The sequence below is a fragment of the Lithobates pipiens genome, unplaced genomic scaffold (genome assembly GCF_037356315.1).
Source record: "Lithobates pipiens isolate NorthernLeopardFrog02 unplaced genomic scaffold, aLitPip1_a1.2 Scaffold_16, whole genome shotgun sequence".
In the NCBI taxonomy this organism is placed as follows: domain Eukaryota; kingdom Metazoa; phylum Chordata; class Amphibia; order Anura; family Ranidae; genus Lithobates; species Lithobates pipiens.
Window position 1 is genome coordinate 329980696 of NW_027507748.1, and position 288358 is coordinate 330269053.

The following is a 288358-nucleotide window of genomic DNA, read 5'->3' on the forward strand; positions in this document are numbered from 1 at the left end:
ACACATCCCCAACTCAGGAACTTACAAAGTTCAACTTTGCTAAAGTGAAGGCCATATGAGACATTAGTATTCCAAACTGTATTGATGTTGCCTTCCTCAGATGGGGTGATCTCACCCCTCTAAAAGCAAAAATTTGAAGCCACGTACATGTAGAGGCATAACTAGTAAATGTCCCTTATGATCCCCTGCCAAAAATGTGTGTAGGAACAAACAGGTTATTTCTAGAAGCCCCAAAACATACAGTGTGTCAACATGTGCTATCTCCCATCACGGGATATCAATGTACGCATTCTGTGGGTGCAACCTCTTCCTCCAAACTAAAGTAGGTGAGAGGAAGGGGTTGCCCCCCCCAAAACACATCTATTGATACTAGCACATGTTGCCACACTGGGGCTTATTTCAGAAAGGCCAAACCACTTTGCACTACAAGTGCACTTGTGCATTGTACTTGTAGTGCAAAGTGGATTGGCCTTTTTGCAATAACCCCCAGTGTATCAACATGTGCTAGCTAAAATCAAGAGGAAGGCAGCGATGGAGAAACTGTTGGAATTGGTGAAGCCTCTGTATCCCACGGCAGACATCAATTATTTGAAGGCTAAAATTGGTAGCCTGCGTAGTACATATAATAGAGAGTGCAAGAAGGTCATGGAATACCAGAGATCCAGAGCAGCAGCAGATGACATATATGTCCCCAGGCTGTGGTACTGTCAGACCAAACTGAACCACGCCAATCACGCTCAACACTTCCTTCCACATCGGCTGAGGCCACAGCTCCTGTGGTCCACCCTGGTCCTTTGACACCGGAAGATGTGAAGGAGCCCAGCTTGACCCAAGTATAGCATTGTTGAACATACTTGTTGACAAAAATTGAATTATGTTAACTAGACGTTATTAATCCCATATTTCTGCCTTAACAAAGTGGTTTACATATCAATAGACATTAGTGACCAAAAACGACTGGGACAAGAATGAAAAATGCTGGGGTCAGAATGATAGTCTTTTCTATTTGTTAACATTCAATTTGCAACAGTCATGAGCTCAAAATTGTGATTGATGACCAAAAACCTAAAAATATGTTCCGTTTTCATACACGAGAAAGTCTCAGACAAGAGGAGGCCATGCCCAGCAGCCAGACTGAGTCCCAGGTTCCTCCCCTACGCCCTCCAACTAAAAGGGCAAGGTAGTCCAGAAACCTGGATGATGCTATGGCTGCCTTCCTCGGGCAGACTTATGGCTGCATGACTGCAAACAAGTTAAAGGATATGGAGGAGGACAAATGCAGCATGTGCGAGGAGATGTTCCTTCAGCTCCTCAACAAGGGGAGGAAGGGCCAAATCACCTCGAAAACGCACATATGCAAAATAGAGCATAATCCTCCACCACCTCCACCGACACCACAGCCACCCTACCCACCACAGCAGCATTAACGGACTGTGGCTAATGCAGCCCCAACAAGGCCGCCGGGGCTGGGGATTATCAACACTACAATTTATAATTTTCTTTTTGTTTAATTTGAGTTGTTTTTTTTGTGCAGAGAATGTTTTTTTAATTTAATTTATTTGTGTGGAAGGAAGCGTTGAGAGCGATGGCCTGGGTTTGGTGTGGTCTGGCATAAAATGCAGGCTGTTGGGAGACCACATATATTTCATCTGCTGCTCCCAATCTCTCGGAGTCCAGGACCGTATTGTGCTCCCTATTAAATGGACTCCTCAGAATACCAATTTTGAAATTCATATAATTAATGTCTGCCCTGGGGTACAAACGCTTCACCAATTCCAACTGTTTCTCCATCGCTGCCTTCCTCTTGATTTTTTTATGACCTTGTGCTCCATATTCAAAAATTTTAGTTTTTTTGTTTGACAAATACATGGCTATGTGTTTTTACTTAACCACTTGCCGACCAGCGCACGCCGATGTACGTCGACAGAATGGCTCGGGCAGGCAAATGGGCATACATGTACGTCCCTTTAAATTTGCCGCCCTGCCATCGGGAGCATGCCTCCGGCGGCGCGCTCCCGTGCTGGTCGGGACCCCCGTGAGTTCGGTCGCGGGACCCGCGGATTCGATCGCCGCGGGCATCCCCGCGATCGTCTCACGGAGCGGCCAAATGAAGAAATGCCTTTGTAAACAGCATTTCTCCATTCTGCCTAGCAACTAGTGACGCTGATCTCTGCTTCATGTGATTGGAGCAGAGATCAGTGTTCACTAAATGAAAGCCCAACCCCCCACAGTTAGTAACACACCCCTAGGAACACTTAACCCCTACACTGCCACCCACTGGTTAACCCCTTCACTGCCAGTGTCATTTACACAGGAATCACTGCATTTATATAGCAGTGATTACTGTATAAATGACAATGGTCCCAAAAATGTGTCAAAAATGTCCGATGGGTCCCCCACAATGTCGAAGTCACAATAAAAATCGCTGATCGCCGCCATTACTAGTAAAAAAAAATAATAAAAAATTATTAATAAAAATGCTATAAAACTATCCCTATTTTGTAAACGCTATAACTTTTGCGCAAACCAATCAATAATCGCTTATTGCGATTTTTTTTATCAAAAATATGTAGAAGAATACATATCGGCCTAAACTGAGGGAAAAAAATGTTTTTTTATATATTTTTGGGAGATATTTATTATAAGAAAAAGTAAAAAATAATGCGTTTTTTTCAAAATTGTCGCTCTATTTTTGTTTATAGCGCAAGAAATAAAAACCGCAGGGGTGATCAAATACCACCAAAAGAAAGCTCTATTGTGGGAAAAAAAAGGACGTCAATTTTGTTTGGGAGCCACGTCGCACGACCGCGCAATTGTCAGTTAAAGCGACACAGTGCCGAATCGCAAAAAGTGGTCTGGTCTTTGACCAGCAAATTGGTCCGGTCTGAAAGTGGTTAAAAAAGGACAGTTTGTGAGTAGGCAGGTACATTTAAAAAATACAATGTCATATTAACAAGGGACACCAACATAGTTGTATCTTTGAGCTTCAAACATATGAGATAATAATGGTGTTGTGGTAACTTGACCCAATATATATATTATTCTGGAGATCACTAGAAAAAAAATTGTTATTCTGGAGATCACTAGAAAAAAATTTTAATACGTTTGGCAGAAATCTGTGAAAATCACCAGCAAAGCAGCTTCATTATTCAACCATTATAAAGAAGAAGAGAATGCGCTGCATTTCTAAATTTCATAATTTGCAGCATCACGAATGTGATATCTCCATTACGAACGCTAGTTTTGCAAGACCGACTGCTTCCGGATCGTCCTTGCTTCCGAGCATGCATGTTTGTACTTTGGAATTTTTGTCCGACTGACTTGTGTACACATGCTCGGAAAATCCGAAAACAGATATTTGTCCATGGAAAATTTGAAAATCTGCTAGCCAACATTTGTTGGCGGAAAGTCCGACAACAGTTGTCTGATGGGGCATACACACGGTCGAAATTTACCAGCAACAGCCTGTCATTGAACATTTCCCATCGTAAAATCCGATCGTGTGTATGGGGGTTTAGTAGGTGTCCCTCATTCTCGTTTCAAAATGTTGGGAGGTATGGTAAGGATAAACCATAGCTCCCAACTGTCCCTGATTTGGAGGCATTGTCCCTGATTAGGAGCAATGTCCCTCTCTCCCTCAATCATCCTCATTTGTCTCTCATTTTGGTCTGATCTATATAGTTGTATATAAAATGCAACTTTTATGTTTCAAAAAGTGTTTCCCAGTGCTAAACCTTTCATCCAATTTCTAAATTGCTGCATTTGTACATTTTAAAAGCCAATATAAAGGAATAGTAGTGGTAAAAAAAAGTCCCTTGTGGACTTAACCACTTTCAGACCGGACCAATTTGCTGGTCAAAGACCAGACCACTTTTTGCGATTCGGCATTGCGTCGCTTTAACTGACAATTGCGCGGTCGTGCGACGTGGCTCCCAAACAAAATTGACGTCCTTTTTTTCCCACAAATAGAGCTTTCTTTTGGTGGTATTTGATCACCCCTGCGGTTTTTATTTTTTGCGCTATAAACAAAAATAGAGCGACAATTTTGAAAAAAACGCATTATTTTTTACTTTTTGTTATAATAAATATCCCCCAAAAATATATAAAAAAACATTTTTTTCCCTCAGTTTAGGCCGATACGTATTCTTCTACATATTTTTGGTAAAAAAAATCGCAATAAGCGATTATTGATTGGTTTGCGCAAAAGTTATAGCGTTTACAAAATAGGGATAGTTTTATAGTATTTTTATTAATAATTTTTTATTATTTTTTTTTTACTAGTAATGGCGGCGATCAGCGATTTTTATTGTGGCTGCGACATTGTGGGGGACCCATCGGACATTTTTGACACATTTTTGGGACCATTGTCATTTATACAGTAATCACTGCTATATAAATGCAGTGATTCCTGTGTAAATGACACTGGCAGTGAAGGGGTTAACCAGTGGGTGGCAGTGTAGGGGTTAAGTGTTCCTAGGGGTGTGTTACTAACTGTGGGGGGGTTGGGCTTTCATTTAGTGAACACTGATCTCTGCTCCAATCACATGGAGCAGAGATCAGCGTCACTAGTTGCTAGGCAGAATGGAGAAATGCTGTTTACTCGGCATTTCCTCCATTCGGCCGCTCCGTGAGACGATCGCGGGGATGCCCGCGGCGATCGAGTCCGCGGGTCCCGCGACCGGACTCACGGGGGTCCCGACCAGCGCGGGAGCGCGCCGCCGTCGGCGCGCTCCCGATGGCAGGGCGGCATTGAATATTGGACGTACCTGTACGCCAATATGCCTGCCCGTGCCATTCTGTCGACGTACATCGTCGTGCGCTGGTCGGGAAGTGGTTAATTAACCTTTTTTTGGTTAATTCTCCTTTAAGGGGGTGTGGCGGGGGGCGTGTCCTATGCCTACATACATTTGTTAGTAGGTGTCCCTAATTCCCATCTCAAAATGTTGGGGGGTATGATACACCAAGAAGGGGGCAAGAGCACATCTTACTACACCCACTGGAGTTTTGCATTTCACAGTTATTTTTAACAGTAAACAGAGCTTATATGGTGAAATAAATATTTGGAAATCCATTGGACTGTTTACATGTTGAATTATAAAATCAGAGGTGTTCTGTCAGATTACCAAACCTGTGAGTTCATCGGGTTTGCCACTGCTTTTAAAATTCAACATCTAACCAGCCATTTCTAAATACTGCATTTGACCTCATACGTTGCCTTTACTGTTAAAAATAACTGAGGAATGCAAAACCCTGCTGGGTGTAACAAGATGTCAGCTTGTCAGTGTACCCTTACTGTGGACGAATGCGGGGTGTAGCAAGATGTAGGCGAGGTAACGTCACTTCCGTTACAAATTCTGACAGGTGGCCTAATCTGATTTAACAGCGGTCTAGCGCTTAGTCAGCAGTGGGCGTGGCAAAGTGACGAAAAGGTTGTGGGAGGGGCTGCGCGTCACGGCTCAGTGCTCCGGAGGAAGGTGAACAGACATGTGGCCGGGAATGAGGATGATTCGGCGCCAGCTCAGCTCGGCGGTCCGTGGGCTGGTGTACGAGAAGCACGGGGAACCGGCGCAGGTGTTGCGGTGAGACATTGACGCCCATGTGAGATGTCCTAGAGGAGCGCGGCATTATGGGAAGGAGCGTGGTTAGGAGCATCGTATGGGAGAAGGGGGCGTGGCTTGATGTCTGGTGTCCTTGGCGATGACGCTGTAGATGTATAGCCGAATGAGTGCAGAGCTAAGCCGGTGGGGCTATGGGGTGACAGCTATGGCAATAAATAAGGGGGTAGCAGCCAGCAATCCAGGGACAACTCCCAACCTATCAAGTCTGGAGTTCTTCTGTGTTCACTTTTTTAAGCTGCTATGTCTTTGCAGCACCCTGCACAGGTGTTTCTGTTGCTTGGGGACATCTGTTTTGCAATGGTAACATTTTAACCACTTCAGCTCCTGAAGATAGACACCCCCCCCCCCCCCATCAGGCCATTTCTTGCGGTACGGCACTGACAATTACACGGTTGTACCCAAATAAAATGGACAACAGACGTCCCACAATTTTCTTTGCGCGATTTTACAGCAGTGCATCAGATGGCATTTGTAGCAAAATTGTGCCATGATTGGGGTATCATTGAAAGTAACGGGATCACAAGCATGTCCCGAGTTTTGCGGCAATTACGCCCAGGGTTCGGAACGTATAGGTGTGAATGGAGCCCAAGTGTGCATCGGTGCAACATATCGGTGTCCAATCAGTGCAGCCTCATCAGCACCCATCAGTGAAGGAGAAACATTACTTATTTACAAAGTTTTATAACCAAAACGAAGAAACCTTTTATTTATTTATTTATTTATTTTTGTTTAGCAAAAAAAAAAAAAACCCAGTGGTGGTTAAATGGAAAGCTCTATCTGATAAAAAAAAATGTAATTTGGGTACAGTGTTGCATGACCATGTCATTTAAAGTGCGACAGCACTAAAACCTGAAAATTGGCCTGGGCAGGAAGGGGGTATAAGTGCCCAGTATTGGTGGTTAAATAAAAAGGCTGTAATATCACTTTAAACTCAATAAACCCCACATCATAATAAACTATCAATAAATGGTGTATTACATGCTGTTCATACTCGCTCAGCCACCATGGGATTTTGTTTTCTGTATTCTGCAAAATAACTGGTTGTTTCTGTTCTTGTCCCTAGTTCAGCTAGGGATTTTGCAACTGTGGTGGCAACTCTGCACATGCACAGTTTTCAGTAAGTTTTTATGCTGAGCATTTCCTCCCTATCACATCTGAGCAGCCCATGTGACTATAGAGTCACACCTGTAGGTGCATGCACAGTGGTAAATGACCGCCCATCCCCTCTCTCCTTTGTTATGCCTACTAATCAGCTAAACACAATGGGGGGAGGATATGACTTGTAGATTTATAGTGGCTTTTCCTCCCTCTTGTAAGACACAGGCTGGAGGGGTGTGACACAGCCTGTGACTGACAGAAGTCCACCCACACGATGTTATTTCCACAAAATAACGATTTAATTTCAAATATATATTATATATAATATTAATGCTGCTGGGAGCCGATCACATGACTGGACTGAAACATCCTGAGAATAGGTAACAATAGTAAGTATAAGCATCTTCCTTCTACAGGGTAAATGGTAGATAGAATTTAGAAGGGGGTTAGAACAGGTTTAGGCTGAGTTAAGGTACGTTCTTTTATAGCTGGCTGGAGCTCAGCTTTAAAGTGATGTAATGTAGCTATATACACTTATTTTTCTAAATGCATTGTAAGTACCCCATCCTCTTGCTTTTTCTTTACAGCGAAGCAGCACAAGTAGCCAATCATTTGTGCTGCAGGCTAAGCAGCACGCTGATTGGAAGAGAGCAGACGGGAAGATGAGCTCCTCTTTCTGCTGCTTCTAATCTCACTGTATAGCTGTCCATACACGATTCCTTTATTTTTTTTTTTTTTTATTTTTGTTCAGCCTCCAACAGATTTCCCTATCCACATAAACCAAGTGGATGAAGGAATTTGCCTCCCTACCCCTTCCCATTGTGTTCTAAGAGACGGCACCCATAGCTGTCAGAATACAGAGATCATCCACTGCAGCTGCTGATCAAATTTTCTAACCTGTGTTCATCAGAAGTCGGTCAAATGATCGAGTTGTGTCAAGTGAGGACAGCCACACAGTGATCCAAATTTAGCCATTTACTTAATTTCAATCAGTGTATGGACAGCTTAGTGTTATAAATGGCAGCAGAGAACGATCATGTCTTCTTTGCTAGACAGGGGGCAGAGTTGTCTACATAAATTTAAATCCTTTGGCAGGCAAAGCATCTGCCTTAGGCCTCTTTCACACGGGACGGATCCGTGAACATCCGCTTGCTCAGCAGGAATTGCTCCATCAATCCCCCGCTGAGCAGGCAGATGACAGGTCTGTCTCTGCACACTGTGCAGGGATGGACCTGTGAGAGCGTCGCTCTCCCCTATGGGGGATCGGATGAGGACGGACCGCAGAGTCCGTCATCATCCGATCCGCAGAGGGATGAAAAAGTAGGTTTTTCCTCCGTCACACTTTTTCGGATCGGACATGTCACCATTGACATCCGACGCTCCATAGAGGTCTATGGAGTGTCCATTCAGGTCTGCCTAAAAAACTGACAGGCGGACCTGAATGGATCGTTCGTCTGAAAGAGGCCTTATGTGAGTTTTTATCTGTGAATTTAACTGTTGGCTGGAGATCAGCTTTAACATTTTCAGTTGCATTTGGTGTATATAGTAGAAAACGGTTACAATTTCCGTTACTAGTATGTTAGCTGATATACTTATTGTTCTGTACTTCAGTTATTCCCATTTCCTTTGGAACTTGATGAATACTGCCTTGGAACTCGCTGATATGTCAGTCTTGCTCATTGTGATATTGTGCTCCGTATCCTTTATAAACTTTGCAAAAAAAAAACGTATTAAAAATGAAAAAACTGTCACAATTTTCAACTATTAAAAAAAAAAAAAAAGTTTCATTTGATTGTGGTTGTTTTTTTTGTTTTCCCCAATCGTCTTTCAGGACAGCCACCTTTGAGAGACACTGGCTCCTCCCCTCTTAGGAAACACCGCCTTCATTTTCATGATTTAAGCCTCCTCCTCCCTTCGTTCCTCAGTTATGGTGTTTCCTCCGGTGGGGAGACATCGCTAAGGAACCTTAGCTGAATTCGGTTGGTGAGACTGAAGCTATCCGAGCGGAGCCCCGGCCCCACTCGGTTACCCGACCGTCTATCGGTCGGCCCTTGACAGTCGGATCAGCGGGGAGCTGAAGCGTTCGTACTGTCTATACACCCTAAACTTCGCTTGGGGAAAGCAGGAAGTTTTACAGGGTCGTCCGTCCGTTCACCCGCGGGTGTTTTAACGGAACAGGCAGTCCGGTCGGCTGGGGAAGCTGAACTTTTGACTGACCTTTTTCTCTATACGCACTCCAATCTTCGCTTGGGGAAAGCAGGAAGTTTTTGGGGAGGTTCATCCCTGCGTTTCGCCCAGTGGGGCGCTGCAACGAGGACGTCCAAGACCCCCCTGTGTATCCAGTCGGCTGGGAGCCAGAGGCCGGACCGGTTGGCGGGCGACGTCAATTCCGGTGGGGGCGGACCTCTTCGTTGGTTCCGGACGCGGCGCGTAGAGGGGAACCTAGCGTTCGGCTGGTGCAGCCTCTCTTTCTACAGTTGCACAGGTAGCTGTTGGAGGCACGTTCGTACCACTCTTCCTCAACAGGAGAATGTCCAAGGCAGTGGCTTCGGGAGCTCCAGGAGTAACGGCACCAGCCACTCAAAGGTAAAAGCCCTGGCGAGGGGTTCCCTTACCTTACAACCAGTAGCTCCACTGGTGTTTTTTCCCCCTAGGTGGTCGGGGGGGAAGGGCAGTGCGTCTGGGATCCAGATGGAGATTGATCCTAGGGGAGGGCACTCCCGGTGGTCCTCTTAAGTAGTGCTGGTGTTTCTTTTTTTAGGATTTTATGCTGCTCTTTTATCTCTAGGTCTCTGAAGGACATGAGCAAGTCTCCCCTTGGTTCTAGGAGGGAGCGTCCTTCATATAGAGCCTCTTTGGGGGAATCCCTGGTTCAAAGGCACTTGGTAAAGAGTGTATTGAAGCACCGGATAGCTCAGTCAGACCTTTAACCTAAGGTTCCAGTGGCCTCAGAGGGTTCAGGTCCCTGTTTGAGCGCCATCAGGAAACAGGCAGCAGAACACGGTGCATATCTGGCGGCTTCTGTGAAGGTTCCAGTGGCCTCAGCTCCAGAGCACTCTTTCACCAGCACAGCAGAGTGTTCCACCTAACCCGATGGATGTTCCTCCTGCAGGTTAAGGGAGAGTCTAGAGGGTTCCAGAGAGGAAGTTGAGGAAGAAGTTGACAGTGCCGTCTCAGACTCCCAAGGGAATCTGATAAAGGTGAGGGCTTGGGTGGGGAACCCAAAAGAACCCCTCGATATAAACTTCCCCCTGGATGAAGTGGATAAGCTCTTGAGAGCTATTCATACCACTTTAGGAAGAAGGCATTGTCACCCCACGATCAGATGTACTAGGACCTGGGGGAAGCGGGTGTTCCCGGTTCATGATGTCTTGATCGATGCCATCAGGAATGGCGGGGTCCCGAAGGAAAACCTTTTTCTTTTCTGGTGCATTAAAGCAAAGGTTTTTTCTTGGGTGGAAGAGGAAGCTCTTGTCTGGAATAGAATCTCCCAGGTTAGAGACTACCTTTCTTCAGACGTCCAGGCATACTGACCTGTCCTCGGGGACATGGGAATACTTTCAGACCCTATGTTTGAAATGATGGACTCACTTCTGAAGGATGCATGGGCTTTTTCTCTTAAGAAAATATCTAAGCCTGCCATAGCGGCCACAGTGGTGGCTCATAATATGAAGTGTCGGCTTAGCCAGATTAATGCATGAAGCAATGACGGCAGAGGAGACTTTCTATCCTCCTTTCCCATGCTGCTTAAGGTGTTGGCATACGCTGCTTCGATTCAATCCAGGCGAATGTATGCAAGATCTTCGGCTCTGACCAACTCAGCCTGGAGGGCCTCAAGGCTGAAGACATGGCAGGGGGTCAAGGCGTCCAAGGCAAAAGCTCTGTGTAATCCCTTTTTACAGGAAACCTGCTGTTGGATGGATTCACTTCTGAAGGATGCCTGGGATTTATCATAAGAAAATCTTTAAGCCTGCCATAGCAGCCACAGTGGTGGCTCGTAATATGAAGTATTGGCTTATCCAGATTAATGCATGAAGCAATGACGGCAGAGGAGACTTTTCTATCCTCCTTTCCCATGGTGCTTAAGGAGTCAGCATACACTGCGGGTGCTTCGGCTCAATCCATGCGAATGTATGCAAGGTCCTCGGCTCTGACCAACTCAGCCTGGAGGGTCTTAAGGCTGAAGACATGGCAGGGGGACAAGGCGTCCAAAGCAAAGCTCTGGAATCCTTTTTACAGGAGACTGCTGTTACTGCTACTGTTTACTGCTGTTTGGGCCAGGTCTTGAAGCAGTGCTACATCGCACGGCTGATAAGAAAAAGGCCTTTCCCCTTAAGAAGAAATATGGGGAGCAGTAAAAAAGGGGCCTTCCTCCCCCAGTGGGAGATGATCACCTCCAATCAGTTTGTGTTGGGGATCATCGTAAGAGGTTACCGTTTGGAGTTTTCAGAGCTCTCCTCTTTTGAGACTCCTTGTCACTGAGCTGCCAAAATGTGCCCTTCTTTCCTCTTCAGGAGTTAGAGGAACAGGAAGTGGTAATACAGGTCCCAGCAGGATATATAGGAAGGGCTCCTATTCTCACATTTTTGTGGTTCACAAGCCTTTGGGAAAAAAGTTCAGGCTCATCCTGAACCGGAAACGTCTGTGTGTCTTAGTCACCTACAGATGGCTTTCGTTGGTTTTGGTCACTGGGTGAGGGCACCTCTTCCACCAAAACTGTTTCAGGGCATGGATAGTATGGATGCATACCTGCATATTCCCATTGCAGAGAACCACCAGCGTTTCCTTAGGCTGGCAGTGATAACTTCTGTAGGGGTGCTACACCTTCAGTTCAAAGCACTTCAATTTGGGCTATCCCTTTCCTCCTCCTATCTTCACCAAAGTGATGGTAGAAGTTCTGGCATTCCTGCGTCTCAGGGGAGTCTCGGTGATCGTGTGTCTTGAAGATCTTCTCCGGTTTGTACCTTCTCTGACGCAGTCGATTTGGGATCAACAGGTAACAAAAGACCTGTTAGTGAGCCTGGGTTGGCCTCTGAACCTAGAGAAACCCAACTTAAATTCCTTACCAGGGGGTCACCTTCCTGGGGTAGGTGCCGGGCTCAACAGAACAAAAGGTCTTCCCTCCTTGGAGAAGATCCAGAAGATAGACAGAGCACTGTTGTTTCTCCAGGGCAACCGTCAAAAACTCAGTTAGGCAGGTTGAGTTTACTGACAGCCACGCTCCTAGCAGTTAAGTGGACGGGGTCATGTTACCGTCCTCTGTAAACTATTCATCTTGAAGGTTTGGGACCACAGTCAGGGGTCTTGGGACTCTTCGGTTTCGGTTCCAACTCAGGTAAAGAGGTCCCCTTGGGGAAAGGGAGCACGTTTGTTACAAGACCTAGAATGGAGTTTCCCAGTATCCAGGGTGGTTACAACCGATACGAACGGCTTAGGTTGGGGACACACCTAGACTCCTGTTTGGTACAGGGTACCTGGGAGAGGAAGGAATCTAAGAGATGCTCAAATTGGAGGGAGTTGAGAACAGTAGATCTGGTTCTCAGGACCTTTCAGAGTTCTCTGGAGACTTCACGTAAGTCATGGAAACAGTCCCTTGGCAGTGGCTTACGTCGACAGGACGGGGACTCCTGGAGCGGATCCTTATGGGTCCTAGCGAAGGCCATCCTCAGATGGGCCGAATATTAAAATCCTGTCCTTTCAGTGATCTGTTTTGAAGGAGAGCAAATCCTGATATTAGATTTCCTCAGAGCAACCAGGTTCTCAAGCAGGAGGTTCTTCGAATGGATCACCCAGAGTTGGGGGATTCCTTGGATAGACCTCTCTTTTTCTCAAGGGAAAACGCAAAGGAAGCCATCTCCTGTTCCATGAACAGGGGAGATGGGAGGTCGGGAGCAGACACACTAAAGCACAGAGTTAGGGTTTCTCTAAGTGCTATGCTTTCTCCCCTCCCGTTCTGATTCCTGCAGGGTCAGGGAAGTTTTCAGGTGGAGATTACTACCTATTTTCTAATCACACCTCTTGGGCCCAGGAGGCCGTGGTTCTCCATTCTGAAGGGCCTGTCAGTGGAACCCCCCCCCCCCCGGGTTTTCCCGGTCTAGGAGTGTCCCTTTTCCCAGGGTCCAGTCTGCGGTCCCCAGGTGGATTCTTGCAGCTTGGCTACTGAGAAGGAATTGCTGAAGGGCAAAGAGGTCTCAGACTGTTTAATAGCCACTCTTCTGAATTGTAGGTAAATAGAAACTCAGACCATTTTCTTGACGGTATGGAGACGGTTCAACAGCTGGTGCTCAGAGAACTCCTTCAATGTGCACAGCCTCGTAGCCGTTCTAGAGTTCCTGCAGTCAGGGGCAGATAAAGGTTTAGCCCCATAAACATTGAAGAGTCAGGTTTTCGCTTTTAGCGTATTCCTGGAAGAGCATCTAATATCAGACCTTGGTATAGTAAGGTTCTTAGAGCCTTAAGTAGGCAAAGACCAAGCCTTTGGTCGCCCCCTTCCCAGTCGGGGTCGCTCATTAGTTTTACAGGTTCTCACAAAGGAACCTTTTTCAGCATTTGGAACCTGGCTGTTATGGTTGATCACTCTCAAAACTGTTTTTTGTGGCGATCACTGCGGCAAGGAAAGTGAGTAAACTCAAAACCCTTTCTGTTAAGGCACTCCCTTTCCAGACCATTCAGTTTTTAAGACCATTCTGGCCTTTTTACCTAATGGTAGTCTCTAATCCTCAGAGTCCGAGAGATTATGCTGCCTATTTTTCGTTCAGAACCAGTGAGCAAACAGGAACACATCTTATTGGACGTTAGAAGATGTGTCCTTCATTATTTTGGTTACACAAAGCCAGTTCAGGAAGTCTGATTTACTTTTAGTGTTACTTCCAGGGGCTAGGAAGGGTTCCAAAGCCTTTAGACGTACGCTAACTAGATGATTAAGGTCAGCCATTGGGAAGACTTGCGCGGTTGGGGTATTAAAGCCTCCAGTTAGAATTAAAGCACACTCAGCCAGGACAGCGGCAACTCCGCAGACAATGTGGGCTGGTGTGTCTCCTGAACAGATCTGTAGAGCCGCAACGTGGTTCAAGTTTTCTACGTTCGTGAAGCGCTATAGATTGGATCTTCTCTCAGCCAAAGACCAAGCCCTTTGGTCACAAGGTGCTGCAAGCAGTAGGTCCCACCCTAAGACAGGGTACTCGCTTATCCTCTCAAAGGTGGCTGTCCTGAAAGACGATTGGGGAAAAATGGAATTACGTACGGTAATGTCCTTTTCCAGGAGTCTTTCAGGACAGCACCGGTTCCCACCCAAGTTTTTTGCAGATCATCGGGAACTCATTACATGAGGCCGTCAGGTAAGACTTAAAAGTTTGTTTATTTGACGTGTTCTTGTGTCTCCCCAGTTGGCCGGAGGTACTCTGGAAGAACTGAGGAACGAAGGGAGGAGGAGGCTTAAATCATGAAAATGAAGGCGGTGTTTCCTAAGAGGGGAGGAGCCAGTGTCTCTCAAAGGTGGCTGTCCTGAAAGACTCCTGGAAAAGGACATTACCGTACGTAATTCCATTTTTTTTTTTTCCCAGCTTTTTCTGGGTGCCAAATTCTTGGCTTCTTGCTGATGGGGAAAAGTTACCCAATGGGAGTTGGTCATTTTGACAGTCAGGAATGCATGCCGAGCTGCCTATTCGCAGCTTGATGTCAGTAGACTGCTAGCAGGCAGGTAGATGTGTGTTTTTGCAGAAGATTAACAGCACATATCTTCTGTAATAAAGAGCTGCATGCATGCAGTTTCTCTTTTTACACATCAAAGAAAAGCTATAAGCAAAACCTTTTTTATTTTCATATATATATAATTTTTTTTTTTTATTTTATTTTTTTTGTGACTTAAGGTAGGGTTATAACCTGTCAGATTTTTTTCCCCCCACCATCTGTGTCCAATTGTTAAGATTTCGCTTCACTTTCTGTTCCATGGCCAAGCAGGAAGTGAGCGGAAACCCCAGAAAATTAAGGGAATTCCTTGGGGACCCCCAGGCCATCAAAACTAGTTTCCCCATTGGAAGATTTCCATGCTATTACATTTTTGGGGACAACCCAAAATTTGGGATTTTCTTTTACTTTCACTTTCAATGATAATAGTAAACAGGGCCAATAGAGAATGGGGGACAGACAGCACAAAAAAACTGAAATGGGTTTTGTGGAATGGAAATTTGGTGTTTTATATTGTAGGCCTGTGTTGCTTAGGAAAAACTCACTTAAATCTGTCTAAACCAGAGTCTAGCAGACATCCTGGGTGTGATGAAGTTTGAAACACAAAATCATAAATTATAATATAAATAATTATAACAGTATTTATTCAGTAATATCAAATCAAAGGCACTGAAATGTGCTCAATTGCTGAAGTGTCGCTGTCATTACTTTCAGGCTACATTCACACCTGAGTGTTTTCAGCTCATAAAATGACTGAAAAATGCCCAGCAAGCAAAATCCCATTCATTTCAATGGCACCTGTTCACATCTAAGCATCTTGACACCTGAAGCAAAATTTGCCAAGCTCAAAAAAGAACATGAGCTTCTTTGGGGCAGATTACAGGTGGTTTTCTGCCTTTTACATTGGTGACCTGAACATAAACGTGGCAAAATCACTGTAAAAGTGAAACTTTGAAATGCCCAGGTGTGAATGCAGCCTTAGTGTTTGACGAATTTCACCACAAATTACTATCGCTCAATTCTTCAAGTCAATCTAATTTATTATGACTGTTTTCTAGGTGGTCTTAAACCACTTTTGGCATAAAGGGACACTTTTTGGTTGCCATGGACAATCTCCAGTTTTCAGGCAGAAAGAACAGTGTATATATAATATAAAACTGCATGCGGGAGGGGGCGTGGCTTGGCAATGGCCGAGTGAGGACGTGTGCTGTGTGAGCTCCAGTCCTTCCTACCTTACCCAGCGACATAACACAGCTACTTTGGATGATTCGAGCGGTATGTGCCCCACCAAACGACACAGGACCAGATCGTCTACTGGTGGCACCCGCTCGAGAGCACAGCAACGGTCTATCCACCATTGCTTGCAAGACCCGAATAGTACCCCGCCCGGCGCCATTACTGGGTCGCCACGTGCATCCTGCCCTGCTGAGGGATCCTTACCTGACGAGCCGGTCTCCCCTACCTTACTCCCGGCCGTGGATCCTGCCCTGGAACCAGCGAGACCCCCCGATCGCCGCAATGGCTGGCGTTCCGCAACACTTACCCGATGACCTGCGGAGGATATTGCAGGCCTTGCCTACCAGGGCAGACTTCGAGGCCCTCCCCTCCAAAGCGGACATAGAATCCCTCATAACACGGGTGGAGGAGGCCCATGCCCGCGACATTCAGGAGGTAAGAGGGGACATTCAGGCTTTGTCCGTCAGGAGCAGCGACGCTGCAATCCCTCACGCAGCGGGTGGTAGAGCTGGAGCAAGCGCGGAACATACAACAGGCCTCCACCATAGATCTGCAGCTCCACACGGAAGATTTGGAAGACCGCAGCCGCCACAATAACTTGCGGCTGCGGGGGTTACCAGAAGCCACGGGAGCGGAAGACCTGAAGGCGACTGTAGTGGCAATCTTTCACAAGATCCTGGCTGTTATCCCTGCACCGCCGGTGGAGCTGGATCGAGTACATCGCACCCTGGGACCCAAGCCAAGAGACCCGGAGAGACCCAGAGATGTCCTTTGCAGGCTCCACAGGTACTCCCAGAAAGAGCTGATTCTCAGAAAGGCCTTGGAGCATGGAGTAGTGTGCTTTGATGGAGCGGCTGTCAGGGGGCTACCGGACCTCTCCAGAGCTACGCTTCAGAGGAGGGCATTGCTGAGACCTGCCTTGGAGATAGGCAGGCGACGGGGATGCACATACCGCTGGGGCTATCCCCTGGCGGTCACGTTCAGGAGAGACAATGGCTCCTTTACTCTGCGCTCCCCAGAGGATTTACCAGTATTTTTCACCTTTTTGGGGGTTGATCCTGTACCCGTTCCTAATTGGCTGGAAACCATCCCACATCGAGTATACCGCCAAAGCTCTGCATCGCACCGTGGCCATCTTCCCCTGCGCCCGTTCCGGGCAAGGAGGCAATCGTGGACAATGTTGGCAGAGGGATCACGTGAGTCATAACTACCTTCTGCCACGTTTATTCTGGACCTAGAGAGGGACATATAGGTACTGATGTCCCTGGGCGCCACTCCCTCCCCCCCCCCCCCTCCCCGATATTGTAGTTCAGTTCTTTACTTTTTATTATTATTATTTGGGTATTTTCTTTCCACACTACCCCATGGGTTTTATAGAGGGAACGGTTGACGCCCCCCCACGCCATGGCTCTCACGGATCTCGCCTCTACACACTAACTGCCTTGTATGCTCCCCGTCAGTATAATGGAGCTTTTGGGGAACTCCCGCTTAGTACGCGACTGGAGGAGGTGGGGTTTGTAGGAGGCTTGCCTAGCCAAACTCGTTTGCGCTAAATGAAGGACCTGCCGGGTTGCTGGGCGGACCCCCCCCCCCTCCCAGAAGTGATGCCTCTCCATTTGGGGGAGGAGAATTTCCCACTTGCGTGGCTCAGATGAATCTACATGCAACCATGTATGTGACTAGGAAGGAGCTTGGCATGGCATCCGCTCCCAGGAACACATTTTTCACTTGATGTGGGGTTGCTTCCATGCACGTTGCTGTTCTGGGGGTGGGAACTGACACCTACTGAGCTGAGAGAGGTTTCCCCCTCGGGGGTGGCCTTACGTGAACACGGGGACAGAGATTTGGGGGGCGGCTGTACACTACTCCCGCTTGCTAGAGGACCCCATAAGCAAAATCTTGAGTGACTGCTACCGGGGAACTGGGGACGGGGCATGTCTAAGCTGGAGGGGGGGATAGCCTCTGGCATGGGGCTGGCAGTTTTTTTTCCCCGGTGGGGGGTGGGTTGCCCGACCCGTTTATATGTTATGGGAGTATTCTACAGGTACCGTGGCCATATCAGTTCTTTTAGAAATATCCGGCCCAGTGTTTGCAAACTCTGTTGGTATGCACATTGATGATTGTTCTATGTTGAGACTCTGTATTTGTTGTATGTAGTACATTTTTTGTATTGTAGCTGTCATTACAGTCCATTTATTATAACTTGTTATAGTCTGGGTGAGGGGGAGGGCTGGTAGCCGCCCCGCTGGTCCTTCCTTTCCCTAACCCCACGTAGGAATGCGCTCGGGTACCGGTCTTATACTGGTGAGCGCATTAGCACCATTGTGCTGTAAATTTAGAATTGCGCTGTTCTCCCTCTGAGAATAAGCTAATTGCTGTTTCTCCTCTCCCTCCTTTCTCAATCTATCTTTCTACTTCTTTTCTTTCTTCTTCTCCTTCCCCGTTTTTACCTGTAACCCCCCCTAGTCCTTTCCCCGGGGACCATGGAGGCACTGACTATTCTCTCCCTAAATGCGCAGGGTTTAAATGTCCCTGAAAAAAGACGTATGCTTTTGCAGGACTTACGCCGGCTCAAGGTGGATCTGGCTTTGATCCAAGAGACCCATTTTAAGGGAGGAAACTTGCCCCTTTTACGGAACAATCTATACCCAACTGTGTATCACTCCACCAATGGGACTACTAAGTCCAGGGGAGTCTCCATTCATATAGCTAGACATGTTCCCTGGAAATGCTTAGACGCAAAAATGGATCAGGAGGGCAGATTCCTGTTCCTCAAGGGCACGATGGGGGGGGGGTAGAAGTTACGATTGCAAATATATACACACCCAACTCCAACCAAGACCACTTCATTTCCAAGATGCTGACTACCCTACAGACGTTTGTCTCAGGCCAATTGATAATAGGAGGGGATTTCAACATCCCATTGATACCTACGGAAGACGCATCCACAGGGCACTCCTCAATCACCCCTAGTGTCAGGCATCGCATTGCATGTTCCATACACAGAGCACAGCTGATTGACGCATGGAGGCTACTTCACCCGTCAGAGAGAGATTATACATTCTACTCTGCGCCCCATAGCCATTATTCCAGGATAGATTACTTTTTCATACCTCACGACCAATTACATGCCCTTAGGGGCTCCTCCATTGAACCAATCACGTGGTCTGACCATGCCCCCATTCTAATCTCCTATTCCCTGACTGATAGCCACACAGCTAAGGCAAGGACGTGGAAGTTGAATGAGAGCCTGTTACAGGACAAGGAGGTGCTCCAAGATAGGGTCAGGGAACTGGAGCATTATTTTATCAATGACACTCCTGACGGTAGCCCCGGAATAGTGTGGGAGGCACATAAGGCGGTCATACGTGGGGTGCTGATAAAGCATGGGGCAAGCATCAAGAAGAGACGCACTGCACAATTGACGGCCCTACTTAAAGACCTTCATCTGGCTGAGGCCAGACATAAACACACCCAGACTCCGGCTGGCGAAACGGAACTCAGGCTTCTTAGGATTAAAATTACTGACTTAATGCAATTTCGGGCTAAGGCGTCCCTACAGAAGTGTCGACGAATTTCATACGAGTCCGGCAATAAGTGTGGTAGGATCCTAGCCCAAACATTAAAAGACCAGGCGCTCGCGAGTTATGTACCTCACGTTACGACTCAGCACAACCAAAAAGTTACCCTTCCCCGTGAGATTGCAGGGGAATTTAAGAAATTTTATGGGTCTCTGTATAACCTACAAACCCCCACCCTCTCACACATTCACATTGAGAACTATTTGACTGACTCCGACATGCCCAAGTTACCAGAGGAGGTGTGTATGTCCCTAGAAGAACCTATTACCATGGAGGAATTGCAGGCGGCGGTGGGAGCGGCGAAGGTTGGGAAGGCCCCGGGACCGGATGGGTTCACTGCCCAATATTATAAAACGTTGCTACCGTCACTGGGAAACTTTATACTTAAATTCTTCAACTCGTTGGGGACTACTCAGACATTTACCAGGGAATCCCTGCTAGCCCACATCACAGTACTCCCGAAAGATGGGAAAGACCCCTCGCAATGTGGTAGCTACAGGCCGATTTTGCTACTCAACGCGGACCTTAAGATATTCACAAAATTACTGGCATCCAGGATCCAGGGCCTTCTCCCGTCCTTGATCCATCTGGACCAAGTTGGCTTTGTCCCCACCAGGGAGGCACGGGATAATACGGTTAAGGTTCTTAACCTTCTACATGTAGCCAATAAAACCAAGACCCCCCTGTGTTTTTCTGGGTATGGACCCGGAGAAGGCCTTCGACAGGGTGAACTGGAGATTTATGACCTCTGTTTTGCGACATGTAGGTTTTGGAGATAGGCTAATGACTTTGATTAGCTCTATTTACTCCAATCCGTCGGCCCGGGTCCGGGTCAATGGGGTTCTGTCCGAACCCTTTGAGATACGTAATGGAACTCGCCAGGGGTGCCAACTGTCCCCTCTCCTTTTCGCCCTGTCGCTGGAACCTTTCCTGCGCAAGGTGCGAGCCAATCCGAATATTACGGGAATCCCAGTAGGAGACACGCAATATAAAATTGCTGCATATGCAGATGATATGTTATTTTCATTGACCAACCCAACGATTTCCCTCCCCAACTTGCTGCAGGAATTCAGAGACTATGGCAACATCTCAAATATGAAAATCAATTTCCATAAATCAGAGGCGATGGGCATAGGCCTCCCCCCCGCACCTTATTGCAATGCTCCATCTAGATTTAAAATTTTAAATGGACCCATATAGCCCTTAAATATCTAGGAACGTATATCCCACCAACTATGTCCCAAGTCTATGCCCTAAATTTCCCCCCACTGCTATCAACGATGCGTACCCTGCTTGCCAAATGGAACAATGGTTTACATTCTTGGCTGGGCAGATGCAACATCGTTAAGATGTGCATCCTCCCTAAATTTCTCTATCTTATACAAGCTTTGCCGATCCATATTCCTTCTCACTACTTTTTACAGGCCAGGGCCTTATTATCAGACTTTATTTGGGCTCACAAAAGACCTAGACTTAATTACCGCCAGCTGACCCGACCGAAACAGGGAGGATTAGCGATACCATATCTTCGTAGATATTATCAGGCCGCCCATCTGACCAGACTGATAGATTGGAACCGACACCAAAATACCAAACTGTGGACTCAGTTGGAACAAGCCCAAAGCGGGATAGCACTGAACAGAGCACCATGGTGCCACAATAGCTTACCAGGCAGTGTGAAAGGCCACCCTATTATAGGAGTGACCTCGCGCATATGCGCGTCTCTCTTCCTGAGCGCCAAGCTTGTATCGCAGGCTTCCCCGCTTCTGGGGACCCCAGAGTTCTCGCCCGGTCTTACGGACCCAGCGTTTCGTTCACTTAGGCAGTCTGGGATCTTCCAGGCATCTCACTTCCTTACGGGGGGGTAAATGACCCACTTCTAAGGTCCTTATGGACCCCCAAGGTCAGTAGAAATTGGACTTTTTGAAAGCATCACAACTGAACCATTTTTTGCAATCTTTGACTCCCCCTGGTAGCTTCACCCAAAATGTAACCTCTTATGAAGTCTACTGCTCGGAGGAAGGCGCAATGCCCCATGCCCTGTCTACCACTTATCAATTATTGATCACGTCGCCGGACGATTGCAATCTGAGCTGCCTCGAGGCTTGGGAGAGACACGCAGTGCAGATTCTCGACCCGTCAAAAGCAGAATATCCTACATTTTACACACAAATCTTCCATCTGCACAAGAACACAGGAGACTAATTTCAAAATTGTAACCAGATGGTACAATACTCCGGCGAAACTGCGCCGGATCTTTCCGACATCATCAGACAGATGTTGGAGGTGCCGGAGGGAAGAGGGGACGATTCTCCACATCTTCTGGAGCTGCCCTCTGTTGGAGCAGTTCTGGAAGGCAGTCAGGGGAATGATCTCAAAATTTACTGACATTCCTATTCCAAATGATCCTGCCTTTTTTCTGCTCCATGCCACGAATGGTTCCCGAAAGAGATATAAGACTTCCTTGATCCGTCATCTATTAGATGCCGCCAAAGCGTGCATCCCTCTGAAATGGAAACGCACGCAACCACCGACAATTGGTATGTGGCTTAAAAAAGTCGAGGACATCAAAAAAAATGGAAGACTTAATCTTTACAAACAGGGGCCAGAACGAGAGATTCACTAAGATATGGTCGGGTTGGAACGTATTTATATTTTCAAGGGAAGGTAGGGCTCTCTTGGATGAGGATTTATCCCGGTTATGATTCTCTAAAAGAGCGGACATACTACTACTAGCGGGCCGGGTGCTCGGAGATAGGTGCTCGATATGGGGGGTTGCGCTGCCTCCATGGACCCCATCTCAGCCCTACCCTCCCCTTCACTACCCTCTGTATTCCCACCCCCCCTTTTTTCCCATCCTTGCACCCTTCCTTCCCCATCTTCTTCTTTTGTCTTATTCTCCTACTAACTCTTGTCTTATTCTCTGATTTCCCTTTTTTTTTCTTTTAAGGATTTGGGCCGGGAGAGAACGTTGGAGTGTCCTCCACGCCCATACTATCTTTTCTTTCTAAAGATTTTGAAAATCGGGGTGAGATTTATGGGGCAGATTGATGTCTTAGGTATGTTTTTGGTAAAAGACTCTGACCTTTGCGGTACGGAGGAGGGGACACCGCAACTGGAGAAGCTCTTTATTATGGAGCAGAAGAGAGCCTTACATGGACAAAGCAGAGGTATCGGATGTCCCTCTTCCATTGCTCCACAGGTTAATGTGCCTCATGTGCATGGTGTATATCTTTCGTTGCTGCAATGGTTTATCTCTATTGTTATCTGTTCACTGTAACATTTACATGTTTTGCTCCATGTTTCTCTGCCCTTTGAATAAAGAAAAAAATTTGGAAAAAAAAAAACTGCATGCGGGGCACTGGACAAAGCACTAGGGACAAATGGGAGATGAAATAATTTGATACGGTAATGCTGGGGACAAGGTAAGTAAGCTGAACATGGATCCTGCGATGCAATCACAAGTGTGGCTCGGGGTTACCGCTTTCGGTAATGAAAATTCACCCTGAGCCACACTTGGGAATACCGCCAGGCATGTACTGGCCATTGGGACTACAGGGAGTTTCCCGGTGGGCCGATGGCTCAGTGGGCCGGTCAGGTGCAGTCCTGGAGCCACCCCTCTCTGACAGTGAGTGATTGCGATTTCACTCCTGTTAGGAGGAGCAGCTGCCGTCACTTGTGGAGAGAGCATTAGGCTTTCTGCTCCCTCCAGCCTGCAGAGGGAGATGGACAGCTGGCAGGCGTTCCATCCTCTCTTCCCCTTATCACTTGCCGCTTATCACATGACTGGAGAGAGGAACGAGAAGTTGCCTTCAAAACTGTGAGTACACATGGGAGGGGGAGGAGAGGGAGGACACCCTGATGTAAGGGGAAGTGCTGATGGAGACACTCAAAATTAAAGTGGGCTGGCCATGATGAAGTCCAGGGCCAAATCTTTGTCCCAGTCCAGCCCTGAATACCGCCAGGGAGGTTAAAGTGGATGTAAACCCTCAAATCTACACAGGGTTGAAACAAATCTCCCTACATACGTTTTACATGTATATTTGCTGTCTTCACCTTTTATATACTGTTTGGAATGTTCACATCGTGTTAGAACTTTCACTTCCTCATTCAGCAGTAGCAGTGTAGTGTTGGATTGCACTGGGAGACAGCTGATTGGAGGAAAGGCATCCCCTCATAGACAGAGACTTTTTCTTTTTATCATGTGTTAGAGGACTTGTCAGAAGTTATCATGCTGATAACAGAAGAAAGGAGCAGGAGAAAGGCATGGAACTTTGTGCTTTTGAAGAGAGATAAGAAAACGCTGCAGATATGTGCCCAGCTCAAATGCCATAAATTGGGTTTACAGCCACTTTAAGTTTAGTTCTGCTTTAATGATTAAAGTGAACAAAAAAAGACTACCATACACTGTAAGTCCCTTGAAAATGAACCAGAAAGGGGAGAAATCATTGTTCCTTCAGCTAGTTTTGGTGTGTAGCAAGCAGCTAAAAGGCCCTACTGTACACCGGTTTAAAGGGAAAGCAAAAGGCTATATATGAATCTTAAAAACGCTACTTTCTCCCTCCTCCTACCTATGCGGTCTACGGCTGGTAAAAAAAAAAGTGTTTTAATTCTCTCCAGTCACAGGATACATATGTTCCAGCCACCTTGTGTCATGAAGCACTTGCCAATGACGCTGACTTCCATGAGCTGTGATGTTACCCACCAGCTTCCATTGCCTATCGTTGTTGGCACTCCTTCCCTTCAGCAGCTGCTCCATGACACAGGAGAGCCAGGGGTTATGGATCATGTGACCGGAGCAGATTGAGAAAGGTATTTACACGCAATTTTTGCTAGCAGTATACAGCACAGATAAGAGGAAGGGGTAAATGCCGATTTTTTTTTTTTTTTTTGTATTTTTTTTTTTATTTATTTTTTTTTTTTTTGATGTAGCCTTTATTTACACTTTAACCACTTCAGACCCAGGCCAATTCTGACATTTCTCTCCTACATGTAAAATTCCTAATTTTTTTGCTAGAAAATTACATAGAACCCCCAAACATTATATATGTTTTTTTAGCAAAGACCCTAGAGAATACAATGGCGGTCATTGCAACTTTTTATCTCGCACGGTATTTGCGCAGCAATTTTTCAAACGCGTTTTTTTCAGAAAAAAAAACAGTTTCATGCTTTAAAAAAAAAAAACAGTAAAGTTAGCCCAATTTTTTTGCATAATGTGAAAGAGGAGGATACGCCAAGTAAATAGATACCCAACATGTCACGCTTCAAAATTGCACGCGCTCGTGGAATGGCGCCAAACTTTGGTATTTAAAAATCCCCATAGGCGACATTTTAACATTTTTTTACTGGTTACATGTTTTGGGTTACAGAGGAGGTCTAGGGCTAGAATTATTGCTCTCGCTCTAACGTTCGCGGCGATACCTCACATGTGTGGTTTGAACACCGTTTTCATATGTGGGCGGGACTTACGTATGCGTTCGCTTCTGTGTGCGAGCTCACGGGGACAGGGGCGCTTAAAAAATTTTTTTTTTTTTTTTTTAGTTTTACATAAAAAAATTTTTTTTTAAAAATTGATGACTTTTATTCCTATTACAAGGAATGGAAACATCCCTTGTAATAGGAATATGGCACGATCGGACCTATTTACAGTGAAATATGGGGTCAATAAGACCCCATATCTCACCTCTAGGCTGGGAAGAATAAAAAAATGGCTTCCTAGCCGGATCGGCGCCGTTAATTTGAATACTGAGGCCGGGCGTGACGTCATAACATCGCGCCCGGCCTCCGAACGATCATAGAGACTCCGGGGACAATCTAGTCCGCCGGAAATCTCTATGATCACATGCTGGGGCCGGCGGATCCTGTGACCGACTCACCGATGGAAACGGTGAGTTGGTAGAAGCACCAGAGGGCGGCGGGAGGGGGGGGCGTCCCCTCCCGCCGCCCATAAGAACGATCAAGCGGCGGAACAGCCGCTATGATCGTTCTTATGGTGTAGGGAATCGCCGGTTGAAAACGGCAATATCTGAATGATGTCTGTGGACTCATGTGGCGTCATTTAGATATAACCAGCGAAACCCCATGACGTCAATAGACGTAGTGCAGGTCTCAAGTGGTTAAGGCCTCATTCACAATGGACGTTATAAAAATGCCAGTAGTGTCAGCTGTAGAAAGCTGTAGCTTGCTGTCCCCTCAAAATAACTCAACACACAGTCATTAATGTGTAAACCGCTGCCAACAAAAGTGAGTCCCCCTAAGTGAAAATGTCCAGATTGGGCCCAAAGTGTCAATTTGTGTGGCCAACATTATTTTCCAGCACTGCCTTAACCCTCTTTGGCATAGAGTTCACCAGAGCTTCACAGGTTGCCACTGGAGTCCTCTTCCACTCCTCCATGATGACATCACAGATCTTGTGGATGTTAGAGACCTTGCGCTCCTCCACTTCCTGTTTGAGGATGCCCCACAGATGCTCAATAGGGTTTAGGTCTGGAGACATGCTTGGCCACTCCATCACCTTTACCCTCGGCTTCTTTAGTAAGGCAGTGGTTGTCTTGGAAGTGTGTTTGGGGTCTATATCATGTTGGAATACTGCCCTGCGGCTCAGTCTCCAAAGGGAGGGGATCATGCTCTGCTTCAGTATGTCACAGTACATGTTGGCTTTCATGGTTCCCTCAATGAACTGTAGCTCCCCATTGCCAGCAGCAGTCATACAGCCCCAGACCAGGACACCCCCACCACCATGCTTGACTGTAGGAAAGACACGCTTGTTTATCTTGGTCTCATCAGGCAACAGGACATGATTCCAGTAATCCATGTTCTTAGTCTGCTTGTCTTCAGCAAACTGTTTGCGGGCTTCCTTGTGCATCATCTTTAGAAGAGGCTTCCTTCTGGGATGACAGCCATGCAGACCAATTTGATGCAGCGTATGGTCTGGGCATTAACAAGCTGACCCCTTCAACCTCTGCAGCAATGCTGGCAGCACTCATAGGTCTATTTCCCAAAGACAACCTCTGGATATGACGCTGAGCACTTGCACTAAACTTCTTTGGTCGACCATGGCAAGGCCTGTTCTGAGTGGAACCTGTCCTGTTAAACTGCTGTATGATCTTGGCCACTGTGCTGCAGCTCAGTTTCAGGGTGAACTTCAAGTGACCAGTATGAGAGAGTGAGAGCGATAACACCAAATTTAACAAACCTGCTTCCCATTCACACCTGAGACCCAATAACACTAACAAGTCACATGACACCGGGAGGGAAAAATGGCTAATTTTCCCCAAGTTGGATATTTTCACTTAGGGGTGTACTTACTTTTGTTGCCAGTGATTTAGATGTTAATGGCTGTGTGTTGCCTTATTTTGAGGGGACAGTAAATTTACACTGTTATACAAGCTGTACACTCACTACTTTTACATTGTACCCAAGTTTAATTTCTTCAGTGTCATCACATGAACAGATATAATAAAATATTTACAAAAATGTGAGGGGTGTGCTCACTTTTGTAAGATACTGTATAATCCCACAAAAGCTTATGGCTCAAAAACACTCATAAATGATGAATAGCCGCACTTCAAAATTAAAGCTGAAAAACTCCTCTTCAAACCCACTAGTTCTGGGGGGGGTGTTTCAGCCAGAAAAAGCCCGTGCTGAAAAATCGCTGCTAAAAGCTTATGTGTGTATGGACACATAGGATAACTTGCTGGGGAGTTTTACTGGCTGCAGAAAAAAAAAATGTGAAGCCAAAAACAGCAGCTGTAAAAAAACGTCCAGTGTGCATGAGGCCTTAAAGCTGTAGTAAACCTTGCTTGGTCATTTTTACCTACAGGTAAGCCTGTAATAAGGCTTGCCTGTAGGTAAAATGAATATCTCCTAAATGTGCACCATTTACGAGGTATTCATCCTGGATGCAGCCGGTTAAGTCACCGGCGCATGTGCTCTGGGGGTCCAGCATACATTTCCGCACATTTTTAGAGCTTCGTGCCGGAATCGAGGCCTCCCGTGTGCATGCCCGTCGCAGTGATTGTTGTTGCGGCTTTGGCCAGTCACATAGTCTGAGTGCGTGGACCCAGAAGAAAGACTGGCGAAAGATGTCAGCGCTCTCAGTGGTGACGGCACAGCGCTGTAGGGCTTAGTTCCATGGTGTAATGCATACTAACACATTATGCCATTGCTTTGCGGATGTGTGTTTTTTATTTTATTTTATTTATTTTTTTTTTTTTTCAAAACCGTGGTTTACTACCGATTTTAAGCTGAATTCCAGCATGAATTCCAGCTGCCCCTCCATTCCATCTTGTCCAATTAGAGAATGATTCGCTTCATTGAGAAAAATGCAAGGCATTCTCTGAATGGCAGCCGTGCTAAGTGAGTGACCCTCTGAGTAGTGGGGTCATCACTGTAGTAGCTCAGGCCAATATAATGATCTACAGCTTCCACAGAGGCCAATTTATCATATATGCATACTCTCATAGGGTAAGCTGGCCCAATGTAGATATGCAAAATGTATCATACCTGGAGTTCAGCTAAGATTCAAGGAATGTAGACACAGAAATGTGTGTAAAAGCTGTTTTAGATCCGCCTGTAATTACTTTGAGACTAATAATATGCATTTCCTATTGGGACATACGCCCAAGTGCAAAATCAAAGCCACACAAGCACTAAAACAAGACTCTGTCAGAGCCAATTCAAACTGATAAAAATGTTAAAGCAAAATGCAAATGTCTATGTACACTAGTTCTACATGGGTGAGATGGTACTGCTAATAACAGTAGTGGAGAAACCAGGCATGAGGCTTCAGTCTGACCGTGGTTTGATGTTTCTGCAGCCTACCATGACTGTTCTCCTGGGGAAGGCCTTTCTATAAAAGGGAAAGCGGTTACCCCTCTACATTCTTGCAGTACGTCCCTTCTTACTTATTGTATAGATGTATGCAGTTAGGCTGGTTCTGATCCATTGCCCTTGGAAAATACTTTGGGAAGGAGTTTAACAGCTATGCCTTAGTTTTGCATGGATATCTGTGGTCTGAATCAACTTCCAGGTTTTGTGCTTCTTTATTTATTTAAAAAAAAAAAGTATATTTTTTGACTGCTTCTTTATTTTTTTTATTTTTTTTTGGGGGGGGGGGGGGTTCATCAAATGCAAAGCACCCTTTGATCTTGCCAGCAATAACCTTGTCACTTTCTGTGAGCTGAAAAGACCAAAAAGTTTGTTAACCAATGGCTATTATAAGAAAACAACAGTAATCAAGTTAATTCAGTAAAGAAAAATGAGGATGTATGAAGTGCAATAGTCCAAAGGAAACAAAGTATGCGAATAGATGTCATAAATGACAAAAAAGTGTAGAAAGCAGAAAAACATAGTAGTTAATAATTTCTCAATTTGTTTAATATGACTTCAAACAGAATTCTAATCAGCTGCTGTAGTTTGTGTGGGTATTTATTTTTTATATATATATATATATATATATATATATATATATATATATATATATATATATATATATATATATATATATATATATATATATATATATATATATATATATATATATATATATATATATATTGTAGACATGTCACTGGAGAAGTGGTTGAGGGGGTGTACATCTCACCTAGGTTGCTACACAGTGTGAGATGGTAAATCCAGGATGGATCAGTTTCTCAGCAGCGATATGCTGCTGAGTTGTTATTTAAATTTTGCCGGGCCTGGGTTTATATGGAATGGCAGGTAGGTTTGGTAGAGGGACCTGTCATTCCACATCCCCCGATCCAGTTCTGGGTTTGGGATCAGGTGAGCTTTGATCCTAATTAGCCTGGGAAGCTAAAGGCTCTGCAGAGTCTGCAGGTGATTGCTTCTCAGCCAGGGAATGAACAATCTGTGTGTTGAAGGAAGCTGCAAGCACAGCCACTGCTGGAGCTAAAACTCACCCTGCGATATCCAGGCGAAAGACGCTGTGTTTGTAAGTGTCAGATAGGTGAGCAGAACCTGTTAGTAAGCGCCCAGCCGGGCTAGGACTTTTATTTTTGTTGTACTTAGAAAGCACGGTGTTGCTGTATATTTTGTTTGCTGGACTGTTTGTACCACGAATAAACGCCAAGATCTGCTTTATCAAATTCGAAGTCTGCTGTGAACTGTGTCCAAACACACCCTACCCCGGGAAGATCCCTTACAATATATATATATATATATATATATATATATATATATATATATATATATATATATATATATATATATATATATATATATATATATATATATATATATATATATATATATATATATATATATATATAAAATAAATTTTTTTTTTTTTTTTTTTTTTTAATACATCTATGCTCTTTATATTTTTACAAAAATGGGGATTATTCAGTAAGTAAATAACACTAATTTTATTATGTTCAAATTTAGTTTGCAGAAACTAGAAGTTACTTCACCAGCAGACTATGAAGTGGCAGTTAAAATGCTGGCTGCCCCCATAAATCCTTCTGACATAAACATGATTCAAGGTAAGATATCTTGTGTAGCAAGTGTGAAATCTGAGCATACAAATACAACTAAGCTAAAAATGTGCAAAGTCCACCATATGCAAATGTTACCCTTTTTTTTTTATTCTTTTTTTTTTTTTTTTGATCATTCCACCCAAAAAAACGATATTTCCAGTTTTGATAGATGCCGGGGAGTTAAAGTTGAATTCCAGGCAAATCTAGAAAGCAATTAATTCAAGTCTGTATTTATTAATACGTCATGTATTTTTAATTTGCAAGCAGCGTACATGTCTAAAATTGACACGTGTCAGCAGTCCACTATACAGCAGAGCTCAGACTGACAGAAAAGGAGCATATGAATAGGAGGAGAGAACGTAGTGACAAAGACAGATGTAACAGCTAGATGAGCTCATTAACCTGCTGATTTTTCATTCATTGTCTTGTCACAGGCTGGAGAGGGACAAGACCTCTGAAGCCCCATATACACGGGCAGAATGTCAGGAGAAATTTGCCAGTACAAAAAATACTGTCTGATGTTCTGCCCATTTCTATGCTGGAAAACCGGCAGCTGACTCTTGATCAGCCCTCTCGGCCAATGGCAGAGAGTGCCGATTGGAGTTTTCTGGCAAGAACACAATAGCTCAACAGGAAAGATTGCTGGACTAATCTTGCATGGTTAGTACAGCGGTTCCAGTCAGAGTTGACAGTTTTTTTATTTTTATTTTTTTTTTTGTACGAAAAAAAAAAAAACCTGTAGTGTGTACCAGGCTTAAGTGTAACAACTGCAATAGTGAATAATTAAGTCACCTGTCCTGCCAAACAGGGTTGTGATGTGTGGCAGCATGGAGACAATCTTAATACTAGAGAAACAAATACACATCCATGGCCAGTAAAACAGCCCCATATACAAATTTAATCTGTGTCTGAAGTTGAGCTTTGAAACACGTGGAAGTCTGTTGAGATCTCTGCTTTTTCATATTCTCGGCCTGCACATCTGCTTTGGACATTGTAAGGATGCCCCAAGCTTATTCTTAATAGTAATAATATTTATTATCATTATTAACTTCAAAAGGAAGGGTAATTATAGCAGAGAGATTTTGGTGTTGGAGTGTCCAGGGCATATACTGTATAAAGCCAGGGACTGCTACAGTTCAACGAGCTCCATCACTTTTGGGTGAACTTATTCTCTATACACATGATTTAGGCTTGATATGCAGAGTTTTTAAAGTAGTTTAAAGCCTTACATAGACCCAGTGAAATGACTGGCCTCAGGTGATAGAGATGAAGCAAATCCACCTACATAAGTAGTACCGGTTTATCTGCAGTCTTCTTTTCTCTAGAGCCATTCAAAGTCCCAGAATATATAAAGCTTGTCTGAGTTCAGAAAAAAAGGGGATGGGGAGCCGATAGCTCAGGGAGAAGAGAGCTGTTTGGAGGGAGGACACACCCCCATCACACAGGAACAGAGCTGAGGCTGTCAATATGCTCACGATGTCTGCTGTCACCATTTTTCTCTTGGTGTCAGGAAAACTTATCAAAAGAGATTCATGCAGATAGCAAAGGAACAGAGCAGCAAACAGAAATGACGCTTGGTGCTCTGGATTGAGACAGTTACACACTATAAAGCAGTAGTCTCCAAACTGCTGCCCTTTGCTTGCCTTTATCCCTTGGGGCACAATTCCTCCTGCTGACATTACCAATGGGGCACTATTCCTCTCAAGGACACCAATGCTGAGGCATTGGTACCAACACCAGGACATTTTCTACTAAGGTCTGAAGGATAGTAAACTGGCCCTTTGCATAGAAAGTGTGGAGAACCCTGCTACAGAGGGATATGCTTTGTTCATATTTCATGTCTGACATTTACAACCACTTTAAGGGTCTATTTGCAGGTTGTATTTGAAGTTGGTAAAAAGGATGACCACTTTAGGCCTTCGTGGTCGTGAACCTTCTAAGTGATAACATTGTGCAATAACATGTTTTCCCAGGAACTTATGCTTTGCTGCCCCAGTTACCAGCTGTAGGGGGAAATGAAGGAGTAGGTGTGGTGGCAGAGGTTGGACATCATGTGTCTTCATTGAGGCCTGGAGATTGGGTCATTCCAGTGGATGCTGGATTAGGTAAGAAAGCATCCATTATTATTTATTTATTTTTCCTGCATTTTAACAGAATATTATTATTTTTAGCAGAAGAGATTAGGACACTTGCTACACTGAAAGTTTAGAACCTAATTCCATGTTGTAGTGAACTCTGACTAGTTTGTTAGGACCACGCTGGCCCAAACAAACTATTTGTTTCACGAACACCTGCAGCAGCTGTCGGCAATGTATAAATTGTATGTAACTTCAGCTACACATACCATATGGAGCTATACTCTGGCAGCAAGTGTGGACTTCCAGCTCCCAAAACAAAATCACGTTTGGTTGAGTGCTGCTCAAATATTCACAGGAAGCTTTGTATTTTGTGAGACAAAAGATCATGACTTTAGCCACGCATCAGAGAAAGCTTTTGTATTCTTTCAGGAAATAAAAAAACTTCCTGTGAGTGGCTTAGCAGCACTTAGCTGGCTTAATTTAGTTTGGGAGCAGGATGGGAATTCCACCTTCTTCTGCTGGAACACAGCGCTGTATACTGTATGTAGCTGAAGCTACATAAAGCGCTGACAGCTGCTTCATGCCTTAGTGAAGGAAGGGTTCGTTTTGGACCAGCTTGGTCCAAACAAACTAATTAAAGCTCACTAAAACATGGAGTGAGGTTTATAGAGGTTGTAAACCTTGGGGGGGGGGGAGACACAACAAAGGCATGATGAGCTAGTGTGCATTGCATACTAGCCGATTATGAAATGCTTACCTTAGAATGATGCCCTGGATTAGTGTCGGCCCTCTGAGTACAGTGCAGACATCTTCCACCGGAGTTACTTCTGGGTTTGTGGCTCTGGCTAATCACAGTGTCACTCCCACGCATGCGTGCGGGAGCTAACGGTCACAGCACAACTCTTGAAGAAACTGCACCAACGGCGTTTCTTTAGTGTGCAGGTGCCGATGACGTCAGCAGCACATATACTGGGTATCTACAAGTAAGTCTTGTTATAAGCTTACCTGTAGGTAAAAGTGGTGTGACGGGGTTTACAGACACCTTTTAAAGTGTGTGTGTGTGTGTGTGTCTCTATCTATCTCTTTCCTAATGCGGAGATTTCCATTCACTTCCCGTTCCATCGCCAAACAAGGAGTGAGAGGAAACGCTTGCAAATTAAGGGAATTCCTTGAAGGTCACCTCCAGGCCACCAGAACTAGTGTCCCCATTGTAAGATTTCCCCCTTTTCTGGGGACAACCCAAAAATTGGGATTTTCCTTTACTTTTAATGATAATGGTATAGGAGAAATAGAGGGCGAATTTCCTTGACAGGGATACAGACAGCAATAAAAACCTAATAGGTGCTCTAATCTGGTGGTTCTCCACCTCAGTTATCAATTGCCCCCAATGGGCCATGCTTTCCTTTGCATTGCTGATTTAAATCCATATCAATGACTTGGTATTAAGAGCTATTTTATCTAAGGGAATTTCCCAAAACTTGGCCCCTTGGGGGTACTTGAGGACTGAGGTTGAGAACCACTGCTCTAATCCATCTCCACGCTATCCCAAAAAAGGTTTTGTTTTTAGTTACACTTTAATGTCATATCTGTGTTTTTTCAGTTGGAAGTAGACAATGAACAATGAAAACTATGCACTTTGAGCATATCTTAGGGCCTCACAGGGTGGGTGTTTTGTTTTTTCGTTCATTTTTTTTTCTCCCCACCCCTCTGTCTTTGCTTAAGCATTCCTTAGATATAACGTACTGTGTTATTTTGCAAAAAAAAAGGGGGTAACATTTGGGTTTTTTTTTTTTTTTTTTTCTACTGTGATGACTATATTGCACAAATATTGTTCTCCAGGCACATGGCGTTCAGAAGGTGTTTTCAGTGAGACAGCACTAGTACGAGTCCCAAGTGACATATCCATAGAAATAGCAGCGACTCTGAGCGTTAACCCCTGTACTGCATACAGACTGCTGTCTGATTTTGAGACTCTGCGACCAGGTAGGTATTGAGAAACAGTGCTATCACAGATGGGGGGGAAAAAACACTTCACAAAGTGTACCTCATATTTGTACTTCCTTCTTTTTCACAGGTGATTCAGTTATACAGAATGCCAGCAATAGTGGTGTTGGTCAGGCTGTTATACAGATTGCAGCATCTTTGGGCATCACCACCATTAACATAGTAAGAGATAGGTATGTACACCTATATATTATGTAATGTAGGACTGTTCCCATTGAATTGAAATAAAATGTCCGTCTTTTCACACTGCATTACATACAGAAGTTGTATACTGTATATAATTCAGCTATGCATCCCTCCTCTTAGGCATTAATGACTGCAACATTCGAGCTTATGGATATTCAGTTAGTTTTATTAAATAGGACTTGCCTGTCTTGAGCAACTTATAACCAATCAGCATTGCAAGATTATAGTTGAGGAAGAAAACCGAAAGACTCTCTAGTACCAAAGGACAAAAATAAGAACCCCCCCCCCCCATTTCTCCAAGCTGAGTCAGATATAACTTTCACATCCACATCCAGTATATAGTGGACAGAAATGACAGCCACTGCCCCTAGAGTCAATATATTTTGGTCCAAGGACAACAGAACAAGATATGAGGAAGATGTTGTGATGCGGTTAAAGTGTGTTTTAGTCATGATCAACATGTTAAAACGTCATTATTTTAACCTAAATTCATTCTTGCTTCTGGAATCCTAAAATAGTGTCTAACTCATCAAAAAGTGCAAATTTTATTCTGTGATTAGTCCCTTTTTAAAAATGTATGTTTCTGGAACAATGAAATGCCGCAAATTGGTTTAAAAAAAGAAAATTGTACAAGTGTTGCCAGGGAAAGAGAAAGTCGAAGTGGCTGTCAAACTGACAGTTCAGCACTGCAGATTACAGAGGAAAATAGTTGTTCTCCCAATGTATTTGTCAGAGCACTGGCAGTTGTGCACTGCTCTGTGTATCAGTAGTGGCTGTCAGACAACAGATCTCCACTGATTACACTAGAACCTGGCTTTCCATATGTAAACTACAGGACTAGGCTGTCAGTTTGACAGCTTTGGTCCTGCACAGTGCAGAACACTGCTGGACAGTACAGTGAAAATAGTCTTTGGGGGTTATTTACCAAAGGCAAATCCACTTTGCACTACAAGTGAACTGCAATGCAGTTGAAAGTGCACTTGGAAGTGCAGTAGCTGTAAATGTGTGGGGTAGATCTTAAATGAGGGGAAGCTCTGCTGATTTTATCATCCAGTCATGTGCAAGCTAAATTGCTGTTTTTTATTTTCCTTGCATGTCCCCCTCAGATCTACAGTGCCTGCACTTCCAAGTGCACTTGTAGTGCAAAGTGGATTCGCATTTCGTAAATAACCTCCTCTGTTCCATCAGTTCCATTGCCAGCAGAATCCTTGAGTTGGGTGCCTTTGCCCTGCTTGAATCTAGTTGGCATCTGAAAGTTTTCCTGAGGCAGTGCTTTTCTCAGTTTGTTTTATAAAATAGGCCAGATAATGTGTCCTTTGTACTTTTTAGTTTAGGATTAGATTATGTTTTAGGTGTCACTCAATCATCAATCCAAAAAAGTCACAGTAGTGCAAATCTTACTTGGCAATCAATACAAACAGCCTTTTTTCATTGCTGTATCTTTATTAAACAAATGGTTCATCAATCATGGTTACCAATGAGAAACTATTTGAGCCTTCTAGATTAATGATGTTTAGAAAATAATACTGCTGCGGTATAGCCTGATCAAGATACTTCTATATGCAGCATATGACCCCCATCAGCATCAAAATCTGACATTTTTGAAACTGGGAATCTCCATGGGAGTATCCACAAAAAAATGTAAAGGTTGTTTTGATAGAAAAGGGTATTCTTTTGACAAATCTTATTATTAGCTGTATTAAATTTTTAGCTCGGTGTAGTCACAGGAAGAAAGCACTACTAGAACTGTTGGATTCTGCTCACCATATTCTCTGCTATCGTAGAGAATTAAAAAGCCTTCTGAGAGATTTGTCAAATTTTTTTTTTTTTTTTGCAGGCCTGAGCTTAAGAGCCTGGTGCAGAGACTTCATGATTTGGGAGCTGATCATGTAATCACAGAGGAACAACTGCGCAAGCCAGAGATGAAGGATTTATTTAAGGTAAGACCATTATACATGCATAATCCTGTCCATTATACATACATATTGTTGATTCCATGTCTGTGATGCCGTTATTATATCTTTTGCAGACTTGCCCCCGCCCACGATTAGCATTGAACTGTGTTGGTGGGAAAAGCACAACTGAAATGCTGCGTCATTTAGAGTAAGTAGCCCTAACGCTTTTATTACAGGGTTTAGCCTCCTATTTTCACTTTAGGTAGCATTAATCATCTTTACCTTTTTGCTTAACTTAACTTTTTTATTTTTTTATTTTTTTTTCTCTTTGGATGGAGTGGAGAGGGATTAGAGCCCCTGTTGGCTTTTTCATTCTGTCTGTGCCCCCATTAGGGAGATGCAGCCTTTCTATTTGTACACTCTATTTTGCGCACAAATACAACATGACTTTAACAATTCTTACTTGCTTACCGAGAGATAAAACTATAAAAATGGTCATAACAAATATTTTTGTAATGATGTGGGTTTTTTTTTTTTTTATTGTGGCTTTTTGCAAAAAGAAAATTGTAAATAAGAGACTACAAGTTTACAAGGCCAAGTTTACATTAGGGTTGCCCCGATACTAAGCATTTGCACTCGTGCAAATGTACCTATACCTGAAACTGATACCTTCAGGTTCGGCTCTTTCATCTGTCAGCGTGATTTCCCTGATGACAGATGAAATGTATACAAAAGAATGCAGGCAGTCATTAGTTGTTAAGGAGCGGGGCTGCCGTGTCCTTAACAACCAATGACATTTCATCTGTAAGTGGGGAGTTCCCTTCCTCGCAGTGGACCCGCTCCGGCCCTGCCCCCTCTCGCACGGATTTCATTTTTTGTAATCTCCAGCGATGTGCTTTTTCCTTAGGCTCCTCTGCAGGTGGCTGCGGGGTGACAAATCTGCCTGCCTGGTGAGTAGTGTGTCCTGCTCTGAACCAAGCTTTGCTGCTGCAGAACTTCTTGGAGGGGGAGGGCAGGTCTGCTGGGTGTTGTAGTGCAGTGACTGGGTTCCCAAATACCCCCCTTACACTCCCCCCAAAAGAATAACCCCACCTCTCAGCCCAAAACAATAAGCCCCACTCCCCCCCTCCCCACCCTAAACAATAAAGGCCCTCTCCACCAAAAAAAGTTTAAGATATATAAATAAATAAATAAATAATTTAAAAACTGTATTGGTGAGTACTTGAAGAAAAGTATCGGTACTCATACTCTGTCTTAAAAAGCTGGTATCGATGTAACCCTAGTTTACATGTAGTTTTTAAAATATAACCCATTTAATTTCAGTTTGCAGTGACAATTTATGAAAATCACCCCCTAGGGTTTTGATGGATCTTGTCGAAAGCAAAAAAATGAAATGGAAAAAGGCTCACAACAGTGAACAATTTCACCATGCCTGTCTATTGGTGTTAAGTGACCAATACTAACTAAAAGACACGTGATCACAAATCCTGCGCCACAATGGGCGCTTTGTTTTGCCAATATAGAATCATTCACACTGACCCTGTAGTATGTAAATTATGCCAGCAGTGCTGTAACTGTTCTAGTCTTTTGTACCTGTGTCAGATGGGTGATGTTAATCAACTTGGCTAATGAGATGATTTACTAACCTAATCCTAATTTGTTCAACTGCTTATCTAAAAGGAAACTCTTGAGATTAATGCATGATTAAGACATACAGTAATTACTTTTCTGTATACTTAGAGACTATTGTAACCATAAACTACACTTTTCAAGAGGTTAGTCATTAATGATAACTAACCTCTTGAAAAGTGTAGTTTATGGTTACAATGGTCTCTAAGTATACAGAAAAGTAATTACTGTATGTCTTAATTCAGACTTTATATGAGGGGGTTAGAAAGTGTTAGCCAGAGGTCCCAGCATGATAGTCGGGCAACCTGTATTTTCAAAAATACTATAATAGGACCTTTTTGAGGCTGCAGTCATCTTAAATGATAAACAACAGTAAGAAATGACCCTCTAGATCAGTGATTTTCAACAAGGGTTCTGTGTAAACCCTAGGGTTCCTCCAAAGGTTGCTAGGGGTTCCTTCAGCATTGGGCAATTTCTGCCTCTCAGATGAGGTTCCTACTCACACCACTGATCTTTTTAGCTCTCTGTAAGGAGGTAATTCTTCCCAATGACCACAAGTGTAAGTACCATTCTTCCCACTGACCATCACACTAATTTATCATGAGTTGTAGATTTCTAATTTTCAGCAGGGGTTCCCTGAGACCAGATAACTATTTCAAGGGTACCTCTGTGAAGGTCGAGAAAGGCTGCTCTAGATGTAGGGACTCTATGTGCAGCAACATTTTCTGAAAGCCAATATAGAAAGGGCATATATTAACGATTCTGTTTTTATTTGTATCCATTAAAACCTCATACATTAAATTATGCAAAATTCATGGCAACTGATAGTTGACAACAGAATGTACAGACAGAAATGCTGAAACCTAGCCCCAATAAGACATCTGAAGACATCTAACTCATTTTGAGATATAGTATCTTCCTCAGGGGTGCTAACAAACAGGTTCAACACATTTATTTATGTAGGCTATAGATGATGCACATCATAGAATTGTAAACATGGATATAGATAAGTACATATACAATTTTCATACAGTGTTACATAAAGATATTAACCAACCTAGCATAGGCTGTCCAAAGAGAAAGTGCAGTTGTTACGCAGAATAAAAGCAAAATGCGTGAGGCGATGCTGTTGTCCACCAGGCCCCACCGCATGGGACTTATGGGAGTCACAGATAGCTTAGCCATCTACATAGTAAAAAATACATTGCTATAAAAGGAAGAAGAGGAATGATTGCACAAAAAAAATCAGTAGTGTGTATCCAGCTTAAGTAGCTGTATGTAGCTCTACTAAGCTGCTGCTGGGACCCACAGCTGGAGCTGTTCCTCTTGCTCCCAGCAGCCTCTAAATAGGATCTGTGATACCAGTTCTGCTTCTGTATTGCCATTTACAAAGCACAACCTATTCCTTTTTTATTTATTTTATATATATATATATATATATATATATATATATATATATATATATATATATATATATATATATATATATATATATATATATATATATATATATATATATATATGACATGATAGACCCCAGTTTTGATCATGCTTTTTGTTCTTTCCTTTCGTGTTACCAATTATACATATGTTACAAGATATGTGTGTAAATTAAAGTGCCATTAAATTGCACAGGACTTTGTTTCAGATGTAGTAGAAATGAGTAACTGTGTTTTGTTGTTGGCTTTTAGTTATGGTGGTACTATGGTGACCTATGGAGGAATGGCTAAACAGCCTGTTACTGTTCCTGTGGTGAGTAATCTACTATCTGATATTTTAATGTGGAATGTCTGGTGGGTGAGTGGTTCAACAGACAATGCAAACAGTGGGGGGAAAAGGGCAACTCTGTCTAGTACCTCTTTTGATGGGGAAATAGTTGATGATTTGTAAACCAGAACCAGCCATACTCTTACAGATTCTGCAGTAAAGAGTAAAAGTCAAATTCCATCTATATTATTATTATTATTATTTTTTTTTTTGTGCCGAGCAATGAAATTAAAATTAAACGAATTCAAATGTCTAGCCAATACATTTATTTATTTATTTCAGTACATTAGAGTGGGAACAAAATTCCTATTGTGTAGAATCCTTACTGTCTAAAGTGTTTAAAGCCCTTCCCAGGATGGGTCACCACTCCCTCCCCATTTAAAAATAGACATATATACTTGATTTTTTATTATGATTTTATTTTAATTTTTTTCAAAAATTCATTGTTGTGCACATTTAAAAATAGAGATGGCGTTGTTCTTAACCCATCTATTACAGAACCTCTAAGCCCCCGTACACACGGTCGGACATTCTGCCAACCAAATCCGACGGATTGTGTCCGAAACTGTTGCATACACACGGTCGGATCCAGTTGTCAGATTTAGCGGTTGCCAAGAACGCGGTGACATAAGCCGTGTACGGCGGAACCAGAAAAGGGAAGTTCAGCACCACGTCCGGCACCCTTTGGGCTCCTTCTGCTGATCTCGTGTTAGTAGTTTAGGGAGAGACGATTCGCGCTTTTCACATTAGTGATTCAGATCGCTACTGCTCTTCGGTTTCTGCTTGTCTTTGCGTATCTGATAATCAGTGCATGCAGTCATTAAGTATTTGTTGATCATTGTGGACTATATCTAGGTATAGTACGCTTTGAAAAGCATTTTTTATTGTCTGCTTGCTTCTGCTATTCAGGTCGTTCTTTCAGGCCTTGCTGTTTATCGGTGCTTTCTGGTGTCCGTTCTGACCAGCCGACCGTTTTCAAAACATGTTTCCTCTACGTACTCGTCGTACAGTTTGTGCTGTGCAGGGGCTTCGTGTTTGGGTTCTTACTTTGACACAAGCCCGGTCCATGAACAGGGAGGGGAGGCGTTTGTGGACCAAGAATTGGTTGCGCCAGCGTCACCAGTTCTCGCACATGCCTTTGCTCCGTGAGATCCGCGAGAATAATCCTGATCATTTCAGGAATTATCTCCGGATGACGGACCCCGTTTTTCATCGTCTGCTGGCTTTGCTGACCCCTTATATCAGCAGGCAGGATACCTGCATGTGGCAAGCCATCATTCCGGAGCAGAGGCTCATCACCACGTTGCGCTACTTGGTGACAGGGAGAAGTCTTCAGGACCTCAAGTTCTCTACAGGCATCTCCCCCCAGGCTCTGGGGATCATTATTACAGAGACCTGTTCTGCCATCTTTCAGGTCCTGCAGAAGGACTATATGAAGCTAAGTTTTATCCTTAAACATCACATTCTATGTATTTCATGATTGCTAATGTCTTGCATTTCTTTCCTCATTCCCTAATTACCATCATTGCAATATGCTCTGCCCCTTTGTCCTCATGCATATTTGCCTCACTAACTTCCCCACCATGCTCTTCTTGGCCCATAAAACTATAGTCTAGTCACTTAAAGCGGAGGTCCACCCTAAAGTGGAGCTTCCGCTCATTGGAACCCTCCACCCCCCCCCCCTCCGGCGCCACAATTGGCACCTTTCAGGGGGGAGGGGGGTGCAGGTACCTGTACAGTACAGGTATCTGCACCCACTTCCGGCATAGATATCTGCAGAAGGTACGCCCCTTTCCGCAGAATCTACGCCCCTTTCCTAAGGTCCCCCGCTGTCTGCTGGGAAACACACGAATCCCAGAGACAGCGGGGACCATCCTTATTGCGCAGCGCGACTCGCGCATGCGCAGTAGGGAACCGGGAAATGAAGCCGGAAGGCTCCACTTCCTGATTCCCATACCCAAGATGGTGGCAGCAGCACCGGAGAGACTATCGAGAGATCGGCTTCGGGTGCCGACATCGCGGGCGCGCTGGGCGGGTAAGTGTCATTATTTTAAAAGTCAGCAGCTGCAGTATTTGTAGCTGCTGGCTTAAAAAAATAAAAATAAAAAAAACGGCGGACTCCCGCTTTAACAATGTTTTTTGTCAGCTCCATAGTATTGCTTTCCCCTAAACTCCCCCTAAAATGTCTACAAATGTGATGTGTGTGCTTTAATTCATGCAAAGTGACCTTTTTTTTTTTTTTTTTTTTTTTTTTTTTTTTTGGGGTTGTGCCAAACTAATTAGTAACCCCCCTCTCCCCAACTGCTAGCTCAGCTGATAGCAATCCTCTATCTGATGACTTGACCAAACCCAATACACACTATACCTACCTTTTTCATGATCACATTTATGGACGAATTCACCAAAGCATGTAGTGTAAGGGCCTGCCTCAATACTTTCAAATGCTATTTTTATTTTTTTTAACACATTAATTTTCTTGCTATGTAATAGCAGAATGTCAAAATGTGCTTCCATTTTGTTATTATGACACTTCTTACCTGTCCCGTGGGCTGCCAATAGTGTAAGTAAGGAGGGGCTTCACAAAGTATCACACGTTATTTAGGCATTCAGCTCTCAATCAAGTGGAGAGGGTTACCTGTCCAAAACATCCCCCCCCCCCCCTCATTTTTTAGCAAGGGCCCATCATATGGGGGGGGCTGGGGGGGTGATGACTCTCATAAGGGGACCTTATACTGTAGGCTTTAAATACTCAGTTCAGGAAATGTTATACAAATTTTGACCAAAAATGTGGGTGTCTAATCTGCTTGCAATGTTGATTTGTCAAATTAGTAATTTTCCCTAATCGTCTTTCAGGACAGCCACTATGAGAGATAGACTCCTCCTCTTCCTCTGGAAACACTGCGCCAGCCCATAAATTCTTACTTCCCCTGCCGGACCTCGGTTATTTAGTGTTTCCTCCGGCGGGGAGACACTTTGCAGGGACCAGGCCGATCAGTCGGGGAGGCTGTGGCCATTCTTTTAGTCAAGAACCCGGTTGAAAGAAGCAGGGGCTTCGTTGGGAGAAAGCTGGGTTCAAAACCATTTGGATGTTCGGTTTACTTACCTCACCAGGTATTGCCACCCCTTCCTAGTCGAGCGCGGCTTCAGGTCGTGGGGGACTCCTATCGCGTCTACAGGGACATAGCTGGCAAGCCGTTCGAAAGATTTCCCTGTACAAGGGTACAGTCCGCCCTTTTTTTCTTTGAACCGAGCGGGCCGAACGACGGGCGACGTCGTATCCGGCGGAAACGAAGGCTTGACCTCGAATACGATCGACTTCCGGTTCCAGGTCGTGGAGCTGATAGGAGGGCCGGGCACAAGCTGGAGATGAGTTTGGAACGCGCACAGGCAGCGTGAAACTCTGTAGTAAGCAGCCACCTGCAGTCATGTCGGAAGCTGAGGCTCAACCAACAGACACTATCTCCAGCATTCCTAAGGTAAGAGCACCCTGGGGAGGGGTACTCTCTATCTAGGATCCCCCCACCCCAATGTATGGTTCTCTCATGGGGGGGGGGGGCAGACCCCCTGGGTGGCCGGGGGGGAGGGGAGGCTCAGATCCCTTCTTTTTAAAAAAAGGGTCTAGTGCACTCCCAGGGTTGTATCCCGAGCTTTGTATTGACTTTGTCTCTTTTCTGTTTTTTCCTTTTTTTTACTTATTTCAGAAAGCTACGGAAAAAAATAAGTCTACGCATAGCTCTAAAAAGAAGTGTGCCTCCTGTAGGGACATTTTTGGGGAATCTTGGACAAAAGTGTTGTGCAAAGGCTGTATAGATTCCCTCGTAAGGGAATCTGAACAGGAGTCAGGACTAGCAGCTTCAGTCAAAGAGCTCTCGTCCACCTTCTCTTCTTTTAGATCCCTTTTTGAAAAATTTCAGCTTCCCACGGGTCCAGCTCCCCAGGATACAACCCCACCTCTAGCACAGAGTTCTGCTCTGGTCTAACCTGCTACTACAGGGGGGACAGAGGTTGCAGGCCCTTCAGGGACAGGAAGGGAACTTCCAGACAGTTCCTCTTCTGATTCCCAGGAGGGTTCAGAGGGGGAGGACCAGGACGGGGGGTCCAGGAAAGCCTCCAGATATAAATTATCCCTTGATGAGGTAGAAGACCTCTTAAAAGCAATTTATACAACCCTCGGTATCCAGGCGGATTAGAAGCCCCTAACCCTTCATGACCAAATGTATTCGGGTTTAGGGGAACCAAAAAGAAGGGTGTTTCCAGTGCACGAAGTTCTAATGGAAACAGTTAAAAAGGAGTGGCAGGATCCTGAGAGCCCTTTTTATCTAGATCCCTCAAAAGAAGATTCCCATTTTCAGAGGACCCGGCATTGCCTTTGGAATAAAAATCCCAAATTAGATGCCGCTTTCTCCCAGGTCTCCAGACACACAGATTTGGCGTTTGAAGACATGGGGGCCTTGGCAGATGTCATGGACAAAAGGATTGACTCTCTGCTTAAGAAAACACGGTGCTCGGCTATCGGCAATTTAAAGCCTGAAATGGCAGTTACGGTTGTGGCTCGCAATTTAGAGCACTGGCTCTCACAGATCCAACAACATATTGAGGCAGGCACAGATAAGGAAACCATTCTGTCATCCTTCCCTACTATGCTGCGAGGGATCGCTTACATAGCAGATGCCTCTGCTGAGTCCGTCCGTATGTCTGGCAGAACGGCGGCTCTAGCCAATTCGGCCAGAAGGGCCCTCTGGCTAAAAACGTGGCCAGGGGATAATGCCTCCAAGATAAAACTGTGTGGGATACATTTGACGGGGGACCTCCTTGTTGGCCCAGGGCTAGAGACTGTTCTAGACCGGACAGCGGATAGGAAAAAATCCTTTCCTCTTAAATGGAAAACCCCCGTACAAACAAAAAAGTGGTTTCATCCGCAAGGGCGTAGGGAAACCCCTAAACCAGAGGGGAAAAAGAAAACCTGGCCCCAAAAAGGCAGGGGCAGAGGAGGGGTGATTTTTCGCCCTCCTGTCCAGCCCCGTAAAACCCAGTGACATTCCAGCTACAGTGGGAGGAAGACTGGGGGCCTTTCTACCACAGTGGGAGACAATATCCCCCAATCAATTTATTTTAGGGGTAATAAGAAGGGGATACCTCTTGGAATTCTTAAGACCACCCCCTCAAAGGCTCCTTGTCACACATCTACCCAAGTGCATGGTAAAGGCCGAGGCCTTGCTGGAAGCTCTGAGGGAATTGGAGAATCAGGATGTTATTCTCAGGGTCCCAAAAGCAGAAGAGGGAAGGGGGTTTTATTCTCATGTCTTCGTAGTAAAAAAAACCCGCAGGAAAGTTCAGATTGATTCTGAACTTAAAGCCCCTGAACGCTTCAGTGACATACAAAAGATTCCGCATGGAGTCGATCTTTTCAGTAAGGGCTCTTCTACCCCGCAACTGTTTCATGGTATCTCTGGACCTAAGGGACGTGTATTTACACATCCCTATAGCGGAGGCCTCGCAGAAGTTTCTACGCCTTGCCATAGATTTAGGGGGAGAAACAGTACACTTTCAGTTTCAGGCCCTGCCATTCGGGCTATCCTCTTCACCCCGCATTTTTACCAAGGTCCTGGCAGAAGCCATGGCCTGCCTTTGGCTCCAAGGGATATGTATAATAGCCTACCTGGACGACCTGCTTTTATTTGCAGCATCCCCAATACAGTTGGTCAAGGATCTCGATCTAACCAAAAGGGTCCTTACAGACCTGGGGTGGCTTCTGAACTTGGAAAAGTCCAGCCTGATACCCTCACAACAGATCTCCTATCTAGGTTTCCTGTTGGACTCAACACTGTTGAGAGTTTTTCTGCCAAGAGAGAAGGTACAAAAGCTGGACAGAGCGGTGGCCTCTCTTCAGAGCAACCAGCTGGTTTCCATAAGGGTTCTGATGTCAGTATTGGGTCTCCTTACATCTACCCTCCCAGCAGTGCAGTGGGCAGGGCTACATTTTCATCCCCTACAGACCTTCGTCCTAGGGGTGTGGGACCACAGTCAGGAGGCTCTAGACACCCTAGTACATATTCCACACCAAGTAAAGAGATCCCTCTGGTGGTGGAGGAAAGTGACGAACCTGTCGCAGGGGCGTCAGTGGCTCATCCCGGTTTCTCAGGTAGTTACCACAGACGCAAGTGGAAAAGGCTGGGGGGCACATTTGGGTTCCCTTCTAGCCCAGGGCACTTGGGAGGACGGCGAGTTGGCTCGATCGTCCAACTGGAAAGAATTAAGGGCAGTGGGACTAGCCCTCAGATTTTTCAAAAAAGAGCTCCTGGGTCACCACATTCAGGTGCGGTCGGACAACTCCTCCGCAGTGGCCTATTTAAAGAGGAAGTAAACCCTGATGAGTTTACTTCCTCTTTCATTCCCTGCAAAGGCAAAGCATAATGGACTACTATGCATCGCATAGTAGTCCATTATGTGTCACTTACCTGACACAGGAGCCAGCGAAGTCGCCACTGCCCCCTGTAGTCCGCCGCATCCATCTTGTTGGTGGCGTCTCGCAGCTCCGCCGCTGTCATTCGGCGAAGCCGCAATGATGTCACTCCCGCGCATGCGCACAGGAGTCGACACGCGCGGCAGCTCCATTCTTGGAAATGCCGCGCTCAGTGCGCCTGCGAGCCGCTGTCTACGGCGCATGCGCCGTAGACAGCGGTGCCCGTTTTCAGGCAAATATCTCCTAAACCATATAGGTTTAGGAGATATTTCTTGGACCTACAGGTAAGCCTTAATCTAGGCTTACCTGTAGGTCAAAGGGGTTTGTAAGGGTTTACACAAGCAGGGTGGCACGAGAAGCGGAGCTCTGTTGTCTTTAGCGACAGAGATCCTGAGCTGGGCCGAGACCTACACCCTTTCGCTCTCAGCAGTTTTCCTGAGGGGAGAGAAAAACGTGGTAGCAGACTTTCTCAGCCGAAAGAGGCTGAGGGAGGGCAACTGGGTTCTCAACCAGGAGGTTTTCAATCTCATAATTAAGAGATGGGGGGCCTCCAGAGGTGGACCTTTTCGCGTCCAGAAACAACGCAAAAACACCCTGTTTTTTCTCCCTAAGAAGGGGAGAGGGAGCCTTAGGTGTGGACGCTTTGAACCAGAATTGGCACTTCAGAACTTGCTATGCCTTCCCACCTCCAGCGTTGTTGCCAGCAGTTCTGAGAAAGTTTCAAATGGAAAACACATCTCTGATTCTGGTGACACTGCATTGGCCCAAGAGAGCATGGTTCTCAATACTGAAGCAGTTGGCGGTAGAACCTCCCTTACTCTTGCCCCCTTGGGACGATCTTCTCTCTCAGGGGCCAGTCCTCTGCCCATGAGTACGCCAGTGGAAGTTAGCGGCCTGGCTACTGAGGAGGGTTTATTAAAAGATAAAGGGTTTTCAGAGAGGCTAATTTCTACCCTCCTGGACAGTAGGAAAAAAAACTCGCCAGATCTATGAAAAGGTCTGGTTACGTTTCAACAAGTGGTGCGCAGAGAGCTCTTTCCCAGTACGGAGCTCCTCCGCAGTTTTGGAATTTTTACAATGTGGGGCAAATAAAGGCTTATCCATTAGTACCCTTAGGGGTCAAGTGTCAGCCCTCAGTGTTTATTTGGAAGATCATTTGGCTGCCAACCCGTGGGTAGTCAGATTCTTTAGGGCCCTGTCTAGACAGAGACCGGTCCAGGGTCTGTCCTTTCCCAGATGGGATTTATCCTTAGTTTTACAAAGCTTAACTGGACCCCCCTTTGAGCCTTTTAAAAGAGTGTTTTCTGAGAGAACTTACTCTGAAGACAGTGTTTCTGGTAGCAGTAACAACTGCCAGGAGGGTCAGTGAGATGGAGGCCTTATCAGTCAGGGCTCCCTTTTTGCGTTATTTTTCCGGACCGGATAGTTTTAAAGACCGATCCGGCCTTTTTGCTGAAAGTGGCATCCGGCTTTCATAGAAGCCAGGAAATAGTTTTGCTCTCTTTTTGTCCCAATCCCTCCGGCGAGAAGGAACTAAAATTTAATTATTTGGATGTTAGGAGATGTATCCTACACTATTTAGAACTGACCAAGACATTCAGAAGGTCAGACTCCTTATTTGTTTTGTTTTCCGGGGCCAGAAAAGGTTGTAAGGCGTCCCGACGCACTATTGCTAGATGGCTCAGAGTAGCCATCGAGCAGGCTTATTTAGTTGCAGGGAAAGAAATCTCAGTGGGTATTAAAGCACACTTTACTAGAGCTATGGCCGCCTCCCAGGCAGAAAGAGCGGGAGCAATGCCAGAACAGATTTGCAGGGCAGCAACATGGTCCAGCTACTCCACTTTCGTAAAACACTACAGAATGGATCTGGTATCGGCAGGTGAGCAGGCTTTTGGGCGAAAGGTTTTGCAAGCTGTAGTCCCACCCTAACTGGTAAGTGCTCGTTTATCCTCTCATAGTGGCTGTCCTGAAAGACGTTTAGGGAAAATTTGAGTTACTCTTACCTGTAACATCTTTTCCAGTAGTCTTTCAGGACAGCCCTAGTTACCCACCCGAAAATTGGGGGGGAGTCTTACAAAAGACCAGAGAGCAGCAAGATAATGGTATTTGACAATATGTTATTAATGTGTTCTTGTGTCTCCAGAGCTGGTCGGAGGTAATCTCGATATAAACTGAGGTCCGGCAGGGGAAGTAAGAATTTATGGGCTGGCGCAGTGTTTCCAGAGGAAGAGGAGGAGTCTATCTCTCATAGTGGCTGTCCTGAAAGACTACTGGAAAAGACGTTACCGGTAAGCTTAACTCAAATTTTTGTACTTGTTTCACTATACAGTGTCCTTCAACGCCACAGGAATGGCAGACTGTGGCCTCCCACTTTGCCAGTTTTTTTTAAGTTGTGCCTTTTTCACCAACAGTGCAAACCCAAGTTCAGAGCGAGATGAGGGGACAGTCTCTTCTTCAGATAATCTTATTATGTTGTGGGTCTGCTACACACACACCTTCTTTTTGTAACTAATGTATGTAGTGAATTACTGACCAAAATCGTGCTCATTTTCAGCACCATGGCAGGAAAATGGCATGATTGTCCAAATTTACACCTCACTGTGGGTGTTTTTTTACTAAAGGCACATCCACTGTACACTACAAGTGCACTGAAAAAGTACACCTGAAACTGCACTTGGAGTGCAAAGTGGAGTTGCCTTTAGTAAATCACACTCCTTCTCAGCACAAACTAAAATTGGACTACAAATACATTTTATGCGCAATGAAAAAGGAAGCCACACATTGTTGAGTATGAAACTCTTTAATACAAGCACATTCACATGTGCGTTTCGAAAAGGTTTTTACAACAAACCAAGAGATTTTGTGTATCCAAAACAGAGTTTAATCAGAATTTTGTTTCCTTGTTGTTTTTGTGTAAACAGGCATGTATTAAACCGTAAAATGCGGAACACAGGAACTTACAAAGTTCAACTTTTGAAAAGTGAAGACAATATCAGACATGAGTATGTACAAACTGGGATGATATTGCCTTCATCACATGGGGTGTGACCCCTGAAAAATCCAAATTTGGAAGATGCACACAGTGTGTCAACATGTGCTATCTCCCATCATGGGGGATCAATGTACATGCTTTGGGGCTGCAACCCCTTCACCCAGACACTTTACACAAAACACGTACATTGATGGGAGATGGCGCATGTTTACACATTCTGTGCATCTTCCAAATTTGGAATTTCGATAAATACAACATTTTGTTTTTAAAATAGCAAAAATTAAAACCCTATCTAGTTTTTGTTGCCCTTCTTTGTGAGGGCTGTGATCCTTAGGTACTGCTCGTGCTCCCTCAGTTTTAGGTCTGACCAGCGTTTTCTCAGTTGATCCTTGGATCGGCGTACCCCAAAATTCTTATGAAGACTCTTCACAACTTTATTCATGATCTTGGCCTTTCTGATATTTGGGTTTGGGTAAGGTCCATACTTCCCATCATAGTCGGTCCTGTTCAATATGTCCACCATCTCCAACATCTCTCCAAAAGACATATTTGAGGCCTTAAATCTTGTCTTCCTGGATCGGGACGTTTCAGGCTCCGGGCTTTCCTCACCCTCCTCCTCGTTAGTGGAACTATTATTAGTGCGCACCTGTGTTCTCTCCGCCATGTGCTCTCCCTACTGCGCCAGAAGCGAAGGGGCGGGGAATAGTCTGGAAAGAACGTCAGGGGCGGGCTTAGTTTCATGCATGCGCACTGTATATAAAACGCAACACGTGTGTATCGTCCGTACGATCTGGGAAGAGAGTGAGGCGCGGACGTGACGAACGTGGAAACGAAGGTAAAATTTTTAACTTGGTGCTTCACTAGACTAGACTGCTTCTATCTAGGCCGATGTTGGGACAATATTAGGAGGGTTTTTAATGGCATTATTGGTATTTGAGGGGTTGTCTTGTGTTGTGTCTTGCAGACAATATGGATCCTTTCCAAAATGCAAATTTTATGGGGCTATTCCTAGAACTCTACAAGGAGATGCCCTGCCTGTGGCAGTTCCACAACAAGTTTTATGCCGACAGAACAAAGAGGAACGCAGCACTGGAGAAACTGCTTTCTTTGGTGCGGATCATGGTTCCCACGGCAGAAATGGCCTATCTGAATAGGAAAATTGGGGCCATGCGGATTACATATTTCGGGGAGAGAAAGAAGCACCTGGAGTCCTTGAGAGCAGGAGATACAGATGCCGTTTATTACCCCAGGATGGTTCACTTTGACAGGCTGCATTTTCTGGTAGACCAAGGGGTACTCAGGCCACCACTCTCCAGTCTTCCTTCAAGGCATCCTTCACCCCCAGCTGAGGCTTCTGATGTCCAACCTGGGCCTTCCAGGCAGCAACATGTGGTGGGGCCCAGCTTGAGACAGGTATTGCATTGTTGAACATATTTCTTGTTACATTTAATGATGTTAAATAGATGTTCTTATTGATCAGTAAGTTGTGATTTCTCAAAGTGGTTTACATCTCAAGAGACAGTAGGCACCAAAAATGATTGGGACGGGAAAGAAAAATGCTGGTCTCAGAATGATAGTCTGTTCTATTTGGTAACATTCAATTAGCAAAAGCCAGGAGCACAAAATGGTGTGATCAAAAAACTTAAACTATGTCCCCTTTTCATACACAGGAAGACCTCAGTCGGGGGGAGGCTGTGGCAAGTGGCAGCCAGGAGGTCGACCAACGCCCTCCTTCTCCTCCTCCTCCTGCCCCAACTACAGGAGCCAAGCCACAGCCTCGAAGGATGCCTGGAGGGAAGTGCCCAAGGAAGACGAGAGAGTGATGGCCTGGGTTCAGTCTGGTCTGCCAGAAGATGCAGCCTCTTGAAGATCCACATCCTGGGGACAGAAATGGCATCTGAATTTCCTGTTCTCTAGGACTTCGGGACCAGACTTCTCTCCCTGAGATATGTACTCCTCAGGCCACCAATTTTTTCTATTCTAATTTGTTCATGTCTGCGCTGGGGGCCAAAGGCTGCACCAAAGTAAGAAGTTTCTCCAGTGCTGCGTTCCTATTTTTATTTTATAGCCAACAAAATAAAGGTTTTTTTTTTTGTTTGATGAAATACTTGTGTAATGTGTTTTCCTTCCAAAAGGCCAGTTTATTTGTGAACAGGCAGGTACATTTCAAAAATACAAAGTGAAATGAATAACAAGGGGTACCAACACTAAACAACCTCCTGTAGATTAAAAAAGAAAAACCAAAGATAAAAAATAAAATCATGTTGTTGTGGTAAGTTTACACACAAACACCCCAAAAAAAGGAGAAATGAGCAAACTGTCTTTTAAAGGAGATTTTTAGGAATTAAAAATAAAAAAGCATCCAAAAAAGAATAAACCAAATCTAAAATTGTGTAGATGTGACGCAAACTAAAATTGTATTGCTGAAATGGTTAAAGAGTAATGAAATGCGTTCGGGGAGAAGTGTGTGCGACTATGAGCATCAAAAGAAATTCGTTCTTGTAGCATTGTAAAGAACAAGGGAATGCGCTTGATGAAAGAATTAACATTGCAGCGTGACGAATGTGCTATATCGCTTACGAGCAGTAGTTTTACCTGAACGAGCGCTTCCGTGTTGGAATTTGAATGTGAGCATGCGTGGCACCTTGTCCATCGGAGTAGGCTACACATGATTGGAATATGTCCGATCGGACCAGTTGGTCGGAAAATATTTTGGAAAACTTGGTCCGACGGATATTCCAACGGAATCAGTCCGATGCATACCACACACAGTCGGATTATCCGACAACACGGTCCGATAGGACGGATTCTCCGACCATGTGTACAAGGGCTAAGAGTAAGTAAACCAGGAAACATGGCAGTTTCAGTGATGTGGTGTCAGTCTCAATTCATGGGGGATAAGGAAAGCAAGATGTACTGACATTGCAAAGAGGTAAAAGAAACCTTTTTTCTCCCAAACCAGTGGACTTGCTCTTTAATGCCTTGTTGCTCAGCTTGTATACCTTTTTGGCACTTGTGATATGACCCCAATAGCTAGGAGTGGAAGCATTGATTTGGTGGGGTGCTGAAGTGGCAGTAATCTATAGCAGTCTCTCATAATCTATCCCCATTTTCACAACAGACAACATCCCCCAGCAGTGTTAAGCAGTCTCTGACAATTCTCTGTAGCTTTGCATATACAGAATATTATGTTGCTATTCCTTTAAAATTTTAGAAGTGGCAGTTGAGGCTCCCCAGTATCCAGTACTTTGACCATCTCTCCTTTAACTGCTTGAGTACTAGTCTATAATAACCCCTTAATGACAAGGCTATTTTTCAGTTTTTCAAGCTTTTGATGGTTTGACATTTACTCATTCATACATCACTTTATCCAAATTCTTCTTTCTTCTTTCTTTTTTTTTTTCTTTCTTCCATTTTTTTCCTTTCTTCCTTCGTTTTCTTTCTTCTTTCTTCATAAATATATTTCTAAAGGTGCACAGCGCTAATCACAGGTAGTGAGATTTCCCGATCTGCGCTTATTAACTAATTTCTGAACTTATTTTTTTTTTGGTTTCTCCTGTGTGTATGGATTGCATGGGTTGTTACCGACTTGTGGCAAAATTTTTGTGGCAGTAGCACCTTTGGAAATATATTTACCTAGTAAAATGGTGACATGTTCAAAACTTCTTTTACCCGTTGTATGTCCATGGGAGCAAAGCTTTCTGTGCTGAGTGTGCTAACACAGTGATTGAGCTGTCAGACTGCTGTTAGTCTCCACTAATGATTGGGAGGTGGAAGGACTGGGTTCTGATCACGTGACCACTGTGACAGCCAGTCACAGTGGTGATGTGATTGGCCAGTCCTTCCTGTTTAAGGGATGCTAGGAATGGGTGGGAAGGGTTTATTATAAACCTCACACTCATTGGTGACCAGTGGCACTTTAAATCGCCACAACCTTTAAAAAGAAACCATCCCATTGTCCTATGTTACATAGTAGGCAAGGTTGAAAAGAAACACAAGTCCATCAAGTCCAACCTATGTGTGTAATTATATGTCAGTATTACATTGTATATCCCTGTATGTTTTGGTCATTTAGGTGCTTATCTAATAGTTTCAAAAAACGATTGATGCTCCCTGCTGAAACCACCGCCTGTGGAAGGGAATTCCACATCCTTGCCGCTCTTACAGTAAAGAACCCTCTAAGCAGTTTAGGGTTAAACCTCTTTCCGTCTCATTTTAATGAGTGGCTATGTGTCTTATCAAACCTCCCTTTTGTGGAAAAGTTTTATTCCTATTGTAAGGTCACCAGTATGGTATTTGTAAATTGAAATCATATCCCTTCTAATGCATCTCTTCTTCAGGGAGAATAAGTTCAGTGCTCATAATCTTTCATCATTACTAATGTCCTCCCAGTCCCTTTTATTAGTTTTGTTGCCCTTCTTTGTACTTTCTCCATTTCCAGCACATCCTTCCCGAAGACTGCTGCCCAGAACTGGACAGCATGTTCCAGGTGTGGCCGGACCAGAGTCTTGTAGAGCGGGAGAATTATCGCTTTATCTCTGGAGTTGATCCCCTTTTTAATGCATGCCAATGTTCTGTTTGCTTTGTTTGCAGCAGCTTGGCATTGCATGCCATTGCTGAGCCTATCATCAATGATAGACCTGGTTCTTTTACATCCTTGATTTGCTCCAGAGGTTCTCCGCCTAGTGAGTAGATTTTGTTTACAAATTTTTACCACCCAAATGCATTATTTTACATTTTTTCCACATTAAACCCCATTTGCCATGTATTTGCGCACTCCATTAACTTTGTTCAGATCTGCTTGCAAGGTTTTCACATCCTGCGGAGGAGTTATTGCCCTGCTTAGCTTAGTATCATCCGCAAATACAGAGATTGAACTGTTTACCCCATCCTCCAGGTAATTTATGAACAAATTAAATAGGACGGACGGACCCTGGGGGACTCCACTCTCCACCCCTGACCATTCAGAATACTCGCCATTTATCACTACCCTCTGAACTCGCCCTTGTAGCTAGTTGTCAATCCATGTACTCATCCTGTGGTCCATCCCAACGGACCTTTGTACAGTAAACATTTATGGGGAACTGTATCAAATGCTTTTCCAAAATCCAGATACACCCCCCCTCCCGCCCCAAGTATGTTTTCTGAAGCACCATTTATAAGCAGCATTTCAGTAATACACATGCACTCCCTGACATTTAGGTACAATGTGGAAGTATGGAGGTGGTTAATGCCTAATCTGTTAAACACCTTTATATAATTAATGCAACTCAAAAGAGACTACTAAATTGCTGACAACTGTAATTTTACTTTTTCTGTTGATTATCTGTTTCAGAGTGCGCTAATATTTAAAAATATCAGGCTATGTGGCTTTTGGATAACTCAATGGAAAAGAGACCGACAACACAGTAAGTACCTAAATGTCTTGGCACCTTTTTGTTTTTATGATTATTGGACCCATTGCTGCCAGTCATTTTTTATTTTCTTAATCACAGGAGTTCTTTGTCAAGGTTTCTTGGGTTATGCTGCCACCTTCAGCTAAATAGACACTGATCAAAGGCAGAAATTCCCACCAAGCATAACAAGTTTACCTAAGCCTCAGTTGTAGCTAGTGTCTGGGAAAGAAGCCTCTTAGGAAGAATCTTGGAGTCCAGGGTTGTCTCAGCCACAGAAGACTACAGTGGGCTTCCTAGGGATTGGGTTGTGGTGTGCACCAAACTAAAGTTACCACTGTCAGATTCTTCTTCTCCTAAAGTCAACACTACTCAGTGCACTCTCACTTACAAGGAATGATGTATGCCGAATGGCGTCACCCAGAGAAGGTGTTTTCACCCTATGGAGGTGGTATTCTCCTACAAATGGAGCTCTTTGTCTTTTAATCCAGCTTTTTCCATCATAAATATCCACTGGGACTGTTGGGGTCCTAAGATCCCAGACGCAACAAATAAGGTTAGAAGCCCTCCTATAGTGGCAGTAAATCTGACGGCTGTGATGGGAATTTGCCAAGCCCTTAAAGGTTTGGCGAAGAGTATGTTTTGTTCCAGAGAACTATATAGTCCTGTCAGTTTTTAATATAAATGAATATCTCTATCTATCTATCTCTCTATCTCGAACTATCTCTCTCTCTCTATCTCGAACTATCTCTCTCTCTCTATCTCCAACTATCTCTCTATCTCTCTCTATCTCCAACTATCTCTCTATCTCTCTCTATCTCCAACTATCTCTCTCTATCTCTATCTCTATATCTCTATATCTCTCTCTATCTCTATATCTCTCTCTATCTCTATATCACTCTCTATCTCTATATCTCTATATCTCTCTCTATCTATCTCTCTATCTATATCAGTCCCTGCCCTCAAGGAGCTTACAATCTGAGGTCCCTAACGCATTCATACACAGGACAATTTAGACAGGATCCATCCAATTAACCTACCAGCATGTCTTTGGAGTGTGGGAGGAAACCCACGCAGACACAGGGAGAACATAAGGGATCAGTTCATTCTGACCTATGCCTTTTCTAAAACAAAACCCCTTTGTCGTCTGTTTGCACAATTGAGATGGAGGGCAGGCAGGCCTTATTTTTGCCGTACAAAACGGACCTGAAAGGACGTGGTACTTGGACCCCATCAGACTCTCCTGAGGTTTCAGATTTGACATTTAGATCATGTGGATTTTTTGTGAGAAGACATAGGAATATTATCCAAGAGGTCTTCTCTTGCTTTCTTGTCGCCATCACTTCTACAAGGTGTATTTTCTGAGTTGCCATCCTTGTGAAGCACAAAAGGGTTCTTTACACGTTCAAGTTATTTTGAGGCCCAGGGCCTCTTTTCTTTTTTTTTTTTAATAGAGATCTCCCCCTCTGAGCTGTTGTGTTCTGACAGGGGAGCCCCCACCCCCCCATTGGCTGAGAGCCCTGATCGGGAGCCGGGTCAGCTACTGGATTTTCAGCATGCACGTCTGACAGAGCCGGCATCTGTTTCTCAGACTTGCAAGGCTGCTACCTGGTATTTGGTTTAAACCATGTTTAAATGTTACCAGATGGACAGTCAGACCTCAGTTTATGCTAGCTTTGGTCGTATGGTTCTTCAGGCAACTCTGTAGGCTGTTGAGCCCCCCTCTGTTAAACAGTTGGTTCCCATGCGCATGCTAGCCTTCGTTTGCAGTTTTTGTCAGATATCCCTATGTACCTTAACACTTTTTTTGATTTAAAAATTATCAAAAAAAAGCAAGCTTTTTGACTTGCTGTGAAATCTTTTTTTTTTATGGACTCAAGTAAGGGATACAGACCCCTTTCATCAGTTTTTTCTTATTATTCACTCCTACTGCTGCTTGCTACAAAACGGAGGCATGCTGAGAGGGCTATACTGAGCTATCTTTACATATTGTCAGTATCTAGTTTACCAAAGGTAGCAGCATAACCCAATGTTCTAGATTACTTCTGTGTCAAGTAAAAAAAAAAAATGTTTCCGGAAACCAGGGCTAGGGCCACTGTGGTCTTAAAACCTGAAAGGTAAGTTCCGGTGTCCAACAGCAGTCTGCATCTGATGCTGGTTGTTGGGGAGAGTATTTAGCCCCTCCTAGTTTACCACTGTGCCTCAGCATTTTGCCCCCTTTGTGCCAAACAGCCTGGACTTGTTCTTCCTGTCTTGTTCCTTTTTTAGGTACAAGGCAGCAAGGGATTGGGTAGTGGGTACAGAAGCAGGATCAGGGTGTTTGGTGTACAGGGTAAAATGCTGAGGCACTGCGGAAAGTTAGAGGGGCTAAATACCCTCCTTATTAAAGAGGAAGTAAACCCTGATGAGTTTACTTCCTCTTTCATTCCCTGCAAAGGTAAAGCATAATGGACTACTATGCATCGCATAGTAGTCCATTATGTGTCACTTACCTGACACAGGAGCCAGCGAAGTCACCGCTGTCCCCTGTAGTCCGGCGCATCCATCTTCTCGGTGGGTCTCCTGCTCCACCGCTGTCATTCGGCGAAGCCACGATGACGTCACTCCTGCGCATGCGCACGGGAGCCGCCACTCGCGGCATGTCGCCGTTGACCGCGGCGCGCTCAGTGGTGCCTGTCGTTTGGCAAATATCTCCTAGACCATGTAGGTTTAGGAGATATTTCTTGGACCTACAGATAAGCCTTAATCTAGGCTTACCTGTAGGTCAAAGTGTGTTGTAAGGGTTTACAACCACTTTAATAGTATCAAGTGCAGACTAATTCCTGGAACCTACTGGCTGCTATACCCAGATTAATCATGCAAGTGTGTTTGCTTTTGTATGTATGCAGTGTGGGGGCTTTAAAATATTTTTAGGCGTTCTTTATTTTAATAAACTTTCATTTTCTTAAACTTTTTTTTTTATTATTTATTGCTATTGTAAGATGGCTCATAAGCCTCAAATGTGATGGCTTGGTGAGGTGTGATGTTAGGGGACCCCTGATGTCACCTTTTTTAAAGAGGACCTGTTAAAGCTGGTCAAGCAGAGACTGTGCTTAATCAGCTTCTAACCCTGGGCAAAGCAGTTGGAGTTTGTCACCTCCTGAACCTGAAAACACCCAGAGCTGAGCACTCCCAGGTTCATGCTATCCATGGGATATCAGTGATCTGATGTTTGCTGATCTTCTGTAACTCTCCTTCCTGATACCCACCATGGGGGTCCTGGGCAGCCAGGAGGAACAGGTGAGCCCAAAATATATGGTAAAGGTGGAAAGGAGATATTGTCAGGTGTGTAGAGGAAGGGGGGAGGAGATTGGGCGATTGGTTAATGTACATGTAGAAGTTATCACTTGTACAATAGCTCCAGCAGCTAAGAAGTACAGTGCCTTGCGAAAGTATTCGGCCCCCTTGAACTTTTCAACCTTTTGCCACATTTCAGGCTTCAAACCTAGATATAAAATTTAAATTTTTTTGTGAAGAATCACCAACAAGTGGGACACAATTGTGAAGTGGAACGAAATCTATTGGATAATTTAAACTTTTTTAGCAAATAAAAAACTGAAAAGTGGTGCGTGCAAAATTATTCGGCCCCTTTACTTTCCGTGCAGCAAACTCACTCCAGAAGTTTAGCGAAGATCTCTGAATGATCCAATGTTGTCCTAAATAACTGATGGTGATAAATAGAATCCACCTGTGTGTAATCAAGTCTCTGTATAAATGCACCTGCTCTGTGATAGTCTCAGGGTTCTGTTGAAAGTGCAGAGAGCATCATGAAGACCAAGGAACACACCAGGCAGGTCCGTAATACTGTTGTGGAGAAGTTTAAAGCCGGATTTGGATACAAAAAGATTTCCCAAGCTTTAAACATCCCAAAGAGCACTGTGCAAGCGATCATTTTGAAATGGAAGGAGTATCAGACCACTGCAAATCTACCAAGACCTGGCCGTCCCTCTAAACTTTCAACTCAGACAAGGAGAAGACTGATGCAGAGATGCAGCCAAGAGGCCCATGATCACTCTAGATGAACTGCAGAGAACTATAGCTGAGGTAGGAGAGTCTGTCCATAGGACAACAATCAGTCGTACACTGCACAAATCTGGCCTTTATGGAGGAGTGGCAAGAAGAAAGCCATTTCTCAAAGATATCCGTAAAAAGTCTCGTCTAAAGTTTGCCACAAGCCACCTGGGAGACGCACCAAACATGTGGAAGAAGGTGCTCTGGTCAGATGAAACCAAAATCGAACTTTTTGCCCACAATGCAAAACGATATGTTTGGCGTAAAAGCAACACAGCTCATCACCCTCAACACACCATCCCCACTGTCAAACATGGTGGTGGCAGCATCATGGTTTGGGCCTGCTTTTCTTCAGCAGGGACAGGGAAGATGGTTAAAATTGAGGGGAAGATGGATGCAGCCAAATACAGGACCATTCTGGATGAAAACCTGTTGGAGTCTGCAAAAGACCTGAAACTGGGACGGAGATTTATCTTCCAACAAGACAATGATCCCAAACATACAGCAAAATCTACAAAGGAATGGTTCACAAATAAATTTATCCAGGTGTTAGAATGGCCAAGTCAAAGTCCAGACCTGAATCCAATTGAGAATCTGTGGAAAGAGCTGAAAACTGCTGTTCACAAACGCTCTCCATCCAACCTCACTGAGCTTGAGCTGTTTGGAAAGGAAGAATGGGCAAGAATTTCAGTCTCTCGATGTGCAAAACTGATAGAGACATACCCCAAGCGACTTGCAACTGTAATCGCAGCAAAAGGTGGCTCTACAAAGTATTAACGCAAGGGGGCCGAATAATTTTGCACGCCCCACTTTTCATTTTTTTATTAGTTAAAAAAGTTTCAAAAATCCAATAGATTTCGTTCCACTTCACAATTGTGTCCCACTTGTTGGTGATTCTTCACAAAAAATAAAAATGTTATCTTTGTTTGAAGCCTGAAATGTGGCAAAAGGTTGAAAAGTTCAAGGGGGCCAAATACTTTCGCAAGGCACTGTACGTGTACATGTTAGCGCAGTCACTGACGTAATAGTTGCAGCAGCAAAAAAGGTTAATGACTATATGAGTTTTGTCTGAGTTTTGTCCTTGTGCATGACCTTGTTTTTTCTTTTGTACCTTGGTCTTCAGTAGATCGTGAGGAAATCACCAAGATGGTCCGTGACCTCTGTGATTTGATCCGTAGAGGAAGGCTTGTTCCTCCCCCTTGTTTCCACTGGCCATTAGAAGAATTCCTCCAGGCATTACGGGCTGCCCAGACTCCTTTTTTATCTCGGAAACAGATCCTAACTATGTACTGAGGCACTGAATTAATTTACTTAGCCTAAAAGCAAAACTTTTTTTTATTTTTTTTTTTGGAAATAGTGGAGAGGGATTAGAGTGCTTGTTAGTTTTGTTTTGTTTTTTTTTTTGTTTTTTTTTATTATTGCTGTCTGTGCACCCTTTTAAGGTGATTCACCCTTTATATTTTTCCTCTTTACCATTATCAGTGAAAGTAAAATAAAATCCCAAATTTTGGGTTGTCCCAAGAACCGTAATAGAGGGGAAATATTCCAATGGGGACACTAGTTCTGGTGACCTGTGAGTCCCAAAGAAACTCCCTTTAATTTGAGGGGATTTCCTCTTGCTCCCTGTTTGGCTATGGGAAATCTCTGCAATAGGACACAGGTGACAAAAAATAAATCTGATGAGTTATAACCCTCTCTATCCAAAATGAAAAAAATAAGTTTTGCTTAAAGTTTTACTTTAGGCTGTCTGTCTTTAATTCTAATTACCATAGTCGAAAATGTATATTTATAGATGTACTTTATAGATATTTTTATGCTAGCAATTACAGATGTCTCAAGTTCAAATATTTATTCTAAAATGTGAAATGTGATTTACATTATAAATACTGTTTTGTTGTATTTTTAATTGTCTGTATATATTGCTTTGTAGAGCCTTCAAAACGTATTGTCTCATTCAATAAATTGACCTTTTTGTTTCAAATAGATACTTTTTTTTTTTTTTTCTGTAGTCTTGTCTATTGAAATTTCAATTGCATTTTTCCTTTTTATGATCCTATATTTCGTTATCTTATGAGTTTTAACTCAAATTGTGTTTCCTTCACCCCACTCCAGTGATCTATGCTGACATAGATCAGTAACAGCCACAACCCAATCACAAGCATCCTCGCTTGTAGAGAGGGGGCATGTTTAATTAGGTTGGTTAAGTAATTAAGTTCACTGGGCAGCAAGGATAAACTCTAGTGGTTATTGAACTGCACGGTCACCATTTACCTGCTGTAACAGAAAATTGTAAGACAGACTGAAAATAGAGGTTTCTGTTTCTAAACAAAAAAAGACTGACAATTTTGAGAAAAAAAACTATATTTTTTACTTTCTGCTATAAAACATATCCAATAAAAAATGTAAACAAATTTCTTCCTCAGTTTAGGCCAATATGTATTCAGCTACATATTTTTGGTAGTAATGGCAGCTATCAGAGACTTATAGTGGTATTGCAGAGGACAAATCAGACACCTGGGGGGGGAGAGGGTGCTTTGACTGGGGGGAGACAGATCAGTGTTCCTGCTTAGCAGAAACACAAGATCTCTACCTTCCCCATCTGGCAGAACAGAAATCTGCCTTGTTTACATAGGGGTCGGGATTGACCCCTTACTCCGATCTGTGGTGCAGAGAGTCTCATAGACTCACTGATCAGAGTGCGCCACGCGTGCAGGCCGCTTGGTCACGGGAGTATGTCAATAGACTTAATCCCGGCAAAGCAAGTCCGCGCTGTAGCCGTCATTCGCTATAGCGTGGAACTGAAGACGTTAACAGATGTGAATTTCAGTGTGTCTTGTTATGGTACATACCCTTTAAAATAAAGAATTATGAAAAAAAAAGCTATTCTTAGTGGCACTACTGGTTTTAGTCTAAATTGGGGTTGCATATGCTAAAGTTAAATACTGTGTGATAGGGTTATCTCAACAGGGCATAAGTCAATAAAGCAGTATGGACAAAACTAGCCCTTACATTCTAAGTACAAAACAAACTTTCCAAAACTGTAGTAAAATAACCTCTCTTGTTAGCAGATTAAAACACATGCATTAACCAAAGTTGGTACTCTTGATGAAAAGGAAGTTGAGTGGTTTACAAAATGTGGACTTTAGAAATTGCCAGCATTGTAGAGAGGCAGACTTGGGGGGAAAATTTGGGTAAAGAGGAAAGAGAAAGTGTGCCGCAGTGCAGCTTATGCTTAGAATCTGATCCTACCTACCGTACAGACTGCATACAAAAATCACAGCCCTTGCACCCACAAGATACCCCATAATTACTGTGTCACTAGGGGAAATCGGGAACACACAAAATGAAATCTCAAACTTTCATTATATTTATTGTTTGCCCAGTGTTGATAGTCAATGTAAAGTGTTTTGAGAAAACATGTCCTGGTGTTTGTGGTCCGTGGATGAAAAATAGCAAAGACACTGCTGTTGGTGCTAGTGGGGATTGAAAGACAAAATGCCCTGTGATTGGTAGTTTGTGGCAGAAAAAAAGCCCACGTTGGTAGTTCATGGAAGGAAAAATGCCCAAGGTGAGTGGGAAGAAGGGTGTGTTCAGTCATTGATGTCAGGAGGAGGAATACTGCCCATGGATGGTGTCTGTAGAGGAAATGGTGCCCTATTGCTGTCAGTGAGGGGAACACTGTCACATCGTTGCATCCGTGGGAGGAATAGTGCCCCATAGTATTAGTGGGAGAACACTGCCTTTCATTGGTGCAAGAAGGTGACAAAACTCATTAGTATTTAGCAGTTCCTGGATCAGAGATCTCCTGCATTTCTGGGTCCAATCTGTCATTTTCAGGGGCTACAAAATAGAAATTTTACCACTGCCCATTTAGATTCCTACCCTGAAACCTGCACCTCAAACACAGGAACATTTGCTGACTGCCTGAGTTAAATTTCAGACACAGGATGGTAAATCCCAGAAAGATTTAAAGAGTTTTTTTTTTTTTTACTCCAACCTATTAACAGACCCAAAACCGAATGGGGGAATTCACTCCATCTTGGACCTTAAATCTCTGAATGGCATTTGCATGTCCCCAAATTTCATACGATGTCTGCAAGATTTGTCATCCCTTTTCTCAGAGCAAGGGAATTTCTGGCATCAGTGGATAGTCAAGATGACTATCTCTGCATTTCCATCTTTCCCACACACCAACACTTTCTATGCTTTGCTGTGGGAGACCAACGCTTTAATTTTGTTTCCTTGCTATTTGGGCTGTTCTCTAAACCATTAGTCTTCACAAAGATGCTTGCTCTACACCTGGCCCTGCTCAGATCTACGGATACCCAGGACATGGAATCACTGAATGACTTTCTGCCGAGAGATATCTCATCCATGGTTCTGTCTTCCAACATCCAAAAGACTGTCAAGTTCCTTCAAACTTTTGGATGGCTGATCACTTTCAGGAGGTTTGCCCTCCTAGCCTTCAAATCGCCTGGAGTACTTTCTCTGGAAAAAATTGCTTCTGAGGTCCAACTGTTGGACTTGAGATCAACCAGGCACCCCTTGACTTGCTTCTGCATGAGGGTTCTGGGCCTAAAAGTGACCCCCTTTGAGGAGGTTACTTTTTCTCTATTCCACTCAAACCCTTTGCATTTCAACATCCTTTACAATGTGGGACAGGCAGATACCGTCTCTGGATCACCCACTACTACTGTCAAGCTAGGCAAAAATCTCCCTGGCCTTGTGGATTTCCAGTTTAGCCCTAGAAAGTGGGAAATAATCTCTTCCTCCTCCCTGGAGGGTGGTGAAGATGGACAAGCATGGGAGTCTACAATTTCCTGACTGTCCAGGGTACCCGGTCTCCACATGAGTCAAAGACCCCATCAACATTCTGGAACAGAGAGCCAAAAAACTGAGTTTACTACATGGTCACTAGTAAGGGTACAGTTAGAAAATGCCAAGGCTGTAGCCTACATAAACTATCAAGGGGTGTCAGAAGTCAGCCAGCCGTGAATAAAACAAGCCTGATTCTCTCCTGAGCTGAGAGTTCAATTTTCCACTCCCAGTATGTATTTAATGGAGAAAATTTAAACATGGCTCTGGGTCGCCAATGTTTGGTCTACATGGAGTGGTCCCTTCACCCTGAGATATTCTAGATGCTCTGTCAGAAATTAGGACATACAAAGAATGAAAATGTTCATCTCGCTACCACTACTTGCATAAGCAACCCCAAAAAAATGATTGCAGTTGTGCATTGTCATGTGTTCCCACACCAATCATAAGGCTACATATTCCGTAAAGTGCAACACAACCTCCTAACATTTGCAATATACCAATTTAATATCAATGGCAGTATATTTAATTTGTAATACTACACCACCCATACCAATAAATGATGTCTACAAAAGTATTGGCAATCTGCAAACAAAATAACCGATAACCATCAAGTCAAAAAAGTTAATTGTATAGATCCTCAGTGATGAGTCCTGCAAGAAAAGCTTAGAAATACAGTTATGTAACACAGAGAAATCGGTTTACATGCCATAAAGATGTGTTAACTTTGCAATAAGGTGCTAAAATTATATTGGAGTTCATGTCAGTGTGACTCCTGAATAAAAAAAACACCTCCAAGTGCTCTGTTACCAATCACGCCACCTGCTCACCTTTAAAACATGGACATATATACTAAATAGGTTCAATATGCACCTTTTGCCCTTTTCAATGGGGCTTTACAGCTCCATGTAATTCTCCAGATGTATTATAGATATTCCTCTCAAATGAATCCAACTCCAAAACACTTCCTTGGTTACTACCACTCAGAGAATTGAAATCCTTCATTGTGTCATATATATTAAAACTCATTCACACATAAGTAAAACAAATGGAAATCCACCAAAAAAGAAGTGCACAATAATCCTGTGCACTAGAAGTAACAGGCAACCTTAATAGAGCATTGCCCCCTTAAGGGGTCTCTTTTGGCATCACATCAGTATAAGAAACACATACACTTCTGGTTTCTGGCTCTTGCATGGTGACTTCATGTAGCTACTGCCCCAACATGTTTGTTCACGCCCCTTGTGACTTAATCATGGGGAGAATTTTTTTTCCCACCATGAGGCAGAGATGGGGAACATCAAGTCTGAACATCATAGCCTTCATATTCAACAAAAAGCTGAACAGGTTTATGGCTGGGTTCAAGGATTTCCTAGCTTTCACAGTGGATGCCCTAGTGACTCCTTGGTCCTAGTGCAGATGTATGTTCTCCCCCCCTCTGGCCCCTGCCAAACAGGCAAGACCTCTTGTCACAGGGCCCTCAGTGCCTCATTTCTGGCTTTAAAATCTGCGTTGGTAATGCACTTATCCTTTAGGAAAGGGGTTTCCTTATCTATTCTAGGATTTACCATCTCACCTGGAAAACCTACTAGTAGCAACCTTTACCCCCAATTATATTTTTTTCTCACATCCTGGCCTTCCTTCAGTCTGGTCTGGACCAGTATCTGGCTCTTGGTTATCAGGATTCATTTTTGTAATCCATTCTGTATTAGAAATCTTTGTATAAAGGCCTTGACAAGAGTGTGAAGCTAAAGAGTCGCTCATGTTAATCCCTCATTCCTACATTCTGTGTCTCCGTAGACCTGAATCTGGTACTTCCAGTTCTTTAAAAACCTCTATTTGAACCGATTAGGAATATCTTGAGGGATCCCATGATTAAGGTGACCTTTGTGGTGGCCATTGCATTAGTTAGGCATGTCTTCACGTTGGCGGTCCTTTTTTGCAAGGAACCTTTACTTGTTTTACATAGAAATAAGGACCAAAGACTTGCAAAGCCATAGTCCTGATGAACAGGGCCTTGCGGAAATTAGTCATCCCATCCTTGCCATTGTAGCTAGGAGGACTACTTTGCTTAGGTGAGGAATTTCTGTACTAGCCACTCACACTCTAGTTAAGGCTTTTGTTCAGGAAGTAGATCACATTTCTCCCTGTTTGTTCTTCTGTATCTCCCCCCCCCCCCCCCCCATGGGATCTTAATCGAGTTAAACTGGTGTATTCTGAAGACAAGAGACAAGACAGGAGTCTTATGACTTCTATGACAGTCTGGGTAAAGCTTGTAGGAGGAGTTTTTTTATTCTGCTCTGACTGTCCTATCAGGCTGCAGGACCCCTCTGGACAGTGCTGATTGGCCCTGTACTGATCACATGCACCCTCCCAAGAAAAAAAAAATCTCTCTAGCAATACACACCAAACTGAGCATGTGCAGCTTGTCCCCCTAGCCTCTGTTTTATCAGCAGATTTGGGACTTTGGAAGTAGGGAAGGAACAGAGAAGACTGGATCAATTTCACCTTAATGCGTCCTATGCATTAAGGTGAAAAAACTTCTGTCACTGACCAGCCCCCCATTTTACTCACCTGAGTCCTGCATTCCCCCACCGGAGACGAGTTCTTCCCCTCTCCCTGTTGTCTTGTTTCTTGATTGGATAGATTGATAGAGCAGCCATTGGCTCGCGCTGCTGTCAATCAAATCCAATGGATGCCGAATGCTGGACTCAGGAGCACACATGCAAGGTAACCCATCGGGAGAGCGCTTCTCCTAGGAGAGGGATATTCAATTAGCGGACCTCCAGCTGTTGCAGAACTACAATTCCCATGAGGCATAGCAAGACTCTTAGAGCCACAAGACATGACAGCCAGTGGCAGAGGCATGATGGGACTTGTAGTTTAGCAACAGCTGGAGGTCCGCTAATTGCATATCAATGTCCTAGGGGGTTATACGATGCAGGGAGGAGCTTCCAGCACCGCTGAGGGACCTCAGAAGTCGAGGATCAGGGCCACGCTGTGCAAAACGAACTACACAGTGGAGGCAAGTACAGCTTGCTGATGAGGATAGTGACCCAGTCAGATTTGGCAATTCTCTGGAGACCGCACTGGGTCTCAAAGATATGAAGGTATCGGTCAATTTCCTTCACCCCATCCTGGAAGGGTCAGAATAATTCGTAGGAAAGTTTCTTGTGGCTACCCCGTTCTGCAGTTGCAGCACCCCGATCTCCTTCTGAACATCAAGCATTTCAGGCAGGTCGTGTCTGCAATAATCTGGGTGATAACCTCTTAGGGGGGAGTAGTACTGTAGAGCGACAGCCGCCACTGGATCTCTCGCTGAAGCTCAGATATCCCGGACCCCTCTATAGCTGGCTCTCTGCTTCAGTCACTGGCCTGGTCCCTCTCCATCAACTCAGCAATTAGGGGGCCTTTGACTTGTTGCTGGGGTTCTGTCCCCTTGATTCCAGCAGATCCTTAAATGTGCTTCGCTTAAGGCTGGATTAGCAAAAGACATCCGACAAGGTCCCGTTGGTGTTTTTGATGTTCCAGGCACAAGGAAGCAACCCACCGCTGCCAACCAAATGTGATGGACTCCAGACACCCTGTTGGGTATTTCCACCAAAACGCTGCTTCCCGCGTTCTGGAACATGGGACCAAAGGATCCGGCTATAGTAACCCCAAGAACCAGACAACACCAGTCTTTGAGTACACCAGAATAAGAACTGCTTTATTTTAGAAACACATTGAATTTATACAGAAAACCATCAGATAAGGGCTACTCCCATGATCACAGACAATATTCACCTTAGACAGTAGAGCTAATCCTATTATCATAACCATGACCACCTTAGACATGCCGACTCCCCCATAGGAGTACAAAAGCAATTAGTGACCAGCTCTGTCTGGATAACTTATGAACATACTAAAACAGAGTTCTTCAGCGAATGGTTCTCCTGCAGCCCAAAGTCTGTGACAATAACTATACATGTACAATGTCTCACAAAAGTAAGTACACCCTTCACATTTTTGTAAATATTTTATTATATCTTTTGATGTGACAACACTGAAGAAATTCACTTTGCTACAATGTAAAGTAGTGAGTATACATCTTGTATAACAGTGTAAATTTGCTGTCCTCTTAAAATAACTCAACACACAGCCATTAATGTCTAAACCGCTGGCAACAAAAGTGAGTACACCCATAAAGGAAAATGTAGAAATTGGGCCCAAAGTGTCAATATTTTGTGTGGCCACCATTATTTTCCAGCACTGCCTTAACCCTCTTGGGCATGGTGTTCACCAGAGCTTTTACAGGTTGCCACTGGATTCCTATTCCACTTCTCCATGACGACATCACAGACCTGGTGGATGTTGGAGACCTTGCGCTCCTCCACCTTCCATTTGAGGGAGCGTTTCATTTCTTCAGTGTTGTCACATGAAAAGATATAACAACATATTTACAAAAATGTGAGGGGTGTACTCACTTTTGTGAGATACTGTATATTAAAAACTATGGTTAGACAACTGTTGGAGGCTTTCCCCATCACTGCTAATCTTGTCTTCAGGTCTTCAGCATCAAGTAAAACACCGATCGTGATCATCCTCATGGGCCCCTGAAACTCAACTTTGCTGCATCATTCATCTGGAGGAATCTATATTATTAACTACTATATATATATATACCCAGGTATATGTGCACAATTCCACATCTTTGATGATATTACCTGTTTGTACATTGTATATATGTACTTTTAGTCATATTTTCTTATACTGTATGAAGCTCGTACTATTTTCATACATGTGTGCATCTATATAATTATGTTATAATTATATAGTCCTGGGTTGAGGCACTGCCAACCTTATTACCAAACCTGTTCTTCCATTTAGCAGAGGTTCCGTTGTTTACCTACAGGTTTAACGCAATATCCATTTCTTTTTTTTTCTCCCCCCCCCCCCCCAAAAGAAGGCTACACCTGTTAAGGCACAATCTAATGCTAAAACGTCCATAAAGCACTGTTTCTCAGATTACCAAGGCTGCCCACCTGAGCTTCAGTAAAAAAAATTTAGTGTTGGTTCTGTAAAAAAAAACAAGATATACATTTCATAAAACCAATCATTTATTGCTTTTTTTGACTAAAATATATCCATAAAAACACCAATACATTGTTAAGCTGGTAATATCCATTACAAAGAATATCCTACATACGCTTAACCACATATTCCATATGTGCATAACGTTTCAAAGATTAATTGGTTTTTAACAGCATAAATTGATGTTAAGAAGTTACCTGAAGATTGTGCCTTTCCATTGAATGCAACTTTGTTTCCAGGTGCCCGACCAATAACACTAATAACACTATTTAGCCTCTGTTCCAAGGGTCTCCAAACTTTTTAAGCAGTTTACTGCCCTTTAGACTTTCGAGGGGCTGGAATGTGGCCAGTTGGGTTAGAAAATGTCCCAGTGACAGTGGGAGTAAACAATCCTCAGGCTTGGTGGTCAATCAGAGTTTAAAAAAAATTGTATAGCACCTGTGGGTGGAATAGTGTCCCATCATTGTGTCAAGGGAAGGAATAGTGCCCCATCGGTGTCACTGGAAGGAATAGTTCCCCATTATTGGTGTCTGTGGGAGGAATTAAATCCCACTGTTAGATGTCACTGTAAGAAATGGTGCCTCATTGTTGGAGTGAGGAATAGTGCCTTGTATCAGTGGAAGGAATAGTGACTGTTAAGCTGGATAAAGGCAAACAAGGACCACAGTTGGGAGACTACTGCATTCAGATGGTTGATCTCCCAAGTTGGTACCCTGAAGCTACACCTTTTTTCAATATTCATAAACTCATCAGACCAGTACATGTACAGTCTCGTACAAAAAGCAGTACTGTGTACAGTGGCAGTACAGGCAACATCTTGTCTGCTGCCGGATATAAAGAGAGTTGGGCTTGGTGCTCCAGCATTCAGCAGAAACCTTGTGTTTTTGTCAATGGATACAATGCTTCCTCTGATTGGCCAAGGTTAAGGCATGTAGATGACATCACAGCACTGCTTAGTGTATTATTGTAGTCCATACTACAGTCCATTACGGCACACTCAGTGGCCACATTGTTCTAGCATGGAAGTAGCTTGTTTGGGCCAGCTTTGTCCAGAAACTTTCTAAAGTGACATTCTACATTAAGTTTCCTATCCAAGTAGCTGCTGTAACCATTCCCGGATTGTAAAATTGTCAGGTGGACTTTCTCAGTCATGACCGTTTGGATCCAGGGGAATGCATTACATTTTCTGTAATGCATTTTAACTTCTCTAGCATCCCAGATTAACAATAAAAAATTAGATCTTGCACGTGGCCTGAGTTACTGGCTGTTTTTTGATATACTTGTAAACTTTGTGTAAGCAAAAAAGTATCATAGGGTTGTCCTGTGTCTTTGATATGAGTTTCTGTAGGTGAAGTACGCAAGGGTTTGACCAGATGCAATCATGAGAGGCAATCCACAGCCTGTAAAAACAGGAAAAATTTAAGAAACAATGCTACAAAAGTGCAGAATATTTGATATGCAGATTTTAATGGTCCTAAAGGACACTGTTATATCTTTGAAATGTAACATTTCTGCATAAAACCTTTTATTCGTTACAGGTTCATATATTTCATAACAGACTTGTTGTTACTGTCAGTAGTATATGCTTTTTGGTCATTACACACTTGCTTAGAATGTGTATGGCCCAGAAACTGATAAGAGCAGACACAACAAGGTATAACAGCTTACAGTGCCTTGAAAAAGTATTCATACCCCTTGAAATTTTCTACATTTTGTCATGTTACAACCAAAAATGTATTTTATTTAAGTGTGACGTGCTTTTGTATTCAGCCCCCTTTACTCTGATACCCCTAACTGAAATCTAGTGGAACCAATTGCCTTCAGGAGTCACCTAATTAATATTCGCCACCTAATTATAATGTGTCATTTAATCTCAGTATAAATACAGCTGTTCTGTGAAACCCTCAGAGGTTTGTTAGAGAACCTCAGTGAACAAACTGCCTCATGAAGGCCAAGGAAAACACCAAATAGGTCAGAGATACAGTTGTGGAGAAGTTTAAAGCAGAGATAGGTTATAAAAAAAAAATATCCCAAGTTTTGAACATCTCACAGACCACTGTTCAATCCATCATTCGAAAATGGAAAAATTAGGGCACAACTGCAAACCTACCCGTAGGTTGATCAGTAGGTAGCACTTACCCCATTACTGACGACTTCCCCTGTGTGGCAGCGGCGGCCTCCTGTACTCCTGGTCATGGTGGTGGCCTCTTGTTTTCCTGGTCATCATGGCGGCAGCGGCTTTCATTTTCTCCCTCCTCGTGGCCAATTGGAAGTCTTCTCTTTTCGGCCAATCAGAAAAGGTGTCTCACAACCTCTTCTGATTGGCCGAATTGAGGATCAGTGTTTCAACAGCGGATATTCATTTGCTGTTGTAAAACACCTAGGTGGGCTCAGTACGCATACTCTGCGATCCGAGCCCACCCTATTTTGAAACCTATTAGAGCCTCTGGCTCTAATCAGTTGATACGAAAAAAAAACCTTGGCTACTGTAATTCATGCACCCAGTGCTCTAAAAGGGGCTGGACACGGCAGCCATGGATAGATTTATGCTATGCATGAATCTATACATTATGCATATAGGTGGTGGCGAGGAGAGAGGGGGCGGCACCTGGGCGCCCCTAATGGACAGGCCACCATTCGTTCAGCTGAGATCCACAGCTCAGGTGGGGGAATCTGTCCACAGGACAACTATAAGACGTGTGCTCCACAAAACTGGCCTTTATGGAAGAGTGGCAAGAAGAAAGCCATAAGAAGTCCCGTTTGCCGTTTGCAAGAAGCCATGTGGGTGGCACAGCAAACATGGGGAAGAAAGTGCTCTTGTCAGATGAGACCAAAATTTGACTTTTTGGCCTAAATGTAAAACGTTATGTGTGGCAGAAAACTAACACTGCACATCACCCTGAACACACCATCCACCGTGAAACATAGTGGTGGCAGCATCATGTTGTGGGGATGCTTTTCTTCAGCGGGGACATGGAAGCTGGTCAGAGTTGATGGGGAGATGGATGGAGCCAAATATAGGGAAATCTTAGAAGAAAACCTGTTAAGCCCCGTACACACGAGAGGACTTATGTCCGACAGACTTCCGAAGGAGTTCCGTCGGAGTTCTGCTGGAGTTCCGACAGAGTTCTGACGGACTTTTCGGCTGAGCGGACTTGGCCACACACAATCACACTAAACTCCGACGGATTCGAACGTGATGACGTACAAATGGATTCGAATAAGGAAGTTCATAGCCAGTAGCCAATAGCTGCCCTAGCGTCGGTTTTAGTCCGTCGGAATAGCATACACACGAGCAAATTTTTCGAAGGGACCGGGTCCGGCGGAGTTCCTTCAGGAAAATTTGAAGCATGTTCCATATTCTAAAGTCCTTCGGACTTTGGCGAGTCAAAAGTCCGTTGCAGCCCACACACGATCGAATAGTCTGACGGAATCAGTCCGTCGGACTTTGGATGTTGAAAAGTCCGCTCGTGTGTACGGGGCTTTAGAGTCTGCAAAACACTTGAGACTGGGGTGGAGGTTCACCTTCCAGCAGGACTACGACCCTAAACAAACAGCCAGAGCTACAATGGAATTGTTTAGATTAAAGCAAATTCATGTGTTAGAATGGCCCAGTCAAAGTCCAGACCTAAATCCTGCTGTTCACAGAGGCTCTCCATCCAGTCTGACAGAGCTGGAGCTATTTTGCAAAGAAGAATGGGCAAAAAAGTCACTCTCTAGATGTGCAAAGCTGGAAGAGACATACCCAAGAAGACTTGCAGTGAAAGGTGGTTCCACAAAGTATTGATTCAGTAGGGCTGAATCCCAATGCACGCCACACTTTTCACATATTTATTTGTAAAAAAAATTAAAAACCATTTATCATTTTCCTTCCATTTCACAATTATGTGCCACTTTGTGTTGGTCTATCACATAAAATCCCAATAAAATAAATTTACACTTTTGATTGTAACATGACAAAATGTGGAAAATTGAAAGGGGTGTGAATACTTTTTCAAGGCACTGTATATCATCACACATACATACCATAAAGCAGAGAATCACTCCTGCCAGTAACATGGTTTCCACTGCTCCAAGTGGAACAGTAATAGTTTAATCACACATATCCCTTTTTATGCAGCAAAAACTCACACATTTTGTTGCATGAAATTTAATTTCAGGTAGATAACCCACTTTTTCAAATGGGGCTAATATACATTTAAGCACTGCAGTTTAATTGTGGAGGGAAATGGAGAACTAGATGAGCCCATTCACACCTAGGCATGTGTGGTACTATGCACACTGCAATGTACAATAAACATGAATCCAGCCTAAAACAAGGCTTCCATAGTCAGGACTCACAAAGGCTTAAAGCCCAACTCTAGCGGTGCTTATATAGTCTACATAGAGTTTAAAGGGATTAGAACCGCTACAGGTTTTTATCAATATCTGTTCCGATTCTAGTGACTTTGTTACCACATTCTCAGTTTTTATAGTTGTGTTAAAGTAAAAAAAAAAGTAAAAAAAAAAAAAATTGTAAAAACACATTTTGCTCAGGTTTACTACCAAGGATGTGTCTCATGGCTGGAATAGAAAGCCCCCGCAGCTAGGACACCTTTTTCATTAACAATTCTCTAAGATGGGAATTTCATTCACTTCAGAGAGATTTTCTCTCTTTGACTGTGGAATGTCCAGGACAAGATATGCAGGGAAATCTCTCCAGCAGGACACAGGCAGCAAAAATGTAGTTGAGAGGTAAAACTCATTACAATTTCTAAAGCCAAAACGTTTTTTACATTTTGGATATAGTTATGTTTAAACTGGCAGTGGCAGAGATGGATCAGATATTTAAAGTATATATATTCCTTACAGAAGGATCAAAGTGTTGTATCCCTTACTCTTAGCTCCATCCAAGTTTTCATGTAAAAGACTACTCTGAAAAACATAAGCCTTGTTCAAGAGGTTTAAGAGGCCTTTGTTCTGTCTCAGTTTGCTGAGCTGTGGGAGAAGGAGAATAACAATGGAATGGATTTCTTCGCAGCCTTGAATGTGTTCTTGATATTAAACTGAAAGGCTGATGTCAAGTCTTCAAGCAAAGATTAGCCTTCCTCAGACATTCGTAGCTTCAGCGACTACGTGAAAAGGGTGATCTACTGTATTGTTGCATATTCAATAGCCTTTATAATCTGTTTTATGTTTGGTCTCAGGGACAGTCTACTTTGTATCCTGCAACATTAAAAGTACAGCTAACTATTATGTTACTTGGACATAATATTAAACAGAATATGGGGCATGACCTGAAACTAGAAGGAAAAAATGTTCCAGAGTGACATTACAAAGTATTATTTTAGCATTATTTTAGCAAAAGAGTAGGGAATGCTTGCAACATGCTTCCAGCTGGCAATGCAAGTCAATCAACAGTAAGTGAATTTAAAGTGGTTTTAAAGTCAAAAAGGTTTTTTACCTTTATGCATCCTTCAGGGCTGTCTTTAAGGCAGAGCAAAAGGGGCAGCTACCCTGGGCCCCATCATTGTTATGGGGCCCAAAGCAGCTGCTCATACTTGCCAACTATCCTAGTTTTTTCCCATGCTGTGTCCTGATATCTCAGTGTGAAGTCCTGTTACTAGTGCTGCCCAGCTATGCCCTATTGTTGTTTACAGATGACTCACCTTCAGACCCTGTGTTTATATATAAATAACCAGCATTGATATGTAAATAGTAGCTGCATTAATGTGTAAATAGCAGCAGAATGGCTGCATTGATATGTAAATAGAGGCGGCATTCATATGTACATCATGCCCCTCTGAGGTCATATCCACCATCACTTCTGCTGAATGCTGCCCACTGGGGAGGTAAAGGGGCATGCTTGAAAGGCCTGCCTACAACTGTGGTCATTAAGCCTAACATAAGCCTGTTGTGCAAAGGTAAGCAAATTGGAGGTGGAACCTTTTTTCAAAATAACATGGTGCCACAGCACCCTGAATTTTGGTGCATGTGAATATGCACATCTCAGCAGAGGCACTGTTGTGTATCTGCTAAAGGGCAGCATATTTCTGTGGTGTCAGGAAAGCAATTTTACATGCGTTCCCGACACACACAAATGTGAACAGAGTCTAAATGTCACGCTAGGTCCGACGGTCTTCCCGACGGACTTTTGGCAGAGTTCCAAATTAACGGACTTGCCCACACACGAAAGGACTAAGTCTGTTCGAAAGTCCGTTCGTTTTGAACGTGATGACATAAGACGGGACTAAAAAAGGAAGTTCAATAGCCAGTAGACAATAGCTTCCCTTGCGTTGTATGTGGTCCGTCGGACCAGCATACAGACGAACGGTTTTCCAGATAGGAATTGAGTCCCGTCGGACAGATTTGAAACATGTTCTATTTCTAGGTCCGTCGGATTTTGTAAATTAAAAATTATCAGATTAGCCCACACACGATCGAAATGTCTGACGGACATGGGTGGCTACTGATGGACGAGCATGCTGGAAAACCAGCAGCTGTCCGACTCCCGATTAGCGCTCTCAGCTAATGGCAGAGAGCGCTAGCACTGATCGAAGTGTTCTGGCGGGAGGCTGTACCCCTGTCAGAACACAACAGCTCAGTGGGGGAGATCTCTGTACTCACTTCAGATAGTTAGTACAGCAGCTAGTAAAAAAACTTGAAGTGGGGGGGCGTGGCCAGAACCCAATCTGCATGGCAGCTTAGACTCTGATCTCTCTTTCAGCCCTCAGCTTCAGAGTCCAGAAGAGGCACTTAAACTGCAGCAAAATGGGTGGCTCCAAGACGACCCACTCCTCAAGACCTCGGGGTACCTCACAACCCCCCCAGGATCATCCTCAGACCTCAGGGACTACTTCACCCAGCCAGACACCCCGCCGAGTGGAGCGGCCAAGATGGCGCCGGCCGGTGGCACAGGGGAGGCCACAGACTTTCATCCACGCTCCATCCCGGCTCCTGAGCACCATCTGGACCCCCAGAGCCCTCACACACAGCACCCAGCAGAAGGGGAGCCATCCCGGGATCCAAGAGCGGTGGGTCCCCTGTTTGGGCCCACAAACATGCCTGAGGAGTCTCACTTAACACTCCCGGTGGCCATCTTGGGACTCCCACAGAGGCCATCACAGCCAGTGCTGTGCGGCTTTTCCTCAGGTGCTGCGCACTGCCTCAGACCTGGGCATCACAGCAACAGCCAGCGGCTCCCCGATCTCCACAGGGGACACAGTGGACTTCCCATCCCTGCCGGGCCGGGCCCTCCTGCCCTCAGTGTGTGGGCACCTGGGAACTTTTACCTCCAGCGAAACCCCTCTATCAGGCCTCACTCCTACAGGGGCACAAGGACTGTATGGAACATAGGGCCCTTGCTTGCAAGGCCCACAGGCTGCACCAGCCATCTCATATGCCCAAGCAGCCAGTGCATCGGCCCCCACACATCCCCCGTACTCTCCAGGAAGGGCCCCCCAACAGCCATCACAAAGCCCAGAATGGAGTGAGCCCTGGAACGATCCACCCACCTGCCATCTATCTCCGAACCTCCCGTGGGGACACAGCCGACAATCCCAAAACCCACCCGACAGCAACCACCGAGTACAGGGAAGGATTACCCCCTATATCCCCACAGTGGCACGCCTATCTTCAAGCAATGCCGACCAAGGATGATTTCAGGCAACTCATAAAGGACGTGAAGTCCACCTGCAGGTCGGAAGATCCAGACTCTCCAGTCGGGCCTTAAACATCTAGCTGATAGAGTTGAAATGGCGGAGGAGGAAATTCAAGAACCCAAACTTGAGGTACACAGAACTCAACTCCAAGGATCAGAACATCGTTCCCTTCTCAGAGACATGCAGTGCCATGTAGAAGACCTGGACAACAGGGGGCGCAGAAACAATATCCGCGTCCGGGTGGTCCCCAAAATGGAAGGCCCAGAAGACATCCAGACCACTTTACAATCCCTCTTCAATGACTTGATCGGGGAAGCCCCCGTCAACGCCATTGAAATGGACAGAGCACACTGGGCGTTGAAACCCAAAGGCACTACCGCCAAACCCCGCAACATTATTTGCAGGCTCACTTTGTTCCCCCTGAAAGAGGACATCATGAGACAGGCCCGTCTCGCCCACAAAGTAATGCTTGGAGACCACCAAATCCAGCTGTACCCGAACTTGTCCTGGATCACCCTACAAAAGAGTAGGCTACTACAACCGCTACTACGCACCCTGCAAGAAGAGAATATCCCTTATCGCTGGGGATTTCCCTTCAGCCTTACTGCCAAACACCAAGGCAAAACAGCGATCCTGAGATACCCGGAGGACTTAGCACCTTTCTGCAACACCCTGGAACTTAGGGTTCCCCAGCTTCTGGACTGGGACCTGATAGCTACCCTGCCCCCACCCCCCACAGTGTGGCAGAAGGTCCCCCCACCAAAGCGCTCGCGTGGACCGGAAAAGTCCCCAAGGGGTTGGCGCCCACAGCAACAATAAAGACAACCACACATGCACTGAGAAGGACAAGCCTCATATAGGAACATTTTTGTTTTCCCTTTTTTTTTCTCTTCTTTTTCCCATTGCAATCCCCAAAGAAGTAACCCAAGCAGTGGGTCACAAACTATTTAACCTCTGATGCCCTGACTACAGAACTGATCTACATCAAGGGCTAGTCTCCGTAGAGACTTTAGAGAGAGACCTTCCAGTCTTCCCCCTCCACCCCCCCCTGCCTAGTTTAGAAACGTTGTATGTGGTCCGTCGGACCAGCATACAGACGAACGGTTTTCCAGATAGGAATTGAGTCCCGTCGGACAGATTTGAAACATGTTCTATTTCTAGGTCCGTCGGATTTTGTAAATTAAAAATTATCAGATTAGCCCACACACGATCGAAATGTCTGACGGACATGGGTGGCTACTGATGGACGAGCATGCTGGAAAACCAGCAGCTGTCCGACTCCCGATTAGCGCTCTCAGCTAATGGCAGAGAGCGCTAGCACTGATCGAAGTGTTCTGGCGGGAGGCTGTACCCCTGTCAGAACACAACAGCTCAGTGGGGGAGATCTCTGTACTCACTTCAGATAGTTAGTACAGCAGCTAGTAAAAAAACTTGAAGTGGGGGGGCGTGGCCAGAACCCAATCTGCATGGCAGCTTAGACTCTGATCTCTCTTTCAGCCCTCAGCTTCAGAGTCCAGAAGAGGCACTTAAACTGCAGCAAAATGGGTGGCTCCAAGACGACCCACTCCTCAAGACCTCGGGGTACCTCACAACCCCCCCAGGATCATCCTCAGACCTCAGGGACTACTTCACCCAGCCAGACACCCCGCCGAGTGGAGCGGCCAAGATGGCGCCGGCCGGTGGCACAGGGGAGGCCACAGACTTTCATCCACGCTCCATCCCGGCTCCTGAGCACCATCTGGACCCCCAGAGCCCTCACACACAGCACCCAGCAGAAGGGGAGCCATCCCGGGATCCAAGAGCGGTGGGTCCCCTGTTTGGGCCCACAAACATGCCTGAGGAGTCTCACTTAACACTCCCGGTGGCCATCTTGGGACTCCCACAGAGGCCATCACAGCCAGTGCTGTGCGGCTTTTCCTCAGGTGCTGCGCACTGCCTCAGACCTGGGCATCACAGCAACAGCCAGCGGCTCCCCGATCTCCACAGGGGACACAGTGGACTTCCCATCCCTGCCGGGCCGGGCCCTCCTGCCCTCAGTGTGTGGGCACCTGGGAACTTTTACCTCCAGCGAAACCCCTCTATCAGGCCTCACTCCTACAGGGGCACAAGGACTGTATGGAACATAGGGCCCTTGCTTGCAAGGCCCACAGGCTGCACCAGCCATCTCATATGCCCAAGCAGCCAGTGCATCGGCCCCCACACATCCCCCGTACTCTCCAGGAAGGGCCCCCCAACAGCCATCACAAAGCCCAGAATGGAGTGAGCCCTGGAACGATCCACCCACCTGCCATCTATCTCCGAACCTCCCGTGGGGACACAGCCGACAATCCCAAAACCCACCCGACAGCAACCACCGAGTACAGGGAAGGATTACCCCCTATATCCCCACAGTGGCACGCCTATCTTCAAGCAATGCCGACCAAGGATGATTTCAGGCAACTCATAAAGGACGTGAAGTCCACCTGCAGGTCGGAAGATCCAGACTCTCCAGTCGGGCCTTAAACATCTAGCTGATAGAGTTGAAATGGCGGAGGAGGAAATTCAAGAACCCAAACTTGAGGTACACAGAACTCAACTCCAAGGATCAGAACATCGTTCCCTTCTCAGAGACATGCAGTGCCATGTAGAAGACCTGGACAACAGGGGGCGCAGAAACAATATCCGCGTCCGGGTGGTCCCCAAAATGGAAGGCCCAGAAGACATCCAGACCACTTTACAATCCCTCTTCAATGACTTGATCGGGGAAGCCCCCGTCAACGCCATTGAAATGGACAGAGCACACTGGGCGTTGAAACCCAAAGGCACTACCGCCAAACCCCGCAACATTATTTGCAGGCTCACTTTGTTCCCCCTGAAAGAGGACATCATGAGACAGGCCCGTCTCGCCCACAAAGTAATGCTTGGAGACCACCAAATCCAGCTGTACCCGAACTTGTCCTGGATCACCCTACAAAAGAGTAGGCTACTACAACCGCTACTACGCACCCTGCAAGAAGAGAATATCCCTTATCGCTGGGGATTTCCCTTCAGCCTTACTGCCAAACACCAAGGCAAAACAGCGATCCTGAGATACCCGGAGGACTTAGCACCTTTCTGCAACACCCTGGAACTTAGGGTTCCCCAGCTTCTGGACTGGGACCTGATAGCTACCCTGCCCCCACCCCCCACAGTGTGGCAGAAGGTCCCCCCACCAAAGCGCTCGCGTGGACCGGAAAAGTCCCCAAGGGGTTGGCGCCCACAGCAACAATAAAGACAACCACACATGCACTGAGAAGGACAAGCCTCATATAGGAACATTTTTGTTTTCCCTTTTTTTTTCTCTTCTTTTTCCCATTGCAATCCCCAAAGAAGTAACCCAAGCAGTGGGTCACAAACTATTTAACCTCTGATGCCCTGACTACAGAACTGATCTACATCAAGGGCTAGTCTCCGTAGAGACTTTAGAGAGAGACCTTCCAGTCTTCCCCCTCCACCCCCCCCTGCCTAGTTTAGAAACGTTTTGCGTACAAGTGGACTGCACTTTTTTTGCAGATTTACTTTGGTTTCTCTGACTCACCCCGGTTGGGTTGGATTGGAGAGACTCACGGGAAGCCTTTCTGACCCAGGCCGGAAGGCCTGAATGGGTCTGATCTTGATGATGTTATTGTTTCTCTATGGTTCTACATTGCTAACCATTCTTCTCTTCTTTCTAGCTTTTCTTAACCCCCCTCCTTTGTGTGTCATCAGCTGGCTCAACTATGGTTGTCAACAACACATCCGGAGCTCCTCCCGCGTGGTGCCCATCACCACTGGCAGAGGCCATCCTGAACATCTTCACCTGCATCAGATGAGTATCTATACCCCCCACCCAAGTTCCCATGGCTAAGATTTTTTCATTAAATGTTCACGGTCTGAACTCTAACCATAAATGCATCTGGCATTGAGGGAGTTTAGGCAGTCGGGAGCGGAATATCATAATAGAGATATAAACCAGCACTCAAACGCAGGTCCTGGGATAATTGCTCCAGGTGAAGGGATCCGGGTGCGAGCCACAGCATGCAGACGGCCGCACTCCAATGCTAAAACAATGCTTTATTTAAATAATATATAGGACACAGCAAATGACATCACTGCAAAAGATGCTAACAGCTGAAGTGTTTCGCACTAAGGCTAGTGCTTACTCATAGCTGGTTACCAGCTATGAGTAAGCACTGGCCTTAGTGCAAAATGCGTTATTTGCGTTATTTGAATAAAGCATCGTTTTAGCATTGGATTGCGGCCGTCCAGATTCTGTCATTATCCACATTATTAGCGGACATCATAATGGTGCAGGAAACCCACCTAGATAAAGAGGGTTCCTTTGCGTTTGCAGCTAGGTACTACACTCAATTTATCTCTCGTCAGGACCCCATAAGCGAGCGGGGGTGGCCATTCTAATTATGCAAGGGTCCCCTTTTACGTACTCATCCCATCATAGTAACCCTCAGGGCCACTTCCTAATCCTCCGGTGCCTATGGCAGAACAGGGAGATTACACTCTGCACAGTCTATGTCCCAAACGTCTGGCAAACAGGGTTCCTGAATAAAGTACTCACTCACTTATTCAGAAGGGCGCATGGGGTGCTAGTGATGGGAGGGGACTTTAATCGAATCCACTTAACATTCTCGGATCACCAGGGGATAGGCTCCAGGGCACCCACGACTCGTGCACGCAGCGACTCAAAGCTGTTTCGCCAGCTTACCAGACAATATGCCCTCCTTGACGCGTGGAGAGCACTACACCCTGGCGACCGACAATATACTTTCTACTCAGCCCCGCATTGAACGCACTCCCGTATAGACTACATTTTCGTTAATAACACTACCCTGAACCTGACTCAGACCATATGCGAATCCTACCGATCTCGTGGTCAGACCATGCCCCGATGATGATAACCCTATACCTAGGCACCCATACCCGCAGGCCTTACAACTGGCGTCTAAACGCGTTCCTACTCCAACACCTCCCCTCAAAAACAGAACTAGCCGCTACACTAAAAAAAATACCTGGAAGAAAACAATACTGGAGAGGTTTCCACACCTACACTATGGGAAGCCTATAAGGCGGTGATGAGGGGCAGCTGCCTGGCCCTCTCCTCAGCCTTGAAAAGGAATGCACACGCGCTGAAAGCACACACAGAGAAGGAGCTTAGAACCCATGAAAAACAACTACAACACAAACCCACTTTAACCCTCCTAAAAAAAATCACGTCCCTCAGGGCTACATTAGGTGACCTGGCCTTAGGTCAAGTCGAGAAAGCATTAATAAAACTGAAACAGATCTTTTATGACAAAGGTAATAAGGCCCACACACTACTAGCCAGGAAACTGCGGGATAACACCTAGATGTCAACCCCCCACCAGATCAAGAATGGATCAGGTTCCCTGGTCTCACACCCGAAAGACGTAGTCCAATCCTTTGCAGAATTTTATAGGACCCTCTACAATAATCCTGACATCCCCAGCAACCCCCCCCTCGCCAGACCTAGCCAAACGTATACAGCAATACCTAGAATACAGTGGGATATCCCAGCTTCAGTCTACAGACCTAGACTCCCTAAATGCACCAATCACACTGGAAGAACTAGAACAAACCATGAAATCTCTCCCCAACCACAAGGCCCCAGGCCCTGATGGATTCCCCTATGAGTACTACAAAGAATTTCTCCCACAACTGCTCCCCTATATGTGAAAACTATTCAACGCCTTCCTACATGACACTCCGATAGCTAGGGACATGCAGAGTTTCTTCATTACAGTAACCCCCAAGCCTGATTAGGACCCTTCCCTGTGTGCCAATTATAGACCTATCGCCCTTCTTAATTCGGACCTAAAAATTTTCACCAAATTGCTCTCAATCCGTTTGAACACGGTCCTGCCCTCTTTAATCCACAAAGACCAGGTAGGATTCACCCCCCTACGACAGGCAGGAGACAACACATGGAAGATAATAGACCTGGTGGAGGTGGCGAACAGGGAGGGCAAGCAGTCTCTGTTACTCAGCCTGGACTCAGAAAAGGCGCTTGACCGCCTGGGCTGGCCCATCCTGTTCGCCACACTCAGCCATATAGGATTTCGGGGTCCCTTTTACAGAGCCATCCAACATCTGTATTCAAGCCCCTCCTCCCAAGTTAAAACCCCCTTCGCTCTATCTGCTCCAATATCAGTGCAGAACGGCACCAGGCAGGGGTGCCCCCTTTTGCTCCTGCTCTTCGCATTATGTGTTGAACCCTTAGCAGCCACCATCCGACAGAATCCAGACATTAAGGGCATGGTAGTTAGGGACAGTGAATTTAAAATCTTCCTATTTATGGATGATATAATCCTCACATTAACCCACCCCAGGACCTCCCTGCCAGTCCTTCATGTGGAACTGGAACGCTACGGAGCCCTATCAGGGTATAAAATAAACACTTCTAAATCAGAAGCCCTCCCCATAAACACATCAGAAGAAGAGGTAGAACACTTGAGAGCCAACTTCCCCTACAGCTGGAAAACCACTGCCTTAAAATACTTGGGGGTCAAAATCACCCCAAAGTACTCTACCCTCTTTCAGGAAAATTATCCCCCCCCTTTTTCAAAATATCAGCGGTCTCCTACAACAATGGAAAAAACACCACATTTCCCTACTAGGAAGGATAGCATCGGTGAAGATGACAATTCTCCCAAAATTATTATACCTTTTTCAAACCCTACTTGTCCCTGTCCCCTGTGGCCAATTAAAGCATGTACAGGCCAAGCTCTTGCAGTACACTTGGAATTATAGACAACACAGGATCCCACGTTTGGTACTACAGGCAGCTCGGACAGAAGGGGGATTAGCCTTCCCCAACCTCATTAAGTACTACCAAGCGCACAACTGAAGGCGATTACCTCCTGGCTCATGTTCCAATCCTACAATAAATGGACCGAAATAGAGAAACTGTGGCTGGCCCCAATACACCCAAACAGTCTACTATGGAGTGCAAACGCGGAGGTAGACCCCCACGCGGCTGCTTGGCCCAATGACACAGCTCAGAAAGCTGTGGCCCAAACTGAGCGAGGATTCGGGACCACCTGGATGCACACAACATGGTCTGGGACTTGTGGCACCGCCGGGAGGAACAAAGAGATCCGGATACTGGCACAAGCTGACGAAAACCTACCCTACCCCCCCCTACCCCCTTTCTATTCTCTCTTTTTTCCCCCCTTTTAGGAGCACTCACACTCCAACTAACTTTACGAGTTAAAAGGTTTGGTTGATAACAAATTCAGTAATTGTTAAAATAACCTGACACATGCAGTTAAGAACACGGATACCAGATAGAGAGTAACTATGCACTCAGGAAATATTACAACCGTGTAGGTTAAGAAAATAAGCTACCAGGCATTAGCTTTTGCCATCTCTTTAGATCAGACATCTGTTATGTCTCACAGTGGGTGGATGAGTGAATGTGGATTGCCTAAGAAGAAACTTGAGCAAAGCTTACCAGATTTTATCTGATTTCTGATATTAACCAGCGGAACCAAAAGAACTTTGATCTGAGTGTGAAAGTCCAGGAGTTACAGCTGGGTGTCTGGGTGCTTTTGAGTAATTTGAGAGTTCCTGGGAAGCATAAGGTGGCTGACCACTAACAATCCTGACCACACATCATCTGCAAGCAACTGTCTGGTCTGCCAGTGTACCAGATCCACCCTGAGGGGAGAACAGGACCATTGAAGGTATGGCGCTGGAATCACCTACCGTGAGTCAGGCTGTTCAGAGATCTCAGCAGAGTGAAACATTAGGGGTACCATCTTCAAGACAAGGTCAAAGTGACCCAATCATAGTCTTTTCCACCTGTCGAAGAAGAGGAGGATGACAGTGAAGAGGAAGATAGCTGCACAGACTGGTGTGGTCATCTGAGCCAATGGATGGCACCTATCTACTTCTGCTACCAAGACATATTTGGGGAATCTCAGGCCTCAATATGCCCACCAGTAGGGCTGATATTAGACCTTTTGGCCTTATGTTTGAAAGAGACTAGGTCTACAGCCAGAAGGTCTTCAGAGATGCCAGTACTGTCTACCCTGGCTAAATTAGACAGGTACCCTGGGGAGCTCTGTTGCATAATACCATCAATGGCATTGACCCTGATCACATATATTTTTTATGACGATGAAACAAACAATTGCCCAGGTGTGGAAGTCATCCACTCTCAATTTTGTTCAAGTCAAGAGCCATGTTCAGAGCATGTTCGTCAATGAGAAGCTCTCAACTATCCTTACTAATACACATGATACATTTTTAAAAGTTTGGTGGCTATGACTTTACTTTTTTGCCCTCTCAATCCACTGTAGGCCTTCTAGACTTGTAGCAGAGACCCATGGTTGCATGCTAGTTAACCTTGGCGGACTTTGGGGTACTTTTTCCCTTTCCCTGTTTTCTCTTCCCCCCCTTCTTCTGCCCCCTTTTCTGACTCCTCTTCTGCTTCCTCTTCACCTTCTATTTTCTTTTTTTCCCCTTCTTTTCTTCTAGCATTCCTTTCCTTGCAGTATTGCATCAATAATCTCTTTTCAATCTAAGATAATACAACTGCCTTCGCTCTTTGTTACTTGCTTCCCAATTTTAGAGTGACGGGGTCTTTGTGATATTATCTCGCACCTAAGACATTGCTTAAATGTCCTGTGAGTGTGATAGCCTGCTTTTCTTTTTTTTACATTGCTAGATGATCTTTTTGTTACTGGGTCTTTTTATTCTTCACTATCCCACTGTTATAGTCTGGTTGCATTTGTTTTGAATCTATCCCCACCCCCTTTTCAGACCAAACCTTTTTTATGTTCAGTTGCCCACATTTGACCTCACTCTGTCTTACCTAATGGGCTTTGTGGCCTGATGGGCGTAGATTGAAAAGACCTTTCGTCTCCATAAAATCACAGTTCAGGTTACACAGCTCTTGCTCTGTAACTCCTCTTCCTGCTGCTTTTCTGGTATTGGACTATAAGGCAATTGCACAATTATACTATATACCTGTATCTGTACTGTCTAGAATTGGCTTTTTCCATTTTCTTCTGTACTTTTCAGCTGAAACTTTTAATAAAAACTAACTTACAAGAAAATGCATCATAAGATAAGCTCATTTCCAGGTAGGCTCGTTTAGTTGGTTGTTAGAGCATTGCATCTTTTTATATCAAATTAATGGTGTATCATATTTACTGGGCCCCCTTTGCCTCTTTTGGGTCCACAGCACCAACAGAAGGCAGCTGCACAGACCAGGCTGTCACTGAAATGACACACACACACAAAGCAAGTGCTGCAAATGCTGTTGTTCTCCAACTCAATGACTGCCACTGAGGAGAGGAGGAGAGAGAGAGAGGATACAGGGAAGTTTTAAGTCTGTTTTGCAGCCACTGTGAGCTGGAGGAGAGCCCACTCACCTCTCCAGGATATCACAGGCCACTGATTGTTTGCTGGGCAGCCTGGGAGAAAAGAGGACTGCCGGGACTGTCCTTAGGAGACTTCATCCTATTAGGCCAAGGATGAGATGAGACTACAAGTCCCAGGAGGAGACTAGAGATTGAGAGCCTCTGCTTCCACATCTACAAAAGAGGTCAAAGATGTGAGAGATAGTCACTGCTGACATCATTGGTTCTGTGGGAGATCAGCATAGCCGAGTCCTGAGTTAGTCTATGCCACAAGTTCCAGATGCTAGAGATCAGGACGAGATGTAATTACAGATGGTTTGGTGGTGAGAGGCTGCTGGCCACAACTTCCTGTCCACTTCTAAAAGGAACAGTGTCACCTAGCTTTAGGATACAGTTTGGAATCCACTCAAATCTGAACATTCAATCACCGGAACTTTGGGTCCCAACAATTACCAATACACTGGACAGTGGGAGGGGTTTAGAGAGACTGACAGACCTTTGGTTCCCAGTACAGCCCTTTAGTTAGGACTATCCTGATTTTACATTTCAGGTGCAGAGATGCTTGGTCCTCCAGTTATTTATGGTGTTATCCAAAATCTCTATTTGTTATCATTCACTGTTATTGCCATTTTCTTTATTGATTTTCTGGGTATATTGTACAAATAAATATTACCTTTTTAGCTTTTGGTGTCTCAGTGGGTGTGACATTGCCTCATAAGATTTCCTTGCTCCTCCCAAAGGATAATGTTATTGAGGGCCTTCACTCAAAAGTGCAAGTGCCCGCTAACGTATTTTAGGTCTTTTTTTATTTTTATTTTTTTTACAGGGAGCAAGTATCTTTTTTGACAGGTACACGCTCCCACTTCTTCAATTTTGACCCAGGCATGATCTCACTTAGTGTTGGGAGCCAACTGTGATTCCTTAGGAAGTCACAGCCAGTTACTAAAGCCAAGATGGGAATGATAGCCTGTTGCCATCCTACCAGATCGAAATTTACTGACATGACACCCAAAATTTACTGCCATAGCCATGTTTTGACTGGCATTTCTAAAAGTTACAAAATTATAGTTTTAAGTGCAAATTTCAGCATTTAGGCTACAAACAAGTAAAATGTACAATGTGATTTAAAGTGGAACGTTAGTCAGAAAATTAAGTCCTGCTAAATCACTGCAGAATGGCCCCTTTTGCAGGTATAGTTATGAAAAACATAAAAAATAAGTGCCTATACTGTTTAAAATCCAGCAATACACTGTCTCATCCTGCTCTGAACATGCTTAGTTGTTCTCCATTTTTATGCACTGCTGAGTTTGTAGAGACCGATCTGCTGACAGCCTTAGAACCCCTTTCACACTGAGGCATTTTTCAGGCGCTTTAGCACTAAAGATAGAGTCTGTAAAGCCCCTGAAAAATGCCTCATCTGTACTCCCAGTGTGAAAACCTGAGTGCTTTCACACTGGGACGGTGCGCTTGCAGGACGTTAGAAAAAGTCCTGCAAGCAGCATCTTTGTGGCGGTTTGCAAGCAAAGCGATTCAGCAGTGATGCTACACGGGCGCTTCTAATGGGTTAAAAGTGCCTCGCTCCTGCCCGAATAGCAGCGCCAACATAAAACTAGCAGTGCTTTACTGCTACCGCCCCCCACCACCCCAGTGTGAAAGGGCTCTTAAAGCAGAATTAAACCCTCCTATCCTTTACAGCCAAGGAAGCTGCTTCTGTTTGAACTGTAACTGCCATGGTGCTGCGCACATGATCATCAGTTATGACACTAGCCATTTGATGGTTTGATGGTTGAGGACACAATCAAATGTGACAGTTTGCATTTTCAACATTCCAGTAATGTAACAGTTTTTTTAAACCGGTAAATCAATGGGTTTAGTTCCACTTTAGGATTTACTACTGGGGCTTTGGGCTTCAGCAAAATGTCAACCTCCAGTAAGAAGAAACAGGAGCAATGCTGCAGGCAATTTACACCACACACTAATTTTGTTAGCATAAATATTAATCTGGAATGTATGTTCCTCGCTAAAGAACATGATTTTTTATCAAGTTGTTATGGGTAAAGTTCCGCTTTAAGATAGATATTAAAGTGTATGTAAACCCTAACATGTACCCAGTGAAGTGAACAGCCTGAGATGATACAGAGAGATGAAACAAATCCTCCTACATAAGTTTTACATGTATATCTGCTGTCTTTAGCTTTATATACTGCTTAGAAAGTGCAGATCATGTTTGAATTTTAACTTCATAAAGGCCCCCCCCCCGATAAGCACAGACTTTCAGAGCTGTACTGTGAGTAAAGCAGCTTTCTGCTAGTCTAGTTATAGCACCCTCCCTGACACAAAATTCAGCCTGGTTTTATCACGTGTTAGAGAACTTGTCAGAAGTTATCATGCTGATAACAGAAAATCAGAGCAGGAGAAAGCCATGGGACATAATGCTGTGGAGAGAGATAAGAAAACACTGCAGATATATGTACCCAGCTCAAATTTCATGAATCAGGTTTACATACACTTTAAGGAAAAAAACACATTTTGTATTTTATTTTTGATATAGCAAATAAGTAGCTTAGGGGCAGGACTCAGCTCAGGAGGGCAAGAAATTAAGCTGGGTACATATGGGCAGAATGTCGGGAGACATTGGTCGGTTAAAAAAAAAAAAGTCTGACATTTGGCCCGTGTGTGTCGGTCTGTCTGGCAAAAGCTGGCTGTTTTGCCACATGCTGTCGGATGAGCATGCTCGAAAACCTGCAGCCGGCTGACTCCTGATTGGCACTGATAAAAGTGTTCTGGTGGGGGGGGGGGTCCCCCTGTTAGAACACAACAGCTCAGCAGGGGAGATCTCTGTACTAATCTCGGATGATTAGGACAGCTGGTCCGACCGATTGTACCATAAAAACTGTTACTGTGCACCAGGCCTTAAAATGGGCAGGCACACACACATGAAATTGGCACTAACAGGGACAGTGACAGCCGTGTGCAAAAGCACAGATGATTATAACACCTCACCGACATGACTCGTCCCCTCCTGAGTTACAGTAACAGTCTCTCTCTGCGCCAGATGGTCCCTTTAGTCCACCCTCAGCTTGCCACATGAGGTTCCAGCAGCTCCGCTCAGCTTCCTTGTACCATGACATCACGCGACCAACTCAGGCACCGCCTTCACCCGAACACATTGTAGCAGGTACTCGGATCATCTCGGCCAGCTCCATATTATTTTACTGGCAAACTTTTACTGTTACTGGCAGGAGAAAAGTGCCAGTTTTTTACTGGCTGGCAGTAAAAATACTGACGTTGGCAACACCTGCAGCAGTGAGAAGAACTGACTGTTGGAAGTCAGCACTGGACTCCAGAAACTGGTAAGTACCTGCTTGAAAGGCAGCAGCTACAGTATTCGTAAAAAAAATTATAAGGGTGACGTGCCTCTATAACAGGCATGTCCAAAGTCCGGCCCGCGGGCCAGTTGCGGCCCGCGGTCCGGTTTTGAACGGCCCGCCTGCTCTTTCTCAATTTATTGTGCTGCGGGATCAGGGCTGTCAGATCAGCCGATCCCCGGCACTGTGAGAAGCTCCGTGAGCTTCAAAAGTGAAAGTAAAGTGCAGAGGATTGTGTTGTGCTCTCTGCTTCCCCCTACAGTGCAGTACCCGGCTGAATGAGGAAGCTGCAAAAGGTACTGTACTACAAGCTAGATTTGTGTTTTAAAAGGCCTTTATTCATGTGTGTATGTGTGTGCATGTATGTATGTGTATGCATTGTGTGCATGTATGTATGTGTATGCATTGTGTGCATGTATGTCTGTATGTGTGTGTGCACATGTGTCTGTGTGAGTGCACATGTGTCTGTATGTGTGTGTGTGCATGTGTGTGTGTGTGTGCACATGTGTGCACATGTGTCTGTATGTGTGTGTGCACATGTGTCTGTATGTGTGTGTGCACATGTGTCTGTATGTGTGTGTGCACATGTGTGCACATGTGTCTGTATGTGTGTGTGCACATGTGTCTGTATGTGTGTGCGCACATGTGTCTGTATGTGTGTGTGTGCACATGTGTCTGTATGTGTGTGTGTGTGTGTGCACATGTGTCTGTATGTGTGTGTGTGCACATGTGTCTGTATGTGTGTGTGTGTGCACATGTGTCTGTATGTGTGTGTGCACATGTGTCTGTATGTGTGTGTGTGCACATGTGTCTGTATGTGTGTGTGTGCACATGTGTCTGTCTGTGTGTGTGTGTGTGTGTGCACATGTGTCTGTATGTGTGTGTGTGTGCGCACATGTGTCTGTATGTGTGTGTGTGTGCACATGTGTCTGTATGTGTGTGTGTGTGTGTGCACATGTGTCTGTATGTGTGTGTGTACATGTGTCTGTATGTGTGTGCACATGTGTCTGTATCTGTGTGTGTGCACATGTGTCTGTGTGTGTGTGCACATGTGTCTGTATGTGTGTGTGTGTGTGCACATGTGTCTGTATGTGTGTGTGTGCATGTGTGTGTGTGTGCACATGTGTGCACATGTGTCTGTATGTGTGTGTGCACATGTGTCTGTATGTGTGTGTGTGCACTGTGTGTGTGCACATGTGTGCACATGTGTCTGTATGTGTGTGTGCACATGTGTCTGTATGTGTGTGTGCACATGTGTCTGTATGTGTGTATGTGTGCACATGTGTCTGTATGTGTGTGTGTGCACATGTGTCTGTATGTGTGTGTGTGCACATGTGTCTGTATGTGTGTGTGTGTGCACATGTGTCTGTATGTGTGTGTGTGTGCACATGTGTCTGTATGTGTGTGTGTGTGCACATGTGTCTGTATGTGTGTGTGCACATGTGTCTGTATGTGTGTGTGTGTGTGTGTGTGTGCACATGTGTCTGTATGTGTGTGTGTGCACATGTGTCTGTATATGTGTGTGTGTGTGTGTGCACATGTGTCTGTATGTGTGTGTGTGTGCGCACATGTGTCTGTATGTGTGTGTGTGTGCACATGTGTCTGTATGTGTGTGTGTGTGCACATGTGTCTGTATGTGTGTGTGCACATGTGTCTGTATGTGTGTGTGTACATGTGTCTGTATGTGTGTGCACATGTGTCTGTATCTGTGTGTGTGCACATGTGTCTGTGTGTGTGTGCACATGTGTCTGTATGTGTGTGTGTGTGCACATGTGTCTGTATGTGTGTGTGTGCACATGTGTCTGTATGTGTGTGTGTGTGCACATGTGTCTGTATGTGTGTGTGTGTGTGTGTGTGTGCACATGTGTCTGTATGTGTGTGTGTGTGTGTGTGCACATGTGTCTGTATGTGTGTGTGTGCACATGTGTCTGTGTGTGTGTGTGCACATGTGTCTGTATGTGTGTGTGTGTGTGTGTGCACATGTGTCTGTATGTGTGTGTGTGCACATGTGTGTGTGTGTGTGCACATGTGTGCGCACATGTGTCTGTGTGTTTTTTTTTTTTTTTTTTATTGCACTGCACCAAAAGCACCCTACATTTTCCAATGTGTGGGGTACCATTAAGAATTAACGGTGCCCCCTAAAGTGCAGAGCATTCGTCTGTGTGTTGGGAACGAGTACGACAAAGGCAAGAGAATTCTTGTTGGGCTGTGTATTAGTTCTCGGATGGACACACTTAGACCGAATTTTCAATGGTTCAAAGAATGTCAGGCAAAATGGTCGGCCCTCAGGCATGTTCACTTCATCAAATCCGGCCCACTTTGAAAAAAGTTTGGACACCCCTGCTCTATAACATCAAAATCCTCAAACTATATAGAAAGCTACTAGTTCAGCTCAGCTATCTCCATCCAAAACTTGTATCTTATTAATGTACTATATTTTTCCCACAATACACAAGCACAATTTGTATGTTTTTTTTTTAATTATTATTATTATTAATAATAATAATAATAATAATAATAATAATATTGTATATTATCTGTGAAAAAGTTGAGTTTTCAGTCTGAAATGAAAGATCTCATACTTGCCAAGTTTATAAATGGAATAAATGACAATGAGCCTCATTATTGTCTAAATGTAACAGCCAATCAGATTTGTCCCCTTCTTTTTACAGTCCTGGAACATTAGATGGACAAATCAGATTTCTTTCCCTAGCGACATAACCTTCTAGACCAGTGATATGCAATTACCGGACCTCCAGCTGTTGCAAAACTACAAGTCCTATCATGCCTCTGCCTCTGGGTGTCATGCTTGTAGCTTTCAGAGTCTTGCTATGCCTCATGGGAATTGTAGTTCTGCAACAGCTGGAGGTCCGCTAATTGCATATCCCTGTTCTAGACTATTCTTTTTTTAAACAGATAATTAAACACATTCAGAAAAGCTGAACTCCTAACACAAATTTATCTCATGTGTCGGGAAAACTTGTCAGAAGTGACTCATGCTGATAACAGGAACAAAGCACCAGAGAGAAAGTACACTTGGAGCTTTGGAGAGAGACAAGTAAACACTACAGATATATAGTCAGTGCTTTGCTCCCATTCTGTGAGGTTTACAACAACTTTAAGCTCTGCTGTATAGTAGATTGTAAAAGGCCGATACCGGGTTAAATTCAGATAGTTTAAAGCCTAAGTTTTATTGAAAAATAAATCAGCACAATAAAACACTCCATCTCTGAATGGAGGACGGATATATGATTGAAAGGTCCACCTCCTACATTCATAGATTTTTAAATGCAAGCAGTGAAATGCCCATAATCAGAATATGTGAAGAAAATACTAGAATTACCTATTTGCAACCACCATTGCCACATCCCAGGAAATTCTTGTGTAACTATAGATGTGAGAGATAAAAACAGTATTATCAACAGTGTAACATATTTTCACATCAACTTACAGGCAAAGCACAACATTGTACAATTTCCCCCACAGAACTCTGTTATTTTTTGGAGGTAGAACTACTGTTTAGGTTTTGAAATTTCTCATTGAATAAACTTTGATCTACACATAGTAAGCAGCAATAATAAAACAATTGATCAAAAACCTAGATGTTTAGATGTCATTGGTTCCACAAAGATGACACTTGGTTGTGAACTGAACATATCACTTCCCACTCTTCTCAGGCCTTTTATTGTCACTGTGTGAAAAGTCACATGCATTTATGATTTACATTTAACTATTACAGGTACGCCAACAAACATTAGCTGCTAGTAGTCATAAGGTTTGGGTATGCCTCCGGTTGCAGTTGCAGCAAAATGTACATGTTTGTGGTTCACCCAAACAGCAAACTTATGTGTATGTGTTATATTCATTGCTGTATATTTTCACTTTTACATTACAGTGATTTTCAGTTTGGTGCACTATAGAGAGGGGAGTGTACCCCGCTGTATTCACTATGCTATTTAGAGGCAGCAGTGCTACATTACTGTGAATTGCATTGTAGTAGATTACATTTTTCATGTACCAACTTTTGTATTCAAAGTGACTAGACCCTACAGTGCTGATTAGGAATACCTTTTTGTCTGTGTAAGCAACAACGTCTGTTGCTGTTTAGCCGATGCTGGCCCAACATTTTTTTTACGTTTTTTTTTAAAGAAAAAAATAGTTAATGCCAACCCCATTGAGAACAATATTTGCAATTTTTATGATGAGTTCCCTGAACGTGAATCTAACCCATGCATGTTTTGCTCATCATTATATGTTAGAACTTGCATCCAAGTTACAGGATATCAAGAAATTGTCCTTTGTATTTGGAAAGGCAAGTGTGGGACACATTACTCTGGCATTTTACCTAGAAAAAAAATGTTTGTCCTTTAAAAAGTGCAAAATATTAGACACTACCAAAACAGAAATAACTCAAGCTGATCTAATTTAAAAACAATAAGAATCATCTTTTGGAAAAGGGGGTAAATAAATTGAAAGAAATCCAATGATTTCAAATTTTTGGAACATTTAAGAATTCCCCTGTTATTATTTTACGCTGATCAATACATTTCTGAGGACAATACAGTAAAAAAATGATAGTGTTGATTACCTACCAATGCAGCAAATAATGATGTGAAGAAAGCTTACTGTGGCTGAGTAATCCCACACTCTTAAACCAACCAATGGCACAAACAGAAGGCCACTGAAGAAAAATGTTACTTCCGCTGAAATCACCTGCACTGTGGATATAGTAAAGATACAATGAGATGAAAATTTCTGAGACTTCGATAACTTCGATAAAGAATTTGCAAAGTGAGAAAAGGCTTAGTACAATACCAATGATGGGGCACTATTCCTCCTAATAATACCAATAATCGGGCACTACTACTCCCACTAATACCAATGATAGGGCACTATTCCTCCTACTGATATCAAGGATGGGGCCCTGTTCCCCCTACTAATACCAAAGATAGGGCACCATTCCTCCCACTGACACCAACAATGGAAATTATTCTTCCCACTAATACCAATGATGTCACACTGTTCCTCCTACCACCCACAGGCGGCATTGTGTCATGTTTTACCACCTCTGATCACCAAGTCTGAGGCATTTTCTACTTTCAATGGTCACAATCCGGCCCTCCCAATGTCTGAATGACAGTAAACAGGCCCTTTGTCTAGAAAGTTTAGAGACCCCTGGTTTACACATGTTTAGGTGCAGTAAACGTTAATATTCACGAAATGACTGTTCTTCAATAGAGATGAGCTTCAAGTTCAGGTCAGATGGGGGTTCAATCTATTTGCAGTGCTGGCAAGATAACGGGGCAACTTGTCTGCCCTCTGTTGATGGTAATAATAATGCACTGCAAGGGCCTTTGAACTATAGTTAGTTGACTTAGAATAGCTGGTATTAATGAGGTCTTTGTTATGAGCCAGCCACCTTACTACGAATACAAGAATGAATAGACTGATATAATAGATGATGCAGCAGTGGGAAAATAGGCAAGCACCAGGAGAATTTTGCATTGCAATTTTAGTCATATTTTCCATTTCTATTCATCTGCGACCTGTTAATTCATAATGATAGTTTGATAGAAATGTCTACAGAGAAAATTGAGTACTGTCCATGATACTTTTTTTATTTGCACTAACATACAATTTTTCAGGACAAGCTTTCAGGTTATGTCCCCTTCTTCAAGGTCCAGGCAGTACTGATTTACAAATTTTTAAGCAGAATGTAAAAACAAAACAACACAAAAAAAAAACGCCTCTGAGGGAAAGAAGAGAAAAAAAAAACAACAAAAAAAACACATACAGATCAATAAAGATAACAGAAGAGTTAGTGATATAAGACAGAGGGAGAGCTATGGAATGGAGGGGGGGGGGGGGGGTGCTAATCACAGAGGGGGTTGTAAAACTTTAGTATAATGGGTAAGGAAACCTATAGCTAAATTCAGGCCATTATTTTTTGTGTCAAAAAGAATTATCATTCTTAGTTCAAAGGTTTTCCTTTCCTGGATAGTTCTGAAATTCCCTTTAAGAACTAAAACATTGAGGTCTTCTATAGTGTGGTCCGGTTGTGAGAAGTGATGTCCCACAGGTGTGCATAAACTGTCTTCTTTATGTTCCTTGATGGTATGTCTGTATAAATTCATCCTCGTTTGCAACTTCTGTCCTGTTTCACCAACATAAGATCCTTTGCTGCACCTTTTGCATTGGATGAGGTACACAACATTACTGGAGAACTGGAGTTTGTGTCTGAGGTTGGGTGGTTGTCTGAAAGCCAGTAATGGGGGTTGTTGGAATATTCCTTTCAGAGTTTCATCCTCTGTTATAATGGGTTGTAAACCTTTGATTATCTTTTTGATCCCTTCAAGTGCTGGGTTGTATGTGGTGACTAGAGGTACTCAGTTATTTGTTTTTTTCTCTGTGCATTGGAGGAGATTTTCTCTTTGGGCTTTCAAGGCTGTGTTTATGCTGTTGTTGATGGTTTTCTCTTTGTAACCTTTCTTGTGGAAGGAGTCTGCCAGTGTTCTGAGATGTTTATCTCTGTCTTCTGGGTCTGAACAAATTCGGTGGTATCTGATGGCCTGGCTGTGTATGATGGCCCGTTTAGTGTGTTGCGGGTGAAAACTGGAACTGTGAAGATAGCTGCATCGGTCAGTCGGTTTTCTGTATATCAACGTGTGAAGCTTGTGATCCCTGATGTATACTGTAGTGTCTAGGAAGTTGACATGTGTGTTTGAATAATCCATTTTTAGTTTAATAGATGGGTGAAAAGTGTTGATCAATGAGAAGAATTGGTTTAAATTTCCTTCACCTTCAGTCCATATCATAAAGATATCATCAATATAGCGATAATATCTGTATGGCTTTTGTTGTATGCTGTTCAGAAATTTGTCCTCCAGGTCAGCCATAAATAAGTTTGCATATTGGGGTGCCATTTTGCTTCCCATAGCAGTACCCATACACTGGAGATAGATGTCATTATTGAAAGTGAAGTAGTTGTGTGTAAGAATGAATTTGATGAGCTGTGTATTTTTGGTTTGGTGAGGATGATAAGAATCTCAACAGTGTATTTTTGGTTTGGTGAGGATGATAAGAATCTGTGACATGCCGTCAACCCATCCTTGTGAGGGATGTTACTGTACAGAGATTCTACATCCATGGTGACTAGAATTGTATTTGGTGGTAATTGTTGTATATTGTTAAGCTTGTTCAGAAAATCAGTGGTGTCTTGTAGGAAACTCACAGTGTTCATAACTAAAGGTTTTAACATGTTTTCTACAAGGCCTGAGATATGTTCGGTAAGTGTATTCATACCTGTTATAATGGGTCTGCCTGGATTTCCTGGCTTGTGAATCTTGGGCAGCATGTAGAAGTCTCTAATTTCTGGATTATCCGGAATCGCATTGATGAATGAGTTTATGAATGAGGTTGTTCCTTAACCTTTCGCTGGTACGTCTGCAGAGTCCATAAGCATAAGGAGAGTTTCATTCAACCTCATTCATAAACTGTATGGTAAAAGGGAAACAATCCGGAAACAAAAGCAGTTGATGTTTGAAACCTCAGCACCATTGGACCCTACAAGCATCAACCAAATTAAGAATTAAATCGAAACCTTACAAAGACAACTGCAAAAACTTGCCATGAACAGGAAGGGAAAAAAACTCCAAAAGCTACACCAAGAGCAGACCTTTTGGATACAACCTAAACAACAAAAAACAAACACAACTTCTATAACTCCTGCTATCAGGAACTTTAAACCCGATCCAGAATCCCATGGTATCCCTTGTATAAATGCTGACTTGACAGAAAATATGGATATAACAGAGGAACTCGGAATCATAAATTTGTCAAATCATAAACTTTCTACACCAGAAACAACAGTCCTCTCCAAAGGCCTCACATTCTGCCCAACCACCAAATTGGATAATTTACAGGTATGGTCAGATATGGAGAAATTCTTTAGGAGACTAAGGCTCAAAGAATATTTTCACAGTAATGAAAGGAATCCTAAGACAATAGGAAGTGACAAAAAGAAAAAGAACAGCAACTTCACACCTCCACAAGGACGCAACCCCAAACTGGATACCTATATTGACAGCTTCAGGCTGCGAGTTACATCCCTTCTATCCACCCAGCAAAAGAAAATATTATACAACCTTTCACCACTGGAGCGAAGAGCTGTACATGATCTGTGCAATAATCAGGCCATAACCATCAAACCAGCAGATAAAGGGGGAGCAGTCGTTGTGATGGATACAGACAAATATATACAAGAGGGCCAGAGGCAGCTGGCAAATACTACTTACTACAAAAAACTGGATTATGATCCGACCCAGGATTTTTCTAAGCAATTAAAAGATCTCATTGCGACAATACCAAGACACCTACATTCAGAGCTCATCAATGCGATTCCGGATAATCCAGAAATTGGAGACTTCTACATGCTGCCCAAGATTCACAAGCCAGGAAATCCAGGCAGACCCATTATAACAGGTATGAATACACTTACCGAACATATCTCAGGCCTTGTAGAAAACATGTTAAAACCTTTAGTCATGAACACTGCGAGTTTCCTACAAGACACCACTGATTTTCTGAACAAGCTTAACAATATACAACAATTACCACCAAATACACTAGTCACCATGGATGTAGAATCTCTGTACAGTAACATCCCTCACAAGGATGGGTTGACGGCATGTCACAGATTCTTATCATCCACACCAAACCAAAAATACACTGCTGAGGATGTGACACAGCTCATCAAATTCATTCTTACACACAACTACTTCACTTTCAATAATGACATCTATCTCCAGTGTATGGGTACTGCTATGGGAAGCAAAATGGCACCCCAATATGCAAACTTATTTATGGCTGACCTGGAGGACAAATTTCTGAACAGCATACAACAAAAGCCATACAGATATTGTCGCTATATTGATGATATCTTCATGATATGGACTGAAGGTGAAGAAAATCTAAACCAATTCTTCTCATTGATCAACACTTTTCACCCATCTATTAAACTAAAAATGGATTATTCAAACAAACATGTCAACTTCCTAGACACTACAGTATACATCAGGGATCACAAGCTTCACACGTTGATATACAGAAAACCGACTGACCGATGCAGCTATCTTCACAGTTCCAGTTTTCACCCGCAACACACTAAACGGGCCATCATACACAGCCAGGCCATCAGATACCACCGAATTTGTTCAGACCCAGAAGACAGAGATAAACATCTCAGAACACTGGCAGACTCCTTCCACAAGAAAGATTACAAAGAGAAAACAATCAACAACAGCATAAACACAGCCTTGAAAACCCAAAGAGAAAATCTCCTCCAATGCACAGAGAAAAAAACAAATAACCGAGTACCTCTAGTCACCACATACAACCCAGCACTAAAAGGGATCAAAAGGATAATCAAAGATTTACAACCCATTATAACAGAGGATGATACTCTGAAAGGAATATTCCAACAACCTCCATTACTGGCTTTCAGACAACCACCCAACCTCAGACACAAACTAATCAGCAGGAAACTTCACTCTGATTATGAAGTTACAAATAATGGAAGTAAACCCTGCAATAAAAAGCGCTGCAAATTATGCAACCAGATCAATCTATCCAAAAGTGTCACACACACAAACGGGACCTTCAATATCATGGGATCATACAACTATACCTCCAGTAATGTTGTGTACCTCATCCAATGCAAAAGGTGCAGCAAAGGATCTTATGTTGGTGAAACAGGACAGAAGTTGCAAACGAGGATGAATTTACACAGACATACCATCAAGGAACATAAAGAAGACAGTTTATGCACACCTGTGGGACATCACTTCTCACAACCGGACCACACTATAGAAGACCTCAATGTTTTAGTTCTTAAAGGGAATTTCAGAACTATCCAGGAAAGGAAAACCTTTGAACTAAGAATGATAATTCTTTTTGACACAAAAAATAATGACCTGAATTTAGATATAGGTTTCCTTACCCATTATACTAAAGTTTTATAACCCCCTCTGTGACTAGCTCCCCCCCCCCCCCCATTCCATAGCTCTCCCTCTGTCTTATCTCACTAACTCTTCTGTTATCTTTATTGCCATTGATTTGTATGTGTTTTTTTTGTTGTTTTTTTTTTCTCTTCTTTCCCTGTTTTTTTTGTTTTGTTTTGTTTTTACATTCTGCTTAAAAATTTGTAAATCAGTACTACTTGGACCTTGAAGAAGGGGGCATACCCTGAAAGCTTGTCCAGAAAAATTGTATGTTAGTGCAAATAAAAAAAGTATTACGGACAGTACTCAATTTTCTCTGTCACAATTGCACTAATACGGCTACAATCACATTAAGTATATAGAAATGTCTACAAATACAAGTGATGACAGCCATTAAAAATATACTGATATCCCTGATCCCCCCATACACACGATGCTCATTTCGGAAGGGAATTGTCGTTCGACGGCCTGACGTCCGAAATTCTTACAATTAGTATGCTCCTTTTGACATTCTATTTTCATTTTTCGTACAAAAGCTTGATGAGCAACGTATGATTTTGGGGTGGTCAGTACAGAAATCGTCACACAAAAGTCGAAAGTACAAACACGCATGATTGGAATCAAGGAACGACCCAGTTTGGTCTTGTAAACTACCGTTTGTAATCCAGAATTAACATTCGTGACGTGGCAATTGCTGAAATGTCGAAATGCAGCGCACATTCTCATCTTTTTTAATGGGATAATAGTGAAGCTGCTTTGCTGGTGATACTGATGTAGCTACACCAAACATATTTTAAAAGGTATTTGTTTTGTAGTGATATCAATAATATTAATATTATGGTTGTTGTTTGATTTTTTTGGGGAACTTACCACAACACCATTATCCATGAGTTTTTAAAACCAAAGATACAACTATATTGGTGTCCCTTGTTAATCTTGCATTGTGTTGTTTTTAATGTAACTGCCTACTCTCAAACTGTCATTTGAAGTAAAACACATAGCCAAGTATTATTCTGCACAATTTTTATTGTGCAGAAAAAAACCCACCAGAAATTAAATTAGAGATGCTATCTGCCATCCAAATAAAAATAACTTAACACAAAAGTGCATTCCATGCAGAAAAAAACTAAGAAAATATAACAAAACATTACCAAAAAAAATACACAAAATAATAGAAATCAGAAAGGGGGTAGGGGTGATATACACAGCATGCTGCCGTGGTGGGTGGGTTGGCTGTGGAGGTGGGGCCACAAAAGCAGAAATGTGGGTGTTTCTGAAATTTCTCCACTCACCCCCTTGTTGAGGAGCTGCAGGATGAGTTCATCACACCTGCTCCTTTGCTCACTGGCCATCTGCCTTAATTTATTGGCCGTCACACACCCAAATCCTGGCTGAGAAATTAAGCTGTGCCCTCCTCCAGATTTCGGTCTTCCTGGCTCTTTTTGCAGCAGAAGGTAGGGGAGAGATCTGCGACTCCGTCTGACTACTGGCCACTGGCTTCTCCAGACTGACACTTTGGGATTAATTTACAAAAGGCAAATTCATTTTGCACTACAAGTGCAAACTATAAGTGCAAAGTGCACTTAAAATTGTACTGAAAGTGCACTTGGAAGTGCAGTCGCTGTGGATTCAAGGGAGACATGCAAGGAAAATAAAAAACAGCATTTTAGCTTGCACATGATTGGATGATAAAATCAGCAGAGCTTCCCCTCATTTCAGATCTACCCCTCATATTTAAAGCGACTGCACTTCCAAGTGCACTTACGGTGCAATTTCAAATGCACTTTGCACTTGTAGTTTGCACTTCTAGTGCAAATTGGATTTGCCTTTCGTAAATAACCCCCTTTGTGTATGAAAATGGGACATAATCAGAATCTTTTTTTTTGGTTTGGTCATCAATCACACACAATTTTGATCGCCTCACTGTTGCAAATTGAATGTGGAGAATTATTCTGACCCCAGCATTTTCATTCTTGTTCAAATCATTTTTGGTCACTACTTTGTATTGATATGGAAACCACTTTGTTAAAGCAGAAATATTTTTCCAATAACATATAGTTATCATCATTTTATTTTTGGATCCAAATATGTTCAACAATGCTATACCTGTGTCAAGATGAGCTCTTCCACATATTCATCTTGAGCATCAGGAGCTGTGCCCTCAGCAGAGGTAAAAGGCAGGGTAGACATTGATGGCCTGGGTTCAGTCTGGTCTGTCAGAAACTGCAGGCTGTCATAGTACCAGAGCCTCGGTACATAGAAGTCATCTGCTGCTGCTCCTGACCTCTCTGATTCCTGGATCTTAAGTTCCCTTTTAAAGGTGGTACGGAGGTTTGCAATCTTTTGGCAGACATAGCTGGGGTCTGCCTTGGGGTAAACTGGTTTGCACAATTGGGCCAGTTTCTCCAATCCTGCGAACCTTAGTTTTTTATTAGAGTAGTCTTTGCTCTTAACCCACCATAGACAGGGCACCTTCCGGTACATATCAATAAAATGGGGCAGAAAGTCCGGTGATGTGAACTTGTCATTCATGATATGATGTCTGCAAGACAGAACACAAGACTAACCATAATGTCTGGCTAAACCCATAAGCTGGTCCCAATATAGGCCTCAATCTAAGCAGTATAGCCCATTAATCCTCCATGTTGGCCCCAATCTAACCAGTATAGGCCACTAACCACCTATGCCCCAATTTCCGATTGTACCTTAATTTTCTGCCTTCTTTTGAACATTGCTGACTGATCATTCTCCACTCACAGATCATTCCTATGGCTGTTCCACTGAACGTGCGTTCTGGGTTAATATACACTGCGCATGCGTCCAACTCCGCTCTCACGTGCATCATGACGCTGGGGCATGAACACCTCTCCTATCCTGCATGCGACACACATGGTGAAACTTTCATGCAGAACATGGCGGATTCGCAGAGTTGCAGCTAGCCCTGCGGTGGTGGAGCTAATAGGAGGGGAAAAGCCACACCAATGAGCAAGGGTGAGATGGTGGAGATGGTGTGCATTCTGGAGAAGCACAATTAGGATTGCAAGCTGCAGAATTATCAGAGGCCCAACAGTCGAAAAGACTTCATTTTGAATAAGGTAATCGTTGTTTTAAAGAAAGAATTTTCGATGGACCAATCAAAGGACCAAATCTGGAAACAATCTTAAACACCGGGAACAAGACCAGCTGGAGCACATACATTATATCCTTCAAAAAACAGGAATAGTTGTATCTAAACAATATGTATATGTGTAAATTAGCTGTCTGTATACGTTCTTGCTCAAAGTAGCTATAGAGAATTCTATATAAGCTTAGAAAATCTTTGTTTGTATGACTTGGGATTCCAAAGATGAAGGTAAATATAAAGCATATATGGCAATTCTAATTTGGTAATGTTTTTGGAGATTCATTTCTGTTTTGTACTTATTGTCTTTTTTATCTTTCAACAGGGAGACACAAAAAAAGGATGCTCCAGCCAAGCCAACATCCCTCCCTTCGCTCAGGCCCCAACATAGGAAACAACAAGACCATCTTCCCCCAAAAAAGGTAAGTGACAACTTCAAACACACCCATTTAGCCACAGACAGGGGTGTTTCTAGGTGGGCCAAAGGCCATGGGCTTAGGGCAGAACTTGAGGGTTAAAGAACACTTTCTGGTTGCTGCCTGGCTCATCAGTGCCAATTAATGCAGCCTTGCCAGTGTAGACATGGGTAGAGGAGAGGCCCCGGGGCTCCCAGTCACACAGAGTCATGCCTGCTATGATGGTCGCCATATATTCCATATCCCATAGGAGACAAGAGGGGTGGGGGGCAACTGCAGGACTTTTTCAATGTTGGCAGTTGTCAAGTGTTTGCCCTCGGGGGAAAATGCCATCACCTTCACTTTTTTATGCATTTTCCCAGAAAATCCTCCAGAGTCCAGCATGGTGGAGTACACTAGTGAGGACCAAACTTTTACACCAGACCAAGCGCAAGGTTGGTCAATTAATGTAGAAAAATGTATGCTAAAAACAGATGGGACTTGGGGAGGATTCATGAATGTTGTATTGTATCTTTTTAGAGGAAACTGAGTGTAGTGAGATCCCCCAAGATCTATCTGTCTTTGGAGCCATGGGATCTGTCTCCTGGACCCAGCACAGACATTGGAATTGTTGACACCAAATCCCCAGACATGAGTCACAGTGAGGGCTAAAGTGAACCAGAACAGGAAGAAAGTTTTTCGGGAGCCTGTTTGCACAAATAAGTATTCTTCTAATATTGCTTTGAATGTATTGACATGTCGAGTGTTTAGTTGTCTAAACCAAACACCCACTCCACACATTAGCAAAGTATGTAGTGCCTTAAAATTAGCATGGAGAAGGAAGAGGTGGAAGGATCTCTTAGTGTTGCTAGGTACCCGAGTTTGGGAGACCCAGGCACCAGGGCCAAGATTATAGAGTAGTTGCAGTGTGTACGTTAATATTAGTGTAGGTGTCTGAAGGGCAAGCAGGTTGCAACCAACGATAAACTGGGTAGGTAAGTATTTCATTTAGTTTACTATTAACTTGACCATAACTCACTATTTAGGGCCTCAGCCACTTGACCATCGTTCCCTTAATAGTTTTTACTCTTCTTACTAGGTCATGATCTTCCATGTTGTACTATTGGCAGAACGAGTGCTGATATGTTGCAGTGTTGCAAGGAACTGGACCAAATCAAGGAGGCTGCTACTGCTTTACAGTGCAGAATCAGAGATTTTGTTGACATGATAGCAAAATTCTAATTTCCTCTTGACTGGTCTGAAGATTGTTGTTCCACTTGTTGGCTAATGTTTGTCATTACTTATTTCCAGCTTTTTTGGACTTTGAAATGTGAAAGTTTAGGAACAGAACTCAGTGTTTCTCCACTCCACTCCTCTAAGTGCACCACGGAGTCATGTTTTCTAGATTTTACTTAGTCTAAACGACTGTGCAAATTACTAAGGCAGTGAAACTGATAACATCACTTGTGCCAAATTCAAGAAATCCAGAAAACATGACGTGGGTTTGCATCTTTTGATAAGGGGAGTTGAGAAACACTGTCCTAACTAATGTGAATGCCAAAGTTTATCTGTTTTTTTTTTCTAATCTAAAACCCAAAATTTGAAGGTGCACGCAAATTGGGGCTTACCATTATGATTTCCCTCATGATCCCATTCCTAAAATGTGTGTAGTTACAAACAGCAATTTTTCAAATCCCCCAAATCACACAGTGTGGAAACATGTGCTATCTCTCATCATGGGTATCAATGGATGCATTTTGGGGGTGCAACCCCTTCATCAGAGCTATTTTAGTTTTGAGGAAGGGGTTGCACCCTCAAAATGCGTCCATTGATACCTGTGATGGGAGATAGCACATGTTTACACACTGTGTGATTTGGGGGATTCGAAAAATTGCTGTTTGTAACTACACACATTTTAGGAATGGGATCATGGGGTAAATTTAATTGGTAAGTCACTACGAGTACGTGGCTTCAAATTTTGGCTTTTAGGGGGGTGATCTCAGCCAATCTGAGGAAGGCAACATCCACACAGTCTTGGGATACTAATGTCTCGGTTGCCCTTCACTTTACCAAACTAGAACTTTGGAAGTTACTGAGTTTTTGATGTGTATCTAAAGCCCCATACACACTATCAGATTGTCTGCTGATTTTTTCCTTCAGGTTTACCAAAACCATGTAGTACAAGGGCCTGCCTGATTGCATACACATTGAAACCCCTAAGGTTTGACCTCATGTTATATGGTTTTGGTAAATCTGATGGAAAAAATCAGCAGAAAATCTGATAGTGTGTATGGGGCTTTATGGTTTTAAACATGCCTATTTACCCCCAAAAAAGGAGAAATACTACAAAACATACATGTTATACACCAGGGCCATCTTTAATATTGACTGGACCCGGGGCAAACATTTTCTTGGGCCCCGTCTTCCATGCAATTTCGCTCTCCGCATGCTTTGAGACATACAATAAATAGCAGTTATACTCAAAATCAGTTTACTGAATCAGATCAGGCAGCGATTGCGATTGGTTGCCAGAGGTTACTCACTGTTATTTTCTAGAGGTTACAGAACATGACTTCTGCTTGTTGATTGGTTGCTAGAGATTGCTGTATATCAATACTGCTCACTGATTGAATGCTAGAGGTTACTGAACATCTATACCACTCACTAATTGGTTGTTAGAGGTTACTTTACATTATTACTGCTCATTAATTGGTTGCAAGAGGTTAGTGCATAGCATTACTGCTGACTGATTGGTTGTTAAAGGTTATCTCCTCACTGCCTGCCTGTATAATCTCATGCACCAAAATTCAGGGTGCTGTGGCACCATGTTATTTTGAAGAATCTACCTCCAATTTGCTTACTTTTGCAAAACATGATGTTAAGCTTAATGACCACAATTGTAGACAGGACTTTCAAACATGCTCCTTTACCTCCCCAGTGGGCAGCATTCAGCAGAAGTGATGGTGGACGTCACGGTCCACGACAATATACATATTAATGCTGTCACTATTTATATATCAATGCAGGTTATTTACATGTAAACACAGGGTCTGCAGGTGAGTCATCTGTACATGGCAATAGGGCAGAGCTGGGCAGCAGCAGCAGAAGTTTACACTGAGATATCGGGACACAGCATGGGACTAAAACTTCAAGGGATAAGGGAATTTAAACTAGGATTGTTGGCAAGTATTAGGCAGCTGCTTTGGGCCCCACTACAATGATGGGGCTCCGGGCAGCTGCCCCTTTTGTGCTGCCTTAAAAACGGCCCTGTTATACACAAAGATGTTGGTTTGTTTAAGCTCCTTACTTACATTATTGCCAGCCCAGTGGACAGGTAAGACGTGTCATAATCTAAAGCTTCATACACACTGCCCAAATTGCAGCACATTTTTACATTATGATTTAACCAATCAATATAATAGGAGAGGAAACAAAGAAGTTTAAATTCGTAGATAATCAGGCAGGCCCTTGCACTATATTGTTTGGGTAAGCCCAAAAAAGGAGCTGGAAAACCTTACAGCATGCATGACGACAAAGAGGACATTCACAAATTTCTAGAACATTAGCAATGAGCAGAGTAGAGCACACACAGCTATGAAGGTTAACTGAGTGCAGCTAGGAACATAGCCCAATAGGAGCAGTATCCCTGAGGACAGGCTACCATAAATAAATGACTAGTTATGCCACCTTCAGTAGAGCAGTGTAGAGGGGGGAGCTATGTATGAAGTGCAGGGTTAAGGGATGCGCTATGGACAGAGTGCAGAATTTAGGGGTGAGCTGTGTACAATCCTGCACCCTGTATATAGCTCACTCCTCATTCCTGCACTCCGCACACAGCTCACCCCTAAACTCTGCACTCTATACACAGCTCACCCCACAATCCTGAACTCCATACACAGCTCACCCCTCAATCCTGCACTCTGTACACAGCTCATCCCTAAATCCTGTACCCTGTATATAGCTCACCCCTCAATCCTGCACTCCGTACACAGCTCACCCCTAAACTCTGCACTCTATACACAGCTCAGCCCTCAATCTTGCACTCCGTAAACAGTTCACCCCTAAATCCTGCACCCTGTATATAGCTCACCCCTCATTCCTGCACTCCATACACAGCTCACCCCTAAACTCTGCACTCTATACACAGCTCACTCCTCAATTCTGCACTCCATACACAGCTCACCCCTTCAATCCTGCACTCTGTACACAGTTCACCCCTAAATCCTGCACCCTGTATATAGCTCACCCCTAAACCCTGCACTCTATACACAGCTCACCCCTAAATCCTGCACCCTCTATATAGCTCATCCCTTAATTCTGCACTCCGTACACAGTTCACCCCTAAAACCTGCACTCTGTACACAGCTCACCCCTAAATCCTGCACTCTGTACACAGCTCACCCCTAAATTCTGCACTCTGTCCATAGCGCATCCCTTAACCCTGCACTCCATACATAGCTCACCCCTCCACACTGCTCTACTGCAGGTGGCATAACTAGTCATTTATTTCTGGTAGCCTGTCCTCAGGGATACTGCTCCTATTGGGCTCTGTTCCTAGCTGCACTCAGTTAACCTTCATAGCTGTGTGTGCTCTACTCTGCTCATTGCTAAAGTTCTAGAAATTTTCTGTCTATTGGGGAGTCTCCTCATCTGTCCAGTCCATGGTGTGTAGGCAGTGAGGAGATGATGTGCTGTAACCGTCAGCAACCAATCAGTGAGCTGTATTGATGTGCTGTGACCTCTAGCAACCAATAAGTAAGCGGTAATGATGCACAGTAACCTCTAGCAACCAATCAGTGAGCAGTAAACATGTAACCTCTAGCAACCAATGAGTGAGCAGTAAGTATGTAACCTCTAGCAACCAATCAGTGAGCGCTGAGGATGTGCAGTAGGCTCTAGCAACCAATTGGTTAGCAGAAATGATGTGCTGTAATGTCTAAAAACTAAAAACAAATTGATGAGTCGTAATGTTTCCTGTAACCTATAGCATCCAGTCAATGAGCAGTAATGATATGCTCTAACCTCTGGCAACCAATCTCAATTGCTGCCTGACCTGATTTTAAGTCGGTGGGGGGGACCAAAAGGCAATGTTTGCCCAGGGTCCAATCAATATTAAAGACGGCCCTGGCTACTATGTCTGGATAAATGCTTATCAGCTTTTTATTTTGTCATAAAAGCACACAGGTTTCATCCTTTTGAAATTTTTTGTACAACTTGCGAAGTACGCTCTTTTATGTTTTTGTTGTTGTTTGCTGTTCTTTTCTTTTACTCTACAGTTTTACCTTATTTAACCTATTGTAATAACTTGTAAGTAGTTCTGTTGTATGCTCCATTCATTCATGTACCTGCTCTATTATCCACCTATTGTACCTTTGAGCCAATATCTTTTGAAAAGATATTGTACTGATATATTAGCCCCATTAACAGGGAAAAAAAAGAGCAAGAGAAGCCAGGAGGAAGAAAAATATCCATCCCCCTACTTACATGGAGGCTCGGAGTGTCAACATGCAGTACTGAGTTGGTGAGGGCCATCTGGAGTGTTTGTCCCGTGAGCGGTGGTGGTAGGGACCCCCAGGATAGACAGTAAGGAGGGTAGAATGGAGCACTAGCAGTACCAGCTAGTGAGATATATATAAAACAATAATGAAAGTCCAGTTAGTATTTGGAGGCTAAGTTCATTTCCTTCTGGATCCAGACTTGTGTTAAAGGTTCTGGTCAGTGTTGGTAGCGGCAGCCAGCTCAGGATAGCAGAGTAGACTCTATAGCAATGAGAAGAAAGAAGAGAGAGCAGCGCCACTCTAAGTGCAATATGTCAGTGTAAAAACTTTCATTTACTTCAGTGGTGTCCTTAGCGCCAAGGCTGGAGAGTATCACAGCACGCACATCAGGAAGGCATGTCAGCAGGCACGTCAGGTCCTTGTGAACAGGGGGCGTGATTGAGCTCTTGTTTGGAGCATGCGTGCTCCTTCATCATGCCTGATGAAGGAGCATGGATGCCTGTTTGCCACTACAAATGCCTGTGTCAGGCTGGCACTTACCGAACCGATGAGTCCGCTTGGGCAGAGGGTGGTCTCCCATACGTGTCCGACTTACAAACCCTGATAGAGCAGACAGGTGGCTGAGAGTGCGGAGTGGTAAGAGAGCCTGTGATATGGCTCCAGGAGCAGGGACTTGCAGGAAGCTTCCGGCAGCAGGTGTGTAGGTAGGACACAGGCAAACTGGGTACAGAGCAGGAGCAGAGCAGGCAGGTCCGGGTGCAGGCAGGGTACGGCAACAGGCGGGCAGCAGAGGCACAGAAGGAGCAGGCAAAAGAGAGGTCAAACAGGCCGAGGTCAGATGCAGGCAGAGGTCAGCGGTGTCAAAGGAAAGCCGGGTCGTCAGGAGATAAGCAAACAGGAACACAGGATACGAACAACGGGACAGGAACCGAGAAGCTGTTGATCAGGCAGCACCTGGGAGATGTCAGTAGCAGACCTAAATAGGCCGATTGGCGCCAAGCACCGCGCACGTGCGCGCGCCGACGCGCGTGCGCGCGCGCACCCGCACGCGCGCGCGCACCCGAACGCCGGCAGACACACCAGCGGTACCCGAAGTGCCCACCACAGCGCCCAACGGCGCGCGCTGGCGCGCACCAGCGCCAGCAGGGGCACGTGAGGGCACACACCGACGCGCACCAGCGCCCACAGGAGCGCGTAACACCGCACGCACAGGAACACGCACCCCAGCACGCACCGCAGGACATCGGCACGCACCAACACGGGCAGCACCGCGACCATCCAGGTAACGACCCTGACAGTGCCCCCTCCCTAAGGGCAGACTCCGGCTGCCCAGGTGAGCCGATCTGGAAACCTGGCGGTTCTTGAAGGCCCGCAAAAGTTCTTGAGCATGTAGATTGTCCTCGGGTTCCCAGGAGTTGTCTTCAGGTCCATAACCCTTCCACTTGATAAGGTACTGGGTTACATTACCCCTCTTCCTGCAATCAAGGATTGCTTCAACCTCAAACTCCTCTTCATTGTCCACTATAACAGGTTCGGGTGGGTCAGTAGTGCGGTCAGCAAAGGGATTTGGGGTAACGGGCTTCAGTAAGGTCACGTAAAAGACCGGGTGCACTCTAAAAGAGTCAGGCAGGTTAAGTTCATATGCAACTTCGTTTATCCTCCTCTTTACTGAAAAAGGGCCCATGAATTTAGGGCCTAACTTCCGCGAAGGACAGGCCATCTTAAGGTTGGCTGTAGATAACCATACTTGGCTGCCGGGCGCCAGAACGAGTTCTCCCCGTCTCTTCTTGTCAAACGCCCGTTTATAGCATTCCTGGGACCGAGCCATAGTTTCCTTTAGGAGTTGGTTGTTTTTAGAAAAGAAGTCCAATGTCTCGGAAACTGCCGGAACAAGGCATTCTGGGACTGAGCTGGGCAAGAAGGCTGGGTGGAAGCCGTAATTGGCAAAGAACGGTGTCTGGTTGATGGCGGAATGCAAGGAGTTGTTATAAGCAAACTCCGCCATGGGTAGTAGCGAGACCCAGTCATCCTGCGAGAAAGAAGAAAAACAGCGGATGTACTGCTCCAGGGACTGATTGATTCTCTCCGTTTGTCCGTTTGTCTGGGGGTGATAAGCGGAGGAAAAAGCCAATTCAATTTCAAGAGACCTGCAGAGCGCTCTCCAAAACCTTGAGGTGAATTGGGCGCCTCGATCGGAAACAATACTTGCCGGGATCCCATGCAGCCTTACAGCTTCTTTGACAAAGATCTTGGCCGTCTCCATTGCCGAGGGAGTGCCCCTCATCGGGAGGAAGTGGGCCATCTTGGACAGCCTATCTACGACAACAAAGATAGTAGAGAACCCCTCGGAAAGGGGGAGTTCCACGATAAAGTCCATCGAAATCATTTTCCACAGTCTCTCAGGGACAGGCAAAGGTTTCAGTAGGCCCCAAGCCCGTGTCCGGCTGTTTTTATTTCGGGCGCAAGTGCTACACGAGTCCACATAGTCCTTGCAATCCTTAAGAAGTTGAGGCCACCAGAAGGTGCGCTGAATCAGTTCGGCAGTCTTCAGGGTACCAAAGTGTCCGGCCATCTTATGGTCGTGGTAGAGTTCCAACACGTTCACCTTCAAGGCTTCAGGGACCACAATCTTGCCTTTATGCCAGAACAACCCCTCACTACAGCTGACCTCGGGGCTCGGGGGCATTCCAACAGAAGCCTGTCTGATCCGGGAGATAAGGTCCCCTTGGAGGAGCAGGAAGTTCCCAGAAGGGAGAATTGTATCAGGAGGCCGAGTCTCTTCAGGGATAGAAAACATACGTGACAGGGCATCCGGCTTGACATTCTTAGAACCAGGTCTATAGGTGATGTGGAATTGAAACCAGGAAAAAAAAAAGAGCCCATCTGGCTTGCCGTGGTCTAAGTCTTTTGGCAGTTCTCAAATATTCCAGGTTTTTATGGTCGGTGTAAACCAGGATGGGAGGTGCAGCACCTTCCAATAGATAACGCCACTCCTCCAGAGCCGCCTTAATGGCCAGAAGTTCTCGGTCCCCAACATCATAGTTCCTTTCGGATGACGACAGTTTGCGAGAAAAGAACGCCACCGGAAAAAGAAGGGCCTTGGCACCCTGCCGCTGGGATAACACCGCCCCCACAGCGATTTCCGAAGCATCCACTTCAAGAACGAAGGGTAAGGCTGGGTCCGGATGTTTTAGAATAGAGGCAGAAGTGAATAGCATCTTAAGTTTTTCGAAGGCCAGCTGTGCCTCAGGGGTCCAAGAGAATCGGGTACCCTGCCTGGTCAGTTCGGTGATGGGAGCAATAATTGCAGAGAAACCCCTGATAAATTTCCGGTAGAAGTTGGAAAAACCGACGAAACGTTGCACGCCCTTCCTGTCCACAGGTGCAGGCCAGTCCAGGATGGCAGATACTTTTTGGGGATCCATCTTGATGCCCTCCACAGATATAACCAAGCCCAGGAATTGGATGGACTGGCGTTCGAACTCGCACTTTTCGAGTTTCGCGTAAAGCCCGTGTACCCTGAGACGAGCTAGCACACTACGGACATATCTACGATGGTCTTCCAATGATGAGGAAAAGATTAGGATATCATCCAGGTATGCAATTACGTATAGATCCAGGTAGTCGCGAAAGATGTCGTTGACAAAATGTTGAAAGGTTGCGGGTGCATTACACAGCCCGAAGGGCATGACAAGGTACTCGTAGTGCCCAAAACGAGTACGGAACGCTGTCTTCCACTCGTCTCCTTCTCGGATACGGATTAAATTGTAAGCTCCACGAAGATCCAATTTCGAAAAGATGACTGCAGACCCCAGCCTCTGGAACAATTCGGGTACTAGGGGTAAAGGGTAACGGTTTTTGACAGTTATCTTATTCAATTCCCGATAGTCAATGCAGGGGCGTAAGGAATGGTCCTTTTTTTCGACAAAAAAAATGCCAGCACCGGCAGGGGAAGTAGACGGACGGATAAACCCTTTTTTTAGGTTTTCGTCAATATACTCCTTCAGTGTGCCTAACTCCTGCTCCGTTAATGGAAAAATTCTCCCAAAGGGGACTTCAGTACCTGGTAACAGTTCAATAGGGCAGTCATAAGGCCTGTGGGGGGGAAGAGTGTCTGTGCCTTTTTTGCTGAAAACATCCACAAAGTCCTTGTAGGGTTCCGGAACGGTCTGAAGCAATTTCGGATCGACATCCAAACAGAGAAGTTGAGAGGAGTTGCATGTTGGTTGGGCCAGGCAGTGTTGTTGACAGTAATCAGAAAGAAACTTGATTTCCCCTGTGGCCCAGTTAATGCTTGGATTGTGGGCCTGCAACCAGGGTATCCCCAGGATAATGGGAAACAAGGGGGAAGAGATGGCATCCAGACGTAGGTGCTCCTGGTGACAGGTGCCCATAGTAGCCAGCAAAGGAACAGTCTCTTGAGTGACAGGACCGGAACTAAGAGCGGAGCCATCGGCTAGATGTACAGCAAGCCCCTGAGCCTTAGGTATGAGCGAGATGTGATGGTTGGCAGCGAAAGTCAGATCGATAAAGCAGCTGCATGCTCCGGAATCAATGATGGCTGACACTGGGAAACTCCCTCCTGGAAGCTGCAAAGTGAGGAGAAGGGCAAGGTGAGAACTGGGTTTTCGTAGAACAGAGGCACACATGAAGGAAGAGGAAACACACTTACGTGTCTTGTTGGGGCAAGCCCTGACATAGTGCCCAGGTTCACCACAGTAGAGACATAAGTTAAGGGTACGTCTGCGCTGCTTTTCTTCAGGGGTCAACGAGGGCCGAAGTAACCCGAGCTGCATTGGTTCCGGAGCTTCCAGAGCGGGAGCAGAAGAGGTAGAAGAGAACTGACCAGCAGAACTGGGAACCTTGGGGAGCACCCAGGTGGGACAGAAGTGGCTGGAGGACCTCTCCGACCGGCGTTCCCTTAACCGGCGATCAATCTGAATGGAGAGGTTGACTAACTCATCCAGGGTTTGTGGTATTCCTACTCGTGCCAACTCATCCTTAAGGGGGTCAGAAAGTCCCATCCGGAATTGGTGGCGCAAGGCGGCGTCATTCCAATCCGTGTCGGAGCTCCAACGGCGGAATTCCACTGCATAGTCCTCGGCCGCTCTGCGACCTTGTTGGAGAGATTGTAGTGCGGCTTCTGCAGTCGCAGTCAACTGAGGGTCCTCATATAGCTGAGACATGGCCAAGAAGAAGTCGTCAAGGCTATCCAGGGTTCCAGATTTCTGCTCCAGTAAACGATGGGCCCAGGTTTGAGGCTCGCCGGACAACAGGGATATTACAAAGCCCACCTTGGTAGCCTCTAGAGAGAATGTCCGGGGCTGCAGTGCGAAGTACAGTTCGCAAGAGTTGCGAAACGCACGATACTTGGTGCGATCGCCAGAAAACCTCTCGGGTGTAGGTACCCTTGGCTCTGGAGGAAGCATCACTACGGAGGGTGCAGATGAAAGACCGGTGGGGGAGGTTTCTTGAGGGTTAGATGAGGAGGACAAGGCTTGGACTTGCTCCTCCAACCTTGAGTAGCCATCCTGGAGACTCTTCACGGCTTGGGTCAGACCGGCCAAATGTCTGCATAACTCATCCATAGGGGAGGCCCCCTGCCCGGACTCAGTCATGGCTGCCTGATACTGTCAGGCTGGCACTTACCGAACCGATGAGTCCGCTTGGGCAGAGGGTGGTCTCCCGTACGTGTCCGACTTACAACCCCTGATAGAGCAGACAGGTGGCTGAGAGTGCGGAGTGGTAAGAGAGCCTGTGATATGGCTCCAGGAGCAGGGACTTGCAGGAAGCTTCCGGCAGCAGGTGTGTAGGTAGGACACAGGCAAACTGGGTACAGAGCAGGAGCAGAGCAGGCAGGTCCGGGTGCAGGCAGGGTACGGCAACAGGCGGGCAGCAGAGGCACAGAAGGAGCAGGCAAAAGAGAGGTCAAACAGGCCGAGGTCAGATGCAGGCAGAGGTCAGCGGTGTCAAAGGAAATCCGGGTCGTCAGGAGATAAGCAAACAGGAACACAGGATACGAACAACGGGACAGGAACCGAGAAGCTGTTGATCAGGCAGCACCTGGGAGATGTCAGTAGCAGACCTAAATAGGCCGATTGGCGCCAAGCACCGCGCACGTGCGCGCGCCGACGCACGCGGGCGCGCGCGCACCCACGGGCGCGTGCATAGGCGCGCGCACCCGCACGCGCGCGCGCAGCCACGGGCGCGTGCATAGGCGCGCGCACCCGCACGCGCGCGCGCACCCGAACGCCGGCAGACACACCAGCGGTACCCGAAGTGCCCACCACAGCGCGCAACGGCGCGCGCTGACGCGCACCAGCGCCAGCAGGGGCACGTGAGGGCACACACCGACGCGCACCAGCGCCCACAGGAGCACGCAACACCGCACGCACAGGAACACGCACCCCGGCACGCACCGCAGGACATCGGCGCGCACCAACACGGGCAGCACCGCGACCATCCAGGTAACGACCCTGACAGCCTGTTTGCCACTACTCAAATGTCTACCTTTGAAGTAAATTCAAGTTTTTACACTGACATATCGCACTTAGAGTGGCACTGCACTCTCTTCCTTCTTTTTACCCCCAGGATAGAGCAAGCCCACAGCTCGCCATAGAGATGAGGATGCCCATGTTGTCATCGCTGATGGTGCACAATAATGAGTGTCTGCAAAATAATGAATATGTGTTGCTAGTCACCATTCATGATAGGTCTACAAATTATGGTTATCCACCATTCAATTCTCTACAGCCACACATATTCATTATTTTATAGACACTTGGGGGGTTATTCACTAAAGGCAAATCCACTTTGCACTACAAGTGCACTGCAAGTGCACTTGGAAGTGCAGTCGATGTAGATCTGAGGGTGACATGCAAGTAAAATTTAAAAAACAGCACTTTAGCTTGCACATGATTGGATGATAAAATCAGCAGAGCTTCCCCTCAGATCTACAGCGACAGCACTTCCAAGTTCACTTTCAGTGCACTTGTAGTGCAGATTGGATTTACCTTTAGTAAATAGCCCCCATTGAGTCATTATTGTGCACCATCAGTGCCCCTACCACCACAGCTCCTGGGACAGACACTCGAGGTGGCTCTCATCCACTCAGTACTATGTGTTGACACTCCAAGTAAGTAGGGGATGGATATTTTCCCTCCTCCTGGCTTCTCTTGCTCTTTTCTTTTCCCCGTTAATGGGGCTAATATTAGACCATTTCGGTTTTATGTATATATTTTCTTCACAGATATGTTGTATGCTCCTTCTCTTGAGGTGAAACAATCACTGAAATGCGTTGAGCTTTCACGGCTGCATACACACGTTTTTAACATAAAATGTATTATATGCTATGTATTTGTGGCTTTCCAATGGTTCTTTATATGAAGCAATATTCGTTGTGTGAATAAATTCCATGTGATTCCCATTGTCATGCAATTCTGTGTGATTCTGTGAGACTCAAATCGCATCTAAAATAGCACTAGTGTTACCCAGACCTAATACAGACCTTAAGGGTCAGCTTTAAGTAGTGTAGTGTGAATGCTAGAGATTAAACGTGAATAAAATACCTCTTGTCCTGATTTAGTGGAACAGACACCAAGATTTGGCTTGCTGGGTGATTCTTGAGAATCCATTTGGTATTTTGTGATTTAGTAGTGGTTTAAATGCCTCAAATGCCTAGGCATGCATATTCATGACATACACTGGGAAGTACCATGAAATATTTTTTAAATATATACAGTACATCTCTACATCCTCTGCAACTCATGGAATTGGAGTCTGTGCATTAGAAATGTGAAGGGGTTTGTAAACGCACATGGTAATGAGCATAGGAGGATACTTTTGTCCACAGAGCTGAGGTTCGCGGTTCACCTAAGACAGCGAATTGGTTTCCTACAACAAACGTCCACCATTGATTAACCCAATTTGCTGCAAATCAAGGTTTGTGTGGACTTATTTGTTTTTTTAGTGAATTACACCCTGACTGTGGCATAATAATAGCAGTACAGTACTCACCAAGATATTCAGAGCTGTTTAAAGATGGTAGAATTGTATGTCTGAATGGTATTGTCCAGTCAAAATGTTCTATCCTAAAACAAAAACAAAAAAAGAGAGAAAGCATATATTTAGCAGAAGACTTTAAGCATGATTTAACATGTATTTACTGCTATCTAGGGCACAGGGGTTTACCCTCTTCCTGTCCTGCTGACAATGCTTTCCCAAGAGAAGACGTGAGGGAAAATTTCATAGGGGTACTAGCCTTAATCCAACTGCAATAAAAGGCTTTTTTTTATAATAAAATTATTTTGTTTGAAGATAGATAAGATTGAAGATAAGAAGCCATCAATTTTTTTAACCTGAAAAAAGAACCAATAACGTGTGTGCAAATACAAACACAAGCTGGTAAGATATAATATATAATATATATAATCACAGTGCGAGTACATGTCTTTTGCATATAATGCACAATACAAAAACATACTGCAACTCCCTCCTCATTGACTTACCTCTACATGGGCTATCCCCCCTTCAGTCTATTAAGAATGCTGCTGCCAGACGCATCCACCTTACCAACTGTGCAGTGTCTGCCACCCCTCTTTGCAAGTCTCTCCATTGGCTTTCGCTCACCCAGCGAGTAAGATTCCAAATTATAGCATCTTAGAAAGCCATCCACAACACTGCACCTGGCTACATCACTAACCTCGTTTCAAAATATCAACCTAATCCTTACTTTTTGGTCCTCTCTAGAGCTCCTGGTCTCTAGCTCCCTCATCCCTCATAACTAATATACTGTGGGGTTGATTTACTAAAACTGGAGAGTGCAACATCTGGTGCAGCTGTGCATGGCAACCAATCAACTTTTAACTTTAGCTTGTTCAATTAGGCTTTGACAATAAAACCTGGAAGCTGATTGGTCTCTATGCAGAGCTGAACTCGATTTTGCACTCTGCGGTTTTAGGAAATGAACCCGTGTTTTTACTTTGTCCACCAGCTCACCCCCCACAGTAATTATTTTCTGTATTGCTCGACCCTCCCTCTTATGCCGCGTACACACAACTGGACTTTCTGGCAGAAAAGGTCAGACGGAATCATTCCGTCCAATATTCCGATCGTGTGTGGGCTTCATCTGACTTTTTTCTTCAAAAATTCCGACAGACCTAAAAATAGAACATGCTTTAAATCTTTTTGACTGAATCAATTTCTTTCAGGAAAACCGTTCGTCTATATGCTAAAAGACTAAGGCAGCGTACACACGCGGGGACTGTTCGCTCAACTTTGTCCGCTGAACAGTGTTTCGGCGGACAGTCCGCTCGTGTGTGGGCTTCAGCGGACAGTTTCAGCGGACAGTCTGACGAACAAAGTTTTTCGGAAATTCCGAAAAACTGTCCGCTGAAACTTGGTTTGAGCGGACAGTCCGCCCGTGTGTAGGCTTGTTCGTCAAACTAAGTCTCGCGCATGCTCAGAAAGAATTTACACGCCGAAGGTTGCATTGCAGTGTATAGGACGTCGTTTTCTAGTCCCGTCGTACGTGCCGTTCACGTCATCGCGCACGGTTTCAGCGGACTGTTCGTTCGTCGTGTGTGGGCAAGTCCGTCCATGCTAATTTTGAGCGGACTGTCTGCTGAAACTGTTTGACGAACAAAGTTGAGCGAACAGTCCCCGCGTGTGTACGCGGCCTAAGGAGTAATTGGGACTTTAAATGAAGCAATTGGATAGCGGAGGTAAATTTGAATATATAATGTTCAATTGATGACATTAATCTAAAAACATAACAAGTATTTATTAATTTCATATATATACATAGCGCATGCACAAGGCATAGACATGATGAGTAGAATGGTACAAACATAACGAAACAGTGTTAAAAAGAGTGATAAATGTATTGATAATATGGCATACAGATGCCACGGCAACATGCCCGAGGCTGGCACATGTGCCCACATGATATGTATATGTCTATTAGCCGGTATATGAACAATGTCGTAGAATATTAGTAGTAAATAAAAGAGGATTAATCCGTATAGAATATAGCTGTGACATCAAGTATAGCTTGACGCGTTTCGTGGATTCTTTCCACTCGTCAGGAGCAGATGCACCAGAGATTCCTATATATATATGTGAAGATGTAATATACCATATTTTAGAGTAAAATTGTATAAGATATTATACATCTATAGACGTCTCACCAACCAAACTGACCAACCCAAACAGCAGATGCAGCTCATGGTGACTGGCACGGGGTAGATCGCGGATGCGGACCCCACCATGGGAGCTGAGGCGGCATACTATAGGGATGCATCATCGGGCAAAAAAAGAAGAGTGCAGAATCTGCATTTTGTAAAGCACTGCACAAACTTTTGGTGCTGTATAAATCCTGGATTATAATAATAAAAAATATATAATAAGGGAAAGTGTAACACCTAATAGACACAAGTTACTAATGGTATGACATCTGAATAGAAATTAGAAGCTATATCTAGAGGTTGAAGTATGTTTTAGCATCTGAATGTTCTGATACAGATTAGAGCAATATTAAACCCAATATATATATTGCAGCTTACCAATCATTAGATGCGGTGGCAGCTGTGAATATGGTGGCTGCATTCGTTTTAGTTTTTTTAGCCTTTTCCCCTCTATTTTCACCTGGTGATCTGCCAAGTAACTCGCCTGCAATAGAGTGCCCCCACTCTGCATGAAGAAACACAGGGGGATCTTATGGACAGCATTGTCAGTCTGGGAGGAAGAGAGCATTAGATGAACTAGCAGGTTTAAATACACTAACCAATTGAAACCAAGCTCCAGCTAACACTTTGCTTTTGGGTATAACAACACTTTAAGAAAACAAAGCTTTTTTTTATTTCTGCCTGTGTTAAGAGTTCTGCTCACTGTCGGGTAGGGATGAGCCGAACACCCGCCGGTTCGGTTCGCACCAGAACTTTCGAACGGACCCCAAATTCGAACGAACTTTAGAACCCCATTGCAGTCTATGGGACTCGAACGTTTGAAATTAAAAGTGCTAATTTTAACGACTAATATGCAAGATACTGTCCTAAAAAGGGTTTGGGGACCTGGCTCCTGCCCCAGGGGACATGGGTCAATGCCTAAAATGTTTTTAAAAATGGCCGTTTTGGCGGGAGCACTGATTTTAATGACGATTAAAGTGAAAAGAAAAGTGAAATATTCCTTTAAATATGGTGCCTGGGGGGTGTCTGTAGTATGCCTGTGAAGTGCCACGTGTTTCCCGTGTTTAGAACAGTCCCTGCACAAAATGACATTAAACGGAAATAACACCATTTAAAACTGCTTGCGGTTTTAATGTTATATCTGGTTCCTGCAATATGGTTGAAAATCATTGAGAAAAATGGCATGGGTAGCCCTCCCTGCCCATTACCAGCCTATTTGGGTCTTGTACGCATATTAAGGGGAACCCTGTACCCATATTAAAAAAAGGAAATGCGTGTGGCCCCCAGGCCCTATATACTCAGAACAGCAGTATACAGGCGGTGCAAACAAGACAGGGACTGTGTAGGTTTGTTGTGTTAAGTTGAATCTGTTTGTAATTTTCAACTGGTACATTTTTAAAGTGTAGCTCCAGTCAAAAAAACTATTTTTAAGCTTTTTGGAAAACATAGGGAAGGGTTATCACCCCTGTATAATTTGTTTTGTCGTCCATCTTTTTTCATCTCACTTGCTGTTGTCTCCTTCCGTTTGCAAGTAGGAGATGTTTGTATGTTGGATGTTTGAAAGTAGGGGCCTGCCCTATATGCTCTGCAGAAATGACGGAACAAGGTGTTGGTTTTGCCACAACATTGTAAGCCCTCAAAGTGACTCTTGGTGGGCGCTGGAGCGCCCTGCTGTGAACGATTATATCAAGAATTGTAATTACATGCCATTGTTGAACAGTGGTAGAAAAATTTACCTTTGGTGGTTGTGGCGCTGGTGCCACAACACTATAAGTCCTCACCGTTACTCTGGGTGGGCACAGGAAGGGGCCCTCCTGTGAAATATTATATCAAGAATTGTAATTACATGTCCCTGTTAATTAGGGGCAGAAAAATTTGGCCTTAGGCACTGCTGCTGGTGCCACCACACTGCAACCTCTCCCATATACTCTAGTTTTATTGCAGGAATTAGCCCTGCTGCAAAGCATTGCATCAAAAATTGTACTTAAACGCCCCTGTTAAACAGGGGCAGAAAAATTGGGCCTTAGGCACTGGTGCTGGTGCCACCACACTGCAACCTCTGCCATATACTCTAGTTTTATTGCAGGAATTAGCCCTGCTGCAAAGCATTGCATCAAAAATTGTAATTAAACGCCCCTGTTAAACAGGGGCAGAAAAATTGGGCCTTAGGCACTGGTGCTGGTGCCACCACACTGCAACCTCTCCCATATACTCTACTTTTATTGCAGGAATTAGCCCTGCGGCAAAGCATTGCATCAAAAATTGTACTTAAACGCCCCTGTTAAACAGGGGCATAAAAATTGGGCCTTAGGCACTGGTGCTGGTGCCACCACACTGCAACCTCTTCCATATACTCTAGTTTTATTGCAGGAATTAGCCCTGCTGCAAAGCATTGCATCAAAAATTGTAATTAAACGCCTCTGTTAAACAGGGGCAGAAAAATTGGGCCTTAGGCACTGGTGCTGGTGCCACCACACTGCAACCTCTCCCATATACTCTTGTTTGATTGCAGGAATTAGCCCTGCTGCAAAGCATTGCATCAAAAATTGTACTTAAACGCCCCTGTTAAACAGGGGCAGAAAAATTGGGCTGATGGCATCAACCAGAACCAGAAATGTTCTTCCAACATATCAGCGGAGGAGGAAGAGGATAGACAATCAACATAACAGGACAGTCACTCAGCATCAGCATAGGCAGTCTTGAAGGGATGTGATATTTCAAAAAAAATTATTCTGTTACATCAACTTCAGGTGCTTGGTAGCTGTGGGTGATCCAAGACTGATTCATCTTGATGAAGGTCAGTCGATCAACTGATTCGGTGGACAGGCGCACCCTGTGATCGGTAACAAAGCCACCAGCAGCACTGAAGGTGCGTTCCGAAAGAACGCTGGATGCAGGACAGGCCAGTAGCTCAATTGCATACTGTGCAAGCTCTGGCCAGTGATCCATCCTCAAGACCCAGTAAGCCAGAGGATTTTCGGTGGGAAAGGTGTCCAAGTCTGACCTTGCCCCTAGGTATTCCTGCACCATGTAAATCAGACGCTGGCGATGGGTGCTGGAACCGATCATACCTTGGGGCTGCGGACTAAAAAATTGTCTGAAAGCATCAGTCAGACGGCCACCTTCTCCACCGCTCCTTCTGACCGATGCCTCAGCAACACGTTGTCCAGGACCAGGAGTTTGTAACCTCCCAGTCTCTGGGAACGCGTTGCACAGACCTTTCTGCAAGGCCTCCCGGAGATGTCTCATCCTCTGCTCCCTCTGTGATGGCAAGATAAGGTCGGCAACCTTACCCTTGTACCGTGGATCAAGGAGAGTGGCCAGCCAGTAATGGTCCCTCTCCTTGATCCGAAGACTACGAGGATCCTTCCGCAGGCTTTGCAGGATCAGGGAGGCCATGCAGCGTAGGTTAGCTGAGGCATTCGGTCCGGAGTCCTCTGGGTCACTAAGGACAACATGATCCGCAGCTACCTCCTCCCAGCCACGTACAAGTCCACGTGTTTCTTGGGACTGTAAATCATCCCTACAAGACTGCTGTTGCTGCTGCTGATGCTGAGTGCCAGCCTCCACCTCCATGCTGACACAATCATCCTCCTCCTCCTCTTCCTCCTCCTCATCCTCTTCCTGTGTGATGGGTGGCACAGCAGGAACACTGTCTGGATAAAGGGGGCCTTGAGAGGCAAGGAAGTCCTCCTCTTCCTGCCTCTGTTCTGCCTCAAGTGCCCTGTCCATTATTCCACGCAGCGTATGCTCCAAGAGGTGGACAAGAGGTACAGTGTCACTGATGCATGCACTGTCACTGCTCACCATCCTTGTGGCCTCCTCAAACGGTGACAGGACAGTGCATGCATCCCTGATCATGCCCCACTGGCGTGGTGAGAAAAAAACCGAGCTCTCCTGACCCTGTCCTGGTGCCGTAGTCGCACAGGTACTCATTGATGGCCCTCTGCTGCGTGTGCAGCCGCTGCAGCATGGCAAACGTTGAGTTCCATCTGGTGGGCATGTCACATATAAGGCGGTTCTTGGGCAGGTTCAACTCCTTTTGGAGCTCAGCCAGCCGAGCACAGGCATTAAATGATCGGCGGAAATGCACACAGACTTTCCTGGCCTGCTTCAGGACATCCTGTAAGCCGGGGTACCTGCCCAAGAACCGCTGCACCACCAGGTTAAGGACGTGAGCTACACAGGGCACATGGGTCAGTTGTCCCTGTCGGAGGGCGGAGAGGAGGTTGGTGCCATTGTCACAAACCACCATTCCTGGCTTAAGCTGGCGTGGCGTCAACCACCTCCCGGCCTGCCCCTGCAGAGCTGACAAAACATCCGCCCCAGTGTGGCTCCTGTCCCCCAAACAAACCAGCGCAAGCACGGCATGGCATCGTTTTGCCTGGGTACTTGCGTAGCCCCTGGAACGCCTACGAAGCACTGCTGGTTCTGAGGACAGAGCACTGGAAGAGGCCATGGAGGAAGAAGAAGAGGAGGGGGTGGAGGAGAGAGGTGTGTCACAACCAATAGTAGCATTTTGGAGGCGTGGTGGCGGAACAACCTCCAACACTACTGCACCTTGTCCTGCATCCTTCCCAGCTGCCAGAAGAGTGACCCAATGGGCCGTGAAAGACAGGTAACGTCCCTGTCCATGCCTGCTGGACCATGAGTCAGCGGTAATATGCACCTTACCGCTGACCGCCCTGTCCAGCGAGGCAAGGACATTGCCTTCCACATGCCGGTAGAGAGCCGGAATCGCCTTCCGTGAGAAAAGTGGCGTTTGGGGACCTGCCACTGAGGAACCGCACATTGTACAAACTCACGGAAGGGGGCCGAATCTACCAACTGAAAAGGCAGCAGTTGAAGTGCTAGCAATTTAGCCAAGCTAGCATTCAACCGCTGGGCATGTGGATGGCTGGGAGTGAACTTCTTTCGCCAGTCCAGCAGCTGGGGCAGGGACATTTGCCTGCTATAATCGGACGTGGGTGTACCGCTAGCAGAGTTCCCGGAAGCGCTTGGCTGTGACACACCTAATTCTACACCTTCATTCCTCTCAGAGCAGGTTTCAGAGAGGACTGAAGGTCTAGTGGGGTTGGAGATACCAGCTGATGAGGAGCAAGGAGAGGTCCGCTTTGTTCTTTGGTGTGGGTCTTTGAGGTACGCTTGCCAACGAGCTGCATGGCAGGTCAACATATGTCTGGTCAAGCATGTGGTGCCCAAGCGGCTGATGTTTTGGCCACGCGAGATACGCTTGAGACATATGTTGCAAATAGCAGCGGTGCGATCTGATGCACTCGTCTCAAAAAAGGCCCACACCAAAGAACTTTTAGAATAACGCGCAGAGGCAGCGCCCTGCACAGGCGGAGCTCTGCGGTGTGATTCAGTCGGTGTGCTGCCCCTAAGCTGGCCCCCGGAGGGCATCCTGCCTCGTTGGACATGTGCCTCCTCCTCCTCCTCCTCCTCCTCCTCCTCCTCTCTCCTTCCAGGCACCCACGTGGAGTCAGTGCCCTCATCATCCCCTCCCTCTTCATCGCTGTAGCAAACCTGGCAGTATGCTGCAGCTTGTGGAACATGACTGCCAGATTGCTGTCCTTCCTGAGCATCCCCTCTCTCTGCGCTCACGCTACTGCCTTCCTCTAGCCGAGTGTCATCATCAGAGCCCACAAAACACTGGGCATCCTCCTGGAGCATGTACCCAACACTGTGCTCAAAGAGTTCAGGAGACTCCTCAGGAGGACGTGGTGGGTCTAGGGAAGGAGTCACTGATGATGACATTGAGAGGAGGGAAGACGATGCGTTGGCAGCTGCTTTGCTAGTACCCTGAGACTGGGTGAGAGAGGATGAGGAGGATGAAGAGGGCTTGGTCATCCACTCTACCAAGTCGTTGGCATGTTGCGGCTCAACATGTCCATCTGCCGAAAGAAGGACAAGCGTGTCCCATGGCCACGTGCTGATGACAATGCACCGCGTCCACGACCAGCACTATTGTCTCTAGACACAGAGCCTGCTTGCCCTCTTTTATCGGCTCGCGCCTGTCTGCCTCTCCTTGCTGGCCTTCCAGACATGGTAATGGCCTGAAGGGAGTTGGGTAAAAAAGCAGTTGGATAGTGTATATTGTGCTAGAGGCACACAACACCCACTAACTCCTGCAGATGCCTTTATTATAGAACACCAGAGATAAAGGGTTATATACAGATGTATACTGTGCTGTGCTGGAGGCACACTAGCTATATAGGTGAGGTGAATATAGCGGTGTATACTGCGGTCAGGGCACGCAGACAACAACCACTACACAACAGCAAGATCGAAATTCGTCCGAGAACGATTGGTGTGTACTGTGTTGAAGGTACACAGAACACCCACTAACTCCTGCAGATGCCTTTATTATAGAACACCAGAGATAAAGGGGTATATACAGATGTATACTGTGCTGTGCTGGAGGCACACACAACTTCCAATAACTCCTGCAGATGGAAAGTGGGCTCAAATAGAGAACAGCTATGTAGGTGGATATAGCGGTATGTACTGGGTACAGAGCACGCAGACAGCACGCACAAGCTCCTAACACTACTGACTGCAAGCTCTATTATAAAAGATAGATCACTAGCTATATAGGTGAGGTGAATATATCGGTGTATACTGCGGTCAGGGCACACAGACAACAACCACTACACAACAGCAAGATCGAAAATCGTCCGAAAACGATTGGTGTGTACTGTGTTGTAGGTACACAGAACACCCACTGCTTCAAACGCCAACACACTACACAAGGCCGCCGCGCTGGCGGTCTTATATAGTGTGGGGCGTGCACTACACAGCCTGAGCTATGATTGGCCACAGGCATCCTGCCTGTGGCCAATCATGGCTCTCCTCGCTGCTGGCGTTGCGATTGGCCAAGCATGCGGGGTCACAGTGCATGCTTGGCCAATCATGAGCCAGCAATTCACTGCGCCATCGCAGTGCATTGTGGGCCGTGAGCGCCACACGAATTTGGCGCGAACGGACCAAAATGTTCGGACTTCGCCGAACGGACGAACAGCCGATGTTCGAGTCGAACACGAAGCTCATCCCTACTGTCGGGTAAAAGGAGCGAGAAAACAGAAACACTTGTTTTTTTCAAAAGTTAATTCTTCCAGGTTTCAGATGTCAATATAAATACAATATATATAAATACAATATATTTTACTGTAAAAAGATATAATAGCTGTTACCTCAAAAATCCTGCACACACAGTGGAAGCCATGTAAAATACAGCATAGAATATTAAAAGACATATGAGAATATAGAGATAAATGTTCTAGGAAGAAGAGAAAAATAGGTGAGCACATTTAGCATATTGGATAGAGCAACACGTATCCAACAGTATAAGCAGAATATATAATGTATATAAATAATATATAAATGTATATGCAAACAGTATAATGAAACATTTAATTTCATTTTAAAAACAACAAGTTAACAGGGCAATCACAATTAATGTAAAACATTTTTTTGCTGTTCTGTTCCTCAATTACAACCTTTTTGTTATGTGTACGCATGTTTTTTAAATGCCTTTCTGATCTTAGGATTGTTTGCTTCACTTACCAGTATAGGTTCTGTGCATGTCATTTGTGAGCTCATATTCCAAGTCTTCCCAATACTTTGTAAGGCCTAGGCATTATGACTACATACAGTATTACTAATCCCTCTAAGCAAAAAAAAAACAACCTTTTTTTTTATGTTCATACTGTATACTGGGAATAAGATAGTACAACACTTTAAATAATACATGTAAAAAATTGTCATTCGGCTACATAAAAAAAACATTCTACTGTACCATACTGCTCTTCTCAGCTCTAATCCTGATGTCCATGACTTGACCAAGAGGGTTTATGGGATTTTCTGCAATCCTCTCATGTTATTATCTAACTCTATAGAACGTAGAGCGAGTGCATCTGCAGCCAGTCAGAGCTTTAAAGGATAACTCCACTTTCGTGGGGAAAAAAAAAGGCAAATAAGGAAAAAAATAATATACAATTGCGACACAAGTCATATTAATTGAATGTTATTAAAAATAACCTTTCCCTTTCGAACTGCAACCAATGTAATTTTCTGAAAATGTAATATGGCTACCAGGAGGTGTTTTGTACGCAGATTGTATACAGAACCTTCCCTAGAAGCATAATTTCCTGCTTGTGTGATTGGCTCAATGATTTTCCCAGAAGTATGCCCTAAGATATGTCAGATTTCAGGCATCCTCTGCAACAAAAATTTAATTTTTGGTGAGATACTCCCAATAGAAAATCAAGTAAAGGGATGCAGGTACAACAGCTTTCCTCATTAGAGCCCTGTAGGTGCAACAGCTGATTGATAATTATGAAACCACTCCCATTAGCCCGGAAAATGTCCGATCGGACCGTGTTGTCGAATAATCTGACCGTGTGTGGGCTACATCGGACTGTTTACGTCGGAATATCCGACCAACAAAGTTTTAGAGCTGGGTTATAAAATTTTCCAACAACACGATCCGATCGGACCTTGTCCGATCGTTTGTAGAGAATTCCGATCGGACAAAGTGCCACGCATGCTCAGATCAAATTCCTAGACCAAAGCTATTGGCTACTAGCCTGAACGTAGTCCCGCCGTAACTAAATTACGTCATCACGTTACGAACTATCGGATTTTCCGACAACTTTGTCCGACCGTGTGTATGCAACACCAGTTTCGGACAAAATCCGACGGATTTTGTTGTCGGAATGTCCGACCGTGTGTACAAGGGCTTAGATTAACTTTCCACATGCACACAGACAAACACACATGGATTTCTTCAGAATAACAAAAGGTAGGAATTTGCAACAACCTTTGTTAAAATCCCTGTAATACAAATAGATCACCTGGGGGGGGAATGTTTCTTTCTCAACAAAAGTGGAGTTACGCTTTCAATTATTTAGAACAAAATTGTGACTGTGAGTGCATCTTATTTTTTTGTCTTCTCAATTAAGACTGTAATGCCGCGTACACACGAGCGGATTGTATGGCGTACTTAGTCCGTCATACAATCCGACGGACAGTCCGTCGTACTTTCCACTGAACGGACTTGACCACACACGGATACACAAACAGTCCATCGAAAGCTTGCGCGATGACGTGTACAGCACGTACGACAGGACTAGAAATAGGAAGTCCAAGACACAGCAAAGCACCCTTCCGCCGTGTAAATCCTTTCTGGGCATGCGCCATTCTTAGTCTGTCGAACTAGCATACTGACGACCGTATTGTCCGCTGAAACCAAAGTACGACGGACAGAATTTCGAAAAAACCGAAATACTTAGTACTCCGGACTGCACGCTGAAAAAGTCAGCTGAAGCCCACACACGAGTGGATTGTCCGCTGAAATGTGTTTCGACGGACTAAGTACGCCATACAATCCGCTCGTGTGTACGCGGCATAAGATATTTGTGGAATGGTTCTTGTATAACCTAAGGCCCCTTTCACACTGAGGAGCTTCTGAACTGCCAGTAAAATATTTGAACGTTTTTGAAGAGCTTTTCAGGCGCTTTTGAAGAGCTTTCCATTAATTTCAATGGAGAGGGGCGTTTTTTCACCATCCTGCCAGCCCACTGCCCCAGTGTGAAAGCATTCATTGATTTTAATGGAAATAGTATTTTTGTGCACTTTTCAGGCACTTTTTTTAGCGTGAAAGCACCTGAAAAGCGCCTCAGTGTGAAATGGGTCTTACTATTGATTTTTGTCTTTTTGTGTGAAGACTTTTTTTCTAGGTTCTTCTTTAGAGACAACAGGCCTAAACAAGGGACATATTAGAAGGAATGAGGCATGGAGGGGATTTGGTTTTAAAAGAGAGACACTCTTCAAGTGAAAGACAGATGGGAATTGTGAAGTACAATGGTTCTTTAGCCCTCCCATCAAGGTAAATGCTAGTGATTAGTGGGTTTCTGCGTTTTGGATTGTTCACTGTGTACATCTGTGAATTTGCTTGCAACCTGGAAAATATACAGTATCTCACAAAAGTGAGTACACCCCTCACATTTTTGTAAATATTTTATTACATCTTTTCATGTGACAACACTGAATAAATTACACGTTGGGGGTTATTTACTAAAGGCAAATCAACTTTGCACTACAATTGCACTGCAAGTGCAGTCTCTGTAGAATCTGAGGGGGACATGCAAGGAAAATAAAAAACAGCATTTTAGCTTGCACATGATTGGATGATAAAATCAACAGAGCTTCCCCTCATTTCAGATCTACCCCTCAGATCTACAGCAACTGCACTTCCAAGTGCACTTGCAGTGCAGAGTGGATTTACCTTTAGTAAATCAACCCCTTTGCGTCAATGTAAAGTAGTGAGTGTACAACTCGTATCAATTTGCTGTCCCCTCAAAATAAATCAATATACAGCCATTAATGTCTAAACCACTGGCAACAAAAGTGAGTACACACCTAAGTGAAAATGTCCAAATTGGGCCCAATTAGCCATTTTCCCTCCCCAATGTGTGATTTGTTAGTGTTACAAGGTCTCAGGTGTGAATGGGGAGCAGGTGTGTTAAATTTGGTGTTATCGCTCTCACTCTCTCATACTGGTCACTGGAAGTTCAACATGGCACCTCATGGCAAAGAATTCTCTGAGGATCTGAAAAAAATAATTGTTGCTCTACATAAAGGGGGCCTAGGCTATAAGAAGATTGGCAAGACTCTTTTATCTAGCAGTAATGATACATAATCACCTGATAAATGTCTATATACAGTTCTGCAGTTCTGCAATGACCTTTCTCGTGAACAACTAGTGACCATCATGCTCGAATATAATCTAAGAGCTACAATAACACCTGGAAAGGTATCAACAAGTCCTTCATCATGTAAAAAAACTGCCTGTTGTGACATGACCGGAGCTTGGCAAAGGCTGCAAACGACAATTTCCTCAACAAACTCTTTTGAATTCTCAAGGTAAAGCACCAATAAGTTTCTTTTTTTTTTTTTTTTTTTTTCCTTACCACTCAGTGAAATCAATTAATAGCCATGGGACCCACCTCAGCTTTCAGCTCAGCGCCCCTTCCATGCAGTCACATCATTGTGGCAGGTTTTTTTTTTTTTTTTTTTGTTATTGTTGATATTGTTGCCAAGCTTAATACTTTGCTTATTTACCATACCTCACCGTCTAACACTCCCATCTTACCCCCCCCCCCCCCTTACCTCACCCCCCCCCCTCCTCCTGCCTATCTGTGGACCACCTTTTCCTGCTTTTTCAATTTGTACTTTATTTATATCTTATTTGTACCTTGTTTAAACCTTATTTGTACCTTATTTGTATCTTATTTGTACCCATTTGGGGCCTTATCTCCTCAACCCCTCTGAGATGAGCCATTTCTTCCTAAATTCTTGCCAGCACTTCCACTTCTCCCTAATTAGTGTGTTGCTCCTCTCTTCCAAACTACCTCTCAAACACTCCATCTTATAGGTCTCTTCTACCGTATCCACCCATTCCCACATTGACGGCGCCTCCTTCTCTTGCCATTTTTTCGGTATTAATTTTTTTCCTGCGTTCAACAGATGAGGGACCACCGATTCCTTATATTGTCTGAGCCCAATTCTTGTCCCGTGAAATAGCACTACCCAAGGATCAGCACTCACAACCTTATTTGTAATCTCTTTGATATATGCTAGGATTTGGTTCCAGTACTGTTTTATTTTTGGACAGCCCCACCACAGATGTGTCATCGTTCCCAACTCCCTGCATCCCCGCCAACATTCCCTAGCACTATCCACCTGAAATTTGCTTTTCTTTTCTGGCGTATAGTACCATCTCGTCAAACATTTATAACTCATTTCCGCCATTTTAGCGTCAACCGCCGAACCGTGAACTAATTTAAATATTTTTCTTAATATTACATTATCTAATTGTGTCCCCAGTTCCCTCTCCCATTTTTTGATGTACGCAGGTACCCCCAGCTCTACTCCCTCCAACAGCATTCCATACTATCTCGAAACAGTTTTCTTTGACGTCTTTGACATACATAGCTGTTCCAAGGAAGTTAATTCTTTCGCTGTTCGAATCCGTGGAGGCAGCTTTTTTATAAAACTGGAGAGCTGCGCGTACCTCCATCCATCTATTGCCATCATCCCTTTTTTTTGTGCCAACTCGTGATATGGTGCTATTCCCTCCCTTTTCATTACATCTTTTAATTGTGCCTCCTCCTTAATCCAATTCCCTCCAATCTCCTGACACCCAGGTAGAAAGTAATTGTTGTTTTTTAATGCTATAAGTGGTGAATTGTATTTCCCATTGAATTGTCTATATATCTTATCCCATATCCGCAAAGTGTTTCGTGAAATATTATTCCCTTCTAAAAATACATTCCTCTCGTGTGGGGGATTCCAAATTTGCTTCTCCAGTTGTGCTCTGCATATTCCGTGTTCCAGTCTAACCCATCTTTTCTCTGTGTTGTCCCTTTTACTCCATTCACTCACTCTAGACAGCACAACTGCTTCATAGTAAGTCTGTACGTCTGGAATTGCTACGCCACCCCTATTCTTTGGTTGTCGTAATGTAGCGAAAGCCACCCTAGCTTTTTTATTTTTCCACACAAATTTCATTAGGATCGTTTTTAATTTTGACAAATAAACATTGGACAATGGTATTGGGAGCATCTAAAACCTGTATAAGATCTTGGGGAATATTATCATCTTTAATGAGTTTATTCTCCCCAGCCAGGATAGTGGTCTATAACTACACCTTTTGCATTCTGCCTGTATCTCGTCCAATAGTGGGATGTAGTTGCTACGGTACATTTTTTTCTCTGTTTTTGACAGCTTTATACCTAGATATTTAAGTTCACTCCTCCACGGGAATTTCCATTCCCGTTGCATACTTTGCGCCTCTCGCTTGTTGATATTAATATTCATTATCTCCGATTTCGACCTATTTATTTTGAAGTTTGATACCTCCCCGTACTGGTCCAATAGATTTAGTAATTTTGGCATGGATGTCTTGGGGTTATTTAAGTACAATAATATATCGTCCGCAAAAGCGGAATATTTATATTCTACTTTCTCCACTTTTACCCCCTCTATTTCTGATAACGGACACCCCTGCCTTGTACCCCTCTCCATTTCAAAAGATGCTGACTCATACCCATTAACTTTTATGCATGTCTTTGGATGATCGTACAACACCCTCACCCTCTGTATCATCTTCGGTCCTAACCCCATCCCCTCCATCGTCTTAAACATGAACCCCCAGTCTACTCTGTCAAAGGCTTTCTGCGCGTCCAGCGACAAGAGCAGACTGGGGGTTCCACCCTGTCGCATCTTCTGTAGCAGGAGAAGTGTCTTTATTCCGTTGCCCTTTCCCTCCCAGCCTCCTATAAATCCTGTCTGGTCTGGGTGGACCAGTGTTGTCATTAAATCCCTCATTCGCTCTGCTAATACTTTAGCGTATAGTTTTGTATCTGCATTTAACAGCGATATCGGCCTATAGCTGGTACACTGTGCTGGATCTTTACCCTCTTTCTGGATTAATGTAATTGTTGCCGTTAAATCTTCTTTGCTCATTCTATACTCTTCTCCTAGACCGTTCATATAACTGCAAAGTTTGGGAACCAGGGCCTCTCTAAATGTTTTGTAATAAAATGTTGTGAAACCGTCTGGTCCCGGGGATTTTCCTGGGGCTGATTTTAGAAGCGCTCTAACTATTTCTTCTTCCGATACTGGCCTTTCAAGCATCTCCCTCTCAATGGGGCTAATTTTAGGCAGTGTGATTTTCCCTAAGAATTCCCTGATCTTCTTCTCTTTTTCCCCGGTTTTTACTCCCTGATTTCTGTCTGTAAATATCCCCTCGAAATATAATCTGAAAGTTTCCGCTATATCCTTGGTAGTGAACATCATATTACCATTTTTATTCTGAATTTTCCCAATAAAATTTTTCCCTTTTTTCTTTTTTAACATTCTAGCTAGAAACTTACTTGATTTATCTCCCCATATATACCGTTCCTTGGCCAACCCTTTAAACGCCATCTTGGTTTCTTGATCTAGAAGGTCCTTCAACTCAACCCTTGCGGTTAATAACTTTTTATGCACCAAGTCTTTTTGTTTCAGTCCTTTTTTGTGGTCCTGTTCCAAACAATGTATCTCTTTCATTAATTTTTTGATCTTTTCGGCTCTTATTTTTTTTTTTTTAGATCCCATAGATATCAATATTCCCCTTATATATGCGTGTGGCCTTTAATTTCCGCTGTATCGTTATATGTAAAATATTGTTCAATTTCACTCGCAATTTTTGTCCTATCCTCCTCCCCAAGCAACAACTCTTCGTTCATCCGCCATATTGAGGGATTTCTCCCGACCCTTGAGATATTCAAGCATAATTTTACTGGGGCATGGTCCGAGAGGGTCATAACTTCTATACCCGTATCTGTTACATGTTCCAGCAACCCATGGTCTATGAAAATATAATCGATACGTGAATATATCCTATGAACTGCTGAATAGAAAGAGTAGTCGCGGACCTGCGGGTTCTTTACCCTCCATATATCTACCAATTGATTATTATATAGCTTTTGTAATATGTTTTTTTGTGCTGCGCTTCTCACCTTCTTTACCTCCGATGCGCTATCTACTTCCGGATTGAGGCCGAAGTTCATATCTCCCATCATAATTACATACCGTATATACTCGAGTATAGGCCGACCCGAATATAAGCCGAGGCCCCCAATTTACCCCCAAAAAAACTGGCAAACTTATTGACTCGTGTATAAGCCGAGGGTGAGACATGCCTGTCCATCCCTGTGTGTGTGTCCGTCCATCCCTGTGTGTCCGTCCATCCCTGTGTGTCCGTCCATCCCTGTGTGTCCGTCCATCCATCCCTGTGTGTGTGTGTGTCCATCCATCCATCCATCCCTGTGTGTGTGTGTCTCCATCCATCCATCCATCCCTGTGTGTGTCTCCATCCATCCATCCATCCATCCCTGTGTGTGTGTGTCTCCATCCATCCATCCATCCCTGTGTGTGTGTGTATCCATCCATCCCTGTGTGTGTGTGTGTGTGTGTCTCCATCCATCCATCCATCCCTGTGTGTGTGTGTATCCATCCATCCCTGTGTGTGTGTGTGTGTCTCCATCCATCCATCCATCCGTGTGTGTGTGTCTCCATCCGTGTGTGTGTGTGTGTGTGTGTGTGTGTGTGTGTGTGTGTGTGTGTGTCCAGCCTACCTGTGTCCCGAGCCTTTGTCCCGAGCCTCCGTCCCGTGTCGTGCCTTGCCTTCGTCCCGTCCCGTCCCGTCCCGTGCCGTGCCTTGCCTTGCCTCCGTCCCGTGCCCTCTTCGTCGGCGGCCATTGTAAAATTCAAAAGCCGCGCCTCCTCCTTCGCCTGTGATAGGCGGAACACTGAATTTCCCAGCAGCCTGTGTTCCGCCTATCACGGACGTCGTATCATCCTCGTCCGTAGTACGAGGATGAGACGATGCCCGTGATAGGCGGAACACAGGCTGCTGGGAAATTCAGTGTTCCGCCTATCACAGGCGAAGGCGGAGCCGGAGGCGCGGCTTTTGAATCATAGAATGGCCGCTGTCTGTCTGCTCGACACGCTGATCGAGCGGGCAGACAGCGATGACTCGAGTATAAGCCGAGGGGGGCACTTTCAGCCTCAAAAAAGAGGCTGAAAATCTCGGCTTATACTCGAGTATATACGGTATCCTTTTTTGAAATTCATAAGTTTATTTAATATCTTATTTAAGAAGCTGATTGGATTGCTATTAGGGGGATATATATTTACTAAAGTACATTCCAGTTCTTCCAATGTACCCTTTAGAAACAAATATCTTCCCTCTGCATCACACATTTTTTCACTTAACTGAAATCTTGTTCTTTTAGAGAACCCTATCGCTACCCCTCTGCTTCTGGCCGATATTGTATCACTATAATACCAGACCGGGTAGTTATTGGAATATAGTCTCATGTTCGACGCGAGAAAGATATGAGTCTCCTGGAGAGATATGACATCGGCCTCATACCGCTTCAGCTCTGCTAAGATCTTGTGTCTTTTTGTTGGGGTATTCATGCCCTTAACATTATAGGACATGAATTTCATGCCGTCTATTTTGTTGTTTACCATCTATTTGCCCTATCGCTCCTCTGCCCTACGTGGGTACTTTCTATCTTATTTACTTCGGTGGTCCACTTCTTCTTTTCCCCCCTATCCCCTCTTTCCCCTATATTTTCCCTCCCAAACCTTACACCTTCCCCCCCCCCCCCCACTCCCCCCTCCCCCCGTCCCCTGCGACCTATTTTCGGCCCTTGTTAGGTTGATGGTCGTGTATACCCCTACCATCTCCTAATCTATTTGTTGAGAGGGCCTGGGGCTCTTTCTGCCTGCACCTCTCCCGCCTCTTCCCTTTAGACGAGAGGAATACCATTCAACATCCCTTTGTACTTCATATCTTTCCTTATTTCCTTCCCCTTCACCCCCCTTCGTTTCCCCAGATCATCTTCCCCCCCTACTACATTGATCCTATTGTTTCTTCTTGCCAACCCGGGAGTGCAGGAGGGCATACTCCCAATTTCTCGCAGAATTCTTCCAGGTCTTCCGGAAAGCTCAGCTTCGCCGTTTTGCCATCTTTGTTCCCTATTAGACAAGCGGGAAAACCCCATCTATATTTAATATTCTGGACTTGCAGTTCTCCTAGCAAGGGTTTCAAGAGTCTTTTCCTTGCAAGCGTCTCAGGTGCAATATCTGGGAATATCTGTATTTCTCTACCTTCATATAATAGTGGGGTTTTTCCCCTTAGCTTTTTCCATATTGCTTCTTTCTCATCAAAAAATGTAAACCGTACTATTATATCTCTCGGTCTTTCCGTAACCCCAAATCTTGCTTTACCAATTCTGTGAATTCTGTCGATCCTTGGGGGGACTCCTGTCTCGTTTGCCCAACAAGGAGAGAGAATACTGTCCAATATTAATCTTAAATCTTCACCTTTTGTTTCCGGGACCGAGCGAATCTTCAAGTTTTGCCTTCTACTTCGGTTCTCCTGGTCTTCCAATTTATATAGCATGTTTCTTTGTATTTGTTGTATTGTTCTTAGTTGATCTTTAACTTTGCTTAGCTCCATGGCTTGAAGGTCTATGCGGTTTTCTGTTGCTTCTACTCTCTCCAATAATCCTCCCAGGTCCTCTCGAAGTCCCCTAATATCTGTTTTAATTGCGTTCTCTAATTTTAGGAGCATCTCCGCCATTTCTCCCTTTGAAGGGGGATGATCTTCTATCCTTGATTCTTCCATTTTACTGCTCTCCCAGTCGCTGTTTGTTATTGTATCCTCTCTGGCTTGATGAGCTACTCCTCCCTTGTATTTGCCTGATCCCTTCTTGTGTTCTTGTATAGATGGTTGTCTCTTATCAGTTCCCAATTCTTTGGGGCTTGCTCCTTGTGTCATGTACTGTTGGATCGTCGTATATAGGCCCTTATCTTTTAAATTTCGTGAGGCCCCACTTTTCGACGCCTTATTCGCCGATTTACTCATGTTTCAATCTCTATCAAACTTATATGGGACCTGGCACCCAGTGACTCTTTCCCTTTAATTCTAGGACCTGGGCGTAGCTGCTTCCTCCTGCAGTTCACCTTCTATACGACTGTTAGTCCTGTCTATCCCTTCGCTTCCCAATTTTACTTAGGGACTTAGGGACTAACCACCGGACCTCCTACTGTATGTCTTTGCCCTATTAGCAATCCGCCAGGGGTCCCCCAGAGCTGACTTCCTTTCTTAGCGGATTTGATACTGCACCCCACAATTTTTGTATTAGCGGTTTCCCACCGTGCTACCATATCTGTCTAGTAGGGGTACAGATGTCGGGGAGGCACTTTACTTAAGTCGGCTCAAACGTAGGGCAACCTTGGGATAAGCTGACCTCCCTCTGCGTAGAAAACCTGTAGGACACCAGAAAATAGCACCCTGATATGTTATCGTGGAGCTATACCGCTGTGCTGTCTTGTGTACCAGACGACAAAAAAAAAAAAAAGAAGAAAAAGAAAACGGGCCACAGGACTTGGCCACCATGCCCTATTCAAGGTATGCCTCAGAGACATCCATATCTATACGGGGGGAAATACATATATCCACTTAGGTACTTTCCTCTAAACAACGCTGAGATATACAGTCCCATTGAGAAGGTTTGCCATATCCTAGGAAAGATACGAATAGACCTGAGAATAGTTCCCTTGAATCAAATCATGCAACTTTTCCACCGTGCTGTTTTGTATATGCAATACAGCAAGCGATTGAGGTAGTCTACCATACACTGTTCAATTTATCTTTGCGGAGACAGTATGTATCTATCCAGCGAGCCTACCAACATCTCAGGGAGGTGCCTTGCAGAGTTCCGATCTTAAATATAGCTGACATTACATTCAGTCACGAGCATATATGGCGGAACTACAATCCCTATTGAGGTTTATTCGCCCTTGCTGCAGCCTCTCCTGAAAGAAGCTTTAAATCAGATCCTCTTATCTGGTCAGCCCGGTGAGCGGTAAGGGGAGAAAATGAGTGGGGAAAAAAAAATTTATGTCTAATTCCACTGTATCCGTGCTCTCATGTGTGTGGACTGGTCTTCCAGGGAATTTCGCTCACAGACAAGTCCACTACTCTCAGCAGTAGCATACAGCAACAAATAAAAGCAAAACATAGAAGGCTTCATCAACATGCCTGTATGAAACTCCCCTTGCCGGCATATTTGTTCGTCCCCACATTTTGCTACAACATTGTGCTCTCGGATCCCATTTCACGCTGTTCTCTTTCACATATATATATATATATATATATTGCACAACAATAACATTGTTATCCTGATACTGTTACCGTCCTTTTCTTCCTTTGTGTCCGCTATAACTCTCTATCCTGCTGGTTTCCGGGTTCCTGAGATGTGGGGGAGAGGGGGGGGTCAACGTCCCGTTACTGTTAAGCTTGGAGAAGTACTCTGCTGTGGACAAGGCAGCGGGATGTTGCTGCACCGCTTCCGATCTACCGCCCCGGGGGCTCGCATCTGGCTGGGCTGGGATCTCTCACCTCCTCGCTCCAAGCCATGTCCTCCTTCCCGCTCGTCGCGCGGTGCGCTTAGCGCTGGCAGGCCCCTCCCCTCAGGCGGACGCTACGTCCTCACGTCACGCACCCGCCCAGCCATCTGCCATGCGTTGACCAATAAGTTTCTTAACCACAGTTTTTATCTCTGCATCAGGTTGACTACATAAGTCGACAAAACAACAAACAACTGATCTTAAATGTAATTGAAATTTTCACATCTGAATTTTTCTCTGAGAGGAAAAACTGTTCCCTCTGAGACTAAGGTTGGGTTGGCATAACTTGTCTTTCTTTGTTCATCTGCTGATTTTTAGTCTGTATTGCCACAGAACTTTCTGGAATCCAGTTCCAGCTCTTCACACTTATCTCAAAGTGATTCCAAAAACCTCCAAAAAGTCTAGGGCCCCCTCTGGCAGGGGGGCCTAGGGAAATCACCCCTTTTTGCCCCCATATAAATCGAGCAGTATGGATGGCATTATCAGGAGGCACAGAACAGAACATGTGCAGCTTTCTGTTAAAAAATTAGCCAATAAACACCCAGTAATCTGTATTTGATTACACTGCCTTTGACACCCAGGTGAGTACTAATAACTGGTCAGCAAAGTTTTTGGTGGCCACTAACCACAATTATATATTGATTCACTCACAACTGTCATCCAAGATCCCCTTTCACAGGCACAGCACTGGCTGCTTGCCGGGCGTTGGGAGTGTGGGCACACACAGGCATAGGGATGGGAGATGGAGAAGATCCAGCCTCCCTCCTCTCCCATTCATGTAGAGCGAATGATGATGGCTGGGAACTGTAATGCCTCGTACATGCAATCGTCCAGCTAAAGACTGATGAGAACTTTTGGTCGTAAAATGTGACCATGTGTATGCTCCATCGGACTTTTGCTGGCAGAATTCCTGCCAGCAAAAGATTGAGAGCAGGTTCTCTATTTTTCGGCCGGAAAAATTTCCGATCGGAAAATCCAGTCGTCTGTAGCAATTCCGACACGCAAAATTCTTACGCATGCGTGGAAACAATTTGACGCATGCTCGAAAGCATTGAACTTCATTTTCTCGGCTCGTCGTAGTGTTGTACATCACCACGTTCTTGATGGTCGAAAGTTCCAAGAACTTTTGTGTGACCGTGTGTATGCAAACCAAGCTTGAGCAGAATTCCATCGGAAAAACCATCCAAGTTTTTTCCAACGGAAAATTCGCTTGTGTGTACGGGGCATTAGAGTGTGACAGACACACAACTCTGACGCTTACCGAGCGAGGAGCGGGATCGCGGGGTCTTTGCAGGCATCTCTGTCAGTGCTTAGGCCGATAGCTGAACGGAGCTCTCTTCAAGTACGACCAGTCAGCGCCATGCGTAAGCCACGCCCCTGACACTCAACTCTGACAGCTGCACTCAGTTGCTGTTTGCTTACGGACAGTTTCTCCCATCACAGACTTTAACAGATTGAAGAATTCTGGCTATTTTATACAAACTGTTAATAAAAGTCAATACTGTCCTTCCCAATTTAAAAACAAAACAGATGTTTGTCTGGAGTTGTCTTTAATGTTAAGTGGCATGCATTTGATTAGCTCAACAGCAAACTTGTAGATCTTTTATAACTTGCACTATTTAGCAGGAATGCAAGGGATCTGTGAATATGTTAAAAATGTTATCTAAATACATTGATATACACAGCTACCTACAGAGATGGAATGCATAAAGCCCAAATCCTTTAGCAGATTTATTTGTTTGGCATACAAGCATGGATTACAAGACTGCCTAAACAGCACAGGTAGATCCAGTACCTCCTTGGAGACTACACTGCATTTGAGTAATACACCATGGTCTATGTCTCACCCAGTTTGTAATTGGAACATCAAAGGAGTACCAGAAAATTGATGAGGCTATCATTTGGCTCTCTCCTTCAATCAGCAAACATTGGGGTTGATTTACTAAAGGCAAAGACTGTGCACCCACACTCATTTCCCCCAGCGTTTAATGAATAAGGTGAAGCTCTGCTGACTTCTATCATCCAATCATGTGCAAGCAAATATGCATTTTTTTCCTTGCACCTGGTTATTTTTTTATAAAATTAACTTTACTACATTCACTAAGCTCTGGGGAAAATTAGCTCAACTGCATTTGCAACGTGCACTGTCTATTTGCCTTTAGTAAATCAACCTCATAATGTTTGCTGCGTTATACACGACTGTCATGCCGCGTACACGCGATCGGATTTTCCGCCAACAAATGTTGGCTAGCAGGTTCTCACATTTTCCACCAATAAATGATTGTTGTCGGATTATGTGATCGTGTGTACACAAGTCCGTCGGATAAAAGTCCAAAGTACAAACACACAGTGGTATAGTGGTTAGCACTCTCGCCTAGCAGTAAGAAGGGTTGCTGGTTCAAATCCCAACCATGACAATGCCTGCGTGGGTTTCCTCCGGGTACTCCAGTTTCCTCCCACACTCCAAAGACATGTAGGTAGGTTAATTGGCTTCTGTTCAAAATTGACCCTAGTATATAAATGGGGACCTTGGATCGTGGGCTCCCTGAGGGTAGGGACTGATGTGAGTGTGCAATGTACAGGGATAGGGACAATTGTAGACACTCAGGATGGACTGGTGTTTTTATTCAACCTTACTAACTATGTAACATGCGCAGAAGGGGCCGGTCTAGTAAACTAGCATTCGTAATGGAGAATTAACAGTCGCGGCATGGCAAATGATGAAAACTCCAAATGCAGCGCACATTCTCTTCTTCTTTAATGGGATAATAATTTGCTGGTGATACTGCTGGAGTTATTGCAAACGATTTTTCAAATGCTTTTTTTTTGTCAAGTGATATCAAGAATAATAATAATAGCATTAAATAAAAAACGCAAAAAGAAAAGCACAAATCAACACTCACCAAACTTCTACTAACACGAAATTAGCAGAAGGAGCCCAAAGGGTGGCGCTAAAGAGCTGAAAAACTACACATCTAGTACGTCACTACGTTCGTAATTGTTGGCCAACATTTGTGTGACCATGTGTATGCAAGACAAGTTTGAGCCAACACCCATCGAACAAAATTCCACGGTTTTATTGTTGGAAAGACCGGTCATGTGTATGGGGCATAAGTCTTAAGCCCCATACACACTATAAGATTTTCTGAGGTTTGATCTCATATTATATGGTTTTGGTAAATCTGAAGGAAACAATAAGCAGGAAATCTGATACTGTAGTGTGTATGGGGCTTTATTCTGACTGCCCCTCAGTTTCTTAATTTGCATGTAGAATTACAGGAAACTAATGTCAAGGCAGATTCAGGTACTTTCAGCAGCTGTATGTAAAAAAAAAATTTTTATTTAATCCAGTTATGTGTTTATAAAAAAAAAAAAAAATGTTTTTTTTATTGTTGCTGAGTTTATTTATAAATGTTTCTTTCCTTCCTTATTAGTGAAGCTATGGGAGTATGTCAGATCAGTGGACTGTCAAACCAACAACAATATCTATGGAAACCAATTCAGACAAAAGTTGCTGTCAGGGGGGAATGCTATTACTCAGTCTACTGTAACTAGTTCTCCATCTCTTGATATTTTAATATGAGTGAACTGAACGGAAGAAATATTCCACGTTATACTATACAGCATACTGTATGTCTTTCTCTGCAGACAAAAGGGATTGCAGAAGATGATATTAAAACAGTGGCTTTTGTATAAAATGGCAAAATGTATGGTCTTGCTACTAATGTTTACACTGGTAAGTGTATTCCAATGTATTTCCTGATACTGGTAAGTATATATATATATATGTTTGTACTGATACAGTTATGATATAGTGCATTTGTGTGAAGGGTGTGTGTGTGTGTGTGTGTGTGTGTGTGTGTACCTTTATGTGTACTATATGGAGGAAATCATATTCACTATTCCACAATGCTCTGTAGTAATTATGCCTTAGTAGTCTAGGAGTAGTGGTACTCATTTTATGGAAAAAACAGACACACCAGTTTTGCTTTAGTAAAGGCAAATAGTCAGTGCACTTTGGAAGTGCAGTTGCACTCATTTTCCCAAGTGCTTAGCTTCATTTTGTAAGGAATACCTAATCAGGTGTAAGAAAAATAAAATATTTTTTTTTCTTGTTTGTACATGATTGGATGATGGAAATCAGCAGAGCTTCACCTTATTCACTAAGCTCTGGCACAAATGAGTGTAACTACACTTGCAAAGTGCACAGTCCCTGTCCCATGTACATTTTCCCTAGAATGTGCCGCATTTTCAAGATGAGGTGGCACATTTGCATTTATTGAATGTATACCAGATAAAGATTGACATTACATAAAGTTATTATTCATTTATGCTCTCAAGTACACCCTGTTTTCCTCAGATTTTATGTTATGTACGTATTAATATTCACATTGCATTCTATGCCGTTATAAAGGGTTATTTTAAAATGCAGATTTATATGCACATTGTTTTTCGGCAGTTATACAAGGCCTATATAAAAACAAAAATAACCAGTATATACACACATGCAGTATATATATATATATATATATATATATATATATATATATATATATATATATACACTGAGCAAAATTACAAACGCAACACTTTTGTGTTTGCCCACATTTATCATGAGGTGAACTTAAAGGTCTATGACTTTTTATATGTACATAAAAGGCCTATTTCTCTCAAATATTGTTCACAAATCTGTCTAAATCTGTGTAAGTGAGCACTTCTGCTTTGCAGAGATAATCCATCCACCTCACAGGTGTGGCATATCAAGATGCTGATTAGACAGCATGATTATTGCACAGGTGTACCTTAGGCTGGCCACAATAAAAGGAATGTGCAGTTTTACTGTATTTGGAGGGTGGGGGGTTCAGAAAACCAATCAGTATCTGATGTGACCACCATTTGTCTCACTTAGTCCAGCTCATCTCCTTCGCATAGAGTTCATCAGGTTGTTCATTGTGGCCTGTGGAATGTTGGTCTATTACTCTTCAATGGCTGTGCAAAGTTGCTGGATATTGGCAGGAACTGAAACACACTGTCATAAATGCCGATCCAGAGCATCTCAAACATGCTCAATGGGTGACATGCCCGGTGAGTATGCTGGCCATGAAAGAATTGGGATGTTTTCAGCTTTCAGGAGTAGTGTACTGATCCTTGCAACATGAGACCTTGCATTATCATGCTGTAACATGGGGTGATGGTCGTGGATGACTGACACAACAATGGGCTTCAGGATCTCGTCATGGTATCTCTGTGCATTCAAAATGCCATCAATAAAATGCACCTGTGTTCGTTGTCCATAGCATACACCTGCCCAAACCATAACCCCACCGCCACCTTGGGCCACTCGATCCACAATGTTGACATCAGCAAACCGCTTACCCACACGACACCATACATGCTGTCTGCCATCTGCCCTGTACAGTGAAAACCGGGATTCATTCATGAAGAGAACACCTCTCCAAAGTGCCAGATGCCATCAAATGTGAACATTTGCCCACTCAAGTCGGTTATGATGATGAACTGCAGTCAGGTCAAGACCCCAATGAGGACAACGAGCATGCAAATGAGCTTCCCTGAGATGGTTTCTGACAATTTGTACAGAAATTCTTTGGTTATACAAACCCATTGTTGCAGCCCCTGTCCAGGTGCCTGGTCTCAGACTATCTTGGAAGTGAAGATGCTGGATGTGGAGGTCCTGGGCTGGTGTGATTACACGTTGTCTGCGGTTGTGAGGCCGGTTGGATGTACTGCCAAATTCTCTGAAATACCTTTGGAGACGGCTTATGGTAGAGAAATGAACATTCATGGGAATGGAGGCAAAGGTGTTCAAAAGTGTTTTTTTTGGAAGGGATAGGACGAGTTACATCTCAGCGAAGAGACCCAATGACATAGTTGAGCATAACCAAAAAATTCTGCAGGAGGAGCCTCATGGATGTCCTGAAAAGAAGACCAGGAGGGAAGAGTACGGGACGAAAGAAAATGGTGGACCTCCGTAAATCCATGTGTGGACCACCAGCGGAAGGAGCTCGGTTGATCCAGGCCCAGTGGAAACAGGGGATTATAAAAGAGGAAGAAGTGGAAGAAAAGAGCACATCAGATTGCCAGAGTAACGGGTGGAGTCCCAAAGTTTTAAGCTGTGACGCATAAGGGGGCTAAGGGAGGGGGGGACGAAGTTCATTAATAAGCCACAGCAAGGTTCTAAGAGGAATTGGTGGTGCAGTTGGGGAGTTCAGGAGCACCCACAACAGGATGTTTGAGGTTGCTTTTAAAGTTAGTTGGGAGATTTGGGCAGCCTGGTAATACACAACTATGTTAGGAACCCCAAGACCTCCTTGCAGTCTGTGTTGGTAAAGGGTTGGAGCGCAAAACTCAGGTGCTTATAAGCCCAGATGAAGGATAAGATACTGTTCTGCAGTAGGCACAAAAAAAGAAGGTACATGGACTGGGAGGGTATGAAAATAATAGAGGACTTTGGGAAGGAAGGTCATCTTGACCGCGTGAATGCGACCTAATAATAATTGGTGGCAAAGAGGGATGAGTAGTGAGGAGTCAGCTTGATGCCAAGGTAATCCAGGGAGGAGAATTCCAATGAAAGAAGGCTTGTAGCTGGGTCCCCATGGAGGGGGGTAAGGAAATATTTATGGCATTGGTCTTGTAAGGTTTTGACGTGAAGCCCGGAGAAAACTGAAAAATGGGAAAGAAGGGCTTGGAGATTAGGTAGGTCAAAGGATTAGTTAGGATCAAAAGGGCATCGGAGGGTTTCGGGTCTAGGGTGTGCTCTGTAGTTTTAGGGATCAGGGCTATATGAGCCTGCAACACATCTGGGGAACCCTGTCACGGACTATTGAAGTAAGTAAGTAAGCCATCAAGTAGCGAATGAGCAGTGGAAAATTTAGAAATCTAAAAAATGTAGACCAGAGAAACTGTCTGGTCCAGGGACTTTAGGGGTACGTATAGACTTGATGGCCTGCACAACCTCAGCCTGAGAAATTATGGCATTAAGCGCCTCCCGAGCTCAGCCAGAGATGCTTTACTTATATTTCATGTCTGAGATTTATAACCACTTTAAGAGTTACATATAATTTAAAGAGGAACTGCAGTCTGCACACCTCCAGCTCTGCAGCTCTCTTTGGCCCTCTTATGACTCATCCCCCCTCCCTTCCTGGCAAACTCTCACAATAGTGAGAGAGAGAGCTGTGCATGATGTCATAAGCCTAGGCTTTTTTCCAGAGAAGAAATGGGAAGTGGGCTGTATAAGGTATTTACTGGCAGAAAAAAAAACGTTTTACTATCCAAAGTTAAAACAACAAGGGCAGAAGATTTAATAGATTTAAAGTTGAAAAAATTACTGAAGTTCCACTTTAACCTTAGTTTGCATACTCCCCTGCATGTTGGTGAAACACCAACATTCTTGCAATGAAAAATACCTGCACTAAAATACAAAACTTTCTATTACGCTTTCAGCGGATTTCCTGTATTCCCAGGATTTGTGAATGGGACATCCCTGCTGATCTGTGGTAGGGGGTACATGTATACAGGCACTCGACTTTCTCTATAAAAGTCCAAAGCTCGTTAACTTCATCACATCACAGAGGCCCCATTTATAAATCAGCTGTAAAGTCTAACTGTGGTAATACCAAGGATTTTCTATTAAAATGAATGTAGATGTATGTTTGTTTTTTGTAGAATCATACTTACCTAGATGAATGCAGCATCGCTCCGATGCATCTGTCCCCCGGGGCCACTGAGAACCGAGCCATTGAACACCACAGATTGCTTGGTTTTCAGAGCTCTGTGAGCAGAGAGCTACTAAGTGAGTCAGCAGCTCTCTGCTCTGCCCGTAATGGTGTGTAAACACGATCGGAAATTCGGCCAGCAAAAGACAGATAAGAGCTTTTCGTCGGAAAATGCGACCGTGTGTATGCTCCATCGGAATTTTCCAGCAGCAAAAGTTTGAGATCATGTTCTCAATTTTTCAGACGGAAAAAGTTTTGATTGGAAATTCCGATCGTCTGTAGCAATTCCGACGTGCAAAATTCCTACGCATGCTCGGAAACAATTTGACGCATGCTCGGAAGCATTGAACTTCATTTTCGCGGCTCTTTGTAATGTTGTACGTCACCGCGTTCTTGACGGTTGAAAATTCAGAGAACTTTTGTGTGACCGTGTGTATGCAAGCCAAGTTTGAGCAGAATTCCATTGGAAAAATCATCATAGCTTTTTCCGATGAGAATTCCGATCGTGTGTACATGGCATAAGAGGAGAAAACATGTCACACAAACTCTAATTGGGAGGTATTTTAGTGTTACTTTGAAGGCATCACATTTTGTGCAGTACAGAGTATTAGCACTCCTCTACAATAGTGAAGCCAAGCTAATGCCTTCCTTTATGAATTGGCCCATAGTGTATAGATACACATTCATACATTTTGATTCTTGGGCGGTTTTTCCCTTTACTTCAACAGCACTTTGTATTTCAGTGTATACAGTGGTTGCTACAGACATCTCTGGATAACTCCTATAATATCTGGCCATCTTCTTCCTGCAATTTGACACGTGTCACTATGACAGCCCAGGTAATTTTATTTCATTCTGTTTTAATACTCTAAGTTTTAAAAGGAATATATAGTGTTTAGTATATGTTTATTTTTTATTATGTTGAAAACTAATAGGTACAATTTTGAAAAATATATTTGCAATTCTAAATTGTAAATATAGCGAATTGCATTAGAATATTTTGAATTGATCGTTTATAGCCACAAAAAAAGCTGTGATTTAGAAAGTGACTGTCCTGTAGCTTATATATAGCAAAAACTATTATATTTTGTATACATTTTAAATTATTTATTTAAGTTTTTTTTTAGCTGAGCACAAAATACAATAAAGGAGAAACCAAATACAAAAAACACATCTTCAGGGCAAAATCTTGAGTATTGTGAAGTTTTAAGTAAACAGAACAGCAATATAATTATTTGCACATAGAATGAGCACGGATATAGCACATAATAGGAAAGTCTGAGCTGAACAGGGATCTATTACCTTTATAAAACTTGCAGTTTGTAGTTTCTGTAAAAATGGAACACAGCAAAGAAAAGAATATGACAGTATGGGGGCAGGGAGGGAAAACGCGATTCTTAGTTCACAGTGTCAGTGTCAACATCAGGCGACCCTTGACTTTTATGTTGAAACTCCAGGGGTCAGGGAGTATGACCCGATTAAGCGAGGGGCCAAAATTGCTCCTAGGTAGCAAATTCTGCTACTTAATTAGAGGAGAGAGTACACTCTGTCCAATAAAACCAAGTTTTTGCAAAACTATTTATCTCTGCAGAGTGGAGAATGTCCTCCAGAAAAGATTCTGAATCATTGAGATGGGTGTACCCAAAACAAATATCTGGCCCTCTACAAGCTTATTACAAATGTAAGTCAAGATAACCAACTGCTCTGTCAAAAAATGGACCATGTACAGTACTAAATTTCTATTTAATTCTATAAAAAATATTCTATTCTAATCGGGTATCTGGTGACATTAGATAAGACAAGGGCATTACAAGGACAGATTAAAAATGGGGTGTCTCAGCCAATGGGCAGGGATTTTCTTGGGTCCCTTGGCCTGCTGGGAAAGCCTATTTATGAGGGTGGAGTCAAGTGATCCGGGTTCTGTGCCATCTGGATGGCTGTCTGGGTGGACATGTATGGTGCTGCCCCAGGCTGCTAGGTCTATCCCGGGGACAACTGGCTGCTAGGCTGTCTGAGGGCCTATCCATAATCAAGAGTGCAGCGTAGGGTTAGGATTGCAGCTTTCAGTCCAACCAGAAGTGAAGATTCTGCCGGCCGGAGAACCTGTCATGGTCAGAGGTAGAGGGGAAGCTGCCACCACTAAGGAACCATACACCTTATTACCGGGGACCACTGTGAGTAGCTGAAGCAAGTACCAGAGCAGTATTCTCACCAACAGGGGACGAAAATTGGGAAACCTCAGCAGATGTCAAGCCAGTGACCTAGCCAGTGGAGATTACGCTTGCAATATTGTGTGCCAAGCCAGGGACCAAGCAGGCTAGTGGAGTGATGCTTGAGGAGTATCTGTGAGTGCCAAGCTAGGGACCCAGCAGGGGCGTGGGGGTGACGCTTGAGGAAGATACTGAATGAGAAGATTGGTAGAGCTCAGGGGATCCAATGGCACTGGCTCAGCAAGTCTAGACTGGGAGCTCAGTTGAATGAAGATCTACAATAGGAGATTGTAGAAGAAGTGAATAAGTTCATTACAACCTTTGTTAGAAACTGTTTAAGATGTTGCCATAGGAGACAGTGGTGTCTTAGCCCTTGTACACACGATCGGAGATTCCGACGGAATGTGTCCGATCGGAGCGTTTTGTCGGATATTCCGACTGTGTGTGGTATGCATTGGACTGTTTCCGTTGGAATATCCGTCGGACCAAATTTTCCAACTTGCAGGAAATATTTTCCGACAAAATGCTCCGATCGGACATACTCCAATCATGTGTAGAGAATTCCGATCGGACAAAGTGCCACGCATGCTCAGATCAAATTCCTACATCAAAGCTATTGGCTACTAGCCTGAACATAGTCCCATCGTAACGAAACTACGTCATCACGTTCTGAACGATCGGATTTCCCGACAACTTCGTCTGACCGTGTGTATACAACAGTTTCGGACAAAATCCATCGGACAAAATCCGACGGAAAAAAATCAGACGGATTTGGTTGTCGGAATCTCCGATCGTGTGTACAAGGGCTTACTGTATGCCTTTCCCTGCGTGGCTGTCTACCTATAGAAGTCTCAGAGTCTGCTAAATTAACATTACAACTACTAAAGGGTGTCCTGGCCCTAAACCTCTCTCCCACAGTTCTGTTTAAGAGACAATAAGTCTCTTTGCATTCAAGAAGTGTCTGGCGCCCATTAACCTACCTTGGATCGCACCCACCATGCCTCATAGCCCACTCTACATAGAAGGATGTCAGCTGTCCCTAACTCTGGAGGTCATCATTAGGCCTAGAGAGGCCCGGGACTTGGCTACAGTAGTAAAATATGTTGTAAATAAGCTGTAAAATAAAAATGTTGTATGTGTATTTTTAACTACATTTGTTTTATAGATTGAAACATACTGTAGATTCTGATATGTTCTGCTCTTGATGAAGAGGCTTGGGCCACGAAATGCATAGATCTCATCGATAATCCTTATAGCACTGTAGATGGTCCATTTTTAGACAGATCAGTTGGTTATCTTGACTTACAGTCAAGTTATAAGCTTGTAGAGGGCTGGATATTTGTAGTTGGTACACCTATATGAATGATTCAGAATCTTTTCTCCTCCCTTTTTAATGTGTTATGTGCAATGTTTTTTTTTTGTAAGCAAAAATAAAATTATTTATGTTGATATGTGGTTGGCATTATTTGATACCTGGTGCCTTAAAAGACCAAATGCTTTAGTATTTTTTGATTGATGCTATAGCTATTAGCAGGCTGTTCACTGCCTGATGTCAATCACAAGGGGAGTGAACCTATGAGGGACTAGTATCTCCGAATCCCCATCAGGCACTGCCTATCCAGCTATCAAACATCTTGCCCGCTGCTCTGTCTTTGTTACAGCTGCAGTTGCGGGGAGGTAGCACAATTGCACTGAGAATTGAGTGTAGGTATAGACACTTTGGCCTCAGTGTGCCAGCTCACAACAATTATTTTGTTTGCCCCAAATATATGTAATGGTTTATAAAATGTCTATATCCCACAGATTTGTTTTTCGTTTTTTTCTTGCTTAAGATCTCACAAGTTCGAAATCGAAACAATAAAAACAGTACTGTGGAGAATGAAGTTAACATAACAATAGAAGACGCCTGCCCAGTCTTCCAGCTGATGCCAGCTAAGAACACATCTGATGAGGTTTCCTGCAAGAGGGTAGAGTTTTCCCCTGGATCCTGTCATCTAATGAAAACAATATTCAGAGAAAAGGCTTCCGACTGTACCCATCAACAGACTCATATTATTTGTCAGGTAAAGTAAGAAATCATTGCCATTATTTGCCAGAATTCATATACATGGTTTCATTTTACTAGCAATGGCTGCTTGCAAAAATGATCACAGTCACCCCGTTTCTAATTCAAACATAGACCAAAGTTAGACAGGTTTGCTCTTGTAAATGTTTGGGTTTGAATCTACTTTAAAGTGGTTGTAAGCCCTTACAAACCACTTTGACCTACAGGTAAGCCTAGATTAAGGCTTACCTGTAGGTCCAAGAAATATCTCCTAAACCTACACGGTTTAGGAGATAGTTACTAAAAGACAGTCACTGCTGTCTACGTCGCCATCAATGCTCTGGCCCTGTGAGTGGCCGAAGCATTGATACCCGGAAGAAGATGGACGATACGTACTACGGGGGACAGCGGTGACTTCGCTGGCTCCTGTGACAGGTACGTGACACATAATGGGCTACTATGCATTGCATAGTAGCCCATTATGTTTTACCTTGGCAGGGAGACAAAGAGGAAGTAAACCCGTCAGGGTTTACTTCCTCTTTAATATATGATGTAGAAAATAAGGACACCTGTGATTTGTGGATTCATATAATCCCTAACATGTTAATGTAATTTTAAAAGTCACTTTTAGGCTAAATTATCACTGTTGAATTACAGTAATGCTTGTTAGTGATCTGTGGTGCCATTTATTCTGAATTGTAACCTGATGCACCCTCCCAATGCGCCTCTGTTGCAGTGCACAACAACCCACAGTAATGCATTATTGTACGTTATAGTCTGCTGCATTGCTGACAATGGTGCATGCACCCTTCAGTATATTTTGGTGCATCGGGCAGCCCATTCAAATTAATAGGCTACCCCAATGCAAAATACATTAATCTGTGACATAACACATGTTAACACATATTAATGCACATCTGTTAAACAGGTTGCCACTGGAGTCCTCTTCCACTCCATGTCGACATCATGAGCTAGTGGATGTTAGAGACCTTGCGCTTCTCCACTTTGCACTTGAGGATGCCCCACAGATGCTCAATAGGGTTCAGGTCTGCAGACATGCTTGGTCAGTCCATCATCTTTATCCTCAGCTTCTTTAGCAAGGCAGTGGTCGTCTTGGAGGTGTGTTTGGGTCATTATCATGTTGGAATACTTCCCTGCGGTCCAGTCTCTGAAGGGAGGGGATCATGCTCTGCTTCACTATGTCACAGTACATGCTGGCATTCATGGTTCCCTCAATGAACTGTAGCTCCCCAATGCCATCAGCACTCATGCAGCCCCACACCATGACAAACTCCCCACCATGCTTGACTGTAGGCAAGACACACTTGTCTTTGTACTCCTCACCTGGTTGCTGCCACACACACTTGACACTATCGAAACCAAATAAGTTTATCTTGGTCTCATCAGACCACAGGACATGGTTCCAGTAATCCATGTCCTTAGTCTGCTTGTCTTCAGCAAACTGTTTGCGGGCTTCATTGTGCATCATCTTTAGAAAAGGCTTCCTTCTGGGAATGCAGACCAATTTGATGCAGTGTGTAGTGTATGGTCTGAGCACTGATAGGCTGACCCCACCCCCACCCCTTTTCAGGGTCTTGGCAATCTTCTTATAGCCTAGGCCATCTTTATGTAGAGCAACAATTCTTTTTTTCAGGTTCTTTGCCATGAGGTGCCATGTTGAACTTCCAGTGACCAGTATGAGATTTATTGTCTCTTTAACACACCTGTTCCCCATTCACACCTGAGACCTTGTAACATTAACGAGTCACATTACACCGAGGAGGGAAAATGGTTAATTGGGCCCAATTTGGAAATTTTCACTTAGGGGTGTACTCACTTTTGTGGCCAGTGGTTTAGACATTAATGGCTTTGTGTTAAGGGTAGGGGCCATCTTAGCCTCACTCGTCTCCATACCACAGAGAAGGCAGATCCTGATTGCCTCCGCCACCACCGACGGCTCCGATAAGCGTCAGAGGGCGCGGGAGAGCGGCAGAAGGGGGGGTGGCACTTCTCACGCCGCCAATAACAGTGATCTTGCTGCTGCCATTACCGAGATATCCCTCTTCAAAAAATGGACGTACATCGTCATGCGTTAGTTGTAAAGTGGTTAACCACAATTTTTTAGAAAGCCAAGTTAAATTTCACTTGCCACACCCAGGCCTGATTACTGCCAGACCTGTTGAATCAAGAAATCACATAAATAGAAGCTGTCTGACAAAGTGAAGCATGCTAACAGATCACAAAAAGCCACACATCATGCCACAATCGAAAAAAAAAATCAAGAACAAATTAGAAACAAAGTAATGTACATGTATCGGTCTAGGGAGGGTTTCAAAGACATTTCTAAGGCTTTGGAACTCCAGTGAACCACAGGGAGAACCATTATCCACAAATGGAGATAACTTGGAACAGTGGTGAACCTTCCCAGGAGTAAAATTACTCCAAGAGCATGACGACTTCTCATCCAGGAGGTCATAAAAGAACCCAGAACAAAATCTAAAGAACTGCAGGCCTCACTTGCCTCAGGTAAGATCAGTGTTCATAATTCAGCAATAAGAAAGAGACTGGGCAAAAATGGCATCCATGGGAGAGTTCCAAGGCCAAAGTCACTGCTGACCAAAAAGAACACAAAGGCTCATCTCACATTTACCAAAAACATCTTGATTATCCCCAAGACTTAGGCAAATATTCTGTGGACTGATGAGACAAAAATGTTACTTTTGGAAGGTGTGTGTCCCATTATATCTGGCAAAAACAAAAAAGAATTTCATAACAAGAACACCCTAACCAACAGTTAAACATGGTGGTGGTAGCGTGATGGTCTGGGGCTGCTTTGCAGCTTCAGGACCTGGATGACTTACCATAATTGATGGAACCATGAATTCTGAGCTCTACCAGAAAATCCTAAAGGAGAATGTCCAGCCATCAGTTTGTGAGCTCAAGTGCACTTGGGTTATACAGCAGGACAATGATCCGAAGCACCATAGAAAGTCCATCTCCAAATAGTTCAAACAAAGCAAAATTTAGGTTTTGGAGTGGCCTAGTCAAAGCCTGGACTTAAATCCAATTGAGATGCTGTATCATGACCTTAAACAGGTCGTTCATGCTGGAAAACCCTCCAATGTGGCTGTACTAAAACAGTTTTGCAAAGAAGAGTGGGCCAAAATTGCTCCACAGCAATGTGAAAGACTCATTGTCAGTTATCGCAAACGCTTGATTGCACTTGTTGCCGCCAAGGACTGGCACAGCCAGTTATTAGGTTTAGGGGCAATTATTTTTTCACATAAAGCAGGTTTGGGCAGCTTTTCTACCATAATAAACTCACTTTTGTTGCCAGCAGTTTAGACATTAATGGCTGTGTGTTGAGTATATATATATATATATATATATATATATATATATATATATGCAGTTATTTGCAAAGGTTTTAGGCAGGTGTGAAAAAATGCTGAAAAATAGGAATGCTTTCAGGAATAGAAGTGTTGATAGTTTATGTTTATCAATTAATAAAATGGAAAGTAAATGAACAGAACAGAAATTCAAATCAATATTTGATGTGGCCACCCTTTGCCTTAAAAACAGCATAAATTCTTCTAGGTCAGGGATGTCCTAACTTTTTCCAAAGAGGGCCAGATTTGATGAACTGAACATGCGTGAGGGCCGACCATTTTGCCTGACATTCTTTGAACCATTCAAATTCGGTCTAAGTGTGTTTGTCCGAGCACTAATACAGTGCCCAACAAGAATTATTTTGCTTTTGTGGCTGTGTGTGGTGAAGAGATGAACTCAAGTGTATTATTTGGATACACCGTATTTATTGGCGTATAACACGCACCTTCACTTTAAGAGGGAAGCTTCAGGAAAAAAATTTTTAATTTTAAATAAAGAACTGTGAAGCAAAATAAGGGTCAGTGCCCATCTGCAGGTCCACAATTGCCAGGAATGCAGTGCCCATCATTGCCAGGAATGCAGCGGCCACCGTTGCTAGGAATTCAGCGGCCACCATTGCTAGGAATGCAGTGCCCACCATTGCTAGCAATGCAGCGCCCACCATTGCCAGGAATGCAGCCCCACCATTGCCAGGAATTCACTCACCATTGCCAGGAATGCAGCCCCACCATTGCCAGGAATGCACCCACCATTGCCAGGAATGCAGCCCCACCATTGCCAGGAATGCAGCCTCACCATTGCCAGGAATGCACCCACCATTGCCAGGAATGCAGCCACGCCATTGCCATGAATGCAGCCCCACCATTGCCAGGAATGCAGCCCCACCATTGCCAGGAATGCACCCACCATTGCCGAGAATGCACTCACCAATGCCAGGAATGCACCCACCATTGCCAGGAATGCACCCACCATTGCCAGGAATGCAGCCACCATTGCCAGGAATGCACCCACCATTGCCAGGAATTCACCCACCATTGCCAGGAATGCAGCCACCATTGCCAGGAATGCACCCATTATTGCTAGGAATTCACTCACCATTGCCAGGAATGCACCCACCATTGCCAGGAATGCACCCACCATTGTCAGGAACGCAGCCCACAATTGCCAGGAATGCACCCACCATTACCATCAGTGCAGCCATGGAGGGCAGGACGAGCGCCAAAGACATCCTGCAGGAGAATTTCCTGTTTACACAACGGCCTCTTTAAGAGAAAGTCCCGCCTCCTCTGATGGACAGAACAGTCGTCCAATGGCAGAGATGGGACTTCCTATTACAGCTGCCGTGTAAACAGGAAATTCTCCTCCTGTGTGCACGGCACTCGTCCCGCCTCCTGCCTCAGAGACAGCCGGACTATATATCTTTTGTGACCCCGGCGCTGGAAGATTGCAGAGGGCCACAAAAGATGTATATGTTTAAATAACCAGGCGGGTCGATCAAAACCGGACTGAGGGCCACGATTGGCCCACGGGCCGGATTTGGACATGCCTGTTCTAGGTACATTTATGCACAGTTTTTGAAGGAACTTGGCAGGTAGATTTTTCCAAACATCTCGGAAAACTAACTGCAGATCTTCTGTGGCTCTAGGCTGCATCAATTCCTTCTGCCTATTGATGTAATTCCAGGCAAACTCGATGATGTTAAATATCAGGGCTCTGTGGGGGGCCAACCCATCACTCCCAATTACCATCACAATCACCATTTTTCTTTAAACCGAAGATAGTTCATAATGACATTGGCTGTATGTTTGGGGTCGTTGCACTGCTGCAGAATTCATTTGTGGCCAATCACACACCTCCCTGATGGTATGGCATGATGGATAAGTATTTGGCTGTATTTCTCAGCATTGAGGACTGCTTTGAAGCCGAAGGGTGGATTTTTCTTCTGTTTGCTCACGCTGCATTTTGCAAATTGATAAAAATAAACAATTAAAATAGCCATTTTTGAAACCATTCTTACTTTACAGGATTTTTTCACACGCACACACACACACACACACACATATATATATATATATATATATATATATTGTGACGGTATGCGAGGTGAGATACACGATAAGAGGTACATTCGTTCTATTGTAAGGGACTAAACCGGAATCTGGCCCAGTTTTTCCAGCCTCTGTGGCAGGCTGGGTTCCGGGCCGGATGTTCGGGTCCACTGGTGTCTACAGTCAGCTGGACTTTAAATATCCAGGAAGAGAGCACAGCAGGAAGGAACCTGAGTGAGAGGAGCTCTGGATGTTGGATTAAAAGTTTTGCTTTTCCATATGTTTTGTGGGTGACGGGGACCAGCCCCACACTGTATAGAGAGGAGACTGTTTGTGTAGTTAGCGCCGGATGGCAAGGATTTAATTTACTGTTTGTTTGTTTTTATTTTGCAAACCTCCTACAAACAAACCTGGCATCCGCCAGATTTTTAACAAGGTGCCCGTTTGCTGACTGTCCTTCAGAAAAAGGTGATCCCCATGAACTAATTCTCTCACACTTGGTAGAGAATGCAGGCAATTTCTGAAGATGGAGGAAATGATAAAGGCCCTGCTACAGGCCAATGCAGCTCAGCAGGAAACCAACCACCAAGTCGCAGAGGCCGCTGCAGCACAACAGGTGGTCGCTGCAGCACAACATGCCACCCAGTAGGAGATGAACCGCCAAGTCGCAGAGGCCGCTGCCGCACAACAGGCAGTTGCTGCAGCACAACAAGTGGCCCAACAGGAAATGAACCGGCAGTTCGCAGAGGCTCTAATGGAACTGAAAAAGGGGCCCTCACCTCCTGTGCCGGTGGAACCAAAGAGTACGTGCCTCCTACCACCCATAGAAAATTACACCTGCTGATGATGTTGAGGTGTACCTTGCGACTTTTGAGAGAGTTACTGTCCACGAGGGATGGCCAAAAGAGCAGTGGGTGGGTCTGTTGTCCCCATTCTAACAGGAGAATCCCAAAAGGCCTATTTTGATCTTGAACCAGATAAGGCCCAGGACTATGAGACTCTAAATACAGAGATACTTGCATGCTTGGGTGTCACCATGGCAGTTCGGGCCAAGCGTGTGCATCAGTGGGCCTACTCCAGCAACAAGCCACCCCGTTCACAAATGTTTGACCTGGTCCACCTTGCCAGGAAGTGGCTGCAGCCAGAGACCTTGACAAGACCTCAGATTGTGGAGCGTGTGGTAATAGACCGGTACCTGCGTGCTCTCCCTGCTGCCCTGAGGAAGTGGGTCAGACAGGGGGACCCCAAAACTGCAACCCAGTTGGTGGACCTAGTGCAAAGTTACTCTGCCACTGAGGACTTGGTGAACCCATCTACGCCCCACTTCAGTGTCTGTCTCTAGGCGTGCAAGATTGCCCAGCGGTTCTGGTAAGACTGTTCCGGGGTTCAAGAGCTTGGGGAAATTTGATAAGACTGTTGTTACAGATGATGAGACTGTGGGTCCTAGACCTCGAGACTGGCCAAAGAAGCCAGGAGGGTCTTTGGGACCATTAAGAGGACTGGCAGTAGAGCATATACAATGTTTTCGTTGCCATGCATTAGGGCATATTGCTGCAAACTGTCCTATAAATTATGAACCAATGCGATTATGTTTATATGAAAAGACGCATTTCTCTGTTTGCACAGGTCACATGTACTGCATCGTGGTAAAGTCGCATTGAAAAACAGATGTGTGTTATTTCAGTGGATGGAAAGCCACTGATAGCCCTGCTAGACTCTGGTAGTGTGGTGACCCTAGTCAGGAACGATTGTATAAACCGCACAAAACTACACCCCAGTACTATTGGGGTAATTTGCATCCATGGGGACACACGGGACTACCAGACAGTGGTGGTAGTGTAACACATTCAGTGGGGGTGGTACCTTCACTGCTTCATGAAGCTTTAGTGGGGAGAGATTTTCCCCACTTTTGGAACTTATGGGAGAGCAAAGTAAGGCTGGTAGATAGAGCTCCTCCTGCTGGGGAAGCACGGGAACTCTCACCGGACCCTTTTTGCCAAAAAGGAAGGGGGCGCTGTGGGTGGGATCGAGGAAGCTGGAGATCCTCTTCCTTTCCCTGTCATGGCTGGGGAGCCGGAGGACCTGGAAGCTAGCTCCCCGCCCGAGGGTAATGAACAGGAGAACACCTCTGACCCTGACAAGTAGTAGCCAGCATGTGGAAAATTTGTGTACCAAGCAACTGCAAGATGCCACCCTCATGAGAGCCAGGGAAAATGTTAAGATGTTGGATGGGGAACCCGTAGATCCTACCTGGGGGATGTCTTTCCCCTACATGGCCATTAAAAACTATTTATTGTATCAAGTGGTAAAATGTGGGGAGGACGTGATAGAACAGCTACTGGTTCCCAAACCCTTCCCGCAGGGTGGTGCAAGACCTGGCCCATGGTCATGTAATGGGGGACATCTCAGTATCGAAAAAAACAGAGAGAGAATCGCCCAGAGATTTTTCTGGCCCAGGTTGCATGCAGATGTCAAGGGGTTCTGCAAATCGTGCCCCGAATGCCAAATGTTGGCACCGTCGCCCCATTTTCACAGCCCTCTTGTCCCTCTACCGATAATCGAGGTCCCCTTTGAGAGGATTGGTATGGACCTGGTGGGGCCGGTTGTGAAATCTGCCCAGGGTCATCAGCATATTCATGTGATCCTAGACTATGCAACGCACTATCCTGAGGCCATATCCTTGCGCAACACCTCCGCTAAGGCTATCGACAAGGAATTGGTTCAGGTGTTTAGTCTAGTGGGGATCCCAAAAGAGGTCTTAACAGATCAGGGTACCCCATTTATGTCCAGGGTTACCAAGGAACTGTGTAGATTATACAAAATCCCCCATCTCCTTACCTCTGTCTACCACCCCCAAATGGATGGTCTGGTCAAAAAGTTTAATAAAAAAGAAAAGTATGCTGAAAAAGGTGGTCGACAAAGATGGGAGAAACTGGGATTTTTTGCTATCATATCTCATGGTTGCCATACGAGAGGTTCCGCAGGCATCCACAGGCTATTCCCCCTTTGAGCTTTTGTATGGTAGACATCCCAGGGGGATGCTAGATGTCACCAAAGAAACGTGGGAAGGAGAGGCCACCCCATATAGAAGCATCATAGAGCATGTCTCCTTGATGCAGGATCGAATCGCAGCTGTCCTGCTCCTGGTGCGAGAACATATGGAGCAAGCCCAGGAGGCCCAGAGGAGGGTCTATGACCGGGATGCCAAGGTCCGTACTTTCAGCACTGGGACAGAGTGTTCGTATTGGTTCCCACGGTGGAACGTAAGTTCCTAGCCAAGTGGCAGGGTCCCTTTGAGGTTGTCCAAAGGGTGGGGGAGGTAAACTACAAAGTCTACTAGCCAGGGAAAAGGAAGCCGCACCAAATTTACCATGTGAATCTCTTAAAGCCCTGGAAGGACAGAGAGACTTTACTGGCCACGTCCATGCCCCTAACAGACCGGGTACCGGTGACACCTGACGTCCCCATAACAGATACCCTGTCCGTGGCACAACAAAGTGACATTAGGGCGTTTGTGCATAAAATAGAGACTTTTTCTCTCCCTTACCCGGACTGACCAACATGATCCAACATGACATAGCGACAGAACCAGGGGTTCGTGTAAATGTAAAACCATATAGAATCCCAGAAGCCAGGTGAGAGGCAGTCGCAAAGGAAATAAAAAATATGTTACAGTTGGACGTGATAGAAGAGTCTTGCGGTGAGTGGTCGAGCCCCATAGTGCTAGTCCCAAAACCTGATGGCACTATCAGGTTTTGGAACAACTTTAGGAAACTCAACAGTGCGTCCAAGTTCGATGTGTACTCGATGCCCCGGGTCGACAAACTCGTGGACAGGTTAGGACGGGCTCGCTACATAATGACCCTAGAGCTAACGAAAGGCTATTGGCAAATACTGCTAACTGAATCGGCCAAGGAGAAGACTGCCTTTTCCACTCCTGAGGGCTTGTTTCAGTATAAACAGATGCCTTTTGGTCTGCATGGAGCATCTACATAATTCCAGCGAATGATGGACAAAGCCTTGAGACCACATCGCCCATATGAAGCTGCATATTTGGATGATGTGGTCATCCACAGCCCAGATTGGGAATAGCACCTGCTCCATGTACAAGCGGTCATAGATTCCCTTAGGGAAGCAGGTCTCACGGCTAACCCAAAAAAATGTGCCATAGGCCTGGAGGAGGCCAAATACCTTGGGTACATTATTGGCCGGGGAGACGACAAGCTGCAGACCAATAAGGTTGAGGCAATTCAAAAATGGCCCCAACTGATCAATAAAAAACAAGTGAGGGCCTTCCTGGGCATTACGGGGTATTACAGACGGTTCATACCCAACTTTGCCACCATGGCCGTCCCTCTGACCGACCTAACGAAGGGTAGAGGGCCAGACATGGTCAAGTGGAATCCCAGATTATCAGTGCAGCCTACGAGGATGCCCACTTCATACCACCAGGGATGCCATCAGGACCACCAGGGATTGCCACCACACCGGGGATGCCAATCTGTGCCCAAAATTGATGCCAATCAGTTCCTGCAAATGGTGCCAGTCAGTGCCCAGTAATAATGCCTGCCATTGCCTCCTTATCAGTGATGCCTATCAGTGCCATCTATTAGCATCCATCAGTGTCCATCAGTGCCCATCCATGCCCATCAGTGCCACCCATACGTACCCATTAGTGCAGCCTTTCAGTTCCTATCAGTGCCGCCACCTATGAGTGCCCATCAGTGCCACCTATCAATGCCGCCTATCAATGCCCATCAGTGCTGCATACAAGTGACACCTATCAGTGCGCCTATCAGTGCTGCATATTAGTGCCCATCATCAGTGCCATCTCATTGCTGCCACATCATCAGTGCTCATCAGTGCCACCTTATTAGTGCCACTTCATCAGTGCCCATCAGTGAAGGAGAAAATGTACTTATTTATAACATTTTGTAACAGAAACAAAGAAAAACTTTATTTTCTTTCAGTGTTTTTTATTTGTTGCACAAAAAATAAAAACTCCAGCAGTAATCAAATACACCCAAAAGAAAGCTCTATTTGTGGGAACAAAATGATAAAAAATGTGTTTGGGTACAGTGTAGCATGTCCGTGCAATTGTCATTCAAAGTGCGACAGCGCTGAAAGCTGAAAATTGGCCTGGACAGGAAGGGGGGAAAGTGCCTGGTATTGAAGTGGTTAAATCTGTGATACAGCAGTACCTACTCACAGAGTATATTAAATATATGTCACAGAAATAAAGAAATATTTTCACCTGGTGATCCAGCCAGTTGATGTGTTGTTTTTCAAAAGAACAAGCTCTTATACATTAAGCGGGAACATATTTGTTTATTAACGTGGTTATGCTTATGTCAATGTTAAATCTGTGGACACTGAGATGGTTCGGTGTTTGGAGCCATCTATTGACAAAATCTGGTAATGCACAGATATGGTGATCAATAGCACAAAAGACTTTCATAGGAAGTACTGTTTGTTTTGATAAGAGGTTTGACCTTTGTTACCCAGGATTCTGTGTGACCTACCCATGAACACTCTGATATGCAGTGCATGCTGGGTAGGGGGATAAAAGGGACTGCAGTGGCCATATCTGGCCTCTTGGGACCACCCTGCCTGCCTGTGCGGAACTGTGAGGGGGGTTCTTGGACACCTAGGCAGAAAGTCACCGCGGATTGCAAACCAGACTGTTTGTGAGGTGACTTGATGGAGCCTGAGAGCTGGTGATCGGATTGACGAGGTTCGGAGACGCTTGTTGGAGTAGCGGAGGACCGGATCCAGTCAGCGGAGCAACACAGAGCATCTGGCCCAGTCTAAGCCGAAGCAAGCTGCAGTTATCGGACCAAAGTCATCACCCAGAACTCTGATCCAGTTGGTGAGCGGGTTACGGCCCACCGTTTATTATTATTGCATGCAGTTAGACTCACTCATAGGCCTCGCTGGAACCTGTTGTTCCACAGAAGCGTAACTGAGCAACTGACATTGAGTAGGCTTGAGGCCCAGTTCACTCTAGCACCCAAGTGTGATTACAAGTTCTTGAACCTATACCTGGAGCATTCCAAATTAACTTTTCCACTTACCCCTTTGGATTTCAAATATCTGAGGAACTACTTAAGCTAGCGAAGAAAGAAGATAAAGGAGAAAGTGCTTTAAGTGAGGCCTCACGTAAAACTTTAAGTAGCGGGAGCTCCCAGGTCTAGATAATAATCTTAATAATAATAATATTGCTTACTGTATTTGACTGTTGATTTATGCTGTACTGGCCTTCTACGTTGGGACGACAGTGCAGTCTCTGTAAACACCTATTTGTTATACTTCCAGTAAAGGTATTTCTGGTTAAGAGTACAATTGTGTGGCGTACTGTTTTCCCCACCAGGTGGAGCCAGAGGATCCTGAGGGATTGATACAGGTACCTTATACTGTCTTATATTGTATTATTATTGTACCAAGGGGACAGAGTTACATTAAAAGGGGATTTCTCACAAGAGTGCAGGCCCAAATCAAACTAGCAGCTCCTTCGGAGGTCAGTGCTACATACAGATTGCATTAGTTAAAAGGACGAGACAAACCATTTCCCACACATTTTCCCACAGCCAGTGGTCAACCTAGTCTGTGTGCACATGAGCCCTAAAACAGAAGGTGTGTTACTGGAAAGATCACCAGGTAAAAACAGAGGGGAACCCCCCCCCCCCCCAAAAAAAATCTAATGTAGCCACCGCATTTAATGATTGGTAAGCTGCAATATAATACTATTTTGGTTTTGGGTTTAATATCACATTTAAAGCTGACCCCCAGGAACAAAAGCTTTCATTTAAACAGAGTTAATCTATCTAGATATATAGAACTCTATTTTCTTTCTTTTTAATCTGATAAAAGTCAACAAACCAAATGCACGATTAATTGATCCAGATGTATTTGCCAAAAATATTGCTGCCTGCTCACACCTCTTTGTAGCCAGAAAGGACTGGACCACCATTGCTGCCGGCGCCATGGCAGACACATGCTTTTCTATGGCTTTGGCAATGCCATTGTCACAAACAACATTTTTTTGAGGCCTAAACACCTAAGTATACTCATTTACGCCAATTTGACATCTGCTTATTTTCCACTCCCACTCACATACAAAGACTAATTTGCACTTGATGTGTTTTTCAGATAAAATGCATATTATATATAAGTAGTAGAATATACAAATGTTATAGGACAACATTTCTTGAATCATATATATTCATTACATTTTCTTTACTTTTATTTTAAACATATCTGCTTAGGTCTCAAATCCGAAGGAAAGACACGTGTTTTGTCATCATGATATCTGCAAAAGTTTCTCAGACATAGCCATTGGATTATACATGCCTGACCTAGGAAAGTACAGATGGCAGAGACTAAACTCTACCGAAGAACTTGAAATATTCATTAATTTGAAGTTGCTTACAGATTACAACCCCCATTATCCAAACAATGGGTATTGTATAATTCAATGTGTAACCAATGCTGGAAGATATGTATCACAGCTTCTTATCTTACCACCTGCACTGAATGCCAGCAGTAAACAAATGAGGACGGTTCACAGCAAAAGGCTGCTATTAAATGTTAATATTTTGTTACTGGATTCTCTCTCCAGACACCATTTCTATAGATCATTGCCAAAAACTATACAAGAATTTAGAAACCTGAATGAAAAGTATTTCAAATCAGGACATGTGTTTGATTTTGAACTGTTTCAAGGGATTAAGAGCCGAACACTGGAATCCTTACAAGCACTTTTTGAAGGTATCAAACATTTTCATACCTTGTCTGATGCTTTCAGCATGCCTCATAAGACTGTAGATTTAAATGAAACCCTTGGACTTTTCAAATCCTATGGCTATGAGACACTGTACGTGGAGGACTTGTGTTGGCTTTTTAAATGGGGCCTTGTTAAAGAACAGAGAGCCATGAATCTGAGTGTACCCTACCCAGAGAGAGTAAAGCTGTTTAATGAAGCTCTCCGTAGGGCTGGGATTGACCGGGTGGATGTTACATATAGTAGCTGTTTAATTCTTAAGGAGAACAAAGTAAAAAACAACTTTCACGGTCCAAAGTCTGTCTGCTACAATGGTATTCATCAACACACCTATCTTCTTCAGTATGTAAAGTATTTCATAAATCATTTTGCCAGATTAAACAAGCCTATTTTTACTTTTATGATGCTGGACACAGCCCATGAGGACACAGGCATCAGAATAAAACAGATTGATGAAGACCTAGCTAAATATGTCTCTTTTCTTGCACGTCAAGCAAATACTGTATCCTTTATTCTTTCCGATCACGGTAATACATACGGTCGTTTTCTTTCAGCATCACCCGAATCTTATGTGGAAATCTTTCATCCTTCTCTGTTTATGATTGTTCCAGACTTTGCATCCAAAATCATCAGAGATACAAAAATGAAGGCATTACATATAAACCAAAGGAGATTAGTAAGCCTCATAGATGTACATTATACCTTAAAAGGACTCCTTCCTAATATAAAAAAGTTAGATGGAAATATTTCAAAGTACAGTGTAAACAATGATGGACTTTTGAGCCCAGTATCTCCATTTAGAAAATGCAGTGACATACCGAGATTGCACCCAAACCTTTGTATCTGCCAGGGCTCCTACAAAACAGAGAGAAACTCCTCCTATTATTCTTTATTTGCTGAGTTTGCTTTAAACTGCATTAACAAACGCATTGCTGAACAGCAGAAGGACAACAAAGGATCTTGTCTAGCACTTGTTGCAACCAGATTTAGCAATGTAAAAATCAGCACGGACGATGGAATTGGTGGTGCCATGATTATATTGGACATTTATGTGAAATCCTCATATAGGGAGCACTATGAGGAGGATAGGTTTATAGTGACTATGTTTTTTGATTCTACAACCCAGAGAGAGGGAATACTTTTCTTAGGTTACCACCGACTGACACCTTTCAGTATATACCAGTCATGTGCAGACCCTTCTGTTGACCTGGATATATGCATCTGTGAAAGATATCCAACAGTTGGAATTAAGAATAAACAATTACATATTATGCCTGAAACTGTTCTGTGGACTAAAACTTACAAGACTATTGTTCATAAACCTTGTCTCTTCCTGAAAACACGGAACTATACTGCAGGTGTGGCATTGTATATTTCCAATGCTTGTGCAGATAGGAAGTATGTTATTTTATTCAATTTCCTCAGTAAAAACCTGTTTTCTTCTGGCAAGATGCCTGTTAACGAAACAGTTGGCCCAGTAATGGAAAGATTGCTTGTGGTCGGTATTAGAAAAAAAGAGAATTTGCAATGGACATACAAGTATACTATGAAATTTAAGTTAGTTCCTGTTCAGCAGTAAAGGTCCTTGGCTGATTCAGCCAATTACAGCTGGATCAGAAAACCTTGGTATATTTATGGTTAATCCAAATGTCATGGTTATGCAATAGTTTGCCTGCTTACCTGTTTCCATGTGTTCATCTAGAAACCAGCCGACCCTCACCTGTCTGCTTTTGTAATCCATCTTCTGGCATGGCTCCACCCTAGCTCCTATCAGGGAGCTCTATATTAACCTGTGCATTGCAGGCCAACGCTGCTGATCAACCTTTTGTGTGTTAGCTTCCTGTTACCTGCTGTGTGCTCTTCTGTTGTTCTGTTACCAACTTTGGCGTGTCCTTGACTATCACTGTTTGCCTGTGATCCTGACCTTTTGGCGTGTCCCTGACTATTCCTGTCTGCTTGTGGCCCCGACCTTGGCTTTGTCCCTCACTATCCCTATCCTCCTGTTGCCTACTGTGGGTGTGAGCAGGGGGACCCTGGGGGTCGCGACCTGGAGCCAGTTGCAGCCAAGTCCATCCTCACCACTAGAGGCGCTGGTGAACACCTGCTGGCTCTTAGACTCCGCGCCCCAGGGCATCTTACACTCTAACCCCAGTGGGATCTGTCTCCCATCTGCAGCAGTCAGGCGTAGGGTCCACAACCTTGCGGTGCACCCCTGATCCCTATGGTGTGCATCTGTCACCTCGCCTCAAGGTGACCTGACAGTTTGATCAGCCATGGACCCCGCTGATGTGCCGCTTCCTACAGGCAATCAGTTGCAGGGCTTAGTTCGCAGACTTGAGACCCAAGAATCGCATCAGACCCAGGTACTGCGATTCCTTCAAGATCCGGCTTCCCGCTTCGAGCAGCTACAGGCTTCCTTGGGAACCCCGAACCTGCAGCCTTAAGTACAGTCAGCAGCTGCACCTATCGCACCAGTCGCATCCACGCATGCATTGTTACTGCCAGCTCTGTCCCGTTTCTCTGGGGACTCCAAGGCTTGCAGGGGGTTCCTTAGCCAGTGCACAATTCATTTTGAACTTCAGCCCCAAAACGTCCTGTCCGATCAGGCAAAAGTAGCATATATCATATCCCTCCAGTCCGGCGAGGCGCTAGCTTGGGCTGCCCCTCTGTGGGAACTGAATGATCCAGTGGTTTTTAGCCTGTCTGATTTCTTGAAACTTTTTCGGAATATCTTCGAGGAACCGGGTCGTGTCTCCTCAGCGGATAGCGCTCTTTAACGTCTCCGTCAAGAGTCCGCGTCTGTGGGACAGTATGCTCTTCAGTTCCGTATCCTCACAGCTGAATTGAGCTGGAATAATGAGGCCCTAGTTGCAACCTTTTTACATGGCCTCTCTGATTAGAGTGAAGGATGAATTAGCAGGAAGATCCCTTCCTGCTGATCTGGACAGTGTCATCACCTTGTGTAACCAGATCGATATTCGCTTTCAGGAGAGGGCCCTAGAAAAAAGATGCCAGCACTCCCCGTTCTTTAGGCAGCCTGAGCCCTCAGTCCCTTCTCTTTGATCCGAGGAGCACCCCCTGCCTACCGAGGAACCTATGCAGTTGGGCTGGACTAAGTTATCTCCCGAAGAACGTGCTAGGCGCAGAACTCTGGGCCTATGTCTCTATTGTGGGGCCAAAGGTAATTTTCGTGACACTTGTTCTCTTTGTCCGGAAAAACGCTCAGGGCTAATACATCTGGAAGGTGGAGTATTAGACCCTGAAATATCACCTTCACCTTCGTGTCTTCTCCTTTCTGTGTTGCTTCATGTCGGTGCTTCCTCTCGTTCGGTCTCAGCACATCTGGATTCCGGAGCCGCTGCCAATTTCATCCTCCATGAGACTTACCCTTTTGCCCCTTACAACACCATTGGTGGTCTTGGCAATTGATGGCACGGTTCTCCCAGGGGGCCCTATCCACTTTCAGACTCTTCCTGTTAAGATGTCAGTAGGGACACTCCACCAGGAGTGGATATCCTTTCTTGTCTTACCTAAGGCTTCATCTCCTATCATATTAGGTCTTCCTTGGTTACGGCTCCATTCTCCACACGTTGACTGGTCTGCTGGACAGATCCTGGCTTGGGGTTCCTCCTGTTCCTCTTCCTGCCTACTCAAGGGTACCCCAAAAGAGAAACTTCCTGTTACCACCATCCCAGTATCTTCTGCTCTTCCCGCTGTATATAGCGATCTCTGGGATGCGTCCTGCAATAGTCGGACTGATGCACTCTCTAAGTCATGTGGTACTCTGGATGAGGGGTCCACCTATGAACCTGAGTCGATCATTCACTCCAGTTCGCATAACCATTTACCTTTGCCTGTCCCTAATCTCCCTTGGATGCACAGCCAGGCTAACTTGTCTGCAAGTTCCACAGTTGCTATGCCCTGTGATGCGATTGAGAAGGTCGCTACACCTGACAATACTATTCAGTCGGCCTCTGCACCAGTTATGCCCAATGAGCTTCCTGCTTCTTGTTCAGCACCTTCTGTGACCTGGTCTCACCCTACTGCTACTATGTCCATTCAAGCCCGTTTAAGAGGCTCAATCCATCCTTTGGATAGAATACCTCATTCGGCCAGGAGGGGTTTTCAATCTTTTTCTCAGGGTTCTCTGCATTCTGTTTGTGTTTCAGCTATCCAGCTTGACTCTTGTGACATGTCACCTTCTAACCAACCTGACCTCAGGGATCCACTGACCTCTGCCCAGTCTGGTGGTCCTGTTATGGATGCCCAGCTCATTTTTAAGGGTCTGGGAGACCCTGCTCAGGCTCCTGATCTTCTCATGCCCTTACCCATTCCTAAGAAGCCTTTAATCCTCAAGTCCTCTCGTCATCTCCCTACCTCGGTTCCAGTCTCTGAGGATAATCTAAAATATGAGGTTAGTCAAGTTTTGGATTCCCGGCTCCGTAAAGGCATTCTTCAGAACCTCGTACATTGGAAAGGGTTTGGCCCTGAGGAGAAGTCTTGGATCACTGCATCTGAGGTCTTTGCTCCTAGTCAGCAGTCATCAGTCACAGTTAGATGCTATCCCATCCATAGCAAGTTTATTTTTTTCTGCTGCTGGGCTTTTCATTAAAAAAAAAGTGGGACAACAATATTGCCTGTATGGAGTCGATTCTGACCCAGGATTTGGGAATTTACGACAAACAGCATCAAACATGGATGGCTTTGAAGTTTTTTCTCAGGAACTAAAAAATCTTCTTGCGGTACAATATCATGGCTTGTTTGCCTAATTTGTGTTCGGCAGTTCCGCTCGGGGGCCCTCCCCTCTCTCCCCCTTCCCCTTCCATTTCCCCTCCTACCCCCCTCTTACCCCCCCCCCCCCCTTAGCTTGCTAACTCCCTCTCAACAACCCTTTTTTCTTCTTTTTTCAAATAATTTTTTATTGCGCTGTTCCTGCTCTCTTTTTGTGTTTTGTAAGTGTAGCGGGGTCTCTTTAAGGAATATAAAACTACTGTTCCCAGAACCCGCTGGTTCCCAGGATGTTTGGAGTTATGCCTCAGAGACTCATGGGGGAGGATATATAAGGAGGGGGAGAGGCCTAGTTCTTCCTCTTTGGACACCCCCCCCCCCCCCCCTCCTAGCAAGAGGAGATCTGTGCTGGACTGCTGGAGGCACAAGGCCTTGTGCTCTTTTCCAAAGAGCTCTCTGCCAGCCTAGTTGCACCTGAGAGACATTTTCTCTTGCTGCAGTACACCAGAAGGATTGAAGACTCGGAGGTCGGTGGATTCCTGTTCCTAGACGAATCGGACTTGGACTTGTCCGGGTGGTGAGAGCTGTTTAAAGACAGATACTTTATCTTTATTATTAGTTTGGATTACAAAGTTGTTCTTCAAGTGCACCACCGAAAGATTGCTAGCGAATATTGTTTTACTGGACTTCCATCTAGATCAGTCAGGCCTGACTGCATAGGTAGATAGTGCTGGGTGTTAGTTTACCCATGCGGGGAAGTAGCTGAAAAAAGGCAGCGTTAGAGTTGCATAGCAATACTTTCTTATGCTGATTACTCTGTTTATCTTTATTACTGGTTACTGCAGGGACCTGCTTATGTGTTGCAATCCAAATGTTTGATTCATGTTATTCCTTTTATAAAAACAACAAGTAAAGTCAGTTATATACTTTCAAAGATTGTCTATGAGCTTGAGTTATCCACCCACGCACACACACATATTTAGAGTATAAGTGATTTAATGTGTATTGATAGATACTAACTGTGCCAGAGTGGGTAGTGCAGATTGCCGGGGGGTTGGCGGAGCTGTGCTCAGGACCCAAACCAAACTTGCTGCCCTCTTAAGTGAGGGTATCGCTATATAAGATTTTGCTATGGAGCCTATCACAGTCCTTCTTTTTTTTTTCTACATCTTGTACAATGGGTTGTGTACCATTTCCGATTGCCAAGTGTTCCTACAGTAGAAGGTTATCTTTGTACATTGATCTTTCTCATTCATGCTATACATGCATACTATCTACTTATTTGTGTGCCTAGATGATTCCTCATATGTACCTTTCTATGTACATGGCTAAAGCCAGGTACAGTCTAGAGTAAAGAAGGGAAAGGGGAGACATGACTGAAACCTTTAAATACATCAAGGTGGTAAATATGGTTCAGGAGGGCAGTATTTTCAATATGAAGCTAAGATCAAGAACACCGGGATATGACCTCAAACTAGCAGGAGGAAAGTTCAAAACTAATCTTAGAAAGTATTATTTTACCAAAAGGGTAGTTGATGCTTGCATAAGTAGCGAATCAGCCAACAGTAAGTAGATTCAAACATGCTTGGAACACACAGAGGTCTTTACTAAGGGAAAAAAGTTAACACATAAAAAAACAAGCAAAAAACAAATAAAAACATGTATAAATAAAAAAAAGGCCACACTCAATGGACCACTTGCTAATTTTCTGTGGTCACTCTTCTATGTTTCTATGCTATTACACCATTTATTTATTGTAAAAGGACACGACTTGCTTTTCTTTTTGTTGTATATTTGTGTCTACTTTTGTATTCTATAATATTATTATTTTTTTCAAATAAAATCAGATTGAACATAAAAAAGTTGGCCTTTGTTTCAGGGGCAGTATTTTGGGTTTATTTTTTATTTAACATTGATAGGGCCTTTTTTGAAAGTTTGAGCTACTCAAATCGCAGCACGCATTTGTTATTGATCATCAGTTCTTGGAGCTACTTTTTGTTGCAATTATTAAACGAAAAATTACTAAGCGCAAGAACAGTGCACCTAAACCACCTCACATACAATGTCTTGAGAAAGTATCCATACCCCGTGAAATTTTCCACATTTTGTCATGTTACAACCAAAAACATAAATGTATTTTATTGGGATTTTATGTGATAGACCAACACAAAGTAGCACATAATTGTGAAGTGGAAGGAAAATGATAAATGGTTTTCCATTTTTTTTTATTTATTTATTTTTTTTTTTTATAAATACATATGTGAAAAGTGCGGCGTGCATTTGTATTGCAAGTCTTTTTGGGGATGTCTCTACCAGATTTGCACATCTAGAGTGAATTTTTTGCCCATTCTTCTTTGCAAAATAGCTCAAGTTCTGTCAGATTGGATGGAGAGCGTCTGAACCACAATTTTCAAGTCTTGCCACAGATTCTCATTTGGATTCAGGTCTGAACTTTGACTGTACTATTCTAACACATGAATATGCTTTGATTGAAACCATTCCATTGTAGCGCTGGCTGTATGTTTAGGGCCATTGTCCTGCTGGAAGGTGAGCCTCCGCCCCAGTCTCAAGTCTTTTGTAGACTCTAACAGGTTTTCTTCTAAGATTGCCCTTTATTTGGCTCCATCCATCTTCCCATCAACTCTGACCAGCTTCCCTGTCCCTGCTAAAGAAAAACATCCCCACAACATGATGCTGCCACCACCATGTTTCACGATGGTGCGGTGTGTTCATGGTAATGTGCAGTGTTAGTTTTCTGCCACACATAACGTTTTGCTTTTAGGTCAAAAATAATAATTTTGGTTTCATCTGACCAGACCACGTTCTTCCACATGTTTGCTGTGTCCCCCACATGACTTCTTGCAAACCCCAAATGGGACATCTTATGGCTTTCTTTCAACAATGCCTTTCTTCTTGCCACTCTTCCATAAAGGCCAGATTTGTGGAGTGCACGAATAATAGTTGCCCAGTGGACAGATTCTTCCACCTGAGCTGTGAATCACTGCAGCTCCTCCAGAGTTACCATGGGCCTCTTGGCTGCTTCTCCGATTAATGCTCCCCTTGCCCGGTGTGTCAGTTTAGGTTGCCAGCCAGGTCGTGGTGGGTTTTCAGTTGTGCAATACACTTTCCATTTTTGGACGGTGAATTGAACAGTGCTCCGTGAAATGTTCAAATCTGGAGATATTTTTTTTTTCAACTTAACCCTGCTTTAAACTACTCAACAACTTTATCCCTGACCTGTGTGGTGTGCTAATTGGCTTTCATGATGCTGTTTGTTCACTAAGGTTCTCTAGCAGACCTCTGAGGGCTTCACAGAACAGCTGCATTTTTACTGAGAATAAATTACACACAGGCAATTAGTTCCACTAGATAATAGTTAAGAGTAGCAGAGTAAAGGGGGCACGTCACCACTTTTCAGGTATTTATTTGTAAAAAATTTAGAAACCCATTTATCATTTTCCTTCCACATCACATTTGTGTGCCATTTTGTGTTGCTCTATCACAGGGATATGCAATTAACGGACCTCCAGCTGTTGCAGAACTACAAATCCCATGAGGCATAACAAGACTCTGACAGCCACAAGCATGACACCCAAAGGCAGAGGCATGATAGGACTTGTAGTTTTGCAACAGTTGGAGGTCCGCTAATTGCAGATCCCTGGTCTATCATATAAAATCCTCAAAAAATACATTTACATTTTTGGTTGTAACATGACAAAATGTGGAAAATTTTAAGGGGTATGAACACTTTCTCAAGGCACTGTACATAATCCAGATGCATTGGAGGCACTAGATTATGTACAGTATGCTGACGCTACTGCATGATGTTCCATATCTAGTGTGTGGTGGCTCCCCTGGGATTTAGAAGCCATTACACATTATATTACTCACATTCATACTCTGTCAGGTAAATTTAAATTAATGTTTATTTTTTACTTTTTTTTTTTAACTTACTTTTAACATTGATTTATTCTATCATAATTGTAATTTTTTATTGAATTAGAAAGTATGACACCTTTTTTGCTTTGCTGACAGTGTGTGTTTTTTTGCTGAAAGGAAGACATATATGTAAATGTGAGAAAGTAAACTCTTAGCTAAACACAACCATTTGATTCCAATAATTTGTATTATTTCAAACAAGTTACAACAGATATCATTAAATACTGTTGATTGCATATCACAAAACTGATATAATTTTATACAATATATCAACTTATCATGATTCTTTTATGTTCAATAAGATGTAGGGTATAGGTATAATAGCCTGTTCACACAGGGGCAACACAACTTCCAGGGAGACTTTGGGAGGCAACTTGGGCACGACTTGAGTATGAATCACAGTGCGACTTGAGGCAACTTACAAGGCAACTTGAAGTTGCCTTCAGGACAGGGGACTTTGCCAGTGGCCAATCACATAATAATCAGCTCTGTGGGTAGGAGGGTTTTGCCTAGAAAACTATTTTTACTTCCTGGAAAGTTGCTTCAGTTAAGACAGGGGATCCGACTTGGAGGCAACTTCCATTTAAATCATTGGGTACAAGTCACCTAGAAGTCGGATTGAAGTCGTACAGGAACCTTTTCTGAAGTCGGAGCGACTTCAGTAGTGTACATTAAGACGGCTCCATTCACTTCCATTGATCTTTCTCAACCGCACAACTTGGGGAGACTTGGGGCGACTTGAAGTCGGATCCCAGGTCGCCCCTGTGTGAACCGGCTCTAAGGGCCGGTTCACACTGCGGGCGACTGCGATCCGACTTCAGGTTGGTCTAGGTCGCCTCAAGTCGCCTCCAGGTCGCGCTGCAGAAATAACAATGAGAGTCAATGGAGCTGTCTTAATAGACGCTACTGCAGTAGCTCCGACTTTTAAAAAAGGTTCCTGTACTACTTTGAAACGACTTCTAGGCGACTTGTACCCATTCATTTCAATGTAAGTCGCCTCCCCTGTTCATCTGCAGGCTACTTGCAGGCTACTTGACAGGAAGTCACCCAGCCCCCACTGCAGGCAGCCCCTCCTTCCCATACACATTTTAGTTTCGTTTTCCTCCTGATCTTCAACACACAGAACAAGAGCTCTCTCCTCAAAAATGTCTGCGGTGAACAGAAGAGATCCTGTAGACAATGAGTCCCTGATACGATTTGTTAGGGAGAGAAGGTGCCTCTATGCCAAGACCGACAAATCAAATCAGTTGATCCAAAAAAGAGAGAGTGCCTGGCTGGAGATCTGCCGACTCTCTTTTGAAGACTGGGATGTCTTGTCGCAGGCCGACCGCTCTGCAAAAAGTAAGTTTATATGTCTTTTCTCCTTCACTATGCATGATTGTTGTAGTTCAATATAGGTCTTGTAGGTCTTCTTTTGCACAGAGAATCGGTGCATAAATGCCCCCTTTCACAACAGTCCTTGGTTCCTCCCCCTAGATCCCCCTGTCATCAAAAATATAACACCCGAGCAACAAAAGCTCCAATTACATGAACATTAGATGAACTGACTGTTCTAATGGTGTCTGAACTGTATTCCCCACGTTTTTGCTTCAAAAAAGCATTGTTTCAATACCAACTTGATGTGCCACGTGACCTGCCACGGGTGCCACGGGACGTGCCACGGGTGCCACGGGACGTGCCACGGGTGCCACGGGACCTGCCACGGGTGCCACGGGACATGCCACGGGTGCCACGTAACCTGTCATGGGTGCCACGGGACCTGCCACGGGTGCCACGGGACGGGCCACGGGTGCCACGGGACCTTCCACGGGTGCCACGGGACCTGCCACGGGTGCCACGGGACCTGCCACGGGTGCCACAGGTGCTAGGGGACGTGCCACGGGTGCCACGGGACGTGCCACATGTGACATTTTACATGGCACTCATTACAGGTCACCTGGCACTTGGGGTTCCTAATGGTGCCTATTAACTCTAGGGCAAGATTATGGCGCAACCTTGTGAAGTCTGTCACTGATGTGTAGCACTATGATAATTTTATTCCAATAATGATTGAACAATATAACCACAGCAAAAGTAAGTTCAACATAATTTTAACATATTACATTTATTGAACATATAATAACAAATAACAAAAAACATAGCAGACAACTTTAATTAAAAAACAATAATCCATATCAGCACATGTTAACAACCTTCCTCAAAATTCAAAAAAAAGATACTTGATATGAAATCAAAACAGTTGTGTAAAAATATTTATGAAGTTGATTAGGAAATGGCGTCCATCTGCCACGGTACTGCACCAGCCGGTGAATTGAAATAGGATCTAAATTGATCGCGCACTGTGGCACCATCAGTGGATCCCCTTGTAGCACTGATGTGTGCACTTTCCATTTCGTGTATTAGAGAATCCTAAAAACAATATCCGTCCCTGACTCTGACAAAATTGTGCAGCACGCATGCTGCTTTTACAGCAGTTATAGCATTTTCAATGTTTAAGCTTATTGTAGTATGTAGAAAGCGCCATTTATTGGCTAGAATTCCAAAACTACACTCAACCACCCTTCTTGCCCTTGTTAACCGGTAGTTGAAAATCCTTTTAGGAGTGGACAGGTGCCTACTAGAGTAAGGCCTCATCATGTGTTCACCCAATGCAAAGGCCTCATCCGCAACAAACACATAGGGTAGCGCAGGTTCAGCTGTGCCAGGAAGGGGGCAATTTTCAGGAATATCAAGTAGATTCTCCCGTAGTCTTTCACCAAAGGATGAATTTCCAAAAATCCTTGCATCACAGCTACCTCCATAGGATCCAATGTCTACATATGTGAAACAGTAGTTGGAATCTGTAACGGCGAGCAGTACAAAGGAGCAATATTTTTTGTAGTTAAAGTACATACTTCCGCTACCCACAGGCTTTTGTACACGTACATGCTTCCCATCGATAGCTCCAATGCAATTGGGAAAATTGCACCTACTCCAAAATTGATTTGCTATATCACGCCATGTTTCAGGTGTCGGCCTCTTCATCACCATGGTGTTAAGCACGTCCCATACAACTTTGCAGGTGTCTCGGATGATATAGCTGATAGTCGACTTGCCAGCCATGAACTCATAATGTAGACTTACAATTGAATGACCTGTTGCAAGGTATCTGGAAAAACAAAAGAATTGATTATGTTCCTGTTTATGTTTTGCAGTGACCATCTTACAAACGAGGTGGAAGGGGCTTAGGGATTGTTTTAACAGATACCTCAAAAAAGTGGCGAAACAAAGAAGTGGTTCCGGGGGGAAAAGGGTAGTACCCTACATCCATGCGGAAGAGATGGAGTTCCTGAGGCCGTTCATGGATCTTAGAGCGTAAGATAATATTTTTCATATTAGGACAGTGATACTATACAGTTGTATAAGGTTATAATAATTGTATTCTATCTTTCATGCAGAACACAATCCAGTATGCCGCACCCGGACCAGGCAGGTGCATATGCGCAATGTGCTGCAGCGGGCAATGCTCCTGGCGAGGAGGAAGGGGCACCTTCTCCATCTTTGCTCCAGAGTACTGTTCTTAACTCGATGGAGACAAACGTCAATGATGATTCCCAGCCGGCCAATAGCAGTATGGCTGAGGTCGAGGAGCAGGAATGTCCACAGGAACCAGAGCGTCCCGCTCTACCGGGAAGATCGGGCAGACCGATTCGCCACCAGACCAACATGGACCGCTTTGCCACACTGATGGAGCGAATGAACAATAAATTGGCAGACATGGAGAGTGCCTAAAGTGGCTTTGGAATTATGGTGGCAGCAATTTCCTAAAAAAGTTCCGCAGGAGCGCCAGGGTTTTGTAAAAAAAAACATTATTGATCTCCTTGAGGCTAATATAGCCTACCAGCCAGCCGCCACTGCCCCCTCTCCAATGTTTGCCCCACCCCCATCAGTACCCTTCCCAAATTATTATAATCCCCCGCCACCCAGAACCCACCCCTACTATTCCCCTCGTTACAGGCCATATTCGGACGAATATGGCAACACCGCCCAAAATACAAATGCCCCCATGCCCTATCCATTGCCAACCCCTGCAATGGCCACCCGTGATAACGTCCCACCCACACCTTCCCCCATTCCTTCGACTGAAGGTGATAATTTTTTGGCAACTTATCACAATTTATAATTTGTATCATTATTTTCTTTGTTTTTTTTAAAAAAAATTCTGATGTTATTTGTTAAAAAATTGTTTACTGTTTTTTGCTGCTATTTGGAAAAAAATTGTTAATATTAAAAAAAGTTTATGTTTTGCTAATGTGTGGTATGTTTGAGTTTATTACATTTAATTACATGATATGTTTTTTTATGTCAAAAATAATTACCTAGGTGGCTGCAGCATTGGAGCAAAGCTTCATCTGCTGCTCCTTCACACAAAAAATAATAATCAAACATCATCAATGGGTCTCTTCTATCCCCTCCAAGATGTGAGAGCTGCTGACACTCAGCAGCTATCCTGCTCTGCTCCTCCACGCTAATTGTAGCGCTGAGCTGTGAGGATGCAAAGTGTATTGCGCACCAGAAAGACAGTTTACCTTAATGTAATAATTAGTCTTTCAATGGATGAGATACTCTTCCTGTATGTTGTGTTCTGTCGCTCAAGATGGATGTCAACCAGACCAAGCAATTCGTCAAAACTGCAACAAAATTTTTTTTCTAATCATCTATGTTGAAAATAAGAAATATAAACCACTGGTATCTACACACACACATTATCGCATCAACAATATGCCAAATATAAATCACTTATAAATAAGTGTGGAATGTGTGACACCTGTGACAGGTAATGTCGAAGGGGAAAACTACTCTATTTTACTCCTGAAAAATGCTTTTGCAACATGACTTTAAGGCCACATATTTGGGAACACTTACTGCTAGCAAACACACTACTTCTGGTATGTCATGTGCCATCTGTGCCAAGTCACGTGGCACCCGTGGCAGGTTACGTGGCACCCGTGGCATGTCCCGTGGCACCCGTGGCAGGTCCCGTGGCACCCGTGGCACGTCCCGTGCAACCGGGGCAGGTCCCGTGGCACGTCCCGTGGCACCCGTGGCAGGTCCTGTGGCACCCGTGGCAGGTCCCGTGGCACCCGTGGCACCCGTGGCAGGTCCCGTGGCACGTCCCGTGGCACCCATGGCACATCCCGTGGCACCCGTGGCAGGTCCCGTGGCACCCGTGGCACGTCCCGTGGCACCCGTGGCAGGTTACGTGGCACCCATGGCACGTCCCGTGGCACCTGTGGCAGGTCCCGTGGCACCTGCGGCAGGTCCCGTGGCACCTGCGGCACGTCCCGTGGCACCCGTGGCAGGTTACGTGGCACCCGTGGCACGTCCTGTGGCACCCGTGGCACGTCCCGTGGCACCCGTGGCAGGTCCCGTGGCAGGTCCCGTGGCACCCGTGGCAGGTTACGTGGCACCCGTGGCAGGTCCCGTGGCACCCGTGGCACGTCCCGTGGCACCCGTGGCAGGTCCCGTGGCACCCGTGGCAGGTCCCGTGGCACCCGTGGCAGGTCCCGTGGCACCCGTGGCACGTCCCGTGGTACCCGTGGCAGGTCCCATGGCACCCGTGGCAGGTCCCGTGGCACCCGTGGCACGTCCCGTGGCACCCGTGGCAGGTTACGTGGCACCCGTGGCACGTCCCGTGGCAGGTCCCGTGGCACCCGCGGCACGTCCCGTGGCACCCGTGGCAGGTTACGTGGCACCCGTGGCAGGTCCCGTGGCACCCGTGGCACGTCCCGTGGCACCCGTGGCAGGTCCCGTGGCACCCGTGGCAGGTCCCGTGGCACCCGTGGCAGGTCCCGTGGCACCCGTGGCACGTCCCGTGGCACCCGTGGCAGGTTACGTGGCACCCGTGGCAGGTCTCGTGGCACCCGTGGCACGTCCCGTGGCACCCGTGGCACCCGTGGCAGGTCTCGTGGCACGTCTTGTGCCAAGCGCGGCACGTCGCGTGGCATGTGACATGGCACATGTGGCAAGTGATGTGGCAGGTCGACAATCCACAACTTGTGGCAAGTGACGTGGAAAGTGGACAATGACATACAGCATATGTACTTGCCTTGTGATCGTCCCGTGGCACCCGTGGCAGGTCCCGTGGCAGGTCCCGTGGCACCCGTGGCAGGTTACGTGGCACCCGTGGCAGGTCCCGTGGCACCCGTGGCACGTCCCGTGGCACCCGTGGCACGTCCCGTGGCACCCGTGGCAGGTCCCGTGGCACCCGTGGCACGTCCCGTGGCACCCGTGGCAGGTTACGTGGCACCCGTGGCAGGTCCCGTGGCACCCGTGGCACGTCCCGTGGCACCCGTGGCAGGTTACGTGGCACCCGTGGCACGTCCCGTGGCAGGTCCCGTGGCACCCGCGGCACGTCCCGTGGCACCCGTGGCAGGTTACGTGGCACCCGTGGCAGGTCCCGTGGCACCCGTGGCACGTCCTGTGGCACCCGTGGCACGTCCCGTGGCACCCGTGGCAGGTCCCGTGGCACCCGTGGCAGGTCCCGTGGCACCCGTGGCAGGTCCCGTGGCACCCGTGGCACGTCCCGTGGCACCCGTGGCAGGTCCCGTGGCACCCGTGGCAGGTCCCGTGGCACCCGTGGCACGTCCCGTGGCACCCGTGGCAGGTCCCGTGGCACCCGTGGCACGTCCCGTGGCACCCGTGGCAGGTCCCGTGGCACCCGTGGCAGGTTACGTGGCACCTGTGGCAGGTCCCGTGGCGCCCGTGGCACGTCCCGTGGCACCCGTGGCAGGTCCCGTGGCACCCGTGGCACGTCCCGTGGCACCCGTGGCAGGTTACGTGGCACCCGTGGCAGGTCTCGTGGCACCCGTGGCACGTCCCGTGGCACCCGTGGCACCCGTGGCAGGTCTCGTGGCACGTCTTGTGCCAAGCGCGGCACGTCGCGTGGCATGTGACATGGCACATGTGGCAAGTGATGTGGCAGGTCGACAATCCACAACTTGTGGCAAGTGACGTGGAAAGTGGACAATGACATACAGCATATGTACTTGCCTTGTGATCGACATCCGTGTATACTTGAAAAAATTGTCATCAAAACTACGCAAGTTCTCATACATAGCCCAGAACTGCCCTCTGTTATGTCGATTGGCAATGATTGGATGGATCCAGTAGCGACGTCTTCTTCCCATCCTCCTCCTCCGCTTCATTCCTTCTTCTTCCTCTTCCATCAGTATTGCCAAACCAGCTGTTAGGACAGCTGACATAAGGTAACGCACAGAGAGCATTTTGGACACAGAACAACAGGCAAGAACAGGAACAAGGAAGAAGACAGGATCAGGAATGATGTCACAAGGGGTGAAAGCTCACTTGTACAGTTCCCTGTCCTGGAGGCGACTTGTAAGTCGCCCCAAGTCGCGCTGTTAAGTCGGATACAAGTCGTATCCGACTTGCCTTCCCAAGTCGTGTCGCCTCGTGTCGCCCCCTGTGTGAACCGGCCCTAAGGGTGCAAAAATTGAGTTCAATGTTACATCAACCAGAGGTAATATGATAAATGTTAAGCTATACAGCTGTCTGTTCATGGAGTCTAGATATAGTTCCTCATAGCTTGTGCCCTAAAGAACAAGATACAGTAAATTGTATTATGGATGGGATTACAGAGAGTAAATCAGTGGGTTATCAAACTATTACCATAATAAAAGGAAAGTCAGAGAACAAGCTATACAATGTAAGTTGCAAAGTATAAGGTATACATTTTAAAGTTTATCGTTCAACTGCCCCAAAATCTTATATTTGAAAGTTTATAGCATATTGAGTTGTTTGCTGCTTATTTCAAGCTTCCATAATAACATAAAGGGTATAATCAGGCCTCCCATTGAAGGTGGAAATGAACAGACGTATGTTCTTTATTTTCTAGCATTTTCTTACATTAGCACTGTAAATTCACTCTATGTATCACCCCAGAAAGGTTAGAGCATCTGTTTATTTTTACCTGTCTGTAATACGTACAGTTATTTAGCTACAAAAAAATATGCAATACAATGGTTCGGTATTCAGTCGGAAATATGTTGATAATACTTTATATGATTTAGGGTGTAGGTGCAGTGTGTATCCCTGTTAGTGAGGATACTAGTGTAAATATTAAGTTCCAGAAGTTCTTCAGGCCTCTGCAAGAAGTAAATTTCCCACTTGGCTGTATTGTCACCAACAAAGTGGGGAGTGATTTGGGAATTAGCATTCTCCTAATAACTGATGCAGCAATAAGCTATATAATTATTTACTTTTGGAGCATTTACCTGTTCTAAGTCCTTTTCCCATGTAGACATTGAGGCTTCATGCACACTAGCGTTTTTTTATAAGCTCGAAATCACTTGAAACAAAACCATGAAAAATGCTGATAATAGCATTTTTGAACCGGCTTGCAGTAGCATTTTAGTAGCTTTTAGAAGGGCTTAGGAGCGTTAGCGTTTTATTAGCATTTTTACAGTACATGAAGGAAAAAAACTCTAGAAAATAATCTGTTTAAGTCGTGTTTTCAAGCGATTAGGAGCATTTAGCGTTTTTTTCTGCTGGAAAAAGGTTTCCAAAAACTCTACAAAAACATTTTTTTTTTCTGCTCCTAATTCTGAAGCTTGAAAAATAATTCTAGCATAAAATAGTGTGCATGGACACATAGGATAGCACTATTAGCTTCTAGGAGAAGAAAAATGTGACGGACTGGGGTTTATATGGTCACAAAACAGACACCCCAAAGCAAAGTACATATTCATTTTTTTTTATATATTTCTAAACATCTCCCGTCTATTCTATTAATAACCAGTAGATGGCAGAGAAGGTACACAAACAGAGTCTATATAAGGCCACACACCATGTGACTGGAAATTAAACTACTTCCAGCCATAAAGTCAGTGGTCATATCTCATGCTGTTTGTGTGATTCTTTGCAGGTATGTACTCTAAATTGTTCCTAATCTGTATTAACCTGTGATAGAAAGATTCCTAAACATCTTGAGCAGATGCAGAAAAAGTCTCAGCAGATTTTATGCAATTTTTTTGCTGTAATTAGAAGTTTAGAACAGCATGTGTCAGAAACAAGTGAAAAGTGCATAAGAACATGAAAATACTGCATTAGTCAGAACAAATGTCTATGATAAACACTAAACCTTTCTAAATAGGTATATTTAAACCTGATTTATTGGAAATTGCATAGATTTATAGAAGCACATGTTTTCTGTTATTTAATATAAAAAAAAAAAACTATTGTATGTAAAGCTTATGTATTGCATCATACAGGCATGCAATGTGCACCATCTAGTGGTTAAAAAAGAGTACTACCATGAAAATATTTGTATTAAAGCAATGCATTGCTAGTATGATTATTGCACACTTAAAATGTACCAGAGAGATAAAGATAATTATCTATAACACTGAATAACAGGGATATATATGTTATTAAAATATAGTAATGTTCATTGTTATAACTACGTTTTAAAATACTTTAGTTAAAATCGGTATTATATATATTGTTAATGGTTATAAACATGTGACTATAAAAATGTAAAAGATGTATTGTTATGTAAAATTAAACTACTTCCAGCCATAAAGTCAGTGGTCATATCTCATGCTGTTTGTGTGATTCTTTGCAGTCCACGCCAAGCTGATCACCTTCTCATCGCGTCTACAATCATCGGCTCTCTTAATTCACATTTTGAGGCCGGTAACAAAAACAATGCTCATAATAGCTTCCAGGAGCGTAAAAAACGTTAGTATACATGGAATCATTTATGAGCTGCCTTAGCCCAGAGCTTGCTAGCACAAATGTTATTCACAAATTAACACAATTATATCATAGAGTACAAGCAATACATACAATACAATAATCCCAGTTATATAACATGTAAAGTGCAACAAATCTGATATATGAAAACTTACATATAACATGAAAGCAGAGAGTAGCAATTATATAATAGGAAGAAGGCTTCACCTGATCCTGCGCCTTTGCAGGCCTGAAGGTGGTCCAAGTTTGTAAACTACCTCTAGTAGCTAAGTCCTCGTGGGCAGTATGTTGCTCTGATCCATAGTACCTAATGATGTAATAACACTGCCCCCTATGTTGGTTTATGTATTGCCTACTATGCTATTGTACATGCTTCTTTTCTTCAATAAACATTAATTAAAAAAAAAAAAATAGGAAGAAGGCTGCTCCATCCCTGATAAACTAGACAAAAGATATTTCCAATGGCACTTTGTTGCAGCAATAGAAATCACACAATTACAAATTGTAATTGTGTGATTTCTATTGCTGCAACAAAGCCCCATGGGATATACATATAACATAAGCAGTACCAAAAAAACTTCTGGGATGTCCAAAATATATATGCCAATTAAAGATGGGCCGAACACCCCTCTGTTTGGTTTGCAGCAGACCTCCTGAACAGGGGAAAATTCTGCCCCGAACCACAAACTCCATTGAAGTCTATGGGAACTGAACATGAGAAATCAAAAGTGCTCATTTTGAAGTCTTATATGCAAGTAATTGGCCATAAAAGGGGTGTATGGGGGTCCAGGTACTGCCCTGGGGGACATGTATCAATGCAAAAAAAAAAAAGTTTTTTCAGGAACAGTGATTTTAATGATGCTTAAAGTGAAACAATAAAAATGAAAAAAATCCTTTAAATATAGTACCTGGGGTCCCCTCAGTCTGCCTGTACAACATGCTGCAGCAAAAATTGCATTTCTAAAGGGAAAAAAAAATAGTCAAATCACATATTTGACTATTAAAATAAAATAAAGAAAAAACAGCGTGGGGTCCCCCCCAAAATCAATACCAGATATTTATCCGAGCATGTAGCCTGGCAGGTCAGGAAAGGTATTTTTTAAAAACAGCCACTCACCTGACCCACGATTCAGCAGTGTGCTCATCCCAGTTGGTTTCACATGCTGTCTTCTTTCCTCTGTGCCAGCATCTTCACTATGGGCATTCGGCTGTGACAGTTGGAGCTTCAAAGCCGGGTGCCCACTGCGCATGTGTGAGCAGCGCTGCGCATCGTGAATGGTGGATGCAGTCTTCTGGGACCTGTCACTTGTCCCAGAAGACTGCAGGAGGGAGGGAAGAGAACTTCAGCTCCGAGTGCCTAGGCAGTTGGAGCAGAAGTGGGAGTGGGTACCTGTCAAAATCAGGTACCTGCTCCTCAAAAGTGCCAATTGTTCAAGGGGAGCAAGGGACGAGTCCTTACAGTGGAACTTCCCCTTTTGGGTGGAGCTCCCCTTTAAACTAAACAAGTGAAAGTCCCAAAACTGACACCAATATCTTGAATGCACACAAATACAGTATTGAATGTGTTACATAAATCGTCCGTGCATAATATTATTCCATCAATATTTTTCCTTGTTACCACACCAACCTTACACAACAGGTGTACTCTCAACTATTTAGATGGACCTCCTAAATTGCAGGAGGTCATTTATAGCCTGCAACAATCCACAGTTTACAGCACCCTCAAACAATAACTTCTTAAGCAACCCCTCCCACTTAGTTCTGATGTTGCTCATAATAAACAAAAACAGCGACCCCATAGTGCTAACTGAATAATATTTACTAAGGGCTTGCTCAAACCATACATGCATGAAAACTGATGGGAAAACTGCACAGATTTCACTTGCAAAGTCACAAGCTTACATGATTTTCACTTTAGTTGACATCAGTTTTCATGCGCGTGTAGCACCCTGGGGTTTACAGGTGAGGTCAGGTGATCTGTGTTCTGTGCCATCTGGACACCTTCAGGGTGGAAGTATGTCATATGCCCCGGGCTGCTAGGCTGGAGATTGGGCCTATCTTGGGGGCATGTGGCTGCCAGGATGTGTGAGGGCCTATCCAGAAGTAAGAGAGCAGCACAGTTTTGAAGAACTACAAGAGACAGTTGTAGTGGAACTGAAACAACTGTTATGTTTGAGTTAGAAACTGTTAAAGGAATGCATTCCTGCATGTGCAGAAGTGGTGCCTTGCTGGGGCCTTTCCCTGCATAGCTGTCCTCCCATTGAAGTCTCGGAGTCTGCCAATTGAATCTATAACTACTTAAGGTGTCCTAGACCTAACCCTCTTTACCCCAAAAATACAAAAAGCACTGTCAAAAGAAATAAAACCTCTTTTACATCCAGAAGTGTCTGGCGCCCATTGACTTTCACCATCTTTGCACCCACTATGCCTCACAACACACTACATATTGAAGAATGTCAGCTATCTTTGGCCTTGGAGGTCCTCATTAGACGGATGCAGGGTTCAGGATACAGGATAAAGGAACACAGGTCTGGGCACATGGATAAAATACCAAGGCGAGGTGTGCTAGTAATCACCAGGTTTAAGACCCCTTTCACACTAGGTCGTTTAGCAGGCGCTATTGCTCTAAAAATGAAAACACCATGAAAACAAAATGCAAACGTGCTTCACTAAATTTGCTTAAAGTGCTTCACCTGAAGTGATAACAAAATGCGCTCACCAGATACCCTCGGCCACAAAGTGACCTCAAAGCATGATTTATAGGAAGGACTCCTTCATTCAATGATGTCTTTCCTTTCCATAGCCCATGCCAATCAGGCAATCATATATGGAGGAAGCTGGATCCCAACCCACTTAGCAGGTATATGAATGTAGGTATCTTCACCTTATAACATCTCTCCACTGTAAATATCAATTTGCATCAATTGTATCTGTAAAAAAGCTCCCCACCAAAGAGCTACAGAAGGTAGGATATTGAGTAATACTGCTTTATCTTTTATTGCTGAAAAAGAGCCCTTACATAGTCCAGCATGAAATCACAATACAATCCGCTCAGGGGGGAGCAGAAGCCGGTCTGACACCGGTATTAAGCTTGCAATGTGTGTGGTGCATCTCAACTGTATAAGCAAAAGTATAGGGCTCCTATAGTTGTAAGTGTCAGGGCTCACCTCTATGCATTTCGCGCTAGAGAGTGCGTCATCAGGAAGTGGGTCTGACACCATTTTCTCTGAGCCTAAATAGCAGCAAAAATGGCCACAATTGGTCAGGATCATTAACAATGTTTTCCATAGACAAGAAAACAATAAAATGTTTATGGACTCAGCAAAACCAATTAAAACCGGATTCTGCTTACCCTTAGGGCATATACAAACACTTAAAAACTTTTTCCCAGTTGATTTTATAAAATGTTATTTAATTAAGTTTTTAGATTTCAATCTATGCCAACCATGTTATTAGTGGCATCCCTCTTTCCCTTATGTTCATATTTCATGAGATTGTCTGCATAATTATTAGTTGGGAACATCTCTTTAGACTGTATTCAGCCTCTAGTGGTTGTGACATTATTTTATATTTTTATATATTAAAAAGTATTTTGATGCACTTTTTTAAGTGTTTGTATATGCCCTAAGGGTAAGCAGAATCCGTAATGCAGAGCACAGGAGTGAGTAGTGCAGAGTTCAGAGGGCAGTAGTAAGTAACACAAGTCAAGGACAGTGGAATGTAACAAACGGTGCAGAGGTCAGTGGTGTTGAGGGCCTGTTTACACTTGAGCACTGAAAAAACACCAGTCACTGCTAGGACACATATAGCACATAGAAAAAACTGTTTTTTATGTGCCCCATTCTCCTGAAGCTGTGGTGCAGTGAGGTGTGATAAAATGAAGACATGCTGCATAATATCGCATCTCACTGGATGGCACCTCGGTCACCGCACACCAAGTGCGAAGCACTGTGCTGCCATATGGTGGTGTGAAGGAAGCGTTACTTTGTACACGTCAAATAAAGTGAAATAATAAAAGCGAGCGATGTGATGCGATAAAACATGCATCACACCACTCCCTAGCACACCTCACTCTAGCCCAAAACAGACTTCTGCTGCGGCACCATGCGGTTTGGTGTATGTGAAAACACACAGTTTACAATGCATGGGGGTACCATTAAGAGGTAAAGCTAAAGAGAAGCTAATTTCTCTATGTGTCAGGAACATATGCGATTTTGCACGCACTCGCGACGCGCAGAGATGTGAGCCAACAATAACACACAGCAGCACAAGTCCTCCCCTCAAGCAAAAAAAGAATGCAAAATAAATGTTAATGTCTCTGGCAGGTACACACAGGCATCTGCATTGTAGACAGGAGCCTTAAATAACATTGGCAGCTCAGCAGTAAGGACCTGCCGTTAGCCTGCTGCCTCCTGTGTCTCTGACCCCCTGCAGTTACCTGTTTTGCAGCACATGGACCACCTCTTTCCCCAGACCCTGCTGTGGCTGCTTTAACACAGACACAGCTGCGGGTTTTGCTGAGCAGGGACCCGCAATGCTCACGGAGTGGTGCTGATTCTTCTGTTCCTGTCTGGCCCACCCCTTTCCCTGTACTTGCCTTGGCTCTATTGTGCATTGCCTCTGATCTGAGAGGTAGTGGGTGGTAAGGAGTGGCAGAGCGGTTGCGGTCTACCTGTCAGATGGTCGCGATCGACGGCTTGCCGACCCCCTCTCTAAACTGATAACCTGTGGGAGATTTTAAAGCTTCACTTATGGAAAATACTATATAGGGTACTGAAGTTTTCCTGCTGTTTCAAGGGGCGCACACAATTATAACCACTTGCCACCCACCCAAAGTACAGGAAGCAGCTGCAGGCACCGCGATGTACTGGTATGTCACGGTGCACTGGTGCTCCTGCTGTGGAGTGCAGCGGCACGATCCTGTGACCACTGTCAGAGGCTTGGGTATCATCATGTTATTGCTACAACCATTCAAAGAATGCATTAAGGTGAAAAACCTTGACGCTTTACAACCACTAAAAGCAGGGGTAGGCAACCTAGGTCCCTCCAGCTGTTGTGGAACTACATTTCCCATGAGGCATTGCAAGGGTGGCAGTTACAATTATTCCCAGAGGCATGATGGGACTTGTAGTTCTGCAACAGCTGGAAAGCCCAAGGTTGCCTACCCCTGATTAAAGTGGCATATTACAGTTCTATCAGTGATTCATGCAGATAGCAAAGAGAGGAGAGATCATAGAAAAACCAAACTCGGTGCTTCAGGCTAGTACACACTATAGAGGGATGTGCTTTGTTCATGTTTTATGTCTAAGGTTTAAAACCACTTTGAATACATTTTCTTTAACAATTTATATGAAGGAAAAGGAAGGATATAATAAACAAGACAGGAATGCCAATAACAGTATATTGAATGTACCCTTGTGGCTGACAGAGACCAGTGTTGAAAAACACCATACCTCCCAACATTTTGAGATGGGAATGAGGGACACTTACTAGCAAATGTATGTAGGCATAAGACATGCCGCCCTTTATGCCCCCTGTAAAAGGAAAATCAAATAATAACCCCTTAACAATAACCAAAAAAAAAGGTTAATTAATTCCGCAAGGTCTTTTTTTACCACTACAATTCCTTTATATTGGCTTTTAAAATTTACAAATGCATCAATTTAGAAATTATATGAAAGGTTTAGCACTGGGAAACACTTTTTGAAAGATAAAAAGTGCATTTTATATACAACTATACAGATCAGACCAAAATGAGGGACACGTGAGGGGGAAAGAGGGACAGAGGGACATTGCTCCAAATCAGGGACAGTCCCTCCAAATCAGGGGCAGTTGGGAGCTATGGTGATGTCTGTCAGTGCCCATTAGTGATGCCTGTCAGTGCCCATCAGTGATGCCTGTCAGTGCCCATTAGTGATGCCTGTCAGTGCCCATCAGTGATTAGGGTTGCCACCTTTTCTTCAAGTCAAACCCGAACACTTTAGCGGCGCACAGCAATTTATTTTTATAGTATAAACTATACATATATTTTGCAATTAAATAACATTTGTAATCATATGAAGTTAATAACAAAAGCCCCCCTTTACATCAGAGTACACAGAGTTCCCCTTTTACATCTGATGCTCTGGGAACCCTGATTTAAGGGTGGACACTGAGAACTCTGATGTAAGGGGTGCTCTGAGAACCCTGATTTGCCTTAGTGTACTTATTCAGATGCGGGAGAGAGAAGGTCACTGACCGGGATGGATGGTGAGCTCACTCACCCCTTGGCAGTCAGCACCTCACATCCAGATGTATCTGAGACTGCTGGACTTCAAATTTCCATTCCCAACTTTCCTTTTCTGAGGCACAGAGCCAGGGATTGGAGTGTGGGCAGACACACTGACACAGAGGGGTAGGGGTGGGGGGAAGAGATGCAGATAGAGCCCTCTCTCCTCTCCCATCTGTGTGTGTGTTTTGGGGGGAGGGGGGGTTGTTAGTGCTGGCTTTGGGCAGTGTGAAAGAGTGTAACAGCTTAGACAACTGCAGCCAGCAACCCTGCTGGGAAGCCATAGTCCAGTCTGAATCATGTGTCTGGGTTTAAGGCAGTCTGAAACCCAGACACATGATTCCAAACCCGAACTGTCCGGGTGAATCATGGACAGGTGGCAACCCTATCAGTGATGCCTGTCAATGCCCATCAGTGATGCCCGTCAGTGCCCATTAGTGATGCCTGTCAGTGCCCATCAGTGATGCCTGTCAGTTCCCATCAGTGATGCCTGTCAGTGCCCATTAGTGGTGCCTGTCAGTGCCTATCAGTGATACCTGTCAGTGCCCATCAGTGATGCCTCTCAGTGCCACCTATCAGTGCCCATCGGCGCCGCCTATCAGTGCCACATATCGGTGTAGCCTCATTGGTGTCCATCAGTGAAGGATAAAATTACTTATTTCGAAAATTTTATAACAGAAACAAACGAAAACGTTTTATTTTTGCCATTTTATCATTTCTTTAGCAAACAATTACAAACAAAAACGGTGGTGATTAAATAACACTAAAAGAAAGCTCTATCAGTCTCAAAAAAATGATACAAATTTAGTACAGTGTTGCATGACCGTGCGATTCTCATTCAGATCGTGAAAGCTGAAACTTGGCCTGGGAAGGAAGGGGGTGAAAGTGCCCGGTATGTGGCTAATGCAGGGAATGCAGTAAGTTATAAAAAAAATCGCTTTAGAGACACTTTAAGAAGCATATGCTCATATTTATGCACTATTTTATTCAAATAATGGGGGTAATTACTAGTATATTGTCGGTACCAGTTTCCCTATTCCGAAAAGCCAATGGTCTCCACAATCATGGCGTCCCTCAGAAAGAGAGAGTACACGTCCCCCGGAAGTGCTCCGTACGCACTGTGCGTTCCACTAGCACCACTTCCTGTCCGCTTTCTGCTTCCGGTCTGGAGCCCGCGCTTGCTTTTGCAGCTGGAATCCGGAGTGTGTGTTCGGGTGAGACGATAGCACGTTGGCTGTAACGTGGGCAGCAGTGACCCAGATTCCCTGTGCTTTTCTCCTAGAGCGTACCGCAAATCTGCCGACTCCATGTCGCGCCTATCGACCTTACCGCGGGTCTATATCGGGCGCCTGAGCCATCGGGCCCGGGAGAGGGACGTGGAGCGTTTCTTCAAGGGCTTTGGGAAGATCGTAGAGGTGGATCTGAAGAACGGGTGAGTGCCGATCTGTGATGACTATCTCCGGGCCTCCGGCTTTATGGAGAGGTGTGTGGTGGAGCCGGGCCTTTTTTAAAAAGAGCCAAGAATCGGCCAGTAACGGCAGATCCGGAGAGTAGACCATTGTGTACATTACTGTGCCCCCTGCCCACCTTCAGATACCTACACTTTGTAACCAAGGCAATGCCATGTTTCCAGATGTGATTGCTTTCTGTGGCTCCTCCTTAGAACTAAAGGAAAAACTTTTTTTTTTTAAACTTTATCAGTTTTGGAGCCCTAAGGGGTTAAAAGGCTTTTATTGCTGTCTGCATTCACACTTGTGCAGAATCGCAGGCTTTTCTGCAGCACACAAAGCGTCCCGCTGACTATCCGCACACTCAGAAAAAAACATTTATAGTGGTTGTAAACCCTTACAGATCACCTTTGACCTACAGGTAAGCCTAGCTTAAGGCTTACATGTAGGTGCAAGAAATATCTCTTAAACCTACATGATCTAGGAGATATTTACAAAAAGACAGACACCGCTGTGTATGGTGCATGCGCCGTAGAAAGCGGCGTGCAGGCGAACTGAGCATTCCGCTGCTAACGGCAATATGCCATTAGTGGCGGCTCCCTTGCACATGCGTGGGAGTGACGTCATTGCGTCTGCGGCCAATCACAGCGCCAGAGCCACGATACCCGCAAAGAAGATGGACGCTCCATGGAAGAGGGGACAGCGGTGACATTGCAGGCTCCTGTGTCAGGTAAGTGACACATAATGGGCTACTATGCGATTCGTAGTAGCCCATTATGCTTTACCTTTGCAGGGAAACAAAGAGGAAGTAAACCCATCAGGGTTTACTTCCTCTTTAACACTGACAGGGGTGCTGATGATCAGCTTTTATTTATGTAAGACCTAAGTGTCGCTAAACCCACAACAGTAAAATCAGTCTGTATATGCAGTAAACCATGCTTGTTATACTCACTGTGGAACCTAAAGGTATAATCCTCCGCATTGTGGAAAAAGGACCGTTATTTTTTTTTAAAAAGAGCAAGATGCTCACTGCTATCCTCCATAGTTATAATAGGGGAAAAAAGGCACAAGTCCATCTAGTTCAACCAATAAATGGGGGGGGGGGATACTATCACAATTCTATGCCAACCGTAATGAATACACAAAAGGTAAAAAAAGGCAGATTATACCAGCCAGACAAGGAGTACACAAAATGTATATAAAATATAATTTTATTACAAAATTCCTTTAAAAATCTGTGTGTGTGTGTGTATATATATATATATATATATATATAATTACACACACACACCCATAAAACAATGCTAGATGTCTTGCTCATAGGTGGGACCAACTGCCTTCTGTACATGATCATTATTACATTGTTCATGGCTTATATGCCAAATCCAACTGTATATCTAAATCTTCATGAGTCAACGCGTTTCAGTTAGCTTCATTAGGACACATGGAAAATAATGGCAGTTTTCTATGACAAAAAATATATTGTGATTAACCCTTTCATGACTAAGCCTATTTCTGACATTTGGTGTTTACAAGTTAAAATCTGTATTCTTTGCTAGTAAATTACTTAGACCCCCAAACATTGTGTGTGTATGTATGTGTATATATATATAATTAGCAGAGAATCTATAGAATAAAATGGCGATTATTTCAATATTTTATGTCACATGGTATTTGTGCAGCGGCCTTTTAAATGCAAATTTCTGGGGGAAAATACTCTTTCATGAATTTAGAAAAAACTAAACCGTAAAGTTGGTGCAATTTATTTTGTATAATGGGAAAGACGATGTTTGATGTTACGCCGAGTAAATAGATACCAAACATGTCACGCTGTAAAATTTCGCCCACTCGTGGAATGGCGGAAAACTACGGTACCAAAAAAATATATGTGTGTGTGTGTGTGTGAAGTTTAAAAAAATAAATGGTTACCAGGCTAGAGTTACAGAGGAGATCTAGTGCTAGAATTATTGCTCTTGCTCTGACGATCGCGGCGATACCTCACATGTGTGCTTTGAACACTGTTTACATATGTGGGCATGATTTCCGTATGCGTTTTCTTTGCTGCGCGAGCTCTCAGGGACAGGGTAGCTTTAACATTTTTAGATATATAGATTATAAATATATATATGTATCTTGTTTATTTTTATTTTTTTACATTGTGTTAAAAAAAAAAATCTGATCACTTTTATTGCTGTCACAAGGAATGTAAACATCACATTTATGGAGGGATCGGGGGTCTAAAAAAAAAAACAAATCCCTCCTTTGCACTTCAAAGTATTCAGATCAGTGATTTTGAATACTGGTATTACTTTAAAAAACCGGCGCCATTGACAGCCAAGTAAACCAGAAGTGACGTTGTGACGTCACTTCTGTTTTTACAGAGGAGACTGGAACTAAGCCCTTTTCGGCTTCATGCTAGTCTGTCTAGCTGTCGGAAGTGGTGGATCGAGAATCGGGTCTCCCGGCTGGAGGGGGGATGTCTCCTCCCACTCCTCCGGGATAACAACCGATCGGCTTTTAGTCACATCAGTTGTTATGCCTGGAAAGCAGACCGCCCACTAAAAGAAAAAAAAAGGGATGATGCCTGCAGCTGCGGGCATCATCCTGGTATAACCCCTTAAAGCTGAGGTTGCATATATGCATACACTCGGCGGGAAGGGGTTAAACTAGGGTTGCACTACTATTGAGCATTTGTACGAGTAAAAGTGTTTCAGGTGTGATTCCAATGCAAATTGGAGTGTGAGATTAGAAATTGCATAGGGCTGTTTTTCAAATCGTACTGCACACATGAAAACTGATGTGTCTACAAGAATCTGTGCTGTTTTCCCATCCATTTTCATGCATGTATGGTGTGAACAAGTCTAAAACAATGGTCACATGACACTAAAAATAGGTATCGGTGAGTACTTAAGAAAAAGTATTGGTACTCATTCTTTGTCTTTAAAAACTGGTATCAGTGCCTCTCTAGCTTAAACACAAACATAGATGCACAGGCATTACCATTAATCACCTGCAAGATCCTGACTGGGGGGGGCGCACTTCAATGCCAAATCAGTTACAGTGCATAAGAAATTCCCTGGGTGAGCATCAGAGTACAAAGAGGGACTGAAATGGAAGAAGATGTGTTCTGTAAACATACCTAAAACATACAGCTACAATGCCTAGTTATGGTCATCCATAAGATGGCACTGTAGCTGCTTTGGTGTTGAGGTGTGCCCCCAATTGGATTCTTGCAGGCGATATGTGGTATTACCTGAGTATCTATGTTTGTCTAATCGTAATTTTTTTTGTTATAGACAACTGCTATTATCTTCTATGCAGCCTGATGAAGCTAACTTAAGTGAAACGCGTTGACTCATGGAGATAGAGATATACATTTGGATTGGGCATATAAGCCATGAATAATGTAATGATGGTCATGTACACAAGGATTTGCAGTTGCTCTCACCTATGAGTAATACATCTAGCATTGTTTTATGGGTATGTATATATTTGTATGATTTTTTTTTTTTAAGACATTTTATATACATTTTGTGTACTTCTTGTCTGGTCAGTATAGTCCAACTTTGCCCCCCTTTTTTTCCCTATCGTTATCTCCTATGGGTTGGGTCCTTTAAACATCTATGCAATTTCCTGCCATGCTTTTTTCAAACAAATTATGCCCACAAATGAAGGTTTTACTGTACGCGCGTTTTTTTTTTTTTTTTTTTTTTTTCCTGCATAACAGACACCTCCCAACATCAGCACTTCCCAAAAAGTGCAAAACTCGGCAGGAATGCACTGCAATCATGCATCAACCACCAATGCATACATGTGAACCTAGCTGAACACGTATTTTACAACGATTTGAGCTGCTACTTCACTGATAACTTCCTTGATCCCCTACAGTGTGCCCCCCAGCCTGCACCATATCATAGTACCATGCATTTTGGTGCGGCGTCATTTTTGAAAGGTATCAGGCGATTCTTTGGCATGTAGGACAGCTCATTGAAACCAATAATCATACATAAGATTGTTTGTAGTGTATGTATATTGTGCTACTTTTTTATAGTTGTTCTCAAGCCCAATTTGTATTTTTTGGAAATATGTTATAAAAGATTGTAAACTAATGGGTTCCAGTGCACACAGAATGGTGTGAACAGAGCCCAATTGTCCTGGTCACCAGAAATGATAATGAGTGTAAGCCCTGGTTATTTTTGAAGCATTTTGACATGCGATGACATGTCAAATGGGAATTGCCGGCAATGGCACCGTCCTAAATGGTGTAGCGCTGCACAGATTCCAAAAAGTATTTTCTGTACTACTTTTTGCGATTTCTGGGTGCAATTTCCATTGACATCTGTGCAGAAACCCGCACAGGGGGTTTCTGCCTTTAACTTTTAATTTGGCCCTATAGGCAGTCAATCAAATGGTTACAGCGCAATGTGATTTGCCATTTTGAACAAAAATAAGACTGGAAGAGTCCTGCTCAAAGGCCATTAACCAATTCTGGACTAAGCCTATTTTTAACTCTTGTTTACAAGTTAGACCCCAAATCCACACATAAAAGTATTCAAAACGCAGCCACGCGCTGATTGGTAATCTCCCAGTCTCTGCTGAACGAGCTGCATTTCAATCAGTATATGTTGACCTTTATGGGAAGTTTTGCTTATTTGCATCCCCTCCCTCCCTCTCCATGGCCTGCCACATTTGGCGCTTTTTGGGGGATGGTTTTGGCAGATACCCGCTCCCACTTCTGGTCAGATCGCTGATTGGCTTCCATGCACGGCTGCACCAGATTTAATTTGCACTTTCCAGTTTTAGTAAATTAACCTCATCATGTCTACTTCCTTTCAACATCGGAAGATGTCTAGCAGTCCCATCAGCACAGAATTATTGGAAACCAGTGGGGCCCAGATACATCTATCTACTGTCTGGAGAAGTCTGGCCAGAAGTGGACTTCATGGAAGAATTGCTGCCAAAAAGCTATACCTCTGATGTGGAATCAAGGATAAGTGGTTAAACTATGCACAAAAACACAGAACTGGGTTGCAGAAAAATGGCAGCGAGTGCTCTTCACCAGTGGTCATCAACCCTGTCCTCAGGGCCCATTAACAGGCCAGGTTTTATTTATTACATTGGGGAGATGCAGACTAGAATAGTACAGTCACTGAGCAGCAAATTATGTCACCTGTGATGTATTTCAGTTATCTTGCAAACCTGGCTTGTTAGTGGGCCCTGATGACAAGGTTGATGACCACTGCTCTGGACTGATGATTCTAAATGTGAAATATGTGGCTGTAGCAGGAGTTAGTTTGGTCACCAAAGGCTTGAGGCGTGTGATTGTTCCCAAATTTATTTTGCAGTAGGACAACTCCAGACATACAGCTAATTTCATTAAAGTGGTTCCTCAGCCTTTTTACATAAAAAAATAAAGGCCAGCAGCTACAAATACCATCCTGGAAAAAAGAGGTAGTATTTTGGCGCAAGATCGCTAGCTGTGTGTACATATAGGAAGTCCCATTTAAAAAATGGACACGTTCATCTGATATGCGCACGCACACACAGGCCATTGATAATGTGGAGCAGTTAATGAGGTTTGAGCGCCAGCTATCCTTAGTGTAAGCTAGCCCTGGGTATGAAACAAGAAAGGGGAAGACAAGGAAGCGCCAGATCAGTGCAGAGTTTAAGCAATCCATTTAATAGTAGGTTAAAATGCACTTACATAATGCAAGTGAGTATCCAGCTCGGTAGCAGGAGGGTCAGTGGAAGGGAGATGTGTCCCAGTCAGTCCATTGATGTGACACCACCCGCGGGATGCATCATCCGATGTTTGGCTCCATAGACGTCCTGGTTTCACTTCCTGGTGGCCACAGAACATCTATGGAGCCGAACATCGGATGACACATCTGCGGATGGTGCCACATCGATGGACTGACTGGGACACATCTCCCTTCCACTGACTCTCCATTTACTGAGCTGGATACTCACTTGCATTGTGTAAGTGCATTTTTAATCTACTCTTAAATGGAGTGCTAAAACTTTGCACTGAGCTGACGCTTCCTCCTCTTTCACTTTCTTGTTAAAATTAGGAGGTGGGAAGACATAAAGCAGAACTTTCCCTTTGGGGTAAAGCAGAACAAGGAGTCCTGGAAATGAGGGTTTTTGTCGCCACAGATCATCTGGGTTTACAAGAGACAGAAGATTTTGACACACTTCATTAGCATAACTGCTTTTTAGCAATGCAGATAGTACACCTTTGTATGTAAACTTTAACAATACATTCCTCTTTTTTTTTTTTTTTTTTTTTTTTTTATTCTCCCTTTTGCTATGTTAAAGAGGAACTCCAGCCACAGCCACTTTCAGAGAAAAAAATATTAGCCAGCAGCTACAAATACTATTATCTGCTGATTTTTAATTAACAGGTATTCACAAGTCCAGGGATCCAGCACGTCATCACCAAGGCCAGTTCTCTGGTGCTGCCATCTTGAGTGTGGGAAGCAGGCTGTGACTTCCTTCAATTTACATTATTGACAGAGGAGTATAATGAGCGGAACTTCCAATTAAGTGACATTGCTCCTTAATGTAAATTGTTGAAATTTTTTATTTTTTTTCTCTGTTTGATAAGTGCAAAAAAAATATATAATCAACTCATCCAACTAGAAGTCTTGTGAGCAGATAACTTCCTGTGCCTCAAGGACATGTAAGCTACGGGACTCAGTTTTGTTCTTGGGTTTAGATACACTTTAGGAATTGCCTACATGTTTTTCAGGTATGGCTTTGTGGAATTTGAAGACATGCGTGATGCTGACGATGCCGTTTATGAGATGAATGGAAGGGACCTATGTGGTGAACGGGTCATTGTGGAACATGCACGTGCTCCAAGGAGAGAAGCTCGCAGTAAGTTTACCATATGTACTTTTATGCTTTTCTCTGAAGTACATTCTGCTACTCCAGTTTGGTATTGGATAAACAAAAACAAAATATTGACCCAGTTGGACCTGTCATCTGCATACAACAGCACTTTAAACAGTAACAAACAGGATATTGCTAAACTACAGAGCTAAGACAACATTGCTCATCTTCTAGTTCTGAGCAATTCATCACGAGACTGAACAGCCCATTCGGTTGTATCCATGCTCATTATAATTCAAAAAATTTGCTGGCAATTCAAACATGGAGCACTTTGTGTGTTCGCAAAATTGTCACATCCATTGTATGAATCTGAGACGTTTGTGATTGATACTTGTGAACCATGCATAGTTCTCGTAAAGTGAACAGTGTCCCATTTAATGAGCTATGCATACCAATGGATACTTAAAGCGGCCCTTTTGAAGCAAAAAAATTTAAATAAAGTCAAACGCAAATCTCCTGCTTAAGCTTATATTTAACTGGCCCAGGACCAATTTATGTAATCTTCTGTCTGCTGCAGAGCTATTCAACCCAATCCCTGTGTTCTGTAGTAACCTAGGGGTTAGCAGAAGTAAAAACGAGGTACTGCAGAAGACGCAAGCATCCAACAGAATTGGGCTGGATGTCAAAATTCTTTGGGGAAGCAAAGTGCTGCAGCAGATTTCACTGTAGACAATGGGCCGGGTACGTATAAAGTTTTACATCTGCAGGACATCGATGTTTTTTTTTCCTGATAAGGTTAGTTTTAAAATGGTCTAAATGAAGACAAAATTGTGTGGTCACGTTTGTGTAAAAAAAAAAAAGAAAAGCCACAGGGCGCAACTATGTGTGCTAATACAGTACATAGATTTAGGGTGCTGTTTTTTGGAAAATCATTTGCAGCACTGCTTATAGCAGGATTCAAATAAAAGGTTACTTTTTACTTAAAGTGGAAGCCTAACACTATCTTTTCTTAAGTGTTCCCTCCTCCTTATCTTGCATACAAAAAAAAAAAAAAAATATATATATATATATATATATATATAATAGAGAGAGAGAGAGAGATCTGTATACTTGTGGATTTTTTTTTTTTAATCCACTAGTCTGGACCTGTTATCCCACAGATCCTCTGTGTTGGTAGGCTTCAGGGGAGTGGAGGCAGCACAGATGACGTTTGGACCATGGGAGCCTATGGATGGCATCAGGACTCCTAGAATTCACAGCTGTTGGCACACATCCACAGGTTAGGTAGGGTGATGGGACATTTTAAGGATATTTGGAACTTTTCTTCCACTTTAAGCAGTTTTGTTTGGGGGTTTTTTTTTTTTTGGATTTGTTTTTTTATCTTTGTGACAGAATATTCAATACTGGTGCTAAATGGGACTGGACAGATGCTTAGAGCCAAGGCATGCAACAACAAAAATTGAAAAGAAGAATTTTTCTCATGCAGGAGGGCTGCGCCAGCACTGCGTGGCTTAACTGCTCATTTTTGCCTAGGGGTGAGGAGAGCGGTTATATGCTTGCCTAATCTGCTGATCCTCCTAGCGCAAGACCAGTCCCTGCCACTCCTGATTCCCCCCCTCATACCCATGGACCGGCTCCGGAAGTGAGGAAAGCAGTAACTCCACCGCTGTATGTGGGCGAGCACTGTTTTCCAGGGGACTACAGGATCATGTAAGTGTAGCTTTTCTGTGCCCCCCGTGACAAAATGAGCAGTTAATGTTAACCTATCTAATGCAGACACAGCCCCATTACATGGGAGAAAAAGTTCTGCTTTAGGATTTTTGAACCTACTTTTTTTTAAATTATTTGGCTTCAGGTTTTTTTGGTGGAATTATACCTTGCTGCATGTGCACAGTTGGTCAAAAACAATTCTCAGACAACTGTGTTAGAACAGAGCGGGTCACCAAAATAACTGTACAAGGTGAAAATGGCAGCCTATATTGTTTACCCCTTTTTCTGAAAATGCTAATCTGCAAGCATGTTAAGAATCAGTAATTGAGAAAGCATTGAATCTAGGACTAGCTAAGCAACTGGTTTTCTTAGGTGGTTAGTCATAGTGGCTCCCGTTATTGTCTCATTAAAAATAGACTACAATTTTTTTCAATCAGCTAATTGGCTAAATAACTTTCTAATGGCTAAATGTTTAAAATATGCTTTATACCAGTGCTGCACCTATTTCTTCCTCTTTCTTAGATGGAACAACATTCTTGTTTGTGTTCATGCTTCCAGCCAGACTGGTTACTTTTTTAATAGCACAATTATTTGCAAATTAAACAGCTTTATTAATGTAGCTTTATTTTAACTTAGTTGATATTTGCCTGTCCTTAAATGTTTTTTTATCATTACTGTTGTGCTATATTTTATCCCCTGTACTTTTTAAAATGGCTCTGAATACTCCAGAAACCTTTGAGTTAGTTATTTAGTGGCCATTTTATTAAACTGCCATGGGAGATAATGCATAAGCTAGTGTGAGGCTGACCAGATGTCTGTCTCCAGGTAATTTAATTGTGCAGCTTGTCCCTTCCTCCTCCTCTCTCTTCTTCTTGTGAGATCCGAGGAGGAGCCGCTGGGGGGGCACATACGTGGGTGAGCGCGTTGGGTTTACCAGTCAGCGGGGGGCCCAAGGCAGCCGTCCGACGCAGGGCATGCAGAGGGAGCGTGGGTGGCTGAGGGCTCTCCATTGTTTCAAGGTAAGTGATTGGTGGGGAGCATGGGGTTAATTGTAGACACATTTTAAAGTGGGTTATTATTTAGGAATATTTATACAGTAATTATTGTATCTGTTCTGTAAATTGAATGTAGTTAGGGTTGCGGGTGTTATTCACTAATAGATGGGTGGATAGTTGGGTGTATTTTAATTATTGGAATATTATTTTGATAGTGCTTTGGAGTTCTTTATTTGATGTAAACGATAGCCCTAGAATAGCGTACATCTCAGAACTATGTTTCGCTAAATGCTTTTGGACATCCCCTGAATTTTTTTTCTTTCTGGATCCAGGTGGTTATGGATACCGCAAAAGTAGCAATGAGAAGTTTGGGCCTCCAGTTCGAACAATCTACCGGTTGAGGGTAGAAAACCTTTCCACCCGATGTAGTTGGCAGGACCTTAAGGTAGGAAATTTTCAGCAATTGTCTAATACAGAGAGAAGTGAAATGATGTGACCAACTAATTTTTATTGCAGTATGTGTACATCAAAAAGTTTGTTTCATCTTCTTAGCGTTCTTTTATGTGGGGTTGTGTGTTTTTTTTTTTTTTTTCTTTCCACTTTTACATCTGAACTGGACACCTCAACTTCATGCAGTTGATGTATTTGGTTTTGTTTTCTGTAGGATTTTATGCGCCAGGCTGGAGAAGTTACTTATGCGGATGCACATCAGCGTCGTCCTAATGAAGGAATCATTGAGTTCCGTACATATTCGGACATGAAGCGGGCGCTAGATAAACTGGATGGTTCGCAAGTTAATGGAAGGAGAATACGTCTGGTGGAAGATAGGGCTGGATCCAGATACTCTTCTTCACGCAGTCGGTCCAGGTATGTTTAGTGGTCTGCTTTTGACTTAATGTGTATCTAAACTGAAGTACATTATTATCCGGTGTGCTGCATTTTTTTTTCCCCTCCTTTATTTTAATCTAGCGATTCTGCTAGTAGCACACTTCTTGGCTTGGAGTGGCAACCCTTATTGACAGTACTGTTTTATGGAGAAACATTGCCTTCTTGGCTTCTTTCCTGGTTTGAATTGCAAACACCCCTGCCTTCCTCACCACCTAACATAGGGGGGATGTGTTGCAGTATGTAGTTAAGAGAATAATGCTAGAAAAGCCAATGTTGACATTTCAGTGCACAGGAAGTTATAAGGGTACTAGATTCCTGGCAGGTAGAAAATGAATGCAGCCACCACATCTGTGGACTAGTACGCTGCTATATATACTATTTTTGTTTTCGGGCTTAGATATGCTTAAAAAAAAAAGAAAAGAATATTGCTTATTCATGGTCTCCATCCATTAGATATTGGTGATGAGTTACTGTATGACAACATACCAAAGAAAAGGGGCATTCGGGAGGGCAACATTTACAATATCAAGATAAGAGTATGGGCACGTGACTTCAAGCTAACAGGAGGAGTTTTAAAAACTAACCCTACAAAGTATTTTTCCCAAAGAGTAGTTTATGCTGGCAACAGACTTTTTTTAGTATTGCTTGTCAGTCAACATTTACAACTAAAGTTTATTTTATGTGTGTGTGTGTGTTTTAATTGGATCCTGTTTAAATTGGCCGTAGTATGTATGAATTTGTTAGGGACCTTGGGTTGTAAGCTCATCGAGGGCAGAGACTTATGTGAATGTTATTTCAGGTACTTGTATGTACCTGAAATGGCCTAGACATATATATGTCTAGGCTATGCAGCATCTGGAAGACACAACTTCCACAATCCTCTAAAAATGTGTGTCCCATGTCTCTGGCAGCTGAATGATGTAGAAATATTCTACCTACTGCCACCAGGTCTTCTCCCACAGCACTAATTTCTGGCCCTTCTGCAGTTAATGTCAGCTGCTGCATGTGTGAAAGAGTTGTACTGCTCACCCGCCTCCTTCATTCATAGAACTCTTAATATTCTTTCTCAGAATGCAGAGTGTTCTGTGATTGGAGGAGGCTGATTCAAGTTGGGACGCTGTGTAAAATCTACAAAAAAAAATTGCCCTGATTTGCAAATCACATAAACTCATATTTTATTCATAATAGAAAAAAAATAACTAAATTTTTTTTAATGTAGCTTTTACATAGCATCCCAACTTAGCAGTTATGTCACACACTCTATCTTGTCTAATCAGAGGATGCATTCATTCAGAAAATGCAAAACATTTTTGGTGCCTGTGCCCAGCAGCCTGACCACCTGTGTTCACAATGCAGCAGGGCAGTTTTGGTCATCATGGTTTGATTCACGGGCGTGTGCACGTTTGATTTTAAGGCTTGACACATTTGCTAAGTTTATTTTTTTTTATTCAAAGCAACCTAATCATTTATATTTAACAACTTCTTTGATTAATATACAGTGCCTTGAAAAATAATTCATACCCCTTGAAATTTTTCACTTTTTGTCATGTTACAACCAACGTAAATGTATTTTATTGGGATTTTATGTGATATACCAACATAAAGGGGAAGGAAAATGAAAAATGGTTTTCAATTATTATTTTTTTTTACAAATATATGAAAAGTGTGGGGTGCATTTGTATTCAGCCCCCGAGTCAATACTTTGTAGAACCACCTTTCCCTGCAATTACAGCTGCAAGTCTTTTTGGGGATGTCTACCAGCTTTGCACATCTAGAGGGACATTTTTGCCCATTCTTCTTTACAAAATAGCTCCAGCTCTGTCAGATTGGCTAGAGAGCGCCTGTGAACAGCAAGTTTAAAAGTCTTGCCACAGATTCTCAATTGGATTTAGGTCTGGACTTGAATATGCTTTGATCTAAACCAGTTTAGGGTTGTTGTCCTGCTGGGTGAACTTCCACCCCAGTCTTTTGCAGACTCGGAACAGGTTTTCTTCTTATGCCCTGTACACACGGTCGGACAGTCCGACAACAAAATCCATCAGATTTTTGTCGACGTATTTTGTGGCAAACTTGTCTTGCATACACATGGTCGGACAAAGTTGTGGGGAAATCTGATCGTTCTTAATGAGGTGACGTACAACTCGTACGTCGGGACTGTAAATGGGCCAATAGCTGTGGTCTCTTAATTTATTCTGAGCATGCGTAGCACTTTGTCCGTCGGAATTTAAAAAATCTAATTTTGTTGTCGGAAAATTTTAGATCCTGTTCTCAAACTTTGTGTGTTGGAAATTCCGACGGAAAAAGTCTGATGGAGCCCACGTACGATCGGATTTTCCGACAACGCCATCTGATCGCACATTTTCTGTCAGAAATTATGACTGTGTACAGGGCATTAGATTGCCTTGTATTTGGCTCCATCCATCTTCCCATCAACTCTGACCAGCTTCCATGTCCCTGCTGAAGAAAAGCATCCCCATAAGGTGATGCTGCCACCACCATGTTTCACAATGGGAATGGTTTGTTCAGGGTGATATGAAGTTAGTTTTCTGACACGCATAGGGTTTTGCTTTTAGGCCAAAAAGTTAAATTTTGGTCTCATCTGACCAGAGCACCTTACACATGTTTGCCATGTCCCCCGCATGGCTTCTCGCAAACTGTAAACAGGGCTTCTTGTGTCTTTCTTCTTGCCACTTTTTCTATAAAGGCCAGATTTGTGGAGTGCAGGACTAATAGTTGTCCTGTGGACAGATTCTCCCACAGCATGTGGATCTCTACTGCTCCTCCAGAGTTTGCATGGGCCTCTTGGCTGCATCTCAGATTAATGCTCTCCTTGCCCTGCCTGTCAGTTTAGGTCAGGGGTGTCCAAACTTTTTTTCAAAGAGGGCTAGATTTCATGAAGTGAACATGCGTGAGGGCCGACCGTTTTGCCTGACATTTTTTGAACCATTAAAATTAAATGCAAATTAAATATTTTATGCAAAGTTTATTGCAAATGGCATGCTATTAATTTCATAACATTGATGACAATATTTGATGATATAGATCTTCTCTAATCCGCTCAGGGTAACGATGAGCTCAGGTGTGTTATGTTTACAAAAAAAATTCTCTCTCAAACCTCATTCCGATTTGATGTTATGCCATACATTTTCTGATTGATGGATTGAACAGTTCTCCGTGAGATGTCCAAAGCTTGGGATATTTTTTATAACTTAACCCTGCCTTAAACTTCTCCACAACTTTATCTCTGACCTGTCGTCTGGGTTGTTACTTGGCCTTCATGATGCTGTTTGTTCACAAAGGTTCATTAACAAACCTCTGAGGGCTTCACAGAACTGCTGTATTTATACTGAGATTAAAATTACACACAGGTGGACTCTATTGATTAGGTGACTTCTAAAGGCAATTGGTTCCACTATAATACAAATGCACGCCGCACGTTTCAGATATTGTACAAAAAAAATGTGAAAACCATTTATAATTTTCCTTCCACTTCACAATTATGTGCCACTTTGTGTTGATCTATCACATAAAATTGGAAAATTAAATACATTTACGTGTTTGGTTACATGAAAAAATTTGGAAAATTTTAAGGGGTAGGAATACTTACTTTTTCAAGGCACTGCATTGTTTGTGTACTTTATATTTTGTTCCAAAATTTGACTTTGGTAAATAGTTGTGCAGATGTGTGCCAAAAATTGCAACTATCAACATTTTATTTTACAGGTTTGCTGCTTTCAGAAAATGTTTTGGGGGTTTTAACCACTTGCCGCCCGCCCTATAGGCAATTGACGGCTGCAAAGTGGTTTCATAATCCTGACCGGACGTTATATGACGTGATCAGGATTATGAGCTGCTGCGTGCCCCCGGGGGCGCGCATCGCGGCGATCGTTGTTGCAGGGTGTCAGTCTGACACCCGGCAACTACGATCTCGGTAAAGAGTCTCCGACGGAGACTCTTTACCACGTAATCAGCTGTGTCCAATCACAGCTGATCACAGTGTAAATGGGAAGAGCCGGTGATCGGCTTTCCCTCACTCGCGTCTGTCAGACGCGAGTAGAGGAGAGCCGATCGGCTGCTCCTCTGACGGGGGGTCTGTGCTGATCGATTATCAGCACAGCCCCCCGTGGATGCCCGCACTGGACCACCAGGGACGCCACCAGACCACCAGGGAAAAGGTAATCCTCCCTAGACCACCAGGGATGCCAGTCAGCATAATGGATGCCAATCAGTGCCCACAATGGGCATCACTGATTGGCATGCATTATTGTTTGGCACTGATTGGCATCCATTACTATAGTATAACACCTGTGCCGCCTATCCATGCCCACCTGTGCCGCCTATCCATGCCCACCTGTGCCGCCTATCCATGCCCACCTGTGCCGCCTATCCATGCCCACCTGTGCCGCCTATCCATGCCCACCTGTGCCGCCTATCCATGCCCACCTGTGCCGCCCATCTGTGCTGCCCATCCATGCCAATCTGTGCCACCTATCGGTGTCCGTCCGTGTCGCCCATCAGTGCCACCTAACAGTGCCACATATCAGTGTCCATCAATGCCACCTCATCAGTGCCACTTCATTGGTGCCCATCAGTGAAGGAGAAAACGTACTTATTTACAAAGTTTTGAAACTGAAACAAAAAAAAAACATTTTTTTTTTCAAAATTTTCGGTATTTTTTTATTTGTAGCGCAAAAAATAAAAACCGTGGAGGTGATCAAATACCACCAAAAGAAAGCTCTATTTGTGGGAAAAAAATGATAAAAAATTTCATTTGGGTACAGTGTAGCATGACCGCGCAATTGTCATTCAAAGTGCGACAGCGCTGAAAGCTCAAAATTGGTCTGGGCAGGAAGGTGTTTAAGTGCCCTGTATTGAAGTGGTTAAGTAATCTAAAATGTGCGTTTTAACACGTGTTCAAATACAGAAGGAGGGGAAAAGAGCCCTGGAAGCAAGAGTTAAACTAAGCCCCCCCCCCCCCCCCCCCTTTTTTTTTTTTTTTATTTTTTTTTTTTTTTTTTTAGAGCAGTGCAGCTACATTATGTGATGTGCTGCTGGGTCTTGGGGTGGTGAGTATACAGTATACTGAATAACAACATAGGCAGAGTGGTGGGTAATCAACTCTACTGTACTATTGGGAGGTTACTAAATTTACAGGTTGCTACAAGACTTAAAGAAACTAAGAATGGAGCACAGGTGGATGATGTATAGCTTTGCCCCTCCATTTACAGACCCGGTTTCATTCATAGAAGTACAGCTTCTGTGAATGGTTGCCCCCTGTTCATGAGTGCCTGTGACAGGCTGTTAGTTGTATAAACACCCCTGCTGCCCTGCAAGAATATGGGGGGGGGGGTGGCGATGTGCTCAGGACAAAACAAGATTTCTACAGAGTTATTAACTTTTTTTATTTTTATTTTTTTTATTCTTTGCTTTAGGTCTCGTTCACGTAGGAGTAGTCCTTCTAGATCAAGGTCAGTGTGTGTTTTTTTTTTTTTTTTTTTGTTTTTTTGTTTTGTTCGTTCCACAAGTCAATTGTAATGATCTTTTATTGAGAACTAGTAAAATAATGTGTTTTTTCTTCATTTTTTTTTTTTTTATGCCTTTTTCAGGTCTCGTTCGCGTAGCAGGAGCAGACGGCACAGTCGGAGAAGCAGAAGTTACAGCAAAGACAGTAGAGATAGCAGGAGTAAAGAGAAAAATGGTAGTAAGCAGAGGGATCACAGCAGCAGTAAAGAGAGAAGTCCAGACCAGGAGCACAGTGAGAGAGAGAGAAGCCTGAGCAGGGAAAGACATGATAGTGATGGAAGTGTGAGAAAGGATAGGGACAGAAGTGGCAGCAGACATAGGAGAGATGGGAGCAGGAGCAAGGACAGGAAAGAGAAGAATAGCAGACGAAGCAAGGAAAGGAGAGAGAGAGACAGAAGTCATAGCAGAGAGAGGAGTAGTAGCAAAGACAGAGATAGCCGAGAAAGGAGCCATAGCAATGAAAGTAGAAAGAATGGTAGGCGTTCAAGTCGTAGTATTAGCAAAGAGAGATCTCGGAAACGTAGTAGGGAGAGAAGTGTCAGTGAGGAGCGCTCTAAGAAAAGCAGGAGAGAGGACACAGTGGCATTTACTACAGAATCTGACCAGGAACATGAAATTGAGGAAGGTGAGATTGACTACCCTAGATCTGCAACAGTCAATGTTCCTGCTCCATCCTCTCCTCCATCGTCTCCTCCATTATCTCCCCCACCCTCTCCCCTGCCTGCTGAACCTGTTCCCGCATCGGAAATTGAAGAGGAAGAGGCACCCGCAGCAGTCAATTCTCCTTCCGAACAGCAACCTATGTCACCCTCCACCACAGAAGCTTGACTTTTTTTTTCCTGACTTTCGTTTTCTAGAATGAGCTGCACTTGGCTCTGTTCGTGTTGAATATTTTATATTTATTTCATTTTTTTTAATTAATATATATCTTCTGGCCTGTTAGCACCCTACTCAGTATGTTCTTTATTTCGGAATGTGAAAGTGCTACAAACTAAAAGTTGTCTAGTCTTAAAGCAGCAGTGCACATTTGAAGCGGCATCTTGGTTTAAAAAAACAAAAACCATTCATTAGAACATTAAAATACAGCAGTTAAAGCATGGCTGTCTAAAAGACCCCTTTCGCACCCGCCACCGAGTTAAAAGCGCCCGTGATGCGACGCTTCAGCAGCGCTGCCCATTCATTTTAATAGGCAGCGGCAATTTAGGAACGCTGTATACAGAGCTCCCAAACTGCCCCAAAGATGCTGCTTGCAGGACTTTTCCTAACATCTCCCAAGCGCACTGCCCCAGTGTGAAAACACTCGGGCTTTCACGCTGGGGTGACATGTGAGGTGTTTTTCAGGCGCTTTACAGGTGCTATTTTTAGCGCTAAAATGCCTTTAGTGTGAAAGGGGTCTAAGTAAAAGAAACAAATAAAATTACTCTTGTTGAGTAATGCTGAACAAAAGTGTAGTCCCTTTCCACTAGGCCAGCATTTGTAAAAGGCAAAGGGCCTGCCAGTCTACAACCAAAGTGTGCCACACATATATAATCTGGCTTGTACAATCGTCTTTAGATGTACTGACTATCTTGTGAAAGCAAATACCTGATTTGATAGTGTTAAGGTAGGGCATCACACTGCATGGTGGTTTATTCTGAAGAATATTTTGCTATCAGATTCTAATAAGTGTGGCCATCTTTAGTTTAGTTAAGCTCTCCTATGTAGAGATGAGCTGACCCATGTAATATGTTCAAGCCTGACATACCAGCTTCCTGGCAGTAAGTTCATGGGGAAGTAAAAATACTGTTTTATTCAGTATTGCTTATGAACATAAGCAATTTCTAATATTTTTTACAGCTTTCACTGCCTGTATTATTGATTTATAAATAAATGGCATAATGCTGATTAAATAGTTCCTGGGTTGATTTAAGTAAAGCCATGCTTATTGTCTGAAAATGTCAATGCGCTTACATTGTGTGCTTCTTTTCACCTCTGTAATAATTTGTGTCCATTTAGAAGTGTTCGACAATGAATCGGTCAAGAAGTGCTCAGGGGAAACCGGTTGTGTAAAATTGTTAATAATCTTTAGGATTTCCCAACTCTGTACCTTTATCTTACATATGATTTTTTTTTTTTTTTTTTCCTCCTCTTGTAATTTTCATTTTTTTAATGATAGTGACTGCCCCTCCTGGATTTCATCATTCTATTCGAATAAAAAATATTTTTGCTTCAAAAAGCATTGGGACATTTATTTAGAAATACTGTGAGCATGTTAAAAACGTAGAACTTGTTTTCTATATTTAGCATTGATATGATTTTTAGTGCTTTATACTGCAGCTACTTGAAATATACCTAAAGACAAACATGTAAAGTGGTTGTAAAGGCTCAAGGGTTTTTTTCTATTCATGAAGTGCCTGTGTTCACACTAGGCAAATATTTCCAGGTAGGATAGATTTTTTCTGGAAGTGGCTTTTCTTGCTTTTAGGAATGAAAGACTCGGACTACTGTCTTTTAACCACTTCAGCCCTGGAAGATTTGGCAGCTCAATGACCAGAGAACTGTTTACATTTTGGCACTGCGCTGCTTTAACTGGTAAATTTGCGGTCATGCAATGCTGTACCCAAAGAAATTTGTCCTTTTTTTTTTTTTTATTCCACAAATAGAGCTTTTTTTTATGGTATTTGATTGCCTCTACAATTTTGGGAAAAAATTATATTTTCTACTTTTTGTTATAAAAAAAAAAATTATAAACTCAATTTTAGTCATACATTTAGGCCAAAATGTATTCGGCCACATGTCTTGCTAAAAAGAAAAATCAATAAGCGTATATTTATTAGTTTGCACAAAAGTTATACCATCTACAAAGTAGGGTACATTTTCTGGAATTTACGCAGCTTTTAGTTTGACTCATTTCTTGAGGTGCTAAAATGGCAGGGCAGTATACCCCCCAAGACCCTATTTTGGAAAGTAGACACCCCATGGAAATTGCCGAGAGGCATGTTGAGCCCACTGAATATATTTTATTTTTTTGTCACAAGTGATTGAAAAATTATATAAAAAAAAAAAGTCACTAAACGATATATTGCTCACACATGCCATGGTTATATGTCGAATTACACCCCAAAATACATTCTGCTTCTGAGTATGTGGAATCCTCGTGTGAGACTTTTTGGGAGTCTTGCAGCATACATGACCTTGAAAACCAAGCACTTCCTTCAGGATTTCTAAGGGTGTACATTTTTGATTTCACTCCTCACTTCCTATCAGTTTTAAAGGCCATAAAATGCCAAGATAGGCCCGCCCCCCCCCATGACCCCATTTTGGAAAGTGGACACCCCAAGCTATTTGCTAAGAGGCATGTTGAGTCCGTGGAATATTTTATATTTTGCAACAAGTTTCCGGAAAATTATGTTTTTTTGCACAAAGTTGTCACAAAATTATCTATTGCTCAAACATGCCATGGGCATATGTGCAGTTACACCCCAAATTACATTCTGCTTCTCCTGAGTACGGGGATACCACATGTGAGACTTTTTGGGAGCCTAGCCATGTACAGGACCCCGGAAACCAATCACCGCTTCAGGCTTTCTAAGGGTATAAAATGGTGATTTCACTTCCTCCCTATTTATCATGGTATCGGAGGCCATGAAATGACCCCATTTTGGAAAGTAGACACTCCAAGCTATTTGCAAATAGGCATGTTGAGTCCATGGAATATTTAATATTTTGCTACAAGTTGCAGGAGAATTAAAAAAAAAAAAATTTTTTTTTTATACACAACATTGTCACTAAATGATATATTCAAACGTGGCATGATTATATGTGGAATTATACCACAAAATACATTCTGCTGCTTCTCCTGAGTATGGGGATACCAGATGTGGAACTTTTTGGCAGTCTGTGTACAGGACCCGGAAAACCATTCACCAAGACCAGGACTGGGGGCTGTAATATACTTCTGCTGTGGCAGATGGGGAAGTGTGTACAGTGTGTCTCCTCTCCTGCAGGGATTGCAGACACATTACAGGAGATGGTCAGACTGCAGATATAGGAGATGGATAGAGACTGCAGCTATAGTACAGGAGATGGTCAGAGACTAAAGATATAGCACAGGCTATATGTGCACAGAAGATGGTCAGAGACTGCATTTAAAGCTGAACTCAGTGCACAGGTATATGGTATTGCTCCACTCTATTTAACCACTTGCTTACTGGGCACTTAAACCCCCCTCCTGCCCAGACCAATTTTCAGCTTTCAGCACTGGTGCACTTTGACAATTGCGCGGCCATATAACACTGTACCCAAATGAAATTTTTATCATTTTTTTCCCACAAATAGAGCTTTCTTTTGGTGGTATTTAATTACAGCTGGGAGTTTTATTTTTTGCTAAACAAACAAAAAAAGATGCAAAATAAAAAATCATGTTTAATAGTTTTATAAAATTTTGCAAACAGGTCAATTTTCTCCTTCATTGAAATGCGCTCATGAGGCGGCACTGATAGGCACAGATAAGGTGGCACGGATGGGTGGCACTCAGGGGCACTGAGGTACCACTGATAGATGGGACTGATAGGTGGCTCTGATAAGTGTCACTGATGGGCACTGGTAGATGACACTGATGGGCACAGATATGTGGCACTGAGATGCAGCACTGTTGAGGCAGATTGTGGGCACTGATGTATGGCACTGATGGGTGGCACCTTTATTAATAACTGGCAGGGGGCAGGTGGGCACTGATAAGTTGGCTGTGATCGGGACTGATATCCCAATCACGGCCGCCGGTGATCAGCTTTTTCTTTCTCTCCTCGCGCTGTCAGCGCGAGGAGGAAAAATAGCCAATTATCGGCTGTTTTGTCACACGATCAGCTGTCATTGGCGGATCCGTGATCAGGCGAGTCTCATAGACTCGTCGATCACAGAGCGCGCAGCGCGCGCCCCTCAGGGGGCGCGCAGGCCACTTGTGCACGGGACGACGTCAATAGACGTACTCCCCGCAAAGCAGGTCCGCGCTGTAGCCGTCATTCGGCTATAGCGCGGATCTCTAGTGGTTAAACCATCTCTGCAAGATCAAGTCAGTCATTTTCCTTTGAAAGCACAAATAAGTGACAGAAGAGAGCAACACATCCACTTTCTAGAATACAAGTTTTCTTGCAAACCCTGAACTGCTCAAGATTAGTGGAGGACAGTAACCATTTAATGGGTCTGTGAAGCTTTTAGCCTGATTCAGCAGTAAATCCTCCCAAAAAAAACCCCCACCAAACAATTGGTGCAGCACATACAGTGCTCTGGCTACATAGCTGATTCTAAGCTGAAATGGTTAACGGCCATGTGTCCCTGGTCTCATAGAATGCTGCTGCAGAGTCTTCCAGAGATTTTATCAGTGTGATTAGACAATGTGCAGGTCAGGTTAGGCAGATCAAAAAAAGTAACCTGGGAGGGGAGGGGGGAGACTGATCTGTAACCTGTACACTGCCTGATCACATAGATATCTGTAAGACACTGCAGATTGCCAGAAACATGTTATTGTGCTCCTGGCGATCCTGTTTTTTTCCCATTTAGCCAGAGTTGTGTGTCTGCAGAACTTGCATTGTTGTAGTCATACCTCCTTTGTATCTCCCTCCTGGTGTCCCCATTCAGCCCTGCTCCAGCACTTACAGTCAAATGTGAGCGGGGGAGGGCTACACTGCCTGCTGATTGGCTGTGGATGGCTGGGAGGAGGAGCAAGTCCTCCCTTGTTCTCCCCTAAGCAGCGCTATTGGCTGTGGGTTCCCTACTACAAGAAATGATCAGTCCCCTGCCCAGAGAACACACAGTAAGTGTCCATGCTCCCACCCACCTGCATTATTCTCCTGCACACCAACGACCTGCCTGCTGCACAATAGCCACGTGCTCCTCCAGGCCCTCCGCTGCTAAAATTAATTTCCTCAGCCAGCCCTGCCTCCTGTTTACAGCTCCTAGCTGACAGCGGCCCCAGGGCAGCCAGCCTACTGGGAAATTTCCCAGTAGGCCAGTCTGGCCCTGGCTGTAATCTGTTTGCGGGGGATACTCGAGTATCCTATAGCAACTGTGAAGTCTGAAACTGACCAAGGTATTGCGATCCATAGGGTTGGAGTGCTACTCTGCTTGTTGTATGATGCAGTACTTGGGAGCGATTTCCCTGAACTTTGAAGGTTTTTGGGGATTGTCCAGGCAGGGGTTTCCGTATCTAAATCAGAAGTGGATCCTGAATCAGTTGCCTGCACAGGAAATGTGGGTATGAGGGATTCTTCTCGGGAACCCCCAGATTTCCCTTTCTCTGTTTTGGTAGGAGAACTGGAGGAGTCTGAGGAAGTTCCTACAGATAATGGGAATGGACAGCCTTCTGCTATACTAGAGTCTGTGTATCCTAAAACACATAAGGAAAACTTTGGTACTGAGCAGAGAAGAGATCCTACCCTTGCCTTTGCCTAGGAAAATGTTGTGGTGGTTAATGGTATACCTGTCGAACCAGGGGACAGGCTATTTTTTCCTTCTTGCAATAGCAGTGAGGATTTTTTTTTGTATAGTGCATAAAAAAAAAAAAAAAAAATGATGAAATGATTGAGCAGTTGGTGGTCCCTAAGCCATGCAGAAGGGTGGTACTGGAACCTGCCCACAAACATTTGCTGGGAGGCCATTTGAATCTTGAAAAAACACTGGAGTGTTACTCAGATTTTACTGACCTGGGGTACAAAAAAAGTGAATTCTTGTAAATCCTGTCCAGTATGTCAAATGTTGGCATCCCGGCATACTTTCAGAGTTCTTTAGTGTCGCTACCAATTATTGAAGTGCCCTTTGAGCAAAATGCCAAGGACCTTGAGGCTGGATTCACACTTATGCAAATTGGATGCAGGGTTCCTGGCATCCAATTTGCATGACAGGATAGTGTGACCAGCTCTCAATGGAGCCGTTCATACACCTCTGGGTGGCCACAAACCACATTTATAAAGGGTCCTGAGCGTCGGTCTCCGAATCAGGTCTTAATTTAATGGTTGTCCTGTGGACAGATTCTCCCACCTGAGCTGTGGATCTCTTGAAGGCAATTGGTTCCACTAGATTTTAGTTAGGGGTACCAGAGTAAAGGAGGCTGAATACAAATGTACACCACACTTTTCACATATTTGTAAATTTTTTTTATCATTTTCCTCCCACTTCACAATTATGAGCCACTTTGTATTGGTCTATCACATAAAATCTCAAAATACATTTAAGTTTTTGTTTGTAACATGACAAAATGTGGAAAATTTCAAGGTGTATGAATACTTTTTCAAGGCACTGTATGCCCACATGTGTGACTCTATAGTCAAATGGGTTGCTCAGATGTGATAGGGACGAAATGCTTGGCATAGAAACTCACTGAAAGCATGTGCAGAGCTGTCACCACAGCTACAAAATCCCATCCTGAATTGGGGACACAAACACAAGGTGGCGATAAAGATCAACCAGGATTTTTACAGAATACAGAAAATTAGTCTCATAATGAGAGAGTATGAACAGCATGTAATATATCATTTACTGATAGTTTTTTTTAATGATAGGCACTTTAACCGGTTTCCGAGTGGCACACGCTGATATACGTCGGCAGAATGGCATGGGTGGGCAAATGGGCTTACCCGTACGTGCCGCCCTCCCTGTGGGCAGGGGGTGCTATCACCCTCAACCCCCGTGCCCACGGCGGTTGGGTTCGTTAGGGGAGCGATCAGTCCCCAGGGCCAGGCCAATGATTTATGGTCTGGACCTGGTGATCGCTCCCAACGAATAAAGACCTTGCCCTGTCTGTGTAAGTGTAAACACAGACAGAAGGACGTGATGTCCTCTCTCCTCGTGGAGTCTTTGATTCCAGTGAGAGCGAGAGAGGACATCTAACCATGAGTTGCACCAACAGTACACTGACATCAGCAGACATATGTACACTTTCCACCCCCGATCGCCCCCCCCAGTTAACCCCTTCACTCCCTGTCACTATGTGTCCAATTGCAGTTTTCAGATTTTTCACTGATCACTCATTGGTATCATTTGTGACTGAAATAAGTGTTAGGGCAGTTAGTATTGGACCCTGTTAGGTCTAGGTTACCCCCTAAAGCCCCCTAATAAAGGTTTAACCCCTTGATTGTCCCCCAGTTAACCCTTTCACCTCCTATCGCCAGTGTCACTAATCAATCGCTGTATTTGTGTCACTGGTGCCCCTAGTTAGCCAGTTAGATGATTCAATTCAACGTCAGGTTTTTATAGCGTCCGGTACTCCCATATATACTACCTAATAAAGGTTTTAACCCCCTGGTTAATCCTTTCACCCCCTGTCGCCAGTGTCACTAATTGATTACTGTATTTGTGTCACTAGGGATGCTAGTTAGCCAGTTAATTTCACTGTCAGATTTTTATAATCTTGGGTACCCTCATATATTACCTTATAAAGGTTTTAACCCCCTGATTGCCCCCTAGTTAACCCTTTCACCCCTGTCACCAGTGATCACCGTATTTGTGTTACGGGTGACATTGGTTATTGTTTGTTTTTTATAGCATCAAGGCGCACGCCGTATATTACCCAATAAAGGTTTAACCCCCTGATCGCCCAGCAGGTGATATCAGTTAGCTTAGTCGCCCATGCAGCGTCAGATTAGTGGCACTAGTGCTAACACCCACACCATACACCTCCCTTAGTAGTATAGTGTCTGAACGGATCAATATCTGATCTGATCTGATCTATACTAGTGTCCCCAGCAGTTTAGGGTTCCCAAAAATGCAGTGTTAGCGGGATCAGCCTAGATACCTGCAGTACCTGCGTTTAGCCCCTCTGCCCACCCCACGCAAGTGCAGTATCAATCGATCACTGTCACTAAAGCCCCATACACACTATCAGATTATCTGCTGAGTTTTTCCTTCAGATTTACCAAAACCATGTAGTAGAAGGGCCTGCCTGATTGCAAACACATTGAAACTCCTAAGGTTTGTCCTCATATTATATGGTTTTGGTAAATCTGAAGGAAAAACTCAGCAGACAATCTGATAGTGTGTATGGGGCTTTACAAAACACAACACACATAACTGCAGCATTCGCAGAGTCAGGCCTGATCCCTGCGAACGCTAATGATTTTTCTGGTAGCGTTTGAATCATTCGCTGACAGTCAGGAGCTTTTTTTTTTTTTTTTTTTTTTTACCTGTGAGTCTCAGAGTCTCTAGTGTACCAGTAAATTTAGAGACCAAAATGTCAAATCGAAGCTACACTAGTGAAGAGGCCTACACGTTTCTGAGCATGACAGATGGTGAAGAGGAAGTCATTCATCTGTCAGATTCAGGCACAGAATACGATCCTGTAGACCGCAGTGGCACCCTGACAGATATCTCTAACGATGGAGTTGTGGTCTCTGCCAAGGTCAGGCGTACCAGACCCTGTTCTGTTGTCGTTGAGGTGCAAGAACCGCAGGGCTCCTGTATGGAGCAGAGAGCCAGTACTAGTGCTGCTCATCCTGGTGAACTAGGAAGCACCAGCGGCCTAGTACACACTGGTCATAGTCAAACCAGCACTGCAGTAACACGTGGTGATGTGGCAAGTCCCATAAGTGCAGTTCAAGCTGGTGTGGTGGCTAGCACAACTAGTGTCCCGCAGCCACCAAGAAGAAGACAAAGACAGGCCCGTCGAGCCCATAGTGCCCTTCCTGCTGCATTCGCCAATCCTAATTGGCAACCTACCATTCTGCAGCACCCTTACTTCCTCCATTCACTGGCCAACCCGGAATTCAGGTGGAAACAGTTGATTTTACATCACTTGATTTTTATTTGCTGTTTTTCACAGAAGATCTCTATAGATCTATTGTGGACCAAAGCGATTTGTATGCTGGTCAATTCATCGCCGCTAATCCCCATTTGACCCTCGCCAGAGAACCAGAGATTGGAAACCAATTACGGTTTCTGAATTTAAGACCTTTCTAGGCCTATCCCTCCTCATGGGCATAACCAAAAAGAGTGAGTTGCGGTCATATTGGTCCACTCACCCAGTTCACCATATGCCTGTGTTCTCTGCTTCCATGACCAGGGCATGATACGAGCAGATTTTTCAGTTCTGTGTCCACGAATATAACCTTAATATGGGAGGGGTAGACCTCAATGACCAGTTGTTGGCACCGTGCCTAATTACCCGTAAGGCCAGACGCTGGTACAAAAAAAGTGTCTGTATACTTATTTCAGTTGAATGCTTATGTGCTATCAGAGGTCAAGTGCTGGGGAAAAAAGTGTGGGAACTCTCACCCAAGATCCACTCCCCCACCAAAAAAAATAAAAATAAATAAAGGTACGCTCATATGCATATATATTTCACAGAAAATACAGTACATTTATTGTAAAGTGCCAATTTACAAATACAAAATAAGTTAACTTGTCAAACAGAATAATCAACACAATGGGTGATGATCTTTCCCTCGCAGGGAATTTCTAACACAAATACACCCTGTTCCAAATTCAAATACAGCAAATTAGAAAATATCACACAAACTGGAATAACGTTGCCCTTGCCGTGCAAGATTATCGGCAACGGATCAAAAAACTCACGGATCGGATCATTCCTTGGATCTGAGTCACAGATCGGATCTTTTTTCGGATCAGCAAATAATAATTGAATTTGCAAAAACCTGTGAAAAATGTCACCACCATATAGTCCCCACTGCAATATACATCTCCCCTACTGTAATATCCACGTCATCTCCCCCAATAATATTTTGGCTGAGCATGGATGGGTATGGCTGGGTATTAGCAGAATAAGTATTGGCAGGGTATTGCAGAATATTGGCAGGATAAGTATTGGCAGGGTATTGCAGAGTATTGGCAGGGTATTGCAGATTATTGGCAGGGCATTGCAGGGTAAGTATTGCAGAGTCTTGGCAGGGTAAGTATTGCAGAGTAAGTATCGGCAGGGTATGTATTGCAGAGTATTGGCAGGGTATAGCAGAGTATTGGTGGAGTAATGCAGAGTATTGGCGGAGTATTGGTGGAGTAATGCAGAGTATTGGTGGAGTAATGCAGAGTATTGGTGGAGTAATGCAGAGTATTGGCGGAGTAATGCAGAGTATTGGCGGAGTATTGGTGGAGTAATGCAGAGTATTGGCGGAGTATTGGTGGAGTAATGCAGAGTATTGGTGGAGTAATGCAGAGTATTGGCGGAGTAATGCGGAGTAATGCAGAGTATTGGCGGAGTATTGGTGGAGTAATGCAGAGTATTGGCGGAGTATTAGTGGAGTAATGCAGAGTATTGGTAGAGTAATGCAGAGTATTGGTGGAGTAATGCAGAGTATTGGTGGAGTAATGCAGAGTATGGGTGGAGTAATGCAGAGTATGGGCGGAGTAATGCAGAGTATGGGCGGAGTAATGCAGAGTATTGGCAGAGTAATTCAGAGTATTGGCAGAGTAATTCAGAGTATTGGCGGAGGGGTAATGCAGAGTATTGGCGGGGTAATGCAGAGTATTGGTGGAGTAATGCAGAGTATTGGTAGAGTAATGCAGAGTATTGGTGGAGTAATGCAGAGTATTGGTGGAGTAATGCAGAGTATGGGTGGAGTAATGCAGAGTATGGGCGGAGTAATGCAGAGTATGGGCGGAGTAATGCAGAGTATTGGCAGAGTAATTCAGAGTATTGGCAGAGTAATTCAGAGTATTGGCAGAGTAATTCAGAGTATTGGCGGAGGGGTAATGCAGAGTATTGGCGGGGTAATGCAGAGTATTGGTGGAGTAATGCAGAGTATTGGTGGAGTAATGCAGAGTATTGGTGGAGTAATGCAGAGTATTGGTGGAGTAATGCAGAGTATGGGCGGAGTAATGCAGAGTATGGGCGGAGTAATGCAGAGTATGGGCGGAGTAATGCAGAGTATTGGCAGAGTAATTCAGAGTATTGGCGGAGTAATTCAGAGTATTGGCGGAGGGGTAATGCAGAGTATTGGCGGAGGGGTAATGCAGAGTATTGGCGGGGTAATGCAGAGTATTTGCGGGGTAATGCAGAGTATTGGTGGAGTAATGTAGAGTATTGGCGGAGTATTGCAGAGTATTGAGTAATGCAGAGTATTGGCAGAGTAATGCAGAGTATTGGTGGAGTAATGCAGAGTATTGGTAGAGTAATGCAGAGTATTGGTGGAGTAATGCAGAGTATTGGTGGAGTAATGCAGAGTATTGGAGGAGTAATGCAGAGTATTGGTGGAGTAATGCAGAGTATGGGCGGAGTAATGCAGAGTATTGGCAGAGTAATGCAGAGTATTGGCAGAGTAATGCAGAGTATTGGCAGAGTAATTCAGAGTATTGGCAGAGTAATTCAGAGTATTGGCGGAGGGGTAATGCAGAGTATTGGCGGGGTAATGCAGAGTATTTGCGGGGTAATGCAGAGTATTGGTGGAGTAATGCAGAGTATTGGCGGGGTATTGCAGAGTATTGAGTAATGCAGAGTATTGGTGGAGTAATGCAGAGTATTGGCGGAGTAATGCAGAGTATTGGCGGAGTAATGCAGAGTATTGGTGGAGTAATGCAGAGTATTGGCGGGGTATTGCAGAGTATTGAGTAATGCAGAGTATTGGTGGAGTAATGCAGAGTATTGGCAGAGTAATGCAGAGTATTGGCGGAGTAATGCAGAGTATTGGCGGAGTAATGCAGAGTATTGGCAGAGTAATTCAGAGTATTGGCAGAGTAATTCAGAGTATTGGCAGAGTAATTCAGAGTATTGGCGGAGGGGTAATGCAGAGTATTTGCGGGGTAATGCAGAGTATTGGTGGAGTAATGCAGAGTATTGGCGGGGTATTGCAGAGTATTGAGTAATGCAGAGTATTGGTGGAGTAATGCAGAGTATTGGCAGAGTAATGCAGAGTATTGGCAGAGTAATGCAGAGTATTGGCGGAGTAATGCAGAGTATTGGCGGAGTAATGCAGAGTATTGGCAGAGTAATTCAGAGTATTGGCAGAGTAATTCAGAGTATTGGCGGAGGGGTAATGCAGAGTATTTGCGGGGTAATGCTGAGTATTGGTGGAGTAATGCAGAGTATTGGCGGGGTATTGCAGAGTATTGAGTAATGCAGAGTATTGGTGGAGTAATGCAGAGTATTGGTGGAGTAATGCAGAGTATGGGCGGAGTAATGCAGAGTATGGGCGGAGTAATGCAGAGTATGGGCGGAGTAATGCAGAGTATGGGCGGAGTAATGCAGAGTATTGGCAGAGTAATTCAGAGTATTGGCGGAGGGGTAATGCAGAGTATTGGCGGAGGGGTAATGCAGAGTATTGGCGGGGTAATGCAGAGTATTTGCGGGGTAATGCAGAGTATTGGTGGAGTAATGTAGAGTATTGGCGGAGTATTGCAGAGTATTGAGTAATGCAGAGTATTGGCAGAGTAATGCAGAGTATTGGTGGAGTAATGCAGAGTATTGGTAGAGTAATGCAGAGTATTGGTGGAGTAATGCAGAGTATTGGTGGAGTAATGTAGAGTATTGGTGGAGTAATGCAGAGTATTGGTGGAGTAATGCAGAGTATTGGAGGAGTAATGCAGAGTATTGGTGGAGTAATGCAGAGTATGGGCGGAGTAATGCAGAGTATTGGCAGAGTAATGCAGAGTATTGGCAGAGTAATGCAGAGTATTGGCAGAGTAATTCAGAGTATTGGCGGAGGGGTAATGCAGAGTATTGGCGGGGTAATGCAGAGTATTTGCGGGGTAATGCAGAGTATTTGCGGGGTAATGCAGAGTATTGGTGGAGTAATGCAGAGTATTGGCAGAGTAATGCAGAGTATTGGCGGAGTAATGCAGAGTATTGGCGGAGTAATGCAGAGTATTGGCGGAGTAATGCAGAGTATTGGCAGAGTAATTCAGAGTATTGGCAGAGTAATTCAGAGTATTGGCGGAGGGGTAATGCAGAGTATTGGCGGGGTATTGCAGAGTATTGAGTAATGCAGAGTATTTGTGGAGTAATGCAGAGTATTGGTGGAGTAATGCAGAGTATGGGCGGAGTAATGCAGAGTATGGGCGGAGTAATGCAGAGTATGGGCGGAGTAATGCAGAGTATGGGCGGAGTAATGCAGAGTATTGGCAGAGTAATTCAGAGTATTGGCGGAGGGGTAATGCAGAGTATTGGCGGAGGGGTAATGCAGAGTATTGGCGGGGTAATGCAGAGTATTTGCGGGGTAATGCAGAGTATTGGTGGAGTAATGTAGAGTATTGGCGGAGTATTGCAGAGTATTGAGTAATGCAGAGTATTGGCAGAGTAATGCAGAGTATTGGTGGAGTAATGCAGAGTATTGGTAGAGTAATGCAGAGTATTGGTGGAGTAATGCAGAGTATTGGTGGAGTAATGCAGAGTATTGGAGGAGTAATGCAGAGTATTGGTGGAATAATGCAGAGTATGGGCGGAGTAATGCAGAGTATTGGCAGAGTAATTCAGAGTATTGGCAGAGTAATTCAGAGTATTGGCGGAGGGGTAATGCAGAGTATTGGCGGGGTAATGCAGAGTATTTGCGGGGTAATGCAGAGTATTGGTGGAGTAATGCAGAGTATTGGCGGGGTATTGCAGAGTATTGAGTAATGCAGAGTATTGGTGGAGTAATGCAGAGTATTGGCGGAGTAATGCAGAGTATTGGCGGAGTAATGCAGAGTATTGGCGGAGTAATGCAGAGTATTGGTGGAGTAATGCAGAGTATTGGCGGGGTATTGCAGAGTATTGAGTAATGCAGAGTATTGGTGGAGTAATGCAGAGTATTGGCAGAGTAATGCAGAGTATTGGCGGAGTAATGCAGAGTATTGGCGGAGTAATGCAGAGTATTGGCAGAGTAATTCAGAGTATTGGCAGAGTAATTCAGAGTATTGGCGGAGGGGTAATGCAGAGTATTTGCGGGGTAATGCAGAGTATTGGTGGAGTAATGCAGAGTATTGGCGGGGTATTGCAGAGTATTGAGTAATGCAGAGTATTGGTGGAGTAATGCAGAGTATTGGCAGAGTAATGCAGAGTATTGGCAGAGTAATGCAGAGTATTGGCAGAGTAATGCAGAGTATTGGCGGAGTAATGCAGAGTATTGGCGGAGTAATGCAGAGTATTGGCGGAGTAATGCAGAGTATTGGCAGAGTAATTCAGAGTATTGGCAGAGTAATTCAGAGTATTGGCGGAGGGGTAATGCAGAGTATTTGCGGGGTAATGCTGAGTATTGGTGGAGTAATGCAGAGTATTGGCGGGGTATTGCAGAGTATTGAGTAATGCAGAGTATTGGCAGGGTAATGCAGCGTGCTAGTGACTAACCTGGTTGACTTCTCGCTCGGGAGAGAACTGGGTAGAGGGGAGGTAGGAGACAGTCCGTATGCCAGCGGCGTGTGTCTGCCGCTGGCTGCGCTGGAGGCCGCATGCGCACTGCCCACTGACTCCGTGCGTGCCCACGTGTATGGCCGATGTCATGTGACCGGTTGCTAGACACGGAGCGGCCCTAGCCTAGCAACCAATCACTGACTTGGGCGGCAGAGGAGCGGCGGGCTACTCGGGCTGCTAATGGGAACGGCGTTCCCGTTGTGGAAATAGTACGGGAACGCCGTTCCCATGCGTTCCCGCAGGACTCGAGCCCTGTGTGCTATACAAAGCTTCAAGATGAACTGGATCCTTCCTTAAATTCCAGGAAGAGATCATCACAACCCTTCTGTTTCCAGACGGTGCTGTGGCCCAACTTCCCAATCCAAATGCAGTAATTCAGCTGCATGGGAGGCATTTTCCTTATGTGCTCCCTGGTACTCCTACCCAAGGAGCCCCCCAAAGAAAATGTTGTGTCTGTGGAAAGCATGGATATAGACGTGACATCCGCTACTATTTTCCCTCCTGTACTGGCCATCCTGGTCTTTGCATTGGTGAATGTTTTGAATGCTACCACAAACTAGTGGAGTTTTAGCATAGGGTACAGCACTGCACAGACTAGGACACACATTCACAGGGTCTCCAAAGATGCCATCGCAACCATTGCCACCCTCGATATGGAGAAGGCATTTGATACAGTGGAGTGGGCGTATCTGTGGGAGGTGCTTAGAAGGATGGGTTTCCCACTGCGGTTTATTGCCTGGATACGCACACTATACACCGGTCCCCTGGCATGCATTAAACTGAATGGCTCCCTGTCGCCTTTGTTCCCCCTGCAGAGGGGCACCAGGCAGGGATGCCCTCTCTCCCCGGCCTTGTTCTCCCTAGCCATGGAACCTATTGCTGAGGCTCTTCGGAGTTCGCCCGAGGTCCGTGGTCTTCGGGTGGGCTGGCTGGAGGAGAGAGTGGCTCTCTATGCGGATGATCTTCTGCTTTTTTTAAATGATCCCGGTGACTCTCTGCGGGGCGCACTCGGAATCATGGATGCCTTCTCTTCCTTCACCGGGTTGAAGGTGAATTGGCATAAGTCTCAGCTCTTTCCGGTGGACGAGGGGGCCAGGACCTCACCATCCTCCACCACGCTTCAATGGGTGGATAGGTTTACCTATTTGGGTATTGTTATTTCAAGAGAGAACAAGGACTTTGTACGGCTCAATCTTGAACCTGTTCTGATAGAGATCAAGTCCAAATTAAAGGCGTGGGGTAATCTCCCCCTCTCCCTTATTGGCCGCAAAAACCTTCTTAAAATGAAGGTCCTCCCCAAACTTACGTACATATTTAGGAACTCCCCACAATGGCTGACTAAAACCTTCTTTAACTCTCTGAAACAACTCTTCCTCCCCTTCATCTGGGGACCCAAATCCCCTAGATTTAAATACACCACGCTCACCAGGCCTGTGGGTAGTGGGGGGTTGGCTCTTCCTGACTGTCACAAATATTTTCTAGCCACTCAGCTTGTAACCGTCCACTGATGGTTGCGACCGGACCTGACCAACGCTGCAACGGTCCTGGAGGCAGCTATAGTGGGGTCTCTGGAGGTCTTAAGGGGGTTGGTATTCAGGGGGCTGAAAACACCTCACTTCCTCACCCCTTCTATGCGCACCACTATAAGGGCGTGGAAGGTGGGAGAGGCACTGAGGGCATCACTGCCGAACTCCTGGTCTCCTCACACCCCCCTGTGGCTTCCTAGCCTTCCGCAGTTTAGTACCATCCCGGACCCACAGGCCTGGGCCAAGTGTAAAATACTGACGCTCGAACATGTTGTTACCAACGGGGAACTCACTCCCTTCCATATACTGCGTGCTAAATTTAATGTACCTACATGGGCCCATTTCCGATATCTTCAAATCGCACATGCTTATCGATGTCAATTTTTGGGACAACCGGTTGTACTGGAATACTCTGAACTTGAATCCATCCTTCGGGTAAAAGACCTGGAGAAACCCATGTCTCAGATTTACGGGTCCTTACTGGTTGCTGCCATCCCCGAGCTGTCCTCCCTCCGCAGGAGATTGGTGGTGGACATACCGGAGCTGGATGACGATGACTGGAGGGAGGTTTGGGATTTTCCATTCTCCCCTTTGGTTTCAGCCAGGGACAAATTGGTCCAATACAAAATTGTACACAGAGCCCACTACACACCCCACAGACTGCACCAGATGTCGCAGACGCATTCCCCGGCGTGCTGGCGCTGCTCCTATCGACCAGGAGACTTCATTCACATTTTCTGGGCTTGTCCAGCGATTGTATGCTACTGGAAGGAGGTTCTCCTGGTGATAGTTAAGACTACTGAGATTAGTATTCCTTATGATCCTAAATATTGTCTGCTGGGGCTAGTGGAGCAAATGTCGATCCTCAGGGCTAGGAAAACACTCATATCCCTGTTATTGCACTATGCACGCAAGGCCATCACCATGACCTGGAAACAACCTTCTCCCCCCTCTATCAAATTCTGGAAAAACCCGGTGAACGCTAGCTTGCCCCTCTATAAGGCCACATACTCGAGCAGGGGTTGCCCACAGAAATTTGAGAAGGTGTGGAGATGCTGCTTGGATGATAACGCTACGGCAACGGATGTAGTGAATCACCCATAGTTCCTCGTTTTGGCTATAGTATGGTTATGGGCTGACCCAACTGCTCCTATGACACCTTATCCGGTCATTATAACACTTAGCACAAATTCTCCTACAATACCCTCTCCCCACATTGGGGTATAGATAGGTTATGTTTGTGTTGAATTGCCCTGTTGCGGTCGGTTGCTGCATCAGAGGCAGAATGTATGTTATGTGATGTGCCCTTTTGTGGCCTGTTGCCGCATTTGGAAGTTTGCCCCTGTGTGGGAAATGTTTGGCCCCTGCGTGGGCAATTCTGTATGCCAAAGAAAAACTCAATAAAAAAGATTTTACAAAACAAAAAAAAAAACATGCCATTGCATTTTGGGAGACCCGAACCTGGAACCGAACCGTTATAACCGTTAGTTACAAAAAACAAAATAGTTGTTGTTTTATTGTTCTTTCTCTCTAACTCTCTATTCTCTCTTTATTCTGATCTTTTTTACTGTATTCTACAATGCAATGCTTAAGTGCTCATGCACACGGACGTTTTAAAAAACTGGCTGCAAAGCTAGCTCCGACGCCTGGAAAAATCGTCGTTAAAAACGTGATTTTTACCGCGTTTTGCATTGGCGTTTTTGCGCGTTTTTTAGCGTTAGCGTTAAGTAGCGTTTTTTAAGAAACACATCTCTTGGCTATAGCACTCAGAAAACAAAGAAAATATGTTGTGCGTTTATGCGCGTTTGTGGGCGTTTTTGCGCGTTTTCCCACGATTCGCGTTTTTACAGCTCTAGCTCCACGCCAAGGAACGCACTGGTCCTGGGTTTTTTTTACAGCTTAAAAACGCCTATGCCATTTGCAGCTCAAAAACGCCTAGGTGGGCATGAAGCCATAGACTAACATGGACAGCCGTTTTTAAGCTGCAAAAAAAGCTCAAAAAAGTGGCTGTAAAAACGTCCGTGTGCATGAGGCCTTACTATGCTTTATCATGTTTGCTTTTCAGGTATGTAATTCTTTTATACTTTACTGTTTACTGTGTTTTATTGTTAACCATTTTTTTGTTTTCAGGTATGCCATTCAGCTGCGGCACAGGTTTATTTATCTTGACAGCAGCAGCGTTTGCTCCCACGATATGTAAAGCTGTGACTTCAGCGCTGTCGGAGGTGATTTCACCACCACAGTAAAAAAAAAAAAGAGCAAATATGCAGAAGCATGGGGGCAGGGGTGGAGGAGCGATTTGCTCCTAACAATAAGGGCGAATTGCCTCCATGCTTTTTAGACACAGATTGCGGTAGCCTCCGTGGTGGTATTCCTGAGTCTGGCTCGGGGTGTGATTTCAGTACCAAAAGCGGTAACCTCGAGCCAGACTTGGGATCACATCGCAGGATCCATGTAGAGGTTACTTACCTTGTCCCCTGGATCCTGCGACGTCTCCCGCTGTGATCTGCGAGCCGCTGTGTCTTACTCGAGCTGTGAGAGTGCTGTGCTCCGTTCCCTGAGAGCGTTGCGGCGCACGGGGACGGAGTTCAGCTTCAAATTCAAAAAGTAAAAAAAACAGTATAGATACAGTATACTGCAATCTTACAGATTACAGTACTGTATCAAATAATTACACACCCCCTTAGTCCCTAGTGGTTTGTCCAGTGTCCAGCATGCAGTTTTATATTATAAATAATATTCTTTCTGCCAGGAAACTGGAGATTGTCCATAGCAACCAAAAAATGTCAGTTTACATCAGAAGTGCTTTTAGACCAGCTAGGAAACACCTATAAAAAATAGAATCACTCACAGAATTGAGCGATAGTGATTTTTGGGGAAATGCATCATTCAGCTGCAGCACTGATTTATTTATCTTGACAGCAACAGCGTTTGCTCCCACTATATGTAAATCAGCAACTCCAGCGCAGTAGGAGGTGATTTCACCACCATAGTTGAAAAAAAAATGGTGCATGTATGCCCATCATTAGAAGTGGGTGGATGAAGGGTAGCACCGTGGTGTAGAGGTTAGCACTCTCACCTAGCAGTAAAAAGGGTCACTGGTTCGAATCCCAAGCACGACAGTACCTGCCTGGAATTTGCATGTTCTCACTGTGAATGTGTGGGTTTTCTCTGGGTACTCTGGTTTCCTCCCACACTCCAAAGACATGCTGGTACATCAATTGGCTTCTGTCCAAAATTGGCCCTAGTGTATGAATGTGGGTTGGGGACCTTGGATTGTGGGCTCCTTGAGGGTAGGGACCGATGTAAGTGTGTGATGTATGTTTAAATTGATGGTGTTATATGGGTACCATAAATAATAATATAATAGATGAGATGCAATGTACAGGGATAGGGATAATTGTAGACACATACACTCACTCAGGATGGACTGGTGTCTTTCCTCAACCTTACTAACTATGCATCTATGTAATGGTGGGCATACCCATCGATCAATCCTCTTTTTTTTTTGTTTAGCCCACAGGCTGCTTAAAAAAAAGAACATTACAATGTATGCCCAACAAGGACCAGCAACGGAATTTGAGTGGTTATACCAGAATGATGCCTGCAGGTTTAGGTATCATCCTGGTATCATTCTTATCAGCCAGCTGTCGGCTTTCATGTAAAAGCAATCCTAGTGGCCAATTAGCCTCTAGACTGCTTATAAGCAGTGGGAGGGAATGTCTCCCCCCCCCCTGTCTTCCATGGTTTTCTCGGGCTCTCCTGTCCCAACAGGGAACCCGACAATGCAGCTGGTGATTCCACCAGCTGACCATAGAGCTGATCAGAGACCAGAATAGCTCCAATCATCTCTATGGTCTAAGAAACCAGAAGCTACGAGCATTTCATGACTTTTGCCAGATATAAACAACAACATTGAGAAATTGGCAAAGCATTTTATCACACCGATCTTGGTATGGTCAGATGCGTTGAGGGCAGAGGAGAGATCTAGGGTCTAATAGACCCCATTTAAAAAAAAAAAAAAAAAAGAGTACCTGCCACTACCTATTTACATTCCCTGAGATAACAATAAAAAAAAATGAAAGGAACAGTTTAAAAATATAATAAAAAAGCTAAATAAATAACAAAATTAAAAAAAAGCACCCCTGTACCCTCCTGCTCAGCAAGCATCGGTCTGGTGTCATATGTAAAAAGCAATTGCACCATGCATGTGAGGTATCACCGTGAAGGTCAGATCGACTGCAGTCATTTTAGCAGTAGACCTCCTCTATAAATCTGAAATGGTGACCTATAAAAGGCTTTTAAAAATGTATGTAGTTTGTCAGCGCTGCACATTTGTCCGCAATTTTAAAGCATGTCATGTTTGGTATCCATGTACTCAGCATAAGATCATCTTTTTTATTTCATCAAACATTTGGGCAATATAGTGTGTTTTAGTGCATTAAAATAAAAAGTGTGTTTTTTTTTCAAAAAAATTGTGTTTGCTGATAGTCATGTTGAGTCCATGGAATATTTTATATTTTGCCACAAGTTTCCGGAAAATTACTCTTTGTTTTTTTGCACAAAGTTGTCACTAAACGATATATTGTTCAAACATGGCATGGTTATGTGTGGAATTACAACCCAAAACACATTTTGCTGCTTCTCCTGAGTACAGGGATACCTCATGTGTGAGACTTTTTGGGAGCCTAACCGCCATGTACAGGACCCCAAAAACCAAATTGTCGCCTTCAGGATTTCTAAGGGTGTAAATTTTTGATTTCACTCCTCTGTTTTGCGGTAGGCGAACAGCACTTACATTTCACCTGTCTCCCCTACGGTCTAACAACATATCTCGCGTCTTCTCCAAGGTTTTGTTGGCTGTTGTTGCTCTGCTCTGAGTCAAAAGGGGTTCGTCTTCATCACTACCTAGACAATCTACTTCTCCTAGTTTAAGACAAAGGCCAACTTTTAGAATACAGGAGTCTGGTCATCTCCACCCTTCAAGAGTTTGGGTGGCTCCTGAATCTGCAGAAGAGCCATCTGGAACCAGCACAGTCCCTCGTGTTTCCCGGTGCCCTTCAACACTGTGGAAGGCTGCCGGAGAATATTGTGGTAGTCCAAGACAGAGTTCAATCAACCCTTGCTTCGTCTCACCTCTCCTCTCACCTCACCTTTCCACTCTCCACAGTGTCTGAAGGTGATTAGCATTATGGCAGCTACCATTCCCATGGTGAAGTGGGCAGTGGGCATAATGGCACACACGGCCCTTCCAAAAAGGGTTTCTCCAACAATGGAATTCCTTCAGCAAAAGCCAGCGCATCCACCTTACTCCAGCCATGAGAGTGTCTCTCCTTTGGTGGCTCCAGGGGACAAATCTCCACAATTGCCATTCGATTGTTCCCATCTCTTGGGTCACGATAACCTCAGATGCCAGCAACCAGGGATGGGGCACTGGAAGTGGCTCAAGGCAGATGGAACTCCCCTTCTATGGGAATTGTGTCCAACATCCTGGAACTTTCAGGCACTTAATTTCATTCCGCTATCTAACAGAGAATTCTTCAGTGATGCTCAGGTTGGACAATACAACCGCAGTGGCCTACATAAGGAAGCAGAGTGGAACTCGCAGCTGGTCCCTGCTACAGGAGGTGGAACCAATCATGAATTGGGCTCAAAGGTACTTGTCCAACATCTCAGCGGTCTACATTCCTGGGATCCAGAATGTACAAGCGGACTTCCTTTCTCGTGTTCAAATGAACAACGAGTGGTCTCTCCACAAAGGTGTTCAATTGGCTCTTGACCCTGGAAGTGTCTCCAGAAGTTGACCTCTTTGCATCCCCATGCAACTGCAAGCTGACAAAGTACTCTTCGAGGTTTCCTCAAGCGTATGGGATAGATTTCCTTACGGACCAGTGGAGGTTCCACAAGGCCTACACCTTTCCTCCAGTCCCGGTGATACTCCAGTTCCTTTGAAGCCTCAGAACAGAGATGGTGGAAGTCATAGCAGTGATTCATTTCTGGTCCAACAGGCCTTGGTTTCCCCTTCTAACACCACCCAGTTATCAAGATCCAGTTCCCCTGCCTCTCAGGCCAGATCTTGTCTAAAGGCACAATACTGCACCCCTGTCCTTCTCACCTGCAACTTAGGGCTTGGTTCTTGAGAGGGGAAGGCTCGATGCTCTAGGTTGTCCAGAAGATGCCATTCTGACCCTTCTTAATGCCAGAAGGAAAAGCACCAACAGGGTCTACAAACAAATATGGTCCAGGTTCACAGATTGCATGGCTTCCAGGCCTAATACTTGTACCTCTTCGACAGTCCAGGACATCCTTAGTTTCCTACAAACAGGCCTTGACCTGTTCCTAGCAGTGAGCTCACTTCGGGTGCAAGTATAGGCCATCTAGGCATTCACGGGAGTTTCATAGGCAATTCATTCCCTTGTTCGCCAGTTTTTCAAGGGTGCTATCAGGCTTAGACCTCAAAGGAAGCCAAGGTTCCCCAAATGGGACCTCCCTCTTGTTCTGGATTTCCTTTCCAATCTCGGATCAGATCCCGACAAACCTCTCTCAGCGAAAGATCTCACACTCAAGACAGCCTTTCTAGTGGCTGTTACTTCAGCCAAAAGAGTGTCTGAAATCAGAAACTTGGGTCCGAAGAAGCCTTTTCTAACTTTTTTTTCAGACAGAGCAGGGTTTGGCCCAAAGTGACCACAACTTTCCTTGAAAAATCAAGAGATTGTGCTTCCCACCCTTAGGTCAATGGAAAATCAGGTTGTCCATCCTCTTGATATGGGAAACACGCTGAAACAATACCTGGAGGTCACAGCTCCATTTAGACAATCAGAGTTTCTTTTCATCCTTCTCCACAGGAAAAATAAAGCAATGCAGGCCTCAGTTATATCCATTGCTGCTTGGATCGTACAGACAATTCAAAGGGCTTACATGGCAAAGGGCTTGGATCCTCCTGAGGCAGTAACAGCTCATTCAGCTTGGAGTATCTCAACCTCTTGGGCAGCTTCCCGACATGTCGCTCCCGAAATAATCTGCAGAGCGGCTTCCTGGTCCTCTATTAGCACATTTGTGTCTCACTACAGTGTTGAACCAGCTGCCTTATCATCCGTTAATTTTGACAGATTATAATAATGACAGTGTTAAATACATTTTGTTTTCTTTGCTCAACATTTTGCTCACCCGAGTGTGTATGGTGAGATATTTCCCACACGTTGCTGCCATGGAGTCTTTTAGGAAAATTGAAAATTTCCTATCAAATACTTACCGTAATTTTCCTTTCCTGATCGAATCCATGGCAGCAGGAGTTTCCTCCCAAATGTCTGGAGTAGGCTAGTTATGGAACATGGTTAGTAGGGATGAGCTTTATGTTCGGGTCGAACATGAGTTTGATTCGAACTGTTTGAGTGTTTGTCGAAATACGAACATTATGGGACGTTTGCGCCAAATTCCTGCGGCCCGACACTCCCCATAATGCACTGCGACATCGCAGTGCATTGCTGCCTGATGATTGGCCAAGCATGCACTATGACCCGCATGCTTTGGCCAATCACAGCGCCATCAGTAAAGAGAGCCTTAATTGGCCAAAGGCAGGGTGCCTTTGGCCAATTATGGTTTAGGGGGTTAAGTCCACGCCCCACACTATATAAGGCCGTCTGCACATTGGCCCTGTGTAGTGTGTTTCTGGCGTTGACCGAGACAAAGTGTCATTTCATTTAGATTGAGCAGGCAAGCGATATGTAATATATATATATATATATATATATATATATATATATATATATATATATTGGGCAGCTTATATATATATATATATATATCTCCACTGTATCCAGTTTAGTTGGATCTGACTGCAGTCCATTCCTTGTGTACTCTTTCCAATATACTTCAGGCGGGCATGTGATTCAGTTAGCTGCAGTGTATTTTGTGTAATATATATATATATATATATACATATATACATACACACACACACACAGTCAGTCTTCTGTATATATATATCCGCTGTATCCAGTTTATCTCACTGCAGTCCCTTCCTGGTGTACTTCAGGAAGGCAGGCGATTCTGCTAGCTGCAGTGCATTTAATTATATATACACACACACACACACACACACACACACACACACACACACACACACACACACACACACACACACACACACACACTGTAGCCAGTGTAGTTAGATCTGATTGCAGGCTGTTTCTGGTGTACTTTTTCAAATATACTGTCAGGCAGGCAGGTGATTCAGTGATCTGCAGTGCATATTATATATATATATATATATATATATATATATATATATATATATATATATATATATATATATACACACACACACACACACACACACACACACACACACACACACACACACACACACAGTCTCCTACATATATATATGCTAATAAAATTTTACAGCATGTCTGGAAGGCCACCAAGGAGAGGCAGACGCTCACAGGCCACTAAAAGAGGGCAAGCCGGCTCTGTGTCTACAGCCAAAAGTGCTGGTCGTGGACACGGTGCATCCTCAGCACATGGCCGTGAGGCACGCTTGTCCTTTTTTTCGGCAGCTGGCTGTTTTGATCCACAACATGCAGAGGAGTTGATAGAGTGGATAACTAAGCCGTCCTCATCCTCTGTCACCCACGCTCAGAGTAGTTTGCCTACTAATGCAGCTACCAAAGAGGCCTTGTCAGGAAAGGTTCCCTCCGCTGGTAATATCAATCATTTGGCATGCAGTACTGCGATCCACCAGCAGGTGTCTCCTGCTGGAATTATGTAATCTTTGGTCCGCAGTACTGGTGTCCACCAGCGGAGGGATCCTGGCAGTGTGGAGCAGGTTTTGCCTTCTACAGTCAGGCGTCACATGACTGACAGCAGCCATTAGAAATACCCGGCAGGTGCACACACACACCTCGCCTTGGCATTGTTCCTTGTGCCCTGACCTGCTGCTGGCGATCCTGATTCTGAACCTATTCCTGTGCCCTGAACCTGTGACCCGTGGTTCTGATCCTGTTTCCCTGTCCTGGTCCCTACCCTGTCCCACCTGTTACCATTATCCCTGTCCTGCAGTCTGATCCGTCCATCCTCTCCCTGTCCTGTGTTCCTTACCCCATTTGCTGATCTCCCCGTGTATGACCTTGGCCCGGCTTGTGACTCTGATTCTGGACTGCCCTTGTTTATTTGCTGATCCTCTGTGTATGACCCTGGCCTGCCTATCGTTTACGGTCCTTGCATTTCCCATTTTATTGTACATATCTGTCTGTTGTTGTTTGGGGGTCTTGTTGGTTGGTTTATTGCACTGTGTGGTTGTATTTATATTATTCACTTTCTTTAATAAATCATATTTCACTTATACACGTTTGGGTTTCCTCTGTTGCAGTCCACACAGTTCTGGTCTTATCTGATACATGACAGGCCTATTCTATTGGCTAAATGTCATCAGTCACTCCTTCCCTAGCCCCACCATCATGCACGGAGGTGTCCCCCGAACTGTTTGACCACAGTGTCGAGTACATGCTGCAGGAGGATGCGCAACATTTTGTAGGCTCTGATGATGGTACCCAGGTTGAGGAAGGCAGTGACGTAAGTCCAGAGAGAGAGGGTGCCCAAGAAGGACAAGAAACTGACAGTCATGTTCTCCCAGCTTCAACATACTGCCAGGTTGCTCCAGTAATAAGGAGGGAGGGGATGATGAGGTCACTGACTCTACATGGGTGCCTGATAGAAGAGAGGAGGAGGAGGCACATCTCCAATGAGGCATGATGCCCTCCAGGTGCCAGCTTAAGGGCAGCCATCTGACTGCATCACACCGCGGAACTCTGCATGTGCAGGGTGCTGCTGACTCCCGGTGTATTTTGAAAAGTTCTTTGGTGTGGGCCTTTTTTGTTACGTGTGCAGCAGATTGCACCGTTGCTGTTTGCAACATATGTCTGAAGCGTATCAAGAGTGGCCAAAACAGCAGCCGCCTGGGCACCACATGCTTGAACAGACATATGTCGACCTCCCATGCAGTCCATTGGCAACAGTACTCCAAAGAACAAGGCGGATCTCTCCTTGCTCCTCATCAACTGGGATCTCCAACCCCACTATACCTTCAGTTCTCTCAGAAACCTGCACTGACAGGAATGAAGGTGTAGAATTAGGTGTGCCAAGTACTTTCGGGCAATCTGCTATCGCTACACCAACATCCGATTCTAGCAGGCAAATTTCACTACCCCAGTTGCTAAACCATCGAAAGAAATTCGGTCCCAGCCATCCACATGCTCAGCGGCTGAATGCTAGTTTGGCTAAATTGTTGGCACTCCAACTGCTGCCTTTTCAGCTGGTAGACTCTGCCCCCTTTCGTGAATTTGTGGAATGTGTGGTACATCAGTGGCAGGTTCCAAAATGCCATTTCTTTTCACGGAATTTGCCTTCCTAGGAATTTGACATTCCGACCACAAAATCCGTCTGATTTTTTTCCGATGGATTTTAGCTGCAACTTGTCTTGCATACACACGGTCAGACAAAGTTTTTGGAAAATCCGATAGTTCGTAACGAGGTGACGTAAACATCGTACGAGGGGACTACGTAGAGGCCAGTAGCCAATAGCTTTCGTCTCCAAATTTTTTCTGAGCATGCATGCCACTTTTTGCGTCGGAATTCTCTACACACGATCAAAAGTCCGATTGGATTTTGTTGTTGGGAAATTTTAGATCCTCCTCTCTAACTTTTTCCGTTGGAAATTCCGACGGAAAAAGTCCGATACAGCCCACACATGATCGGATTTTCCGACAACATAATCCGATCTGACTTTTTCCATCAGGGGCATAAGAGTTGATATGGGAATATATAGGGCCTGGGGGCCCCACGCCTTTTCTTTTTTTAATTTGGGTGCGGGGTTCCCCTTAATATGCATACAAGACCCAAAGGGCCTAATAATGGGCTGGGGGGTTACCCATGCCCTTTTTTTCAATAATTTTCATCCATATTGCTGGGACCCGACATTACATTACAGCTGCAAGCAGTTTTAAATTACTTTTATTCCTTTAGAAATGTCATTTTGTGCAGGGACTGTTCTAAACATGGGAAATGCGTGCCAGTTTACAGGCATACTATTGACCCCCCCCAGGTATGATATTTAAAGTAATATTTCACTTTTATTTTTTCACTTAAAGCATCATTAAAATCACTGCTCCCGAAAAAAAGGCAGTTTTCAAAACTTTTATTTGCATTGATGGATATCCCCTGGGGCAGGACCTGGGTCCCCAAACCCTCTTTAGGACAATATCTTGCATATTAGCCTTTAAAATTCGCACTTTTGATTTCTCATGTTCGAGTCCCATAGACTTTAACAGTGTTTGAATGTTCACGTGATCTTTCGGTCCGTTCGCATGTTCTGGATGCGAACCGAACCGGGGAGTATTCTGTTGGACTTGATGAACTTGTGTCTTTTTTCGACCTCGCCTACTATGTAACTATGTAATCCACTTGCAGTGTCCGCGGAGGTTGGGCTGGTGAGACTACCTTAAGCAGGGGTTCCCCACAGCGTCAACAGATGATCCAAGGCCTCAGATGTGTAGCCAAGCCAGAACACCTCTCGCAGATCAGTCCCAAAGCCTCATAGCCTCCAGCCATGTACAGGGCAAGACTACCCTTAGGTGTATACTGCACTCCAGTGTCAGTCAGCATGCCCTTGGACTTGCTCAGACCAAGGCCAACACCCAGACCATACATACTCAGATCCAACATAGTACTTCCAAATTGTGCCATCTTCTCCATCCTACAACCAGGCATACGTGGCAGCACTTCCTTATCCTCCTCTGCTGAGTGGTGGCTCCTCCCCCTGCCTAAGGATTGGTACAGATACTTTCTGGGAACTGCGGCGCACCAAAACTTTAATGGAGTCTGTTTTAACCCTTGCAGCACTGGCGTAAAATGTCAAAAGACCAGACTGATACTCTCCCATGAGCGATGAGACATGCTGGTTCTTCCCCACATTGTTGGAATGCACAATAACACAGTCTATATGAAGTAAAGAAGTTACTTGCCAGTTTCCCATGGAGCCAGACGAAATCCCAATGTAGCTGTAGCCGGTTGCTATGGGCGACTGCTGTAGGAATAAAGACTTTTCCCCACACTGAGCGCCAAATGTAGCAAAGTCCTGGAACCCTTGAGGCCTAATGGTGACCTCCAGAGTTAGGGACAGCTGACATCCTTCTGTGTAGAGTGGGTTACAAGGCATGGTGGGTGTACTGCAAGATAAAATGGTGGGCGCCAGACACTTTTTGAATGCAAAGAGATTTATTGTCTCTTGAACAGAACTGTGGGAGAGAGGGTTAGGGCCAGGACACCCTTAAGTAGATGCAATGATAATTAGCAAGCTCCGAGACTTCTATAGGAAGACAGCTACACAGGTAAAGGCCTCCAGCTGGACACCACTTCTGTATAGGTAGGACTGCTGTCACCTATGACAACAATCCTGTAGCAGTTACTTACGGTAGGTGTATTCAACTATTGGCAACACAAACAGTCCTCCACTTACTCCACAGCCACTCACTGTGGATCTTCACTAAATTAACTCTCAGTCTTTCACAAGACTTAGGATCCAATGGCCACTGGATCCCCTGAGTTCTTCCATTTTTAGCACTCAGTATCTTCCTCAAGCATCACCCCCACTTCCCTGCTGGGTCCCTGGCTTGGCACTCACAGATACTCTTCAAGCGTCACCCCTGCTGACCCGCTAGGTCCCTGACTTGGCAACCACTGATGCTCCGCAAGCATCACCTCTGCTGTCCCGCTGGGTCCCTGGCTTGGCACTCCCTGAAGTTTTCCGACTTCTTCACCATCCCCGGCTGGTGAGAAGACTGCTCTGGTACTGGCTTCAGCCTACTCACAGTGGCCTCCAGTAACAAGGTGGCTGGTCCCTTAGTGGCAACTGCTTCCCCCTCTACCCCTGACCACAGCTGGTTCCCTGTCCGAATGAACTGCTACTTCTGGTTGGACTACAATCCAAAAGTCCCAACCCTACGCTGCTCTCCCGCTCCTGGAAAGGCCCTCAGGCAGCCTAGCAGCCACATGTTCTCAGGATAGGCCTCAGACTTCCAGCCTAGCAGCCTGAGGCAGCATAACACACATTCACCCAGACAGCTGTCCAGGTGGCACAGAACCCCGATCACCTGACTCCACCCAGATAAATAAGCTCTCCCAGCAGGCCAAGGGACAAAGAAAATCCCTGCCAATTGGCTGAGACACCCCATCCATTCATGTCTGAGCTTGCAAAGCCACTGTCTTATCTAATGTCACTAGCATAGTGCCACCTAGTGACAGAAGAGAAAGGGTGCAACAAGTCCAAATTTAGAGAGTAATCAATTGATCTCCTAACAATTGACCAAGGCAAATATCACCTGGCAACTAAATTTGATAGCAACCCTGCCTAAACATAAGAGTGCTACACTAAGTAAAACCATCATACAGCAACCATATTTAGAGTGTAACATGGTGCCAAGAGAGCCCCCCCCCCCATCTCCAAAACGGCGCCTCGCTGACAGTGTGCAGGGGTTTCCTCCCCTGCAGCAGTTGTCAGATTTGAATTTGGTGTGGCTGTGTGGGACTCCACCTGTACAGCCACATCATTCACAGAAATCAGCCTTATTGAGAGATGTGTATATTTTGAAATATTTAACCATGTCTATGTGTGTGAGTGTGTTTTTGGGGTCTGTTTTTTTTTGGTGTATTTCAGTGTTGAAGATTACCCAAGTCACTATAGTGAAAACGAAGTAATAAATATTGCAGCAATAATCAAGCACTAAAAAGCATGATTTTTTCAAGACACAGGACAGTTTTGTGCTGAAAGTCATCATAAACGTTGTTAAAAAAAATATAGATTTATATTAACAAACATGTTACACTTACCTGCTCTGTGCAATGCTTTTGCACAGAGCAGGTAGAGAGAGAGAAAGAAAAAAAAAAAGGAAGAAGAGGGAATAAAGAAGATGAGTGAGGAGGAAAGCAAATTGCTACTTGGGGAATTATATGTGGTCCATGAAAAAGGAAAGAAATAAAGAAAGGAGAAAGGGAAATGAAAAAAGTTGTTACTTTGAGAACTGGATGTGGGGAAGAAAGGGAATAAAGAAGATAGGAGAGAAGGAAAGAAAATTGTTACTTGGAGAACTATAAAAAGAAAGAAAGTAATAGAAAGAAAGAAAAAGAGAATAAAGAAGATGAGAGAGGAGGAACTATATGTGGTCCAGGAAAAAGAAAAAGAAAGAGAAAGAGAATAAGGAAAATAAGAGAGAAGCAAAGAAAGTTGTTTATAGAATTGTATGCGGGAAAGAAAGGAAAGAAGGAAGAGAAGAAAGAAAGGAAAAAGGGAATAAAGAAGATGAAAGAGAAGGAAAGAAAATTGTTATGTGGAGAACTATATGTGGTCCAGGAACAAAAAGAAAAATAAAGAAAGAGGGAATAAAGAAGATGAGGGAGTAGGAAAGAAAATTGTTACATGGAGAACTATATGCGGTCCAGGAAAAAAAAAAAGAAAGCGAAAGAAAGAAAAAGAAAGAAAGAAACAGGGAATAAAGAAAATGAGAGAGGAGGAAAGCAAATTGTTCCTTGGAGAACTATGTGCGGTGCAGGAAAAAAGAGAGAAAGAGAATAAAGAAGATAAGAGAGAACCCAAGGAAGTTGTTGGAGAATTGTATGTGGGAAAGAAAGGAATGAAGGAAGAGAACAAAGAAAGGAAAGGGCAATAAAGAAGATGAGAGAGAGAAAGAAAACAAAAGAGAGAATAATCCCCTTCCTGCCGAGCATACGCAGATGTGTACTCGGCTTCCGGGGGTTATACCGGAATGATGCATGCACCTGCAGGCATCATCCCGGTACCGTTTTGCAGAGCGGGCTATCAGATATCCAGCCATAACAACTGATGCGGCTAAAAGTCGCTCGGCTGTTATGCCGGAGGAGCGGGAGGGAACTCCCCCCTCCCGCCGCCTCCCACCGCTCTTTTACTGGTGCTCCCGTTCAATCGGGAGCACCGATCTCACATCCGCCACTTCCAGCGGCTAGGGAGGGACTGGAGTGAAGCTGTAAGCGGCTTCATTCCAGTCTCCTATTAGTAAACAGGGAAGCGACGTCATGACGTCACTTCCCGTTTACTCGGCTGCCAATGGCGCCGGTTTAAAAAAATATACAGTATTCAGAATCGCCGTTTTCAGCGATCTGAATAGTTTGAAGTGTAAAGGAGGGATCGGGGGTCTTTTAGACCCCCGATCCCTCCATAAAGAGTACCTGTCACCACCTATTACTGTCACAAGGGATGTTTACATTCCTTGTGACAGCAATAAAAGTGATAAAAAAATCCTTTTATTTATTTATTTATTTATTTTTTTAATTTAAAAAAAATAAAAAGCTTTTTTAAAAGCGCCCGCCGTCCCCGCAAGCTCGTGAAGGAAAGAAAACGCATACGGAAGTCGCGCCCACATATGTAAACGGTGTTCAAATCACACATGTGAGGTATCGCCGCGATTGTCAGAGCGAGAGCAATATTTCTAGCACTAGACCTCCTCTGTAACTCTAACCTGGTAACGTAAAAAAAAAATGAAAGCGTCGCCTATTGAGATTTTTAGGTACCGTAGTTTGTCATCATTCCACGAGTGCGTATAAATTATATTGGTATCTATTTACTCGGCGTAACATTATCTTTCACATTATGCAAAAAAATTGGGCTAATTTTACTGTTTCGTTTTTTTTAATTCATGAAAGTGTCCCTTTTCCCAAAAAGTTGCGTTTAAAACACTGCTGCGCAAATACCATGTGATATAAAATATTGCAACAATCGCCATTTTATTCTCTAAAGTCTCTGCTAAAAATATATATATATATATATATAATGTTTGGGGGTTCCAAGTAATTTTCTAGCAAAAAATATGGATTTTAACTTGTAAACACCAAATGTCAAAAATAGGCTTAGTCATGAAAGGGATAAAGAAGATGAAAGAGAAGGAAAGAAAACTATAAACTATAAAAAGAAATAAAGAGAAGAAAGGAGAAAGGGAATAAAGAACATAAGTGAGAACCCAAGAAAGTTGTTGGGGAATTGTATGTGGGAAAGAAAGGAAGGAAGAGAAGAAAGAGAACAAAAAAAAGGAAAAAAGCAATAAAGACGATGAGAGAGAAGGAAAGAAAGTTACTTGGAGAAATATATGCAGCCCAGGAAAAGATAGAAAGAATACATGGAATAAAGAAGATAAGAGGAGGAAAGGTATTGTTACTTGGAGAACTATAAAGCCCCATACACACAATCGGAAATTTGGCCAGCAAAAGTCGGATGTGAGCTTTTGGTCGGAAATTCCAGCTGTGTGTATGCTCCATCGGACTTTTGCTGGCGGAATTTCCGCCAGCAAAAGATTGAGAGCAGGTTCTCTATTTTTCCAACGGAAAAAGTTCAGATTGGAAATTCCGATTGTCTGTAGCAATTCCGATGTGCAAAATTCCGACGCATGTTTTGGAAGCATTGAACTTAATTTTCTTGGCTCGTCGTAGTGTTGTACGTCACCGCATTCTTGGCGGTCGAAAGTTCAGAGAACTTTTGTGTGACCGTGTGTATGCCAGCCAAGCTTGAGCGGAATTCCGTCGGAAAAAAACCATCCAAGAGTTTTCCGATGGAAATTCTGCTCGTGTGTACGGAGCATAAAAGAAAAAAAGGAGGAAGGGAATAAAGAAGATAAGAGAGAAGGAAAGGAAGTTGTTGGAGAATTGTATGTGGGAAAGAAAGAAGGGAATGAAAAGAAGAAAGAAAGTTGTTGGAGAATTGTATGTGGGAAAGAAAGAAGGGAAGGAAGAGAATAAAGAAAGAAAGGAAAAGGGGAATAAAGAAGATAAGAGAGAAGGAAAGGAAGTTGTTGGAGAATTGTATGTGGGAAAGAAAGAAGGGAAGGAAGAGAAGAAAGGAAAAAGGGAATAAAGAATATAAGAGAGAAGGAAAGGAAGTTGTTGGAGAATTGTATGTGGGAAAGAAAGAAGGGAAGGAAGAGAAGAAAGGAAAAAGGGAATAAAGAATATAAGAGAGAAGGAAAGGAAGTTGTTGTAGAATTGTATGTGGGAAAGAAAGAAGGGAAGGAAGAGAAGAAAGGAAAAGGGAATAAAGAATATAAGAGAGAAGGAAATGAAGTTGTTGGAGAATTGTATGTGGGAAAGAAAGAAGGGAAGGAAGAGAAGAAAGAAAGGAAAAAGGGGAATAAAGAAGATAAGAGAGAAGTATGAAAGTTGTTGGAGAATTGTATGTGGGAAAGAAAGAAGGGAAGGAAGAGAAGAAATTAAGGAAAAAGGGAATAAAGAAGATAAGAGAGAAGGAAATGAAAGGAGATGAGAGGAAGAAGAGGGAAAAAAGAAGATAGGAGTGAGAAGGAAAGAAAGTTGCTGGAGAATTGTATGTGGGAAAGAAAATAAAGGAGAAAATGGAATAAAGAAGATGAGAGAAAGAGAGTTGTGTCTGGCAGAAGTAATGGTGGCATGAATTGTCGGCCATAGTGATTAGTCATTATGGGGGAAGTAGATTGCCTGTATCTTGGAATAGTGTGCTGATAAAGCAGCCTGCACATACTGATAGGCATAGATCTAGCTTGGATAGATCACTCGGTCATCTGTTTTCATGAAATCCTTTTATTTTTGAAGATTTTGAATACACGTATAGTTGCAATGCATTTTACAAATCGGTCCTGCTCCAAGGTATAAAGGGCACCTCCGATGTTGTTGTATATTTTATGAGCTGGGCACGATGCACACAGGCGCTATCTGATAGCACCGAGCCCCGGCACGTCACCGGAAGCTGATAGGTCGCACAGAGTCCCAGCTGATTTAGAAGAAGACGGCTTGGGAGCGGTTGTCGTGGTAACAGGAGCAGAGGAGGCGGGGTAAAGCATAGCGCCGCCCTTTGACGCCATCTTATGCTGGAAGAGGCGGCTCTGGGACGGCAGAGTGGTGAGAAGTGATGCCGTGTAAAGTGAAGGGGAGTTTGTTATGTGGTGGGGAAGTGCAGTAGGCTTATAGTACACACACCTGGGGCGGACTATGACTGTAGTCACGGCCGGGGACAGGGTTTAGGGCAAAGTCGGGCTCAGCCAACTCTCTGGAAGCTTGGCTATAGAAATCCAAAACTGACTTGTAGGCGAGGAGCGGGAATGTGCCGGTGCAGCTGACAGGCTGTGCAGAGAAGGAGGACCGTATACTTGGGATATATGAGCGCTGGAAGTGTGTGTGTGTGTTCCCATTACTGAGGAATAACTCCACTACTGCTCCATCTTCTCACCTGTAGGGACACGCGCCCTCTAGCGAGCACAAGGGGAACTGCAACAACTGTTTACCAGATGTCATTTACTTTATTATTATTCAAACTTTAAAATGCACAGGTTTGTTACTAAACATTTAAATACTTGTTACACACTGCTGTTTAAAAATGAACTGCAGGCAGTTATTAAAATAAAATGCATGCAGTATGATATTTATTAGAAATATTTTAATTGCAAATAGTGTATGTGTCTGAATTGGACTTGATTTCTGTGTCCTGTAAACTCCCTGAACAGAAGTCCTTACTGAGAACCCAGTACATGGGGCCAATAGGTTGCATTAACACTGACCTTTCAGACTGGAGGAGAAAGCACTGCTTGGTCCATTACCGGTCCTTCGCTGACCAATCACAGGCTGCAGGCAGGGATCTGACTTTAGCTGCGTTGCTAACGGCAGTAGAAAAAATTTGGGGGACCAGGCTGGCTGGAGTGTGTGGAAGAAGGGTTTAGATCGCAGGACTAGCTGAACAGAAATAGAATTCCTTTAGTAGATCAGATGAGGCAGCTGCCATTTCCACTAGGGAGGGGTGATTTACTAAACCTGGAGAGTGCAAAATCAGGTGCAGCTGTGCATGGGAGCCAATCCGCTTCTATCTTCAGCTTGTTTACTTAGGCCTCTTTCAGACGAACGATCCGTTCAGGTCTGCCCGTCAGTTTTTTAGGCAGACCTGAACGGATGCTCCATAGACCTCTATGGAGCATCGGATGTCAACGGTGACATGTCCACTGACATCCGACCCGCTCCGATCTGAAAAAGTGTGATAGAGGAAAAACCTACTTTTTCCATCCGTCATCGGATCAAGTGACGGTGGACTCTGCCGTCCGTCGTAATCCGATTTCCCCCCCCCCCATAGGGGAGAGCGGCGCTCTGACAGGTCCATCCCTGTGCAGTGTAGTGGAGCGATCCCTGCTGAGCAAGCGGATGTCCACGGGGCAGATCACCACTGATCCATCCCGTATGCAAGAGCCCTTAAACCATACCTTTGACCATACAACCTGAAAACTGATTGGTTTTAGGCTGCACCTAATTTTGCACTCTCAAGCTTTAGTAAATCACCCCCTAGGTATTACACATTATACATTTAGCTGTTTGCCCTGAGTTGAGCTTAAAGCTGGCCATACACCATGCAATTTTCTTTAGATTTACCTTCAACTATGTAATGGAAGGGCCTGCCTGATTGCATACAAATTGAAAGTGTTTAGGGTTGACCTCCTATTGTATGGCTTTGGTAAACCTAAAGGAAAATTGTATAATGTATGGCCAGCCTTAGCTTCACATTTCTGGCAGGGGTTAGGAGTGAAGCTGTAAGGCCTCATGCACACAGGGTGTTTGCTTTGTTCTTCTGATTGTCAGAACTCCTGGCAGGAAAGGCTGCTTAAAAACACGTCTAAGGCCGGGTTCACACTATACTACATAACAGTAGTACGACTTTGATCCTACTTTGCTCTGTGACCTCAGTCCTACATCCATCTTTCATGAACAGGATACTACTTTTATCCGACTTTTCAGATAGTACGACTTGTCTTTTGACCAATCAAAACTAACACACCATGGGAGGGACTACAGCAGGGGGCAGGAAATAACACAATGTAGGATGGTTATGACAAGGATCCGACTTTGATCCTACTTCAAAGTTGGACCAAAGTAGTGCAGGGAGCATTTTCAAAGTCGGACCGACTTGTGTCGGACCAGTTAAGATGGCTTCCATAGGGAAACATTGATTTTCATGCGACATGCCTCAGCCTGGGTTCACGCTGAGCTGCGGGAATGAAGCCGTATGATTTCACTCCTGCATGTCAGTCCGGATTTCGGCCTCAATTTCAGAGACATCTGTGCAGGTTTCTGCACAGATGTCAATGTAAATCACAGCCTGAAATTGCAAAAAGTAGTACAGAAACTACTGTGTGAAATCAGTGCGGCGCCGCAAATGCAGCGTCACACCGATTAGGATGGTGCCATTGCTGGCAATTGCCACCGATTTAACATGCAACATGTCAAATCGCTCCAGTGTAAAAGCTGTATACTGCACATGAGTTTAGATGAGTTTGTGAGCATTAATGCATTTCATTGGCTAGATAGAATATTATTTATTCTAGCCACTGGTATGCATTGATGCTCACGCACTAGCATTTAGGCACGTTCAGCATTTTTTTCTGCTCTTCGCTCCAACACCCCCTTTTTTTTTTTTCCGCCTGTAAATGTTTCTCTTCTTATATGTCTATGTGTGCATGGACACCTAGGCTTACACAGAGGTGCTTTTACATGCTGGAAAAAAACAAACAAACCTGTAAAAGCAGTTTTTTTTATTTTTTATTTTTTTAAGCCCAGTGTGCATGAATCCTAATGCCACGTACACGCAACCGGACTTTCTGTTGGAATGAACTCTGGTGGACTTTTCAACAGAGTTCTGCTGAAACGAACTTGCCTACACACGATCACACCAAAGTCCGATCGTTTAACGCAATGATGTGCGACAGGACTAAAAAAAGGAAGTTCAATAGCCAGTAGACAATAGCTGCCCTTGCGTCATTGTTCGTCCTTCGGACCTGCATTCAGACTAGTGGTTTTCTCGATGGGAACTAGTTCTGGCGGAAAGATTTGAAACATGTTCTATTTCTAAAGTTTGTCAGATTTTTCAACAGAAAAGGTCAGATGAAGCCCACACATGGTCGATTTGTCAGACGGATTCGTTCAGTTGGAACTTTGCTGTCAAAGTCCGGTCATGTGTACATGGCATAAGGCCCCATTCACACTTGAGCAATTTTCAGCTTGAAGCTTGTAGTTCTAAAACACTCGCCAAGCCAAATCCCATTCATTTTAATGGCCCCTGTGCACATCTGAGTGTTCTGTCACCTGAAGCAAAACGGCTGTCGCTCAAAAAAGTACATGAACTACTGGCTAAACAAAAACGCCCAAAGCTGTAAAATGCTTGTAATATACTTAAAAAAAACAACTCTCAAATGAACCACTTACAGACTGGAAGATTTGGCTGCTCAATGATCAGGCCATTTTTTGCGACATGGCGCTGTCCCTATAACTGACAATTGTGTGGTCGTGTGTCACTGTACCCAAACAAAATTGACCTTTTTTTCCCACAGATAGATCACCTCTGCAGTTTTTTTTTTGTGCTATGAAAAAGAAAGAGGCAACAGTTTTGAAAAAAACTATTTTTTAACTTTTTGCCATAATAATAAATATCCCAAAAATGTTTTTAAAAAAACATATTTCTTCCTAAGTTTAGGCCAATATATATTCTTCTACATATTTTTGGTAAAACATTTTTTTGCAGTAAGCATATATAGATTGGTTTGTGCAAAAGTTATATCGTCTACAATCTATGGGAAAGTTTTATGGCATTTTTATTTTATTTTCTAGTAATGGCGGTGATCTGTGATTTTTTTTTTTTTTTTTTTTTTAAGCGGTATTACGACATTGTGGTGGACAGATTGGACACTTTTGACACATTTTTGGGACCGTTGACACTTATACAGCGATCAGTGATATAAAAATGCACTGATTACTGTATAAATGTCACTGGCAGGGAAGGGGTTAACAATAGAGGTGATCAAGGGGTTAAATGTGTTCTCTAGTTAGTGTTTCTAGCTGTATGGGGATATGACTGACTGGGGGAGGAGACATATTGCTGTTCCTACTCAGTAGGAACAGACAATATTTCTCCTCTACCCCGACAGAACAGGGATTTGTGTGTTTACTATAAAAAAAAAAAAAATTGCCTCTAGTCATTTTTAAAATTTGTTTGCAGTAAGCATTCTACAATAGAAATGTGTTTAAATCTCTAGTAAAATATACATTTTAAGGCATCGTGCACACCGGGCTTAATGCCGCCTTTACAGGAGTTTGGCAGTTTTCTTTTTCATCCTGTAAAAGCCCTTCAATGTAAGCCTATGGCCTTGTGCACACTGGGTGTTTGCCCAGCTCTTCTGAATGCCTTTCCCCCTGGCGTTTTTGCAAACGCGCTTAGCTGTTTAGCACAAAATTGGTTCAAGTTTGATGTATATATTCTTCGAATTCCAGGTTTACTTCAGTTTTAAATAGTTAGTTTGGGCCAGGCTGGCCAAAACATGCTATTCCCATTATTAAGTGATGCAGCAACTCTGTGTATGCTGTACTATACTGTAATATCATCCGCTACATAAAGTATGAAGTGCTGTATTCTGCAACAGTAAAGATGACTTCCCGTCTGCTTCCGGCACTAAACTTGGCGCGAATGCTTCTCTGCCATTTAGGTGACATTGTGTATTTTTTATCAATAGATACATGGCTTTCTTCGATTAGCCAAGTTGGAAGTCATTAAGTTATCTATCCGCCTCTCTACCTCTCAATCAGAGGAAGCCTCGTATTCATTGATAAAAATACAAGGCTTCCCCTGAATGGTGGAGAAGCATTTAGGTGAACGCAGTCTAGTTCCAGCTGAAGACAGGTAGTCGCTTGTACTGGGCGTTCTTTTATAGTGCACATATCCTTTAAGACAGTGGTCATCAACCCTGTCCTCAGGGCTCATTAACAGGCCAGGTTTTATGTATTACCTTGGGGAGATGCAGACTAGAATACTGCAATCACTGAGCAGCAAATGATATCACCTGTGATGTATTTCAGTTATCTTGCAAACCTGGCTTGTTACTGGGCCCTGAGGACAGGGTTGATGACCACTGCTCGAAGGCCCCTTTCACACTGGGGCGGTTTTCAGGCGCTACATTGCTAAAAATAGCGCCTGAAAAAACCGCCCCCTTTCACTCCAGTGTGAAAGCCGGAGGGCTTTCACACTGGAGCGGTGCGCTAGCAGGACGGTAAAAATAGTCCTGCTAGCCGCATCTTTGGAGCAGTGAAGGAGCGGTGTATTCCTAAACTGCTCCTACCCATTGAAATCAATGGGACAGCACGGCTATACAGCCGGCAAAGCGAGGCTGCAGCGCCGTTTTGCGGGTGGTTTTAACCCTTTTTCGGCCGCTAGCGGGGGTTAAAACCACCCCGCTAGTGCCCGCAGACCGCCGTTAAACGGCGGTACAGCGCCGCTATAAATAGCGGCACTTTACCGCCGACGGCCGCACCGCCCCAGTGTGAAAGGGTTCTAAGATACTGACTCAAAGCAAGCAATCAAATTGAAAATGTCAAATGAAGTCAGAACTTCCGATCTGCATACCTGCTCCATGTCATTAACTTGGAAAGTGCCAGAGCTATTGGATCAACGTGATAGGAACGGAGCTAGCATTTTCAGAAGGAAAATAGTTTTTCTATCTAAAATTCAGAGGAAGCCTCGTATTAATTGCTAAAAATACAAGGCTTCCCCTGAATAGCGGTGAAGCATTCAGGTCGACTTAATTTAGTTTCAGCAGCAACAAGTAGTTGCTCATACTGCCGTTGAACACAGCGGCACTTACTGTATGTAGCTGATGCTACTACAGTATAGTACAAGGAACACAGCAGCCACATCTGTAATGCAAATATTATATTTGGGCCTCTATAGCCCAAACAAACGAAAGCCAAAGTAATCCTGAAATTGGACTTTAAAGAGGAGCTCCAGGCTCCCCCCCCAAAAAAATAAGTCAGCAGCTACAGATACTTTAGCTGCTGTCTTTTAATAATTTTTTTGATTTGGCTGCAGGTGCAGTCTTGGTAAGTAAGAGAAACAGGCAGTGAAGCCTATTGGCTTCACTGCCTGTTTCCTACTGCGCATGTGCCAGTCACGCTGTGCTTTCTGAGCTGTCCCATGGTTTTCTGGGGCCTCTGTATCCGATACGGCTGCAGGGAAAAGGGTAGGGAGAGGGAGCGCGTTCCCGTTCAGATCGCTGCAGCACATCTGACTCGAAGTGGGTACCAGTCAACACCAGATACTTGCTCCCCACCTCAAAAAACAGAAAACGAAAAAAAAACTGCCAGTGTGGCATTGATTGGAGGGGGAGGATGAAAATAAGTGGAACATCCCCTTTTGGGTGACTCTACTTTTCTGTTGCTTGTCCAGAATTTCAGCAGGGGACAGAGAGCAGAAATATAACCATAAAGAGCTTTTACTATACCACACGCTATCCAAATTAAAGTTTTAGGCATAATACACTTTTTAATTTCCCTTGCACGTGATTATTTATAACTCAATTAATAAAGTTAAACCAAAAATAAAGGACATTGAACCAGTCACAAGGTTGTCTGAGTATAGAAAGCTTCACAACAATAGAAAAAAGAAGGCATAAACAGCAGTCATAAAAGGTCCATCTCTAGCGGTAGTACTAAGATTTCTTTGCAAACAAAGTGGTATGATTGGGCATTTAGAATAAAAAAAGTGTCACCTTATTTACCAGGCTAAGTAAACATTGAAAGTGTCCATTCACACTAAAGCCTAGTACACATTAGAGCTGCACAATTCTGGCGACAATCACAATGTTTTTGCTTAGAAGATAGATCACGATTCTTGTGGCGTAACATCATCTTTCACTTTAAAAAAAAAAAAAAAAAAAAAACAACTGGGCTAACTTTACTTCGGTTCATTTTTTTTTTTTTTAATTTGTTGTATTCCCCCCCCAAAAAAAAATTGTATTTGAAAGACCGCTGGTCAAACACAGCGTGACATAAAATATTGCAGCAATTGCTATTTTATTCCTTGCTAAAATACATATATAATGTTTGGGGGTTCCAAGTGATTTTCTAGAAAAAAATATTGATTTTAACTTTAGAAAGAATTGTCAGAAAAAGATTTAGACTTTAAGTGGTTAAACTTCCTGCATTTACAGGTTGTTGAAAACTTGGCAGACTGCTCAGATTTTTTCTTCACACAGAAGTATCCCTTTGATCTTAGAAGTTAGTTACAATGTTTCTTTATTAAAAACTCTGCAATAGATCTCATCAGGGGGGGTTGAATCGAGATCATGATTTTTTAAAGATTAATTGTGCAGCTCTAGTACACATGTGCCGAATGTCGAGCAGCATAGGCCGGTTCAATAGAAACCCGGCTGACATTTAGCCCGTGTGTACTCGAGTTGGTCCAACAGAAGCCGGCGGGGCATGGCCAAAAAAGGTCTGCCGATTGGCTCCCAATCAGTGTTCCCAGCCAATGGCTGAGAACGTTGACCAGAGTGCTCTGGCGGGGCGCCGTCCCTCTGTCAGAACACAACAGGTCAGCAGGGAAGATCGCTGTATTAACATTGAATCTACTACTACTATCTACTCACATAAATATATTCATTACATGCAATACTGTAATATGTGATGATATCTGCACAATTAGGCTAGATTCATAATTGTGCATTGGTTGTCACTGTGGGACTGCACCTGTTTCTGCACTCGCAACCACTAGCAGAGAAAAACACATGGAGGTTTGGGGGTACCATTAATCCTAATGGCACCTCCACGCACTGCACTATGCCATTTCCCTGCGGCCACATTTTCTGATAAGGTGCAAGGACCTTTTCCTTGCATTTTCAGTGGATACAGCAGCCCATTCAAGATAAATAGACAGCTGTGCACGTGCAAATGCAGCTGTGAGGAAACCGCATATTTATGAACCAAGCCTTAGAACATTCACATAGAAATGTTGCTAAAAAGCTTTTGAAGTGCATATAAGATATTTTGCTACAATTCATGCAAAAAATAGTAAACAAAGGGGCTGATTTACCAAAACTGGAGAGTGCAAACTCTGGTGCAGTTGTGCATAGAAACCAATCAGCTTCCAGGTTTTAGCCCTCATTCACACTGAATGCAGGTTTGAAATCGTACGAGTTCAGCTGAACAAGCACAATTTCAAACCCGCATTTCAGTGCACAGATGTATATTGAAATTGGCACCGAAGTTGCCAAAAGTAGTGCAGGAACTACTTTGGAAATCGGTGCGTCATTGCACATAGTGGGACAGTGCCGTTGTAGAGCTGCATGATTCTGGCTAAAATGAGAGTCACCATTTTTTTTCTTAGAAGATAGATCACAATTCTCTCACGATTCTCGCTGTATTTTCATTTATTAATTTTTTTCCCTAAAAAATTGTGTTTGAAAGACCGCAGGGCAAATACAGCATGACATAAAATATTGCAGCAATTGCCATTTTATTCCCTAGGGTCTCTGCAAAAATATAATGTTTGGGGGTTCCAAGTAATTTTCTAGGAAAAAATATTGATTTTAACTTAAGTGTCAGAAAAAGATTTAGACTTTAAGTGGTTAAACTTCCTGCATTTACATGTTGTTGATAACTTGGCAAACTGCCCAGATTTTTTCTTTAGGCTGGGTTCACACTGCAGCGGTGATAAGATCGGATGTGATTCGCACCGCACTGCAGTGCGAATCACATCTGATCTCTGTGCGATGCGAGTTCAGCCATACAGATCGTATGGCTGAATTCGCATCACATCCGGCCCAAACTCGCACAGGACCCTTTTTTTGGTCCGCAGCAGAATCGGATCGCATGGGTGTTCACCCCATGAGATCCGATTCCTGTCCGAGTTTACAGAACGCACTGCGATATGCGAACTGATCTGGGGGTGTCATTAACGTTTCACTGACACTCCCAGCAGTTCGCATAGGGCAGTGTGAACTGCCGCCGGGAGGCATGCGATGCGGGAACCCGCAGCGGATTCGCAGCGTTCCCGCATCGCTGCAGTGTGAACCTAGCCTGACACACAGGTTATCCCTTTGATCTAAGAAGGAAGCTTAGTTACAATGTTTCATATGATGTTTTCTTTAGACAGCTGAGAGAACAGAGAAGTCTCTCCACTTGTTATATGAAAGATTTGGCAAACTGCAATAGAGATCATCAGAGGGGTTGAATCAAGATTGTGTTTTTTTTTAACGATTTAATTGTGCTGCGGGGCTTATTGTCCAAGCTTAATTAAGCAAGCTGAAGTTAGAAGCTGATTGGTTTCTATGCACAACTGCACCAGATTTTGTACTCTCCAATTTTAGTAAATCCCCCCAGTGTGTGAATCCATATCCACAATCGCACCAATATCTGAAAGAGTCTAAAAGTAACAATCCCAGTGTGTAACTGAAGTTCTGATATATCGTAAAATCTTCACCATAAACCACTTCAGTGAGTATCGCAAGTCCCATCTACATGTGTAATTATTGATGTACGCTCACTTCCAGTGATTAACCTCACTACTGCAATATGAGGTCTAATATCACTTTAAGAGAAAGCTTCTGCATATAAATACTCCAACGTACCATCTTCCTCCAAACACTTGGGAAGCTTCAATGATGAGCCCCATTACTGTCACTTTAAAAGGCAGGCCTCCGCACCTGGCACACCACTTTAGCATATCCCATTGTAGTATCACCCAACAAATGAAAAACATTTAGTTAGCCAGCAGTATTTCTAGAACACTGCAGCAGCATATTCTATCATAGAACAGCTAATTATATCACACAACAGCATACACTATTCTATCAAGTGCCACTAATGCACCACAGGTAGTGAAGAAATAAGACTTGGGCTTCTATTGGTTCAGCACTTTGGGCTACATGAAGTACTGGCATGGGGGACTCTTGTATGTACATCCCACACCTTGGGGTTGATTTACTAAAAGTGGAGAGTGCAAAATCTGGTGCAGCTCTGCATAGACCAATCGGCTTTCAGGTTCTTTTTTTGCCAAAGCTTATTTGAACAAGCTGAAGTTAGAAGTTGATTGGCTACCATGCACATCTGCGCCAGATTTTTCACTCTTGTGTTTTAGTAAATCAAACCCAGTGGGCAGAGATTGAGAGAAATTAGGTTGGGGGAGTGGCAGTTATAGGCTCCTGACACCTGGCTGAACAGTCCTTAAATGTCCCCCTGTCCTTTGGCTGTTAACAACAATACATTTATTTATATATATATATATATATATATATATATATATTGTTAACAGCCAAAGGAAACATATAGAAACTAACGTGTGATCAACCAAAAAATATAAAATAATATAGAACAATAATATGTATTTGCTTACATATTGTTTTTGTACTTTCAGGTGTTAAGGGGAAATGTCTCAGGGACCTGCTGCAGACTTTGACCTTATGAATGCACTAGACTGGAGCAACGGTGTTGCGACTCTTCCTGGAAGTGAAATACGGGTACACGTTATGCCATAACATAGCTCTGCAGTGAACATTTGAAAAAAAAAATTAAATCTGTCTCACATATGGTCATATGATGGGATTTGTGGAACTGTCTCAACCATGAGCAGAAATGCGAAATGTCTCTCAAGTTGACATACTATTCAAAACCAAGCTGCTTATGACCGGTAATAGGAGCTGTTCCTGTGTTTCTTGTTGTTGTGGTGTTTTTTTTTTTTTTTTATGTCACATACTTTTTTTGCTATATTTGTGAAACTAGGAACACCTGAACTTACTACATTATAAATATTTAACAATTATAACAAGACATGGGCAATGATAAAACTCAATGTCACAGATGATATCCCATGTAATAAATGTGGTTAATGAATCTACTGCCAATACCTGGTCACAGATAAAAATCAAGAATTGCTGAGCTGAGAGCGGGGATTGGGGCTGAGTCGCACTGTGTGATGCACACAGCCCAGCTTGGGATCAAGCCTGCAGGTGCACCCCCACAGGTAGCTGCTTCCTAAGGTGGTGCACTGAGAAGAGGAGGAACCTGGGGCGCCAGCAGGGGACCTCAGAAGAGGAGGGTTGAGGACGCTCTGTGCAACGCTATTGCACAGAGCAGGCAAGTATAATATGTTTATTTTCCCCCCAAAAAAAAGACGTGGGTTTAAAAATGCTTTAATGTGAAAAATAAAACTATTATATTTTTATAGAAAATCATAATTACAAATTTACATTTAAAGGCAGCTTTTATTCCAAAATGATCTAAACATACTCTTACACACCTTTCACACCAGGGCGTTTTGCAGGCGCTATAGCGTTAGAAATAGCGCCTGCAATCCGCCCTAAAGAAGCTGCACCATTGTGTGTAGTGTGAAAGCCCCGAAGGCTTTCACACTACAGCGGTGCGCTGGCAGGACGTCAGAAAAAAGTTCTGCCAGAAGCTTCTTTGGACACCGCTGCTCCCCATTGAAATCAATGGGGCAGCGCTGTAATACCGCCGGCAAAACGCCGCTATTGCGGCGTATTGCCGGCGGTTTTAACCCTTTCGCAGCTGCTAGCACGGGGGGGGGGGTAAAATCTCCCCGCTAGCGGCCGAAATGCGCCGCAAATCCGGCGGTAAAACTCCGCTAAAAATAGCGGCGTTTTACCGCCGACGCAATGGGCGGTGTGGTGTGAAAGGGGTCTTAAACTAAATATGTATTCCTTCTCTGTCAGCTCAGTAATGTCAGCTTATTGTCAGGTTGGGGTCCCATGGAGGCTGACCCGTCTCCTTCTGACACCATCAGAGGTGGGAAATGGTAAACATTAACTAGGCCTCCACTTTATATGACATGTTGAATGCCTCCTCAGGTTTAAATTCACCCTGTCAGGTCACAAAATAAATCCTGCTAAAGGTTCCCTGCAGGAGAAGAGCTGGTAATGGTCACCTCTCCAGCAGCCCATATCTCCTCCCTTCTTTTAGTTGCAGCCTCCTTAACACTCTTTGACATTCAACACCTAAAGAAGTCTCAGATATCTGTGTACCCCACTGTGTGCTGTGGTTTCATCATGCAACCCCTAGGATAGTACAGTGACATAGGGGTTGGAGGATGGAACAATGGCACGCAGCAGGGTACCCACCATCCAGCACATCTGAAAGTATTGAAGCCAGAAGAGCCTTACAGAGGCTGTAGTGCGGTGACGGAGAGAGGAAAGAAGGCACAGGACTTCAGATAGGGGAAAAAGCTCTATTCTTGTGGAAAAGTTTTAGCAAGATTTTTTTATTTATTTATTTTATAACCAAACGGTATCTTTAAAGGTGTGTCCAAATTTCTTCATGTGCCACAACTTGCATTACATTTTTAATAGAATAGAAATAATTGGTAGCATCTAAAATATAAAGAGGGCTTTCAGCAGGATTATCCTTTTAATATAATTTTCAAAGATCTTATTGAAAGTATGTTCAGGAGAGATTTGACTCTATTGCGTAGTGTATATAGTTATGGTGATCCAGATCAGGTAGAGCAGGTGTTAATGTGATGCCCAGGTAGTGTAGGCTTTTGGATTGCTGCACAAACAGAAAGAGGGCTAATACTGGCCTGTTCGAAATAAGGAACAGTAATATTTAATGATTTAGTCAAATTTTCTTTGAAGGTGGAAACTTCCCAATATTGTTTAATTTCCTGGAGAATTACTCGCAGGAAGACACAGGGTTTCCTTACATAAAATGCGATATCTGCTCACGCAGCTATTATATGTTCACCTGGATATTGGGACTTAGGCGAGTTGTGGCTAGGAGGTTTTCTAGAGCAAGGACAAGCGGGAGTGGGACACAAAGGGAATTCCTGAGAGGTGTCATTATATAGTTGGAAAGGTTGTGACAAAGTCCCATTTTCATAGCCAAACTAGCTTTTTCTGCATCAGCTGACAGGCGTAGAATGCAGACTTAGGCTGGTCATACATGAGTTAGGTTTTTTTTTTTTTTTTTGTTCAGCTTAAGAGTTGACCAAAAAAAACTGACCTGATTTCCCCATCCACACATTCGATGGGGTAAACCCCTCCCCGCACTGTCTTTGTACTCTGACAGTGGAGATATTTACTTGCTATTGTAATACACAGAGAAGCGCAGCAGTCTATTGCCTGCAACGCTGATCAAGCAAAAAAATACTGACAGGGTGGATCGGTAGATTGACTTCTGTTCAACCATAGTGGCCACACCTGCATCGAAATTCGGCCGGTTTCTGCTGAACAGGCAGAATTTTGATCCATGTATTGTTAGCCTTAGGGTTTTTAGCCTCATGTATTGGAGAGGAGCCTGAGGGCATTGTCCCATGCCTTCCTGCCTGGGGAAAAACACACTTGGTCTGTAGAGATTCATGATGGGAGTAAAGGGAGAGTCCCAGTTGCCAATATTTGTCTATATAGCTTAGTTTCTATATTCAAGGTCTTTGCCCTCTTTGAGTACATTTTCAATGTCGCATATTACTTCTAGGGCTGGTTCACACCAGGAATTGCACAGGAACATCTTTGCATTCCTGTGCGATTTGAGTGCAGTGCGTTTTCAGCCCATTCATTTGAATGGGCTGAAATCGAACTGCACAGCATCAAAAGTAGTGCATGCACTACTTTAAAAAATGCACTGCAACCAGATAAAAGTGGCCTATTCAGCGTGCATAGCCGCTCATGAACATGAATGATGTAACCATAAAATCCTATGGAGATAACTCAAAATATATTCTGCAGGTGCATCTCCTTTGTGTGAACAGTGTACTCCTGAGTAAACAGTACAAATCCAAACAGTTATAAAACTACCCATTTGAAAGCACTAGCTTGTGTTACAATAATAAAACAGTTTTTTATACCTGGGCAAGTCTCCAAAAACTTTAGTCTTGACCATATAATAAAACCCTGGAAAGGGTAGCAAAAAGAAGGCCCAAATAACATAACCATTAATAGTTTAACTTTGTAAGGCATCAAGCTGCTGAGGGATTTCGGTGGCCTAGTGTTGATGCATGCTGCTTGGTAACATTGTATCTCAGGTACAGTGTAGGTCTGATCTTGCATCCTACTGGGCCATTAGGGAGCTTAGAGCGGTAGATCGTTGTCTTGAGCATTAGGATTTAGGACTTGACCTTTGCTAATGTTGGGGGGGGGGGGGGGGGTTTGTCCATAATGAAATCTGGTCCATCCATCTAGGTAATGCAGGGGGAGAGATATCGATTTTGGCACAGAAGTCGTGGAGATCTTCAATAAATCTCAATATGGCTGAGCAGCTGTAATGCCTTCTGATTAGGGAGGCCAGAAAGCCCCATGGGATGTTGGTGTGTAATCGCTCCAGTAAGGGCATGTTGGCTCGTCTGCAAGTGAGAGTCTCAGTGGCCAGATCACAAAAGATTTGCAGCTCGGTACCATCAAATTCCATTTCCAATGAGAACCTCAGTTTGTCCATAAGTAAGGTTTTTTTTTTTTCTTCATAGTAATGTAGTCAGACGAGGATGTCTCTTGGTTTGTTTCCCATTGCTTCATGGGGGTGTAGGGCATGATGTGTTCTGTCAAACCTCAAAGGAGAGGTGTGTGGCCTTTCCAAGAGATTATTGAAGATGCCCCATGACCTGTCCACCAAATTTGCATCCTAAGTGGCCTCAGTTAGCCCTCTGGTTCTCAGGTTATTGAGCTTATTTCTATTCTCCTGGTCCTTGATCTTATAGAGGGCTGACCTGGTATTGATCCATGTAAAGAATTCCAGATCTTGGAGCTCAGCAATGCCTTTAGCATGGGAGTTGTCGCAGTCTTCCACTTCTTCCACCCTTTTTAAGGCACGTGAATGTTTAGTCCATATAGAGGGGATGTATTGATCCAAATCAGTAGATCCAGCTGACACTCAGTACTGTTAGCCCTTGTACACACAGTCGGAAATTCCAACCACAAAATCCGTCATATTTTTTCTGCCGGATTTTGTCCGAAACTGGTGTTGCATACACACGGTTGGACAAAGTTGTTGGAAAATCAGATCGTTCGGAACGTGATGACGTTCGTTCATTCCCACGGGACTACGTTCAGCCTAGTAGCCAATAGCATTGCTCTCGTACTTTGATCTGAGCATGAGTGGCACTTTGTCTGATCAAAATTCTCTAGAAGCAATCGGAAAAAGTCAGATCGTATTTTGTTGTCGGAAAATTTGAGATCCTTCTCTCAAATTTTTGCCTGTCGCAGTCTCTGACGGAAAAAGTCAGAGCCCACATACGATCAAATTTTCCAACAATATAATCCGATCGGACCGTTTCCGTCTGAATTTCCGACCGCGTGTACAATGGCTTAAAGCTCAGTATATGGTTCATTGAGTTTCGAGTCACCCTATGGTCAGGTAGGCTGTTGCTGTTATGTACAGTAACACCGCCTTACAGCAGTGATTCTGAGGATAGATATTTTCAGGTGGAGCTTCAGCTCTGACTGTTCTACCTTGGGGTTTCACTTTTTTATGTCTGCTGGTAAGATTAGAGGTTAACTCCACATTTTAAACTATGTTACATGTTTCACCTAAATTTAAGCAAGCGGACTGCCTCCTCTGACAGTGTGCAAGGGTTCTTCTTTCAAATAGCAGCTGTCACTTTTGAATTTTGCGCTTCTGTGCAGGGCTCCCCTCGCAAAGCCACATCATTTGTTTACAATCTGCAAATGAATGAACTGCAAGTCCCATCTGCCACTGCGGCCAAATGGACTACACAAGTGTGTTGATTACCACGCTTGTAGTTCATCATCCTTCAACTTAGTAACTGAAAGCCCATACCTTGATATGGACAAGGAGCTGCAGGATAAGTCTGTAGAAGTCTGACCATTACATCTATGACACACTGATTATGTTTGCATTATTATAAAGGAAGTTTGAAGCTCCAAAGAAGTGCAGATTATTTTCTACATGGGTTTACCTAGTTCAACTTCTTGTTGACTTGAGCACTGCGTTTGAGTGCATCAATGGTTCTTGGTTTTACATTTTGAAAGGTAGAGAACTGCCTTTTTTTTTACTTATTTATTCTGTGTTGGACCTGTGAAAACTGATGCGGATGTTCAGAAATAAATGCAAAACCCATGCGATGTGCCTGAGGTCTTTTGTAAATACCATTTAGTGACCATGTACCATTATGAACCTTCATTGCTATCTTTGCACCCAGTTTCGGCTCAGTGAGTTTGGCACCCTGGAAATCGTTACAGATTCTCGCACTACTGTCGCCCCACCTATGACCCAAAATCAAGAAAAAAACATTACAAGCATCACTTGCGTAGCCTTTAAACAGGGTATGTATATGTGGCATCTGTAAATGTTTGAATGTGTTTCCACCAGCTGTGCCAACCTTGACTTTTAATACGATTTCTTCTAGAGAGTAAAAGCAACAGTGAGGGGAAACTTGAACAAATGGAGAAAAGGGAGACAGCTGTGGAGGGGTAAGTTGAAAAAAACAGATTCTATACTTCCTTAGCTGGAGCAAACAACCAGAAACTTTTTAAATGGAGAAAAAGAGATATCAATCAAAATAAGTAAAAAAGGAACCTGCCCTAAGTAAGAAGGCTGGCATTGCCGACCTCCCTTTCTGAAAAGAGGAAGTTGGTAATGCCTGCCTCTGTAATTCTATGACCAAAAGTTTTTTTAAACAAAGAAGTAATGATAGACTTATGTTGACTGCCATGGCTGTTTTCCTTCTGGTAATGCTGGTTGCCCGACTGTCTCTGGTTTAATGCACTCTGAGTCAGACCTTGTTTCATGGCTATGAAAAGCAGGACAGCCAGTATTTTCAAGAGGAGATCAGCAATGGCAGCTTGCATTGTTTTCTCTACAGTTTTCTTGTAATAAAACCAGATGTTGGGTGGGCTAATTTGAGCAGGTGTGTGAGTATTCTATATTTATTTTACAAGCCGCCAGGCAATTTTCATTGCTGTCTATAACGCATATGTTCTGGTGGAGGGAGCTGCACCCCCCCCCCCCCCCCCACAGAACACACTGATCAGCGCTGCTTGGATGCATTCGATGGAAGCCGGCTTCTGTCAGACAAGTAGGTGCACACATGTACAGAACGTTGGTCAGTTCCTGCTGAACCAGCAGATTTTTGGATTGTGTACAAGGCTTTATTGTTAGTATATTCTGTGTGTGGCCCAAGACAATTTATTTTCTTTCAATGTGGCCCAGGAAGGTCAAAGGTTTGCCCACCCGACCCTCCCCCCTCCATCAGAACACAATAGCACAACGTGGGAGATCAATTAACTAACATTGATTTTGTTAGTACAGTGATCTGTCCCCCTTTTTTTTTTTCAGCCTGCTGGGTTGAATGAGGGAAAAGCTGTTCGTGCTCAGCTTAAGGAAAGCTGATGAGCAGAAAAATGTCAGTCTGCTCACAAGTAAACTGCTAGATTTGCATCCTCTACAGGCCACCCCCTGCACATACTGCCTGCTGTCATGCTCTCTGCACTGCTCTGCTGCACATACTGCCCACCATGAACCTTTTTCAGCATTGCCTGTTCTTGAACTGGCACATTTTTTTTTCTAGTTTTATAAAAAGCATACTGCACCCTTTTCTCCAAGAAGAACCTTTAGTAAGGTAAATCATTTTACCTTTTAATTACCTTAAATTTCTTGCCAGGGGAGTCATATTTTCATAGTTAGTAAGGTTAAATAAAGACACCAGTCCATCCAGTTCAACCTGAGTGAGTGTCTACAGTTGTCCCTATCCCTGTACATTGCACACTCACATTGCTCCCTACCCTCAAGGAGCCCACAAGGAGTCCTTGCATTCGCTACCACCGGGGCTATGCCAAAGATGGCATCCCTCCAAATGGGTCAGACTTGTCCATGCCAGCCTCCACTGTGGCTGCTTTGCAGTGCACGGCATTCCTACAGCCACGCATGGGCCGTGGGTTGGACACCCCTGGCCTACAATATTTAAGATGTGTTCTCCTGAGTCTTGCGTATGAAGTATATATTTTTTTTATGTGTGAATTATTTGCACATGGCCACCACTTTACTACAGTGAGGTTAAAACCTACATAATCCATAACAAAAACTGTTTATGTAAGCTACAAAGGAATAACTTTTTATTTATGCCTGTTTTGTAGCGAAAGCATGCCGCCTCCTATAGAGGAGCAATCAAATACATCATCCCCACTCACAGTGCCTACAGCCCCAGTGACCAGCACAGAGAGTGAGCGTCCTCAGAGACTACGAAAAAAGAGAAAGTTGCTTTTGGACTCTGGGGATGAAGAGGATTTTATAGATGAAGAAGAGGTAGATTGTAACTGTATTACTTTATATTACTCTGATTGTTTACGTACTATATGTAGGTGGTGTGTTTTTAGAATTTTAACAGCGATAACAACATGGTATTTTATTTCTAGAGCCATTTCACTCAAAAGTGATATCTTAGTGGTAGATGGAGCCTAGTGGGCTGAGTCAGTTCTTGACTTCTTCACACTTGCAAATGGGCTGTTAGCAATTAAATTTGGGAGACCAGTGGGGGTTCCCAGCGATTAGCCCCATTTGAAAGTGTAAATTAGGCTTGACAGTGACATCTCTCTGCTATCAGTTTTTGTCCACTTGGAAGTTCAAGGTGTTCATGCTCACTTTTGTTCCAATACATCCATTTGCCTTCTGGGCAATGTGAAAAAAAAAAATTAATGATTAATGGAATTTAGCGTTAAAGTGTAACTAAGCCCAGGACACTGCATTCACTATATTTGGTCTCAGTACACAGAATATGGAAATTATTTTAGTAAATATAAACTGCTAAATACCTCTTCTCATCAGCAATATACAGCAGTCTTGTGACTTCTTTCAGTGTCTGGTTAAGGCTTGTAGGATGAGTTTTCATTCTTCTCTACTGTCCTATGAGGCTACATGACCCCTGACTCTATCTGTACACTGCTAATGGGCCCTGTGCTGATTACATGCACCCCCCCCCCCAAAAATAAATAAAAAATCTCTAGCAATACACTCCAAACTGAGCATGTGCAGCGTGCCTCCAAGACTCTGTACTATCAGCAGATGTATTGGGGACAGTAAAAGAAGGAGAGGATCAGAGGAGACAGGATCACACATAGTGGCGGCTGGTGGTTTTTATTTTTATTTTTGTTGGAGGGGGCGGCAAACAAACACCCCCCCCCCTCCTGGTCAAAAAAAAATGTATAATGGGGGTTAGAAGTCATTTTCTAGCAAAAAATACAAAAAGTGCCAGAAAAAGCCTGGTCTTAAAGTGGGTTTAAAAAAGCAGGAGACTTAATGAAAAAAATTAATAGAAAAGACCTGATTAAAAAAAAAATGTAACCAAAAAAACTTTTCTGTCTACTCTCCTTGTGCTGTAAGAGAGTCTGATGGGAAAACCCAAATAAAGAGGACTAAAGAACACTGGATTATTAAGTGTGCTGTCCAGGAACAGTGTAGTGCTTGGCACAAACCTTTTACCAAGATAACAAATACAACTGTGAATGTATGGGTGATTTGATTAAAGTGATGATAAAGGCAATGCTTCCTTTTTTTTTTTTCTTTTTTAAATAAACATGTTATACTTACCTGCTCTGTGCAGCAGTTTTGCACAGAGCAGCCCCAATCCTCATCTTCTCACATCCCCTGCTGGCATTCCTGGCCCCTTCCTGCTGCCGAGTGCCCCCCAGAGCAAGCAGCTTGCAAAGGGAGCACCCAAGTTGAGCTGCTGCTCTTTGTGCCCATTCAGACACGTAGCCGCGGTTTTGCTTTTTCTCCTCATTGATTCACTGGCTGTGATTGACAGCAGTGGGAGCCAATGGGGAGGGAGAGACCCAGCAGAGCCGAGGCACCAATGCACATCGATTTGAGAAAGATCAGACTTAAGTATGGGGGGGGGTTGCTGCACAGAGAAGGGTTTTTACCTTTGTGCATAGAATGCGTATCTATGGTCAACGTTTATAAACATATTTTTTTGCAAACTGAATTTCAATTATTTCTAGCCTACTGCTAATACTCTGTAAGATCTTCAAATCCTTAATTGCTTGATACTTATTCACTATGCTCTGTACATATGCATTGGTGTGTCACACATTTCACAGAACTTGCCTTTTGAACTGCAGAAATGCTGAGAGGAGGGGTTTCAGGAGGTAGTCAGTACAGTAAACGTGCAACATCAACACTTACTACAGGCGGCATGTTACCATGGGATATATAGTGCTATGTAGTAGTATGTAGAAAACCAAAGGAATGAGCAAAGAAAAAGGTGCAAAGCATGCAGGGAATTCAGAGAGTTGTGGACAGAGATCTCTAGCAGATAGGCAGCAATCACAACATGAATTTTTTTTCAAGTAAGTTTAAGCCTCATTCACACAGGATATACAAAAGCATATGCATGTAGAGGGCCGTGTCCCCAAACGTACACTGAGTTTGGGGACACGCACCCACACAGATGTTAAGTTGGGAGCTGTGGCTGTGTCCCGTCGATAGGACTGCCTGCACAGGGGCGCACAGATCACCTGTGCATCCCATTGCAGGAAAACCTCCACAGACATCTGCTTTTTACCCCCCATGTGAACAAGGCCTTATATTGGAATGTCAAAAAATATATATATATTTGTATTGATATTACAATGCTGATGTTGTAATTTTGAAAATGTATTCTGTGACTATAGATCTCCTTAAACACTGTCACTTTTATGATTATTATTCACTAATAGGATAAAGTCAGAGTCCACCACAAAGGTCGAAAACCTTCCAAGCAAACAAAATCAGGTATGGTAGAAGGGTCAGATGTTAATGACAATATTCTAAAGGTACCCATAGACATGAGATGATTGCCTGAGCGAGCAGTTTTGTCAGAATCTTCCCATCTGTTGGTGTCTTTGGTTACTTTCAGGTGACTGTAAGATATTTTTTATTTTTTTGTAACTGTTCTTTAACTTGTATTTTTTCAGCTGTCCTTGTTATAGATCAGGGATATGCAATTAGCGGACCTCCAGCTGTTGCAGAACTCTAAGTCCCATGAAGCATAGCAAGACTCTGACAGCCACAAGCATGACACCCAGAGGCAGAGGGATGATGGGACTTGTAGTTTTGCAACAGCTGGAGGTCCGCTAATTGCCTATCCCTGTTATAGATGATGTACACTAGGTTATTTGTAATTCTTTATTATGGTTCTTTAACAATTAGCACCCACGGCCAAGAAGAAATCATGGAACTGGGTCTCTTACCTAGAAGAAGAGAAGATGCCAGCAGCTCCTCTAAAACTCTTCAAAGAGGTAACTTCTGTAATAATCTGCACTTGGGAAATGTTCTCGATGACAAAATGTTATGCTAAACCTTATAGATTATACACCTTAACCAGTTAAAGTGACACAGAATTCAAAAAGTGAATGTTTGCTATGTTATACGGACCATCTAGAAATGTTAATTTTTCCTAAACAAAATCTCAAAGAGCGGTTTACCATCCTGCCTCACATTTGCTGGCTTTAAATGGCATGGCTGTTGAAACCCAGATTCCAACAATGCTAAATGAGAAGAAACTTTCTGTATGGTCTTTCATGAGTAACATCAAGGGGTAGATTTTGGCGCGTGTGATCTGGTATTCTGAAAACAAGTCCCGCTGTCGGAATACAATAGTACAGTGAGGATTCCTCTATCCACCCCCCTTGTGTGGATGGGGGAATCCATACTTCTGGCTGATCAAAAAAAAAAATCCATCTGTGATCAGTTTAAGACTTTTTTAGAAATTGTGAAACTTTGGCATTGATATTTAAAATGTGGCTGATCATGCCAAAAAAATTGCTTTTATTTAATGATAGTGATCATATGAAGCCATTTATTATCATGTAGTTGCCTGACTCCTTTTTAAATCATAATGATAACAGAAATCAAATGTTTACATACCATGGAATGTTTGGCCTTAGTACAGACACACAAGGTGACACATAGGTTAAAATGGCAATTAAAGGTTAATTTCCCACATCTAATAGCTTTTTAAATAAATGGTCAATGAGTTTGGTTGTTCTCACATGGATGCACTGAGCAGGCTAGACACTGACACGGGGAGCAGAAAAGAACTGGACTGGTCCCTGCGTTTTTTTTTTTTTTTTGCCTGTGTACAAATTCTCTTGTAGGTGTCTTGTAGGTGTCGCTCAGTGAGCCTAGGTTCACACTGAGCTGCGGGAAGGCGAACTCGCATGATTTTCACTCCCGCATGTCAGTCCTGATTTCTGCTGCAATTTCAGAGACATCTGTGCAGGTATTATAGAGCTATTATATCTCTAATAGTTTAAAAATGATCACTTTTAGGAGGAATAAATCCATACTTTTATTTTTTCTAAAATATGTGGAAAATTTAATAATTCTTAGAAGATAAGGCATTATTTGTTATATTTTTTTTATTTTTGCTGAAAGTCATCCTATAACCCCAGACAATTCTAAATTTTCTTAAAGGAGATACACTATAGAATAAAACAACGGCACTTGCATTTTTTTTTTTTTTTTTTTTATGTTGCATGATATTTGCTAAACTTCTTTATTTTTTTTTTTTTTTATTTATTTTTTTTTACGCATATTTTAAGGAAAAAATACCGTATATACTCGAGTATAGGCCGACCCGAATATAAGCCGAGGCCCCCAATTTACCCCCAAAAAAACTGGCAAACTTATTGACTCGTGTATAAGCCGAGGGTGAGACATGCCTGTCCATCCCTGTGTGTGTGTCCGTCCCTGTGTGTCCGTCCATCCCTGTGTGTGTGTGTGTCCATCCATCCATCCATCCCTGTGTGTGTGTGTGTCCATCCATCCATCCATCCCTGTGTGTGTGTGTGTCCATCCATCCATCCCTGTGTGTGTGTGTCTCCATCCATCCATCCCTGTGTGTGTGTGTCTCCATCCATCCATCCATCCCTGTGTGTGTGTGTCTCCATCCATCCATCCATCCCTGTGTGTGTGTGTCTCCATCCATCCATCCCTGTGTGTGTGTGTGTGTGTGTGTCCAGCCTACCTGTGTCCCGAGCCTCCGTCCCGTGCCTTGCCTCCTTGCCTCCGTCCCGTGCCGTGCCTTGCCTCCTTGCCTCCGTCCCGTGCCGTGCCTTGCCTCCTTGCCTCCGTCCCGTGTCGTGTCGTGCCTTGCCTCCGTCCCGTCCCGTGCCGTGCCTTGCCTTGCCTCCGTCCCGTGCCTTGCCAGGATCGCCTCGGCGGCCATTCTAAAATTCAAAAGCCCTGCCTCCGCCTCCGCCTGTGATAGGCGGAACACTGAATTTCCCAGCAGCCTGTGTTCCGCCTATCACCGATATCGTCTCATCCTCGTACTACGGACGAGGATGAGACGATGTCCGTGATAGGCGGAACACAGGCTGCTGGGAAATTCAGTGTTCCGCCTATCACAGGCGGAGGCGGAGAAGGAGGCGCGGCTTTCAAATTGTAGTATGTCCGCCGTCTGTCTGCTCGATACGCTGATCGAGCAGTCAGACGGCGATGACTCGAGTATAAGCCGAGGGGGGCACTTTCAGCCTCAAAAAAGAGGCTGAAAATCTCGGCTTATACTCGAGTATATACGGTACACTAAAATGAATTTTAGTGCAAACAAACACAATAAAACATGCAGTTTAAAAAAATATATAATATAAAATATGGGGTTGCATTGTGCAAATAGATACATGTCAAGTCTTAAAATTGCGTGTGCCACTAAAACCACAAAAAAAATAAAAAATGGTACCCCAAATTCTCCATAGGTGACACTCTAAAAACCCTTGACATAATATACATTAATGTCCCATACACAGTAGGATTTTCCAACGGAAAATGTGCGATCGGATCATGTCGGAAAATCCGTGTGTGGGCTCCATCCGACGCACAAAGTTTGAGAGCAGGATCTAAAATTTTCCTACAACAAAATAATAAATTCTGATCGTGTATAGCCTAGTCTGACGCACAAAGTGGCACGCATGCTCAGAATAAATTACGAGATGGAAGCGCTCGGTATAGTAAAACTAGCGTTCAAAATGGATATAGCACATTCGTCACGCTGTAATGTTAAAACTTTGTTTAATGCAGCGCATTCTCTTTTTCTTTTATAATGCTAGAATGAAGTTGGTTTGCTGCTCATATTCACACAGACTTCTCACAAATTTCTTTCTTTAGTCTTTCTCCTGATTTCATGAATATAATATTTTTATTCATCAGATCTCCCAAATCATTTTTGATTTTTATGTTTTTAATATTTTTTAAAAATGTTGTGGTTGCTTTTTTAATCAAGATCTCCCTTATTTTTTTTATTTTTTTATTTTGGTCATCTTCATAATTTTTTTGTGTGTCAACTTACCACAACACCATTATAATCTTTTTTTTATTTTTTTGTTTTATTGTTTTATTTTTTAATCTCTAGGAGGTTGTTTGGTGTTTAATGTCCCTTGTTAATTTCACTTTGTATTTTTGAAATGTACCTGCCTACTCACAAATAAACTGTCATCTTTGAAGTAAAACACATAGGCAAGTATTTTTTTAACAAAAAAAAACTATATTAGGTGTCATAACCAAATAAAAAGTAAGGCAACGCTGGAGAAACTGGTGAAATTGGCGAAGCCATTGGCCCCCAGGGCACGCATCAACTATTTAAAGGCAAAAATTAGTGGGCTGAGGAGTCCATATATAAGGAAGTACTAGTCTGGTCCAGAAGTCCAAGAGATCAGGAGTGGTCATACAAGAGCCTGCATCTTTTGTCAGACTAGATTGAACTCAGGGCATCACTCTATGGTCTTCCTTCCACGCTTCCTTCCAGGCTGTGGCTGAGGTGTTGGAGGTGTGGCAGGAGGAGGAGGAGGCGTATGGTCCAACTCACACAGGTGGGTTTTTGGGGTTAGTTTGCCCCTGAACCCTTTGTTTAGTGTGAGGTAAATTAGTTCCTCACACATGAGGCGTTGCCCCTCCCCCCCATTTTCTCCAGTTTGCAGCCAGCCAAGGCGGCACAAGCCTCTTGATGAGTGGGGGTGGTTTTGAGGGCCTCCCCAATCAGCCTGAGCACTGATTCCTCCACGTCTTCCCCCCCCCCCCTTTCTGGACCTTTTGGTTGGAAGGCGGAGGGGAGGGACCTGGGATTCTGTCAGACTCCTAGGTCTGCCCACCTCCTGGTTGCCACTAACCCCTGCCTCCTCCTGGATGCCACTAACCCCTGCCTCCTCCTGGTTGCCACTAACCCCTGCCTCCTCCTGGTTGCCACTAACCCCTGCCTCCTCCTGGTTGCCACTAACCCCTGCCTCCTCCTGGTTGCCACTAACCCCTGCCTCCTCCTGGTTGCCACTAACCCCTGCCTCCTCCTGGTTGCCACTAACCCCTGCCTCCTCCTGGTTGCCACTAACCCCTGCCTCCTCCTGGTTGCCACTAACCCCTGCCTCCTCCTGGTTGCCACTAACCCCTGCCTCCTCCTGGTTGCCACTAACCCCTGCCTCCTCCTGGTTGCCACTAACCCCTGCCTCCTCCTGGTTGCCACTAACCCCTGCCTCCTCCTGGTTGCCACTAACCCCTGCCTCCTCCTGGTTGCCACTAACCCCTGCCTCCTCCTGGTTGCCACTAACCCCTGCCTCCTCCTGGTTGCCACTAACCCCTGCCTCCTCCTGGTTGCCACTAACCCCTGCCTCCTCCTGGTTGCCACTAACCCCTGCCTCCTCCTGGTTGCCACTAACTCCTGCCTCCTCCTGGTTGCCACTAACCCCTACCTCCTCCTGGCTGCCACATTCCACGCTCTCCTCCTGGCTGAGGTCTTCCTGTGTAGGAAAAAGGGACATACTTTTTAGTTTTTAGTTCATCAATCATGCACAATTTTCAGCTTATGACTGTTGCAAATTAAATGTTAACAAATAGAAAAGACTATCATTCTGAGCCCAGCATTTTTCATTCTTGTCCCAATTATGTTTGGCTACTACTGTCTATTGATACGTAAAACACTTATTAAATCAGCAATTAGTGAACCTAGTTAACCTCATTCATTTTACTCAAAAAATATGTTGATCAATATTATACCTGACACAAGCTGGGCTCCGCCACTTCTTCCTGGCTGCCCAGGGTGGGCATCAGAAGCCTTAGCAGGGTTGGAATGAAGAATGGAAGGAAGAGTGGAGAGTGATTGCCTGACCTCAGTCTGGTCTGACAAAAAATGCAGTCTCTCATAGTACCACAGCCTGGGGACATAAACGTCATCTGCTGCAGCTCCTGATCTCATGGAGTCCTGGACCTGCTTGTGCTCCCTCAGATATGTACTCCTCAGGCCACCAATTTTGGCTTTTAAATAGGGGAAGGCCCCCAATCTAGAAGCAGTATAGGCCAGTAATATACCAAGTTTAAATTGTACCTTAGTTCGAACGATCTGCGCTTCCGCTACTCCTTCCTCCGCTCACAGATCGTACGTACGACACACGTGTGTTACGTTTTATATAGAGTGCGCATGCATGAAACTTCGCCTGCCCCTGATGTTCTTTCTAGTCTATTCCCCGCCCCTTGTCTTTCGGCGCAGTGGGGAGAGCACACGGCGGAGACACAGCAGGTGCATATTAATTACAGCAACGAGGAGGACGAGGAAAGCCTGGAGCCAGAAACATCCCGATCCAGAGGAGAAGATTTAAGGCCTCAAATATGTCTTTTGTAGAGATGTTGGAAATGGTGGACATATTGAAGAGGAACGACTATGATGGGAAGTATGGACCTTACCCAAACCCAAATATCAGGCCAAGATCATGACTAAACTTGTGAAGAGTCTGCAGAAGAATTTTGGGAAACGCTGGTCAGACCTGAAACTGAGGGAGCACGATCAGTACAGAAAGATCCACCAAGTTCTTCAAAAAAGTAAGTAGTTGTTGTGTGTTCATATTATTATTATTATAATTATTATTGCTTGCATACTGCTCCCATGTGCTTTTCTTTACTGTTGTACAGTTTAAAATGGGCCACATTCATGGGTTCAATCATTCGTAGTAAACATTATTTGTTCGCCCACTTCAAATACGATGTTTTTGGAAAGTTGCAGTTAACTACATTTGTTCATGCCTATTTCTAGTCAAAGGAAGTTTGTGTAGATGTGTTTTGTAACTAGAATAAAATGCAAACTTGATTCAGTGTAAAGGAGAGGACGCTCAGCAGCTGTTTACACATCTGGACTCATGAGCACTAGTGTGGAACACCAGAACACCCTTTTTATTAGGGTGTCCCACACACGTGCTCTAGTGGATACTATAGGGGTATTTCCATCTGTGAAACTTGCACAAAACAGGTAAGTATTCCAGCTTTAGAAAGTCTAAAAAATAAGGTTTTCAGCTTTGAACTCTGCCAAAAAACACAATTGTACGACTCTTCCAAGCAATGTTTCATATTCCTATTTCTGCCCTCAAATATCGGTGTGCTAAGTATTCCTTTTTTACATTCTCATAGGGGAGAGAAGACTCGGGACGTCTGAGGACACCAGGGACCCCACACCTCCCAAAGAAGGGGAAATCCAAAAACCAGAAGCAGAGGAGGAGGAGGAAGGAGAGGTTGTTGAAATTGGCAAAATTGGCACCACAACAGGCGAGTGTCTGAGACCACAGCTTTAGGTAATAGATGTATGCCTGCATTTTTATAATACATGGTGTGTTTTTTGGTTTATTTTTAGGTGATGTGGATGTTATGGAAGAATCACATTTTACCAGTGAAAGTGCCCGGATCCTCATCGAGGAGATAATGGGGTGCAATCACGATTTAGATAATCTCAAGAAAATCATCAATGAGGTTCAACAAAAAATGAAGAACATCATTGATGTTTTAGGGAGAATCTGAAACACAAAACTAGCTAGCATCGATTTTACAGTGCCTTGCGCAAGTATTCGGCCACCTTGAACTTTTCAACCTTTTGCCACATTTCAGGCTTCAAACATAAAGATATAAATTTTTTATTTTTTGTGAAGACTCACCAACAAGTGGGACACAATTGTGAAGTGGAACGAAATCTATTGGATTTTTGAAACTTTTTTAACTAATAAAAAAATGAAAAGTGGGGCGTGCAAAATTATTCGGCCCCCTTGCATTAATACTTTGTAGAGCCACCTTTTGCTGCGATTACAGCTACAAGTCGTTTGGGGTATGTCTCTATCAGTTTTGCACATCGAGAGACTGAAATTCTTGCCCATTCTTCCTTGCAAAACAGCTCGAGCTCAGTGAGGTTGGATGGAGAGCATTTGTGAACAGAAGTTTTCAGCTCTTTCCACAGATTCTCGATTGGATTCAGGTCTGGACTTTGACTTGGCCATTCTAACACCTGGATACGTTTATTTGTGAACCATTCCTTTGTAGATTTTGCTGTATGTTTGGGATCATTGTCTTGTTGGAAGATAAATCTCCGTCCCAGTTTCAGGTCTTTTGCAGACTCCAACAGGTTTTCATCCAGAATGGTCCTGTATTTGGCTGCACCCATCTTCCCCTCAATTTTAACCATCTTTCCTGTCCCTGCTGAAGAAAAGCAGGCCCAAACCATGATGCTGCCACCACCATGTTTGACAGTGGGGATGGTGTGTTGAGGGTGATGAGCTGTGTTGCTTTTACGCCAAACATATCGTTTTGAATTGTGGGCAAAAAGTTCGATTTTGGTTTCATCTGACCAGAGCACCTTCTTCCACATGTTTGGTGTGTCTCCCAGGTGGCTTGTGGCAAACTTTAGACGAGACTTTTTATGGATATCTTTGAGAAATGGCTTTCTTCTTGCCACTCTTCCATAAAGGCCAGATTTGTGCAGTGTACAACTGATTGTTGTCCTATGGACAGACTCTCCCACCTCAGCTGTAGTTCTCTGCAGTTCATCCAGAGTGATCATGGGCCTCTTGGCTGCATCTCTGATCAGTCTTCTCCTTGTCTAAGCTGAAAGTTTAGAGGGACAGCCAGGTCTTGGTAGATTTGCAGTGGTCTGATACTCCTTCCATTTCAAAATGATCGCTTGCACAGTGCTCCTTGGGATGTTTAAAGCTTGGAAAATCTTTTTGTATCCAAATCCGGCTTTAAACTTCTCCACAACAGTATTACGGACCTACCTGGTGTGTTCCTTGGTCTTCATGATGCTCTCTGCGCTTTCAACAGAACCCTGAGACTATCACAGAGCAGGTGCATTTATACAGAGACTTGATTACACACAGGTGGATTCTATTTATCACCATCAGTCATTTAGGACAACATTGGATCATTCAGAGATCCTCGCTGAACTTCTGGAGTGAGTTTGCTGCACTGAAAGTAAAGGAGCCGAATCATTTTGCACGCACAACTTTTCAGTTTTTTATTTGCTAAAAAAGTTTAAAATATCCAATAGATTTCGTTCCACTTCACAATTGTGTCCCACTTGTTGGTGATTCTTCACAAAAAATAAAAATTTTATATCTTTATGTTTGAAGCCTGAAATGTGGCAAAAGGTTGAAAAGTTCAAGGGGGCTGAATACTTTCGCAAGGCACTGCATCTTTTAAAAAACAGTTTTATATTTTGACAAAAGCCAAATTTGGAAGATGCACACAGTGCGTCAACATGTGCTATCTCCCATCATGGGGATCAATGTACGCCTTTTTGTGGGTGCAACCCCTTCCTCGCTACTAAAGTGGTTGAGATGAAGGGGTTGCACCCCCAAAACACGTACATAGATCCCCCATGATGGGAGATAGCACATGTTGACATTAGGCATGGGATCAGGAGGAAAATGCCCCATTTTGAATCACAATTTGTATGCATCTTCCAAATTTGGCTTTTACAGGGTTGACACCCCATCTGATGAAGGCAATATCAACACGGTTTGGACATATTCATGTCTGATATTGTCTTCAGTTTTCAAAGTTGAACTTTGTAAGTTCCTGAGTTCTGTATGTTATGCTTTGAAACATGCCTGTTTTCTAAAAAAACGGCTAGTTATATTAATGTTACCAAAAATAATGTTATATACACCAAATATGTTGGTTTGTTGTAAAACCCTTTTATAAACGAACATGTGTGAATGTGCTTTGAGTAAAAAGTTTTATTATCAACAACGCGTGGCTTTCTTTTTTCAATGCACAAAAACCAGTATTTGTAGTAAAGTTGTTGTTTTCTGTGACAATGGGTATTATTTACTAAAGGCGAATACACTTTGCACTCCAAGTGCAGTTCCAAGAGTGTATTTGCCTTTAGAAAATAACACCCACAGTGCTTTTTAATTTGCCCCAATCACGCCATTTCCACGACTCCACACATTTCTGTCATGGTGCTGAAAATAAGGAATATTTTTTAACAACAAAAACAAGGTGTGTGTAGCAGACCCAAAACATAATAATATTATCTGAAGAAGACTCGCCTCATCTCGCCCAGAAATTTGGTTTGCACTGTTGAAGAAAAAGGCCTAAAAAAACAAAAACCTAGGAGACACCTAAAACAAACCCAATCAGTAAATGAAAAACAAATATTATTGCAGTTTAAAAGATAAATGTATTAAAAAAATGCCTTTCGGACATTTTCTGGCATGGCCCCCCTACCCACAAAGTACTCAATGGTTTCTGACCTCGTGGGCGCTATGGGGGGGCCAGTCAGGACGGCCTGCTTCAAGTACAGTCAGGTTGGCAAGTTCAGGAAAGTCTGCCTCAGGCCCAACTGAGGCCACATAGTTTGAGTATTTTTTTAAAAATTGTGCAAAATGCAGCAGGAAAGCACTGTATGGTTCAGTTTATATTCTGCCATGTGGATGGGTGTCAAAAATAGATGGAACCGACAGGCCATTATCCCGAAAGCGTTCTCCGCCACTTTTCTGGCCAGCCAGTAATTAAAAACCCTCTGGTCCGGGGTGAGGGTCCTCATTGGGAATGGCTGCATAAGATGGTCCCCCAGTGCAAACGCTTCATCCGCGAGGGTGAGTCCTTCCACATTCTCCTCTGGAGGTGGCAAGCCCAAACTGCCACTCTGGAGATGCCAGTAGAACTTCGTCTGCGCAATCACGTCACCATCCGACATCCGGAAAATTTTTCCCCACGTCCACATACCGGAACTCGTAGGTAGCTGACACCACCGCCAACATCACTATATGATTATACCCCTTGTAATTATTATTTTTTTTTTTTCAAATCTGTTTATTGAATAAATCATAACATACATCAGAAACAGCAGGTACATATTACGTGTTACAAACAAGCCAGTACTAGTTCAGTATAGTGTCTAATAAACCAACAGTAAAAATTATCAAGAAATTCTAGCATAGGTTTTCTCTTTGGTGATACCAAGGCTTCCACATCACACTCCGTGTGCTCTATGACCAAGTCCGGAAAGGTAGTAACCGGAGTGTTTCAGACAGAGTTATATGAAAGCATTGGAAGAATACCCTAACTGTTTACTAATTGGTTACTGTACTTCTGAATTGCGCTATCGTAAGTGTCTGAAATGTTACTTCTAATTTATGATGTCCAGCATCAAAACATAGAGGGACGGAGGGGGGGGGGGGGGGGTGGAAAAGGAAAGGGGAGGATGGGTGTACTTTAGTATGTAAGGAATAGTGCCTATTCCGATCACATCCTGTGATGACCATAGAAGCGTCAATTAGCAACGACCTTCCGATTAATTCGTTAATCAACCATATACCGTTTATAATCATCGGTTGTTTGGAAGTGTTTCCAGCATGCCCAGGTGTTAGTGAACTTAGGTGATGTGTCAAGGATTCGATGCGTGAGTTCTTCCATGTCCATTATTCTGTTTACTCTACGTATCCAATCCTTGATACAGGGGGTCGTAGTTGATTTCCAATACACTGGGATGCACATCCTGGCTGCATTAACTAAGTGTATTATAACCGACTTCCTGTAATGGCGCTGAGACAAGGACGTATGATGAAGTAAGTATTGGGACGGTGTGAAATCTAGTGTGAAAGTCGTTATGGTAGAAATAAATTGGTGGATCGTCTGCCAATATAAACGAAGTGCTGAGCATTCCCACCAGATGTGTAGGAAGGTTCCTTGAGCCTTACCACATCTCCAGCAAGCTGAGGAAACCGAAGGGTAGAAGGAATGCAGGATATCAGGGGTCCTATACCATCGGGAATAGAGCTTAAAACCATTTTCCTGCACTGAAACATTCCTAGAACCTTTGTGAACATTTATTAGTATCCGTTCCCAATCGTCTTGTGTTAGGTCTATGCCCGTGTCTGTCACCCATTTAGTGCGTAGTGATGTCACTGAATCGTTCGTAGTAGGAAAGAAAGCAGTGTAGAGTTCTGAAACCAGATGCCTTTGTGGAGTTGTTTCAGTGCAAAGTTGTTCAAATGGGGTCAGATCCCTGCACCACGTAGTGGCTGGAGACTTCTGTAGTAAAAAATGTCGGATTTGTAAGAAATTAAAGAAAGGTATCTTTCTGTCCGGGAATCTAGTCAGTAGATTTTGGAATGTAATCATTCTACCTTTGTCAAAGAAGGATCTTGCTCGAACGTAATCTCTGGTTATATCGTCAGTAGGGAATGGTGCTTGAAAACCAGGGGTGAAGTCCGAATTGTGCTCTAAGGAGGTGAGCGGGCCAAGCGTGGAGGATATTTTAGTGTTCCGGCAGACTGTTTTCCATATATTAAGTGTGGTGCTAAGCAGAGGGTGATCTGAGATCGTCGTAAGCATTGGGGCTGTGCCTATCCAAGGAAGCAAATGTATCGGTGTTTGTACGAACGCCTCTTCGATCGTCACCCATGCTTTGTGTCGTCTATGTATGTGCCAGTCCACGATTCTGGTCAAGTGACATGCCCACTGATATTTGCGTAAGTCCGGGATTCCCAGACCCCCCCGTAATTTGGGAAGAGTCAGGGTCTCCCATTTGATGCGGGCTTTTTTGTTAGCCCATACGAATTGGGAGCATAGAGTTTGGAACGTTGCGAAAAAAGTGGGGGGAAGCGTGATTGGAATCGTTTGTAGAAGATATAAGAACCGTGGGAGAATGTTCATTTTAAGAATCGCTGCTCTCCCAAACCACGAAATAGTGGGTATTTTCCATTTTAACAAATCAGATCGAACGGAATTTAGTAGTGGTAAATAGTTGCGAGGGTATAGGTCTGTTAGTTTAGTCGGTAATTGAATTCCCAAATAAGTGATAGCGTACTTCTCCCAGCCAAAGGGGAAGTTCGTCTGGCAGTGTGTCAGTACGTCGTCGGGTAGAGTGATGTTAAGGGCCTTTGATTTGTGGAAGTTAATTTGCAGGTTCGCTATTGTCTTAAATTGAGCAAAGTCCTTGAGTGAATTGGGTAGAGTGATAAATGGGTCTGTAAGAAATAAAAGGATAGCGTCCGCGTACGCAGCTATTTTATAAGTCTCGTCCCGAATTCGGATTCCCTTGACATTGATGTTCGTTCGGAGTTTGTGGAGGAAGGGTTCAAGCGATAAAACGAACAGAATCGGGGATAGTGGGCAGCCCTGCCTCGTACCGTTGGACAGGGAGAAGGCGTCCGACAAATGCCCATTAACTTTAATTCTAGCTGTGGGTGAAGAGTACAGTGCCGTAATATATTGTAAGGTACGTTCTTTAAAACCCATTTTCCTCAGGGTGGCCAGCATGTAATCCCAAGCCACTCGGTCGAACGCCTTCTCCGCGTCCAACGATAAAAAGAAGCCCGGACTGTGGGAGGCCGAAAGCCATTTGTGGACATTGATCGCTTTCAGCGTGTTGTCACGCGCTTCACGGCCCGGAACGAAACCTACTTGGTCCAGGGAAATCAGGGAGGGCAGAAAGGGGAGAATACGATTCGCAATGACTTTCGCGTAGAGCTTCATATCTACATTTATCAACGAAATCGGTCTATAGTTAGGGACCAGAGCTTCGTCTTTCCCTGGTTTCGGGATCATAGTAATGTGTGCCTCGTGGAGATCTGCGTGAAGCGCCGGGGCGTCAGGAAGATTATTAAATAGTTCAGTAACGTGCGGTATAAGTAAGTCTGAAAAGGTTTTATAATATACAGTGGGGAAGCCATCGGGGCCGGGGCATTTGCCCGGTTTTAGCTGTTTAAGGGCTGTCAGTATTTCTTCGGTCGAAATTGGCTTCTCCAATTCTGTGGCAAGATCGTCGGATATATTCTCGGGGCAGTTCTCGGCTAGAAAGTCTGTTATCTGTTGCGTTCTGTCGTGTTGTGTGGTAGTCGAGGAATGTCTAGGGAGATTGTAAAGATTCGAGTAGAATTTTTTAAATTGTTCCACTATGCCAGATGGTGAGGAAACCTTTAGACCTTGCGGGTCTAATATGTGATGAATCGTGGACATGGCTTTTCTCATTTGGATTGCCCTTGCTAAAAATTTCCCTGATTTGTTGCCAAATTCGTAAAAATTGCGTTGCATAAGGGTATACTTCTTCCTAATTGGAATGTTAAGTTCCTCCAGGAGATCTAGTCTGGCCTGTTGTAATGCTTGGAGTGTGTTTTCTGCTAGCGTTCGTTTGTGCGACAATTCTAACGAGTGGATGGTCTTTGACAGTTTTTCAAGTCTGGCCTCCCTATCCTTCCGTCTCTTAGCTGCAAGGGAGATCAGCTCTCCCCGAATCACGCATTTATGAGCTGCCCATCTTGTTATGGGATGAATTTCAGTGGAAGCGTTATCCGTAAAGTAGTTCGTTAGACTATTGGAGATAGAACGCACTACTTCCGAATCGCTGAGCAGAGAACCGTCCAACCGCCAAATATAGGGTTTTACTGTTCTGATCGGGAAGGATAGGGTGATCGAGACTGGATTATGGTCAGAGAGCACCATAGGTTCTATGGAGGCTACAAGTAAACAGTCCAAGTCCGCCTGAGAAAGAAAAAAGTAGTCGATCCTCGAATATTTGTTATGAGGGGGTGAATAATAGGTGAAGTCTCTGGCGGTCGGATATAACGTTCGCCACGTATCGTGTAATGTCAGTACGGTCAGTTGGGATTTTATAGCCCGCAGCGCGCTGTATTTCAAGGAGGAGGTACCGTTTGAAGAATCTAAGGTGGGAGTTAAGGCTGCATTGAAGTCACCTCCGACTACCAGAGTGCCCTGATAAAAGGCGGTGAGTTTCAGCGTCGTGGAGTTGAAGAACTGGACATGATGCTGGTTGGGGGCGTAAATGTTGGCTAATGTGATAGTTTTGCAATATAATTCGCCTTTCAGAAAAACAAAGCGTGCTTCCGTATCCAACAACGAGTCTTGTACCTGAAAGGGGCAATTCTTAGATATAAGAATTGAAACTCCCTTCGATTTTGCTGATGGGTTAGTAGCATGAAACACTGTTGGATAAAGGGAAGACCTTAAGTTAGGTATTTTGTCAGATCTAAAATGAGTTTCCTGAAGAAACACTATATCCGCCTTAGTTTTACGTAAAAGTCGAAATAATTGCGATCTTTTTTCCGGCGTGTTAAGGCCTTTCACATTAAGCGAATACAATTTAACCTGAGAGTCAGGGATAAGAGATTGTCGTTTGTGCATGGTGTAAGATCAACCTCGTTACTTAGTGCAAGTGATCGTATAACAGGTCGTACGAATTAAAAGTGTCCTAGAAGAGGGGAGGGAGAGGAGAGGGAGAGGGGAGGGGAAGAGCAAGGAACGTGAGTAAGGATAACGGGAAACAGGGATAAACCCTTAGGCGTTCACTGTGGGGATAGAGGACCAGCCTCACCCTCAAAGCGAAGACGTCCGGGAAATGTGCGGTGAGCGCGCGGACAGTGTCCGGTATAGTACAGGACACCTCCGTACGATCAGCCGCAGTGGGGTTGAACCAAGTCTCTCGGTAAGGGTGGATACGTTAGATTTCAGATGCGACCGCGATCCGGTCCAATAATACAAAAAAACATACAAAGGCTCTATCAAAGGAAGCGGACTGGCGCAACCTCTTCTATGTTCAAACTAAGGCTGTCAATTTTATATAACCTATTTCTCCCGACTAGCTGAGAGGGAGTATCATTTGCTAACAATGCAGGGAGGACAGATCTATTAATTGTGGTCCATTTTCACTACAAAAAGAGTATACAAAGGCATAGAGGTGGACAGGAGGTGAACAGGAGGATCCTATAATATTCATGTACATCAGTCATAGTAACGTCCCGTTAACAGTAATTGACTAATAATTCACTAATACAAAGATCACAGCTTCGGATCTTAGTAAAGGAGAATCGGGACTGTGCATGGAGTGGAGGAAGGAGTTCCTCGAGGTATACGAGAGGTACTGGCACATTACTGCGTAGGCCCGTCTCTTCTCACCGAGCGTGCCACTCGATGGGGTTGATTAGCATGGGGGGACGAGCAGAATCAAGCCATCCACGTCTGCAAACGAATACCCTCAATGGCCCCTAAAAGTGGGGTCAACATCAGCTAAACGTACGGGCGTCTATGCAGTATTAAGATAACTACAAGGAACGTGATAATGTGATCTATAACCCTCCCACCGTAGAACATGCAATATAAACCTTGTAATCAACATAAATATAACCTTTCACGAATATAAGGTAGTGTTCAGCAGTTCAGTTCAACCGAAGGTATTTCAACTGTAATGAGGTATTAAGTCTAACAACATCACATTTCTACCTACCTGTAAAAGTATACAGCCTAAAATGGCTTTACCGTGAACTCGTGGCTAATGAAAAAACTTGCCTACCTATAACTTTAAGCCTATAGGCTACGGGGTCCAAATCCAGAACCGACGTTGGCTAACTTAGGAAAGAGACAGGCCGGCTCCGGACTGTAACAAACTAACTATGCAGTCCATAGCGGTATATAACCGAAGGTTTAAGTCTCCGAAGAAGGGGTATTTCACCCAAAAGAAATGGACTTAGCTGAAGAGTCTCACTCCTGGGGAACGATCCCGATGCTGAGCAGCCTCTCGCCTGGCGCGGCCAGATCGCGGGGAATCCGTCGGACTGCGGTCTGGGCGGGAGTCTCTTCTAGAACGATGGGATCGACTTCTGGATTCCGATCTACGCCGTCGGTGCCTACTGCGCTGAGTATCCATTGGTTCGGCGTGGTCCCTTTCCCTGCTGTGTTGGCTGTAAGTGCGAAAAGCAGCGTACCAATTGGGGACATCAACCAAGGGAATCTCCAAGGCGTCGCAAAAAGAAGGAAGTTCCTCCGGGACTCGTAGCAGGGCCGTGCGGCCCCGATAGGTGGCCGCTAGACCAAACGGGAACTTCCACTTGTATGAAATGCCTTTCGCCCGTAGTACGTCGAGAAGTGGTCGCAGGTCCCTGCGATGTTGTAGGGTAATGCCCGATAAGTCTTGATAGATATGGATCGTATCGCTCCCTAGAGATATTTGGATCCTATTTCTGGCCTTTCGTAATATGTCTTCCTTCAGCCTATAATCCACCAGGCAGCAGACCACGTCCCGTGGGGGGTCTGTATCTCGGCCTCTGGGTCGTAGAGCTCTGTGAATTCTTTCGAAGGCCACCGAGGTACGCGCTGGTCTGTCCAATAGATCGTTGAATAGATCCATAACTGTCGTCTCCAGCTGATCCGCGTCCACCGACTCGGGGAGGCCTCGCACCCGAATATTATGCCTTCTCCCCCTATTGTCCAGATCTTCCTGGTGACGTTGGAGGTCTCTCAATTGCAGTGTGTGAGCGTCTAATTTGTGGGTAACTTTGCGAAGGACCGTTTCGTGGTGTGTCGTGCGGTGCTCCACTTCCACTACTCTGTCTGCAATGGCGCGCAAATCCAGCCGGAGATCCGCTATGGCTGCCGTAAGAGTCTCTTTAATGTCTGTCGCTACCGATCTTAGATCCATGAGACTCGGTTGTTGTTGAAGAGCGTGTAGGGAGACCTCCTGTCCCTGGACAGCTTCACTGAGAAGCGCGGGTGACTGTGTGGAGGCTGGGGCCTGTGATGAAGTGTGGCGGGAAGACGCCATATTGTCTCTCTGTGAGCGGAACAGCTCCGGAAGAGTTTGGCTAATACTGCCGCGCTGTCGCCTCGGGGATCTCGAACGGGAGGCAGATGATGTTCTTGAGGCGGTTCCCATAATCTTCGAGGTATTATAGGGTATGGATAAGCTTCCTTAACGGCTGTAGGACCGGATCGCGGCAGGAGCTCAGCTCTTAAGCGTCCATTCCGTCCCGAGGTTAGGCCACGCCCCCACCCCTTGTAATTATAATAGTAGGACCCCAAGTTGGGGGGTGGGACGATGCGGATGGGTTTCCCATCAATTGCACCTCCACAATTGAGAAAGTCCCAATGGGTGGCAAAGTGGGAGGCCACAGTCTGCCATTCCTGTGGCTTTGAAAGAAAATGTGGTGTCAAACAAGAAAAAAAAAATTGTTGTTTTGCACAACAACATTGCAATCAGATTAGACACATTTTTGTCCAACATAAGTATAAGATTTTTTTAAAAATGCGTATTTAAAGCCAAAAGTAGAAGGTCCCTTATCAGATTCCTCACCCCATCTGATGGCCCATTGCAAAAATTTAGGGGGAGGGGGTGTTTTGGACTGGTAACCCTTTCCACTTCATTGAAAGCTGAATGCATAAATATGTGTGTTACTTTGGCCAGCCCCTCCTTACACTATTGACAGCACACTGGACAGGTAAGAAGTGTCATAATACAAAAAAAATGCACACTGAACAAATGGAAGCACATTTTTACATTCTACTATTGCCTATCAAGATAATAATAGAAAAAAAAAACTTTAAACAGTAGCATTTGAAAGTATTCAGGCAGGCCCTTGCACTACATGCTTTGGTGAATTCATCCATAAATCTGACCACAAAAGAGGTAGATATAGTGTGTATGGGTTGGCAAAGTCTGCAGATAGAGGATTGGTATCAGCTGACTTAGTGGTTGGGGGGAGGGAGGGTTCCAAATGAGTTTGGCCCAAAAACAAAAAACAAACTGGCACTGCATGAATTTAAGGACACACATAACATTTGTACACATTTTAGGGGGTGTTTAGGGGAAAGCACTACTATGGAGCTGACAAAATACATTGCTAAGTGACTAGGCTATAGCTGTATATCAGCCCAGAAGAGCATGCTGGTGAGGTTAGTGAAGGAAAATATGCATGAAGGACAAAAAAGGAAGTTTAAAAGCTTCCAGCATGCATGAGGACAAATGGGCACAGCATATTACAGCATATTACAATCGTGGTAATTAGGGAACGATGAAAGAAATACAATACATTAGCAAACATTAAATACATAGAATGTGATGTTAAAGGAGAAAACTTACCTTTAATATAGTCCTTCTGCAGGACCTGATTTATAGAAGTACAGATTTATATAGCGCCAACAGTTTGCGCAGCGCTTTACAATATGAGGGCAGACAGTACACTTACAATACAAATCAATACAGGAGGGATCAGAGGGCCCTGCTCGTTAGAGTTTGCAATCTAGAAGGGAGGGTCAAGTTGAAACAAAAGGTAATAACTATGGGGGATGAGCTGATGGAGAAAATGAAAATACAGTTGTTAGGTGTGGGTAGGGTAGTCTTCTCTGAAGAGAAGGGTTTTCAGGGATTGTCTAAAAGCTAATAAAGTAGGAGATAGGCGGACAGATTGGGGTAGGGCATTCCATAGGATTGGAGAGGCTTTGGAAAAGTCCTGGAGGCGAGTATGGGAGGAGGTGATGAGGGAGCTAGAGAGCAGGAGGTCTTGAGGAGAGGAACGAAGAGAACGAGTAGGTTGGTATTTAGAGACTAAGCTAGTGATGTAGCTGGGGCAGAGTTGTGGATGGCTTTGTACGTAGTTGTTAGTATTTTGAATTTAATTCTTTGGCTGAGCAGAAGCCAGTGGAGGGATTGACAGAGAGGAGTAGCAGACACAGGGCGATTAATGCTTACAAATACGTTTGCAGTAGCAGCCATGATCTTGTATACCAGGCATCCCTTCTATTGCAATCGGCTCACCTGCAAAAATGTGGTGCCTATGGACGATTTGTCGGCGGTCCTGGAGACCTTTGTTGCCAGGGTGGAAGAGGCGTTTGGGCGCAAGGGGGGTAAACGCCCCCTACCCCCCCTGTCTTTTGGGGGGAGCTCTGATTGAGACTCCGGTCCCGTGGTGACTGGTGGCCCCTGTTCTGACGTGTCAGAGGATGCGGACCAGGACCGTTCAGACAGTGAGAATGACTCTTTGTTCGGGTTAGCACAGGAAAAAGTGCTAGTAGGAGCACTTATAGCTGTGGTGCGGGATACCCTGAAAATACAGGATGCAGCAGGAACCTGCTGAGGTAGCGGTCCCCTTTGGGTCTCGCAAACCGGCCCGCACACCTAAGGTATTTCCGTATTTTACTTATTTTGATCAGTTCATCTACAAGGAATGGGGAAATCCGCAGTGGGCCTTTTCAGTCCCAAGAAAAATGGCGGTGCATTACCCCTTTGAGGAGAGTCTCCTGAAAAAATGGACGTCTCCTCCGGTTGTTGACCCCCCGGTATCCAGGTTAAATAAAGTAACCAGTAGAAGGGACTCCTGCCATCAAGGACCCTGGTGACAGGAGGGCCAAAGCAGTGGCCCGGTCCATGTTTATGGTAGTGGGGTCAGCGTTATGACCTGTGCTGGCGACGGCCTTGGAGTTGCAGACGCTTACTGAATGGGCAAAAATGTTGTACCATGAATTGGAGAAGCAACAGTCTCCTCCGGTCTGCGTAGAGCTGGCAGACCAGTTGGTGCATGGCCTTAAGTATGTCTGTGATGCGACCCTGGATACGGTCCCCCTGCTCTCTAGAGCATCAGTATCAGCAGTGGTGCTACAGTGCTTGATTTGGCTGAAATGCTGGTCTGTGGACCAGGCATCTAAAAAAGCACTGGCGGTTTTGCCCTTCCAAGCTGAGAGGCTTTTTGGAGCTTCGCTGGATGACATTATTAAAAATGTTACCAGTAGGAAGCTTTGTGAAAATGCAAAGGTTCAGGATGGAATCAGTTCGCTCCGTGGTCGCTGCACTCCATCAGGGGGATATCCAGGATGTGTACTTACATGTACCCATATGCCTCAGGCATCAGAGGTTTCTGCGACTTGCAGTTGGAAGAGCACTACCAGTTTGTGGCTCTCTTTTGGCCTGGCGTCAGCACCCTGAGTCTTTACCAAAGTGTTAGGTCCAATTCTGGCGCTGTTAAGGCAACGTGGGATCGCAATTGTGGGTTACCTAGACGACCTCCTTCTGAGAGTAGCTTCCTCCTCAGTATTAAGGGAGGATGTAGCGATCACCATGCAGACTCTCCGGGAGTTTGGTTGGGTGCTGAACCTAAAGAAGTCGGTGTTGGTTCCGACTCAACGCCTGGAGTACCTGGGCTTGCTGTTGGACTCCTCAGAAGCAAGAGTTTTCCTCCTTTCAGACAAGCTGCAGACTCTTCAAGCTGTGGTGAAGTAGTTGATGAACCGCAGGTGGTCGTCGCTGCGCTTCTGCATGTGCATTCTGGGGCTCATGGTAGCCACTTTCGAGGCGGTACCGTACGCTAAATTTCACACTTAAATCTTGCAGATGGAGATTTTGTCAAAATGGAACAAATCTCCATTATCCCTGGATTGTCAAATTTGGGTGAGCCAGTTAGTCAGGGATTCCCTTCTCTGGTGACTGAGGTCTCCGGCCCTTTCGGTCCGGGAGATCGTTCCTTCCTCTCCATTGGTCGGTGATCACAACGGACGCCAGCCTGAGCGGTTGGGGGGCTGGGAGTACAGTCGGCCCAGGGCCTTTGGTCGCGTGAAGAATCCCAACTGCCGATCAATGTGCTCGAGCTTCGGGAGATCAGGCTTTGCCTCTCCACATGGTCAGTGAGGCTACAAGGGCATTTGATCAGGATCCAGTCGGACAACGCCACGGCGGTGGCGTACGTCAACCATGAAAGAGGAAAAAGGAGCTCAGCTGTAGCACAGGAGGTCGCTCACATCCAGTGGGCAAAGCGACACTTGCCGGCCCTGTTGGCCATATACATCCCGGGCATAGAAAACTGGCAGGCAGACTTCCTAAGTCGTCAGATGCTGGACCCAGGGGAATGGTCATTGCATCCGGAGGTATTTAGGCTCCTTTGCCTAAGGTGGGGCACATCAGATGTGGACCTCTTGGCCTCTCGGCTCAATTGGAAGGTGCAGAGGTTTGTGTCCAGGGCAAGAGACCCCTGGGCAGACACGTCAGATGCGTTGGTGGCTCCATGGGGTCATTATCAGCTGATTTATGCCTCCACCCCCCCCCCCACTCAAACTTCTGCCACGTCTGCTGCGCAGAGTGGAGGCCGAGGGGATTCCAGTAATTCTGATTGCCCCAGATTGGCCTTGGCATCATTGGTACGCCGACCTAGTACGACTAGTGGCAGATGTTCCGTGGTGGCTACCGCTGCGAGAGGACCCTCTTTCGCAAGGTCCAATACTTCATCCTGCTTTACCGTCGCTGGTTTTAACGGCATGGCTGTTTAAAACCAGGTGCTAAAGGACCGAGGTCTGTCAGACTCGGTAATTTCCACTATGCTGAGGGCACGGAAGTCTTCTTCTCAGAAGATTTACCATCGTACATGGAAGGCTTACATCTCCATGTGTGAGGAGATGGGGTGGTGTCCACACACTTATTCAGTTTCCAGGATCCTGCTGTTTTTGCAGCGAGGAGTGGATCAGAAACTTGCCTTAAGCACCATCAAGGGACAGATATCAGCCTTGGCTGTCTTTTTCCAACGCTCCTTGGCGACTCACTCATTGGTGAGTACCTTTTGTGCAAGGGTTTTGACGCGTAGTCCCTCCGGTTCGACTACCACTACCTCCGTGGGATCTGAATCTGGTGCTATCGATGCTAGAGAGATTCCCTTGTTGACTCTTTCTCAGAAAGTAGTCTTTCTAGTGGCTATTACATCTGCCAGGAGGGTTTCTGAGTTGGCGACCTTGTCATGCAAGTCTCCCTAACGGGTCATCGACAAGGATAAGGCGGTGCTACTTCCACAGCCCTCTTTCCTTCCAAAGGTGGTTTCAGCATTCCACCTAAATAAGGAGATCATGTTACCATCCTTATGTCCTAAGCCGACACACCCGAAAGAGGTTGCCTTACATTCCCTGGACGTGGTCCGGGCTTTAAGGGTATATCTGTCTGCTATGGCTCCCTTCCAGAAGTCAGACTCTGTTTGTCTCGGTGGCTGGTCCAAAAAAAGGTCTGTCGGTCTTGTCGTCCACCATTTCTCGGTGGATCAGACAGATCGTGGTTCAGGCCTATGCCATAAAGGGGCGGCTGTCCCCTTTTCCTTTAACGGCTCATTCCACCAGAGCAATTGGGACCTCCTGGACTTTCTGACATCAAGTGTCTGTCCCCCAGGTATGTAAGGCGGCGACTTGGTCGTCCGTTCACACTTTCACAAAGTTCTACAAAGTTGACGTAAGCACATCTTCAGATGCTTGCTTTGGCTGCAAGGTTTTGCAGGTGGCTGTGTAAGGTTGCAATTACACTTTCTTTAAGTTACAAGTTTGTTGTAAATGCATCTTTTGATGCACAAGTTGGCCACTGGTTTTGATGGTGGCCCTTTTAAGATGGCGACTCCCTCTGTTGAAGTGTTCCTTTTGTTGTGGATGAAGTTATGTTGCTGTTGGGATTTGTGTACTCACCATAAAATCCTTTTCTCTGAAGTTAATTGACGGATACAGCACCCACTGTGTTTGTACTGCTTTTTGACTAACTGAGCTGCAGGAAGCAGGGTAAGGCGTTATAGCCAGAGGGACCGCCCCCTGGGCAGTGCTGTGCAGTTTTGCTGTTTTTACATTGTTACATGTTCTGCCTAGTCCTCTCCTGAAGGTGGTGTGATAACCCTAAGGTCAAGAATTAAATGAGCTGTGTCCGTTTTTGTTCAGGATATATTTTATGTTTAAAATACTTTTTTATTTTTATTTATTTCAGCATCAGTCTTTCCCTCAGTCACGTAATGGATTTAAAGTGGGATACAAGCTGGAAGGGATAGATCCTGAACATCCATCTTTATACTGCGTCCTAACTTCAGTCGAGGTAAGAGTGTCCACTCTTAACATTTGTAATCATGTATGAGCAGGCTGGTTATACTAAAGTCGATCGCTTGATCAACTTCAGTACAATCGGCTCGTCAAGTTTTTCTCCCGCGACCGCTGTCGTGGCTTTAGTAGCTGGTAGTGATTATTGTATCCTGATAGCTGGGGAACCTCCTACTCAAAATACACTGACTGTGTTAATGAGAGAATCAAACAATTTTCTATCCTGCAACCACAAATTGCTTAATGTATGCCCTGCTTTAAGGTGCCCATACACTAGAGGAAAAATTGTTCAAAATTCCATCATTTGGACAGTTTTCATTTAGTTAAAACTGGCTGTGAGGTTTTTGAGACAAAAAATCTAAGGAAAAGTTTGGAAAACCTTTTCCAAACAGGTGATAAATTGAAAGGTTAATGTATTTGTTGTCCATAAAAAAAAAAGAAACCGTTGGTACTGCACACGTGTGAAAAAAACGTTAACCCGGAAGATAAACATTCGTATTAACGAATGGTCATGTCTAAAATAAAGAGCATAGCAATAGTACACACAAGAAACATACAACCAACATTTTTTATATGCCCATTTTTTTTTTTCTGTGATCGTTCCCTGAAAAAATGTAATTAAGAAAAATAGACCAAAATAATGAAATAATAAAAATGATTTATTGTTCAAAAATCAGTCATTACATGATGGCAATATTGCTTGCTCCCATGACGGTATGTTCTTTTTCGAAAACACTTCCAAACGATTTTTCGTCTGGTGTATGAGACTAGCATTAGACTTGAGATGAGTGATTTGCAGTGAATGAGGTAGCTTATTACTTTTAATAAACAGACTCACACCTGTCCCAGGATCCAGCACTGTGCTTACCTGAGCCCTTTGTTGCACCAGTTTCAGTCCCTGGTGGCGGCATCTTAACTGTGGGAACCCGGCTGTGAGAGCTTGCAGCTTCACAGCCAGGTGCCCACTGCGTATTGTGAATTTTCCCATAGTCTTCTGGGACCTGTGATTAAGGAGGGGGATGGAAAACTAAGCGATTTTTGTGGGAGTGGGCACCTGTCAAAACCAGATAGAAACAATTCGCTTAAAAGATTTTAATGGTTACATATCTTGCTTTTTAAAAAGGTCCAAGGTTATCGAATGCGGCTACATTTTGATGGATATCCAGATTGCTATGATTTTTGGGTTAACGCTGATTCTGTGGATATACACCCAGTAGGATGGTGTGAGAAAACTGGACACAGACTTACCCCCCCTAAAGGTAAGAAAAAAAAATGCAATTTATAACATGTCTTCTGTATTTTATTACTGTAGTTCTAGTTAGTTGAGTCTGAACAGAAATTAAAAATGCATTTATCAGGGGTGGGATGCCTTTAAAGTCTTTACTAGGGGCCAGTGTCAGTCCATTTATAGGATGGGTATGCAGAGAGGGACAGATGGACCTGGAAACAGAGGATGCCACTATGACATTACAGCAGACCTATGGCCAGACTCGTGACCCTTGCAACTATGATGGCCTTTGTGCTTTGCATAGGGATAATCTCCTACTCGGCATGTACTTGACTAGGAAGACTCTTGCAGAGATAGATGCAGAGAATCTTTGAACAAGGAGAGAAGAACGGTAGATTAAGGCCATGGCTGGCAAATAAGTGTTCGCCCTCTGCTAGCATTCCATGTATAGCTGACCCTTCAGGACTATTTTGACAGATCCAATACAGATTAAACATAGTTTTGCTTCTTACTATCGGTCTCTTTAAAGCTCTAAAGTATCATAGAGTGATCTGGAGAAAATCTACTTTGCAGTTCTTATCGCTAGAGCTACATAATTAGCTAGAGAAAAACTTGAAAGAAGTAAAGATTACAGTGGTCTCCTTCCAGTCTGGGAAAACGCCTGGATCGGATGGGCTTCTGTCAGAATTTTTCATGACATATACTGAGGACTTAGCCCCACGCTTCCACGCAATGCTGTAATATTTGTTGGAGGTGTGCTCTCTGCTGGCTTCCGTGTAGGAGGCAATTATGGTTGTGGTGCCCTAAACTGATAAGAACCCAAAACTCTGCTCCTCATATTGTCAAATTTATTTTCCTAATGTGGACTCTAAACTCAGATTCTAGCCTGCAACCTGAAATTTGTTGTTACAGCCTTTGTACATGCTTGCTAATTTGGAATCATGTTGGGTAATGGGTAGGGCTACCAACAATATTTGTGGAATATTCATGCAATTGGGTCTGGCTTCCCTGGATGCTGAAAAAACATTTGACTCCTTAGAGTGGACATACCTCTGGGCGGTCCTATGGAAATTTGGATTTGGGCCTCAATTTATCTTGTGGGTGAAGCTTCTGTATTCCGCTCCAACAGCATGATTGTGGAAGATAGATACTATATCTGAACTGTTCCCTCTCCGATTTGGTACAAGGCAAGGGTGTCCCCTTTCCCTGGGTCCGTTTGCAACTAGTGTTGGAACCCCTCTGCGGAGGGTGTTACTGTTGACCCACTAGAGGACAAACTCTCCTTATATGCAGAGGAAACCCTCTTGTATCTGACGTCTGTAGTGATGCATCTTCCTCTCTCCATCAGGCCCCTTAATATTATAGAAGAATTTGGTTCCTACCCTGGGGTTAAAATTAGCTGGGATAAATCTGTTCTATTCCCTCTATATACTTCCTGCCTCAAGATTGATATGGGCACTCCTCTTTGTTGGTTGGATGAATTCACCTATATCCTATCCTTGGCTGTTAACCACTCTCCCAGGCTAATTCTGACCCTTCTCACTTATATTTAAAAAATCTACATTTTCTTTGCTAGAATATTACTTGGAACCCCCAAACAGTGGTTATTGTCTACCTATTACTCAAACAACTTAGCTCAAGATGTAACTATTATGGTGATCTCTTCCCAGTGGGTAGAATTAATCTCCTCCAAAATGATTTTCCCAAAATTTCTTTATTTTTTCACGAATACTTCTGTGCCTATCACAAAACATTTCTTTATTAAGATTTATGGCATTACACTTTTCCTTCATTTGGGCTGGGAGGGTCCCTCGCTTGAGGAAGATAACGTTTCAGCTACCACCTTCTCACAGTCAGGTGGTGGTTTTCTCAGTCCAAGGATAATCCAGTGATGACAGTTAACGCAGCTATAATGGGTTCTTATGCTACTTTTAGTAATCTGGTGTTCTTGAGCCTTCAATCCAATGTCAAAATCAAGTACATGATGGGCACAACATTTTGAGGCTGCACTAGTGCCAGAGCAAATTATCACACCCTGTCCATTTACACACCGCATACTCCTCTGTAGGGGTAGCCCCTCCTTCCTTTACAGTTTGCTGGATCCCCACCTGTGGGCAGTTAAAGGGGTCACCACCTTGAAACATATGGTGGGATGGGATGCTACTGAAAATAATGAACCAAATGTTTTTCTGGTACCTGCAGCTGTGTCATTCGGTGGCAAATTGATTCCCTTGGACCCTCTGGAGAAATTGCTCACCTCCTAAAGTGATAGGGAAACTATTGTCCACTATGTATCTGCATCTATCTCTAGCTTATGCCACCAAATTAGTGTACCTACCAGAAACCGATGACTTGCCTAATCTTTATTGAGGATTATTGGAAGGACTATGTGGGAACCTACATTACTTACATGATCTTCGCTACAGACAGATTTAGTCAACTTAAATTTCTTAATTGGTCTTATTACACTTCATAACATCTAGCCAGTATCTTCTATCTTCCTGACCTCTGCCCCCCCCCCCCCCCCCGTGCATGTTGTGGTGCCTCTGTGTGTAGTTTTCTCCATGTGGTGTGTACCTTTCCCTCTCTGCGAACCTTCTAGGAGTCTGTTGTGCAGGTCCTTAGACTGGCCATAGACAGTTCAAATCTCGTCTGGTTCGGCAGAAACCATGTGTGGGCAGGCTGAATTTACCAAGTTGATTGATCAACTTGGGTACAACTAGCCTGCCGGATTTACTTGCAATTAGTGTTAGCGGCTGCTATAGCCACTAGCAATAATCGCTGTCTTCTCCTAGCGGAGATGGCTTCCATGGTTGCAGGAAAGAACTTTGCACTGTCTATGGCCTGCTTTAGTGAAGTGTGTGACTTACAACTGGGACTATACCCCAGGATGTTAGTGCCAGGAAAGATTGATTTGGAGTTGAATTGAGGGAAATCTTGCTTCAGCTGGCCACTCTTCCTACCCCAACTGCCTCGAAGCACACCATTAACAGAGTCCTCCTCCTGTACAAATTGATTTATAAAAGTAGGACTTACCCAAGAAAATTAAGCAAAATTTTCTTCAGCCCAGATAGATGCCCAGGGTACTTAAAAATGTTACATAACTTTACTAAAAAAAAAAAAAAAAAAAAAAAAAAGGATGAAAAATGTTACATGAGGCGTGGCCTTTGGGAAAGCCATTGGCTTTCTTTTCTCTGTACTCCGGGCAATTCCTTTGAGCTCTGGTCTGTGGATCCCCCAGATGCACTCCCAACCCCCCTCCCCTTACCTCCTCTGCTTTCCCTCCTTTTTTTTTTTTTTTTCTTCCCCCACTTTTTTTTTTTTCCCTACCTTTCCGCTCCTCTGTGTGCTTCCACCTGGGGTGGTTACTCTCCAAAGACGATTATCCTCTGCTTCCCTTGTGTGAATCGAAGTAGTGTGAATCACCTTGGGTACAACTAGCCTGCTGGATTTATCTCTTGAACGATCGAGCAAAAAATGCATTCATATTTCAAGATTTCAAACTAACGTTTGATGGTTTCTTACATTTTGTTTTCAGGTTATAAAGATGGAGAGTTTAGCTGGCCTTCCTACTTAAAGCAATGCAAGTCACAAGCTGCTCCAAAGACATTATTTAAAAGTTATAACACGGTGAGATAACCTAAATACACCAATATGCTTTAGCTGATATGCATTTCTAGTTTGTAGTTTGAGTACATGGTGCTGTGCCTGTGGCTGCATGTAAAGTCCAGCTAAAAGTTAAGTTTAAATTCACTGAATTCCAGGCGCTTTAAAAAACACAAATGTTTTAATGTATTACAATTTGTTTCCTTTCTAAAGCAGCCACAGCCTAAATAGAAAAGTAAGTCCTCTGCCAGCAACATAAGAGTTGGACCTTTGTGCACTGTGGGGAAGCAATGGTCTCTCTGCATAGGTCTGATATGCCCCCTGAAGAGTCAGACTTTTAGCTTTGATTTGGCAGGGTGTATGTCAGAAAAAAAAAACACTGCTTCCCTATTGAGAGCACGGGTCCCATTCTGCATCATACTGGTGAACATGCTTTTCTTTTTTATACATCAGGGACACAGAGTCAGGCTAATATTCATTACCTGCATCGCTATACTCCATCTCCAGGTGAATGGACACTGGTAGACCAAAGGTCTTTAGACAGGAAATGATCACCTATATAACCCCTCCCATACAGAAAGTACTTCAGTTTTTTACCAGTGTCCGCAAGGTGGATGGCACTTTTTGTTTGAGCTCTCTGGGCTCCAGGTCTCTAGTCCCACAAACGATTCTTAAATTAATCAAGTGATTAACCAATTGGATCCATTTTACACAAGCTTTATATGCTTTGATAAATGGTATCCGATCGTCGAAAGACTCAAGATCCTGCAAGGTTTGGCCTGTAATGCCGGCTCCGGGCGCTGGACCCTGCAAAGTGGAATCCTGGACACCACAGCACTAAGGCATTCCTGCAGGGTGCTGTACAAGTCCAAGGGAGTGCACCCTAAACATGAAAAGGGTACCCAGTCCTTGAAGGTCCTCAATTGACATGAACCTGCCTTGCTGGGTGAAGTTTGGGGCTCTTAGTTTCTAAGCTGCCCTGTGCCTGGTCTGGTAAGTGAAACCCCTTAC

The 288358-nt window shown here is 44.2% G+C and overlaps 5 protein-coding genes across 10 annotated transcripts in view; 4 read left to right on the forward strand and 1 right to left on the reverse strand.

Annotated features, from left to right (window-relative positions):
• Window positions 1-5414: 5414 nt before the first annotated feature.
• On the forward strand, window positions 5415-60157 carry MECR (mitochondrial trans-2-enoyl-CoA reductase). Of its 4 annotated transcripts, none has more exons than XM_077481762.1 (10): window positions 5415-5579; window positions 29624-29721; window positions 31689-31820; window positions 33633-33776; window positions 33868-33970; window positions 35821-35923; window positions 36013-36086; window positions 39199-39259; window positions 54065-54137; window positions 59296-60157. In XM_077481762.1, exons 1-10 carry the CDS (start codon window positions 5485-5487, stop codon window positions 59463-59465), a joined length of 1053 nt encoding a protein of 350 aa, XP_077337888.1. In that variant the 5' UTR covers window positions 5415-5484; the 3' UTR covers window positions 59466-60157. The 4 variants fall into 4 exon arrangements, with proteins under 4 accessions (XP_077337888.1, XP_077337889.1, XP_077337890.1 ...); XM_077481763.1 differs by having other exon boundaries at window positions 59299-60157; XM_077481764.1 differs by having other exon boundaries at window positions 59288-59335.
• A 7957-nt stretch (window positions 60158-68114) lies between these two features.
• LOC143984363 (putative transmembrane protein 244) lies at window positions 68115-125360 on the reverse strand. The gene is made up of 5 exons (XM_077484592.1): window positions 124859-125360; window positions 115498-115571; window positions 93062-93187; window positions 91813-91857; window positions 68115-69460 (listed from the first exon to the last, which is right to left on the reverse strand). Exons 1-5 carry the CDS (start codon window positions 124888-124890, stop codon window positions 69369-69371), a joined length of 369 nt encoding a protein of 122 aa, XP_077340718.1. The 5' UTR covers window positions 124891-125360; the 3' UTR covers window positions 68115-69368.
• Window positions 125361-140138: 14778 nt separating this feature from the next.
• On the forward strand, window positions 140139-168715 carry LOC143982769 (uncharacterized). Its single transcript, XM_077481766.1, has 4 exons — window positions 140139-140436; window positions 145177-145272; window positions 148476-148706; window positions 161391-168715. Exons 1-4 carry the CDS (start codon window positions 140368-140370, stop codon window positions 163482-163484), a joined length of 2490 nt encoding a protein of 829 aa, XP_077337892.1. The 5' UTR covers window positions 140139-140367; the 3' UTR covers window positions 163485-168715.
• Window positions 168716-187729: 19014 nt separating this feature from the next.
• On the forward strand, window positions 187730-206206 carry LOC143982770 (uncharacterized). Of its 2 annotated transcripts, XM_077481768.1 has the most exons (7): window positions 187730-188025; window positions 191338-191521; window positions 194793-194920; window positions 197913-198025; window positions 198245-198447; window positions 203901-203936; window positions 204075-206206. In XM_077481768.1, the coding sequence occupies exons 3-7, from the start codon at window positions 194818-194820 to the stop codon at window positions 204817-204819; spliced, it is 1200 nt and encodes a 399-aa protein (XP_077337894.1). In that variant the 5' UTR covers window positions 187730-188025; window positions 191338-191521; window positions 194793-194817; the 3' UTR covers window positions 204820-206206. The 2 variants fall into 2 exon arrangements, with proteins under 2 accessions (XP_077337894.1, XP_077337893.1); XM_077481767.1 differs by lacking the exon at window positions 191338-191521.
• A 32422-nt stretch (window positions 206207-238628) lies between these two features.
• The window catches only part of LOC143982772 (lethal(3)malignant brain tumor-like protein 4), a gene marked incomplete in the record, with an annotated part of 82144 nt that continues 32414 nt past the window's right edge, over window positions 238629-288358 (forward strand). The window contains 10 exon segments of one of the 2 annotated variants that reach the window (XM_077481770.1): window positions 238629-238767; window positions 249080-249182; window positions 254828-254951; window positions 255035-255098; window positions 256761-256929; window positions 259341-259395; window positions 259813-259901; window positions 282407-282511; window positions 283637-283772; window positions 287280-287371. In XM_077481770.1, coding sequence (XP_077337896.1) covers window positions 249093-249182; window positions 254828-254951; window positions 255035-255098; window positions 256761-256929; window positions 259341-259395; window positions 259813-259901; window positions 282407-282511; window positions 283637-283772; window positions 287280-287371 — 924 coding nt within the window. 2 annotated transcript variants of the gene reach the window in all.

Coding starts and splice junctions, on each gene's coding strand:
- LOC143982770 (XM_077481767.1), top strand. CDS start 187,901: ATGTCGCGCCTATCGACCTTACCGCGGGTCTATATCGGGCGCCTGAGC. Junction 194,921..197,912: donor TCCAAGGAGAGAAGCTCGCA/GTAAGTTTACCA, acceptor TTCTGGATCCAG/GTGGTTATGGATACCGCAAA. Junction 198,026..198,244: donor GTAGTTGGCAGGACCTTAAG/GTAGGAAATTTT, acceptor TGTTTTCTGTAG/GATTTTATGCGCCAGGCTGG.
- MECR (XM_077481762.1), top strand. CDS start 5,485: ATGTGGCCGGGAATGAGGATGATTCGGCGCCAGCTCAGCTCGGCGGTC. Junction 29,722..31,688: donor TGACATAAACATGATTCAAG/GTAAGATATCTT, acceptor ATGTTTTCCCAG/GAACTTATGCTTTGCTGCCC. Junction 33,971..35,820: donor ATTAACATAGTAAGAGATAG/GTATGTACACCT, acceptor TTTTTTTTGCAG/GCCTGAGCTTAAGAGCCTGG.
- LOC143984363 (XM_077484592.1), bottom strand. CDS start 124,890: ATGGCTTCCACTGTGTGTGCAGGATTTTTGAG. Junction 93,188..115,497: donor AAACAGCTCTGAATATCTTG/GTGAGTACTGTA, acceptor CTATATCCACAG/TGCAGGTGATTTCAGCGGAA. Junction 69,461..91,812: donor GCAATGGTGGTTGCAAATAG/GTAATTCTAGTA, acceptor CTGTTTTTACAG/GCTGTGGATTGCCTCTCATG.
- LOC143982769 (XM_077481766.1), top strand. CDS start 140,368: ATGATATTAAAACAGTGGCTTTTGTATAAAATGGCAAAATGTATGGTC. Junction 145,273..148,475: donor GTGTCACTATGACAGCCCAG/GTAATTTTATTT, acceptor TTCTTGCTTAAG/ATCTCACAAGTTCGAAATCG. Junction 148,707..161,390: donor AGACTCATATTATTTGTCAG/GTAAAGTAAGAA, acceptor ATATCTGCTTAG/GTCTCAAATCCGAAGGAAAG.